At 43.3% G+C, this 251,567-nt stretch overlaps 13 protein-coding genes across 27 annotated transcripts; 3 read left to right on the top strand and 10 right to left on the bottom strand.

Annotated features, from left to right (window-relative positions):
• The first annotated feature begins 4,807 nt into the window (after positions 1–4,807).
• On the top strand, positions 4,808–34,189 carry LOC133116575 (collagen alpha-1(VI) chain-like). Its single transcript, XM_061226285.1, has 35 exons — positions 4,808–5,092; positions 8,200–8,329; positions 8,548–8,748; positions 10,038–10,197; positions 10,373–10,486; positions 10,628–10,648; positions 10,753–10,773; positions 10,979–11,023; positions 11,205–11,258; positions 12,263–12,307; positions 12,407–12,433; positions 13,101–13,127; positions 13,239–13,283; positions 13,459–13,512; positions 14,275–14,337; positions 14,709–14,771; positions 14,943–14,996; positions 15,126–15,161; positions 15,284–15,346; positions 15,521–15,583; positions 17,638–17,700; positions 17,989–18,051; positions 18,868–18,918; positions 19,034–19,069; positions 19,478–19,540; positions 26,278–26,343; positions 28,318–28,353; positions 28,536–28,572; positions 29,946–29,954; positions 30,284–30,417; positions 30,523–30,632; positions 30,915–31,101; positions 31,184–31,358; positions 31,824–31,853; positions 32,611–34,189. Exons 1-35 carry the CDS (start codon positions 4,993–4,995, stop codon positions 33,201–33,203), a joined length of 3,039 nt encoding a protein of 1,012 aa, XP_061082269.1. The 5' UTR covers positions 4,808–4,992; the 3' UTR covers positions 33,204–34,189.
• Positions 34,190–50,094: 15,905 nt separating this feature from the next.
• Positions 50,095–70,691, top strand: LOC133116573 (collagen alpha-2(VI) chain-like). Of its 3 annotated transcripts, none has more exons than XM_061226280.1 (28): positions 50,095–50,262; positions 54,405–54,503; positions 54,862–55,469; positions 58,138–58,158; positions 58,349–58,414; positions 59,399–59,452; positions 59,710–59,754; positions 59,849–59,875; positions 60,102–60,128; positions 60,235–60,279; positions 60,435–60,488; positions 60,725–60,787; positions 60,994–61,056; positions 61,359–61,412; positions 61,533–61,568; positions 61,653–61,715; positions 62,497–62,559; positions 62,808–62,870; positions 63,590–63,652; positions 63,930–63,980; positions 64,153–64,251; positions 64,586–64,648; positions 64,801–64,836; positions 64,936–64,981; positions 65,142–65,294; positions 65,454–65,909; positions 66,023–66,061; positions 69,379–70,691. In XM_061226280.1, the coding sequence occupies exons 2-28, from the start codon at positions 54,419–54,421 to the stop codon at positions 69,978–69,980; spliced, it is 3,045 nt and encodes a 1,014-aa protein (XP_061082264.1). In that variant the 5' UTR covers positions 50,095–50,262; positions 54,405–54,418; the 3' UTR covers positions 69,981–70,691. The 3 variants fall into 3 exon arrangements, with proteins under 3 accessions (XP_061082264.1, XP_061082263.1, XP_061082265.1); XM_061226279.1 differs by having other exon boundaries at positions 54,400–54,503; XM_061226281.1 differs by lacking the exon at positions 69,379–70,691 and adding an exon at positions 67,823–68,880 and having other exon boundaries at positions 54,400–54,503.
• An 894-nt stretch (positions 70,692–71,585) lies between these two features.
• xrcc5 (X-ray repair complementing defective repair in Chinese hamster cells 5) lies at positions 71,586–83,449 on the bottom strand. Of its 2 annotated transcripts, XM_061226282.1 has the most exons (21): positions 83,301–83,449; positions 82,305–82,418; positions 82,024–82,207; positions 81,738–81,786; positions 80,824–80,946; positions 80,240–80,431; positions 79,827–79,941; positions 79,451–79,589; positions 79,152–79,264; positions 78,808–78,870; positions 78,412–78,549; positions 77,574–77,661; positions 77,179–77,309; positions 76,882–77,078; positions 76,373–76,466; positions 76,037–76,106; positions 74,470–74,579; positions 73,241–73,337; positions 73,063–73,130; positions 72,776–72,847; positions 71,586–72,310 (listed from the first exon to the last, which is right to left on the bottom strand). In XM_061226282.1, exons 1-21 carry the CDS (start codon positions 83,316–83,318, stop codon positions 72,296–72,298), a joined length of 2,190 nt encoding a protein of 729 aa, XP_061082266.1. In that variant the 5' UTR covers positions 83,319–83,449; the 3' UTR covers positions 71,586–72,295. The 2 variants fall into 2 exon arrangements, with proteins under 2 accessions (XP_061082266.1, XP_061082268.1); XM_061226284.1 differs by lacking the exon at positions 73,063–73,130.
• A 1,801-nt stretch (positions 83,450–85,250) lies between these two features.
• LOC133116883 (transmembrane protein 169-like) lies at positions 85,251–89,591 on the bottom strand. The gene is made up of 3 exons (XM_061226887.1): positions 89,410–89,591; positions 88,166–88,566; positions 85,251–87,724 (listed from the first exon to the last, which is right to left on the bottom strand). The coding sequence occupies exons 2-3, from the start codon at positions 88,428–88,430 to the stop codon at positions 87,093–87,095; spliced, it is 897 nt and encodes a 298-aa protein (XP_061082871.1). The 5' UTR covers positions 88,431–88,566; positions 89,410–89,591; the 3' UTR covers positions 85,251–87,092.
• Positions 89,592–92,642: 3,051 nt separating this feature from the next.
• LOC133116987 (large ribosomal subunit protein eL43) lies at positions 92,643–95,512 on the bottom strand. Its single transcript, XM_061227030.1, has 4 exons — positions 95,401–95,512; positions 93,515–93,643; positions 93,087–93,169; positions 92,643–92,803 (listed from the first exon to the last, which is right to left on the bottom strand). Exons 1-4 carry the CDS (start codon positions 95,401–95,403, stop codon positions 92,740–92,742), a joined length of 279 nt encoding a protein of 92 aa, XP_061083014.1. The 5' UTR covers positions 95,404–95,512; the 3' UTR covers positions 92,643–92,739.
• Positions 95,513–95,534: 22 nt separating this feature from the next.
• Positions 95,535–100,597, top strand: LOC133116985 (protein SIX6OS1). 2 transcript variants are annotated; one of them, XM_061227028.1, is made up of 15 exons: positions 95,535–95,711; positions 95,882–95,945; positions 96,046–96,102; positions 96,229–96,355; positions 96,439–96,528; positions 96,985–97,172; positions 97,271–97,313; positions 97,609–97,702; positions 98,078–98,243; positions 98,426–98,475; positions 98,686–98,855; positions 99,370–99,499; positions 99,585–99,626; positions 99,715–99,739; positions 99,926–100,597. In XM_061227028.1, the coding sequence occupies exons 2-15, from the start codon at positions 95,894–95,896 to the stop codon at positions 100,069–100,071; spliced, it is 1,380 nt and encodes a 459-aa protein (XP_061083012.1). In that variant the 5' UTR covers positions 95,535–95,711; positions 95,882–95,893; the 3' UTR covers positions 100,072–100,597. The 2 variants fall into 2 exon arrangements, with proteins under 2 accessions (XP_061083012.1, XP_061083013.1); XM_061227029.1 differs by lacking the exons at positions 96,229–96,355; positions 96,439–96,528; positions 96,985–97,172.
• Positions 100,381–117,462, bottom strand: LOC133116984 (ATP-dependent 6-phosphofructokinase, liver type-like). Of its 3 annotated transcripts, none has more exons than XM_061227026.1 (23): positions 117,418–117,462; positions 116,357–116,459; positions 114,821–114,894; positions 114,366–114,443; positions 112,332–112,521; positions 111,599–111,764; positions 110,788–110,832; positions 110,551–110,659; positions 110,365–110,463; positions 108,590–108,682; positions 107,145–107,270; positions 106,810–106,874; positions 106,605–106,668; positions 106,329–106,475; positions 104,775–104,845; positions 104,459–104,546; positions 104,170–104,322; positions 103,605–103,769; positions 103,426–103,487; positions 103,060–103,171; positions 102,844–102,943; positions 102,654–102,759; positions 100,381–102,379 (listed from the first exon to the last, which is right to left on the bottom strand). In XM_061227026.1, the coding sequence occupies exons 2-23, from the start codon at positions 116,439–116,441 to the stop codon at positions 102,232–102,234; spliced, it is 2,346 nt and encodes a 781-aa protein (XP_061083010.1). In that variant the 5' UTR covers positions 116,442–116,459; positions 117,418–117,462; the 3' UTR covers positions 100,381–102,231. The 3 variants fall into 3 exon arrangements, with proteins under 3 accessions (XP_061083010.1, XP_061083011.1, XP_061083009.1); XM_061227027.1 differs by having other exon boundaries at positions 117,414–117,431; XM_061227025.1 differs by lacking the exon at positions 117,418–117,462 and having other exon boundaries at positions 116,357–116,620.
• A 5,556-nt stretch (positions 117,463–123,018) lies between these two features.
• On the bottom strand, positions 123,019–137,809 carry LOC133116288 (mitogen-activated protein kinase kinase kinase 13-like). The gene is made up of 14 exons (XM_061225726.1): positions 137,616–137,809; positions 130,437–131,113; positions 129,303–129,486; positions 128,535–128,726; positions 127,497–127,655; positions 126,893–127,051; positions 126,512–126,620; positions 126,290–126,399; positions 126,080–126,196; positions 125,456–125,599; positions 124,645–125,311; positions 124,299–124,369; positions 123,592–123,883; positions 123,019–123,156 (listed from the first exon to the last, which is right to left on the bottom strand). Exons 1-14 carry the CDS (start codon positions 137,807–137,809, stop codon positions 123,055–123,057), a joined length of 3,177 nt encoding a protein of 1,058 aa, XP_061081710.1. The 3' UTR covers positions 123,019–123,054.
• Positions 137,810–146,490: 8,681 nt separating this feature from the next.
• Positions 146,491–149,830, bottom strand: LOC133116217 (transient receptor potential cation channel subfamily M member 2-like). Its single transcript, XM_061225557.1, has 6 exons — positions 149,809–149,830; positions 149,614–149,700; positions 149,208–149,286; positions 148,580–148,681; positions 147,949–148,065; positions 146,491–147,640 (listed from the first exon to the last, which is right to left on the bottom strand). The coding sequence occupies exons 2-6, from the start codon at positions 149,676–149,678 to the stop codon at positions 147,515–147,517; spliced, it is 489 nt and encodes a 162-aa protein (XP_061081541.1). The 5' UTR covers positions 149,679–149,700; positions 149,809–149,830; the 3' UTR covers positions 146,491–147,514.
• Positions 149,831–150,561: 731 nt separating this feature from the next.
• LOC133116216 (transient receptor potential cation channel subfamily M member 2-like) lies at positions 150,562–172,826 on the bottom strand. 2 transcript variants are annotated; one of them, XR_009705848.1, is made up of 24 exons: positions 172,700–172,826; positions 164,865–165,042; positions 164,551–164,731; positions 164,121–164,287; positions 163,372–163,558; positions 163,176–163,237; positions 162,868–163,068; positions 162,673–162,775; positions 162,022–162,143; positions 161,372–161,692; positions 161,175–161,276; positions 160,768–160,900; positions 160,369–160,514; positions 157,417–157,529; positions 156,846–156,905; positions 156,246–156,471; positions 154,791–154,909; positions 154,493–154,625; positions 153,780–153,951; positions 153,259–153,439; positions 152,315–152,496; positions 152,085–152,215; positions 150,857–150,920; positions 150,562–150,637 (listed from the first exon to the last, which is right to left on the bottom strand). XR_009705848.1 is itself a non-coding variant. In XM_061225556.1 (23 exons), the coding sequence occupies exons 1-23, from the start codon at positions 172,801–172,803 to the stop codon at positions 151,277–151,279; spliced, it is 3,351 nt and encodes a 1,116-aa protein (XP_061081540.1). In that variant the 5' UTR covers positions 172,804–172,826; the 3' UTR covers positions 150,929–151,276. The 2 variants fall into 2 exon arrangements, 1 of the variants encoding a protein (XP_061081540.1); XM_061225556.1 differs by lacking the exons at positions 150,562–150,637; positions 150,857–150,920 and adding an exon at positions 150,929–151,301 and having other exon boundaries at positions 152,085–152,217.
• Positions 172,827–172,868: 42 nt separating this feature from the next.
• Positions 172,869–206,019, bottom strand: LOC133116215 (transient receptor potential cation channel subfamily M member 2-like). 7 transcript variants are annotated; one of them, XR_009705846.1, is made up of 33 exons: positions 205,968–206,019; positions 204,135–204,312; positions 203,811–203,991; positions 203,381–203,547; positions 202,626–202,812; positions 202,431–202,492; positions 202,123–202,323; positions 201,928–202,030; positions 201,285–201,406; positions 200,662–200,985; positions 200,465–200,566; positions 200,057–200,189; positions 199,702–199,847; positions 197,611–197,723; positions 197,027–197,086; positions 196,445–196,670; positions 195,074–195,192; positions 194,444–194,576; positions 193,733–193,904; positions 192,600–192,780; positions 188,697–188,878; positions 188,455–188,587; positions 187,678–187,741; positions 187,361–187,448; positions 186,766–186,926; positions 186,537–186,598; positions 184,829–184,855; positions 184,643–184,729; positions 184,253–184,331; positions 183,626–183,736; positions 182,748–182,864; positions 178,497–178,564; positions 172,917–172,935 (listed from the first exon to the last, which is right to left on the bottom strand). XR_009705846.1 is itself a non-coding variant. In XM_061225553.1 (32 exons), the coding sequence occupies exons 2-32, from the start codon at positions 204,288–204,290 to the stop codon at positions 172,882–172,884; spliced, it is 4,053 nt and encodes a 1,350-aa protein (XP_061081537.1). In that variant the 5' UTR covers positions 204,291–204,312; positions 205,968–206,019; the 3' UTR covers positions 172,869–172,881. The 7 variants fall into 7 exon arrangements, 5 of the variants coding, with proteins under 5 accessions (XP_061081537.1, XP_061081535.1, XP_061081536.1 ...); XM_061225553.1 differs by lacking the exon at positions 178,497–178,564 and having other exon boundaries at positions 172,869–172,935; XM_061225551.1 differs by lacking the exons at positions 172,917–172,935; positions 178,497–178,564 and adding an exon at positions 181,181–182,484.
• Positions 206,020–210,039: 4,020 nt separating this feature from the next.
• On the bottom strand, positions 210,040–237,331 carry LOC133116805 (transient receptor potential cation channel subfamily M member 2-like). 2 transcript variants are annotated; one of them, XM_061226770.1, is made up of 32 exons: positions 237,280–237,331; positions 235,447–235,624; positions 235,085–235,265; positions 234,655–234,821; positions 233,881–234,067; positions 233,686–233,747; positions 233,378–233,578; positions 233,183–233,285; positions 232,540–232,661; positions 231,917–232,240; positions 231,720–231,821; positions 231,315–231,447; positions 230,959–231,104; positions 229,010–229,122; positions 228,424–228,483; positions 227,834–228,059; positions 226,384–226,502; positions 225,754–225,886; positions 225,042–225,213; positions 224,025–224,205; positions 217,952–218,133; positions 217,710–217,842; positions 216,479–216,542; positions 216,162–216,249; positions 215,567–215,727; positions 215,338–215,399; positions 213,626–213,652; positions 213,431–213,517; positions 213,041–213,119; positions 212,470–212,580; positions 211,596–211,712; positions 210,040–211,333 (listed from the first exon to the last, which is right to left on the bottom strand). In XM_061226770.1, the coding sequence occupies exons 2-32, from the start codon at positions 235,600–235,602 to the stop codon at positions 211,208–211,210; spliced, it is 4,125 nt and encodes a 1,374-aa protein (XP_061082754.1). In that variant the 5' UTR covers positions 235,603–235,624; positions 237,280–237,331; the 3' UTR covers positions 210,040–211,207. The 2 variants fall into 2 exon arrangements, with proteins under 2 accessions (XP_061082754.1, XP_061082755.1); XM_061226771.1 differs by having other exon boundaries at positions 212,479–212,580.
• A 5,161-nt stretch (positions 237,332–242,492) lies between these two features.
• Positions 242,493–246,593, bottom strand: LOC133116287 (transient receptor potential cation channel subfamily M member 2-like). The gene is made up of 6 exons (XM_061225725.1): positions 246,586–246,593; positions 244,723–244,809; positions 244,333–244,411; positions 243,771–243,872; positions 242,890–243,006; positions 242,493–242,618 (listed from the first exon to the last, which is right to left on the bottom strand). The coding sequence occupies exons 1-6, from the start codon at positions 246,591–246,593 to the stop codon at positions 242,493–242,495; spliced, it is 519 nt and encodes a 172-aa protein (XP_061081709.1).
• Between the last annotated feature and the right edge of the window lie 4,974 nt (positions 246,594–251,567).

The raw sequence follows: 251,567 nt of genomic DNA, 5'->3' as shown, positions 1-251,567 counted from the left end.
GTTTGGGGGAGGTGATGGATTCCACACAAGAGTTCTGCGTGTTTCCGAGGAAACGCTGTCCTATTTATGCATCACTGTAGCACTGCTTAAAACCGAATCCAACAATCTAATCATTAAAAAAGCGCCCTGTGACCCAAGGGTAGGATCAAAGTCACCTTCTCTCACGACCCCTATCCCCCCCCCCCCCGCCCGTTCCTGTCCCATAAGAGATAAAGAATCACGGGGTCATGGCCGTGCACTGTTTAGAAGGAATTATGCTAAATTCATGGCTGAAGAACCGAGAAGTCAGTCACCTCCATAAACAATGCCCCTGGCTCACAAGTCCATTTCAGTTCCTCATGGGCCAATCTGGTGCCAGTCGGCTCTCCAGATTTACACTGAGGCTTAAGCTATTAAACCTATATCATTACCAGATGTTTTTTTATTCTTTTTTTCCCCTCCTCTCAGCCTTTTTTTTTTCCTGAGCGTAAAATGAAATATCTTTTTTTTACAACGGCAGAATGAGATCAGCGTGGAAAGACTCTGCTCAGCTCACTCCAACCTCCAACAACCACTCTCTGCTAATAAAATTCAAACAGAAATGAATCCTGGCTTCAGGGGATATTAAAAAGAAAGAAAAAAAAGGCCCACCCATCTCCCCTCATTTCCAGTGGCCATTTTCTTCAAACTTGACTCAGGCCTTCCACGCCTGTTCTCAAACACCGGCCACCCCACCCCCCCACCTCAGGGCTACCACAGCCCAAGGCTCCCCCAATTAGAACCCCCAACCCAGCCCACCTCTGACGTGTCTTACATAATCCTCAGAATATTTTCGTTCACAGAACTAACGGTCTGAGTAAGTGAAGGAAAATATTTTCCTTCTCTGCAGGAAAAGACCGGTCGTTTTTCATTCTTCATTATTTCCAAACTCCGCTCTGTGCGCAATGTTGTTCACCTGCTCCATCATCGCCGCCACCACCTCCCCCACACTCACACACATAATCACACGCCTTTCCCTCCACCTCCAGCTCTGAGTCGCATCGTAGCAGAGGCTGCTGGGACATGCTGTGCAGCATAGTCCAGGCCCCAGAACGCCTCGTACCTTTAGTTCAATTCACACACGTTGAATGCAGAATTGAGGCCCATCCACACCAAGAAAAATAGCTATAACGAATAACTTTAAGTATGGCACTTTAAAAATAGTTCTAACCAACTATAACGACAATGACAGTGACGAACAATATCATTGGCATCATTTTAAGAGCGATTTTTACCCAGCTGCATGAACGATAACACTGACAGCCGATCAAATTCCAACCAAATTTACAGGGAGTCATCTGTTATCATTCAGCAGTGTGGATGCTGACAGTGTTTTTTTTAATATATATATAAATTTATTTCAAATTTTTCCCTTTTTCTCCCAATTTGGTAGCCATTTGTACCCTATCTAATCCAATTAGTGTTAGCTGGGGGATACACCGGCCACACCCCATCCCTCGGCGGCCCAACACGCCTTCTTCAAGCCGTCTCATCTCATGCTCGTGACCATGATTCCGAGGCACCCGAGGTGCCGTTATGGCGGCGATCCGCTTACCCTGCCAAGTCCCTCCTTCTGGAGCAGCCAATTATGACGCTCCACGAGAGCCAACCAAACTTGGCTTTTGGCAGGACCGGGAATCAAACCCCGGTCCTCGGTGTGCGATGCTGACATTGTTATCGTTATAGTTCTGCTTATAGTTATTGTTCTAGGTGTGGGTGGGCCTTATTAGTCTGAAGTAACAGGCTCTCTGGGTACTCTCCAGTAAGTATTTTTTTAGCCTGGAAAGTATGTAGGTTTGTGACACTGTGGGGGGAAAATGCACCCGTTGCACTGTCACACAGTTACAGCAGCAATGTGGCATCGTTTTCTTAACAAACTGTTACTTGTGAGTGCACAACAACCACTGGAAAATTGCAAGCAAATCAGATCTGGACCCTGGATCTGGAATTTACTCCCTGTTAATATTAGAAAGACAGAGATGGTTGACAGTTTTAATTTACTTTTAAAACGCACTCATTTTAAATTGGCCGTTGGGCGAATTCTGTCTTCATTGTATTGTGCCATTTTATTCTGTATCGTAATATGCTGCTATACTTTTCACTGCTATCTATGTCTTGTTTGTCTAATTGTATCTGATCTGATCTGATACACAGGTTTCTGCCCGTATCTCTGCTTGCCTGAGTGACATCCAGAGCTGGATGGACAACCACCATCAAAAGCTCAACCCAGGTAAGACTGAAATGACATTTATCCCTGCTAGGGGAATTTGTCCCCTCTAGGGTCTTTCAGCGCACTTATCCCTGGTTATGGGTATGCACTTTGTTGTACGTCGCTCTGGATAAGAGCGTCTGCCAAATGCCAATAATGTAATGTAATGTAATGTATCTTGTGTTATCTTGGTTTATATTATCCTCTTTTTTTCCCCGTTTCTTTCTCTTGAAATTTTGAAAAGCGTTTTGGGAACCATGTTCTGGATAAACAAAGTTACTACATAAAATTATTTTCCATAGTTTTTTATCACCTCAAATTTGCTGTTTGTTCTAATCGGATATTTCACCTGCCTTGATCTGACTGAACCTTTTCAGTTTTGTTTTTTTCTTTAAAAGAGTTCAGTGATAACATGGAATGTCAATTAAGCTGATTTTTAATTTGTGGAATTATGATCCCGTTTACTTTGTGCCTTCAGTCCCTTACACCCTGTTTTTATTATCTGGGGACTCCTTTCATTCCTTTTTCCCTTACTTGGAACTTTGAATTAGCATTTCCATGGAAGACCAGGGCCCACATGGTAACAGCTGCTATGTTGGACAAGGCTTGGCAAAAACAAATTAGGCTAAAGGAGGACACATTGCTTGCTTGTTCTTCAGTATAACATCTGACTTTCCCATTTTTAAGAAATATAACAGACTATATTAACCATACACATTATTATAATTGGATCAAAAACAGGACAATCTATTCTTTAAAATAACAATGGTGTACGATTTATACGAATTTCCCAGGAATCTTCAGGCTTCAGTTTCATTGGATGACATTTGGCTTCCATTGGCAGTCGCTCTCATTCTTTCTGTCAAACCCAGCGGTCACACAGAAGCCGATCAGTTTTCACTTAAAGTTCCCATGACTGCGTCTCAGACTGACGGCCCCGCTGAAAAGCTTTGCTCATTTTCTACGGCAGGACAGCAACTCTGAATCTAGGTGTCGCTGTTCCCCTGTCAGAAACAAGCAGAAGAAGGAGGAAACTCTTTTTTTTTTCCTCCCCCATTCCTCCGCGGGGATTTATACGCCTTCCCTCTTTGTGTCTGTTTTGGCAGGGAGTGGGGGTCATGCTTTTGGTCTGGCTGCCGCTCTTGAGGCGAGGCAGATGTGCGGAGCGGCCTCCCCCACAGACAGCTCTGCAGCGCAGTACAGACAGATGTGGGGGGAGAGAGAGAGAGGGAGGGAGGGAGAGGGAGAGAGAGAGAGAGAGAGAGAGAGAGAGAGAGAGAGAGAGAGAGAGAGAGGGAGAGGATCTCCTGCACAGGAACTGGCACATCCCAGAGCCCTGTTTCTGCAGCTTCCTGTAGATAGTCTTCATTTGATATTTTACTTGTCTGAAGAGAAAGGCCAACTTGCAGAGTCCAACTTGTGTGAATTGGAGCGAGTAATTGCCATCTACAGTTTCTGGGAATAATAACACATTTACAATGTCTTTTCATTGTAGGCCATTGCCCTATCCACGAAAGTATACACACAATATTATGAAAAAAACAGTTTTCTAATAACCTATTGTTTCATCCTTCATGTGAAATGAAAGTGCACAAACCTCAGACGATTTCTTAAAATTAGCCTGTAATGTTTGTCTCAGCGTTAAGATGAATGCAGGCTGCTGATAACTGCTTGCTAATTCAAACTATTCTAACTCTTTGGGCTGCATTATGGCAGCAGAGACGGAGTCTACCACACAAAGCCACACAAATTCCACAATTAAATTAGTCAAAGAGTCCAGATTCTACCCAAAGCCCCAGAAATGCTATAACATCATAACTTTGGCCAGAATTCTACTGCATAAACCATCATTAAACTCAATACTCTTGAAAAGACAGATGTCTTCACATTCAAAGGGACTTGAGAAAAGTTTTAGAACAATGTTTTATCACTTTTTGAACTTGTCACTAATTCTCAACTCTACTCTGGTCTGCCCTGTACCTACACTATGTTACCTCATATATAATCTTTTGAACCATATCGTATTGCCCCCATAGGTTCCTACAGATACACAGATAAATTGACCATGCAAGTAAGAATTGATAATAACATGACAATGTTTTAAATGAGCAGTATGGGCTGGCTGGTAAAATACCTAACCTAATTCTAACACTTCAGGATCAAAATCACCCACCCTTCAAAACAGAAAGATTATCTGCAGAGCACAATGCACTAGAAACTGTGCTAGGAAAAGGAACAATGTCAAGTTAAAATGACTCTGCTGTTACATGTCCTTTTTATCATGAACAAAATATTATTTGACTAACTCTTTGCTCACTATAGTGCACTGTTCTCTTTTTTTGTTACTCTTTTTCGATTTTAAATAATATAAACAAATACCTTTCGAAATGTCTCAATAAGCATAACATACAAAACTAACCATTCAAATGTAACACAATCAAGGATAAGTTATGATAAATAGTAGGCTACTACACATTTAAGTAACTTTGGATTGCGTTTGACTAACTGAAATTGTGTTTTCAGAGAAAGAAATTTGCCAAGGGTTCAGTAAGGGTTGCCTCCGCCCTCTCCTCTGTCTGAGATTTCTTCCAGCCCACTTGCCTCTGTGCGGGCGTCTTCCCTCTTGTGCATCCTCTCCCTGTTGATCAAGAGGAAAACTTTAACTGGATTTCTCAAACGGTTTTGCATACTTTCTTAAAACGCATTTTGTTTGATTTTTAAAGCGTTTGTGCACGCCCAACGTGCACGGACACAAACTCGGAATTATGGCTCTAAGTACATCTATTTTAGCGCTTTTGTGCTCTCTGTTGGTAGGGGCGCGAGCACAACTCGCAACTCACAACTTGGATAGACCAAGGTTTCAAGGTAAGAAAATTTTAATTTCTGTTATTTGACTCATATTACGTCAGTAATATTTTATTTTACATTTGTAAGGAGAACATACTATATAAATAGTATCGGAATGTATATGTAGTTTACAGTTGCAAGTGCCAATAATACTCAGTTTAGAAATCTGGATTGTGGTCTAACTTCGAATGTTTTTATTTTTATTTTTTTATTTTTTTTATCCTGATCTGATCTGATGACAAATGTAGGCTATTGATTGGGGTTTGTAGAGTTGCTTATATCTTGACGATAACTCAAATAATTCGAAGAGGGCGCAACAGACGGTAATGGTGCGGTCCTTTTAAGCATCTGACATTGTAATGAAGTAATCCAGATACAGCATTACTTATCAGGCATCTTGTTGGTCAGATAAGTAATTCTGTATTTAACTGAATTCATACGCAAGGAATATTTTAACTAAAGTAATGCATCAGGATGTTGTAAATGCAAACAATAGCCTAATAATGCACCATTGTGGACATGTATGTATAAATGTATAATTATTAAAACAGTAATTTAAGTTTTATATTGTGTATACTTAAGGTATCAGCGTGTAACTTTTTGATCACTGTGAAGCTGGTAATAAGTGTGGCATGATCCATGCCTTGAGTTAGCCTTTATTTATTCATTTTCCAGAATTTGCATACCAAGGAAACCAAGTTGTTCTTAAACTAAAGTCATTGTGTGCCTTTTTGTAGTTTTTGTAGCATTGTTAATTGTAAATGGCAAAAAATGCATTTATTTCATCAAGGTTATATGCATACAGATTTGAGAAATTTGGTAGCAGTTGTGTTTGTGACAGCATGTGGTCACATGGATTGAGCACTAGAGCTGTATGGCCCTCCCGAGGAAGGAGAAGGCATCATACAGGACGGTATGCACTCATTCATGGCCTCTCATTCCCACAGTACCAGAAGCCAGAACTGTGCAGGTGGGGATAGTTTGTTTTCCAATTTGGCTGCATCGCCTCAGGAATATTCCAGAAACATGGCAAGACTTGGGGCTTCCCCTGACAGAAAGTCTGAATTCTGTGCCACTGTGTAGAGTTGTTGCCATTTTGTAACAGTTGAAAGAATGGCATCTTGGCATGCCCACCTCTAGTGGCATAGTTTGAATGGAAGGCCTTTTGTGTCATTACCCATGTTGCTCCTATTTGCGGTGGCTTATGGGTATTTTGCCTGTACCAGAGCTTCCTCCCTGTGGGAACAGGCAATAATCCATAGGCAATGCAGAAGAAACACACAGTGAACAAAATGTCTATATTATGTACACTGTGTATATCCATACCTGCAGACTGCAGGCTGTCAGCTTTAAAGTGAGGGTATTCACATCCATATTGGGCGACACAGAAAGGAATTACAGCCCTTTTTATAGTTCCCCCATTTTAGGGGACCAAAAGGAATTGCTAATTCATTCATTTTAATGAATTTTAAATGAATTTGTCATATTTAGCACTTTGTTACAAATCCTTTGTATTAGACTGCACAAAGTCCGTAACCCATAGACATCACAGCTGTGGGTCTTCTCTGGTTCTGCTCTGCCAGGCCTGTATTGCAGCCATCTTCAGTTCATGTTTGTTTTGGGGGCATTCAACAAGTCTTCAACAAGTGTTACACATGTTAAGTTGGACTCGTGTGAGGTGGTTCACTTGGTCAGCGAAGAACATTGCGCTTTTGGGCCCTGAAAAACTCATTGGGTGCTTTAACAGTGGGTGTGGATAAAGTAGAGTAGATAAAATGTTTCTGTACACTTGAGAACTCATCCAGCTGTCAGTATTCACATAGTCAAAGAACTGTCAATTAAGAAGAGACAGATGGTAATTGACCATCACAAGTACAAAAAGTACATAAATGGTTAAACATAACACTTAGGTATTAAAAATAAAATAATTAAGGTGAGGAAGATGGTAAGGGAGGCCATAAAGTACTCAAGGATTTTGCAGAGATGGGTCGCATCTTGGGGTAACCAAGTCTCAAAAAGAACCGTAAAATGGAACCTCTATACCAACAAACTTTTTCGATGGTGGCACAAAGACAATGCTTTCTGGGCACAACAAACCAAGCATCTTGAGTCTGCCAAACCTGATTGGATTTATGACTGGAAGTGAGTGCTATGGTCAGATGAGACCAAAATAGAATGTTTTGGCCATGCACACCATCAACATGTTTGGAGGCAAAAGAAGAATGCATGCAATGCAAGGAGAGGCACCTACTGTGAGAGGGTGGGTCATTGATCCAGCCTGTAGCCTAGTGGCTAAGGTACATGACTGGGACCTGGAAGGTTGGTGGTTCAAGCTGTGGCGTAGCCAGATAAGATCCATGCAGCTGTTCGGCCCTTGAGCAAGGCCCTTAAGTCCACATTGCTCCAGGGGGATTGGGCTCGGCTTAGCCTAATCAACTGTAAATTGTTTTGGATAAAAGCATCAGGAAAATAACTGATGTAATCCAGGGGCACTATTTAAGATCAGTGGTACAATTAATACAGCTGGAATTGTCCTTCCCAATGCATTCTCTAACCTTATCACAAATGATAGGAAAACACTCTTGGCCATCGTCTTTGCCAAGGCTCGAGGGGTGTTTGTAAAGAGTATTAATCCAGGGGTGCCAATAATTGTGAACAGTTTTTTTGTTTTTTTTGTGAAAAAGTTAAGACTTTTGTTGATACCTTCGCATATTACTAAAGAACACTTCATTACACATATTATTGTTTTAGTTTACAGTATTTTTAGTTTGCATATTTCTAGGGTGTCAATAATTCTGGACCTGACTGTATTTGCTGAAGTTCAAACAAATTCCTCCAAATGGTGCTTCATCCTACAATGACCCCAAGTATACAGCTGAAGCTTGACCAAGTCAGCTTGATCTGACTCCAGTTGAAAATGGCTGATGAGACAATGGCTGCAGTCCAAGCCTGGCAGGTCATCTCCAGAGAAGTTAGTCAGCACCTAACATGTTGAGGCACAATCTATTCACATTCGATCGAACTAGGAGCTTGATCTGCAAGACCAGGGATGCCTACCCCGGTCCCTGCTTCAGAATTTGAAGTTATGTGTCTGTGTCCATTTAAGTGTGAATATCTTCCCCCAGACTGCCCCGTGGATCTTTTCTTTGTCCTGGATACCTCTGAAAGTGTGGCACTGAGGGCAAAACCACCAGCATTCTACATCGACCAGATTAAGAATTTCATCAAGAACTTCATCGACGAGCTCAAAGACACGTACTGTTTCAAACTGATTTTTATTTAATTCACTCTTTGTCATAAGCATTGATCTGTAGCTATTTGTGCATTGCAAGCAAATTGGATATGCAAATAGAAGCAAGTGATACAAATTACAGTACTTGAGGAAACATTTTATTATCCTACTACTGGTGTTTATCAATGAGAAGCTAAGCATTGTGCAATACTTTTTCATTGTTCTGCTGTCCGTTTGGCAGGCGTCAACCGTGTGACCGATTCGTGACATGGAACTCAGGTGCGCTGCACTACAGCGATGAAATCATCCTTATTCAGGAATTGGTTGACATGGAGACACAGAGAGTTCACCTGAAGGATGAAGTGGATAAAATCTCCTACATTGGGAAGGGGACATACACAGACTGTGCCATCAAGAGGGGCATCGCAGAGCTTCTCGTCGGGTTAGAGTCTAGAGCCGCACATCCACAAGCACACAAGCACTCACACACATACGGTACACAAGCACTCACACACATACGATACACAAGCACTCACACACATACGGTACACAAGCACTCACACACATACGGTACACAAGCACTCACACACATACGGTACACAAGCACTCACACACATACGGTACACAAGCACTCACACACATACGGTACACAAGCACTCACACACATACGGTACACAAGCACTCACACACATACGGTACACAAGCACTCACACACATACGGCACACAAGCACTCACACACATACGGCACACAAGCACTCACACACATACGGCACACAAGCACTCACACACATATGATACACAAGCACTCACACACATACGGTACACAAGCACTCACACACAGACGGCACACAAGCACTCATACACATACTGTACAGTGCTCAGGAACATTTCAGTAATTTCAATCTTTTATTGAAAATAATAAGATTCATGAGGTTACCTTCCACCAGACTAGATGGTAATGAAGACTATAATCTTTTCACTGCCACATCCTGGTTCTCTGCTTATTGCTGCTCTGCTCAGGCCCTGCAGCCTGGCTATAGGGATTTTTCTGCCACCTTTGGGTAGACTTCATAGATTAAGTAGATATACTGTACATATTTTGATGCAGAGAAGACCATTAAATGTAAGAATTGTATGGGTTTTCAGAAGGATGAATATATACATTAAGATTTTTCTAATTCCATGATTGAATATTAACATTTAATATTAACATGTGGCAGCAACTAAATGTCAAGAGGTTCAGCTGTTGTCCAGTCCAGAATTTCAGAATGGAGAAGAAATGTGATCTAAGTGACTTTGACAGTGGAATGATTGTTGGTGCCAGACAGGGTGGTTTGAGTATCTTAGAAACTGCTGATTGCATTGTTAATGAGAGATGTCTGAGGAGAAGGGCCAGACTGGTTGAAGCTGACAGGAAGTTGACACTAACGCAAATACCCATGCATTACAACTTTGGTATGCAGAAGAGCATCTTTGAACACACAACGCATCAGATCTTGCATCAATGTAAAAGTGGATAGGCCACAGCAGCAGAAGACCAATAAGGCAAAAAAATAAGTCTAATAAATACCTAATAAAGCACTCACTGAGTACTTTATGAGGTGTAGATTAATATAAATGAGTGCAGACCATAAAATCTCACCTATGTGCAGTTATTTCCCCTGGATAAAGCAACTGAGCAATACATTATTAACCATAATGGGTATTTTCGCTGTCTGTTTTGGCTGTAGCGGTTCTTATTACAATGAGAACAAGTACATTGTGGTGGTGACAGATGGACACCCTATCACCGGCTACAAGGAGCCATGCGGAGGTCTGCAGGAGGCCGCCAACGAGGCCAGGCAGCACGGAATCAAAGTTTTCTCTGTGGCCATCACACCCGACCAGGCGGTATGTTCCATAGGTGTGTGGTACACAGGGCTGTACCTGTCTGTACCTGTCTGATATGGGACCTGTTACGTATTGGGCCGTCTCGGATGATTGGCTCAACCTGTTCCACGTATCAGTGAAAGGAGACGAGTGGGTATTGACGGTGTTTCCATGCGCGTGTCTCTCCGGTCCACAGGACACCAGGCTGTCTGTAATCGCCACAAACATGAACTACAGACAGAACTTCACGGCCGCAGATGGAACCAGGTCCACCCAGTCAAAAACCATCAACACCATTATCAGCATGATTGTGAGTGTCAGCTCGCCACAAAACACCCCCTTGTGTGTGTGTGTCCGTATGTGAGTATGTACGCGTTTGTGATTTTACAATTGTGAAGATTTATGTGAAGTGTGAGCTTTTACTAATATCTCTTTACTCCTTTGATTCCAGACAAATGAAACTAAGGACGTGGTATGTATCATTCTGTCAATTGCCTGAGTATTATTCTATGATTTTCAAAAGAGTTATTGTTTCACATTTACTTCACTAATATGTTTTTCCCTTTGTTTTTTCAGTGCTGTTCCTTCGATTGTACTGTAAGTGACTCCCGTGGTAAAAGCTACAAAGCATTTTTCATCATATTTCATCATGTTTTTTAGGCATATTTCAGGAATATTTGATGCGGACATACTGTAATTTTGATATTTGGATTTTGAGGAGCCCCTGATTTTCAATGAGATGAAAAACAAAGCTTGTTTTCGTATTGACAGCCAATGATATCATATCGTCATGTGCTTTCAGGCTAAATCAGGTGTAAGAGGCCCTGATGGGGAGCCTGGATCCAAGGTGAGTCCTGATACACACAGGTGCTGTCAGCTGGGGATATTAATTCAATACAAATTGGCACAGCCCGAGACAGTCACAGTCACAATGCTAATGAAGCTAATAACTTTGCATCGTGGGATGGAAGTGAGACTGAGGGAGATGATGTTTATGCGCTGTAACCCACTGTCTTTGTGTCCATTAGGGTGAGTCTGGCAGACCAGGGATGCCAGGGGAGAAAGGAGACTTTGGCGACACGGTGAGTACACTGCTCGTGACAGACAAACTGCAGGTATCATTCTTCACCACTGTCAGCTCGTGATTGCTCCATGTTGGATAACTACTCATCTTATTTTATTGCATAATATGTAGCTGGTGCTATTTTAATCTAACTTACTTTTTACTGTTGAAGATTTAGTGATTTAATAGTCACACGCATGCTCTGTTACTTGCATAACATCAGACCAGTCTAGTGCATGTACGACTGGCTCTTTCGGTACAAGCTTTACAAGTATGGGTCAGCTAATGAAGTCAACTAACGTGCTGCTTTTAAAGTACTGAGCCACGAAACTCCAGTTTTTACAAGGCAACCTTTAAAGTGCAGGCAGTTCTCAGGCAAGAGCTATCCAATAAAACGAGCATGTCCTGACTTTGACCTACCACACAGGTTGGAATCAATGGAAATTTCAACCAGATGTACATATACTTTGGTGTCTGTACTGTAGCTCAAATCACACCTGTGCAACACCCTAGGCCTGCTTTTCCAGAGATGTTCACATACGGTAATAGTAAGCAGTTCAGTATCGACTGCATTCTAATGAGACCGCCAAGGGTGCACAAGCAGATGGTAACTCTCTGTCCACACCAAATAATCCCCTTCCAGGAAGTGACAGACAACAGCAAGACTGTCATTTCTTATCACTCCTTTGCACTTCCTTTATTTCTTTACTTCAAGCCAGCTGTATGGCTCAGTTAGTAGTGACCAGAATTAGAAGCAGCATTTATCTGTGGTCTTTGCTGTGATTTATGAAGAGTCTAGAGTACAGATTAACCAAATTTAAACCGTGTCATCCCATTAAATTTATTAAAGAAACAACTGTCACCTGCGCAGCTGAAGCCAACAGACCCATTTGGATGTGTGTACTGTGTACAGAGAGGGACATTAGGCTTTCCTGGGCTAGCATTGTGGCTCTCAGCTCTGACTCTACACTACACTACACGTAGCTATATAGTAACATCATTTCAACTGTTCTGTCTTGACAGGGAAAACCAGGTGACCCAGGCCCAATCGGCTACCAGGGCATGAAGGTGCTGTGCAAGTCATTCTTTCTTTTTTATTTCCCATATATTCCTGTGCCCCTCTGGCAATGCAATGTGAAATTAACTTTTGTTTTTGTGTTACTACAGGGAGACAAAGGGACGCGGGGATACAAGGTAGGGGCTGAACCTTTCTTCTGCTTCGTCGTTTTCAGAACCACAGACAAAGGCTCACAAGGAAGGAGTCAAATAATGGCAAAGAAGCCATGTTAGGTAGAACAAGCATTCCACCTGTTTATCATAAACTAGTGCTAGGCACAACAGAATGCACAATTAGCACTCTCTACTGGGAGACGGTGAACAAACAGCTATAGACGCTTAGCCACTTAGCGTAATCTGCAGTGGGTCGTTTTGACCGATTTGGTCTTCCTCAGACAGCAATGTCAAATAAACACCATGGTGTTTCATTGTATCTGCTCCTTGTTAGCATTATCTAGTCTAACTCTCCTGAAACTCCCCATGGGATGATGACAGGAGTTGGAGTGTCAGAAACAAAGCAAGAGATTTATTGTTGAATGTTTATCCTTACAGCAGATGTTCTTATCAAGGGCAACTTTCACATGTTCAAATCCGAGTCCGACAGTAGTGCCCAGCAAAACACGGGATGTGAACCTGCAACCTCCTGGGAAGAAACTTCATTAGCCCTGCTTCCGTTCTTACACGTCAAAGACCAGTCCAATCTAAAGTTGAAACAAGTTGTTGGTCGCTGTAATCATATCGCAGGGATGCCTTTTTATGGTATGCAAAATTTCTTATGCTTTTATTTTTTCTTATTTTCATCCAGGGTGAAAGGGGTCACAAAGGATACAAGGTAAGTTTCTGAAAGCACAGCTCAAATCTGATTGGTAAATTGTCATTATTTATTACCTGTGTCATATCCAGTCTTTGTTCCTAATTGGTGAAACTGCCACCTCTTTCTCAGGGAGATAAAGGGCATCGTGGAATAGATGGGATTGATGGACGGAAGGTGAGTGTCACAGCTTACACACACACACACATTTGACCCCTACAATTTGCCAGTATTTCTGCATGCAGAAAAACAAAGTCTTTGACGTGAGAAGCTGTATATTCGATATGCGGGATTCCCTGGGCCCGATCCCAGTAGTGCTGTATACTATGTGCTGTGTTGTGTTTATTCACAGGGGGACGCTGGATTCCCAGGCCTCGCTGGCTGTAAAGGATCCCCGGGACAAGATGTAAGTAGACATAGCTTAAGCAAGTCCTCTCACCTGCGGGCACAGCTTTGCTTGCATGGGGTGTTTATGGTTGGGAATTCGCCGAGATGCAATACGCATTAGTCCTCAGCAGTTCCGCTCGGCCTCAGATGCGATAGCCTGTCTGGCTGTCCGCAGTTTTCCAGATGTAGAGTCTGAAGGAATACCGCGCTTGGGTCTCCGGTCCTGTGTTGGGAATGTTTGATCCCTTTGTCAGCTCCAAGCAGTTGAGACAAAAGGGAAGAAAAGTGCACTGTAAGCTGCAGAAACGAGTGATAAAGCGCATTACTGTGGTCTGTTTCTGTGGTCAGGTTATCGCTGTCATTTGGCCATCAGCCACATGACTGTACATGGAGGATTTTTCTATAGTACTGTGGGAAAAAGGTCCTGCAAGGGAAATGCTTTTGTTTTTTTAAGACAAGAACATTTATCCCCAGTAGAGAATTAGAATTTGCCCTGTAACTTCTGCAGTGTTCATTTTCATTGAGAGGAGAGCTCTTCTGATGTTCTTAGACAGCTGCAGCTCAATCAAAGCTCAGTCAGCATCTGGCATCCATGTTTGTTTGTGCAACAAGCAGGCATTAATAAAATCTGGCTTTCATTCTTTTGTTAGCACAGACTCTTCTCATTGCACCTATATTCTGTAATGTCTCTGTTTTTAAAAGCCACTGCTGAGTTTTTATTCTTATGATTGACTGTGAGAAATATGACGACATGTATTATATTTTTTTTTTTTGTCTTCAGGGATTACAGGGGGAACCCGGGCCAAAAGGAGATCCTGGACCCTACGGCCACAAAGGAGCAAGAGTAAGGATGCAGTAGTCCTATCATAAATTACTTCATTTTTCATTCAGTGGTCATTCAAGCCCATGGTGTGGTTAAAGTCTAATTGACACTGGCTATTTTACAGAGTACTGTGAGTCAAACAGCATCTATATGCACTCAGTAAGAGTTTATTTAACACTGAACATATTCATGTGTAGGAATGAGCATTGGAATAAGGTAGCTGGTTTACTGGTTTATAAAGCTAGTGTTTATTCTGTAGTGAATGTATCACTTAAATAGACATGATGGTCAGACATTTTGCCATGCTGCGTGAACATGTATACTGCCATCAGATCATCAACCTGATTATAAACCTTTTAAGTTCACCAAACCTTTTGCGTTGTCCCTCTCAGGGAGAGACTGGAATTGATGGTGAGCCAGGAAGACCAGGAAACTACGGCCCACTTGGAGGCAAGGTACACAGGAAGTAATTATTGGGGCTGGCTAAATGAGCTGTTACAATTTTAGCTCAAGTTTTAAAAGTGGCTGGAGATTTAATCATCCCAGAACTTGATATTGGGTGCATGCATCTGTCAATCTCTCTGGTCCCTTGTTAACAGATGATTTTTTCATTGTGTCTTTTGCAGGGCGAACCAGGGCCAAGGGGACCCGATGGGGATAAAGGAGAGAGGGGCGATGATGTAATTGTTGTCTTTCTTTTTTCTTTCTTTTCTTTGGAACCCATCCGTTCGGTCTGATTCAAATACTTCATTTTTGTTTCCAATGTCAAGCAGGAGCGTAGTTGACATTGTGTGTAATGTATCTTTCAGGGAAAAACAGGACCAGATGGACCTCGTGGAGAAACGGTAACATTGTCCTATATTTTCGTCAAACATACTTCAATTGTGCTGATCAGGCCCAATGTTTCACAATCAATGTTTTTTTAAAACACACAAATTCATTAATTAATGTGGTGGTGTTTTCCTAGGGAATACCAGGAGAGGACGGTGAACAAGGTAGCCGCGGAAACAGAGGACCCAGGGGAGACAGGGTGAGTCTCCTTCCTCCATGTCATCCTGCCCATTGATTTCTTACTGACTGAAGGAGTGCTAAATATAGGTCATTTATAATGTGCTTGTTCATAAGATTGTGTGACAGTAAACAGTTTACTGATATGAAAAGCAAAGCCCAGCTATTTTAACAAATGTCCCAATCTCCTCTCCAGGGCGATCCAGGCCCGAGGGGTGAGCCAGGCCGAGAGGGATCAGCCGGACCCAACGGAGAACCAGTAAGAACATCCCGCCAGTTAGCCAACATTTTACTCTAAAGTAGACCTGAGGTCACTTCTCCCAGGGGGCATGGCCGTCTTCGAATCTAAAATGGATCTGTTGCAGACTGTGGTGCATGTTACCACAACAGCACACTGATGGTTTGATGTTGTCCCATCATCTTTGACCATTTGACTACTACAGTATCAAAAAAATATATATTTACATCAAAAAATATATATATATGAAGCCGGAATAGTCCACAGTTAACAGGTCATGGAAGAGGAAAAACAATGAACATTTTTTACAGCAAAAAAGTAAAGTCGCAAAACTCTAATACCTAAGGAGGGTGACAGGCTACAAAGCGATAAAATTGGACCTCCACTGCAAGGAAATTACATGCATTCTCAGGGTATAGCTGAAAAGAAAAGTATAGAGTGAAAGAGTAAAGGAGGACAGGATTTATGGGCCCGTTTGGCTGTGGAAGGACCAGGTGGCCTCCATTAGAGCTGGCTGAGTTGTGTATGCCACTGTGCCACGGGCGGTCCACTGGGCGTCGTGTACACCACCTCATGCCAAGGGAATCATATTAACCCGCGCCTCAGCCAACTACACAATCACATATTACTGAAGCAATCCTCCTTGTTGGGCTGGAGGTCTCTCATTTCCCCATCTCACTGTCTGCAAGTCTAAGAGTGACATCAGGTTAAAAAAAAAGGCAACAGAAATCTGAGCTTTTTTAACACTAGAATGATGTTGTAAATTGAATCACATATTGGACGAGTGTAGCTTAGCTTAAGCTTAAACTGGTGTAATTACTCCAGGTAAAATATATTTTACAATAATTATAACAAATGTATAACAACAAAAACACATTTGTGCTGAGAGCAGCATAATTATAGTGTTATGCATGGTAATAACAACAGGGACATTCTATAGGAGCAAATGAGTGCAAATATCTTGAAATGTTGAAGCCTAGTGAATGCTTCTTGCATATTCATACACATTTTGCCATGGTAAATTGGTACATGCACATGCTCTCACAAAGTAGGCTATACAATTTTATTGTTTTCATGAACTACCTGTTGCTTGATTTTCGTTGAACCTTCTCAGATTAGGGCCATTGCCCCGCATGAGAATCGAACTTGCAACTTTCTGGTTACAGATTCAGAAATGGACATGTTATAGTTCTCTTGACAATACTGACCAGAATGGCTTTTTTATGGTCTTGCCAGACAGTACCACAATTTCTTTCAGTTTGGCTATTAGATTATGCAATTCTTAAATCTTCAAGGAGCAACTACTGATATAACTACTTATTTGGAGCATAGAGTCACTGCCCTAACTGAAAAACTTCTCTTGGCAGATACATTTTTCCAGCAGGAGCAGGGGTTTGAAATGGTCTCCTTCCAAGCATATCCAGTTTGATGGAACTTCTGGGGAAATTCAAATTAAATCATGAATAGACTGATATTCCAGCCAAAGACTCTTTTTCTTTTTATTGCATGCTTACTTATTTATTCCATGTTTCAGAGTTGCCCTGGTGAAATGAAGGCATTACTGCCTACCAAAATAAAAAAGGGACAATATTTAACTTTTGAGTCACACTCCTGTGCTCATTCTATTTACTTGTTCAGACATTAACAGATCAGACATCAAACAGATCAGAAATTATATCTATAAAGACTTTTATTTTCTCTCACTTTTCATCACTCTTTTCTACTGCTGCTGATCAGTGCTTTCGTGTTTTGAAAATGAGGCATCAAGAAAATTTAACAAAACTATTGCAATCTACCCTCTCAAATCACATGGGTTTAAGCTAGAATTACACCACAAACGGCCTACATTATTCTTCATGCATAGCCGTTCAACTTCCATTATCTTCATCAGTGTGAATTTTTTTCATGAAGTAATTGGTCAGTTTGCCTTAATTTAAATGTTTTTGTGGGTATATTTTCTGGATTGTTCTTTAAAAAATAAATTATACCATCACGCATAAACAATCAAATGTATTTTAATGGGGGACAACGGGTCCTTTATTTGACCAACAGATTGACCAAACATATGTTTTTAGGGTGAAGTGGGACGCGCTGGATCAGCTGGGTACAGGGGAGACGAAGGTGCCCCAGGACCTGAGGTGAGAACTACAACACCTCCTAACGGATGGAATCAGATGATGAAGATTGATGAAGTTGACTCAGGATCCAAACTCAGGATCTTCTCCACATGCAGCCCACTTGATTAACACTAATAAATTCATATCCTGAAGCTCCACCCAGTTTCAGATGATGAAGAGATCATTACCTTCAACTGATGAAATAAACACCCAACTACCATCCCCTGAAGCAGTTCAAACGAAGCCCTGCACTGTACTGTACTGTCTGGTGATCAGCTTTCTCAATCTATTCTTTCATTACCGTTTCAGGGAACCAAAGGGCCAAGGGGAATTAAGGGCTCCCATGGAGACAGAGGGCAGATGGGTGAGAGGGTGAGTCACGTCCTCATCTCCATGTTAGAAAGCACACGTGCACAGAGAAGTGTGGGAGGAGCGTGGGGAGCAAAGGGGATGACTTAGTTTTGTGTCTTATGGGACCAGATTTGGACACAGATCGACACTGTCATGGTTATTCTCAGAGAATAAATAATAAATAAATTCCTGTTACACTACCCTAATCACCAGCCTACATGTGTTAAGTTGGCTGAGAGAGGGCAAACCGTTCATCTGATCTGGCACTGAATACTCTCAGTGAATCATCCCTCTCTGCCCAACACCACGGTTCCGAAGATAGGTATGAAGCAAAATGGCCACAATATATAATGCATGGAATAATAAATGAGTTTTCTGGTATAGCATTGACAAACCATTTGTCATACCACAACAGAGTTGATGGGATACAACCAACTATTCAGCCTGTTTGAGCCTCTTGTAATTTTCAGCTATCCTTCACTAGCATTTAATTTTGTATTTAAGCCACAAATGAATAGGCAGTTATGTTGGTTGGATGTCAAACCTTTAAGTTTGGATAGTTTCATTGTCTACTGAGTCTTCAATAGCTTAACATATTTTGTTTTCCACACTACAGATGCAATAGTATTGCCATTCTGCCAAGCTGGATATGATACTTGATATGCCAAAACTAGTCTTTACCTCCCGCATTCTTCAGTGTAATTGAGTGAAATTGCACAAGTATACCATGGGAAATATACAGTATCTCCAGTTTGGCTTGACTTCAGAAATGTGCTATTGCTGAAAGTATAGGTTGTATTGTAGACATCTTTTAATTTTTTGTTCAACATATTTCAGGGAGAAGATGGAGCTCCAGGAAATGGGACTGCAGGATGCCATGGCTTCCAAGTAATTTCAATTCCAATGTGATAATTAACAGAAATGGATACCACTGTGCTACTGTGTAACAAGTCAGCCATGGTGGTTGATTAGTGTTACATTTCTATTTCATATTTTTGTGCAGGGTTATCCAGGTCCTAGAGGAGAGCCTGGAAAGTCGGTATGTGGTTAATATGCTACACTGGAACCTTAATGTTGACTAAGTAAACTATGGAGATCCATTTCGCCACAATACTGTGCATTTATATCAGGAAATGGAATAGGTTTGCCAAGTCAAATATATTCCAAGAATTTGAAAGTGTTTGTCTCAGAACTTTAAAATAATGTAGATTGTAACAATAAGAATAACCATTGACAGTATTATTCATTATTATAAAAAAAAAGGAAAACGTAAGTGGTTTGAGTGCGAACCCTCTCCACGGTTGGAAGGCAGCCGAACTGGCTTAAGTGTCTTGGAGTGGAGTGTCTTAAGACATTGGGACATCTAGACTTGAGCAATAAGAGCCAGAAAGCTTTGGTGGTGCACCACGCTGATGCACAGTGATACTCCTCTGCCTTTCCTTCTCAGGGTGCGATCGGCACTCCTGGGCCCAAAGGAGACGACGGCGAGCCTGGTGATCCCGGACCAGACGTGAGTCACACAAAAGCGTTTCTCGGCACAACTGATGGGAAAAACATGCACCCTCTCCAACTCTCTCACCTCCTCTTTCCCTTCCTTTGTGTCTCCGTTTCAATACGTCTTAAATGAAGGAACAGAATGAACTCTGTTTTACTAAAAAGTAGTACAAACAAGGTAGTTACAGAATTTTGTTTATTTACTTTTACATCCCTCACTAAAAGGTGGGGTGTGCTGCAGCCTTGTGCTTTGAGCACTTTCAGCTGTGCATGTTTCGTTGCTGTGGAAACAGGGGAGTGGGATACAGAGGGGACAGGAAACAATCTAGCAAGTTTTTCTTTTACAAGGATTTTTTTCCCCCCTCACTAAACGTCTGAGTATTTCTCACACTATAAAAACCCTTAGAGAATGCAAAAACACACAGCCTAGCTTCAAATAGACAACATACTGTATCTTAATTTAAGAAGAACTATTGAAGATTCAGTGAGTTACTACTGAGAGAAAGCTAAAGGGAAGCTGCTGGTCTTTTACACAGAAAAATCAACATTTTACATTTAGACAATTAGGTGGAATGTAATTTACTTCATTAGCAATAAATAATCCTTAATCCCCCAAAATACATATTTTCTTTTTCTAACAAATTATTCATGTGAGAAGCACGGTTTTGCTACAACTGCTCTGGAATGAGTATTAACAGTTGTCCTAAGCCACCCTTTCTTATGTATGCCATTACCATGGATGCAGCTGGGAAGTCCTGCATTGCCAAGAATGCTTTTTTATGAGCTAAATGGCTTATTTTGCATCAACAAGACCCATAGCCCATAATTGCTCCCATATGTTTGATATGCAAGAAATGGATCTCCAAGTAATGTAGGAGGGATCTGGTAACTACTGGTTGTACATTTGTTGTTTGTTTTTAAAGAGTTCTATTTTAAAATATGAGAACGAGAAATAAGAACTGGCAAGATATATTTTGGTATTTTTTATTTGAAAGTGTTGATTAGCTACATACATTTTATCAATGTTAAAGTGCTGCAGTAAGTAACTATTTTTGTTTGCTGACATCTGAGTGGTAGGCGAAGTTAGGTAGTAAGCCAACATTCTCAGGCAGGTTATGTTAGCTAGAACCGGTGTGGTGCCCTTGGCTGCATCTCAATGCTGGCTGCATTCATCAATTTCCGGTTGATGTGCCATGTGATGTTGGCTGCATTGATGTGCCGTGTGATGTTGGATACAATGCTAAATAATATGCTTATTCTCGTCTGTTTTTTTTTTTTTACTTCATATGGTTGAATATACCGCTGTAAGTATATTTATTCTTGTTATAGTTGTTGTTCAATCGTTGGTAATTTCTTAAGTTATTTGAGTCGTTTGTTGAAATGTATTTGCTGGCCATCGGGAGCATTGACTAGTCTAGGAACCCTTCTCACAGAACCGCTAGCTGTGACACATAAAACATGAGCTGTGGGGTTACCTTTTGGCAAAAAATATATATATATTTCGGTTGGAAAGGCGCATCGGAAATTCAGTGAACATAGTACTGCTTATGAGAGAAATTAATTAATAAAAATATCCAAATATTAAAGGGAATCTTAAATCACAGACTATGATTATGTTATGTGAAAAGGTCATTCATTTTTCCCCAATAATAGTGCTTTGATCCAGAAATCCATATAAGGGCAACGGTTCAAATTTCCAAGGCCTATACAGGCTCCCAACCAAATCAGAAAAATGTCTAGCATGACCACCTCCTGATTAGTCAATGGGATAAAAACAACCGGGAGGCTGTGAACCAGTTGAATCGGTTCAGAATGGTATCTCATACAGTGCTATGGAGTAGCATTGTTAAGACCTACCATCTTTCTTACCATTTAGTCTTGATCTTAAATAAATTGGAAGTCTGTAACTCATAATATACACCTGCCCTGAGGAACTTATTATATAACTGCAAGCTATGTATTCTAAAACCTAGTTAACCATAGAACGGCCTGTACTGTTTGTGTCAACATTAAATTCCACATTTATTCAATCAAGCTTGTAGCTACTAGTAGTATAACAAAAAATACTGCACTAGCTTGCTTGTAAAAAAAAAAAAAAAAATGTTGCCCAACTGGTAATAATACATAGCTAAATAAGCACAACCAAATCTTCACAGTGATTTCAAAGGAACATAACAAAATGACATTTCCACAATTGAATCAAACCAAATTTAACGTGACTTCATCTCACAAGCTAGCTCCTACATACCTTTTGTTAACCAACATACGAGTAACTTGTATGTACAATAATGTGATACCACTGTATCCAATAAGGGGGTGATAAGTAAACAGCCCTTGAACCAGAAACCGATGGATGCATCCAAGATGCAGCCAAGGACGCCACAGCGGGCTAGATCCCCGCTTGCCAGCTAATGCCTGGCTCAGACCGATGTTACACAAACTCAGTGTCTGACGTCCTTATGCTTTGATCGCCAAAGCGATAGTAGGACAAACATATTGCGTATCCGGAGCCCTGTTAATGACTAGCACCAACTAGAACACACCTTTAGAAATATGGGGGTTTATAACGGCTAGCTATAGCTTTGATGTAGTCATCACTGTCAGCTATAGTGCTTTGTTAAAACTGAAAGGTTAGCTCCTTTTTCATTTTCTACTTTATCAGTCACTGTATGGAAACCAGCCCACAACTTCAATGTTTTGCAGCCACACCACTACTCTCAAACCTTTTGGTATGTGTGTCTCATTCTCTGTGGGCAGGGCCAACGGGTTTCATGATTTTCAAAATGTATTAACAGCACTGCAACCGCTGAGAAAGTTGCCTACTGCAGCTTTAATTCTGAAAGGCATCCTGTTCCCCTTACAGTGTACACTTTCAGCACTTTCCCAGATCTGGTTTTGTGATTATAGGGGGGAAGTTTCATACTGTCTTGACTCATAAATTGGGTTGATTTGTGACTCTTGATTTTTTCACATCTCCTTTCCATAGAAACCATTGTGGAATGTGCTGTTCCATCACAGTCTAATCAGACAGAAATCAGTAGAGGAAATGACCAGGTTGCCTTTTGTTAGTTATACATTTTTTTCAGATTGCTGAGAAAAGGCTGCCATTTAAAATGTGATTGCTTTGGCTACTTGATTCATCCCATCTCAGCATGTTCATTTTGACTGGATGCATTTTGAAACTCTTGAATAGGGCCTGATTTTAACCAGATGTGCCTCTCTGTTATCTCAATGCCCCCCATAACCTCACAGCAGACATGAGATAAAGAAAAGACTAGCGACTATTCTTACACAGTGTCAAAGGAGAGCTACTGTAGCAATGATCGAAGGAGGTATATCTCACTAGTGATAACTGTGGTTATGGGGACAAAAACTTTTACCAACAAATCCGCATGATCTCACAATATTTTATAGACTCTTAGGCCACTATCACTCATACACACATCCTGCTGGGTACTGTAGTGCACTTTTGCTATCATCAGACTACTGATTTTCCCCAGATACATGCAGCTGTTGAGTAGTACAGTAAGTCAGGAAGTGCTAAGTTTATACACAGTCAAAATAAAAAACAAAAAATGTAAACACATTTACTAGGTCTGTTTCACAGTCTAAGTTTACATCACATTTAAGCTAGCCCCTCTTTCTGAGACAGCCATCTGATTGAGATAAACAAGCTGTGGTTGTGAAGTGTAAGCAAGCACTTGGCAAGATCAGAAGTCAGGAGAGGCTGCTTCTTGCTTTAATTTATTGATGTACTGCTTATGTTTTACACAAGGCTAAAGATTCTGGTTTTTGAAAAGCTTTTTCTTTGTGATGCTGCCCTTATAATTTGTTGGCTAATCAGTCAGTTGAATTCAGGCTTCGGTGAGAGAGTATGCACATTTATTTTAGAATCAGTTTAGCCATCAGTTCAACTTCAAACATAGCATAGAAAAACATTAAGTCCAGGAAGGGAGGGATTGCTAGGGGCAAAGTATCCAGCCACTTGGCTTGTTCCTGTAAACTATTTTAAGGTCCATTTAAATTTCTGTTTTAGATTACAGATGCATTTGTTTGTGGAAATGTTTTTAAATCTTTAGTTTCAGAAGCCTTGTCACAATGTGGCTTATTATTTACAGTAGCAGATAACTTTCTACTGTTGAAGACATTTGTGTAGCATAAAGCAAGTTGAATGATTGCATGTGATACTGAGCTGAACATCAGTATAGATTGTATGGCAGCCTGGCATGCTGTCTAAGCCAATGTGCTTACTCACAATGGTAATTAAAGACTCCATGGCTCAAAGAATATGGAGTTCACCTGGTGTTCAACAGTCAATCTGGCCCTCTCAACCTGGGAATATGATCAAAGTTTGTTCTCTTTCCACTTCAGCCTTAAGTCTTCAGACTGATTTAGTATAAAATGGCTGCCATGACCTACAGGCCCTACATACTTGTGGTGGTGACTGAGGAGAATAAAAAATAAATTCCTGAAGAGATATTAATTATAAAAAGATTTTTTGGCTGTAATCACTGACATTGACTACAAAACTGAGGCGGCCAACTTTCTTGATTTCGACTTTCTAGATTTGTAATCAAACTGTTCATATGCGGTTGAAGCTTTGATTTATTTCTACACTTTGTTTTCACCATAGAAATTACAGTATTTTTTATACAGAACATAGTCACATTCAGAATTTTGTTGCATATCCTTTGCATGAAATCAATGATTGACATCAGTCACCTGTTGACATCACCAGATGCTGAGCATCTTCTCTGGTGATGCTCTGCCAGGCCATTACTGCAGACATCTTTAGTTCCTGCTTGTTTCAGAGGTTAGTCGCTAAAGTGTTCTCTTCATCATATGAAACATATGGTCAATTGGCTTCAGTTCGGGTGAGTGACATGGCCAGTAAAGAGTTTTTCCATTTTTTTGCTTTTATTGCTTCAGCAGTATGTTTGGGATCCTTTTATTGCTGTAGGATTAAGCACCATCCAATAGGTTTGGAGGCAGTTGGTTGAACTTGCTTCTGTACACTTCAGAATTAATTCTTCAACTGCTACCAGCAGTTACATCATCAATGAAGACAATTGAGCCAGTGCCAATGGCAGCCGTACATGCCCAAACCAAAGCACCCCCACCACTATATTTCACAGAGGGGAGAGGGGGTTCCCTTGATGTTGGGCAGTTCCTTTTGGCCTCCACACTTTGCTTTTGCAATTAATCTGATACAAGTGAGCCTTGGTCTTGTGTGTCCATAAGAAGGCTCTCCTAGGTACTTCTGAGCAAACTCTAACCTGGCCATCCTGTTAATACAGCAAACTATTGGATTTAGGTCTTAGATCAGAGGTGTAGCCTCTGAAGTCTTCTGCAGACAGTTACTGTTACTGACACATCCACGCCAGCCTCCTGAAGTATGTTTCTGCTCTGTCAGTCAGCCGTTTGGCTGTTTTTCTTCATTATGGTGCAAATTTCAGTTATCAGATCTTCTTTGGCCTACCAAGCCTTTTGTGATTACTGAGCTTGCCAGGACTCTTATTTTAATGTTGTTCCACGCAGTTGATTTGAAATTGTGGAGTACAGAACAAAATTTGTCCCAGACTTACAGAGCTCACTGTATGTCCCAAGACGTATGGAACTCAGTGTACAGTATGTGTATGTACTGTAGTCCATCGCGGTCTGACTTTGCAGGAGAGGATAATAAATAAACGGGTCTAATGAAAGATATAGAAGTGATTACTAAATATGCGGTCACGGCTCCAAAAGGCTTTGTAAGTCAGAGGATAATTTAGTACCAGTCCCGTTTATCCTCACTGGCGACTGTACTTCTGCATTATACTGTACAAGCGTTGGCCTTAGTCCCACGTATTGAGAATCTATGTGACAGGGCCCCTTGCAGGCGTCTGTGCCAGATGTTCTGCCTTGTTGGGGTTGTCACTTTTTTAACTGCTGTGACTTAGCGAGAACATACCCCTGAGTGCTGCGTTCTTCTTTTAGGGTGGTCGTTTTTTTACATTTCCTCACAGATTTTCACATCCACACGCATATTCAGGAGCTCTACTCCTTTGTCTCACACGCACTTTGAATACTTTGTTATTTTCTTTTAAGCTGTTCAATTTGAGTTACTTGGCATCTAGATACTGGTAATTTTAAGTCAAAATAATGACGCCATTTCATACAAGCTGACCCCTCCCCTTCAAGTTGGAAGAGCTTTATTTGTCTATGACATCAAGTCTCTTTGAAGTGAGGAATCTGAAAGTAATTGAAGCAACACACAAGATGGGGATTCTTTGTCTGGAGACCCCCTCATTAAAAAGAGCATGTGGTTTGCATTATCATGTAAACACTTACAGCAGCTGTGTGTGAACCAGGAAGAACTGGTATACCCGAAAACTGAAACATGGTTCTGGCTATTTTGCACAGTCAAATAAAAGAAGGAATTTGTGCTAAAAGCAACATTTGCCAGCTGTCTGCTTTCCCCTGTCTTCTATTTGAAGTAATGTTAATGCTGCAACATCAGTATTTTCACATCAGTCACCTCACAAAATGTTCTTCACATTTTTGAAACACTGCCTCACCACTTACTTATACATATACGTCTTTGCACTATTTGCCAAGATGTTTATTACTGTTTATTCATTATTCATTTTCTCTTGAAAAAACATATATATGAAAGTTTATTATTTTTTGAATTGCATAAATCATGGAGCCCAATGCTTTCTTTATGCCAGTCAGAGTATGCTTTCCAATGTGGGTTTCTTTGTTTCCCTGTAGAATAACATACCTGGAAATCCGGGACCAAAAGGACTCAAGGGACACAGAGGACCAGAAGGAAAGCCGGTGAGTCATTGGTGTATCTCTGTGGTCCAGGCATGGCCAAGAGATTTTGTTTACAAAATCAGCCAATATCTCATGGAGCCAGCATGGTTACTGCATGAAGAAAACAACAAAAATTGCCAACTAAGTGTTCTCTGGTCAAAGGTCAAGTATTCAATAATAGCAGAATCAACATTTGATCATTAAACACAGGTAGAGTGTTCAAATGTGCATTACTTCTTTTTCAAATCCATATTACAAAATCAGGACAATGTCAAGCCAACCAATTATATGCCTCTTCCTTCCTCCCTCCTAAATGTTATCTTGCTCCCAGAGGAATTGGTCAACTTCTTCAGCCCGCTCCACAGTAAACAGAGAGCTTGATTTATGTGCATGTGGTGAGAGTTTTGAACTTGAATTGCAGTTTCCTGGTGACTTGTCTGGCATTGCATGACTTCCACAGAGGGAGAACATTTCTGCAACACAGGCATCAGTAGAAATATGTCCCACTTTGATCCTGTGGACAGACTGAAAAGGAAGAGTTCAAAATTGTGCCATTAATTTTCTTGAGAAATTCCTGTGTATGTATTTAATTGGACAGGTCACAAAAGAAACTAATGAAAGAAAATACCATACCACAGTTTCTTCCAAGACGGCGCGGATGGTCCAGTGGGTAGCACTGCCGCCTCACACAAGGAGGTCCTGGGTTCGCATCCGTCTGTGCGGAGTTTGCATGTTTTCCCCGTGTCTGCGTGGGTTTCCTCCGGGTACTCCGGTTTCCTCCCACAGTCCAAAGACATGCAGGTTAGGCTGATTGGAGAGTCTAAATTGCCCATAGGTATGAGTGTGTGAGTGAATGGTGTGTGTGCCCTGCAATGGACTGGCGACCTGTCCAGGGTGTATTCCTGCCTTTTGCCCAATGTATGCTGGGATAGGCTCCAGCCCCCCTGCGACCCTGTTCAGGATAAGCGGGTTAGGATAATGAATGAATGAATGAATGAATTTCTCCCAAGATGAAAGAAGTTCAAAAACCAAAAGACAGCCAAATAAAGTCTTGAAAAGTCATGGATGAAAATGTAAAAATTCCAGATGACATGTCAAACCAAGAATGTCAGACCATGTGCACACCAACCCCCAAGTAACACCAGACCCAGATGCAAGGTTCAGATGCAATCCCCAATGTCCACTCACAGATGTTACCCAGCAGATGTTAAGCTTGCTGATATTAAGCTACCTTAATGTAAAGAAAGGCTCACAATTTATGTATTTGAAAGAGGGGGAGGGACACACCCTCTCCTCCTGGCCCATGCATACTTAATAAGTGAACAGAGGAGGATCGTTGTGCCGATTGGTCAGGTGTGGAAGGGGGTCACTCAAATTGCCTTGGATGCAGGGATAAGCATTAAATATTATCAAAAGATTAGTGGTTTTAGCCTCTTTCTACTGAGACCAAACATGAATATGTTAGGTCATCCCACTCAACTATTGAATGCCTCTGTTAAAATGAAAGTTTGCTTCTGCAGAAGTAATTCTGTGCTTCTGCATAGGTGAACATTAACAAATAACCAAATGACCATGACTCTTTTGGCCTCAGTGGCCATGCTCTGACCTACAGTGGTTCCGGTGTGTTGTGGGTTAGTTTGTATCTTCAGAAAGTAATAAAACTTTCAAAGGAGAGAACATTTCAGGACACCCCAGGTTTGTATACAGAGATGGGACCTGCAGCGTGACTTAATTGCCCCAAGGAAGTTTCCTTTGATGTTGGTGGAGGGAAGAGGAGAGATGGGTCAGGTCAAACAGAGTGCAGGACATTTAATCACAGTGTGAAGTATGAGCAAGTTTGTAGGACCAAATGTTACTGTCTCTTTCTCAAATCCAATAATCTAAAACCTAGATATGATAGTACTGATTATTAATTCCACAGTACTTTAGGACTGTTGATCATAACTCAAGGACTCTCTCAGTCCTCTAAAGCCACCTGTAATTTCTCCTTTGTAGGGACCAGCTGGGCCACCTGGACCTTCGGGCGCTGATGTAAGCCTGACAATATTTAATCAAGCCATTCGTACCGTAAGACTGACCTATACATAAACACCTACTGTACTTGAATGCTCCCCATAAAGCACAGTCCCCAACCGGTTTAAATTCTAACATAATGCATTTTTGTGTGTGAATGGCCTCAGCTGTATGTAACTTTGTTTCATCACAATTGATAGGAATGTGAAATCCTGGATATTATCATGAGGATGTGCTGTAAGTACTAGTATTCTTAATTCATGACTGATTTATTTTTTCTCAGTTTAGTGAAAATCCCTTCATGTTCACTACTGAATTACACTTTCACATTCAACCCAGCCTCTTAAGATTGAATGTTATTAAAGGAGTAACATGGTGGCTGGTCACACTCTAGGTTTTTATATCAAATTTGCACAAGAGGCCATTGAAGGAACATGAAGTATTAAATACGTTCTTTCGTTTTGGAGACGTAAGCCTTTTCAATTTATCGTCCTATTTTCAACCGGCTGAGAATGTTCTCCTCGTAGTGCATCACAAGAGGATAACCTTTCCCCTAATCCATCCCCTATAACTCATGACCCATAGTTTGCGCCGCTGGCCTACAGGCAAGACAATGCAAATATTTGACGTTAGGTTCACTTAAATTAGACTGCCTTTCTAAGGACTATTAGACTATTTCTGGTTATAGTAATTTAGCTGGCTAGCTAATGTTAGAAAGAAAGCTAACATTAGCTAAAAAGAAAGCTAGCTAGTTTTTTTTCATAAGGTGACTTTATCCATAACGTTAGCTAGCTAGTTTGCGTTCATAAGGATGCTGTAGTTCTGCTTTTATCTTAACTTGGCTAGCTAGCTAGCAAAAAATTATTATTGAATAAAGTATCAACTATTGATAAATTAGCTACTGATATTTGATATACTACGGTATCTAACTTGTAAAAATTCAGTCTTCCAAGAGTGTGTATCATGGAGGTAGCTATGGTAATAAACAAAGTGGGGGCACGTCAATCATAGCAAATTGGTTCTCATTACCACAGGCAGACAGTTTGTGTGAACTTTTATAGCGGGAAATTTAGGCTTAGAGAAAAATATGTTTTCAAATACATTTAAGTGACTGAATAATAAAAAGTATTTATTTTATTGTTGGCAAAAGACAATTTGCAAGTGTCACATTCAACCACCATGTTACTCTTTAAAGAGAACACAACCAACTGGCCAACAGTAAAAGTTTCTTACACAGCACTACGCATCTCTAGCGATCATAAGGAATGTTTGATTTTCAGCAGACCTTCGGGGCTCTTTTAACAAATAATCTGGGGAGTGGATTGTACTGGAATGCTAAAAGAACACTGACTTTATGAACCCTTATTTCATTGCAAGGGCAGCGGACACACTGAAGATTTATTAAAGTTAATGGCCAAGTATTTTCAAACCAGAGTAATAACTGTTCAAATAACTACAGTAAAGATTACAACAGCAAGCAATAAATTGTGCGTTGAAGGATTTCAAGCTTCACATGTAAATCATGTATATAATGTTCTATAATTATAATATTGTTGTGTAATAATGACATACATGCATTTTAAAAAAGTATTTTATTTATTTTTAAACAGCTTGCTGTGGTGAGTACATTTCCCCCCTTTGAAGTGCATGAAGAAATATACTTTTTTAATCGATTGTGTGTGAATACACTAGGGTATGACTGTAGCCAAGAACTTGGACATAGTTTTTACATGTCCTTTTAGATTTTTCCTTTTTTTTTTGCCTTTATCTTTGTTTCCCTTTCACATTTAATCTTCTGACTCAGGAATAGAGGCCCCCCCCCCTCCACTGGTTATTTTTGTGCCTGCACCTGTTAAGCTACACATGAAGTGAGAAATATGACTGGGAAGTAAAATATAAAAAAATAAAGAATAGTGTTTGTTTGTGTTCTTCTATTGATGTTTTCTAGAGAGCAAGTGCGGCCCACTGGACATCGTGTTTGTCGTGGACAGCTCAGAGAGCATCGGCGCCCAGAACTTCGCCCTCGCCAAGGACTTCATTCTGACTGTAATTGACAGACTGATGAAAGACCAGCAAGTCAGGGTGAGTACAGTTACTCACATGCCTGTGACACATTAATGAGCACAATATCCCCAGTGAGTAGAGGTCAGTCACTGAGGGCCCTTGTGATGTCATTTTGTCTCCCAGTTCGGTGCCAACGAGTCACGTGTAGGTGTGGTGCAGTACAGCGGTGAGAATGCTCAAGAGGTGGTGCGACTCGGTGACAAGAACATCACCAACCTCGTCGAGCTCAAACAGTACGATACCTTTGTGACCAATGTTGTATACACTAGCTAGATACTTTTAATGCATCAGACAGAAGTGTATTTATCCAAAACGGTAGACTAACAATGTTGCATATATCGTACTTTTGGTCCTCATTTAGCCTTTGTAACAGACCTCCAGAACAACTAATTTGTGGGAGAATCAATCAAATGTCTAAAATGTGAAAATAAGCAAAATAACCATAGAGTGTTTCCTAGATACCAACTGATAACCATAGAGTGTTTGATAGATCATCATAATGTTTGTTCATTTAGAGCGGTGAAGGACTTCAGGTGGCTTGCTGAGGCCACATACACCGGAGAAGCCCTACAGTTTTCCCTGACCAACTTAATCTCCCGTATCAAAGCCGAAAACAGCATAGTGCTGGTCCTGACAGATGGGCGTGCAGACGTCATTAGAGACACAGTGCCTCTCAACGTGCTCTGCAACCAGGGGATCAGGGTATGTGAAGGAAAACAGATAGCTGTTCAGTCAGAAGCATGTTGCCTCTCCCCCAAACACTTACACTTACATTGCCTTACAGGTGGGCGGGGTTGGTGTTATGGATTACAGTGGCAGAATGCCCAACCCAGAGCAGATTGACGGCATGGTTTGTAAGAACGACCCCAGGAAACCCGGTTTCTCTTTTATTCTCGACAACTTCGGTGAGCTTCTGGATGATACGTTCCTCACCAACCTGACAGCTCAGATGTGTCAAGGTATAAACCTCCTCTTATTAGATGCGGTTTCAGAAAGCCAGATATATTTAAATGATGCATTTAGCTTACATTCCATATTATGTCTGTCATATTGACTGGCATATCAGCACTAATGTATAATCAGAGTTTATTTTAAATGTATTGTAAAACAGTGATATTTTTGGCGGTTAGTTTGAAATATACAGTAATTCAGATTTTTTTTTTTTATCCTAAAAGGCTTACCCAAAAATCCAAATAGAAATCATGGGTTATTTGAGGACAGACAGGAAGTGGAAGGTATTTTTTTCCACATCCTGTGTGTTGCTGAACCCATCAAGTCTTTCAAAGTAGTTTAAACACTTGGGAGACTGCATAAGGCTTTTAGTTTTTATCAGCTTTCTCAAGAGAGTGTAGGCATTTCCTTTAGGCGTAACCTATGCTGATAGAACTGAATGTTGTCTGATTTCTGTTTTTCTTTTTTTGTAGATAAGAAGGCACCCGATTTTAAATGTCCAAGTAAGTTCTAAAACCATGTTCAACACTGTTCAAAATGATCTTGTAGACCAGGGAAATGGCGACCTGTAACTCCTTTTCTAATCCCACAACAACCCCCCTCTTAGAGGACCAGTTTACTGTAAGCTTAATTATCATTTTCATTATCTTTTGCATTTTCCTTTTCCTTTTATTCTCAGTATCATTATTAAAATATAATATGAATACATCTGTAATCTTCCTTCATCTCCTGTCTTGGTAAAGTGAGAATATAGCAATATTAACAATGAATAAGAAAAACACAATATGTTAAATAAGTAAAGAAATACCTTATGAGAATAATCTCAAAAAGAAGCAAAAGTTCAATAACTGGAACCACAAAATATACACAGTACATATATAAAGTGGCCTTCAGCCCTATATCACCAACCCACCCAACTCTTCCCCAACATATAAGAAAATAAACAAAACAGTCATCAAATTTTAAGACTTAAAACAGGTCAGGACAGAGCATCATGCAAACTTTACGAGAGTCTGTGGCCTGCAACTCCTTATTGAGCCGACTATGTCAGCCATAACTGACTGAGTGGATTTGACTAAACACTTCTCACTGAAGAGTAGGTTTTTTGGAATGCTTTTTAAAAAAAGTCAGTGTTCTCAGTGTTTTCAATTAGCAGTAGCAATCGCTTCGTCAGCATTAGAATGTTCAATTAAGAGCCTTAAAGGGTTAGCTGCGTTTAGCACCATCATAAGTACGTCTCTCTCCATGTCCCTTCTGCAGTCATCTTCAAGGCTGACACCGACATCTTCCTCATGATGGACAGCTCTGCCAGTGTGGGCAGTAAAAACTTTGAGCTGACCCGCACGTTCGTGAAACGCCTGGCGGAGCGCTTCCTGACAGCGGATTCTTCACACCTCGTCGACGTGCGCGTGGCGGTGGGCCAGTACAGCCGAGACGCCACCATAGAGGCCGACTTCTCCGGCAACTACACTGAGGTGGCGGGCAAGATCGACACCATGGCCTTCCAGAACGCCGCCACGGACGTCACGGGCGCCCTCAGCTTCGTCATCCAGAGATTCAGGCGCTCCAGCGGTGTGAAGAAGCTGCTCATCTTCTCCGACGGGCGCTCCCAGGGGGTGACGGAGACCCTCATCCAGAAGAGGGTGCAGGAGGTGCAGGCGGCAGGCATCGAGATGTACGTGCTGGCCGTGGGGACCCAGGTGAACGAGGCCAACCTGCGTTTCCTGGTCAGCCGCGGAAGGCCGTACGACGTCACTTATGCCCAGCGCCATCTCTCCAGGGCCGCCGACTACCCCTCTCTGCTCAGGGGCGTGTTCTACCAAACTGTGTCCAGGAAAGTGTCGCTGGATTAAAGAAATTTGGAGAACAGGGCGATGGGAGGGGATTAAATAGTGTAGGCGGCAGGGGTGGGGGGTGTAGGATTCAGGAAAGGGGATATGCAACAGAGAATAGGGTGGCAGGCAAACTCAGCACAGATCATTTGTGATACATATTTTAAACTAGATCCATTTTGGTGCTTGTCTTAGATTATTCTAGTTTTATCTTAAAGAAAGTCTTCAGTTATTCGTCAAGTCAATTTCAGCAATTTGTTATTGAATGCATACCAGGGCATGGAAGGTAAACCTGGTACAACTGCAGGCTTGCCTTTGAATGGAGAAGTAAGACCAGTTCAACATTTTTCTGTAGACTGCATCAGCAGCAGACAGGAGGTGTATAATTCCCGCTAAAATGTACTGATTAAAATAATACTTCTGTAAGGGCAGGTGTATTGTTTGAATGCACTGTACATGTGATCCATACCAATGTGGATATACAGGAGATTCTGCCCATTAAAAGGTCACCAGCATTATAAGGATTCATCCTCTCATTTTGTTTCTTTGAGCTATTGCAGTGTTGCAATACTTAAATGGTATTAGATCACCTGGTTTGCCTAAACAAATGTTTGCCTTAACTATTCTCTGACAAAGTTTTAATTTGTTGAAGAAAATTAGCCATTTTATCTGTGTTCTTTTTTTTTTTTTTACAATAACGAAAGGGGAAAAAAAACAATGTGCTTTATTACATGTTTTATTAGTATTGAATAACATATCACTCAAATATATCCAGTGGTGCTGTCTCCAGTGGAGCCTCTCAGGCTTTCCTGATCTTTTTCAGTTTGTCTGTTTTTTTTGTTTTTTTTTAAATATATATTTTGCCATTGAAAAAAAAAGTACAACTATCTGTCAAAAATAAGACATTACCACTAGGTTTTTGTAAAGATTTCTTAATCTGCCGGAGACAATTACAGCCTCAGAGCTACTGTAAGGGAATGTTCCTTCAATAAAGGGTCCTTCACCAATCCGGATTGGAGTGTGTTTCTTCTGGGGGTTTAGCAATACAGATCAGAGTGTGTTTCTTCTGGGGGTTTAGCAATACAGATCAGAGTGTGTTTCTTCTGGGGGTTTAGCAATACAGATCAGAGTGTGTTTCTTCTGGGAGTTTAGCAGTACATGTCCACGCTCTACCACTGGGGGTTTGGGTTGATGCCTTTCACATATGCAGACACAGGGGATAAGGGTAATGAGAAAACCACCAAGGTCTTTACTATGACAAGGCTGGAATGCACTGGATTTGTAACCGTCAAAGTATGGCCTCTTTGAAAATTGCTGTCTTTAACAGCTTTTTAAGGTAGCTAAACCGTACGATAAGAAAAAAAGTGTTGTGTGATGAAATAGCCAGGGATCTCATTGCCATGGGTCATAGTACTTAAACAGTTAAACAGAAGCTTGCCCATTGCCGATGTGCTGGTCTTTATAATACCACAACTAATGTTAATCATGATTCACAAAAAATGCTGTCCTTCGTATTGCCCTTTTATAGCCAGTCTAGTTAAGCTGCGTTCATTTATTTATCAGGAGACATGTCCGGTGTTGGTCTCCTGCCACGAGTACAAACATTCTGGTTAGTTTATTCTATGCCATTGATGTCATCTGTTTTAAGTATTAGCAGCGATGGGAGTTAATGGGAGTTCATAAGCTTTGGACAATGTATAGACACAAACTGAACTGCATAAAAAATATTCATTCTTAGTGACTGGCTAGCTTGCCTCAATGTTTCCAAAATGTTTCATGTTGGCTGACTGGTGACACCATTTCAGCACCATGGGGCCTCATTTATATAATTTGTGTAGATTAAACTAATATGGCTCCTTTTCCGAGACATTGTTCAGCTATTAGCATAAGCAGAAAGCTGCAAGTCTTATACCTGCAAAACAGCTGACGCGCCACAAGGGATAGTTTTTAGGCGTGGTTGGAGCCTTGTTTAGAGATATGCAAAGTTTTTTTTATTACATTTGATATACAGTGGATGTACAGAATGTGATTCAATGTAATTCAGTGCATTGGAACCAAAGGCAAAACTTGGTCAGGGCTGCATTGGTAGGATTGGCCTCAATCATATACAAGTCACACTAGGTGTGTTTGAAAGAGAAGGGGTGAGACTAGATGATCTGGATGATTTCATAAAGAGTACATTCTAGCCACCCAGCCTCTGTCATCCCCACCCTGAAGTCCTCATCAGGCATCCATTCTCACCTCTTGTTTCACCATACACTGTAACATCTCCAAGCAATCACTGTTGTGTGCAAAAGACCATCTGGAGGGCTCTCTACAGCTATACAGTATAGTTGTACAGAGTTGTAAGGCTACCTCACTTAACAGGTTTCTCCTGTCTTGAGTGAAGCACCATGAACTCAGCAGGGTCAATGCTACGCCTGAGAATATTTTACTTAGAAAAGTATGAAGCTCACAAATATCCCACATTTTTCATGCATTGGGTTCAGAGCACAAAGGAGCACATGCTCCTTTGCTTGAAATAACATTTTGTGTCACATTATAGCAGGTGCTTTAATGTGACATCAAATATCATATGGTATAGTAAAAGGCATTTTCTTCCTGAGATGGACGTTGTTGAGTGGAAAGGTGGGCCACTCGCCCATCACGGTACATCAACACTAAGATACGGATTACTGCTGTCGGTAGAGTGCCAGCCCTGAACAGGGTGATGTTCCAAATATTTTTTTTAACTCATAATTCTGCCATTTATGCGTGAAATGTTGTGACATTGCAAGATCAGAAGCACATTTATTCATGGAGCTCCAAGCAGCTCCAAGCAACTCCAAGCAGCCAAGAACAAGCGAGAGACATAATAGTAGCACAATGAAGAAGCTGTCTGCGAGCAGCACTCCAAGACATGTGCGCAGTCCAAAACCTAATCAAAAATACAATAAAATTTCAGAGGAAACACACATACACAAGGACACTGGATGCCACCAGATGGGGATCTCTGAGGAATGAGACCCATGAGAATCCTGGGAATATATAATATCCATCTGTAAGAGTTTCCATTGTCACCCTGCCAACTGCAGTCAGGCACATATGAACTCTCCGGAAATGAGGAACATCACCCTGGCTATCTGCAACGGACTATTTCCTTCCGCCAGCTTTCCTTCAAATAAGCCTAGATAAATGAGTCTACCATTAGTCTACCAAGACTACTGATAAAGGATAATTAACACCTGGTTCATTTTCCAGAGAGGGCTATAATTCCATTCATATTACCATTCTACTTGTCCAAGGTACATTTGGAAGTACGTTGCACTGCGGAAAGGGGGCTAGAATAAAAAAACCATTAATGTGCCCTATCACTGCACATTTTTAGAATGGGCTTGAACAACTTAGATGTACCAGAAATTGGTAAATCATTATAAACAGTGGTGATTCAAGGACAGAAAATGCATGAAAAGAACGAACCAGCTAAATTATAGCTTCACAAAACAGTTCAAATGTATTTACCCAAAGTTATCATCTGAATTATGTGAAAGCGACCGGTATGAAAGAACCCAGTAAGTAGTATCCTCCTTCAGAGTATGAGGTAGTGTGGACTGAGCAGGAATGAACCACATTAGACATTTGGTTCCATTAGTCTTATGATGACTAATAAACAAATGCCGAGACAGGAGTCTGTTCGCTTACAAATGTGTTCTCTATGTGTAGGGCTTTTTCACCGCTGTGAGTCAGACCTTCCTTCCAGACCAGTGTGTAAGTGAGGGAGAGGTCTCCCAATTTAAGCAGTTAAAACAGTTTAAACTGCTTGGTGTGTGTGTGTGTGTGTGCACACCTGCATGCGTGCATGTGTATGTGTGGACGCCAAGCACATTCTCAAAATAACAGAATGCATCAGTGAGAAAGATAAATATGATTGTGTCAAAATTTGGAGGCGATTCTCTTTGTAGGAACAAACTTGTGCCTAAGCTCTGCGTTTGTGATGCAGAGAGGCCTCTGTTCTAAAATAACAAATCCATGGCCACAGCTGCTGTAGAGTTTAATAAAGATGTACTGAGCCGCAGGGTCAGTACTGTGCAGGATCGTGGAAAGATCATTTGGTATCACTCACATGCAGCTTAACCTTATGGCTACACAAACACAAATTTCTGACTCTCAGCAACTCACATGGGCCCTGTGATCTAAACACAGATCATCACTTGCAGCAAAGTAAGTTTACAGTAAGCAGCAATGCTTCAATTACAGAGCAAGTTATAGGGTAACAATTGACTTAACAATAACAAGCCTCAATTGACTTGTAGCAGTGTAATTGCATGTGTAAATAGTTGTGAGGATTAAGCAAGTACAGGGTTTTAATTGTGGACCAACCTCCAATGAGATCAAAGGTCATCATTCCAGTTATAGCACAGTTGGAGTTATCTTTTCAGCTCAATGTTTTCCCCTTTCACCTTTCCATGCTGCTAGTTCAGAAAAGCAACAACCGAAAACTGACTTTGACTCTTGCTGTTGATTACTGGTTCTAAAATTCAAGAAAATGTAAATCAAGTAAACATTTATTTTTTTCAGTGTAAATATTACACTGATTCATCACAACAACTGCCATGACTGCACTCATGAGTTAATAGCCCATGCATTCATGCAAACCTGTGATGATCCGGGACAGCGGTTTCTCTGGCAAGGCAAGCCCAATCAAGCTAGGTCTGGAACTCAGTGTGATGATGTACTGTTGTGGCTTCACAGGTTCAGTCCCCAATGGAGCACTTGTGTACCCTGCAGCAAGGCCCTCAACCTGAATTACTCCAGGGCACATCTTGTTGTGTTGCGTCATATAAAATTGCCATTGTGATTAAAACTAATGTAATTATGATCAATTCAACTTTGATGTAAATCCAAACATATGGGAACATGGACATCTTTGGCCAGGAATAGTTTTCTATGTTTTTTTTTTCCCCATTAGGATATGGTACAGATAGGGTTGCCACATTTGATTCGTGACATTTGACGCACCACTATCCATTCAGAAAAGTGTTTATTTTTGACCAGTCTGAGTTGTATGTTGTATATCGTTTTATTTTTTTTTTGCTGCTGGTTGCTTGTCTGATTTTGTTCTCTCCCCCCATTTTATAAAATTAAAAAATCAGAAGTATTAGGCGACTACCTCTAGGCTAGTAACTAGCTGAACTTTCCTAAGGTGGGGTCGGTGAAGTGAATGCACGTGCCAGACTAACAGCCTGTGCAGCAGTTGCTAGGTGATCAGGTAAACTTTCGTATTTCTGCCATCGATTAGAAAGAAGAATAGGCATATGGCCAATCGTCGCTGTTTCTTACAAATTTTTACCCGTTTAGAGACACGGGATTGGATGTCTAAATGTAAAGAGGAAAAAACAGAATAGCAGTAGAAGAATCCGGTTTTATTTGGAGGTGACATTATTTGTGTCCCGGGAAAGAATAATAATTTTATGGGGCAGTCGCTCAAAAAAAGAGAACAATCCCGAGAAAACCAAAACGTGTGGCAACCCTAGATATGGAATAGATTGGACAGAAAGGACCATCCTGGGTCCTCTTCTTTTAATTTGGCCTCAGTATAAGTAATTCCTCAGTTTTAGATATTAGAAAATGTGTAGTGTATTTTGTGATAATCTTCCTGGCAAGTCTTTATCTGGATTAACTTTTTTCAATACCGATTTCAAATCTGGTAAATGTTCATGTGTTCCATTCAGCAAACATCTGGCACACAGCTGGAAACAAGTGGGGTCATTTGTATCCTTTCAAATAGAGAATTAATGTTGACCATGCTGTGGGAACGATTTCCTTTCCGGAAGAAAGGATCTAAAAGAGATTGCAACCTTTTAGCGTGTGATTTTAGAGGTGACATTGTAAACTTCATTACATGGCACTGTTAGTTAATGCAAGCTGCACACATGGATGCACAGAGACAGGCTGTTTGGGACATGAACAGCAGCTAGCTGATCTTCAACAGACATATGAATTTCTCTTACACATTAATGGAGCACAATTATTTATCGAAACAAGTACTGGCATGTTTACACACCTCTGTGCAAACCACACAAGCAGTCCTGTCAGTGGATTTGTTTTCCAGCCCTTGTTCACTGTGGTCGGTTCCATGACACTCAGTGAAAAGAATAAGCAATTTCACAGAATCCTTGATAGGTAATCTGGCAACCTTATCATTCAGCCCTTCCCCAAATTTAACTGTCTTAACAAATCCCTGCATCTCAACTTGTGTGGCTTGTGGCTGTGACACAAAATGGCTGCCGTGTAACATCCGGGTGGTTGCTTTTATTCCCCAAATGCCTCACTTGCATTGAAGACTTTCCTTGCTTCATGGTCAAGCACTTTAAGATCCTAATATGAAAGATGGTATAGACTTATGCATGGATTTGATTAAGTCCACTCTAGCACAGGCAGAATGAAGCTAATTGCACCTCACCACTGCAAGCTTTCTGTTGCAGTCAGCTGGTAAGAAAAACTCAATAAAAACTCTAGATTGCCCATAGGTATAAGTGTATGAGTGAATGATGTGCACACCCTGCGATGGGCTGGGGGGCTTTTTCAGGGTGTATTCCTGCCTCTTGCCCAATGCATGCTGAGATAGGCTCCAGTCTCCCTTTGACACTGCCCAGAAATCCATCCATCCAAACATTAACTGACACCAGGCTGATAATTTGTTCAGGTCAGTGAGACTTTGATAACATGACAGCTTCACCCATTCAGAGGCAGATTAATTTAGTCCATTGGCAATGCATTTTACAGAATGTAAGGTGCAGTGAGGGGTCAAGTGAGATAAGAGGCCAAAACATGTACAGTAGAGCGCTTTGTGGGATATTATGACCGACCATGTTTTAGGGTGCAAAGATTCCATTTCCTGATTTATGATTGTTTAGTCTCACGGTTCTAAGACCTCGAAAAGCATTTTAAGACTTCCAATTTTATGTGCAACAGAGAGCTGAAACGGCATCTCCCTTGAATATTTTTTGTTTTCAGTTGCGATATTTTTGCAGCTGCAAAGCTGATATTTTCCTGAGAACTACACCACTGTTTTCCAGAGAAATTATCTGATCCATGAGCAAAGTGATCCAGCGCAAAGTCATTACTGGCAATCATGCACCTCGATGAAGGTCGAATTATCATTTCTTCCAAAGAATATAAAACATAGTATTCGCTTGGATATGTTGTGTTAATTTATTCGATTTAGTAAGAAGCGATTAAATCTTTAAAAAAATATTTCTCACTGATTATAAGCACCTGAGCATGTCATTGTGTTGCTTCACTGCAGTCAGCACAAATTTGAAGCCAACACACGAAAGCAATCGTAAACAGAACAAAACCATAATTGAGCACTCATTTTAACTAAAACATTGTTTTTTAATCTGTTACTCTCAAACTGGTCTTTTTCAACAACAGGACTTCATAGTTACTCATACTCTCAACAGAAAGCATTCACATTTTACATAGTGATTGAATGCTTAAAATGTGTAGTTCCTTGTGTACTTTTGGTCAGTTATGTCACAAAATGATACCAAAAACGGGTTTGTATGTAGTGTGCAACAAAGAAACGGACAATAATTCCTCCAGAGAAATGTTAAGTAAACAATGGACATTCTATCGACATTTAGCAGTTAGCATGTTTTTAGAATTGCATTATTATTAATTTGGTTCACTGGACACTTGCCGTGAAAAGGACACTGACAATACCATATTTCGTGTAGTATATGGATTTCCAAAATGCAGAGAATGCAAAGTTCCCCCACATTTGTTTCGCCACCCACACATTACAAAATAAGGAACTGTTGACGCTAAAGCAATGGTATCTTAGGTTATACAGATAAAACTGTGAGTTTTAATACGATGTTATCATCATGATTGAAAATTGCACCATGAAAAAAAAAAAAACCTCACACCATAAACTGACTTTTGTAAGGATGACCTTCTGGGAAAAACAAATAAATATAACAAGACAATACTCAATTTTAAATGCCAATTATACCATCATAAAACCCCACCTATCTGGTTTGACAATACTACAACATGGCTTATCTTGATCACTCTTGGAGTGTTTATCAGACCAGATACTCATCATACTGGTTGGACTAACTAGAGAATTTATTCATTTTGAGTGTATCATGCCAGGCTTGGTGGCCAAATGAACTAATTTCTGAGCACCCCAGATTTATTTTCCCCCAGAGGGGGTTCTCATCTACAGTCTGGTTTCCTGTGAGACAATTTGTACTGATTTACCATTTAATGAGGGACTGACTCTTCTTGGAAGTTGCGGCTCCAGCCATAGAGCCATGGCTATTTTATTTCACATGACGGTCTTAGTTATACTGGTATACATAATGTAAATAATTCAGTCAATTGTCTCCGGAGTCCTTGTCCTGGATATGGTAAGACTGGCCTTGACCAATACCCAGCTGGATCCGGGTCAAATTCAGTTCCATTCAGTCAAATCAGGAATTCAAGATTAAATTGGTTTCATAAATTGACTGTATTGACTCGACTCAACCGATCCCAATTTACTGCGCTGTGCTCAGCAGTTGGGTAGACTATGGTGCGAAGGTCCTAAGGTTTGAACATCTGTCCCCCCATGTGGAGTGAATACATTTTTCTGAGGAGGTTGGTTCAGGTCAGGTCCAAGCTGCCTCTTTCCTCTGATGTTTTCTGTGCTTTGTGTCAGATTTTGAGGGTGATACCAGGACAAACAAGCGGTTTGATTAATTCAATTCAAAGTGAATATTAAGCTTCCTTTTAATATTATTATTATAGAGGTGGAAGGTAATTATAGTAATAGTTGTATCTGCTTAACAAAAGGAGACCGCCCAAATGTTCAGGTCAACAATTCAGGAACATTGTAGAGGGAGGCCACCATCTTATATTGCGGAGGTGTACCATTTGGCTGTTACCAGTTTGGCTTCTCAGTTCCACTTCCTGAGTCCTCCTGGAGGAGAGGCCAGGGGATGGAAACTCTGCCTCCGCAAGGAAGCCGCCATTGGCAGGAGTGTGTTGGCAAGGCGCACCAGCCTAACGATTCCCAGATGCGTTCAGCTCCGTGTCTGAAATCTGACATCTGGAGCCCATTTTCCCAGAGTGGGAGCAGAAAGCGCGCATGACGAGCAATAATTTTCATTCTCAGCAAAAGATAAAGAAATTAAGAAAGGAATCAAGGAAAAGAAAGGAATAATTTAACAGTTTAATCTTTTGCAGCAGTCCACCATTTCCTCTGTACGCCATGTCATTGCCCCTGCTGTAGAGCCAACAGGTGCTATTGTACTGAATAATGACATGCAAGTTCATCATGATTGGAAAAGTGACTTTACTTGCGGTCTGCTGAGTACGGTTAGGGACTGTGTCTCTAATGTGAACCAGCTAATAGGCTTTGTAATCTCAACATTCAGCTGCCACTGTAATTAAGAGATTACAAGAGACAAGAGGTATCTTAATAAGTTTATACAACACATAATTCCCAGATGTTCTCTTGCCTAAACATTGAAATTGCCTAAACTAAAAATGATCTTCTTTGGAAAGTCACTGTCATTCTTGGGTATCTGACCATACACATTACAGTTACTAAGCTGTCACTTTTATCCAAAGCAGTTGATTAGACTAAGCAGCGGACAATCCTCCCTGGTGCAATGTGGGGAGATGGGCCTTGCTCAAGGGCCCAATAGCTGCATTGATCTTATTGCGGGTGCACCAGGGCAACCATCCTGGTCCCAGTCATGTACCTTAGCCACATGAAAGCCCATCTGTTTGAGTTTTGGGGTAACCAAGGACCCAGTGCATAAGTCGAGACTTGGGGGTTAAAAAAAAAAGAAGCAAGGGATTATCATAGATTTCCATGAGGCACAGAAGGAACAAGGCAATGAAATATGAAGTGAAATGCTTTTAAATATAGATTTGCCGGCACTTATTTACACGAGTGATTCAATGGAACCATCTGCTCAGCGAATTAATGCAGGCAGTTGTTCACAGGCTCATTTGTTCTCCCCTGCCCTGTTCATGTTGGCCAGAAACGGAGGCTGCTTCTGAAAGAGGCCTCTATCCCTCATTTGCTCAGTTTCACCACTGGTCTGCAGGGAGCTCACCACAACGGTGACATCACTCACTTTGAGGAGTGGCTGGTGGCGTAAAGTTGAAGGGGATCCTGTTTTGAGGAGGTCGTTTTTACAGACAATGCACATTTCCTCAAAGAAAAAGGTGGAACAGTTTCACTGGAAAAGACAGACCAAGCAAATAATCTGTTGATCTCATTTACAAATTACATTTAAGAGTTTTCTGTGCTTTATTGATATTTCCTGGTGTAATTAAGCCAACCAGGAGGACCAGAAGGCAGGATTTGCATATGTTCCAATGCTCTAGACCAGCTCAGTAAAGCATAGAAAAGTATTTTAATCCAAAACAATTACATATTTGACTCAGGTCTGATATGTACAGCTTCACAATGGGCCACACCAGCCACAAAGGCCAAGCTATAAACATTGCAGAGCATTGCCATTAGTGGCATAACTCTGGGATCAAAAGCAGCCTTTGTGACAGCTCAGTGGAATTTTGTCATTAATGAAATACTGGAGGCCTGGAAGAAATGTGAATTATCACACATTATAAAACTTAAAAGCAAGTTTTCATACACGTGAACATTTATTGATTTTAATCAAAGGTCAAGTGCCCCACAAACCACAAACTTTTTTGCCACAAACCTGATCGATAAGTAGGTTTGGTGCATGCACTGTATAACTTTACACATGGACCGTTGCATTGATAATCCGTAACAAAGACAAACGTAACTGAAATCATGAGGTTGTAGTAAAAGCAGCATAATAATAGCAAGGCAAGAGAGGAAAAGCAGCAGGGTCATTCCTGATGAGTGAGTCATCCAAATACTCCCAAGCGAACAGACGCAGCCCACCCCCCACAACACACACACACACACAATTTTTCTTTTTAAGGAAACTTATGGATCTTGCCAAGAGTGGAGAGAAAAAAATTGAAGAAACACACCAGCAGCTCTGGACAACTTTGGCTGAAGTCTTTTTAGGTCTCACAGCCTTTCATTAACGGACTCATTTACTGATCAGTATGAAGGTTTGTATTACTGTAGGTGTGTAAAGGGTTTCTGTAAATGGATGTTGGGAATGCAGTGCTACTGCGTTACCTTTTTAGTTTCACCGGTGAAAGAAAAACTGCGTATTTTCATTCAGGTTTGAGTCCCTCAGTCATAGGATTAGTTTGAATTTCAGGGAGCTGAAATTTTAATGAGAATAGCTATGAATGGGTTGTGAGACCAGGTTGCAACTTTTGACTGCACGGTTATGGTAAAATAAGACATGCTTGTTTTGGGGCGAAAGTGAAAAATTGTACTTTTGTGGCCATAAAAGTAGCGAAAAATTTTCCCTGCTTAAATTTCAGAGTCTGGCACGAAGTGTAAGGAAAGAAAGGGGGGGAAAACACTCACTGGTAGTGAGTCACAGCTTTGCAGAAACCCAGATCCTCCCTCATCTGACCAGAGGACCTGGCACGCCGAGGGGGAAAAACCAATTGCATTTACATTTACTCTCCCGCTCAATGTATACACGTGACGCACGTCATGTACACAAATCACCAAAGCCTCCATCAACCTTCCACACGTCCGCTGAGATTGGCCACGTGCGGGCTTTGGGGGTGACTGAAGTGCAGCAGGTGAGGGAATGAGGGAGAACGTCGCAGCTGGGTTGTTTACGCCAACGCGCTTCTCGTTTGTTAACAACGGCGATCGGACCGAGACGTCTCAAGCTGTGCTGGGGAGACGGGCCCAGCTACATTCCTTCGCCCAATTTGGCATTTGTTTAATTTCTAATTTTATTTAAAGGCTCTATAAAACCTCAATTTCTGATTGAACCATATTTACTGGTGATAGATAGAAATGGGGAAAAATAGCAATAAATAAATGGTCTGCAACCATATGTTCGGCTATTATCATAGGATTGTGCCATGGTTGGTTAATAGTAGTTGTATTTTCTCTGGTTCTTGCTGCGGAGTGTGCAGTTGAAATGGGAGCCTGAAGCCTTGTCTTGGTGTCGGATATCAACCAGCTCTGTACTCCTTTCATTTTGGGAAACTTCCTTTCCAGAAAAAAAGCAATTTCCCTGGCCTTTTCTTGTTATGTTATGTAACTAAAGTCCATATGAAATGTACATCTGCATGGGATTGCAGCAAATCCCTGAACAAAATTAATTTTGTTATGGCAGTGATAAACTTCCCCAGCTCTTAAATTCAAATTCATAAATAAAAGAAACATCTATTAAACAGTATAATCCTTCCTCGCAGCTTAAATGAATGGCTGCATGAAATGCAACTTACTGGTATCACGATGTTGATAGTTTTCTTAATTTATTTCCTGGTTGAAATTTACAGTCATTAATTTAGCAGATGCTCATGCCCAGTGATATTTAATGGTACATTAAATGGTACAGTAAAGCAAGATAAACACCTGTAGGTTGTAGATACAGAAGTAAACTGTACCATAAGCAGAAAGGATGGCAGAAGAAGTTAAGGTGACTCTAAAGATAAATCTGTGAATGGCAGCATATATATTATGGTATATATTAAGCTTCAGCAAAATTAGAGAAATGAAATGCATTGCAAAAGCAACTTATAACAACCTAAACAATTCCTATGTTGGAATTGAATGGGTGGAGTTCATGGAGCTAATGTTCATGGCATCAGGAATTCCCTGACCTAATGATCAATAAATGTTTTAGTCTCATTGCACATCTTCTCCCAAATGAGATTTGAATAGAGAGATCTTTTATGGAGAGATTGGTAGTATGCGCTATGTAGTGGATAACAATGTCACCTCACAACAACAACGTCTTGGGTTCAAATCTCGACGGGGGGGCCTTTCTGTGTGGAGCTTGCATCGACTTTTTCAGCTCATAATCCCTCTACAGACCTCATTCACCAATACAATTTACTTGTGGGTGGTACATTTTTGGGAGCAGTTGAGGAGGGAGGTGGGGTGGTGAGGCAGTCAAGACCATGCCCATACAATCCTGACATTGTTTTCAATACAGAATTTTGGTCTGACATGAAATGCGTGTCATTGACTTTAATAGATATTTGGTGGCTGTGTAGTGGACATAGCCCTCTGTGAAACTGATTTCCAGCTCAAACTGGTTTGCTGCCATGAGGACCATACTGATAGCAGGTAGGATCAGAAAATCAACCAGAATGTGTGGGTTACTGCCTCATTTAAGCCCAAAAGGCGTTGTCACACCCTGATTGGCAAAGAGGGGAACGCACCAGGCTGCTCTAAATTATCAATTAAGAGCCCGTTCCCACACCCTGAACTGCAGGTGAATCAAATAACTCGCCAATCAACTCTGTGGAAGTTTGATCTGCTGCAAACCGAAAACGAAATTGAGGAAAGAATCCCAAAATGGGTTGTTAGCTGTGCAAATACAGTACAGTACATAACATTTCCTTGTAATGCTCGGTCAAAATGAACAACAATACACATTCATTTTCTATTGAATGTGTCCCTGAGTGTATTGGCTCATTTATTTGAAATTTTACTGTGACTCTTGATTAGATGTGATCCTGTGGTGGATCGACTTTGATGTATCCTATTTACTTAGATTATGTTAGTAGTAACTTATTGAGGATATCGATGTGTACAGTATGTAAACGTTTTTCTCAACTTTACAGGACACCTGACACATTTCTGAAACCATGGACTTGATTTTACTTACTCTGGCTAGCCAGGGTCAGGACTGAATATCACCAGAGTTCACCACTGTGAGCTCAAACAGATCCAAGTTAAGATAAAGTAACTATCTGGAAGTAATTATGGAATGGAGTCCCTTCTCATCTAACAAGTTAGGGGTGAACCACAGAGTACCAGGAGGCTTATATTTCTGAAGGGAAGACAAACAATCCCTTGTTTTAGTGGTTATTCCCAATAATCCTCAATACAACATAATGTTGTATTCACATACATATATTTTCCCCAGGAACTCCCACTGTGAATTCTACTATTCTACTATTGAGAATTCTGTGATGACACTATAGTGTGCATACCCATACATCTGTGAGGGAGAATGCATGCATTCCATGTATGAATAGGCAAGTGCAATTCCATGTTCCTGTGCCTCTGTGTGTGCGGGTAATGCACCAAATCACTGTTACTCAGCCAACACAAGAAACCGATTGTACTGACTGCACACCGCATGCCAACATAGTGCAATTCATGTGGCTTTCTTCTTGCTATGGAAACGGCCAAACAGCCATAAGTGTATTTTTTGATGATGCTGACCAGAAGAATCACCACCGCATTATGATTGTATGAATCAAGCATTAAGTTGGTTTCCTTTCCCCCACCGCCCACTTTGATTGAGTAATGTGGAAAGTCTTGCCTGTCCTGAGTCAACAGTATGTTGATCTTGAATGTAAACGTTCTCTGGACGTCAAAACTTAGCTGGTCCCCTACTACTGGAAAATAACCCCTACAACCAGTTCAGAAACACAACTTTGCATGTATTCAATAACTTCATTATGTATTTTGCATTTTGATACAAATAACACATTTTTGCATTCAGAAAAAGGGTTCATGGTTTTTGAAAAGCTAACCTGTTTTAGGAATACATGTCGCAGAACCATAAGCTTATATACAGCAAAATACTGTGTGTTAACTCAACCCTAACAGAGTAACTCTATGAGTTTATTTAACACTGAACATTTAACTTTGTGAGTTTTTAGAGCCCTGACATGGGGCATGCTCACAGCAGATGCACTCTTCCCGTTGTTTCTACTTGCTTACTCATGGTAGACCTTCATGAAGCCACCCACATGGTGGACTTTGCAACATGCAGCAAATATCTGTTCATTTTCCCATCTTCTATAAATACAGACTCCCCAGAGCACACAATAAAAGAGGAAATGTAAACTCAATCTAAACGTTCTGGGCAACTGCTTACAAACTGAAGACAAGAAAGATAGACTCATGTCTTTTTGGCATGCATCTGATCTCAAAAACACAGTTGCAGAGATCAGAAAAGGGCATGGTGATTTACACCATGTTTACAGTCTAATGACACCCCATTCCCAGCTCTCTCTCTCTCTCTCTCTCTCTCTCTCTCTCTCTCTCTCTCTCTCTCTCTCTCTCTCTCTCTCTCTCTCTCTCTCTCTCTCTCTCTCTCTCTCTCTCTCTCTCTCTCTCTCTCTCTCTCTCTCTTCTACAATTTCTTTGTAATTGTGATGATTACTTTGTGAATTATTACTTTCATCATCAGGAACTAATTTCATTGTGGTGCTTCCCTGCTGGAAAAAGTTCCAGCTAGGTTTTGAAACAGCTGGTAGCAGGTTGACCAGTTCAGACCAGCTTCCACCTCAGACCAGCTCCGAGCATGGTTTAAGCTATGTTTTGAAACAGCTGGTAGCTGGGTCAGATTAGCTCTTATAAACTATCTGGTTGACCAGCTCATACCCAATTAGACCAGCTTATGACCAGTTTGAAAATTGAGCAGGTGAAGCTCATCATAGCTGAATTTACCGCAGGGTTATACTTGTAGCTATGTCCTGAATATTGACTGGAGTAATGACTGCTACCAGATTTGGGCAAATGCCCGAATAAACCCAGTTCCTGTATTATTGTGAATTTCTTTGGAAGAATTCAATTCTAGAGAAGCACACCAGGACCACCTTCCTCTGAACTTCTATGTAACAATCCCAGACCTAGAAAAATGATACCAAATTGGCATCTGGTTCTGTTACTGAGTTCAGCTAGGATGAAAATCGTAGAAAATCCTTGGCTAGAGAAGCACTACCGGTAATATTAAATCTAACTTTGGACATGTTCAGTGTACCAGAAGTGCAGCACCAATGAAACTGGTTTGTGGAGTTTTTCAGATGTTAAAGAAACATCCACCGTTGTGTAACAGACAACCCATCTCTAGACATCACCCTGAGATTTTTAGAGTACATTTCAAGATGACTGTGTCTTTCAGGGGAATGTGTGCTTCCAACCAGAAATGTGTCATTCCCATCTCTACTTTATGAAAAATGTACTTTGGATGGAATTAAACTATATGTGTGTTCCATTAACATTATCTTCAAAAAAGAATACAAGGTAACCCCCAAGCCATGTAGAAATTAAAATACAATTTCTTCAATACGATTTAAAATACGGTTTGTTTTAATTGGGTCATAAAACAAGCAGCAGTGGGTTTGATTTTACAGTCCTCCATGTGACATTGCAGGTGTACAGTATATCCTTAAATATACACCCCACCCCATGAGAGAGAACCTTAAGTTTTAATGTCTGCTATATGTAATATTCATTTCGCAGACATTAAAGTGAACCATAACATTCAATAACATTCATTCATCTAACACCAAACTAAATCAACACACAATGCAGGATATGAGAATGAGTCTTGCTTTTCCTGAAGCAATGCAAAGCTATAATACCTCAAGGCCAGCTAACAGAACAGGTGTTAAATACAATAACATTTGAAAATGACAGAGACTAACCTGCCTAACCATGTTTAGTTTGTCTTTTTATATTGTTGTCAACATCAGATTGATTAGCAGATGTAATGTATAATGTATAATGTATTTGTAAATTTTGCCTGTACGTGTGTTGGATTACTTTAGAGAGAGTTCAGTGGAATAATAATAAGTCTTCTGAACAGAGGTCTGCAAATGCCATTATTCCAGAGAATATGGTCTGTAACATTTCCCTTCCCTGTTGCAGTTGAAACGCTGATAACGGTGCAGTGTAACCCCCCCACCCCCCCAAAAAAAAAAAAAAAAAAAAAGTAAAGATGTGGATCCACAGCATCGCCATGTGGAGGGAAAGAGTATGGCACAAAGATACATTTTCTTTGGGTCCAGGAATAGGAGGGACCACAGAGTCTAACTTGAGTCTTGCCGAGAGACTGAGAGAATACTCCTGCACCGGGATCGTTTTCACCACTCCCTGACTCCCGTTTTCTGGAGTTTAAGTGCATTTTCCTTGATTTGTCCGGGATGTGTAAATGAAAGCGTGTCCAGTTTACGGTTTCTAAACATTCCATCTCCTTTTCTACGGCAGGTGAGTACAATTTTATTTGAAAAAACCTTTCCAAAAAAAAAACAAAAAAAAAAAAAACTTATGAACAACGCTGCGGTTTGAAGTCGTTTTCATGCTTTTAAAAAAGAAAACCTATGTTTTCATGTGTTTGTTTAAATTCGGTTAAATCGCACGTACTAGAGAATATTCTTTTTTGTTTGTTTTTGCATCGCATTAAACATGTGTTGCCGTTGCGAGTTCTATTCAATTGTGATTTAGCCCCTAGAAGGCTTTGGAGTATTTAATATGACTAATTCTCGCAAATACGTTAGCTTGATGCAGTTTTATATGAAAATGACAAATTAAATGTTATATATAAAAATGTGTGTGCGTGTGTGTGTGAGAGAGCGAGAGAGAGAGGGGGGGGGGGGGGGGGGGGTACATATTGAAAGTATTTAGGCTATAAGTATTTCTCATGTAGTTCATTCTGCAATAATCCGTTAGCCTGCTCGCACTGTATGGGGTGTATGGAATCTAGAATCTATACCTACATCAAAGCTGTTGTTTAATTTAATTCACCTTTATGTTTTCTTTGGGGTGTACACTATGTATTTTAATGTAAATATTTGTGTCACTCACATTGCGTGATTCATCTTTGCAAAATCACACAAAAAAGTATTTGCGTAATAACAAATCATTACAATTATTGTAAAACAGGTATAAGGTAAAAATCTGTTGCTTGTCTTTGCTTTCAAGTGGCTACTACTGCAACTATGGCGCTATAGCATAGTTCTATTGTTGACATGTGTGGTCAAATAGAATCATTGGTAAAATTCTATAAAATCCTTAAATGAAGCACACACAAACTTATGGAGCTTAATATATTCAGAAGAATGACTATTGCAACTCAAATTCCCTGCAACCATTCCCTCTACAAATACACAAAGTCTTGTTTCACCTGTAGCCTATAGTGCCCTCCATAATGTTTGGGACAAAGACCCATTATTTATTTATTTATTTGCCTATGTATTCCACTATTTTAGATTTGTAATAAAAATTAGTCATGACATTTTTATACATTTTGGTTTCACCATGTAGAAATTACAGCAGTGTTTAAACAGACCCCCATTTCAGGGTATTTCATGTAGCAATGACTGTTTGAAGTCTGCGATTCATGGGTATCACTGCTGGGTGTCTTCTGTGGTGATGTGGTGATGCTCTGCCAGGCCTGTATTGCCGCCAACAGCTCATGCTTGTTTTGGGGGCTAGTCCCCTCATGTTTTCACTGCAGCATATGAAAGGCATGTTCAATTGGGTTCAGATCGGGTGATTGACTTGGCCACTCAATAATTGACCTTTTTTTTGCTTTGAAAAACTTCTTTGTGCTTTAGCAGTATGTTTGGGACCAACGTCTTGCTGTAGAATGAACCTCTGGCCAATGAGATTTCAGGCATTTGGCTGACCTTGAACAGATAGGATGTGTCTATGCACTTCAGAATTAAATTAGCTACTACCAGCCGCAGTTGTATCATCAATGAAGATAAGTGTGAACCAATACCTTTGGCAGCAATACATGTCCAGGCCATAACACCGCAGCCACCTTGTTTCACAGATGAGGTGATCTTGGGAAGTTCCTTCTCTCCTCCATACTTTGCTCTAGCCATCACTCTGATATAAGTTCATCTTTTTCTCATCTGTCCACAATACCTTCCAGAACTGTGGCTGATCTTTTAAGTACTTCTTGGAAAACTGTAACCTGGCCATCCTGGTTTTGCGGCTTACCAGTGGATTGTGTCTTGCAGTGTAGCCTCTTCTTCTGAAGGTGGTCATCATTATCTTCCACACCTGACTCCTGAAGAGTGTTTCTAATCTGTCGGACAGGTTTTTTGGCGATTTTTCTTTATTAAGGAGATAATTATTTTGTCATCAGCTGTGGAGGTCTTGCTTGGCCCTCCAGTCCCTTTGCAATTGGTGAGCTCACCAGTGCTCTCTTTCTTCTTAATTATGTGCCAAACAGTTGATTTTGGTAAGCCTATGGTTTGGCCAATGTCTCTGTTTTATTCTTGTGTCTCATTCTCATATTGGCTTCTTTGACTTTCATTGGCACAACTTTGGTCCTCATGTTGATAAACAACAATAATAGTTGCCAATGGTGATCAAAAGACTAGATGAAAAACTAGGTGCTAGGAGCAATGGACTACGTATGAACTCAACTGTGATGTGTACATGGTGAAACCAAAATACCCTTTAAGCCTGTATTTCAGCGATCCTCAGGATAGGCCTTGGATTTAATATACTGTATTGGTACATTGAAATTATGATATGTTTTATTTAATCAAAAGTTTGAACAAACAAATCAAATTATTTCCCTGAGCTGCCATGGTTTTAAATATTTAAAATGTACATATCTGCAGGACATACATTTAGTAAAGCCATGATGATCTTTTAAAATGTAAATGTGTTCAAGATAATTCTTAGTTGTTCATAGTATTACATTCTTCAAGAGTGCAACACTTTGGCTAGTGTTAAAATGTTGGATATTAGTCTTCTACTGTTCTGTTCATCCTATCAAATAGAGAAAATGGAAGTCCAGAGTTATCCCAAAAATAGATTTTGCAAAATGTATTAACAGTGCTACACAAATTGACATTTGATGGCCCTATGTAATCTTGAAATACTTTAAAATAATTGGCAAAATATGCTCTACCATCTCACAAGAATTCAACTCACTTTGATAAAATCTGATAATCTCTTGATTTTGATTGACATTGTCCAGATATCTGAGCAAATTATGGTTATCTGGTCCATGGCTATAAGCTCTAAACTTGGCTAATAATTATTTCCTAGTTTTGTCTAGCAAGCTGTGCACAGTTTAGAAGTACAACTAATGTTGTAGTATCATAAAACATACCCCAGAACCACTTTTTTATCTTTTGGTGAGCAAATAAAAAAATAAATAAAAAAAAGCATATTCTGCTTCAAGTTGATGTCACTACCAAAACACTGAAGGTTTCTGTCGTGAAGGTGACGTGAATTTTGCAAGAGGTTAAATGTTTATTCTCGCATTGGCTTGGCAGGCTATTCATCTTGGATTTCCATGTCATGGTATTGTTGTGTTAAATCGTAAGAAAATTATGGTCTAAAGTAAGCGAAGAATGTTATTGGAACAGCCATAGTAAAATCCATGTCTCTAGTTCAATTATATTTATTGTTGATTTGGGTGATCACTGGTCACTTGAGCACTACTAGAAAACAACAATGAATAAAGTACAGTGGTGACATTACTGTGAATTCACAGTTATATAATGGCCAATATTGCTGCTTCAGTAAAATATAGATACCTATGGTTATTCATATGAAAATTTAGACTTAAACATCAGACCAGAATTTTTACCTGGATATTTTTGCATTGCCTGATCATGTTTGGTTATTGGCTATTTCATTTACCATATATACTACATTTAATTGGATAGATTTCATTGGACAGATTGTGCTCTGTACTTTGGTAGAGACACTATCATTTGTATACTCAAGTAAATTGACTTAGGAGTAGCTTGTGGTACATAAAGGCTTGTTCACCAAATGTAGAAATCAATTCAAATCAACCTATTGCATCTTATGCAACCCCTTGCATCTTATACACACACTCTTGACTCTTTCCCAAAGTGTGTAGGGTTTCCATTGGGTTAGCCAGTCATGATATAAAAAGTGATATCAAGATTCACTGCTCTTCTGTTTGACTAATCACGGGTGGCAGAACACTGTAGGCAAATACCGTAGCAACAAAAAGTATAGTTTTCTCTCCCCTCTGTTTTTTTGGTTCCATACACAGTATGGACATACATATATGCAAATTCTCAATGGATACCAATCTGTCTAGTTTTGCAAATTATGACTTTTGGTGGCTTTAGCTTGAATCCCATCTGTGCAATCAGAGCAGGTAGTTGGAAGTGGGACCCATGGGACACTACCTTTACCAGAGCATGAATAAGTACATACTAAAATTGTGCAGTATGTAATGGTCATTAAAAAAATCATTTATATGGGATGATAAAAAAATGCATTCGCCTTGTTTTCACACAAAAAATGGAATACAACCCTGCAGCTTGAATGATCTCATAGCTTAACCAAGGTCGATTACTCCACTATGTTAAATGTCTTAATTGTTATTATTTCCAGAGCAGGCGAAGACTCAACAATGATATCAAAGGTAATCCTTCTATGCCTCCTGTATGGAGTGGTTACACAAGGACAGCTGGTTCGACCGACCCCTGAATGCAACAGTGAGTGCTAGGCATATAATTCTCAGAATAATTTGATCTATATTTCTGAGCTTTGTAAAGTAAAGAGATGACTGTGATGCTATTTATCAATCACATTTAAGCTATCAAACAGGTCCAGTACAAATATTAAATACAAGTTTCCATCATGTTCAAAAATAGGACATTGCAATGCAGTGATTTAAATACATTAAGTAAAATAATATTCTTCTAAATGTAGTTGAATAAGAATCAAATGAATGGCATCCACAGTTCAGATGATTTCCATTAGAGTCAACAGCTGGAGATAAGAGAGAACAGCTGGCGACATGAGTTAGAGTTGCAGTCAAAAAGATTGTGTTTTTTTTTCTGCTGTCTCTAGGAAAGATTGATTGTCCCATCCAGCTGTACTTTGTCATCGACACGTCAGAGACCATTGCCTTGCAGGAGTCCCCGCCTGGCAGCTTGGTGGACAGCATCAAGCAGTTTACCGAGCAGTTTGCCAGGAAGCTGGATGTTGTGGACTTCAAGGGCATGGTGCAGATTACATGGTCCCTGGGTGGACTCCATTTCTCCCAGAGGCGGGAGATCTTCAGTCCAATATCCAGTAGGGAAAACTTCATCGATGGTCTGCGAGATATTGTTTACCTGGGCAAGGGCACTTTCATTGACTGTGCCCTGACCAATATGACCGTGGAGATTACCCGCGCCACCCCCTTAACGAAAGTAATTCAATTTGCGGTGGTGATCACCGACGGTCATGTGACCGGCAACCCCTGTGGTGGGATCAAGGTGGCAGCGGAGCGTGCAAGGGACGAAGGGATCAAGATATTTTCCGTGGCGGCGACCAAAAACGTGGAAGAGACGGGGATGAAGGAGATCGCCAGCTCTCCATCTGACGTCTATCGCAACGCCTTCCTGGCAGTCGACCTCAGCGTATCGCCCCCAAAAATTATGACTTCAACTATCGACAAAATCATCAAAACTATGGTATGAACTTATCATTTATACCTTTCTATAACAACCCAGTTTTCAAATAAATGACTATTTTAGAGTTGTGATTTCTGATTTAATATGATTTGCTGATGGCGTTGACTAGCTAGCAAAAATACTCCACTGTGGGAAATGCACTTCCCTGGTGTAAAATCCCACTATGACCAGCTTAAATTACCAGCTGTTCTCAAAACAACTAGCTTTAGTTGTTTTTTTCAGCACTGTTCAAAGAACATTCCTTAATGTGGATGGCTTAATGAATTTGCCGGACAGAGGCAAATCATTCATACAGTTTGTAAATTGCCATAATAGCACATTTGCTGACTTATGACATATTCCAGGAACAGCTTAATTTCTTTAGGGAAAAACTAGCTTCACATCTGAACCATGAAACAGTAGCATTAAACTGCACTGTAATAGCAATACTGTAAAGTTTACAGTAACTTACAGTGCCTTTTAAGTTGCTGTAATACATTTCACAGTGTGTTTACTGTAATAACAATTAGATCGCTTATCTAAGCTGAATATTCGTGGTCAGGGTCATGGGTGGGCTGGAGCCAGCAGGCAGAAGAGGCAGAAATATACCCTGGGCATGTCACTAATCCATTGCCGGGTACACACAGGCTCACCGAAGGTCAATTATGAGTCTCCAGTCTAACTGCATGTCTTTGGACTGTGAGAGGAAACCAGAGTACCCAGGCAAAACCCACATGAACACAGGGAAAACATGCAAACTCCACACAGAAATCCCATGGAACCTGGTACCTGTGAGGCAAACATGCCATTATGGCGGACTTTGAACCACCCCTGTTAGGCCCCGTCCTTTGACTGGCAGGTCTTTGCCTTTGAAAATGAGGGAGGGTTTCCATTATTATTTGAATTTTGTCAGTATATACGCGTGACAAAACAGAATTGAAATTTCAATGGCACAACCACAGTGGATGTTCATTTATGTCAGCTTTGTACCGTGAGGAGCTGATTGGTGTTCAGGCATGGAAAGAAGATGACCAATTATCATTTCCTTTTTTCCTTCTATCATGCGGTTACAAGAAGAAAATTCTATTTCAAACATACAGTTTTAATGTTTTCCATTTGCATTTTAATTATGATAGGGTTGTCTCATGTCGGGAAAAATAAATGTCAGATGGACTTTTCAGGGTGGCACGGATGGTGCAGTGGGTAGCGCTGCCGCCTCACAGCAAGGAGGTCCTGGGTTCGAATCCCCGTCGGCCAGGGCCTCTCTGTGCGGAGTTTGCATGTTCTCCCCGTGTCTGTGTGGGTTTCCTCTGGGTACTCCGGTTTCCTCCCACAGCCCAAAGACATGCAGGTTAGGCTGATTGGAGAGTCTAAATTGCCCATAGGTATGAGTGTCTGAGTGAATGGTGTGTGTGCCCTGTGATGGACTGGCGACCTGTCCAGGGTGTATTCCTGCCTTTCGCCCAATGTATGCTGGGATAGGCTCCAGCCCCCCTGCGACCCTGTTGAGGATAAGCGGGTTAAGATAATGGATGGATGGATGGATGGACTTTCCATTGAAAGTTTCTAATTAAAGTGCAAACAGGGCTTTTGTATTTGAATTACATCATGATTTTTGCAAACATTGAATGAAAATGAAATCTAATTGCCAATTTGCATTTTAATTTGGAATATGATCAGATTATGCTTCCTTAATAAATGTATGGAAAAGTCTGTCTGCACAAATGCCAGTGTACTCCGGAAATGTATTGTGCACATCAAGTCAAACAGAAACCCAACACAAATCCTCTCCCACATAATAAAAATATCACTGTATCTACACATTATACAAGGTGCTGTGATTAAATGAGTCCTTGATAACACAGATCTACTTTAATTACAGTAACAAATTAAACTACTTTACATAAGTGAAGCATGGCTGAAAAGGCTGCTTTTGTTAATCAGGGGTCTCTCTCCAGTAGTGTGGAAATAGATGTTTTGCGGTGCTCCTGTATCAAATACTGTATGGGCCTGATGGCCCAAAGCAAGTTCATTTCTGAACAAACAAACATTTATTTGCCAGCAACAATGCTTCCATGAATGTTTTGACTAATATGACAATATTTAGTGCATCTAATTTTGGCCCTTCATTCGTGTCTATTTGTCCTGTCTACGTTTCTGGTTTAAATAAGTACCGACAGACTAAGATCTTGTAGGAATATAGAATATTTGATTATATAGCAGCTGAACTGCTTTAGGGATTATGTAGTGTAGTCATCTATTTTCATTCTGTCTTGTGATATAGTTGTACTATTGATGATGAACACATTTCAGTCAGGACAACTCATGTATTTAGATTAAATATTTTAAGGAATGTATAAGCAAGATTTTTTTGGGGGGTTTGGCACTGAATTTACCTGCTTCAGGTACTACGGTGCATTCAGGTACTCTGATCACATGCATCATGTTGTGTGTATGAGATGAGTTGATTATGGAAACCATTGGTCGGCTACAGAAGAGTTCCCTGACCAAACTGGATGCCACTCACTGTAGTTGTATTCTAGCTGTAAACTGTTTAGTGACCAGGAATTGGTAACCAGATTAGTTGACAAAATTGTAATTTTTATTGTTTTTGTTTAATTCGGTTGAATAACAAAAAGTATGACTTTAACAATAATTAACATTTTGTTTTGATTTTTTCTCATTACAGACCCATGTGGCTTTCCAGGAGGTAAGAAACTAACTTGTTTTCAACTGGTGTCAAATAGGTTGGCATTTTATAAAAAGCACTAGCATGTTTTTGTGGCATGTGCTATTTGATTCTCTATTGTAGTATGCATATAGTTACAATATTGAAGTGGTAGTGGGTGAAGAACATAGTTTCAGCTAATTTCCTTCTCTCTTATCTGACTTCCCTGTAGTGTTATGCATTGAAGTGCCTGGAACACCCAGGCCCCGACGGTCCAAAAGGCCACAGAGGGAACAAGGTGAGCTCTTACTGTAGGGAGGTGCCTCTTACTGTAGGTAAATGGCAGGCATTTATATAGCGCTGTACAATTGATGCTTCTCCATTCACCCATTCATACACCGACGGCGATTGGCTGCCATGCAAGGCCCCGACCAGCTCGTCAGGAGCATTTGGGGGTTAGGTGTCTACTGTAGGGAGGTGTCTCTTACTGTAGGGAGATGTCTCTTACTGTAGGGAGGTGCCTCTTACTGTAGGGAGGTGTCTCTTACTGTTGGGAGGTGTATCTTACTGTAGGGAGGTGTCTATTACTGTAGGGAGGTGCCTCTTACTGTAGGGAGGTGTCTCTTACTGTAGGGAGGTGCCTCTTATTGTAGGGAGGTGCCTCTTACTGTAGGGAGCATGTCTCTTACTGTAGGGAGGTGTCTCTTACTGTAGGGAGGTGTCTCTTACTGTAGGGAGGTGTCTCTTACTGTTGGGAGGTGCCTCTTACTGTAGGGAGGTGCATCTTACTGTAGGGAGGTGCCTCTTACTGTAGGGAGCGTGTCTCTTACTGTAGGGAGGTGCCTCTTACTGTAGGGAGGTGTCTCTTACTGTAGGGAGGTGCCTCTTATTGTAGGGAGGTGCCTCTTACTGTAGGGAGCATGTCTCTTACTGTAGGGAGGTGTCTCTTACTGTAGGGAGGTGTCTTTTACTGTAGGGAGGTGTCTCTTACTGTAGGGAGGTGTCTCTTACTGTTGGGAGGTGCCTCTTACTGTAGGGAGGTGTATCTTACTGTAGGGAGGTGTCTCGTACTGTTGGGAGGTGCCTCTTACTGTAGGGAGGTGTATCTTACTGTAGGGAGGTGCCGCTTACTGTAGAGAGTGTGCCTCTTACTGTAGGGAGGTGTATCTTACTGTAGGGAGGTGCCTCTTACTGTAGGGAGTGTGTCTCTTACTGCTATTCTTGTGGTCTCAGATGTTTGAAGGACTTTGGTTTTCATCTTTGGCTGGTTTGATCATTTCAGGGAGCGAAAGGTGACAGCGGTGGTCCTGGGCCAAAAGGTGACAGAGGACAAGCGGTAAGTCACTCTTCGTAAACTGACCACAAATATAACCCTCCCTGAAATTAATCAGCTGACACACTGCCCTGACCATCACTCAATTAGTCCTACATTTCCATTTGAATTTTCCTCAGGGAATTTTTTCCACTATGACACCACAAAATAGTTTCTGCTATTAAACTCACTGTCTTGGTTCTCAAAAAATCTAAAAGGTACTGCTTTGTCAAATCATTTTTTGATGATGTGATAATTATTTTTTATGGTTTGGTTTACAGGGTGACCCTGGTATCGAAGGTCCTATTGGCCATCCTGGTCCAAAGGTAAGCCTTTCATCTTCTGGTTATGCACTGAAGTTTCATGTATTTCATGCATTTTTTACATTACATTAACTGATTTTTTTTTCTACTGCTTTAGGGTGAACCTGGACACAAAGGAGAAAAGGTGAGAAGTCTCCTGGCATGCTAAAATAAAAGAACATAAATAACCAGTAATACCACAAAATGTTGTCTGACTAACATGTACAATAAGTAGAAAAGCAATATATAAATACCAAGCAACAAGTGGGGTAATGGTTGAAATTAATAGATAAAATGAGGGACTAGGAGTAGTTGCTTTTTCTTGTACTGCATTTAGATTTTTAACCATTTCTGATTTTTCATTTTCATAGGGTGAATTGGGAACTGCAGGCAGGAAGGTAAGACATTTTACTAACAAGTTATGTAAAGCAGTTCTGAAGTGTAATGCAGTTCTGATATTCTGTCAAAAGTACAGACTGACACTTTATTTTATTTCCAACTTAGGGCGTGGCTGGTCTCGCGGGACGCAATGGGACTGACGGTCAAAGGGTAAGGCATTGTTTCGCTAGACTACAACTAGATTCTGTCAACCAGACAGGCATGTAATCATTCAAGTTCAAGTTCAAGTTACTTTATTTGTACCCGTAGGTAAATTTGTTGGAATTCATTGTTGGAATTCATTGGAACATCTTTTCCTTTTTTAGGGAAAGATAGGCCGCATTGGAGCTCATGGCTGCAAAGGGGACCCAGGTGACAAGGTGTGTGAGAAATATCAACAAAGCCACTGTTTGTTAAAGCACAACAAACCATTTCTACAGAAATAACATTAGTAATCAGCCTTATACAGCTGCCCAAAAGTGGATTTCTTTGTTTGGAGTTACATTTTTGTTCGCAATCACCGTTTGGACGGAGCTCACCCATTGTCAGAAAGGCACAAACGTGTAAAATATCACTGATGTCAACATTGACCTCATTGATGTTTTGTTTGTGATAGGGACCTGACGGCTATCCAGGAGACGTTGGTGACAGTGGTTTGACTGGAACTGAAGGAGAAAAGGTCTTTACCATTAAACATGCCTTACGCCTCTGATCCTATATAGAATCAATACTACACCATCATTATAATAGTTAATTGTGTATATATATATATGAATAATATTGTTGATCTGTGTTATATCTGGAAGCACTTGGAAGATGGCATTAGCACTGAATAAGTATGTATTGTATGAGTATGAGTGTCTGCTTTACACTGGTTTGTTGCAGGGAGATCCTGGCCGCCCTGGGACCTCAGGCCCACCGGGCCCGGCAGGAGAATCTGGACCAAAGGTACATAAAGGAATACTTATCACAAGGCATATAGATTCATACCAGTGTGATCCCTGTCACAAAATAAAGTTATGTTAGCATTGGATACAAAGTTGAACCTTGAACCTTGAATTCTAAAATAATTCTTCCTCTTTTTGGTTTATTTTTTTGAAATGCATTTCCAAATGGCAGTTATAGTTCCAACTTAGATTTCTACATTTCATCCTCGTTTAACTTTATTGATCCTTTTTACCACCCTTAATGTGTATACTATAGTTGGTGTCCTTTGTTGGAATAATGTAAGACAAGGCTCTATCTTTCAGGGTGAGAGAGGCAATCCTGGATCACCTGGAATTCCTGGGGAAAAAGGACCTGCAGTAAGGACCTGTGTTTAATCAATATTCTATATCTTTGTTTGTCAGTTTTAATCAAACAAAGCTTGAATTATTCCAAAGCTAGTTTCTAAATATGATGAATATCTCATTGTTTTCTTTCAGGGGACAGAAGGGGGACCTGGACCAAAAGGCGAACCTGTATGACAGCATCTGAACATACTTTTAAATATAGTGAAAATATGTTGTTAGTCTCATGAAAAGTAATTTAAATGTTCTTCTCAGGGAAGAAGAGGAGACTTTGGACCAAAGGGGAAAATGGGACCTAATGGAAAAAAAGGAGAGACGGTACTCTTTAGAATTAAATTAAACAGCTGTGTGCAGAACAGAACTCACACTCGCATTTATTTCAGTCAAAGTTAAAGGTGCAGTTCACCCAAGAATGAAATTAAAGTGGTGGTGATTTCCATTATAAATTACACCTGTTAATATTTCAACCGTGGCTTTGGAAGCCGTTTTGTGCTTTAATAAAGTAAGTCACTAACAAGTTGCTATATTGAAACTACAACCAATGGTCATATTCCATTGCATTACATGGCCATGGAACCTACTGGAAACATTGCCTGGATATAGCTTACTGGGTTTGCATACTTTGAAGGAAGAAGCTTCGATGAAACTGAGAAATAAGCTCTGTGGATGCTTGTGAATAACCACTGGAATATATTTGGAAAGAGATGGTACAGTTGAAATTTTAATGTGCATTTTTGGCTTCTGAATTGCCCCTTTAAAGACTAATTGAAGGCCATTCCCCATTGACTCACTTTATAGAGAAACCCATTTGAAGCTTCTGTGGTACAGTATACATTTAGAATGATCACTATGGAGCATTTCAGACATGTACTATGAAGCCAATCACTACTGGGTATTGTTAATACTCACTGCGTAGGAAATCCCTTCAGGGCATCATTGAGATGCAATGTGAATGAAATCCCTTTGGGCATCTTACATGACACAAATTTACACCATTCTCAAACTCCATTTCCTTAGATACAGTAGGCAAGGAGATTATTTTGGTATGTAGTCTGTTCAAGAGAGAAATAGACGCATATTGATCACCATCATTTCACAGGGTGAACCTGGAGCAGAGGGACAGAGGGGACTCGGAGGTGAACTTGGAAACAAGGGAGCAAAGGTAAGAATCACTCACTTTTGAGTTTGGTGTTTACCAGAAATACAGGTATGAGTTATTTCTTGAGGAATAAAGAGAAAATGTTTGGTTTTAAGTTTAAAATAATGACCACCCTATAGACCATTTACAATGAAAATGTGTAGTGCTATTAAATCCATTTATAATTGCTGGATTTGTCTGTTTGGCCTCCGAGATTAAATCTGTAAATCGGCATCTAATTCTTTGCTTTCTTTGTGATTTTCTGTCTGTAGGGAGACCCTGGTTTGCCAGGGCCAAGGGGGCCCCCAGGAGACCAGGGAGAGAGAGGGAAAAATGTGAGCCGAGAACTGAGCCATTTTCTGCTGAAAAATTCCAATTTGGAAACAGAATCTGGAGAATATCCAGTTTCATAGGATTATAATTTAAAGGGTGATTTGGTATTTAAAAAATAGTGTCAATACTGTAGGTATGGTAGTATTTTCTAGTGTATGCCAAATATGTCAGATCTCAGTCAGATTCTGACATGGAAAGCAAATTCTGTATTGTTAATCCACATCTTCAATAAACAGCAAAATGACTTATTGTTCTGGACAATATTATACCGACTATTGTGCAAATAATGTACAATAAAACTGACATGATTAACCCAATGATGTGAATAAATCCATCCAAGTGACATTAATAATTAAGATTCTATTTGGTATGATGCATCCCTTCTATGGGTATTTGATTTGGAATGAAGGCAATTAATGGGGTATGGGTATGAAGAGGATAACTCACATGTATAACTCACCCTTTTCATTTGCCCTCAGCATGTTTATGTATGGGAGTAAGAGTTTCTCTGAACTTTGATTATTAGGTTTTCAGGACCTGCTCCACAATCCATACATTTGCACACTGAAAACTAAACCAGACACATTGATCAATAATGTACCATGGAAAGAAAGAGACACCATAAAAATCATTGTACATGGGAGGAGATTCATTCTGCACAATTTTGTGTTGTTGATAGTTTTACATTATGATCCATATGTGTGCTCTTTCTTTCTCATAGGGTTCTGCTGGAGATGCTGGTGAAGCTGGACCAAGGGGAGATTCTGGTCCCCCAGGACCCGAGGTAAAGTGACACACAAGAACAATGAATCTGAAGGCAAGAAATGTACTGTATGGCTGTTCACACAAGTATTTTTCTTTCCGTCATTTGGAATTCCTGTTTGCAACTGCAGGCCCACTACAGCATTCATTAATTTCAGGAGGGCACACAGAACCTGGCACATTACTGTACCAAGAACAAGTGCCTGAACGGGAGGTGCAGTTTGGAAGGCCATAAAAGTGCCATTTTGTAAATGATGAAATAATCTCTGCCTTTGTCTTTCCTCTCTCACTTCTTGTAGGGTGACCCAGGAAGATCTGGGTTCAGCTATCCCGGGCCAAGAGGACCCACGGTACAGCATAATTTCATTGTTTTAACGAAGAACTCGTGAAAAACAGCACACAGCCAGTAGAAATGAATGTCTCAGTTGAGTGAGATAGAACATCACCTCCCAGGATCTCTATGGAATGGAGGTCCCAAAAAAGATCTCACTTTACTCATGACTAGCTGGTTTCTCCTCCTAGGGTGACCGGGGTGACAAAGGATCCCCTGGACCCCGAGGGAGCAGAGGTGACTGTGGACAAAAAGGAGAACCTGGTCCGAAAGCTGATCCAGGTGAACCGGTAAGAAACTGCAGTCCCGGGGACTAAAACTGAGATCAAGTTATTGAGATTAGTCGGGCATTGTGAAACCAAAATGATCAGCCACAATTAATGATCTACTATCTCATGTGAATGGAGTTTATGTGAACAGCACTATGTCAACATGGGTTTTCTGAAACAGTTAAAATCTAAAGAATATCCAATGATGTCTTCTCTGCCCTCATGGCTTATGCATGTCCTGAAATTCAAATTATTATGTTGTGAATTAGCACGCTCCCTTTAGTGTTAGCTTAGCTTGCCTAGCTCAGCCTATGTATCTTGCAAGAAAAATGAAATATCTGCTGCTATCTTCCAGGGAGAGCCAGGACCTGAGGGTGAGCCTGGTCTAAGAGGTTCCAGAGGAGACCCCGGAGAAGATGTATGTGCTTTGTTTGAATATTATCTGAAACATGTATTCTACATGTATTTCTCTCTTATGTAGAGATAATACCACATCACAGCAAGGGTTTGTGTTCACTGAAAAATATAAACATGAAAATGTTGTGAATTTAAGGTTACATTGTTTTTCAGGGCGGTCCTGGTCCTGAGGGTGACCCTGGCCTTACTGTAAGCCATTTTTTAAAGGATACAGCCTTTTTTGGAAAACATTGTCATATATCGTACATCAGATCACCATTTCTAAGGTCTTTGTGCTGTGTTTCATAGGACTGTGATGTCATGAACTACATCAGAGAAACCTGTGGCTGCTGTGGTGAGTACTGGTGTTCCCTCAGGAAGTTTGTCCAAGTAGCATGTATCTCACAAAATGTAAAGATGCAGAGATGAAAAGCATGTTAGATAACTGTTCCAGGATATTAGGCTGCTGCTTTTTCCAAATGCCTGACTGTGCCTCTGCCTGTCATCTCCTGAAGACTGCGAGAAGCGCTGTGGAGCTCTGGACATCGTCTTTGTCATCGACAGCTCAGAGAGTGTGGGGCAGACTAACTTCACTCTGGAGAAGAACTTCGTCATCAACACCATGAACAGACTGGGCTCCATGGCAAAAGATCCCACTTCTGAAACAGGTCAGACTCCAAGAAAAATTCAAATTTGTGTTAGTAACAGTAGCAAATCTGTGCTTGTATCTTATAGATAGATATTTTTTAATAAGATATTGACATTTAAACCCATAGTGAAAATGTAGATGTAAAAGATGTAGCTGTTCTTTTTCTGTCTCCTCTAAGGAACCCGTGTGGGTGTGGTGCAGTACAGTCACAGCGGAACTTTCCAGGCGATTAGGCTCAGTGACCCGACGATAGACTCCCTGTCGGCCTTCAAAGACGCTGTCAAGAAGCTAGAGTGGATTGCGGGAGGGACCTGGACTCCCTCTGCCCTCAAGTTCGCCTACGACAACCTCATCCGGGACAGCCGGCGTTCAAAGGCGAAAGTAACCGTAGTGGTGATCACGGACGGCCGCTTCGACCCGCGCGATGATGACAAACTGCTAACGTACCTCTGCAACGACGCCAGCCTCGACGTCAACGCCATCGGCATCGGTGACATGTTCGACCAGGCTGGCGAGGACGAGAGTCTGAAATCCATTGCCTGCCAGAACAAAAACCACACAATGACCATGAGACGCTTCGCTGACCTGGTGGCCGAGGAGTTCATCGACAAGATCGAGGACGTCTTGTGCCCTGGTGAGCCTTCACTCTTCAGCACCACTGCCAATTAAGCTGCAAAAATGCTAATGTTCAACACTGTCAATAATAACTTGTGAAATGTATTGACTGGCATTTCCATTGCATCCTAGATCCCATAACCATCTGTCCTGATCTCCCCTGCAAGTCAGGTAAGAAGAATGACGTAGTTCAAATATTGTTTTGTTGTGAAGCATCACTCGATGAGCATAGAAATGCTTTCTGTGATTTTCACTTGTGGCGGTACAGATATCCCAAACTTCAGCTGATCTGGAAGAAGCCTGTAAACCAGTTCTCACCCACAGAAAATAAAGGGAAAGCAGGGAAGACCTATTAAGCAGAATTAAGTGCACTTTAAATTGTTATCTAACAAATGCATTGCATTGCAATAATATGCAAAAATGCAATAATAATGAACAAACATGTCTTCCATAATAAGGAAACTGAAATATTCCCTTTTTTCACCACTTGATTCCCCAGAAAAGAACAATGTATACTGGGTTTTAGGTGCTTAAATAATAATAATTGAAGCCTGTAGAGCAAGACCATCATTCAGTGACAAGGTGCTTAGTAATGAATGGGCTACTAGTCCTGACGCAGGCAACCCAGCCAGTGAGCACTGTTCCTACTATTCCCACAAACTAAACAAATAATTTTCTAAAGAAGCCCAACAGGGTAAGAACTTCCAGCTCACACTGGTTTGCTGGCATGAGGACCATACTAACAGATGGTAGGATCAGAAAATCAACTGGGTATGCAAGGTACTTCCTTTTATAACCCCAAAAGGAAGGGCGTTGTCACACCCTGTTTGGCAAAGAAAGAAATGCACCAGGCTGCTCTCAATTATCAATTAAGAGCCCATTCCCACACCCTGAACTGCAGGTGAATCAAATAACTCTCCAGTCAACTCAGTGGAAGTTTGGTCTGCAGCCAAAACCGAGGAAAGAATCCCAAAATGAACAAAAACCAAAATACCTCAAAGGGAACTACCAGCCAACACCAGAGAATGGGTGACTGCTACACATGAGTTGCAAGCCTGTTTGTGTTTCAGTTTCATTTTAAAGTTGTTGGTCACATGAGAACACAAGAACCATGTAAAATGGTAGTGGAGTCCATCATTCAGTGCTGGGTTTTCTGTTTCACTGGCATGACGATTCCTTGTTAACATACCTTCTGGATCCCTGAAATGTTTCTTGTTAGTGGCGTCCCTGTCCAATCACGCAATCTCCTTTAGTCGAACCAATGCCAGTTAACTGCCTGTGCCAATTGCACCTTTTGCACGGCCCTGTGTCAATGGCAATATCAATAACTGGAGCTCGGTTTAAAGCAACAAGGAGCAGCAGCAAGCTGCACAAGTTTTAGAGCATACACTCTCCTGAAGAGAACACCATAGGACACTGCACAAACCCCCCCCGTGCAAAAGCCCACAACACATGAAGAGTGGAAGCATAGAGCAGGATGCACTGTGATGAGAAGAAACATCAAAGCAAAGATTTCCATTTGCGCCAACTCTAAAAATTCTGTCATTTATGTACAGTGGTAATGTTATTTAAAGTGGAATCTTTGAAGAAAGTGTAATGGGTGAACTGGACAATAGCTTTGAGTCTCATGGTGCTAAACATCACTAGCCCCTGGCGAATCGGACGAGATGTCGGCCTTTCAGTTGAAAAGTCAGTGCGTCTGACACGGCGTGTTTGCTCCTCCGCAAAGTTGTAATTCGTCGGGAGAATTGTGTGTGCCAAAAGCATTCTAAAAGGCCCTGTGAATATTTTATTTTCATCTACTTGGTGCACCTCAGCATACTGTGGTGTGTCACAGATTCCGTTCAGAAAATGTACGCAAAAAGCACATGGTCAGCCTCCACTGTGCTCTGCTTGGAGACTTTAAACTACTGTTTTAACGCTCACTTGCAGATGTGGCACCCCCTTGGAATGGGTACCCCTTGTTTGAAATCCTTCAAGAGGAGGGCATCTACACCCCTGTCCCCAGCTCTCTCCTGGGTGTGACAAACATGCTCAGCTCCCTGAAGGATGAGCAACTGCCCGATATCTACGGCAAGGCCGTGGCCAGCCTGGCTTATACAGCCCAACGAGCCAAGTTTGCCAGGGGAGATGACAGGCAGCAGTGGACGCATCTGTTCGTTGACTCCTTTAAAGTGCTGTACAGAAATTTAGTGGGGGACCCCACTGGACCCCTGGGGTTATGTTAAACTAGCAGAGAACAGAAGAAATGGCTGTTGTCTCCATTCTACATCAGTGATTTCCAGACATAATATTTTACATGCATTGTAAAACCTGTAACTGTGAATCCCATACATAGTGCAATAACACAGAATATTATATCTTATGACGTATGAATGTTCAGTCTTTCAACCTTTAGCCATGACTGTAACTAAACTAAAGGACATATGGCTTTGTTTTACTAAGACATCATTGTAATGATTGTTCAAAGCCATAAAATACAGTTTTGCAATTTGCACAACCTTGTGTATTTTAGACACTGCAAGTTTCTGATTCTTTGAATAGTGTTGTACTTGCAGTAATTACGGTTTAAGGATATCACTAATGTTAATATTAATAACAGCATACATTATGTCTATTTGTGGCTGTTTACTACTGCATATTGGATTATGTGATGAAATACAAATGAATGCCAACGACTGCTTGTGTATCTGGTCAAATGATCAGTATTATATTTACATCGACAGTACAAAAAAATCTCTTATTTTTCATTTTCAGTTTTAAATTTATTAAAAACATCTTTTATTGAAAACATGCTGCAGCCTTGAGACAATAATTTGCATTCATCGTGTGGTCTCATATTATACAAGATATTATAGACACAATAGCTTATATATAATGTCCATGACAGCACAGAACTATTTAGCCCCAGCAGATGTGTACTTGTAAATTTCTAAGCACATTTGTATGAATCTAACATTCTGTATTAAATAAAGTTGAGCATAAACCAAGATGTTTCTGTACTGTTCTGTACATTTCCAGGGTCACTTAATTTGGTGGCAACATAAGTGCTCATAAACCAGTAAGCAGATATGTAAAAATAAAAGCTAGTTTTCAAAAAGTAGTAGCATAATGGATCACTCAATAGCTCAAGCTAGACTTTGAAAAGGTTGGAAGCTAGTTGACCAGTTCAGACCAGCTCCCAGCTGGTTTGCCCAGCTGAAGATAGGTCTCGGAATAGCTGGTAGCTGTTTGAGCTCAGAGAAGCTACCAGGACTAGCTGGTTGACAAGCTCATACCCAGCTTGACAGCAGGAAATGTCAATCTAAAACTAGGTACACATAGATTCTACCATGAAATGTCTTGAAATGTCATGAAATGACACAGTCATTAAAAGTTGCTTTTAGCATTATAAGGTTTCGACAGTGGCTTCTGCTTCGTTTTGACAAAAGCACAAATTTGTTGTTCATGGACGCAATTAAACTCACCATATTTGTGTTTCCTCTCAGAGCCGTCCGTTGCCGGCTGCGTCCAGAGGCCCGTCGATCTCGTCTTCCTGCTGGACGGCTCGGAGCGCATGGGTGAGGAAAACTTCAGGCGAGTCCGTAGCTTCGTGGAGAACGTGGCGCACCGCCTGATGCTGGCGAACAGTGATGACGACACGGAGCACGCCCGCATAGCGCTGCTCCAGTACGGCAACGAGAACGAGCAGCGCGTGGCCTTCCCCCTCTCCCACAACATGACCGCCATCCTCGGCAGCCTGTCCCGAATGTCCTACATCGACTCCTCCTCCAACGTGGGCACGGCCATCATCTACGCGGTCAACCACGTCGTCATGGGAGGCCAACACCGCCTGGCCAGGCGCAACGCGGAGCTGTCCTTCGTCTTCATCACGGACGGCATCACTGGAAGCAAAAGCCTGGACGAGGGCATCAATTCCATGCGCAGGGCAGAGGGCGTTCCCACGGTGATCGCATTGGGCAGCGACGTGGATCAGGAGGTACTGAAGAAGCTTGCACTGGGGGACGAGTCGGCCATTTTTAGAGGGCAAGACTTCTCGGACCTCTCAAAGCAAAGCTTCTTTGAGCACTTCATCAAGTGGATATGTTAAAAAGATCCTATCGGGTTACCAGGAATGGGAGGGGGGGCAGGTATTTTCTGTACGTCTAAATTTTACATAATTTCAAAACAGTTGTCTTTTTAGTTGTTTCCACAGGCTTTCTGGGGTTATGAAAGTCAGTTGAATAATGTATTCTCATCAAGGTGCTAATTGTAGTGGAATTTTTTTGTGTTACCTTTTTATATCATTGTAAGAACCATCCATAAATTTCACATAATCTTGTGAAAAAAAAGTGAACACCCAACTATATCTGACATATCATATACAGCTCTGGTTCCTTTTTTCTCTTTGCTGATGATTCAGTTGAGACCAAACACACCACACCCAAGTCACTGACATTCGCTTGGAAATTAACTAGTTAATAGTCATAGGTTTAAAGTATACACTGAAACAGACCAGTCACATCCATAGCTTTTAATTAAATAATTAAGGGGACTGTTATACTATTCTGCAGACTGGTGCATTCACACACAATAGAATGTAATGGAGTGTTGTCAAACAACATTAAAACATTTTTTTTATTTTTTTTTACAAAATGTAGGCACAGTAATGTAAGTGACTGTCCTTAGCACTATCAATTTGAATTTGTCAATCTGTAAAATGAAGATAACTTTATAATATCAAGCAATTTTGCAGATGCCGCTCAACACGAGCCCTTTAACATCAGATTGCAAGGTCAATAAAACGATCTGTGGTAATAAAGGGTTGTTTTGTCATAATGTTGACCATATTGTCCCACTTACTCAGTTTTCATTCTTTTCTTTTTTTACGTTTAGTTAACGTTATTTAGCTTTTTATCTAAAGCAACTTGGTTGATTTTCTTAATATGTAGATACCTTGGCACCAAGTGACGTCTGTGTGCCTCAAGAGCCTGCTTCATGCAGAAAACACTGCTGTTACATTATACAAATATAATATACATTTTAGGAGGCCTAAAACACTAGAACATATTGCTTACGATGCAAGTCAATCATGCATGCAAAGTCCATGGTTAGGAAGAATCCTAGTGTGAGAGACCAATACTTCATTGTAAGATGTTAGTGCTTTCAGAGTTCACTGGCAGCGTGTTTGTCCCACACGTGTTCTATATGTTACTAGTCAATGTTCGGGGAGTGGGGAGGTCTACAGTTAAGTGAAGCCTGGGTCAAATCAAATCCATCTTAAGACCTACAGTAACATCATTCACAAACAGCTTTTCTGTTCCAAAACCATGTTGGTCATCTAAAAATACTCACTCACTGCAAGAGCCAGACATTGTCCTTACAAAGCAGTTTAAGTATTCAGACATTCACAACTATAGGGCCATTTTTTAGATCTTGAACTCCCCGTTGTACTTCCAAAGTTTAACATTTTGCAACTGCCTATTCACTGCACATTTTAGAAAACTTCCCTCTGACTCACTGTGGGTTGGAGAGTTAGGCCCAAACATAGTTTTGTATAAAGAAGCAATTAGATATCCATAGCATACAGATGTAGAGGAATTGTGTCCTACCATGATGTATGTTTGCCTATCAAAGCATTGGAAATGGAATTTGGATTTTTGGATAACAAAACCATTTGTTTCTTGAGTATATAAATAAGAAATGATGCTAGTAATTATTCAGAAATTATTTTTTATCTGACTCTAACATTAACTTCTTTCAGTGTCATCCAGAATCTATTATGGCACTACCCTCTCCGAGGAGCAATCACCTACAGTGACGAACATGCAATATATTTCCATGTTATTTGCATATCATGAACAAAACATTATAAGATGCCCCAAATACACTCGCTGAGCACTGGGAAGTCTGGTTGCGATTCTGCTGAAACCACATTAAAGGGCTCTAAAATGTCTGACATATCAGAAATTCATCCAATTGTCCACCAGTGCATCATGATGTTCGGGGCAATCAGGCGATAGCAGGATGGGGTTGAAAACAGGCTCAAATCGTACAGTCCTGGCATCAGGAGAATGGCACCAAATAAGAGCAGGGGTACATCTGTGAAAAGCACTTTATATCCACACCCTTCACACACTTCTGCACCGATTCCAAATATTACAAAAGTTAACCTGTCTGGTTGGGAGCTAACTGGAGAATGGAAGTCCAGCTGTCCACACAAAACAGCACACATTGGAACACTGATATTAGAGAAACATACAGAGCACAACTACATAAAATGGACATTCCCAATTTGTGCTGCACAACCCCAGTTAGCTCTTGCGACTCCTTGGTACTATTGTTCTAGCAATGTTCCATTGCTTTCTTCTTGATCAGCCATGTTCGCACCGTCAATCTCGACCCCCTTCCAGAACATTCTCCATCTCACATCATGTCAAACTGTCAGGAGAGCAGAGTGGGGTAAATGTGGATCAGGACACACTGTCAAGTTTACATACCACACACAGACATGTGGGTCGAGAGCCACTGACAAATACACAGTCAAACCCCAGCAATGAACACGCCAGATACACACAGACCCTAAATAACATGCGCCTTAGCACTATACACCTTATGAAGCTCTTCATTACCGTAAATGCAAAAAGGCAAGCGTTAAACAGCAAGACAAGACTGAAAGGGCTAAAATGTATTTTTACTATTGCTAATCTCAACAAGTATTTTAGTCTTAGACTTATTTCTATTACTTGTTTGTTAAATAAAATATAGGTTTCATTTGATCATTTGCCAATGGGGTAAGACATGTTCATGTATGCAAACAGCAAACAGGCTAATATTTGGTACTTAAGAAAAATAAGTCTTAAGTCCCATTACAAGAGAGGTTTTCGTTGCAGTGTGTATACGTACCAAGTCATCCACATCATCTACCCCTGGCTCTGGCTCTGGCTCTGGCTCCTCCTGCTTCACAGCGGCCATGAACTACAAAAAACACAAGATGGTCCCGTCAGTTAGTAACTACCAGGCATAGGGGTATGAACTGGCCAAATGGCCTCTGCCTGGTATTGCAATGTGGAGGTCTTCACGCTGCAAAAAAAACTGTCGTTAACATAATAGCCCACTGTAGATGAGTGTCTGGGAAAATGTAAATGGGTTTAATAGCCTGCAGTAAACAGGAAATCGAAGGGAAAGGTCACCTCTTTGGCCTCCTGCCTGGACACCGTACTTCCTGTGGTTTCTTCTGTGCTGATGAGCGTTAGGGACTCTGCAAACAAACAGCAAATCTACTGAAAAACAACACGATTCTAGTCCCTGCGCAACAGAGTAGCAGGATTTCGCCAACAAAGGTTGAGCTGCCAATAACTCCCATCATACCTTGCACAAGCATATCCCAGAAGTCCTCCAGCCCCCTGGTGGGCACGCTCCTCTTCAGAGATGACAGATAGCTGTTATACAGCTCCGCGTTCCCAAGCTGCCAGAGCACAAGGGAGACATCACACCCCGCAAGTCACTGCACAATAATACACCTCAATACTACACCTCAATTAAAGGTACAACAGGTCATTTCAGACTTCTAACAGTCAAGAGAGGAATAGCAGCAATAAGCTCCTTTAAACCACAACACTGTTTATCCCTCCCCTTTCTCTGCAAACGCGCTGACGTTGAAACGCCATTGGCTGTGGCAATTAGAACCAATTTTCAACCAATGACCTTGAATTATTCTACATTCATACAATGTTTTGGTACAGTGTCGGTCCGTCAAGTGTATATTTTAAAACCTGAATTTAAGGACAATAAACACAGGCAAAGGGTGAGTCAACATGTCAGTGAGCCTTTTTCAATGATAGGAAGGGATTTACAATGGTGTTGTAACAATGTTTTAACATGAAAATCTTACCTATTGAACCTTTAACTATAAAGCATGATCTGCGACTACACTGGCTTTATGTACAGTGCTCTCTAATCACACACTACTATGCCTGGCCTTACACACTGTATTCGATCATACACCATTATAGCATCTCATCTACCTTCATCTATAGCGGTTGCGCCCCCTGGTGGTGAATGACAGACTTTCTGGGGCTTCTGCAATGGTAATTACAACAAAAAATAGCCCCCCTAGAAAAAACTAAAACAAAAAACTGACCCCTACTCTCAAAAAAACTGACCTTTACCTACTTTGCAATCCATGTGTTCGGGTTAGCTTGCCAAAACTGAGGATACAGATTGGCAAACAGTGAGGACGGTTTGCAAAACTGAGGGTAAGGATTCCAGTTCTCTGCATTTAAGTAGAATTATTTTTTCTTTTCTTTTTTTACTTGGCTATCTAGAAGGGCTCCATAGCAAATAAAGCACCTACATAATATAATTTAATCTAACTGAACTGGAAATGCCCAACCAGTAACATGAAAACCTTTTACTAACGACGGATATATTCATCACCAGTAAACAGGCTGGGCTTGTGCAAAGATGAGTCTGCAGCAGACGGTTCATGTGCAACCCAACAAGCAGATCACAGCCAACAGCATTTTTATTTAACAAATATTCCCAAAGAGAACAGGACAGGGAGCGCATCTTCTTAGCTGAGACTGGCCTGTTCCTACCTTTATGGACTGCTCTCTGAAGGCTCGGATGCATTCCAGGCACTTTATGTTGTAGGGAATGCTCTTACTGGGCAGAAGCTGCTCAATCCTGCTGATCAGCTGCTGGCAGACTGCAGTGGACAGAGAGCAGGAGACTTAAGCAACCGCTGAGACAGAGTGTGAGAGAGAGTGTGAGAGATAGAGCGAGCCCACAGCTAGAGTTCAGGCCAAATTCCCAGCAGTGCAGCTAATCAATGACAATCAAGTACAATGAGGTTCACCTATGCCTATGCGAAATCCAGAGGATCCAAAGGCAAGTCCTGGGGCTCACTCTCATTATTTTTCTAATCTTTTCTAATTTTCCCTGCCATTTCTTGCCACTCCTACCTCCACCCATCGGGAGAGGCTAGGAAAAGCGGCAAGAAAAGGAATGAAGACGAGGAAATCAAGAAAATGTGAATTAGGCAAATTAAATGTCCTTGCTCCTTCAAAGGTGAGTTAGAAGCCACGGCAGTTACAGACATGGCAGAAGCATGGCAGACGGGGAGAGGTGGACCCACAGGTCCCTCCTTTACCCACAGGTCCCTCCTTTACCCACAGGTCCATCCTTTACCCACAGGTCCCTCCTTTACCCACAGGTCCCTCCTTTACCCACAGGTCCCTCCTTTACTCACAGGTCCCTCCTTTACTCACAGGTCCATCCTTTACTCACAGGTCCATCCTTTACTCAGGCTTTCTGAAAAAAATACTTCAGCAAAGTACTTTCTTCCTCAACTGAAAGAGTTCATAACTTCTATGTCTAGCTCCAAGAAGGAGCATCTAACCCTTAAAGATGTCCTTAAAGATGGCAGACCTCAATTGATTTCTGGACCAGGAGCAAGTAAAAGAAAACAGGAGAAAAATAAGCAATTGGAATGAGTCTGCTTGCACTTCCCCTCCCCCAACAACAGTTTCTCATTTAATCGCTTCATTATCTTCATTCATTTGACTTTTATGCCTTTCCCAAAGGCCACTTTTTTTATAAATGTTTTTATTTGTTTCCAATTTTTCCCCATTTCTCTCCAAATTTGGTAGCCAATTGTACCTTACCTATTCGAATCGCCCATGTTAGCTGAGCATACGCCGCTATGACCCAGTCCCCCAGCGTTCTCTAGCAATCTAGATAACGACGTGCCTTCTACAGGCTGCATCGTCTCAGACGCCCTGACCGGGACTCTGAGGCGATCAGGGCGCTGTTGCATACGCCGATTCTACAGCCCCTGCCGAGTCCCTCCCCCCACCCTCGGCGCAGCGAGCCAATTATGCCGCTCCCTGGTGAGCGCGGGTCTGGCAGGTGTGCTCCTGATGCTTTAGCCGTGAGCCACCGCACCACGCAGTTGCAATGCTTCATGTAATTAGAAAACAGCATGCAGCCATGTGACTGACTGAATTACCTGAAAGCTGCACGTCGAAATTGACTATGAGCATTGCCCCTTGAAGAAGCGAACCATTGTGCTTCCAGGATTATCACCCAGCAAGGGTTCCCCTGCCCGCTACACTCCACCCCTAAAAAGGGTTCAGACTCCAACCCCTGTCCCCTGATCCTCACCCTGGTCGAAGGGCAGGGTCTTCTCCCGGACCATGGTGCAGAAGTCTCTGGCGGGATTCACACTGCCCACCTAGAAGAGGGGATGCAGTTGGACACCTCAGCGGGGGGGAAACACCCTTTACACAATTCGTTTGGACAGGTGTGTGCTAAGGTTAACGTTACAGGAGAACAGCCATTACCCTTTAACGGTGAGAGATCAATATGCGATTAGAGTGTTTTGAACTGAACATTCTGATGTAAGGCTGATGTAACAATCACTGGTAATTCTAAGCAATGGGGAAAAAAAAGAAGATTCCAGAAAACCTTCAAAAGGGGTTCATTTCGCCAACCACTCACGCTTGTAATGGAGCCAGTGGAGATCTTGCTCAAGTTGTACTCCTCCTCATCCTCATCCTGCTTGGCCTTCTTGGGGTCTGAGGCTCCGTCCTCGCTGCAGAGAGAGAGAGAGCTGGTTCCTGGTGCACATTCGAGGTCACCCCTAAACCCAGTGCCTGTGCTTTCAGAGTAGCCTCAGCTCTCGTACAGAACGTTCTGGAGAAATTCACCCCTCACTCTGGAATCCGAATGCTCACCAAGGGGTTCGGCAGGAACCGAATGGGTCTCAACAAGAATCCCCCCCCCCCCCGCCCTGGTATCTAAACACCAAAGCCCACAGAGGACCTTATTTTATCCCTCGCTGCGATATCCAAACACACTATTTATGTGGAGCATTCCTGATGGCAGCACAGCAATGGCTCCCCACAGAGGATTTGAAGAATGAAAAATCACTCCGGTCAAAGGTCCAAGGCCCTAATGGACAAGCCCTTCTGCCGCCTGCCCCCCTGCAACAGGCTACCGGGTCGTACCTCTTGCCGAAAATGTCCACACTGGTCTTCAGCTCCTTTTTGCGCGCAACCTCCTTGAGCGGGAACCGTTTCTGCACCTCCTGCAGCGTGGCCTGACAGCGAGTCTCCACCGCCAGGGGGCGCTCCAGAGCAGCCCGCAGCCACGGCTCTGTCTGGGGCAGGGGCGTGCCCGGGCTCACCGCCCGATGGTGCAGGCACTGCGGAGGGAGGGGCGCAATGAGACGGGCCGTACGGGAGGACCCGGGGACACAAGAAGAAGAGAGGAGGGAGCAGCACTGGCTGGAATCCTGGCTATACCTGGAAGAGCCTTTGGAACTGGGGGTTGGGGATCTGGTTGACCTTAAAGGTGTCCACCGTGTCTCCATCTTCAGTCTCTTCCACCAGCATCATGGAGTCAATGAGCGAGTCCACTGCAGACAGCTGCTCCTCTGGAATGGCACAATCCATTAACTTCTACACCACGTTCCTCTCACACTTCCTTAACTTATGTGCAATGTTTGCCAAGTACTCCCTTAACCACTTCATCACATTCCTCAAACGCTCCCTTAACTTCTCTGCAACGTTCCCAAAACACACCCTTAACTTCTGCATCACATTCCATAAAGACTCCCTTAACTTCTACACAAAACTCCAAGGGGATGACCTAACATATACATTGCTCAAAGCCAACAGTAGTTGTTTTTGCTACATACCAGAGGGTGCAAATTTCTTGTTCTCCAGAGAAGGGAAGAGAAACTGTCTGAGATCCTCAAGGTAGGGCAGCTGGACATACATGAGACACTGGGGACACACAAGGCAAGGCCAACTGCATAAGGGGTCACATTCATATACAGCACCTAACAGCTTTTCTATAACACAGAACTGGGTGCTAGTTTTTAAATAACATGAATATTACTTACACGTATTTACAATTACATTTGTTGTAGAGGTGCAACAACAAATGTAATAAGCGAATTTGCTAGGCATATCACTTGAGCACAGATAAACGGATAAATGGTTCCGGTCATCACTGATATATGATGATGTCATTCATCTGCCCATCCTTAGTACATGCTACAGTAATACCAGGCAACATCTTTCCTACAATCCAGCACAGTCAGAATACCAGTGCTGGGTTATCAAAACTTACAAACTGCTTCCTTTAACCCAGCAGGGAGAAAGGCTGTATCAATGGCTTTGAAACTGCCCCAGAAGCACTGAGAAGTGTCACATAAGCCCTGCTCTCTGAGATGCTCCCCCCCCCCCCGGTGCCGACTCCAGTGCCTCCAGTGGAAAGCACAGAAGGATGGGCCACTGAAAGGCTGCACATGGCGCCAGAATGACTGTGGTTATGTTCTGATGATACTTGAGAGGGGGACCCACTGGACTGTTCCATATGAATGGAGCTGGTAATCTCCACCCAAGGAAAGTTCAGAGTTTCCACCAGTATTTGCCAACAGGAAAAATCTTCACTGTGCTCGAAACTGCACCAAGACAAACATATTTCTGCCGCTGTTTGAGAGAGAGGAAGTAAATCGTAACTGAGCCCACCTCGTACTTCTCCTTGATGCACGGGAACGCGGCGCCCACTTGGGGGTTGCTCCGGCGGTCGTAGGCGTAGCGGACGATGGCCACCATCTTCAGCTGGTCCAGAGCACGGATCAGCGCAGACAGAGCCACACCCGCATGCTGACAGGACCGGGGGCTCAGTGAGTGAGTTTACTCATGCACACTCTCAACACTAACGGCTTTACACTGTAGGACACAATGTTCTGAAGGCCTGAATAACTGACACAGGCCTACAGGTTTCCTCTGTGTATTACTGCACGGCTGTCTGTTGTGTCTTGCTTTAGAAATATATATTTTTTTTTTTATCTGAAACAGTTCAAGTTTAAGTAAAGGTTTAATAAAGAAAGAAAGCCTTTTTGACTTGTTTTCTAGTCTCACCTCGTCATCTTTGGGGGCAAACACCTTGATGACCTGGGAGCCCATGAACTGGTATCTCTTAATCTACACCAGGGAAGTACAGAATAAAAAGCATGTCAATTACTTTTGAATAAAAAAAAATTGTATAAGTTTTGAAGATCCAAAATCAAAAACCTTGTATTGGGTTGGTTTTCACATAGGCAAGGCACTCCAATCAAGTGTCTTGTGAGCCACTCACAAGCCCAATTACTATCCCATGAAAGTCCATGAGCATTTTGGACTTTGGTGGGACAAAACAGCCCCCTCCTAACAGCAGTAAACGGCTTTGTCCCTCACTGTCTAACTGCTGTGGACAGTTGCAGTACCTGTTCCTGTTTGGAGAAGCCCAGCACTGAAAAGCATTTCCCATCAGACTTGTACTTCATCTGCTCCTGGTCCACCTTGGAGAAGGGCACGATGTCACTCCCGTAACGGAATCCTGCAGACGGAAGAGCCGCTGTCAGCGGAGTGGGCGTTTCAGCCCTCACCCTCCCCCAGTCCTATCGACTGAAACTGAGTCCTCCATTCCTTCCTCAGCAAGCGGATAGAACCAGACGTGGTTAACTTCAGTCAAGGTCTAGCAGCAGGAAATGGTCACTTTCACTTGTGCATGGATGTGACTCACCCTGGATGGTATCTTCCTTGGTCACCTCCGTCTCGTTGTCGTCATCCAGGCAGTAGACGGTCTCTCTTTTCACGTCATCTTTCTGGTGAGTTTCAGCGTCCACTATGGCCCAGCTCTTCTTAATTTTCTCTTCTGTCACCTGAGAGGGAGGGAGGGAGGGAGAAAGCAGAGAGACAGAGAGAGAAAGACGGCCCAAATTCACTAACTGGCCATGGCTTAATCATGGTACATACAATTAAATGCACTTTTTCCAGACTTGCACCACATCAAGTTACTCAACACCTGTGTAATTACTCCAGAATGTGTTCATGAAGCACAGATGAAAATGAAAAAGATAAATATGTGCAGTATTTAAGTGAAATGCTAGAATGCTCACTGCTTTGTATCCCACGATGCGGATGGACAGAGTGTCGCCTATGGTTAGCTGACACGGCCACCCCATAGGCCTCCTTTCAATTCGTTTGAACATGGTTAGCTTCTCGATGGCATCGCTGCAGGCACATGAGGAAACACAGCTCAACAATATGATCATAATAAAATTCCACACGATAATACTGTTAACTAATAGCAGCACAGAATACGTAACGGATCTGATATTAACCCTTAGAAGAGTTTTATTTTTATTTTTTTCCCCCCAGTATTCTGGAACACCATTGCTGTCAATCATCAGTAGGGATTGCTCCATCAGCATGAGTAAAGCAACAAACATTCTAATTACAAATTTGTGATCTTACACCTTGACGGGTTAAAGGTCCTGACTGAAAAGCCTGTTCACCCTGCAGCACAAACCTGAAGGCATAGACCTCATCCAGGTTCCCCTCCTCATCCAGAGAGGTCCTGATCTTCCGCACCAACTCCACCCCGTGCTGCTGCTCCCTCGTCAGACCCTTTCCCCCGTAGGGGGGGCGCCGCGAAGTCTGTCCACCCCCCTCCTCATCATCATCATCCTCATCTTCCTCCTCACCCACTGGGAAGGGCAGACTAGAGGAGAAAGGTCAGAGTCTGTTCTACATCGTGTCAGATACGCTTTCAGACTGAGCCGAGATGTTGAAGGCAAGAGTTCATTTAGTGGTTAAGGAGCCAAAAAGGGTGAGTGAGATGCTTAAAATGACATACTTCAATGATTATCTACCTGTAGAAATGGACAACCATAAAAGCCATACCCCTCCAAAGCAAGGCAGGTAATATACGCGTCACACAATAGAATTAAGGTTTCACCCATTCCAAATTCAAAAGGAGCCACTGAAGGGAGCTCTGTGTCCAGAGGAGGGAAATGCAAAAATGGCTCACATTTTCTCACAGAAGTACATGTTAAAAGGCCAAAACTCAGCAGAGGGCAAAGGTGAATTCAGGAAAAAAAACAGCACACATACAAGAACTGCAGGGTGATGCCTGCCCTCTTCATGTTGGCGATGATTTTGTCCAGCTGGTCAACGCTAGTCTGGGAGCAAAGGTCAGTCAGGAGGGCGATGTTGAGCCGGTCGTACTTCTTCCCCCTAAAGAGTGATTACACACAGAGAGATACACAAAGATGTTTAATCTGAAGATGAAACGTACAGGTTACACAAAAGGACACTGCTGAGGCCTGAAATGTTGAGACGCTTTGGGTTTGTTGATAGACGCAGGTATATGATACCATCATCCATCTCACTACTCTGTGTTTAGGGACATATAAACGAGGACCACATCCATGCAGATTTCCTGTAATGGAGAGAGCATTCCCTTGTCTTCCACACTGCTGGCATCCCCTCCTCCACCCCATTGAAAACCGGCCTTCTGTCTTCCACACACACATTTGTTCATGGCTCAGCATACTAAACAGAATTTAAGCTATGCACATTATTCCAACCCTTACCATTCCAAACACATTATGCAGTGTTGTGTTTTACACAGACTTTTAACATGCAATAAGCACTGCTTCTTTTGACTAATCACTTGTTTATGTTAATTGGTGTGTAAAACATCAATGGCCAACCAGTATCACAAAAATCACATGCAGCTCAATGATATTACATCATTGTTCAAATCAATGTGATATCACAGGTGGAAAATCCTGTCCAGTGTTTTCTTCCAATCACCTGGATTTGCCAACTAGCACAATTATTCTAGTAAAATTAGCTGGATGGGTTCATGAGTGGAAGAAAAATATGACAGGACTTTTACTTCATAACCCATGGACTTTCCACATGTGTGCGCTATATAGATGGCATCACAATAATGCTGTCCTCTCAAAATGGGGCTCCCACCATAATTATGGTTGGGGATCACTGGTGTAAAGGACTCTTACAATGTCTCCTTCTGCAAGAGGTCCATGCACACAACAAGGGCATCCAACCCTAGGTTAAGTTACTGTCAAGGAATAAACTTTTCAAAGAGCAGTGATTGATGCAAAGAAAATCCAATCAAATACTGCATTTAACCACAGATTATCCTTGACAAATCTATCTGACAAATGAAAATGAAATCTACATTTTACACAGATCAACTGCATCTCAGAAACAAATGCCACCTGAATTACAGTATCATTTATTTCTGCAGGACTTCTGAAGAAGATTCCGGAAAGTGAAGGATACAGTCGGCCTGCTGGCTCCCAGGCTGGACTTGGTTCTGGATGTCCTCCAACAGCTCAAAATCTGGCATCATTAGATGGCGGTGCACAAAGATGTTCTGGTACTGACCGTCGCCAGCCAGAGAGTTTTTGGTGTCGTCTGTGCCAAAGAGCACCAAGCCAAGTTCATCCTTGTTCTCTGCAAACACCTGTGTGAAGCAGAAGGGTCATTCACTGTATGTTTCTGAGGTAACAGGTTATTGTTGCTCATAAAATTCAGCTGGTTTGAAGAGAAAGCATCCTCACCTGACGCTGTACAAACTTTTGGATGACCTTCTTGGCTTGGTCAAAGGGGGCCTCTTGGCCAGGCGGAGAGTTGCTCATGGAAAAGCCCACATCCATGCACAGCACCAACGCTGACTGCAGACGCAAAGAGACATTTTAGGTTCTATGCAAACACACCATGGCCAGGACTGTGAGAAACTTTTAACAGTCAAGTTCCAAGGAAATTCTTTTGTGTCCTCCAGGAAAGTAATGTATAATTAGAAGCCACAGTCCCGCAATAGATATTACACTGCAAGACAATGTTCTGAGAAATGTATTTTAATAGTCTTTCATGAACCAACACAGAAGCAACGGTAGCTGCCTCGCTCTCCCTACCTGCCAGACTCTCAAACCTAGTAATGAATCTCCAGGAGATGGCAGAATTGAGCTAGCTAGTAGGCTAAGCCGAAGTTCAGGGGGCGGTTAGGAACATGTCGGTTCATGTCATCTGCATATAGGCGAACTTAAATCACAATCGAAGTGCATTATGGCTAGTTACCTTTCTAGACTATAAAATAAATGACAGCGAAAACTATTAAGTACCACGAAATTCAAACTTCAATTTACAGTGGAGCTAATTTGTTAGCTATCCATCACTACAACACGGGCATATTGTTTCTCAACAAACTAGGCAGAAAAAGCTAGCTCGCCAGCTTGAAACGCAGTCATTATCAAGCCGATTTGCGACAAACAGTTGGCTGAATATGCGTTTAACGTGTTCGTTTGGTATCACTTAGCAAGCAAAAAGTTGCAGAAAACCATAAATCGAATAAATACATTACTGCATACTAGCGAACTTCAGTGTCGAGAGTAATTAGTTAACTAAATTAGCCAAGTTAGCTAACCGAATCGGCTCCCTAGCCAGCTAATATAAAAGGTTTTGCATGAGTATGTTTGAATTATCTGCATGAATGAACTACTGCATGGGAATACGTATATTATCTACCACAGAATCGGTTATAATGGAATAAATTCGACCTTAGCTGATCGCGCCATTCTCTTCGTGGTTGCGTTGTCCACGCCGTGTTCCCTGTATTTTGACTCCGGAGAGAAAAGTCGTGTGTTATGAAACTGGTCCTACCGGACTTGTAAGATTATGCGCCCCTTGCGAACACTTGTCGGGCTGTCTCATAATGATTTCGAAGGAAGCAACTGAATACACGTCTAATCATAAATAACTGCGAAGCCAACTGTCTAATTACTGTTGGTCCTCAAAAATGGTAGGAATACGTATAAAAATGGATGTCATTCTGACACGGGGCACCCAATATCGATGCAATTACCCTCAAATTACAGTCAGCAGATTAACGTGCATATTATTGATTTAATTTCAAATCCAATATGCTGGAGTACAGGCCCAAAAGAACAGAAATTGTACCACTGTCCAATTACTTACGGACTATATGTCCTCATGTGCTACTTTCAAACAACCTCAACATTATGTTTATACTGCCTTATCTTTCCAAGAAGTAAATAAACTTACAATATTTTGGAAAATGATTTCACAATTATGTTGAAATGTGATGCATAAATATATATCATGATATTTTGTACTATTATTAATCAGGGACAGTGTAAATGAATCAACATTTTCAGTTTCCACATTAATGTAAATGTGCCAGAGTTAGCTAATGAGCAAATTTTCATATGTAGTCCCAAACCTGCATCACCCCTTTTTTTTTTACACAAGCTTGAAAATGACATACACAAAATAAAATGGCAACTATTCTTGACCCCTTTTGACTACAGGCATAATCCCAGCGTCTTCTGAAAGGTAACCCTTTGGGGTTTGTTTACCAAGAGTTAGAATTACTAAAGTATTACTAATTCAGTAATCAGCAAAGTTACAGAAGCTCAAACACAACTGAAATATTTTATGTTTTACGACCACCAAAAATGAGCATTCTGCATTGTTTTTTCTACGCTATGTCAAGGCATTTTTCCAAAAAGAATATTTGAAGACTCCAAAAGGACACATGGAAACTGAATTATATTATGGGCCTCATGACATGTAAAAAAATGTTGTCTACTTTAGTAAGCAAAAGTCATAAGGCCCATAATATAATTTACTTTCCATGTGTCCTTTTGGAGTCTCGAAATATCCTTTTTGGAAAACAGCCTTTTTATCCTGAATTTTTTTTGTGCTCTCCTCAGATAGCAACAGGTCAAGAATAATAAAGTACAATAAGTACAATAATCACAATCGTAACATCTTGTCGACTAATATATTCATTGAGGGCCATTGTTTGACATTTTTGTCAAATACTCAACCTGCATAAACAAGTCAAACTACTAGCCGGTTCTAGGCTGAGCTGAAGTTATACTGTATTTTTTGCTCACGGATCAGAATTTCCAATTCTGATCCGAGAAGCTTGTACATGGGCTCTTCTTGTTCCAGAGAGGCCATACAAAAAGTAGATAATAGCATTCCTATGTTCAAGTACTTTTATAGAAGTATGCAACAGTGAAACGGACAACAATGATAATTCCTCCAGAAAAATGTAAGTAAACAATGGATATTCTATCAACGTGTCTCCAAGTTAGCACGTTCTTAGAATTGCATTATTATTTTTATTGCATTTGGAGTACTGGAACCTTGCTGTGACCTTGAAAAGGTCACTGACAGTACCTTATTTTGTGAAGTATATGGATTTATGAAATGCAAAAAACCCACCATCAGCCCAGCCCTGGTGAGACTTAAGGGGTTAATATATTGTTATACAAGTCTTGTTATACAGTATAAGAAAGAATACATTGCTCATAAATGAAAAAACTACAGAATCTGGAATCAAATACCAAAGTGTAGAAAGTGCTATTTTTCCATGTTCCATGTAGCCTACCATGTTCAGTTCCTGACAATATGGACTCAGTGGGGAAGGAGGCAAGAGGCTGTCTTAATTCCCATGGCAATCACAACAACCAACAAAATCAGATAACCTTTCATTTTATTATATTAAATAGTACAGGAGCAGAATTTAAAATTATGGCAAAAAATGTAAAAACTGCAGTTAAAATAAAAAAAATACCACACATTCTGATTATGCTCAATGTTGTGAGTATTCTGTCTGTGAATCATAAGTCAGTTTTTTTATTTTTTATTTCCAGTTACTGTACATGTAGTCTAAATTTGCATACACATACCTGTGCATGTAACATGCTTTTTTTGTGCCATTAAAATCAGGCTACAAAAAAGTGTCCATGCATCAAAATAGAATATGGTAACATAAATACAGCCATTTACTCAAAAGTGAAAGTGCATCAATTATAGTTCAAGTCATAGCTAGCATGTCATAGGGAAATTCCCCCGCACCCACTACATTTCATTTCATCAAAGTATTCATCCTTTGTGCTCACCATGCACTGAATATCACAACATCAGTTAAAATTAATGTGCAGATATTTGTACATGCAAGTTATATATGACATATGATTTGTCAAGTCTTAATGCAAATGTCTGTGTTCTGGATGAAAATGAAGACAACCCTTTTCAAAATAACTTGGAAATAATAGAAATTACCAATTCAAGTAATCTAACAAACTAAAATCAAAGTTGATTAAGTAAACAAGAAAGGAAAATTGTTGCAGAATCACACGAACACAAAAGGCATCAATACCACTCACAAACCCATTTTATAGGAGGAAATGTTGCACAAAGCATCTTACTGCAGTCCACAATGGAATGTCAACATGGATGATAGTAAATAATAAAAATTAATCTGGTGTAAACTCCACAATGATGATCAAGCAGAACAACCATCAGAAAATCTAAATCCTTATAAACCCTGATGGGTTACCACAGCAACAAAACAATGTACAAAGACTGGCTTTATAAAACAGCTTAAGAGAACCTTATAAAAAGGAATGTGGTAATGAGGGATGAAGACAAAGGCAGACACAAAAACACTTACAATTAAACCCTAAGGCAGGACCCTGTGATGCTTGTCAGACAAATCAAGCATCAGCACTGCATTCTATCAATCAAGAAAAAGGATTTGTTTGGTTTTGGCACTCTCCCTGTTATATCCTGTGTCTGAGGTCTTCAAGGTCTTTGCCTATTAGATCTGAATTAAAACAAACACTCCCTGAACCTGGTCACCTCCCACACCAACAAACGCAAGTGCATCACATGAACACAACACTCAGGAATACACATATACTGTTCTGAGACAGAACATTTAGCTGTAATATCATGACCACGTCCATAGCAAACTCCAGCCTATATTTTAATGTAGATGTAGAACCAAGGAGTGTCAGTGATGTTACATGGACAATGTAAATGAAATGGTGCACAGGATTTGACTGGAGAGCTTGGGATTAGGGCTGCACGATATATCATATATTTATCCTCATCACGATATGAACATGCGCGATAAACATTTTGCAAAAGACAGCTTGAAGTGCGATGAATAGTATATATTTAAATTGATGTTCTGTTAAATTGAGTGGCTGTTCATGTGCAATTTGTGTTGGAATGTTGGAAATAATGCTTTTTTTAAATTTATTCAGTGGGCATAGGCTATTGATTGTCTGGGGTCTATGTTAGCAGTGTACCTAAGGCAGTAAGACATTAGAACTGTGCAATATTTGTATATTTATCGCAAGTCATATCATCATCACAATATTCAACAACTTTCTCATATCACATATTTTCCTGATATCATGCAGCCCTACTTGGGATGGCAGTAATCAAAGAACCATTTGTCTTATGAGCAGAAGAGGGAGTCCACAAGTGTGCATGTGGTTTCCCTGTCGCTAGGCGTGACGGCCCAGTCACACAGAGGTGGTCTGCAGGTTCTCAGCCGCATGCTTTCCCCGGAGGCTTCTGGAGACAGTGTCCGAGTCGAGAAGCTCCACGATGCTGTAGGGAGAGCAATCCTCCAGCCCCAGCTTCCCGCAGGCCCACCCGCAGAAGCCTTTCTCCAGGTCCCGCACAGCCAGCCACCACTCGGCGAAAACCCAGGACACCTGCACCACGGCCGCATACACCGCCAGGGAGAGAGACACCCCCATGATCAGCAAGGGGTAGGAGATGATGAGGAAGGGACAGACAGTGATCTTGTGCCAAAACGTCCTCTCCTCATTGTACACCAGGAAGACGTTGTACCAGGTGAGCGTGCCGTAGTAGAAGGAGGTGACAAAGGAGAGGAGAAAGACCACAGGGGCGCAGGAGAGGCTCCACAGCACCACGTGGGGGCCCTGGCCGAACCCCAGGCCACAGGGCTGCTTGGCCTCCACGCCGCGCTCGCACTCAGCGTCCAGACGCTCCTTCGACCTGGCCAGGTCCCGGAGCTCCTTGTCTGTGAGCGTGACGTGGATGTCCACCATCTGACCTTTCTTTTTCCCTCGTGTGATAGTGCCTGTCAGAGTCACATAGTGGTTGTCTGGGGCCGTGCTCCAGCCTCCTGTTAACACCCACAGTGCACAGAACAGGCAATCAGTGACCCGCCCCTGTGTGCGCAGACATGCACTCTTTTCACTCACACAAACAAGCCACAGGCCTTCCCCAGGACTCCAGTGCTATGACATGGTGCAGACACTGTATGCACACACACACAGACACAGACACACAGACACACAAAGTAAAGAGAATGTAGCATGAGCCAAAACTCTGAGAATGAAACATTACAATGGGCGTTCCCCAACAGAACAGCAAACACAGGGAATTGATGGAGGTTCATTTATAATGCAGTGCTTTTGGCAGAGGAAAGTGAAGACATCTCTGTCTGTACACCACCTCCCGTAATGTTCTGATTGAGCGCAACAGACAGATCCCATTAAAAGATGCTGTAAATTGTGGGGCTGTAATGGCCCTCGATCAGAGAGAAGAGACGGGCTGATCTCACCTTCCCCAGGGGGAGTGGCGAGGAACTTTGCCCCCTCCTCCGAGGTCTTCTCCGCCCCGTCCTCCCCACCCAAATCCTCCTCTGGCATCCTCTCCACCTCGGAGTGGTACACAATAATAGAGTCTGGTCGCAGCTCCTTCTTCCTCTTCTTCCTCCAGGTGCTGGTCCCAGTTTCCTCCCCGTCAGCCTGGAGCCCTGTGATCTCTGACCTCCGCAGCGAGGCCAGCCGTGGGCTGGCAGCCCCCATGTGCTCCACCTGCTCCATCCTTGGTCTGGGTCACTCCACCTCTCCCCTCACTCCTGCCCGAGCTCACTCTGCAGGGCTGGAAATATCTTGAGGGTGGGGCCCAGAACCTCTGTCCATTCTTTATGTGTATGCAAGTGCCTCTGTTAATATAAACCTGAAGAGAGAGAGATAGAGATGTAGAGATGGATAGAGATAGAGAAAGATCGAGAGATAGAGATGTAGAGATCGATAGATAGAGAAATGGAGGGGGGGTGCTAAATTGTGTTTTTTATTTGATGGGATGGGACCCGATAACAGGCTAGTAATGCAATCACTCAATGAACTGGGAGCTATGGGTGGCATCGCCCCTGCCAGCACCTTGCATCAGCCCTCAGAGCTTGCATCTCTAAGGTACTGTATGTCAGTTCCTACAATCACGGTTGACAAATAGATCTCTAAATCAAGTGTTTAGGCATCTAAACAGCAAGTTTTTTTAAAATAGTTTATAGGTGAATTGTAATGGAAAATACAGAGAAATGGGGGCTTAGAGACACCACAGCATAATTATGTTACCTATTCAAAGCTGTGTCCAAGTCTATTTGTTACAGCGGAAAGTAGCTACATTGGCATATCAAGGTCAGAGATAAGTGTGTGTCTATGTACGCATGTACGGTATAACGACGAACTGCTCTTTTACGATGTGAATCTTGATACCGCAAACCCCTTTCTTGATGATATTCCAACGCCGGCAGTGGGATTTTCAGAAAATAGCGAAATGTACACAAACACATTAGGCTACACAGCCTGCAAAATATTGCCGGCTATATATCGCAGCAGGCATTTGTTAAAGGTTCACCGGCATTAACCCAGAATAATGAGATTAATGAAGAAGGAATGCTAAGGATTTATCGCCAAACAACTGATCATCGCATCGTTAAAATCACACCCAAATAACACATCCTTTGTCTATGGCGAACAGAAATTTGTGCCGGGAATACTTTTTACCTAAATATCTTACCTTGAACAGAGAAGTCCTTATATTACAGCACCGCCTAGTCTCTGTATGACAGGCTACATGTCTTCTTGCAGGCTAGTGGTCAATCCGAGATGGCACAACAGCACACGCCCTCTCCCTGTCAAAAGCTTCAACAACATGTAGCCTACAAGCTGTACCAAAGAGCAAACCAGGGTTTCCTTCACCCCGCCCCTCTGGGCTGCAACCTCTGTCCTACCCAATCGGAGACACATCTCTGTTCTCGCATTAAAACTATAGAATTTATAACGAGGCTTGGGGGGTCCTCTCTGGTCGCAGATTTTAAAAAGTCCTCAGGATCTACAGATCTTTGCATTGACATATAGCTGATGTTAATATTCTGCCGCAGAATACAATTCAGTTCATGTCATGCAAAAATAAAGGCAGCGTTTATCACAATAACTGCTGTTTCACAGTCAAGAAAATGCAAAATATTAATGCTTGTAGGCTATCTATTAGTAATTAGGCACTGATGAATGTTTGTTTGAGCGTGCAGATGTATGTTCACGGCTTCTGGTAGATAATGCCAGTTGCTGTGATTTCACTGATATGAAAATATATCAACCCTTAGTGTTGCACTGTAATTCATACCGCACGGAAAGATGCAAGGGAAAGCACAGTTTATGGGAAGAAAACTTGCATTTCCATCCATTATCTGAACCCGCTTATCCTGATCAGGGTCGCAGGGGGCTGGAGCCTATCCCAGCATACATTGGGCAAAAGGCAGGAATACACCCTGGACAGGTCGCCAGTCCATCACAGGGCACACACACCACACACACCACTCACTCACACACTCATACCTACGGGCAATTTAGACTCTCCAATCAGCCTAACGTGCATGTCTTTGGACTGTGGGAGGAAACCGGAGTACCCGGAGGAAACCCACGCAGACACGGGGAGAACATGCAAACTCCGCACAGAGAGGCCCCGGCCGACGGGGATTCGAACCCAGGACCTCCTTGCTGTGAGGCGGCAGTGCTACCCACTGCGCCATCCGTGCCACCGAAAACTTGCATTTCCCCTGATAAATCATATAATAGCTAATTTGATAAGGATTTAACACACACAAATCATACATACTATCCAATGAGTAAGTATGATTTTTATTTTGTCACATTTCCAAATGATCGATACAAATTCAATCTGTGCTTCAAAAGATTTTCTGACTAAATCGATTTACATATTCGGTTCTGTAATGTGTTGCAGAATACGTTTATACATCAGCATTCAGAATTGGTAGACCACTCATTTGAGGAAGCAGCTAGTATGTTGTAGGCTACAGTGAAAAAGTTGGATTCTGAAATCAATGCTTAAATTTTGACTGAAACAAATCGCTAAATATGCACGTGTCTTCAAAAAAAACATGCAAAAGATGATATAATCTTTTTCATGAAAGCAAGCTTTGGTTTTTAATTGACAACGCTTGCCTAGTAATCCTTTCACAAATCACAAATTGTAAATTGAAAACTTAGACGCCACCATCATCGCAAACGAAGGACAATCAAAAACAACCAATTTTGTGTGAAAAGCAGCTGCTTTCAGAGCTTTTTGGAATATAATCCAGAGCAGTCCGGTGCACGTGTGCACAGCAGGCAGGGCGGTGGTGGCTTCTCCCCGGTCACAGCCTCTGCAGTGCTCGCATGCGGATCCCCCGGCAGCAGCATCCGCCTCATTGTGAATGCGGACTGCGTACCCTGCGACTGGCTCCGCCTCCACATTTAGGCCAAAGGGCAAGTTCTGCACAAACCTCTTCTGGGTGCAGCCAAAACAGTTCATACCAGACCGCTTTTCACTGAGGACAAAACTGTCAGTAATTGGCTTGTCCACAAAGCAGAAAAAACAAGAGGACTGATGTCACTTCATGTTCCGGTTCAGGACATTTTACTACACAATTTTCTCTGAGGCCTGATGACCACCGCCCCAGCAGCCTCTCCTTCCTAGTCACCATCAAGGTAATTCTAGATGACGACTGCTGCCACACACGTTGTGTCAGTGAGACATGACCATCACATTATGAATGGTATTTTTGTCAAATAGTATTATTTTTTTAACAGTATAAATTGATACCAAGTGATTTACATCAGGCACTTTGCTCAGATGTACAGCAGCAGTACATATTACATTAGATTATTGGCATTTGTCTTATCCAGAGCGACATACAATAAAGTGCAAAGTGCATACCCATAACCAACGATAAGTGTGCTTAAATTCCCTAGAGGGAAGTACAATGTGAAGCGCTAACAGTACAACAAAGATAAGAACTAAGGCCCTTTTGATTAATGGATTATATTTATATCTAAAAACTGTTTTTATACAGCACAAGGCAATAGAATGATAACTGGATATAATGACATCTGGATATAAAACCTGCAACTTCACAAGGTTACAAGCCCAGTTCCATGTCCATTATACTACATTGTTGTCCTACTGCTCCTTCGCATCCTCTTTTAAAGACAGTGCATACAACCGTGCATGTAAGGACCATGCATACTATCGTGCATGTAAAGATAGTGCGTAATATTGTGCATGGTATAAGCACAAGAGTATGGAGCACAAGAGAACTTTACCCTCAACTAGACAATGAACCGTTTTTTGGCCAGTGGTGTTGAGGTCAATCGAGAGGTCACGAATATAAGCATATACCCACTACATTATATTACATTAATGCCATTTGGCAGAAACTCTTATCCAGAGCGACGTAGTTGATTAGACTGACCAGGAGACAATCCTCCCCTGGAGCAATTCAGGGTTAAGGGCCTTGCTCAAAGGCCAAATGGCTGTGCGGATCTTATTGTGGCCACTATAGAAGTCGAGACAAGTTGAGCTTCTAGAAACCATTTAAACCTTGCCCAAAGCATATAAGCCAGCTTATGTCATTTGATTTGTTTGATCTTGAAAATGTTCCGCTTGCCTTCTTCAAAAATAGCCTAGGAGTCGCTATCCTGCTAACCTAGGCCATGCAGCATAATAGATCACCAAGCCACCCAATTTCAAACCTTAAACATTGCAGTGGTGGGGAGTGACCAGATGCATCCAGTCCAAGTTTCATGCAAATTATTTTGTTAAGTAAGATAATTTCTGAGTGCATTTAATTTAGTTTTAGTTCACAAAATTGAACTGCTTTTAGCTACATTAATTCACAAAAATGTAATATATTTTGCATCCTGAGAAATTGCCAAATACAGTGCAAGCTGTAGACAGACCAAAGGCAAAGGAAGAGTTGACTCACAAATTTTATTGTGGGATGTTCAAGAATCACAATCGAGTCACTGAAATCTCTTAACTGTACAAAAAGCAAGCACTCCGTCAAGATTACTGGTCCTTCAACTCCTTAAGTCTTCTGATGGCAGATTTGACTGTCACAGCGGATGTTGTGCTAAAAAAAAAAAAAAATGCACGTTGAGAGAAGTCACACTTTCTCCTTTTTAATGAGCCTCACCCACATTAATACTGATATTAAAAATTAGTATTGACACACAGACACAAATTCAAAGGTTGAGATGCCAGTTAGAAATTGGAAAAATTTGTAAAACATGCCACATTTAAAAGGACTAACTGACAGTAGTGCAAAACAGCATTTTTAAACATTAATTTTCACTAAAATAAATCACCAGTACAATATTAAGGAACAAGCAGAAATATTCAAGTATGCAGCTTACTTGTATGTCCAAGCACCCCCAGCAACAGTCTTCATACAGGACCCACAGTTCCAAATACCTACAGCCTTTCTCTTCATCTTGGTCTGGGGGCAAGAGATTACAATGACTGTCTAACAGAAAACAACCTGTGGCTGTCTTAAATACAGCCAACACAGCATTAATGAATTCACAAAGCAAATCACATTCAGCCACAGAACAGCCTCCAGCCAAGAGCTGCAAAGCTCAGACAAACTGGATAAAATGTAGGAAACATAAATACACACAGATTAACCCAGTAGCAGCTAAGAAAGGTAAATGATACGTTAGCTCACTGTTGTTCCCCTTACACTTGAAAGCTCTCCGAACGAGCAGTTAGGGTCAACAATTCGCCATTATCTAGATTTGTCTCTGGATACCACAGCTGGCAGCACTGGATTCTGGACACTCACCTTCCCACAGAAGGAGCAGGTGTACTTGGCGTGCTGGCTGATCTCAATCTTCTTCACCATCTTCCTGAGGGAGGCCCCATAACGGGTGCCGTACTTCCCCACAATCCCCACCTTCTTGGTGCGCTTGGCCTGTGGGACACAACACAAGCCATGTTAGTGCAACAGACAACCTAAGTTCCCAATATTACAAAAAAAGAGGTTGGATAATTGTGCCAATGTAAAACAGGTGCAAGAGTCAGTAAAAGTCATGTAAATTCATATTTGAATTCCACTAATTTCCAAGATAAATACCCCAACAGAGAAAAGTACAAAATGATAACAGAGCCAACTATTACTATAGCCACACACTAATAGTCCAAAGTGGTTTCTTTCATTACTGCAATTCCATTGGCCTCAGCAAATGGATCATGAATGACATCATCCAGCCTCTATAGAATATGCACATCTTCCAGTGGCCTCATTCTTCAAAAAGATTGAGTTTGCAGATGTGAGACTTCTATTCTCTTCAGTAAAGGCACATTATGCAGGGCGAGCCCTCGTGCACATCCGCTCACATCCATTTCCTTGCAATGAAATCCATACTGAAATAGTCTTGTACAGGGATCTGGATTTCACTGACTTTCCTTATACCATCAGACAGATTATCTCAGTATCTCACTAAAGCTTTGCAGTAGGAGACGAGCATTATGCTTCACATCGATGTTAACAAAGATCCCAGCGGAACAGTGGATGATTTGACCAGGGAACGGTGGCACTGAAAGATATCCCGTCAAAGAAATTTCATTTGCTTTATTGTTGATTCTGTACTGATGTGGAGGAAAGCCAAACAAGGGCAATTCACCACAAAAAAAAATCTCTTCAATGGAGGAGACAGTGTTTTCACATTCACCCACAAATCAGCAGTGTCATAGCGGCATTGTGATCTTTAAAAGGGCGGCGTCAGCCAAAAGCCTCAATCAAGCCTCTTGGATGGGCAGCTTTACGGATCTATCCCAGATTGCAGAAATCTTCAGCCCCAATGCAGCCTTGGGAGGAGCAGTTTTAGGGTTTCAGTTACCATGATAAAAGTGCAAAACTGGTTTTGGGTCAGTGTTGCAAAGATCAGTCCTTTGCTTCCAGGTCAGTCTGTGCATCCCACCATTGGAAACAAAATCCAGAATCCATTTGCAGAAATACATAACTGGTTTGAATCATCCATAGTACTTCCATACACATTTCAACATTTTATAATTGAATTACGTTACGTATGCCAACCACACCACCGTTTAACAGCAGGCTAGTTGTCAAATAGAACCTGATCGTATTCTGCACGGACTAACTTAATGTAACAGCTAGGTGGAATCAACCTCGACAATTACTCCGGTAAAAAAAACGTTAAAGCCTGGACGGCACTTGGACAAAGTTGCCTATGCCGTTACTGTTAAATCGACATATACACATTGATGAGTATAATCCGCTCCCTGAAATGTTTGGTCAGAAACTGGTGAAGCTAGCTAGCTAGCGAACTAGTTAAAGATGGCAAGATGCCTTCAGCTAAGGGTGTTAGACCGTGGCATTCCATGATTTTATTTAATCCAGCGATTACAAATCGCTAACGTTAGCTACCTACGTAATGCAGAAATTGCTTTCAAGATTGCATGTTACAGCATGCTACAGCCAATGACGTCCAAAACACTAATAGCTAGCGGCACTACCTAGCCGGCTGGCCACAATGAATTTATAGGAAAAACACACAACTTCACCGAGTAATACAATAAATTTCTGTGGCAGGTAATCAAACTTGGTATTAAAAATATACAGCGTGTTTTATGTACGATGAATGCATTGTCGTCAGCAATGATGAGCTTGGATCCTTAAATGGTTTAGCAGGATTCATTCAGACTCACCATTACTATTGACAAGATGTAGGGCCGAAAGAGGGTGAGCGGAACGCGCAGGCGCGTTTTAGTCACCAAAACGCTTGGTGTTGTGGGATAGCGGAGGATCAACTGCAATTCAGTCAGTTTGTTGGAAAGTTATACCCACGCGACCCTTTGCTGCCATCTAGCCCGTGAACCTCAAAATATATTTCAGATAAAATAACCTAACTTTAATAACTTAGCTAGTTACCTCACATAAAGTAAAATAACCAAACACCCAACATCAAATCCTGGAAGCAGTGACTCCATGAAAGCGGTTTGACGCGAGTAGATTTAGTGTATGGACATTAATTAAATATTAGCTCTAACGTTAGCTAAATTAACGTTTGCTTGGACTGTATCGTCCGTCTATATCTGTTCCCTTGGGTTTTGATAGCAGGTATGATGTAATCAGTAAAGCTAGAAACAATAAATATATATAAATTTATATGTACATTTTTTTTATCAGTAGATAATCGACATGGCGGAACATAATCATGTGGGAAATATGGATAGCCTCTTATTTCAGTTGGGTGAGTGTCAGCTTAATTTTGATTGTATTATTAACATTTGAAATTATTGAATGTAATGTACATTAATTTGACCTAACGTTACGTGAATGTACCGTTATAGTTTTGCAGACACGGGACTTATCTCAAAGCAAGGACGAGGTAGAAAAGCAGACAGAAAGTAAGTGCAATAAGTTATTTATTTATTACCAGCATGTCTTCCCAACCCGAACCCACACACACACAAATAGCCGGCCAGATGACTACATTCTAATTGCAATTTATCTGCATGTGTTTCATTATCAAGTATGCAAATTAAATATAGCCGAGAAGAAGACTCATATTGAAGACACCAAGATAAGCATTGAGAAACTTGAAGATGCCATAACACAAAAGGACCACCTGGTGAAGTATTATAAAAGCAATGCTAAAAGGTAAATGTGAAATGGAAACAATCAAGATGTTTTCTTGTATTGAACCGTAGAGGATGGGCATCTCATCTAACATTTATCTTCAGCCTGAAGGTCACAAACAATCTCCTGATTCAGTATGAGAAAACGCTGCAGCTTGAATTAGAGAGGAAGCAAGAAGTGTTCAATCAAGATGCGTAAGTGTAGTATCCGTTTCACCTCAAGGAATTTGATGTGTATATATGTTCAGTTAAATTTAATTTGAAATGGTAAAATGGTAAATGGTTGGCATTTATATAGCGCCTTTATCCAAAGCGCTGTACAATTAATGCTTCTCATTCACCCATTCATACACACGCTCACACACCAACGGCGATTGGCGGCCATGCAAGGTGCCGACCAGCTCGTCAGGAGCATTTAGGGGTTAGGTGTCTTGCTCAGGGACACTTCGACAGCCCGGGCGGGGGAACGAACCGGCAACCCTCCGACTGCCAGATGACTGCTCTTACTGCCTGAGCCATGTGTGAAGATTTCAGTTTACCATCTATAAATATGTGAATGGGCTGGCTTAGTATAATAATCTCTTAATTTATGATGCAATATTTGCAACATTTGTTAAGATAACACTTTCAACTTCTATTTGTCTTCTCAAGGAAGATGTATCAGGACAGAATTGAAGAGTACAGGAAAGTATTTGAGCAGCACAAAGCTCGATACCATGAGAATCCTCTTGTACAAAAGCTTGTCAAGGCACAGGCAGAGAATGAGGAGATTGAACACAGAATTAGAGCTTGTGAGGAACAGATAGGAGCTAAGGAAAGAGAACTACAGAATTTACAAGGTAACAGATAAACTTTCCATTTTCCGTTTTTCATCAGTTTGCAGGGAATGGATTAGTTTGACACAACATATGCCTTTGAATGTGATTCTTTATTGTAGGTAACATTCCTGATCCATCCTTCACAGAGTGTGCATCAGAGACGTATCCTTTTTCAGTGTTAATGCAAGTACAGCATTCTAGTGTTGTACTATGCTTTTGGGAGTCTACATTAAAGAATATTAGTCATTGTTTGCTGCTGCCATTTCCTTTGTTTTGTCAAGTGTAAGGGTAACTAACACACGATAAATAATGTATTATCATCCAATAAGTTTGCCTTTGTGCTTCAGTCTTATTGCATCTATGAATTCCCCCCTACAGACAATGGGGACAAAGGTTCACACTGTGTGTTCATTACCTCCACTGTATTTCTCTTGACCTGCTGCTCTCTGTGGCTCAGCACCACTGCACAGCAGAGTACAGCAGAGCCCCAAGATGTGGAGAGCGCTCAGGTAGAGCTGGGAATCTCCTTGCTCCTGCTCGACCCACAGCAGGTACCGTGGCTTCTCCTGAGAGTGTCTCCTCCACAGTGCCTCCATGCCCAAATTGATCCTCGCTCCTCCGTCCTCACTATCTCCCATTAAGTCTCTCCACTTACCTCAGTTTTATCCTCAGAGAACATTCAAGAAATTCAGCCACTGTTTATGAAATTATCACGGGTATATTATATGGTTTCGTTTAGTTTCCAAGATAAATACCTCAACAGAGAAAAGTGCAAAATGATAAGAGCTAACTATTACTACAACCACACACTAACGACCTCTATAGAATATGCACATCTTCCAGTGGCCTCATTCTTCAAAAGATTGAGTTTGCAATAGTCTTGTACAGGGATCTGGATTTAGTAAAACCTGAAGTAACTGTTTTAGAATCCAAGCCTGGATGAGGAGCAGGGCTATGTGAGTGGTGAAGGACAAGAGTCAGTGACCAGGAAGGAGAAGCAGGATGATGAAGTGTCCACAGAGGAGCATGTTGCACCTTCACCTCCCACGGACATCGATCACCTCGATGTGTGGCTGAGCAAAGGGCCTGGTGGTATGTCTGCACGATCAGGGTCACAGACATCTACAAAGTAATGATCTAATGCCAGCTCTTTAGTGGCATCGTTATACTTCGTTACATTTTGACCTATTCCTGTTTGTTGTTGAAAGACAAGAGGTAAACCCTTGCGTGTGCTTGTAGTAGGCTGGTGCTATAATACACGCAATTGCCATCAGGTCAGGTGCTGAGGCCCAGCCAGGAACTGCCAAATGAAGCAGAAGTACTGGTAAGCAGCCAATCCTTCTGGGGCTCATTTCACATTATGCTTCATACTAATGAACCAGGATGAGTTTGAATTTCTGTGTTACTGTCATAAAATGGTTCCAGTTTACTAGGAATGTCAACATCATTACAAAGGCAGAGAAGAGTGTATTGCGTTATCTGTCCATCATGGCAGCATAGTCTATTCTTAGAATGATACCTCCTCTCTATCCAGGAGAGGCTTGAGGTTTTTGGTGTGGTGGGGGCGGAGCAGAGGGAGGTTGATGGGAACAAGGAGACGGCACACGTCTATGGTCAGGAAGAGGAGCAGGAGGGAGGGGGCTTTCCTCAAAGCCCCCCTGCCAGAATGAAAGCTGTGCCAACCACTCCCACCTTCTCTCTCCAGTAAGACAAAACACATCAACCAGCATATCGCTTTTCCCAAGAATGCTGTTCCTTAAACACACAGATGAGCTCACATATACTATTAACCTTCCTGCTAGTTTATCGACAGTTAGCAATTAGCAATATAAAAAAAAACACTAAACTAAATGGGTGGTTGGTAATTCTTCATGGGAAGTCATCAAAAGGGATGATAAGCACAACAACACCACACAGAAACTCTGTTCACTCAAGTTTCATTCACGTTACACAAGAAAAAAAGACCTGGACTGATTATCCAGCAGGATGCTCTGACATCAAACAGAATGAGGAGCAGCCCTTTCGAACCACCCCCTCCCTCATTGTACCTCAAGAGTATTCTAACCCTCCCACTGCACTACCTACTGAAACACCAAATCTGCTTACTTTTTTCAGCTGTGATTTTCGGTTTGTAGACACTTCTGGTACATCCAGATGTGCAGTACCTATATGCCTTTCATGACATGATGAGGCGCTATGTATTTGCACTCGTTTTCAGTGCTAGCCCTGCCCAGTCCTCAGGACAGTACAAGTCTCCAACATTCCTGTTCTCCATGAGCACCACGCCAGAAACACCTGGATTCTCCGGGTTTGACTGCAGCTTTGACATGGGATCTCCCAAGGAGGAGGTGAGGATCCATGAGTCTCTCAGGAAATGCTTTAAGGCATGCATGTCAAGTCCAGTCTGAAAGTAACATTGTCCTTTCATTTTAGGACATGCCCTTCTCTTTCACAAGCTCCTATTTTGATAACAGGGTAATTATTGGTTTTATATGTTCTTAATCAAATCCAAATAAAACAGTCATGTTCATTCACCTGTTTAATTTTGCTTTTGTCGTTGCAGAAATCTTCAGATTCCAAATCACCAGGTGATATTTTTTTCAGTAAAACTTAAAAAATCTCATTAAAAATGCTTTGTATTTTATTTCAGAATTATATAGATAATTGAATTATTTCTGGAAGCACTGATAACGCTGTAAAGGTTTTCTTAGTAAACCTTTGTTTACATCAGTTGAGATTGACTGAATGTTTATTAGCATTGATTGACTTTTCAGGCTTTCTGATTGACCAAATGGAGAGCCAGGCAGAGGAAGAGTTTGAGTTGTTTTTTTCCACAAAGAGTCCAAACCAATCCTCAGCTGGCCAAGAGCAAAGTGAAGCAAACGATGAATTCACTTTCTTCAACTTTGGGAAGTCTTAACATGTGATGTGCACTTTTGTGAAGTCGCAGTTATAATATATTTTACCCATAATAGATTTATATTAATATATTTATAAATGTTATAGGTTGTATTTGTTCCGAATTTTTGGATGGCATTGCTGTTTGTAGATTTTTGACTTTGTCACTCGTACAGTTATTTGGAGTTCATAAGTGTTGACTTGTTATATTGGAAATGTGTGATATGAAGATTATACTTAAGTGCAGAAACTGAAATGGGCTCAGAAAACAAAGGAAAAATGAAAAGTGCAATTGCTCATGAAGCCCTCAAAAACAAAACACAACACTTAGTTTACAGTTATATTTTATTAGACTCAATTCTTTTTGGAAATCCTAAAGATTAATTAACTTGATTAAACTCTAAACTTAAAAGAAGTTCTGATATATGTCCATTTAGAATATGAGTAAATGTATCTCATGGCACTGTTGGAGGTTTATCCAAATTTGTTTCAAAACTAAGATTTCTCATTTGCAGATCTGCAACATACAGCAGTACTACACACACACATGGCTGAAAATAAAATATGAGTTTTGATTAAATGTTTTTGTTCATTTTTGTTGAAGAGTTAAAGTTTAAAGAGCATATACCACGCCTTGTGTGTATGCTGCTATGCTGCATACAGGTCTTGAGGTCTCATGATTAAAGCTTGTTTTTACAATAAAAGAATGGTGGACTGAAAGCTGAATGGGGGCTGTTCAGCCACAATATTTGGTCATTTCACCTTCTAGAGCAGGGGTGTCAAACTCCAGTCCTGGTGGGCCACAGTATCTGCTGGTTTTTGGTGCGATTCAGCAGGAGAGATACATTTCTAAGTCATTCATTGGCTAAAGAGTCCACACACCTTGTTCTCAAGGCTGCTGATTGAAAGGAAACCACAAATACCAGCAGACACTGCGGCCCTCCATGACTGGAGTTTGGCACCCCTGTTCTAGAGGCAAAACACAACAAGTAAAATCAGTGAGAAGTCCTGGCCACAACGGTTTCTATAGTCTGTCTGTGCCCTAGAGTCCAAGCAAATATTTCTCTATACAGGGCATTCAAAACCTATGAACAAATGTGTTAACAATAGTACAACCAAATCACTGCAAATCTTAGGTAAATAAAAAGAAACCAAACAAATTGGAAACAATATTACTTCTGTAAATAAGAGAACAAATGCAGTCCTGTGTTCTGTAGTTAATCGTTAATCCCATTTATATTTTTGCCGGTGGCAGAGAACATGTCAGATAAATAAATGTTTGAAATGAGGATTAATATTTAGAAGCCACTTATGGAAATACAAACATTTTCTTGGAACCAATAAAGGAAAGTGGCAATCAGAAACATTTGCGATGCAACGGCACAATGTTTCTGATTGCCACTTTCCTTTAGAAACTCACAGAAATAAAAGCATCCTCTTTAAAAATACAAGTCCATAGAAACATGATAAATATATATGTACTGTATTTTCTCTTATTCCAAAAACACAAAGTGCTTTGTACAGTTTTAAACTATGACACTGGTATGAGAGGTTTATCGGCAAATCGTTGAAATGTATAGTATTAACACTGTATTCAGTAGTTAAAAATAAATGTGCTGATTAATGCCATTCTTGAGCGACATATGGCAATACAATACTCGGATATGCTGTAGGTAAAATTAGTTTAAAACTGTACGCACAAACTACTCTGTTCAGAAATTCAAAATAATCACAAAATAATAAGATAAAGAATTATTCATCACCTACTAAACAAATATTTAATATATCATTTAATGCCAAGTGAAATAATAAATGGTTTTTCAAGGTAAGCTATGGTAACCATTCCTGATGTTCTTGAAGTGGACACTGACATGGCTTTTCCCCCCGGCCTATTCCTGGCTTGTGTCAGTAGCAAAACATAGCCATTTATTGTCAGTGTCTAATCATAATAATCAAAATGTGCAGTTCCACTTCCTGTTTCATTGTCACATAATTTTGAACAGCGAGCAATACACAACAGAAGGGCGAGGGAGCTAAATATACACGATGTGGCGAGGGAATACATTCTGTGTGTTGGTGGCGGGGTGCATGCATGTGGCCACGGCTCCTCCCAGTGGAGAACTTTGAAGGAGGCGAGGCTAAGTAGGAGTGTCTGCCTTGGGTCTGGCTCTGGGTCCAGCACTCAGAACCCGGTGTCTATGCTGAGGGTTCTGCGCGTCACGTTCTCCACCTGCCCGGTGACGTACTCGGTGAAGCTGGTCTGGTATTTTGCCAGCATCTTCAACATAAGCCTCAGGTTCACCCACCACTGCTCCTTGGGTATGCGGTGCCTAAAAGGACACGGGTAGTGCGTTGGTATGCACATCCACTCAAGCCGCCCAGATAACTCGAAACATGAAAACATCAAATAATTTCAAAAAAAGATTTTTGGGATGGATGTAAACTGAGCTCTGCTTTCAGACACATTTGCACCACACTAAAACACAGCAAAAAAATAAAATAACCCACTGAAGACAGCTCAACAAAGGCCAAACAAAATGTTTTGGTCAAGGGGATGAGCTTAACTGATTTTTAATAAAGATAGTTCACTGGGGCGATACTCACTTGAAATCTGTAATTTCCTTCAGTTCGGACACAGGGCTGAACTGCACCACCTTCCTGGTCATGCCAATCACGCAGGCCGTATCCGGGCTATTGGCAAACACCCGTCCTGGGCGGGAATAGAACAGTGTCAACACTCCACATCCTTATTTCCTGCAACTGTCCCTATTTCTACACCTGTACTTCCTCCTACCCTTTCTGTAGCTCGCAGTCATCTTCTCTGTGATCCACTGCACGGCCTTCACACCCAGCTTTGTGCCAAAGTTCCTGTCGAAGGGCGTGGGAGATCCTCCCTGAAAGAAGACCCAATTCAGTCAATGAAAGGCTACCATTTTCAGGCCTGCCTCTGCCACCACCAAAACGTGTGCAGTGTCAGTAAAGGTTAATGTGCTCTCTGACTCTCCCCTACCTGCTGCAAGTGTCCAAGCACGTTCATCCTGCAGTCGAAGATGCCCTTGCCTTCAGCCGAGTACAGGTTGTGCATGAATTCAGTGGTGTAGTACTCATGGCATTTCTCATTCCTGTGCAGTGGTCACAGACATGTCCACACTATGACAACTGACTTCCTCTCACTCAACACTCACACATACACTCAGCCAAACTGCACAATACAATTATTTGTCATGACGGGCCAGAGAATGAGAGAGCATCAAAGAAGTACAGGTATTAAACAGAGCCAGTCCGGTTGGATACTGTGTGGTTGGCTCCCTAGTTAGTTATACAAAATTACAGTGATAAAAAAGGCTTCCCCTTTTAGATAAATTTGTTCACTTACCTTAACACTAGACCTCTCTGCACATCCTTCTTCATCTTCTCTGACAGATGTTCCACATTTCTCTGTTAATGGACGATAAATATTACCCAAAATTATGTTGCGTACAAGATTGAGAATGTTTCAAAAATCAAACACGAACAAAGGAATTTAATACATAAGCAGCTGGTTGCTTGGCTCACCTTGAGGTCATGGATGTTGAACGGCTCCTCGAAGATGTACGCATTGTCAGCACCGACAGCAATACCTGTGGTGGTGGCCAGATAGCCACAGTAACCGCCCATGGTCTCCACCACAAACACCCGCCTCTTGGTGCCTGTGGCAGACTGCTTGATCTTGTCACAGCACTGTGGAAGACAGGGTAGTGGAACATCAGCTATTTGACACTGTGACGCTGCTTTGCCTAAGAAAAGACTTGTTAATTACTTTAAGGAGAAGTCGTTACGCTGTCAAACACCACATTTTAAACTGTTAAAGAAGAGGCCAGGCATTCCATAACGCAGGTCAGATTTTTAAAAGCACATTTTTTTCGAAGAATATAAACTTGGCGTTATTGTAAAAATAAATAAAAAAATTCTTAGATATATTTGACAGTGTCTGTTGAGTCAAATTGTTTTCAAGACAATAGAGAAATAAAATAAACATACAGTGCAACCTTTAAAACCTTTAACCTGGCCGTACAGGCCTTGGATTAATCAGCGAATGTGTAGGTGACCATATGAGGCTCGTGATGATTGAAGTGCTCACCTCCATGGCAGCATTGACAGCTGTGTCAGCCCCCAGGCTGAAGGCGGTGCCTGGAACGTTGTTGCTGATGGTGGCGGGGATGACGCACATGGGGATGCAGAGCTCGTCATAACGCTCCCGAGCCTCCACCAACTGCAGCACGCCCGCGTACCCCTGAAAGACGCAGAGCCAGTCAAATATAGGTGCAGCTCCTTAAAGGCATTTGGTTTCGTCTGAAAATAGGTAATACGACAGTCTCAGTGAGGGTAAGGAAATACAATAAAGAAGGTATGTAGCCCTGTAATGTTACCTCAAATCCTCCTACAATCAGCAGGGACTGAATTTGAAGCTTTCTGATACTTGCTACAATCTGCTCCAAGAAGGCATCAGGGAGAGTTCTGTAAAACCCCCACAGAAGAACAGACTGATTAAACGCATGGCTCTTTGCCATCTCGCGCTCTCTCTCTCAGACAGGGACACACACACACACACATACACACATACACACACACACACACACACACACACACACACACATACACACATACACACATACACACATACACACATACATACACACACACACACACACACACACACACACACACACACACACACACACATACCTTTTAGTCCCCAGCAGGGAGCCGCCTTGACTGGTCCATCCTCTTACGTCATTCCACTTAATCTCAGTCACCTTTAAAGAGGACAGTGATTAAATCTGGAGCCTTTTCTGTTGTGACTGTCAGGCATAATTATGAAAATGATATTAACAGAGATAACACTGGCATCATCTATTTCTGTCTGTGAAATTTTTTTTTTGTTGAGATTTTTATACGCAATGTAATATTAAACAAAGTGAACCTGACAAAGGATAACCCAGATCACCCCAGCTAAGAATTGTCTCCTGAGACTTCATAACTGGGTGCATCATGTAAGCCACAATGATTGCAATCAAACCCTTCCTATAATTTGATATCAGTCAAAATATTGCCCACTCTTGCTTGCAGAAATACTTCAATTCAGACAAATTGGAATGTTTTCCAGCATGAACTGCTTGAATTTTACTTGGCCACTCAAAGCCATTTCTAAAGCTCTGGGACTCCACAAACCACAGTGAGAGCCATTATTACCTGTAAAACACTTGAAACAGTGCTGATTCCTCCCAATAGTGGCCAGCCTGTCAAACATTTCTCCAAGTGCACATTGACTCATCCAGGAAGTAACAAATATCCCAGAGGAACATCAAAAAACAGCAGGCCACTCTAGTTGGAGCTAAGGTCAGTGTTCATGACTGGGCAGAAATTGGACTCATGGGGGAGAGCAAGTCAGAAAACAATTGTTAACATTTGCAAAATAACACCTGGATGATCCCCAAGCCTTTGAGAGTTCCGTTATGTCTGCATTTCACAGTAAGAACATCATGCCAATAGTCAAACATGGTGGTAGCAGGGTTGGTGTGGGGATTTTTTGCTGCCTTGGGACCTGGACGACTTGCCATTATTGAAGGAACAATGAATTCTGCTCTGTACCAGGAAATTCTCAAGGAAAATATCTGGTCATCTGTCTTTATGCTGAAGCTGAAGTGTAATTGGCATATGCAGCAAGACAATGATCCAGAACACAAATGCAAACCCACATCTGAATGGCTGAAAAGAAAACAATATTAAGTTTTGGGCTAAAATTCCTCCACGGCGATGTGAAAGACCGATATCAAATTACAGGAGGTGTTTGGCTGCAATTATTGCTGCTAAGGATGGTGCAACCAGTTATGAAGTTTAAGGGGGGCAATTACTTTTTCACAAGGGCGATCTTAGTGTTTGATTACTTAGTGTTTGATTGTTTTGTGTTTACTCAGCTTCCATTTGTCGAATATTATATTTTGTCTAAAGATCTGAAACCTGAAAGAGGAAATCAGGAAATAATTTCACTGCACCGCACCGTAAAAACCATAACTAGTAGACCTGAGAATTTTACTCTACTTAGATACCAGTGTTTATGGAGCACTATTATTTACTGAAATGTCACAGGTAACTTGATACATTATTGCCTAAAACCATATCAATTTACAGTCATCTAAGTAGGCAAACCATGACCAATGAACCAGTGAAATTACAGTGCTGAGCACGGTCATAAAAAAACTGCTCCAGCCAAACTAAAATAGGTAGGCCTGTCAATACCATCTCCTTGGCCAGTCCTTCGAAGCCGTTGTTGACACCGTACACCTTGTGACCGAGAGCCGACGCCACCCTCACGGCAGACCTGACTGCCGCGTTCATCCCTGCAGCCGGGGCGCCCACGTTCAGGATGGCCATGGAGAATTCACTCTGCCAGGGGTGGGAGAATGGACAGACAGGTTCACAGACAGCCTACCACAACACACACAGAGTTATACACAGAGAGTGCATGCAGCAACAACATGGACAAAATAAATCTTTAGCCAAACAATGCTGTACCTGGGACTGAGCAGGCTTCTGGTAGGCCAGCAGTTTATAAGTGTTCCAGTTATTCTCAAAACTCCTGCAATGACATTATTGGCTGCTAGTACGTATGGCACACACAAACGTGCAAATGCTTACGTGCATACAGACATGCACACACAAACATGCACAGACCCCATGGGTGAGATGGGTTTATGTAATGTGACGTCATCCCACTCACTTCCCACGCAGTTGGATGGCCTCCTCAAACCTCTTCTCATTCATGGCCTTCTGCACTTCTTTAGTCTAGAGATAAAGACAGTAAGTATGGACCAGTGCCTTACCAAAATGTTACGGTTTACAGTACTGGTCTTGGAACTGCATTCAACCCATGTTTTCCGATGTGACCCAAAAATACAATATAAATAGAAGTCTGGATAACCTGATAATATGTAGAAACCTATGTTAGTTTCTGTCTGGAATAAGTATATAAATATAAAATCCATTAAAATGAGAAGGAAACAATTTGTTAATGGTAATGTTAATGGTGTGTGTCGGGGGAGGGGGGAGGCTCACCAGCATCACGCAATCCATCAGGGGCAGGCGCACAGCCTCATTGCCCGAGAGTCCAATGACACAGGGAGGGGTGTCCTGCTTGGCCTCCAACAGGGCTAACACCGCCTCCACACCCAACCTACTGCTCTGTGGTCAGAAACAGGCCTCAGCTACATATCACTACACACACACTGGAGATCCATATCACTTGAGAAACACATACCCTGGAGATCCTTATCACTACACACACACACACACACACACACTGGAGATCCATATCACTAGAGAAACACACACACTGGAGATCCTTATCACTACACACACACACACACACACACACACACACACACTGGAGATCCATATCACTAGAGAAACACACACACAGGAGATCCATATCACTACACACACACACACACACACACACACACACACTGGAGACCCATATCACTAGAGAAACACACACACACACACACACACACACACACACACAGGAGATCCCCATCACTGCAGAAACACACACACTGGAGATCCATATCACTAAAGAGACACACACACTGGCAATTCATATCACTAGGGACACGCACACTGGTGATTCATAGCACTACACACACACACACTGGCATTCATATCATGACAGAGACACACACACACACACACTGGAGATCCATATCACTACAGAGACATACACACTGGCAATTCATATCACTAGAGACACACACACTGGTGATTCATATCACTACACACACACACACTGGCATTCATATCACGACAGAGACACACACACACACTGGAGATCCATATCACTACAGAGACATACACACTGCAGATCCATATCACTATGGAGACACATGCTGGAGATCCTTATCACTACAGAGACACACACACACACTACTGCTTTGCAGAGTTCCACAAAATACACAATTTCTTTGCCATGAATACACACACCGTACCAAACTAAACTACTCATAAACACTGACTATAATTGAGAGGCTGACTCAAGTTGCACACCCAAGAATGCTGATAATGGAAAAACACTTGCAACAGCAATCTACAAAGAACTGAGATACATAATGTCTCCACTTAATAATCTCCACTTAATGCTGTGAATGATTGGCAGGGGAACATGGCAATCATCAACAACACAGGTAGGTCATGTGTACAGTCATATCTGCATCAGTACAGTTCACATGCAGGCAGTCACACAGCCCTTGTGTATGACAGAAACACGCAGCCATTTTGTATGCAATTACTGCATTTTATCAGTGCGGACAGAGCAGACGCCACCATTAAGGGTCATTTAATGAAGCTGAGATTATTGGCACCCCACAGACCTTTCACTACATATCAAGGACCAGACATCCTCTGACAGAACACATGCACTGTACTGGATGCCGTCTCAGTCACATAACACCTGGTATCCCTATTTCTGATTGGCCAAGTCTCCCAAGGTAATGGGTGGGACTCACCAGCACCCTGTCGAAGGCAGAAGGTGTGCCCCCCCTCTGTACGTGACCCAGTACCGTCACTCGCGTGTCATACCCCAGCCTCTGAACCGCCAACTGCAGAGAGAGATCAGCCATCATTAGGTCCTACAGAACTTTTGCGCAATTCTTAGCATGGTGGTTACAGAACTAGAGTAACCGCTCAGAGGTAATAGGTTTGGATTCTAGGATGAGCTCATCTGGTGTACTTGATCACAACACTTAAAATGTTCCAGCAACTATCAGGTTGTATAAATGGTTCAAGTAAAACATTTTCAAACAAGTTAATATTAATTAATAGGTATATCTGCCATCCAATAATACAGTGCTTTTAAAAGTTTATAGGTAATTATTGCATAGAAAAGAGCAGGAATTGTGAAGCTTCAGAGATTCAGTGATTTGCGGCAAGAGACCTGGGGGCCTCATATATAAACGTTGCGTATGCACAAAAGAATGCCTACGCCACTTTCTAAGCAAACTTTGGCATTTATAAAAAACGAACTTGACGGGAAAATGTGCGGTCCTCCACGGAAACTCTGACCCATGCGTACGCACATTAACTGGAGAAATGAGAAACTGCGACTCCGATGGCACTGGGATGAAACGCGAGAAATGGTATGAAATTGATACTGTTGTGTCCTGTGCCTTTTATGCTCGTGACGTAAGAACAGGAAAACGGGAAGTGAAACAGGATGTAAAAAGGTATAAAGACTTGCCGGGAGTTGTGGCTGGGTATGGCAGCTGTAAGACTGTTATACTTAATAAAGTGTTGTATTGTTGAATCTCGCTATACGGGTTCTCTCCCTTCCTAAGTGCAACACAACATTTGGCGACGAGAGAAGTCGAAAATGATACACAACAGATACCACTGTGTAAAATAAATCGAAATATTACCTCTCACGTGTCATATATGAAGAGTTAATTTGCAAAAACGGATAAAAGCCTTTCTTACAACGAATAAACAAACAGCTGTTTGATTGATGCTCCCTGGAGTGCCCAAAAAATATGATTTAGGATGATAAATATAAACGAAGACGTTGTTGTAAAATAATCCCTCAAATATGTAGACGAATTGTTAAACAATACTTCATGTTATTAAATGTATTCTCATAAATAATATGGTGAACAGTCGAACAAATTACGCTGCACTGATGCCGTTTACAATGCGTCAGTCGGGCAGATACGAGTGCATGGTTTAATATATTGTTATCATATTCATATATTATGTTTTATAATGTGTTTATTGTTATGGATTTTTGTTCGTTTTATCTCTTAATTTAGTAACTGTGTTTTCAATGGTGCTCGACAAATAACGTGAATTATCATTATTATTACTATTATTATCATCGTCATCATCACATTCGTTGTGCAGAACTGTTCGTCATTTACAATCAATCAGGATAATTCCCACACCTGTAGCTTTTCAGAGGCAATCAAATGGCTGAAATCCCTTTTCTTGGCCTTCTTTTCAGCGTTTGCCATTGTGGTCTTCGTGAAATGCATATTCATTAGGGGTGTTTCACTGCCTATTTATAGGCAACTGTGAGCGGGACATGAAGCTGGCAAAGGTGCGCCAAATTTAGAGTTGATTGTGATTTATGAAGGAAAACTGGCGTGGGACGTGCGTATGCACTGTTTTATAAATCTGAATATTTTTGTGCGTACGCACGTCCTGGGTTTCATGCTTACGCAACCTTTTGACGTGAATCCTACGCACAGTTTTATAAATGAGGCCCCTGGTGGTGGTCAGAGACACTCACGTCCTTCACATAGCTGGAGGTGATGAGGTTTCCTTGCTTGTCAATGGCTCCCTCTGCGATGATCACTATGTTGAGTCTGGACCCCCCTGTAGCCCGGCACTGTGTAATTACAACAAGCATGCGTTAGCTGCCGGATATGCCTCCAGGGTTCCCCCATCCAGGCTGGCTATTCCCCCCCATCCTCACCTCTCCCAGACGGGCACAGAAGTTTTCCTCCCAGCCCTCATCTGGAGGGGCCTCCGGGATGAAGAGCCAGTCTGCACCCGATGCCAGGGCTGAGACCAAAGCCAGGTACCTGAACTCATAACACACCGGGACCACTGTCAGTGAAGACGCAATATCTGCCACCCACAAACATACAAGGCTATGAATCCTGAACAATATGGCTCTGGATAAAACAGGAAAATCCAAACCGGCGCTCACCCACAGTGTCGACCCATGACCTCCAGAACAAATGCGCGCTGGTGGCTGTGAAGCACAAAGACAACCCACTGAGAGGGGAAGGGTTGCGGGGTTCACAAGCAGAGAGGGAGATCATCTTTCAGTCCCACAGGCATAAGAGTCACACGCTAGAGATTCTACTGTATCCCAAAAGGAGATTTTCTCAGTAGATCTCAACATGAATTGGTCATATAGAATATACATTCTAGGAAGACCGAGGACAGTTCTCTAAAACAAAATTTTAATACAACAAATACATTATAAATAATTACTTAACACTGAAAACCAAAAGAAATCCTGCATATATAACCTAAACATGTGTTTATCACAGATTCCATGGATGAATATTAACAGACAAGACTATGTGCTCACACCCGGTTGCATTACTGCAGCCTTGTGAATAATTCTGGAAACGCATTCATGCAATAAAGCACGTTTGAGCAAGTTTCCTTGAGACAATTTAGCAGGAAATGGTTGCATTATGTAACCAGTACACGGAGATGAAATGTGAGAGTGTGCTCATGTCATTTACCAAAAAAGGCAACAGTGGAATGTTTTGCTGGCTTGGGTCTTGACTTTTTAGTACGTCAAGTCTTAAAGAAGGTATTCAATATCTAATCACAAACCCATTTTGATAGAACACTACAATATTAATATTATTCGGTTTAACAGATTTACACAAATTACACTTTCAGATTACAATTTCACATAATACCCATGTATTAGGCTGGAAATGTTTAGGTTAATTACAAGAGTATAACAGCAGTGCTCCAATTCAGACTAACTTCCTGACCTCTGGGCAGTGGTGATGATGGCGTCGATGACCTGCATAATCCGTTGCAGGGCGGAGTCAGCGCCGATGGTCATATCAGTGCCGCAGAAGTCATTGTCGATGGACCCCACCAGCCCCACGATGTTCAGGTGACTGTGCTTCCGGGCCGCATCTTCCGTGATCCTCCCTGCAACATTTTGGGATGCAGGCATAGACAAATTTAACATAGTGCACAGGTTGACTAACCACCCTGCTAGCATAGCCTCCTCTTCAAAACATGCAGCGAATCTGAAGAAGGCAGTCCTGAATTTGCTTCTGGTGCACAAGAGCAGACAATACAGCTCTTAGAAATGGATCCCAGAGCTGATGCATATACATACACTAGTTATAAGTTATACATTCCTTAGCATCTTCAGCACTTATACCATCTTGCAGATGTCTTAAATACCAGCCACATTATTTCTTTTGGTCAGAATTTGTTAACTACATGACAGGTTTGGGGCAGCATGTAGCCTAGAGGCTAAGGTGTATGACTGGGACTTGGAAGGTTAGTGATTTCAGCCCCGGTACAGCCACGATAAGATCTGTGCAGCTGTTGGGCCCCAGATCAAGGCCCTTAACCTCAAATTGCTCTGGGGGGGGATTGTCCTCTGCTTAGTCTAATCAACTATAAGTGCTTTGGATAAAAGCATCAGCTAAATAACTGTAAAATGAAAAAAATGTATGCCATAAGCCTGAGGAGGAGCCTCCTCACCCTGGGTGACCAGTTGCTCCAGCAGGTCGCTCCACTCGCTGCGGAAGATGTTGGCCCCCGTGAGGCTCCCGTCACCCCCGCACACGCACAGGTTGGTGATGCCACGCTGAACCAGGTTAAAGGCTGCCGCCAGGCGCCCCTGTGGCGTGGTGAAGTCCTTACAGCGGGCACTGCCAATTACCGTCCCGCCCTGGAGGAGAGACAGAGTGAGAGCATAAGCTCACCAGAGAGACCAAGGCCGCAGCCCAGAAGGAGCTCCTACTCTACAGCTGCCAGTGTTCTTCAATAATGTACAATGTAAATGAAGAATGCATAAAACCCAGTTACACGTCCTGAATGTGTCGAGTTAGCATATACATTTTTTATCGAATGGGGTGTAGGGCAGTCACAAAAACAAATGACAATGGAACAGCACAGGCTATTGTACTCAATTGCAGTTAGATTTGGAGAAAGGAGAAAGCCAGATGAGTCAGTTGGCTACATTACATTGCAGTCATTTAGCAGACGCTCTTATACAGAGCGACGTGCAATAAAGTGAAAATCAGGGACAAGTGCGTTGAAGTCTTATATAGATTATATACAGGATACAATTTCAAAAAATCTAAACTAAATGGCAATTTAAGTTAATGGCAGCTAACAGCAACAGAGATCGTATCTGTGTTGCTGGGGGGTTGCAGCGTGGCTTAGTGTTTTCTGAAAACATAAGAGCTCCGCGGTGTAGCTACAATAAGATCCGCTCAGCTGTTGGGCCCTTGAGCAAGGCCCTTAACCCTGCATTGCTCCAGGGGAGGAGTGTCTCCTGCTTAGTCTAATCAACTGTACATCGCTCTGGATAAGAGCATCTGCCAAATGCCATTAATCTAATGTAATGTAAAGAGCTACAGAATACAGTCATCGTGACTGGGGAGCTAAGCAAACAGCACTGACAAATCTTCAAAAAGAACACATACAAAACACACAATAGGGCAATATTTACTCACAGGTAGACCAGAATTGAGACAAGCAGGCAGAAAGAAAGAGAAACAGAGAAACATTTAGCAAAGAAGAGCAGTTATATTTTCCCTTCGAATGAAGCTCATTTTAAGAATGAATTTATTATTGTTTATCTTGTATCAGTTATTCCGTTTAAAAACAGTGTACAGTATAATAAAATAATTCAGAAGCTACATTCAAAAAAGATTCACACTCAAGGTTTTATGGCAATAAAGCGCAGACGTTTTATGGGCACAGTCTGAGAATGAAGCTTATCAGAGTACAACAAGCACCTTATCTGGTTTACAGATGCACACAGCAAGGCATCTTACCAGCTGATAGCCAACGAGAACTACACCCACAGGAAGTGAGGAGACACACAATGAGGACGAGAAGAATGAAGGAGTGCTGGGAAAACAGCAACACAAAACATTCAGCAGAAGGTAGTGAGATGAACCGACCGGATTAAGTCAAAATGTAATTCTCGGTTGGTTCTGGATTAACCGATTTAAGTGCTTTTGCATGAAGAAAGGCACAACATATTTAAAAAAAACAGGGTTTTAGAGTGCAGTTTTACCTTTGCTATATAAACAACATAAAAAAATCTGAAATTCTATTCTTGAACTGTATCCACAAGTGCCAGTTTTAGTAGTGTTTTAATTAGCACATCCTGTGGTGCACGTATCCCTTATAACAGAGCATGACCATCTGGTAAATACATAACTAAATGGTGGTTATTCCAGATAATTTGCCTACTGCTTGAACCATAAATCTCTGCAAGTCACAATTCTCAGTAACTCAGTAACACCCACCCATTGTGTAGCTTGTTGAAGAACTACAAACACTAGCTCCTCCCATTTTATGGCCCTACTTCTAAGACTAGTGCGAATATACAGTCCTGTGCTTCAACATGTATCCTAGTTTTACTATGGGAATGGGGGGTTGGAGAGGCAGGATTTAAGACTTAACAGCACATGAATGTGAAGAGAATGTGAAGATGCTATTTAATATGAAGATACAGCATCATCCGTTATTCTAGACAAACAGCTCATAATTCCTCACCAGTTGAATGATGTTGCTGACACTGTGCCAGTGAGCTCGCTTGATGTTGTCACCCCCATCCACCAGTCCTTGGTATCCCTATGGCAAATCACAGGTTCATTAGTCATGCTTGCAATATGTAAATGCACACAATGAACAGAACCATGATGAGGGTACAAACAAAGATTAGGTAAAGAAAATAAAGTTCACACACCATGTCAGTAGCACCACACAAAACGAGACACAACCCAGTCTGAAACATTGGTCATGATGTCCTGTATTTCAATTTACATATTTTGGTAGCTGGGGAAATACAAGCGTGGTGTGCATACTGTACTTTGTTGACTTTAGCCATGTTGTTCATTCTGTCCTGCAGTGCATCAAGATATTTGAATGTGTAGGTATTGTTTTTTTGTTTTTTTCAAGCATAATTTATTCAGATGTTCTACCATGTAGCTTGATGAGAGAGCCATTACCTCATGGATAAGATACATTTTGGCTCCAACATATATTCCCATCCGAGTCACCGCACGGACAGCTGCATTCATACCTGAGGTGAAGGTTAGAAAAACATATTCTCGATACTATTCCACAGCACTGCAGAGAAATTCCTTGGGGGAAGCTAAAGACTATACACCACTGGTATCCAAATAAATGACATAGAAATGATAAATAACCTTCCTGTGCACCAGCCCATCATTCTAGTCTTGAAAATAGGAAGAAAAGTCCACTGAACCTTAACTCCGATTAGCTAATGAGACTGCCGATGGGAGACTGCCAATAGTGACCAGAAACCAACACAATCCAGCTACATTGAGCTCCATAATGTTTTTATTTATTTGTTTTTTCTTCATTTGGCCCTGTACTCCACATGTAGGTTAATAATCAAACATGTGTTAAGGAGCAGATTCCCAGCGTTTACGAAATGGTATGTTTACACATTTTGGTTTCACCAAATGACAGCACTTTTCAACATCGCCCCCCCAAATCAAGAAATGCATTTGTCTAAACATTATGAAGCATGATGTATATGTGCCATGACTTTTTTATGTGGCAATATTTAATTCCCTAGCTTGGGTCACAAGGCAAAATCTTCTGTGGTTGCCTAAAATCGTGAAATCATTGTCTAAAATATAGATATGTCTAATTGCAGCACTTAAGATATCATGTCATGTCTCCTGAATGCCACTCCAAATATTTTTAGGTATTGCCAATTGAACTTCCTGCATTTTCTTGAACTGCATCTCGACCCAATTAAAAACTCATAAAATTGATTACTGTACCTTTAAAAATGCAAGACAACACACTGAGACCCTCTCATTGAATAGTCTGCATCATAGCCACATACTAAATAAGGACATTTAAAACACATATTAAATAACATCTCCTTCCTGTCTTTGTTGACTCAGAAATGGAGTCAATGAGTAATCATGAAAAAAGAGCAAAAAGCAGGAAAACATCGAGTTTTCAAATCTGTTGCGGAAGGCACCATATTAAAGCAGGCACGCAGTACAAACCATTTGCTATGTTTCAGTTAAATACCAAAGTTTCATTCAACTTGCCCGAACACGCCCAATTGTACGCAGTACGCCATCTGTACGTATTCAATACGGACCAGACCTGCTGCATAAGAAAACTGCATACGTGTAAGGCAGTTAATACATAACCGATAAAAAGAAAAGAAAAAGGACATAGAAAGAAATAAATAAAAAACTACTGTCACAGGAACACTGGACACAGTAACATAGGCTAATGGAATAGCAGTGAGAACATCCACCTCTCATGGCGTTCTGTAAAACTGTAGGATATTACAAAACAAACTTTTGAGCATGGGCTACATGAGTTGCAAACGAACTTAATAGTGAAGTTAATTTGCAACAACTTACGTTTCACAATAAATAAAGTAATCGAAAGAATGTGTATGTGAAACCATAGGGTAGCCTATACAGACGGCTTATTTCCGTTCTGGATATTGTTGCCTACAGGTTATGAGTCGGCTGAAGTCAGCCCACCTTGTGCATCTCCTCCACTTGTCAGCACGGCGATAGATTTGCCAGCCCCAGTCATCCGCAGTTTCTCAAAATCCAGAGATGCCATGGTGGAAATGGAATTAGGCTACAATAGAAATAAACATACATTCAAAAAGTAGCCTAAGTGCGATTTCCTCTCGTTTTCCTCTTTCAAAACGTTGACGACAGTGGCAGGCCCAAGGACCTTTCCTATACTTGCGGTGCTTTCGCTTTAGATAACCCAGCTCCGCCCCAGTTGCCTTCGCTCCCAGTGGAGATTGCCTCTATACCCCGCCCCATCCCGCAGGTCACTATGAGGGGTTGTTCGATAATGCAGGTAGTCTATTTTTTGAGGAATAACTTAATTGATATTTGAAACATGTGGCTGTGACAGAGCTGTTTTGAAACTGCAAGTGAGGCTCCCCATTACATCGGCCATTAATTCTCAGAAAAATAACTTTGTATATGGTGCTTAAATACATCAAATTTAGTTTTAACTTGAGTTACAATATTTAAAGTAGCCTACCAACTTTGTATCCTAAATTGACAATTTTAAACCGTATTATTTACTTCTCGAAAGCAAATTAAACGTGCGCTTTTAGTACACTACCTTTGATTTACACCGATCAGTAACAACATTAAAACCACTTGCTTGTGGATTAAAAGCGTCTGACAAAAAATGTAAATGCAAATGCTTAAACCAGTTTTCCCATGATTAAAAACGTTTTAAACTTGTCTATAAATACTTAATATTTCATTCATGCACCAGAGGGAGGGACTTGGCAGCTGATCGCCGCACAAGAAGCACCTCGGGTGCCTCGGAATCACGGTCACGAGCATGAGATGAGACGGTTTGAAGAAGGCGTGTCGCTCTCCTTCGGGCCGCCGAGGGACTGGGTGTGAGTTACATTACATTACATTACATGGCATTTAGCAGACGCTCTTATCCAGAACGACGTACAACGAAGTGCAGATCAAACACAAGTACAAGTGCGAAGAGGACCTGAGAGGACTGTACAGTTCAGAGTCCTAGTGTAACCATACAGATTAATTTACATACATACTGTTTTCCGTTCTGGTTCCTCAGTGGTGGAATGACTTGCCTACCACTGTCAGGACATCAGAATCCCTCCCCCTATTTCGACGCAGACTCAAAACACACCTCTTCAAACTCTACCTTAGTCCTCCCTCCTGACTTACCCCGCCCCCCCCTTCTGATACCCCTATGCCTGCCTAACCCCCCCCCAAAAAAAAAAAAAAAAAAAAAAATTGCACTTATGATGACGACTATATGTTTAGAACAGCAGTCCAGGTGTATTTTTCTAGTTCTGGATGTGATGCTTTGACTTGTGGTAGAACCTATGCACTTGTAAGTCGCTTTGGATTAAAAGCGTCTGCCAAATGACTAAAATGTAATGTAAATGTAAATGTAATACAGATAATCGGAACCCTTGAAGAATACATCAACTGAGTTAAAACACTATCTGTAATTGGATTAGATGAGGTACAATTGGCTACCAAATAGGGAGAAAAAGGGAAAAAAAATGTTTAAGTGAAATTGGAAATCTTGCATTATTTTGTGATTTAAACATTTGATGGATGTCTTATTTATAATTTTGACTTGATCGCTATAGGAATCCTGTACTAAGAAGAACTCGCTGAACAATCCTCTGCTGGTACCACCGCATGTCACATCGTGCGTTATGTGCACATCTCACGAACTGACTAGCTATCTGTAGTCATTACAGAGGTCGCAGGAATAGCTACTCTCGGGTATATCTGTTTACAGCCTAGGGACCCAAGCAGACCAACATAGCTACGGCTGTGCTCGACATGAATGAACTACCATGCGGAGGCGAGGGATTTACCAACATAGGTCTACGGGTGCTATACGCCGTGATACAGTAAGTGGAATTAATCATCCTCCCTAGACCAGTTTGAGGGGGTAAACCAAGCATTCCCTGTATAACATTAAGTGTCAGTAAGGAAAACCAAACAGATCAAGTTTTAACAATTTATTTTACCAGGCAGGTTACATACGTAATTACACACTAGTTCCAAATACAATATAAAAACATTAGAAGGAAACCAAATTATGAGTATGAATCTGGCTACAGACACCCTGTACATAGAAATTATGTGCACGGTGTGCACGGGAGAGACTGATTGCATCCTCCCAGATTGCTTAGTTTACTGTCCTTAAATCCAAAATCTGGCCTTTGATGTTAAACCTAAAAATGGGTCACCCACCTGGAATTTGGAGCCACACCTCCCCAGGAAATGCAGGGGGGTTGAGGCACATGGCTTTCACTGGGGCAGAGCTCCACACAGTTTCTCCCTGGTTCCTGGTTGGTTATGATGTCCAGGGTTTGCTGTTGCAGAAATGAAACCATTGCACCAGTCGCACTGAAACAATCAGAATAATACCAAACATGAATATTATCTAAACTGACTTTGTCATGAAACATCCAGTGCTGTACACATCATTTAGTGACTGAGGAAGAGGGAGATCTGAGAGGGAGGGAGTAAGAAAGGGGGGTCGAAGGGAATAATGGGCCCAACAGGCCGTGCCCTCTGAAACCTTCCCGTGCCGTAAAGGATGTTGCCCCGTCGTAATGAGTTTTACGGCTGGAGGCCTGAGTCTTCCCCCACAGGCTCCTGCCCGTATGGGTGCGGAGATAGTGGGGGTCAATGGTGCATTCTCCTGGGGTTAAATTACTTTACAGCCACATTTTGCCACAATACCAGAGGAAGCCAGCAAGCTGCCCTGAGTGATAATGCCAGATGTTAATCATTTGCCACCTTACATGGTTAAGGTACCCTGGGCCCCGCAAGGTCGGTGGTTCGATCCCCGGTGTAGCCACTATAAGATCTGCACAGCCATTGGGCCCTTGAGCAAGGCCCTTAACCCTGCATTGCTCTGGCGGAGGATTGTCTCCTGCTTAGTCTAATCAACAGTACATCACTCTGGATAAGACTGTCTGCCAAATGCCATTAATGTAATGTAATGTAATGTAATGCATATTATACAGTGTGTGGCAGAATGAGACAAAGGTATAAGAAAAGGTTTCCTTGGAAAATAATCTGGAATTCCTCGAAAATAATCGCTACAAAGGCAGTCCAGATAAAGTTGAGAAAGGGCTGCTTTAGGTTTAGGTAACAAAAAGACAAAGAGGAAGCAAGCAAAAAGAGACAGAGAGTGATGTGTATGTGTGGTTCTTGTATATTCTTCACCTATGTTCTACCATTTACCCAGAAGGATATGTGATTTTTGTCACCAGATATACAGTAGGCTCATTTGGAAAAATTTGAACAACAATAAATAAACATTTATCTCCAAATGTAATCATGATAGATTCTGTCATTCACTGAATATTTTATTTTGGCTGTTTTCCTTCCAGCAAAACACTCTTTAAGGATCATTTACAACATGGCAAAACAACAAAACAAAACTGCCTTAAATTTACAGAAATTTCCGATCTACAGATGAAACAAAAAACAAAAAGGTTCATAAATTAATTTTACAACTGTGTACTGTAGGCCAGCTACAAAAACTTTCATTTAAATGAATACTAGAAAAAGTTTAATTTAAATTAATACTAGATTAAAATTTATGTAATCATAATATACAGGGTCTACTGAGGCTTTTGATCCAGTAAGACCCTCAGCACCCATGTGCCAATTTCCAGTGATTGCTTTTGAATATTTATTTGGGGATGGGGGCAGGGTGGAGGTTGATCTGTGATGTAGCTCAGTTTGAAATTTTGACAGGGTTCACTGAAAGCATTTTCACAAACCCTTAACTTACTGTCCATCCCAAAAAATGACTGACCAGTAATGACTGGCACAAGACATACCGAGGTGACATGACATGTCCCATAAGACCTGTGTGCTGGTCATACAACATTGTAGACGGTATGCAGTATACATGCAGATGTTGAAGGTTTGTTCATATATAGCTAACACTGAGGAACTGAGATTTAATTCTCATACAAAAAGAACATTAGCTTGTTCTCCATGGCCTTCTTCCTTACAGCAAGTTTGTTGCTCATACTTTCAAGATATCTGCAGCACTGCTGCAAAGCCAGAGTTGATTTCCGGTATTTAGTTTAGTTTAGTTTAGTCATTACTAAACACCAGACAGTGGCCTTGACCTGAATTCTAAATATTACGCATTCAACCCTCTAGTTAGCTGTAGTCCACAATTCTCTGTTCTGTGATATACTGTAGTTTGAGACTTAATTTCTAAATTCCTCCTTGCCCAGTTTATATCTTTTGAGAGTTGGAATTCTACTCTGTTCTACTCTATTCTACTCTAATATTCATGTAGATTGGCCATCCTAGCTGTATTATGGCCCTGGACACATACCCAAGCGAAGAGATAAACAAATTACAGAAATGATAAAGGATGCAGTATCCCTTTTCAAAAACCAACAGCAAATGAAGTGGCTCACCAGTGCCCACTGGCAAGCACATTAACACAAGGCCTTTGAATCTTCTGGTAATGGGACAAAAATGGCTCCATCCAGTGGACACACACAGCAAAATATCTAGAGGCATTTTCACAACAAGTTAATCCTAGGGATGCACAATAATATCTATTAATTGATCCAATAATATGAAAATGTAGCAGACCCTGCATGCATGAGAGGCAACACAATTAGATGTGTAGTTACTGTTGTAAATTATGTTAAAATATAATGCTAAAAGATAGCCGACTCATTTGAACCTCTCCTATTTTTCTTAATTTATAATAATATTTTTTACCAGCCTAAGTCACACGAAAAACTACACAGACACTCAGTAGCTCCCTTGGTTCATGCTCTCTGCTTAATAATAAGGTAAGCAAGTTGTTATGTAATATTTTGTTATGAAAATAAAGTTTATTACACTTTTCCTTCATACGCTGACCTCTGTACTTATCTACTTTCTCTATGCATTTGTGCTGTAATGTAAACAGGGGGTTATCTGGACATTGCCCCCAAAAGTTCCATGTCATGAGCCCCTAGTTACCATTACCATTTAATTCCTGAGCATCCATCGAACAAACCTAACCAATTCACCAATTTGGCAAACTTACCAGGTTACCTGAAAAGTAAGTGTGAAAAAGAGCTGCCTGTCACTGCTGTAGACAAGCCCTCATGGGCATCAATCATGTTTCTGTCCAGCCAGCTAGACAGTCCAGAGCCAAGGACCCTCCAGCTCCTGAGCTAGAATGATCTGTGTATTATGGTTCTGTGTCACTCAACACCAGGGACTCACTGAGGGGTCTATATGAGCTGCACCTTCCCAATATGGAATCACACAATACCCAAGTATCATAAACTAAAGGAATAAAGGGGGAAAAGACTCAAATTGGGATGAAAATGCTTATGGGCTTTAAGGGGATACTGCACATTGAAAGAAGCAAGATTAAACCAAAGTATATGGGATTAAAAGAAAAAGCTTTCACTTCCTCACTTCTGCGATTCAGGAAGTGCTGGGAACTGTGCTAGGGTAATTCACACTACACTCCTTCACAGAGCTACTCCTAAGACGCGGATAAGAGGAGAAATAAGGCTGGATGCCACAAGATCAACACTAGTTTGGTTCCTGTACATTATCTTCCCTGTATAAAAGAAGGAAGAAGAAGAAAAAAAAAGAAAAAAGAAAATTCAACATAAACATAGGTAGATACCGTTCTTTTAGACCAGGCTGAGTTGGCTTGGCTGTCTATGTATGCTGGCCCTGTACTCTGCTTGCGTTTCCTTGGCAACATGATTCATGCTTCGTAGGTAGTCTTGCATTTCAGTCTGAGCAGACATGTTAGGGTGGCAAGTCTGAACGTTCCAGAAGGATCCATTAGGAGTGTGTGTGTGTGTGTGGGGCGGGGGGTGGGAGAGTGTCACAGGAGCCAACCATGCTGGTGTTTAAAGGGATAGTTCCCTTTCTGAACTTTTTTGATATTTCAGTTTTAGTATGTTTTTGATTGCTACCAAAAGGTTTTGTGGGTGAAAAATTGTATTTTAGATACTAACACATGTTTCTGATGACCTGTTGGATCCGTTGGTTAGGGGCATCAAGGGTTTGCAGAGAAAATAAACTTAAAGTACAGCATGTTATGCCTCTGTGCATTTTTGTGTGTATACATAGACAAATACATACATTAAAACTGAAATTATATATATATATATATATATATATATATATATATATATATATATTTTTTAATCCAGAAAGTGAAATATCCCTTTAAGCATTATGTGTCCCTGCTTCCAAGTAGAGAAGACATTCCTTGTCCGATGGAGAGCAGAGCCAGGTAAGCTGATGGTGAGCCCACGTTTAAACCCGCTTAACCTATGGTCCGCACTGCACAGCTACACAGAGTGGAGGGGTCTTGTCGCAGTGGCAACAATCCCTGTGGTCTTGGAGGAGAGACAGACAAACGGTAGAGCCTCACAGGGACCGTGGGCACCCAATGCCAGCGATAACACCCAGTTAAGTTGTAACTAAAACAAAGGGGGGAGTGTAACAGCAGCTGCATCATCATCCAGCAGGAAGGACTATCCGGTTCTGAGGCTGCTGAGGGTCTGAGGGGGTTGGGGGTCTTTGCGGTGTGCTCTTCTTATTGCCGTTAATCATGGAGGGAGCTCCCTGGTGCTTGGGACATGGGCCCTCCATGTTTGGTGATGGTGGTGGTGGAGACGGTGGATGGGGGAAGTTCACCATGAGGACGGGCCACAGGCTTTCTGGCTCCTAAGGGTGCTGTCTGAACACTCTGCCTCTGAAGACTCACAGTCCAGCTCCCTGAAACGCAGTGGGCTCTAGGGTCACACAGAGTCCCAGGAGAGAAAAAGAGAATTATTAATGGCTTCACTGAAACCATGCAAATATATACACTCGCTGAGCACTTTGTTAGGAGCACCTGTACACGTACTTATTCATGCGATTATCCAATCAGCCAATTGTGTGGCAGCTGTGCAATGGATAAAATCATGCAGATATGGGTCAGAGCTTCAGTTAATGTTCACATCAGCCATCAGAATGGGAAAAAAAAAGTAATCTCAGTGATTTTGACCATGGCATGATTGTTAGTACCAAACGGGCTGGTTTGAACATTCAGGAGGTCACAGACATGCTAGAGGAGCAAAAGGAGGTAGAAGAGGATATCAAGGGGAGGTGGAGGAGCAGAAGGAGGTAAAGGAGGAGGTCACAGGCAGGTAGAGGAGCAGGAGCAGGAGGAGGTAGAGGACCCTGACCTCGTAGCCATGCTCCTCAGCACACAGCTTGCCCAGGGAGATCTGCGTTTTGACACGGCGCACGGCGCACTCCTTGTCGGACAGCCCGTCGGACTGGGTGGAGATGTCGATGGGGATGTCAGGCGTGCGGGACAGCAGCTCATCCAGGGGCCCCTCCCGGCTGGCCCCGGGGCCGCCGAGGGGCCCGCTGTGGGAGCGGTCGCTGGTGTTCCCCTCCTCTCCGTCTGACGCAGACAGGTTCTCCGAGCTGAAGGTGGAGCAGGACTGGAAGGTGCTCATGCAGCGGTGAGGTCTGACATCAGAAATCAGGAGAAGTGTCAGGCCTAGCTTGTGGGGGGTCCTTCAAATGAACATTATAACTATATTAGAATAATTAGGGGCCCCCTGTTGCCTGAAGCAGCTGCTTATGTGTCTTCGAGCTAGCATTGCAGAGCACCTTTAATGAACCAGTGTGACTGACGATATCTTGTCCAGGTCTGATAACATCTACAGTGATATTCTGCTCATGCACCGAATGAATGAGAATCTGGTTTATTATTAGCTTTTTTGAAGTGGAATGTCACACAAACAAGAAGTATGAAGTTACTCTTTTAGAGTCACACAGTGCTGTTTTGACACAGAGCAGTTGGACAGAACCCTCTGAATGGAGCCTGGGGCAGCACTGGATAAGGGGATCAGTAGCAAAATGATCAGGCATGGCTTCTTACCTCTGTCTCCGTGGAAACTCAACCTCACTGTCCACCTCACCCTCTTCCTCCTCAGATGACTCATCACCAGCCTGGAACAACGAGAACAAAATACACTCATCACCACAATAATGCTGTTCAGTCATTATCATTATCAAGCCCATGTTCATGGGGCACAATCAATCTATTATCAGTTTTCTTGTTTTTTTATATACCTTCTGCTGGTTGTCCAACAGCCATTTCCATCACCAACACACCATGCGGTTAGAGGATCGGTAACAAGGCAAGGGTGATGGGAATGAATGATTTACTCAGCAAATCCTGCAATTTAGTGTGGGCTGCATCTGTGTTCCGCCTCTGCTCTCACCTTCACGAGGAGCCGGTGGGCGTGTGGCGGCCCAGGGGGGGAGCGGTTGCCAGGAGACTCTCCTGGCAGTGCCCCCTTCTCCAGGGCATTGCGGGTTCGTGGGTGAGCGGGTGGGGCCCCTTCGCAGGCGCTCAGCAGGGAGTACAGGGGCGGGGCAGGGAGGCCGGGGGCGGGGCTGCTCTCCTGGGAGTCCAGGCGGCCGGGGAAGGGGTGGGCCCTGCAGCAGAGGCGGGGTGAGGCAGGCCTGGGGAGCCAATCAGCCGCGGCAATGCTGGAGATGAGGTCGGGGCCGGGTCCGGAGAGTCGCCGCTGCTGGTGGTCGGTCTGCGGGCTGCGCAGGGCGGCAGCTGGGCCAAAGTACCGCAGGCTGTTAGCGCAGTTAGCCACGGCGTGCTCACGGCCCTGCAGGGGCAGGAGGACCCCCGCTGCTGGCAGCTGGTGGTGGTGCTGCTGGAGAGGCTGCTGCTCCTCGGCGCCCCAGGCCTCGCCCTTCAGGGCTGCTGGGAAGTCGCTGTGGCTGCCCTTGCTGTTGGTCCGCCGGTGGCGAGGCCTGCTGCGGTGCCTGGTCCTGCCGGGCGGCGTGGACCCGCGGGGGCTACCGGACAGGGGCGATGGGGAGGGCAGCACCTCCATATTGGGGATCCCCTCAGAGTGAAGGAGGTCTGGCCTGCGGTCACAGTAAGAGGTCATCAACTGCATGATGATGTCAGGCTTCAGTTAGATTCCACAGTACAGGAAACACTCAACACTGAGGAGAGGAGCTGTAATACATTAGTGGTAATGAATTGTAGAAGGTGGTTTGACCCCTGACCTTTTGGCTGTTTGACCCCCTGGCTTGTGGGGCACACTGCCTTTCTTCTTGATAAGCTTCTCCACAGCGTTGGATCTCACGATGGGCCGGACTGGGTGGCGCTTACACGTCACAGGGTACTTCTTCTCCACTGCCTGCTCCCTCCTGCAAGTTCCAGTAAAGGACATGTATATAGACAGGTACCCAGACAAAGTATACTGGAAACTGAATGAGCATGAGGAAGATGAGCACCACAATCTATGTAATGAAATGTATAATAACAATGGGAGAACAGTATTACCTGTATTATTTTTTTGTGTGAATGTGTGTGTGTGTGTGTGTGTGTGTGTGTTTGCGGGTGTGGTTGTGGTTGTGTGTGTGTGTGTGTGTGTGTGTGTGTGTGTGAGAGAGAGTGTGCGTGCATGCATGTGTATCTAAATGTAGGCCAGGAAACTCTGACGATAAGCCAAGAGAATACAAGAAGTTATTACTGTGTCTGAAACCCTGTGCTTGCTCATGCTTGGCACTATAAGATTAGGCTGCAACCAAAGATATAAATACACTACAGTATACAGTATACAGGAGCAATACAATTTTGTTTATCCTTGGTTCCAGTTCTATTGGTGGGGACCAGTGTGCACATACTTCATGAGGTCTTTCTCCCGGACCTCTAACTGCAGCATAATAGCACTCAGCTCCATGTAGAGGTTGTTGGCTCTGTCCAGCTTCCTCTCGTAATGCTCCCGGATGTCCAGAGCATGCCTAAGGGAGAGGGAAGACGGATTAGGGATACGCCTTGGTGAAGAGGGTGTGACTCAGTGAGTTAGTGCACCTCTCTCCATCTCTGTCTCTCACCGGAGCTCATCCCTCCGCCGACGAATCAGCTCCTCGTCCAGGCGGTGGATGCAGGTGCCCTCGCTCTTTATCTTTTCAAAATGCTTCTTCACCTCTTCCCTCCACTCCGCCTGCCCCACACACAGGGAATTACTTTGCAAGACACCTGAGACATTGACATTGCCCTGTGCATGCAGTGGTTGGGATCTAGGCCTGGGCAGCCGGAGCTGGTCCTGAGCTCACCTGAGACTTAAAGTAGGTCTCCTGAGGGGCACCCAGCACGTCTGCGGAGGCGATGTCCAGGTGCAGGAGAATCTGCCGAAATGAGGGCCTGTTCCTGGGCTTCCCCTGCCTGGTGAAAAGTGAAGCCCCTGCTCTTAATCTGCCCCAGCAAGTCAGTCAACAGACACCACAGCAGGAAAGTCCATTGGTCAGAAAGAAGTCCTGCCATGCAGTCAGCCAGCTGATTTTGCTGGCTGACCACATGGAAGTGGTCCAATTAGCCTAAAGAAGTGTGCCAATTGGCAAATCCAGGTGATTGGAACAAAATACTGGGAGGACATTTACTTTCTGAACCTGGATTTTCCAAAGTCCAGCCAAGTGGGGGTGCCAGCTTTCTCTCACCATGTCTGCTTCATGAGGATCTTGAAGCCGTCGGGGCAGGTGGAAGGCACAGGGAGGTGCAGGCTGTTGCTCCCCACGCCCCAGATGATGGCGGAGGAGTCCACATCCTTATAGGGGATCTCCCCTGTCAACAGCTCCCACAGTACCACACCAAAAGACCTGCACAGTGATGGGAGGGTGGAGGGCGGTTCAGGATTTGATAGAGGGAGTGTGAGAGATTATTTTTACCTGGGTTGATGTACTGTAGCTACCACTCAAGAAGTACTCATGTATGAAAGCACAGAACCAAAACCTACTGCTAACAAAACCTAGCCTAAAATTCACCAATGGGTGTGCAATTCTTAGTCATACCTACACCCAACTCCTGCATTCAAATTAAATATTACAAAACACAATCTTAGTTACTTTGGCGGTAAAAGATCAGGGGTTAGAGTTCATTAGCATTCCTCCATTTAGCAGCAGGAAGCAGAGGCTCTTAGAAGGTGACACAGTGGAAGAATGTCTGTTCCTGCATTGAAGCTGAACATCAAGGGCATTATGACTAAACTCCAGTGGGGATGGAATGTCAACAATTTGGGTGGTTAACCTGGGTGACAGTACTCACCAGATGTCCACCTTCTCAGAAACCGGTTCATTTCTGATCACCTCTGGAGCCATCCAGGCCACGGTGCCCGCAAAGGACATCTTGGTACTCTTGTCACTGAGCTCCTTGGAGGTTCCAAAGTCCGAGATTTTCACATTGTCATTGTGGGTGACCAACACACTGAGCATGACAAAACAAAATCAACACCACCAAAGTCTGAATGAACCAAACTCAAAGTAGACTTCACACATTTTCCATCTACTCTGTGCCTCAGCAAGCACTCCCGTTCTGCTGCATAGTTCTGAGACTGACTATGCCACACAGAATTACTGCATTCATCTATTTCCATCAGAGATCCCAAAGGCTAAGCAGGGCAACCTGTGTCCCTCTCATTAAGACCAGAGTGAGAGAAATAGCCTCACTGCACCAGAAGATAGATAGAGATAGAGTATAGCTGGCAACAAGAAAGCAACCATGCTGACAAGACCATGTCCAGTTAGTGAGCCAGCTTGGTACAGACAACAGGCCAATCACCAAATTCCAGATGGTATCCAGCTGGTTCCAGCTAGATTCCATATTAGCCTGGTAGCTGGAATTTCCACCAGGGAAATGCTGCAGCTTACTATAGCCTTACCCTCCTGCTTTTATCCATAAGGACCAATTTAATGGGCCATTCTGCTGTGGGCCTTGCACAATGGGTGGTGAGTCACTGGTTAGATGAGACAGTTAAGGCCAGATTATAGTGTATGATCATTTCCACCAGCATTATCATATTTGATGGTCGATATTGCTGTCTCAATTGTCATGGCAACCTTATTATAAAACATTCTCATCTGTAATTATCTTTAGCGAAGTGTCATCAACTAGCTTCCATGCCTTGAGCTCACAATGACTCCACTTCGGCATTGCATTCTTAGTTCATACTCTTGTGACAATGTTCAAAATCAAAGTTCGAGCGACAATGGAATGTTTGTGACAAGGTAGCAATATCCATCTTTTCTGATTATGCATTGCCTAACTATAAGCATTATATTTCTTTTTTGGGAAGAGTGAACTCACTTTGGGGACTTGAGGTCCCGGTGGATGATCTTGTGGAGATGCAGGTAGTTCATGCCGCTGGCGATGCCTGAGGCCCAGTCCACCAGGAGTCGGGGGGTGACCTTGCGTCCTGCCCTCAGGACTTCGTACAGCTGCCCCTGTGCACAGTACTCCATGATAATGCAGTAACACGGAGCCTGAGTACACACACCCCTATGGAGAAAATATAGAAACAGTAAAAATATGTACACACTCACACACACACACGCACAACACATGCACACTCACACACACATTTAGTGCAATATAAGAGTTTAACACTCTGGAGGCAGGGAACAAGCCAGTTTTCAGATGTTTTTCTCTGGGGTACAAAGAAAGGCCTGATTAATGAAAATCAGCTAAGCTCTTAATGAATTACATAGCTTACAGTGTCTTCAGGCATCCAGCAGTCTAGCCCCAGCCTGGTAGGGTGAGGCTCTCAGACTGCAGCCTCCAGACATTTCATTCCAGAGCGTCATTAATCATTGCCAGAGCTAGAGCTGAGCTCAGCAGAACCTGAACCTGCTATTCCTCAAGATCTGTGTCCTCTGTCGAGATGCATGTTTGCACTTGTGAATGCATGTGTGCATCCATGTGCATGCATCTGTGTCTGTGGGTCGTGTGTGTGTGTGTGTGTGTGTGTGTGTGTGCATGCATTTGTGTGTGTATAGGGTTTTCACACAGTACAAGATGTGTCAGGTCTAGACCTGCTTTAAAGTGATGATATAGGAGCGCGTGGGGTGGGCCTACTTGAAGCCGATGATGTTGGGGTGCTTGAGTTTGCGCAGGTGCTTGATGTCCGTCTCCTTCTGTTCACGGACTTTCTTGATGGCCACCTCCTCGGAGTGGAACTTCCCCAGGAAAACAGCGCCCTGAGCCCCACTGCCCAGCCACTGAAGCTCAGAGATCTCCTCAAACGGGACCTCCCATTGGTCTACAGACAGCGAAAGTGGAAATGATGCACCAGTTCCAGGAGACCACGTCCACAGGGCACGACCACGTCTCCTGGAACTGCTTGCAAGTCAAATTACGTTTCAATGATTTTGATGTTTGAAAAGATAGATATGTCTGAAGCCAAGCAATAAGAGACAGGATGCTCACAAGTACATTTTATAGACCATAACGCTCATTATATTCCTTTTCACATTCAGTGCCCTGGTTGCTCACAGCCACAAACATAAGGCCATGCCATGACATGAGAGTGGTTTCTCCACAAGTGGCTCAGACCAGATGATCCGGAGTCATCAGAGAAAGGAGGGGTGTGTCCTTGGAATTTCCGGATGCCAGACATTGGAATGTTGGAATGCCTGTCATGTGCTCTACACTGGAGGATCAGTGCTCCGATGATCCATCTGAACATCTGAGTTGACCCCACAAAGCCACAGCCGGGTGGAACGGTTCACTAAATTCTGGGAGGAGTGCAGGGGCTGATGGGATATGATACACAATGCCCCATAAACCAAGTACCTTTGGGGCCATGGTTGGGGCCAGCTGTCAATCTGGCATTAGTGAAAGAACTGTTAACCAGCTGCTTCACATTTTTTCAACAGCTGATTCTTATCTGAACTGCTCTGCCTGAATAATGTGTATGTTTACTGCTGTAGCGCCGATTTGCAAAACGCTGGTAAATCACCAGCAGTCCACTGGGGATCAATTCATTTTGCTGGCTGAGGTTTGTCTTTTTTGTGGAAAATGTTTGTATTCCGTCAACAAGAAAGCATCAGACAGTATACAAAAGAAAATACAATTCCCTTAATCAACCCCCACCCCCAATAGTAGTCAGTTACAAGTTGCTACCAGCATTCCAGTTAGAAAACTACTGTTTCCATTCAATATGGATGGGGAGTATCACGGCGATGTTTGAGAGGACGGCAGCAGACCCACCTTGCTGCTGGAGCTTGTACTCTGTGGAGTAGGTCTTCCCGATGATGTTCCAGACAGGCTTCAGACATCCCAGCAGGCCCTCCAGGAAGCCGCTGTTGCCGTGCCCCGCCCTGTGGAAGCGGAGCTTGACGTTGCCGCGTGGGCGATCTCGAGCGCCCCCTCCTCCTCCGTGCTCCGCTGGAAGCCCCCCTCCATCCATGGCGTCCTCGGCCCTACTGCCCCCCAAACTGCCAGACGAGGGCGACTCCCCATCCTCCTGCTCCTGCAGCTGCAGGACGCTGTTGTCGAAGTTCCTGTTTTCACGGGACGAGTCCTCGCTCAGAGCCCCCACGGGGGAGGTTCCTCCCCCGGACGTGGTTTCCTCGTCCCGTCTGGGGGGCCGCAGGCCCTGGGGGGAAGGCGGGGGCAGGTCCGCGGGGGTCCGCAATGGGGAGGGGGAGAGGAGGGACGGCGGCTGGAGGGGCGAGTTTTGATTGGTCTTTTTTATGGCCTCGCCTACAACTGTCAGCTTAAGCTCCTCCTTCAGCTTGCCCACCAGGAGACTGGGGCAGGAGGTCCAGGAGAGCACCTCCGGGGAGGTTCCCATGATGCAGTGCGTGTGGAGAAGCAGAAGAAGGGAGGCAAGAGGCAGGCCCTTCCCTAACACATGCTCCTGCCTGGGCTCAGCTGGGAGATGCCTAATTGACAGACAGACAGACAGACAGAGACAGATGAACACTATTAAACACCACAACCAAAATTAGGAGGGACCCTTTAGCAGCAATCTCAGAAATCCACCGTACAAATCCAAATATAGACCAAATGAAAGTATGCTGATGATGGCAGATGAAGGGTTTGGGTCACTCAAATAAGGCACTGAAATAAAACTGTGGGTCTGGATTTGTAGTAGTGGTGGTTTAACCACTCTTATATTCATGAGATATTCACGAAATAAGATTTCAGAGGATTTCCAAAAACATAAATGACATGTCACATGTGACCCATGTAAGCTTTCTTGGATAAAGGGGTCTGCTCAGCAATAATAATAACAATAATAACAATAACAACAATAATAATAATAATAATAATAATAATAATAATACAAAATAATAACATTCACAATCCATCATTTCCTGTATGAATCGATTTAAAACACGGAGCAATACACTGCACTCTGCCTTCCTGTTATTTCCTCTTACAGTATATCCCTTTGTCCTGGAATGAAGAAAGCTTATCTTAATGATAATTAATATCTCTCTGTGTATTGCAGCATGCTTAGCTGGGTGGGAGATAGAGTGGGCTTGCTCTCATCAGCGTTTGAGCCCACCCCTGGTTTATAACGGCGCAGTGTTTCCATTATCGTGCCTCTATAGGGATTACAGGAGTAGCGGGGAAGCCGCGAGCTAAACATCCGGAACAGACAACAGCTTCCCACAAGCAAAAAGACAAATACAGTAAAGAAAACGAACAATTATGGCACCGCACAAAAGTGGAAATCCTTGTTTTTACATTTGTTTATGTCTTTGCATGACAGCTGGGTAGCCCTATTTGTGAGGATTTTAAGTAACTCGTGTTTTAGGTTAAATCCTCTCTAAGAGATGCTGGCTGCACATGTACAGCTGCTGTACCTGCCCACAGGAGCCATTGTGCTCAATGATGCAACAGCAGGGTCTCATCAGGGTATGGAACCCACAGCCTTCTGCTGACACAGACGCACCGCACCTTGCCAAAACTGCGACACTAACACCCCTCTTAATACTCACATAGCGATGTCCTTTATCCAGGACCACCTAGATCAGGGGTCTGCAACCCTGGCCCTCAGCATTTAAACCACTCAATCAAAGCAGTTGAGCGGTTACTCATTCATAAACTCATTCTCATCTGCTTTCCTGGTCCTGAACTGGTCGCTGATTTAAGGTGGGAACAAAAAACAGAAGGCCTGGCAGCTTTCCACCCCTGGCTTCGATAGTGTTGTGAACATTTGAACATATTAGCTATTTTTACAGAAGAATTTCACATATTTCAGTAAATAACTCAACTCAAATGCACAGGCTTAGCAGCAGTTTCCTATCGGGCAATGGATCAGCGAGCTACTGGTTAAAAGAAAAGCTTGTTTATCACAGAGCCACAATGTAATAGCAGCATTATAGCCTTAATCCTCTCTGTGGTTACGCAAGGTACTAACAGGTCCCACTATAGAAGAGCTGTGCAAAATATGAAAAAATATTACAAATATGAATTGCAAATAATTGTAGCTGTAATTAAAAAGACAAACAAGTAAAGATAAATAGAGGAAATTCTGATGCACAGATTCTGCCTACAGTGCTGAAAAAACAGGAAGCTAACCAGGCACTGAAAAACCTTTTGGTCAAGTATGAGACAGAATAATGTTGCAACAACAAAAGCAGATTGTGAATTTGGAGAAAACCCACAAGAGAGCAAGAGAGAGGTACAGTATTTGCTGGAGCTGCTTCAGGTCAGAGAGGGGGCGGACTGTGACAGTGAGGGTCCTGTGAGTGAGACCCTCGGGTAACAGATATTGTAAATACTTCCAGGGCATCAGGGGCGCTTGGGGAGATTTGGGTCAAGCCTGTCCTACAATTCCACCCCTTGAGTGCAGAACATAGCCAGGCTACGAACAGGGGGAGGAGAGATATCCCAGCATCCCCCACTGACACAGACAGAGGAAGGAAGGGGATTGGGAGGAGTCCCTTTTTTAACTTCCTTTGTAGCTCACAATCAACTATGTAACTATCAAAGGACCAGGGATGGACATTTCACCAGAAGCTCACAAACGCCAGTGTTTACCAGAGGTACTGCAGCTTATCAAGTCTAAACATTGTTATCAATTTATGACATTCATAGGACTAATTGGTTAGTTGCAGCTATTACGTGCAGTTAACCAAATCACCATTTAATCCAATCACTTCACAATCATAAAGCACATGTAGCAAATATCTAGTATATCCAATGACACCCCTGCCCATGCCAAACTTCCACCAGCAGCCCTTTTTGAAATACAAGATTGCTAATTTAGAGCATTTTTTTGTTTCATCCAGCCTAAGTAGTATCTGTACATTGCTCTAGAGGGAGTGAGCGGAAGGAGAGAGAAAAAGAGAGAGAGAGAGAGAGAGAGAAAGAAAGAAAGATGGATCAGGAGCTTATCCTTTAATCCTCAGCCCCAGAGACACCGTAGAGAAAGTCACCCGCCCTCACAGTGCAAACGCCATCTCTCTGCTCACACACACACACACACGCACACACACACACACAGTGTGTGGCTCTAGTGTACAGCACAGATTGCAAGCAGTGGAGATGCACAGGCCTCTGCCCATGTCACAGATACACACTGGGGAGGGAGCAGCTGGTGGGGCTGGGGGATCAGGTTCCCCCCCACAGAACACACACAGGACCCATCTGACAGGAGCCAATAATCCCCCTATTCCCACAGCTCCACTGGACACGGCAGTGGAGCTCTGTCTCCAGCCAGCAGCCAGAAAGGCACAAACCCTTCAAAAGCCCTCTGCGCTGCAGTTTGCCAAATACACTTACTACTGAGCCTTCAGCCTATAACCCCAAATTATGCAGTTCTGGATGTGTTAAACAGAAATGTTGATAACTGTGTGCAAAAAAATATGCACACACACACACACACACACACACACACACACACAAAGTAACAATTCACACCTATACACACACAAATTGACACACATAGCATGAGCAGGAATGCACACACACACACACACAAAACAAAATACAGCTACCCTTCAATTTGAGGTCTCATTATAAGAAACCCCTGCTGTGAGTTGCAGGGTTCACACTCCAGAGAAAACAGCTGCTATCAGGACAAAGAAGCACTTTAGCTCTAGTGGCATCCCACAATGCACTCTGCCTCCCCCTCTCCACAGCATCAGTCCGGGCAGTCTGGTGTGGGTCAGCACCCTGCTGAGCACGGCTGTCTGCTGCAGGGTGTACGCTGTTGACAGACCCACTGTGACGCTGGGCTTGGAGAGAGATGGGGCTGTGCTGTTCAACATACAGGGATCTTCAGCTGTGTCACATACAGGGCTGTGCTGTTCAACACACAGGCCACTTCAGCTGTGTAACAGCCAGGACTGTGCTGTTCAACACACAGGCTACTTCAGCTGTGTAACAGCCAGGGCTGTGCTGTTCAGCACACAGGGAACTTCAGCTGTTTCACATACAGGGCTGTGCTGTTCAGCACACAGGCCACTTCAGCTGTGTCACACACAGCACATCTAGCCGTGTAACCATTCCTCAGGGTAACATATGCTACATAAACCACTCCATCACCACCTCAGCAGTTGTGTTGTGAGCATTCTGGCACAAAATGGCTGCTCTCCCACATCAGGGGAGATTGTAGCAAGTCACCATCCTTCTGTATAAAGCACGTGGAGATCCATGAAGCGGATGCTACATAAATAATTAATCACTTACAGTAGTCTGCCTGTGGAGGATGTAATCGGAACATCAACCTTACTGTCAGCCCAGGTCAGACAATGTCACTAACAAAAGCCTTCTTCTGAAGGAGATTACATTTCTGTGTCTGCCTTTCCATCTTTACACATTTACTTATTTAATCAATTTACACCCTGTACGGCAGTGTTTCCCAACCTTGTACCGGGAGATCAACTGTCCTGTAGGTTTTCATTCCAACCCGAACAAAGCACACCTCATTGTGATCTCATTGAGCTGCAAAATAGTAGAATCAGGTGGGCCAAACTAGGGTTGAAAAGAAAAACATGGTGGTTGATCTCCAGGAACAGGGTTGGGAACCACTGCTATCCAGTGTGGCTCCACAGAACTTCATCTCTATTGAGATAAGATAAGATAAGATAAGATAAGATAAGATAAGATAAGATAAGATAAGATAAGATAAGATAAGATAAGATAAGATAAGATAAGATACACTTTATTGAAACCCATGGGTTAATTTGTCCTCTGCATTTGACCCATCCTAGTTACTTAGGAGCAGTATGCAGCCACAGTGCAGCACCCGGGGAGCAATGTGGGGTTAAGGGCCTTGCTCAAGGGCCCAACGGCTGTGCGGATCATTTATTGTGGCTCGACCGGGATTCGGACCACTGACGTTGTGGCTCCCAGTCATGTACCTTAACCACTACGCTACAAGCCGCCCTACAAGCCAAGCCACCGTCTGTACCTCAAGGTAATTTCGTTTCGGCAAATATCATGGACTGTCGAGCGCAAAGATACGTAAAACACACGCACACACGCTGAAGGAATGAGTAAATATAAACAGTCTGAGCCACAGTGACATCAGCCGGCCTGTGGGCAGCCGTTGCCAAGCTACCCCATCACCCAACCTCCACAGCACAGTACAGAGCAGCCCAGCACTGCAAAACCCAAAAATTAACAAGTATTTTAGTCTTATATTCAGACTTAAATGGGTGGATGTTGCCAATAATTCCGAGATTTCCCAACGGTAGAAGAAAATGTCATCTTTCAAGCAAACATGAATTTACAACAAGCTAATATTTTCTACTTAAGAGGGAAAAAAGTCTTAAGACTAAAAGGCTTGTTAAGTCACTTTTTGCAGAGAACAGAGGGCAGTACAGAGCAGCCCAACACAGCACAACACAGTAATCCAGCTCTACACCACAACAAGGAAAATATTACCAGTCTCTTCTAACAGTAATGCTGTATCACAAACTTCTCCAAAGAGCCATTTTTCAGGCCATAACAAGACATATCCAGCAGAAATATGGAGAGAGAGAGAGCGAACGTGGGTGAGAGGCAGAGAGAGAGACAGATGTTGCTAGCGGCCTGATACCATCGTGGTTCTAATGGATTAAAAAAAAGTCCCCGAGCGACAACAAAGGACACAAGAGGAGCCGGCTCCGTCTGAGCTGGCCAGGAAATGGCCTGGCCCAGCTGCTATGCACACAGCCACTGTTGTGCTATTAAAGAGGAACAGGCACCAGGCAGAAACACCCAAATGTAATATTGCAGGAGGCAGACTGAAGCCCTGGACAGCACAATGGACAGGCAGAGCTGCACACGCCAGGGAACATGGGCTGAGCACAGGGGGCCACAATGCCCACACCAAACCAGAGAAGCACAACTTTCTGAACACGCTGTTCACCTTCTGCAATGGGGGAAATGAAATAGTACAGAAGAACTGAGTACGAGAGGTAAGAAATACTCATCCACAAAAAAAAAAAACACACAAAGCACAGCTTGTATTTTAATATTATTATATTAAATAATTAAGACTACACTGCATTATCTGCCCAAAACTACAATACAACAATACAACTGAGCCACAAAAAAGGACATCAGAGGCTTCAGGAAGCACATTGCTGGACTGTGCTTATATACAGTAGCATTAAGAGGGGAATTGTGGGTAGACCCTACGGCACTGTGACGCTGAGGAGAGGAAGGAGAGCAGGGTGAGACACACGTGACGCGTGTCCCGCTGCTGAAATTCTATGTTTATTTCTCTTGCATTACCCCGCTCTCTCCTAAACCTCAGCTTGCCAGCTCACCATGTTACATAAACCTGCAGAGAGAGAGAGAGAGAGAGAGAGAGAGAGAGAGAGAGAGAGAGAGAGAGAGAGAGAGAGAGAGAGAGAGAGAGAGAGAGAGAGAGAGAGAAACTACAGGAGACACAAAATACCACCTCTTTGAAACCTGCTGTCTCGACAGAAGGTATTCAAATCCCAATCAGCACCTCTGGCCCGAACGTGTTTTAGCCCGAGCTCTAAGCCGCACACCCATCCTTCATCAAAGAGCAGAGCCAGCCTCTGCATCAAACATGCGCATCACAGAATGAGCTTAAAATAGCACATGCACACACAAACACAAATGCATGAGCACACACACACACACGCACCCGCGCACACACACACACCCATACACACACACACGCGCACACACACGTGTTTTACTTAACTGACTGAGCTGAAAATAGCAGATGCACACACACATGCAGGCACTCGTTTTACTGAATGAACCTTAAACAGCACAGATACTGAACACACATACATACAGACAGATACATTCTTGCATGCTTGCATACACACACACACAACTTGGACTCTCACACACACATGCACTCTCACACTCACACACACACATACACACACAACATGCACTCTCACACACACACGCACACACACAGATACACATACACACAAGCTGCACCATATTACTCACAGACGACAGAGCAGAGACCCATGGTCCTCTGTCTCGCGTTCGATGGGAGAGGAGAAAATCTGCACGCTGACGGATGTATGGATGGAGGGAGAGGAGGAGAAGGATGGCAGAGGGGAGATCCTGCAGTGTCTGTGCTGAGAGTGAGCGTCCGCGGGGCTGCTCGCTCGGGGCTCTGCCCACGTCACGCTTTTCATGAATGAAACTGCCCGTCTGTGGGGGAGGGGTCTGTGCTGCGGGGGCGGGGGATCCACAGCGGCACTGCACAGTACGCATGTGTGTGTGTATGTGTGTGTGTGTGTGTGTGAGTGTGTGTTTATGTGTGTGTGTGTTTATGTGTGTCTGTGTGTGTGTGAGTGTGTGTGTGTGTGTGAGTGCGTGTGTGTGTGTGTGTCTGCGTGTGTGTGTGTGTCTGTGTGCGTGCGTGTGTGTGTCTGTGCGTGTGTGTATGAGTGTGTGTATGAGTGTGTCTGCGTGTGTGTGTCTGTGTGTGCATGCGTGTGTGTGTGTCTGTGTGTCTGTGTGTGCCTCTACGTGTGTGTATGTGTGTGTGTCTCTGTGTGTCTCTACGTGTATGTGTGTCTGTGTGTTTATCTGCTTGTGTGTGTCTGTGTGTGTGTGTCTCCATGGGTGTGTATGTGTGTGTCTGCTGCTTGTGGGTGTGTGTATGCGTCTGCGTGTGTGTCGGTGTGCATGTGAGCATTTATGTGTTTATGGCGTTCACAGAGAAGGGGCAGGATAAATAGTGTTGTGGTTTGAGCGTCTTTGTTGCTGCAATTCCTCTCTTGACCATTGGAAGTCCGAAATGACCTATTGTACTTTCAAGGGATCAAGCCATCTGCCATGGTCCATGGCTAGGCCCGCACGGAATCCGCAGACGCAGAACTCCAACGGAAACCCCACGGAATTCCGACAAATTCGACCGTTGAAAGTCATGAACAAGTGAAAACAACATTGTCCCCTCTCGCATGTTAGTAGTAGCTAGCTAGTTAGCGAGTAGCTAGTTCGTATTAAAAGTGAAAGAAAACAAACAATAATGTTCAATAGTAGATTTACTATAGAGGAGCCAAGTGGGCTTAATTTATGTGCAATGAATACGGCAAGGACTTTTAATAGAATGGGGGAGAACATGAACACAAACATGCAGGAGTAGAAAGGCCTGCGCTTTTTTACTTCCTTTACTACCTCTTTACTTCCTTTACTACCTCTTTACTACCTTTTAGGAAAAGTCATGGAAAGAGGAGCATATTGCATTTACTGTATTGGAGAAATTTGAATGTTAAAGACACACTGAACAGAAGTTCAGCACTAGCTTCCACGATGTGACGTATACGTGAGTGAAATGGCTCTTTCGGGGGGAATTGTTGGAGGGCGGGGAGTCGATCTGACTGCCGTTAAATGAGGAGGGGGAAACAGAGCTGTAGCCTTCGGCTCTGGGGGGAAGAATACGCGCCGCTGCGTGAAAGGACATTGATTGGAGGGAAACATAAAATGTACATTAATTTAATCTAAATACAACCCACCGGTACACAATGACACCAAATCTTGTAAAATCTTGTTTTTCAGGAAGTTGATGGAAAAGAAACGTTGGTGTGAAAATACACAAGTATTAAAATGCTATAATGTTTTTGGAATATATACTTCAAGACATGTTCGTATGGTCATGAAGAATTGAGTAAATTGAGGAAAAAGTTTGATTTCAGCATGTCTGTAAAGTCAAAAACGCCTGCTGGCCTTTCTCGTGTTAAACTGCCAGCCGTTTGTAACAATCTCTTGAACAATGGCACATTTATTCTTAATATGTTCATGGCTGATCTATGAACTCCATGTGCATTTTTTCAGACAGTTTTCAATTTCAATTATAGTTTTATGTACAAGTCTGTCCAAATATTTGGCATTTTCATACTTTTACAATTCTTGGTAACTGAAATATAAATGTTGAATTCTGAATTAAAACATTTTCCGTGGTCAAATTTGCTCAGAACACATTGATTAATGTAGTGAACGACTGCAGTACAGTTCTGGAGCGAAAATTCACACCTCAGATTTTCAGCAGATTTTCCTCTGGAAACGCTGCCAAAAATATCCCAAAAAAGTCCACAGATTCTGCCTGGGCCTACCCATGGCTATACCTGCCATTGACTGGACGCAAACAATGACAGAGGGAGAAACATGAGAATGCAGGGGAACTTGGCACCTCCATACAAACAGAGGGCATGTGATTAGGGGTCAGGAGAGATTGAGACAGAGATGCCCTCCCTCCATCATCAGCCACAATCAAAAAGAAATGCAGCAAATAGAAGCAAAACAGCACACCCAGGCACTCCACTGAAATCAAACAACAAATTCCCTTTCTGACTCTTTAAGCATTTACAGTACGTAGACCCTACTCTGACCCACAGGGAGCAGAATGAGGCTTTGGTGACACTTTAATGCCCCCGCTTCCACACAACAGGCTGGGGTGACTCAGAGGAACCTGCAATGTAAGTCATGTATGGTGGCTTATGCTAAGGAGAAAAGAGGCACATGCCCTCCCAGTCATTTGGGGAGCAGGTGCAGGCTGTTATTCAGACTGTGGAGGAGGGGTCGCGGGGCAGCAGTAGCAAAAGCTTCCAGCCCCAGGTGCAGTCTTTTGGGGCAGCTATAAACTAAAATGAACAAAGATTTACTGAACTCACACCCAGACACATATGCACATATACACAGAGACACACATGGACACAGTAGTGTGCATGCATATAAACACAAACAGAAACGCACATGCACATACAGTATACTGCACAGACACTCATGCGCAAAAACACATGTAAAAACACACAGAGACACATAGACACATGCCTATTCTCACACCACATGCAAATTACTTTCCCATACTGTCTGTAGCGCACAGGCAAGTGAACACACTCATAGACACACATGCTATTCAGCTGAGTGGCAGTTAATCTATAACTGGAGAGATGGACGATGTACTGCAAGAGTTCCATCTGTTATTGTTCTAGGTTTGATTAGAGAGGGCAGCCCTACATAACTGTGGCATTACTAATTTACAGACATATGGCTTGATGGAGTCGTCCTTGTAGTAAATCAGACACACTATACAATTGTGCTACAGCCAGTCAACCAATGTCAGTCAGTTTAGGTTTTTAGTGCATTTCAAATCCGCTGTCTGAGCTATATTGTTGAACAGAACCATTAACTGGCTTTCAAGCAAGATGGAGAGAGAGACAGAGAGTGAGAGAGAGAAGAACCAGGTACAATGAGATGATGGCCCTCTAGGTGTAATCATTCCAAAGAAATCCCAATCAGCACCTATGACACGATTGCAATGAGCTACAGAAAAATATATTACCCATATGCCACTGCAGAACAATCTGCAATGTAACATAACACAGTCTTCACTGCACCCAAACACTACTTTTAAATAACATTGAGCAATAATACTGGACATGACAATAACCTGATATGATACCTTTGCAGTGAAAGACTGTCATGATGCAGGACTTCAATGAGTGGGCAAGATCCGGGAAAGTATGTCAACACAACAATGGGTTAGTCTCCTCCCACTCCTCACCTGCAGACAATGAGAGAGGTCAGCGGTCAAACTACACAGATCCATCTCCATCTGTTCCAAGTCTGACCTCTCGGTGAGAGTATGTTTTTATAAAGCATGCCCAAAGTGCCTAAAAAGCTCTCCAAAAAGGATTAGTCTAATGTATTCTAACCAACCTGCATCACATTTACAATGGAAATTTATTTCATAGGTTAACCAGAGCCCTGTTAGCCCCATTAGCCAGTACAATTTTTAGCACAGGTTTATCTACAGCAAGTCCAAATCTTGTATTTGTCTGTTACCACCTCATACAACATGGACGCAGGGTTGGATTGAATATACACAGGCTGAAAGCACTATGATGTCTGCTGTATCTCCAAACCTCAACCCACACATGCATAAACTTTCCTCCGATATTTATGTATCTTACAGTAATGTATGCACAACAGCCAGATAAATACCCCCAGGATAAGCTAAAAACATAGTTTTACAGCAATATAGCCCATCCCTGTGGTGAAAGCTGAGTGTATTCTGCAGAGATTTACGTCGGACAAAGATTCGCTTGCAATGCAAATGCTCATTGGATGTTTACCCACATCTGCTTATTCAGTCTGCTATGCAAACACAGTGATATTCCTAAACTGTCCGTCACTTGAATATCGCACATTATACCTTGTTGGAAAGGGTAGGAAACCACAAACAAGAAGTGTACCATGTTTTACATTAATTTGGTACTGAAATGACATTGAAATTAATTTACACAACAACAAGAAATAGTTCAAGATGACATTCGCTTTGATACAGTCCCGGCAAATATTCTATAATATCATTTGCTTGAAAATGGCTGAATAGATCTTAAAATAAACTTAAACATTAGTCAACATAATCAGGTGGGATATTTGATTTCATAAATATGTCTGTATTGAATAATTTGCAAGATAGAAATGAGCTAAGAAAAGAAAACAATGTGTTTATTCATGGAACTTCTGAATTGTATAATTTTGTTCTAATATTGGAACATGGTTTTTTGATGTAGAGAAATGGTATCAAGGACTGTTAGAATATGCCTTGAGTCTGGTGAGATGAGGATTGTAAACTGTGAGCATTGCAAGGGGGAGGCTGGAGTTTTATTGCCCTGCTTTGCAAATAAGAGGCTGCTAAGCATCTAAACTGCTGTTCTTGCTAGCAGAAAGTATTTTTTTTTTACAATCTGGCATCGCCATTTTGCGGTTTAATTATGTCTAAGTTTTTATTGCTTTTGAAATATGAGCGCAACAATAATTTGGGATGTCGACGACTCAACCACTTGGGGGGCGAAGTTGATTGCGTTAACTAATCATTGTGTTCTGCTGTGGAGAGCCAAACTTTTTGATTTGTTCAAACAAGTCAGTGATTGACAGCACATTCCAGCTCTATTTATCATTGATAAAATGTCAGCTCTTCCATGCTGTTCTGGGGAGGGATGGGTGGTCTAACTGTAGTGTCGTCCTGCACTTCCTGGTTGGCAGTGTCTCTCTTACACCTCCTGGTATAAGGGAGATACAGGCAAGATGCAGCAATGGATTTCCACTAATACATTTTTCTTCAGTCAACACATTCATTGCCCCCAGACCTGGAGTCCAGAATGAAACATTGATGATTGTTCATTGTACACCCACACATTCTGTCTCATGCCATATTGCCCTGCAAGTCACTCTGGATAAATGCTAAAAGCTAAAATCACAGCAGACCTACACTCAACATACGGTAGGTGTCAGGTTCTGTATTTCCCTGTCTAAGCATTTCCTTGTTTTATGTGTATTTTGTCCCTGTTCTCTTCTGTAGTCCTGTTATCTTGTTTCACCTGAGTCTCATTACCAGTTTCCCACTTTCACACCTGTTTGTCATTTCAGTCATCATGTCTGTATATGTATACCTACCTGTTTCCCTTTGTTCCCTGCCAGAATGTTCTATATCTTGTACCATTCGTTTTTCTGCCTGTTTTCTTGGTTCGACCTGTTTCGGGGACCCCTACCTCTGCTTCTTGGATTATCCTTCGGGTCATGTTTGATCCGCTGTTAGCAGACATTCATTTTGGATTATGTTTTGTACCTCTGCCTGTTCTGATTGCCTTTCTTTGTATAAACCTTTGCCTGTGACCTCTGGATTATCCCTGCTGTGTCCGGTAACCACGTGTACAAACTTTGCCTGAACCTTTGACCAAGAACATGCTTATCTCTGATATTTATGTGGGCTGGAGCCTGGGCTGTCATGTTTCCTGTCTCCACTCTGCTCCCTGTGCATCTACTCCTCTTCTACCCTCAGAGGAGACGCGCTCTGACCTGTCCAATGTGCCGTCCATGAACCACGATCTCCACCAAGCCTCCACCAGCCTCCACCAGCAAATCCCAAGCCAGTTCCTTACCTCACCATTGGTACGACTGTACCATCAACCTGCCTCCGTGAGGCCATTTGTTTTCACTCTCTGCACCTGAAATACAAGCAATAGAAAAACACATCAGCGAGACCCTGGCCTCAAGTCTGATCCCTCCCTCGTCAGCTGGTTGCTGGGTTCTTTGTGGAGAAGAAGGACAAAACCCTCCACCTATACATCAACTACCGGGGACTGAATGACATCACTGTTAAGATCGCTACCCCATTCCACTCATCTCCTCAGCGTTCTCCTCACTCCAGAACTGCAAGTTCTTTACTAAACTGGACTCACGCAATGCTTACCACCTAGTTCGTATAAGGGAGGGGGACCTCCCTTATCACCTCCCGACTCCGTTCTGCCAGACCCCGACCTCCGCCCAGGCTCATACACGGCGGCCCAGTCTACAAAGTTCACCGGCTGCTCACAGTGCGTCTCCGGGGTCGGGGGCGTCAGTTCCTGGTGGAGTGGAGTATTATCTCTGATATTCCCGCCTGCCAGTGTATGACTATTGTCTGCTCGACCTGCCTCCCACTGAATAAAAACCCTCATTCTGTCAACTTCCTGGTTGCTCTTGGTTCCTTTGTTCTGATGCCTGACAGTAGGCCTATTCTCGTTTCACTCCATGCAGATTGCTTGCATATTTTCTATATGAGATTGCACAAGCTATGTATTTTCATTGTACTTAACAGAGAGAGTAATTCAGGCCTGAGATCAGACGGACTGGAACAAGAACTAACCCCTGCAGTTATTTTCAGCATCACTACACCAGCAGTATCACTGTTCCCAAAGCAGACAGTCACTCCTCTTCCCCTGTATGCTTTTCAACCACAGATTTACACAATAGGCTCTTCATCATTAACATTGAAACTGGAAACAAAGCAGATAGGTGAGATAAGAGTGCCAGGACCAGAAGAGGGTGCTAGACTGTTTTAGACAAAGGAGACAGGAAACCAGTGCAGGGTCTGCTCAGGAACCGATCGCCAGGTGCTCCTACTTCCTTGTCACAGCAGCACCGCCCTGTGGCATCCAGCCCCTCCTGCATAGAAACACTGAATATTCCTGTCCTACCGGAACCTTCAGCAGATCCCTCCCCCCACAGAAGGCCCTGTTCCCATTGGCCAGCACCTTCAATCACATCCTTCCTTTTTTCACCCACCCCCCATTACTTACCATAAATGAAGATTAAACATCTCATTTCCCTCTTTATTACACATGCAGCACTGTTCTCCAGGGTCCAGATTACAGCTGTGTGGTTTTAACATGCAAAACTGGGAGTGAGCCTCAAGAGGAAGAGGTTTTAATGGGGACAGCTGAGCATGTAGCTTCTGACAGAAAGTACAGACATGTGTAGAGCTCTCTCTTTCTCTTTCTCTCTCTCACATGTGCACACACATACAACTGATCAATAAGAAAACGAAACATACTGCTATTGATTTCAGTAACTGCTATAAAATGCGATTCATTTCAATTCCTCTATTCACTGAACCCAAAAACCGTATAGTATAAATTTGTATAAATTTGATTATAAATTTGATTATAAATTTGATTATAAATTTGATTATAAATTTGATTCCTATGAAGTATTAGTCATGAACCTTACACAGCCAGATGTTTTTTCTCAGCCTATTGCCCTTGTGACAATCCGGTGCTCCAGTCTCTTCATTGGTTACCTGTTAAATTTAGAATTAACAATAAGATCCTGCTTCCAACATATAATGAATGCTTTAATTGGTTTGGCCCCAGAATATCTGACAGTTACTTATCATCTATTCTCCTCCATGATTGCACTCACAAAGTACTAGCTATTTGAAAATTCAATGTAGATCGAAAATTACAATGGAAGGTAGAGCCATCTCTTACAGAGACCCTGTCTGAAGGGATAAACTCCCTTTGCATGTTCTGGCTTCAGACATACTCTATCTTTAAGTGTAGGATCAAAACGTACCTCTTTAATCAATCATCCGTTGTTAAAGATGTCTGGAAGGGTAAAGCAGGACCATAGAGTTGTTACATGAACCAAGCTGACTGCTATTGCCCGACCACTGCATACGAATGCTCAGGTCTACTGTTCTGTGCCTTGTTGGAGTAACATCTGATCAGGATCTCTCGCACGGTTGTGCATACCCCTGTTCTTCACACCTCTTAGATATGCTGCACACAGCTTTTCCATATTACAATCAGGCCTCTACATATGCAGCCGTTAATCTCATAATCCTTCTTCTGCTCCCTATTTTCTTCCTGGAGGCTTCTGCCCCTTCCTCCAGCCCGGTGCTGGCTCAAGCCCACGGCATCACGCAACCTGGAGGCCTAGATACATCACCCTGGCCCACACTGTACATCTCTCTGCTTGGAAAGCCTATTTTACCTGGCAGTTTAACTACCTCTGACTCTCACCTGCCCATCCGTTTTATTGTTTGCTCTTGTTCCTAGATCCATGATTACACTCTCAGAAATGGAGGTACAGTGGAAGTATACTTTTGTTCTTTACGGAACATATTTACAAAATATGCCCTGAAAGACAATGTTATTTGGGTACCAATGTGTACCTTTTTACCATTAAAAAAGGTACAAATTAATTATGTCATTTTTTGTACCACCCCACTGACAAGCATTTTCACACTGGACCGTTTTTTTCTGTTTCCATGCATTCTATCATAACTATTACACTGGGCCGGCCAGCAGAGGATGGGCTCCCCCTCTAGGGCCAGGATCATCCTGAAATTCTTTCCATTGGGGAGTGTTTTCTGAGTGGATATCTGAATTTCGCCCAGACCCTAGGCCCAATGAGGACAGTTTACGAGAGTATTTGTTTACACCAGGGTGATGTCACAGCTCCTTCAACTAATATGTATCGCACATGAATCAGTTCCCTTGAAAAACAAAGATGACAGAGAATTAAATCAAAAGTAAGACAATTCTCATTCCCAAACGGTCTCATTTCCTTTATTAAATCCATTTTTCACATTGTGTTTATGTGTTGGTCAATTATATATCATTTCATGGCTATGTAGTATGTGCATACAGTGTGATCAAAAGCATCAGAAAATGACTAATGATGAATGGAAAAATAAACTTAAATTTGTGAGAACACATAACTAAAAACAAAGAAGCATTTTGATTCCAGACTCGTAAGATGTCAAATAAGGCATTCACATTCACATCCATTGGTGTGATTAAGCTGATTATTGAGTCTATGCACAGCTTTCTCTTTAACAGTTTCTTAAGCTGTGCATTTTTTAAAGGAAAACACCAACATTTTGGGAACTATACCTTTTTTCAGACTTAAACGCTATTTGATGTTAGATTTCATTAAAATTTTTGCGCATTAACTGGTTCAATTTCTCTGAAGCTGTCTTATTTACCACATGGTATCGTGTGTATTTGAAATTGAAATGTGCAGGAAATTAAACCAAGAAAATGGATCACTGCGCTCAACCAGCGGAAGACGGAAGGGGATCCGCGTGTGTTCAGCGGATATAATTACAACCATCTAACTTCTCCAAAAACGTCTCTCGTTTTAATTTTCTTCCTTCACGTGTAGTTCAAATACACATGACACCTTGTGTAAATAAGACAGCTTTGGAGTTTCTGTAAGGTGTATTTCTTCACTATGAAGGAGGTAGGCTACTGACTCCTAACACACTGTGCTAGCATGGAAATTGAGCCAGTGAATGCACAAAGATGAAAAAGAAAGCGAACATCTCATCTAAGACTGGGCAAGTCGGAAATAAGGTATATTACCAAAAATGTTGGTGTTTTCCTTTAAGGCTAACAAGGTAAGGATTTTTGAATGCACACATAAAAACGGCTTTTTGAAGCTGCATTAAGCATTCATGAGTCATAGGAAATGATTTGTTCCCATTTATTTTCCTACATGAATCAGTTTTGAATATAATAGCCGGTACAGTCTCTGTGTTGAGCGATGGCACCAGGAAGGTATCAGAAGCGCCTGCAGTGAAGCTCAGCAACCTTGCGAAGGAGCTCTCTCTGGTACGCACATGCCAACGTCCTGCTGCTGATTTCCTGCCACTTTACCAGCTCTTCCGAGACCTGGCTGCTCTCAGCCTGAGAGACACAACAGGCAGGGAGATTTAGTGGGGTAATGGTGCTCAGTCACAGGCTCTTACACTGTAACTCAGGCAGGTGAACGGGGTGAGAGGTGTAAAGGGGGAAAAGTGATAATGTATGCTCTGAACCTTTATGATTGAAACTTTGAGTCTTTATTTTATTTTTTATTTTTTTTATTCTTTATTTATTTTGACACCTGTCAATTTCAATGCATTTGTGTGTGTGTGTGTGTGAGAGAGAGAGAGAGAGAGAGAGAGAGAGAGAGAGAGAGAGAGAGAGAGAGAGAGAGAGAGAGAGAGACATACCATGTTATTAAGGTCAGCCATCAACAAATCCCTCCTGTCAAGGTGTATGTTGAAAGCAGTTGTCTCCAACCAGGCATTATCTGTGTTCTTTTGGTCATCCACATAACCATTAAACACCTGCAACAACCAAGTATAATTATATTTTCTTAGACATTTATTTCTGACTATATATATGCTTGAGTTAAAGCCTGATAGTCTCATGCATTTGAGGGGGGTTCATTCTTATTTCATAATCAATGATATTTCTGATACAAATATTGTAAAATATGAAAATGTTGTTTCTATTCCCAACACACTTACCAAAATGCAATTAAATTTACCATTAAATTCTCAGGGAATTGGAAATAACAGCCTTGGGATCTACATTTCCATTCAGGGCCTTGTTAGATGTACACAGCTTATTATTTAGATACAATTCCCTTATAGACCCAGTAATTTCCACACTTTCGGATGTATTCAACAAAAATGACATGACTAAGTACCTTGGTGGATCACAGCACTCATAGCATTAACCTGCATGAACAAATGGAGAATGGTGGTGGCTTGTGTGTGTGCGTATGTGTGGGCGTGCATGCATGTGTGTGTGTGTGCATGCGTCTTTACGTGCATGTGTGTTTATTACCTCCTTTACCTCAGCTTTGCTGGCTAGTTTGTCTTTGATCTGCTCATTTAGCTTCTTGCCCAGTATGCTGGTCAGCCTCTGTGGGAGAATCTCACCGGAGAGCACGCGCCCCTGGAGGAACAATCACCCAGCAGGCAGCGTTCTGTCAGAGCCCTGCAGCCCCTACCCGAAAGTAGGCTATTGTGCTACCGCAAGTCTTAAACAATTTGGAAATACAGGATCGTAACGTACTGATAATGTAGCTTTCGTGCCAGTCATTATCATATCAGACAACCTGCATACCAGATTCTATCCTCCAAGGCATTCTGGACTGAACTCTAAACCCTGGTAAATGACTACAATGACCCAAACACATCTGGGAGGATATATTTAAAGTTACAGGAGCTGGGTATTAGGAAACCAGAAACAAATGGTATTTATGGTAGGCCTATTGGAAAGAAACACCAGAGAAAGGATGCAGTTGGACAAACCAAGAAAACACTCCTTAGAATGATGGGACCTAAACATCTGTACTCATGGAACCATGCAGATGCTAAGACTTTTCCTTTGCTCTACTGCAATAACACTTTAGGTGTCAAAAGGTGTCAAGAGGAGGCTAATACCCAAACTCAAAGTTTGGCAGGAGCATTAGGCTCACCCCAGGTATTGTCCAGATCCCCTCCTTCTTATCCCACACAGCCAGGAACTCTAGAGCAGATTTCTGATCATCTCTCCAACTGGAAAAGCACAGCCAATGATCATTAAAACCTCAAAATCCTGAAGTTACATCACAGTCTTTCCATTAAAAACTAGCCAAAGCCAAACCTTAAAGTTTCATCTCATGTGACGCTTTCACCATGTAGGACATTTAGTGCCATTTTAAAACATAAAAGAATGGACAATGAGCAGCGTGCATAGTCTTATTTACTCTAGAAATTTGCACGGAAGGCATATTTTGTTTGAAAAAGGCATTATGGAATTGGATTTAAATGGAAAAACGGAGTTGATAAAATGTATTTTTAAAAAGGTCCTCTTCCATTGTTTTTTGAACTGGGGTCCATTACCGTGTGAGGACCGGATCCAGAACCTGGTTTGGTCCCAGGTGATCCAGTGCCCCTTTCCCCTTCATCCCTGTCCTTCCCTCTGGGTTTCTGAAAACAGTGATTTATAAAAATGTATGACATGAATTTAGGTGAGAAAATATATAAGCATCCAAATGAAACCAATGTTTCAGTTTAATGTTGAATTTAATGCCTTGCCTGTATTTGTCCAAAGCGGTGTCAGAGCTATGGAAAAAAAAAAAAGGAGACAATTTTTAAAAATCACAAACACAAGAGAAAAAAATGAATTATCACAGTATATAATAAGCTGACAGCACACAGTGACATAGAGAGCCTCTTTTGGAGAACCACCCTAAGAACAGAACTCACCCGCTGGTCTGCTCCGACTCATCAGCGTTATATATGGGGGGCTCGTAATCCTCAAACTCTACCTGCAAAACAACACAGGTCAGCTCTCTGCCTTTCAACATCAGAAACATATCAGACAGGGCTGGTGTTAGATCAAGGACAAATATGCCTCTTAAATAGAAAAGTCAATCCGGTCATTAATTCATTATTGCCATACAATTAGACCACGAAAGTAACTGAAATCAGGCACCTCCCAAGGCACCATCTCCTCTGGTACAGGGAACCGGTCCACAGTGCTGTTAGGGTACCGGTCACAACGGGCGTTGACGTGGTATTCTCCAAAAGTCTTCTCTGTCCATTTCTCTCTCATGGATACAGCTAGGTCAGTCTCTGTGATTGTTCTTCGCAGTGCTAGACCAGAGAATGGGTCCAGTGAGTTATCGAAATAACTGATCTTATCTGAACGATAACTGTTGATGGCAGAGATGAAAACTCGCTGGTAACATTTGGCTGAGGAGGCACACTGGATCCCTCCAAGGAACGCACATCAAATCAGGCATTACCCACCAGACAGATAACAATCAAACTCACACAACACAGGGGCTTGTTCATTCGTCACGTAACCATGGGATTTGAGGGCGTCCATTATCCACTGTAAGGCTTTAGTGGACTGGGAGACCTGTCAAATAGAAACGGTCAGAAACTATAGAGGGCAAATGAGAGAGTAAAAGGGTTCAAATTAAAGAGTTCTTCTATGGCTCCTCTAAGCCAAAGAACCCTTTTATTCTGAGAGGTTACAGGGAGACACCAGGCACAGCATTTGGGAAATGGGTACAGGTAGACTGCCTTTCAGCATTTGAGGAAACGTGCACAACAGATTTATCAAAAGCATATCAACCTGTTGCTCCAGGTGGACCAGCCTTTTCGCCATGGCAACAGAATCCTCCACCATGACTCCCACCCTGGAGAAGATAAGCAAACACATTCATCCATCCATTATCTTAACCCGCTTATCCTGAACAGGGTCACAGGGGGGCTGGAGCCTATCCCAGCATACATTGGGCGAAAGGCAGGAATACACCCTGGACAGGTCGCCAGTCCATCGCAGGGCACACACACCATTCACTCACACACTCATACCTATAGGCAATTTAGACTCTCCAATCAGCCTAACCTGCATGTCTTTGGACTGTGGGAGGAAACCGGAGTACCCAGAGGAAACCCACACAGACACGGGGAGAACATGCAAACTCCGCACAGAGAGGCCCCGGCCGACGGGGATTCGAACCCAGGACCTCCTTGCTGTGAGGCGGCAGTGCTACCCACTGCACCATTCCTGCCGCCTAAGCAAACACAGTGCAAATTCATACAAATGTAATTAAAAATGACACGCAAACCTCCAAAGCAATGCCAAGAGAGTCCTATGAGACCATTGGTTAGGAAACTGGTATTATTACTCAGTTTGTATCACACTTCTATTCAATCAACAAGGAAGCGTTATTAGGAATGAGGTAAATATATTGTGAACTGACAAGTGTCATATATGAAATCCTTCCGCAGCAGCAGTTGTGTCCCGCATCTGTCCCTCCCCCTTATGCTCAAAACCCCTGTCCCCACCCTTCCATTGGCCACACCTCCCAACCTCTTCTGTTAAGAAAGACACAAGGGCAAGGATGTCCATTGTCCCCTTTGTCTTTGCTCTTTTCATCATTCAACTGACAATTTCTTTCAGACAATATCGCAACGTCAACGGTTTCCAGACCTCTTCAATGGAGCACAAAATAAACAATGCTGATGATATATTTTTGTATTTAAACTAACAGGGAAATCAAACTTCTCTTTTTCATCAATTTAATCAACTCCCAATAATCACATGAACATAAATGTGCATTCTCTAGAAAAATAAATCTAATACTTTGGTATTTTCAATATGAACCTTCCTTCCCTCCACTTCCTGGAAAGCTGGATTTTAATTTCGATTTTACATCATCAAGTATCAGTGGGCAAGTTCCTCATAGTTCAAATGTCAGTCAGTTCCCGTGTAATCAGTGTTCTTTCAGGCAGTGATTTGATCATACATTTAGTCAATAAGGGCCCAAAGCCCCCCCCGTGGTGTGAGCCCATACTTGTCAGAAGTGTCCTGAATGTGGCGCTCCATGCTCTGCCTCAGGTCCCTCCGGTTCTTGGCCAAATGATTCTCCTTCATGAAGGCCTCCCATGAGAGCATCTCCTCTTCCTCCGACAGTGACAGCTGTTCCTCTGAGTGAGGAAGAAGAGGAAGAGGTTATGGCAGCTGGTTAACAGCGTTGCTAAGAGACGGAGGAGGTTGTTGTTGTGGGGTGTGTACTGTACTCACTGAAGCGCTTGAATTTTTGGGGGTCCTTGCAGAGCACGACCCTCTTGAAGAGGATGTACACATGGCTGAGGAAGATGAAGGGTGGGGGTGGGGTGGGGCGGCTGTGGTATTCTTTGATCATTCCGTAGCGCTGAAACTTCCAGATCCTGTCAGTATTGTCCTGCACTTCCTGGAATGTGTAGCTGCAGAGAAGAAGGGACAGAAAAAGGGATAGGGGCAAAGGGATAAATACTGAAAGGGTGAAGGAGTGTGGAAAGAGCTAAATGATTGTGGTCTGGGCTCTGGTTCAGGTGGGAAGGAGAGATGATTCATAGTAGGACAGGCTTAAGAGATTGTTCAGGGTGTAGGGGAGGAAACTTGAGGCTTTTGAATCACATAATGGATGGAGGCACCTTATGATTCATATGACCCAATCAAAATGATTTGCTTCAAACCAGGGAGTTATTGATTGCTCTGCCAAGATTACTATATGGAATTATTGTCCTGTAAATCATTCTATGAATAATATGAGCACTGCACAGCTACAACCTGTAGCGTAGTTGTTAAGGTATATAACTGGGACCTGCACAGCCTTTGGGCCCTTGAGCACGGCCCTTAACCCTGCATTAGTCCAGGGGAGGATTCTCTCCTGCTTAGTCTAATCAAATGTATGTCACTCTGCCAAATGCCATTAATGTAATGTTATAAACTAAGTAACGTGTAGTGTCCCGAGTTGATTACTTTAATGTTCCGCTCAGCATTTTCCACTGAGTCTACTCCAGTCAATCAGATCACAAGCACCCATTTCACTCTGATCTGTAATCTCACAACAACTTCTTTTGGAATAATAACCCCTTATTAAAATGATAATCTGTAACCTCGAATGATTGTCACACTTTCCACAACCAAAAAGGAGTTGCAGGTTGGTGCCAGGCTTTGGAGAAGCGGTGGGCCAGGGCACTCACTTGAAGATGGCGATGAGCAGGTTCAGCAGAAGGATGTTGGCGAACAGCAGGTACACACACAGCAGAATGATGGTGAGCCACTCGGGGAACACTGGTGTGGAGTCAGCATTCAGAGCTGGGCACTTTGGCTTCAGAGGGTCAGTTGCATTCAAACTGCACTTGCTCATGTCAAACGCCACATCTGTCCCGCACAGATAACAGGATCCGATTGAAATCACATTCACATTTTTATGGCTCAGTTAAAGACATTTGATTGCTGTTACCATTCCTAGTTCCAATGAAATTAGGTTACTGCTGGTGGGTGAGGTGGGATAGAGGTGGGAGAAGCAAAGTAGCAAAATATTTTTCAGAGGATTAGTGAATGCCAGTCAGTATTGACTACATTAAGAACAACATCAATTCAAGGACCAATATTTTCAAGGACAATAGGAATCTTGCACATGACTGACCGACATATGACTCCGAGATCAGCATATCACAGCCCAGCATATATAGCTGTATTTGTTGGACAGTTCACTCACTGTCAATGTTGGTGGGGAGATTCCCGAATATGATGAGGTAGGGCTCGTACACCACACCACGTATTATCCAGTTCAGCCTTTCCTCATTGTGGATCAGGATGCCCTGCTTGGCAACCCCATATGCCACCACCCAGATACTCAGCAAGAACATGAAGAAGAACAAGTCCGTCATCTGGTGAAGTGAGAAAGAGACACCAGTCAATCTTTGGGAGCTTAGAGAGCAAATCCATTTGCCCTTGTAGTACCATTTCTTATTTATTATTACATATTTTATTAACAGGATTCCTTTGCTGAGTATGATTCATATATACTGTAGCCTCCAACGTTAAATATAATGACAATAGTCTAATATTTCTATTTCTATTTATTAACATTTTATTATTCATCATAATTTATCAAGACATATAAATTTACCTATCCATTTTTTCATTATGAGAAAAGTAACTTGGCTTGATGAGAGGTAGGCAGGGCCTCAAACAATCCAACATCAAATACTCCCAGTCACTTACACCAAAACCTAATAAATAAGCATCCTTGACATCAAGATCTTGTCCCTACATTTATCAACCAATCCAGTGAAAAAGGAGCAGTCTCCAGTGTTGATGGAGGCACCCAATCATTGGTGCAGCCTTTGCCACCTGTTATCAGTGGTTCAAAGAGGCAAAACAGGTTCATGAATCCTCACTCTCATGTTTACACTCAAATCCACTCACCATTCTCTTGACAATAATGGTCTTGGGGCCTAACGTCTTGCTGATGGTGAATATGGCCATGAGATGCAGGCAGAATACGATGAAATCAATGCAGAGGATTATCTTTCCAGTGTAGAACATAACAGTGGTTAACCTAGAAGAATGGTTTGGGGTATTAGTGACCTCTGTTTAATTGAAATACAGAACCACAAAGGTTATATTGTATATTGTAACATAGATATTGTACTTGTAAAGATTCTCTTTATAACATTTCTGATAGCCGTGAATGGTCAGCTCGTGTTAACTGAAACCATCTTACCTGCAGGCCAGTCCAATAAGGAAAAGAAGGATCGATAGTACATCAAAAATGTTCCACAGGTCATTGATGTACATCTTGGACTTCCTCCGGAAGCCAAATCCATCAGGATCATCAAACAGCTTACCACAGGGACACAGAACTTTGGGTTAACCATTAGTTATCCTTTTGCAATATGTTTCATAATTTCCTGAGAAGATCAAATTTGCTACACCATCCTCTCAATGTCATTCTCTACATGTTACTCCATTAAAACCTATCCCCACCAAGACCTAATGGAGAGATACGGTAAATACCTGAAAAAACAAAAACATTGAAATTAAAAGATTAAGCTGGTGTATGACATACAGTGCCCTCCAAAAGTATAGGAACAGTAGAGTTAAACTTATTATTTTGCCATATACTTGGCATTTGGATTTCAGATAAAAAATGAACAAGAGATAAAAGTCAAATTGACAATCCCCCCATATTCAGCTGAGCAAAAGTAAGCTAACAGATTAAAAGTTTTGCCCCATATTTCTGCACGTGTGCTCTCATTTGCTGTTCGTCCACATATTTTCTGTCTTGTTTAACAACTACCTTGAGGAAAGAAGGAGCTCTAGGCTGAGTTAAGGTGGACCTAAGAGTACTGAGGCCCTCTTGTGAATAAAAGCCTGGCTCAGACTCCCTACAGCTTTGATCAAGCGTAAGGGATAAGACAATGTTCTACCGATCTGTATGTGGAACTTGCTCTTGGCGCTGCTGTGTGTCTATTTCCCGCATGCCGTTTCCAAGTTTGACAGCCGCATTATGTTTACTTTAGTAGAACAAGGCGTTTCTTTTTGTCACTTTCAAAACTCATTGTTTTTGTTATCGTCTGTTATTGTAAGTCTTTTAAGTCGCAATATGCCGCTGTCGGGGATAACACCCTTATCAGAGAGAGCTTTGCGCACCTCCAATAGTCAGGGGATCTACGCCGGAGTTCCTCATGGCGGATTGGGTATTTAGGTTACTTCCACATAAGTATCCTGCCCGAGATACAGTGGAGCCGAGAAGCGCACTGTATTTGTTTCAGTTTTAGCATTAGCAAATTTGTTTTTCACAAATTTGAAATACACGATTGTTGGAGACCGCCCCTCTCAGTGGAGTGTTTCGCGAGTGCACAGGTACTCGCCGACCGCCCAGGGTTCTGTGTGTGATAACCCTTGGAGCAGTAGGTGGTTTTAGTTGGCGCACTTGTAACTCTCCTGCATGGTCAGTTGGGCCTAGGTGAGTGTCAGGTGAATCTTTGTGGGTTTCTGACTTCCCTAAAGTGAAGTAGTGTACATGGTCATTGGAGTATCGAAAAGGAAACAACAGAGCAACAGTTAACACCGTCAAAACAAAAACAGCCCATACTGTTTCCATATTTCTGGAGGCCACTGTATAACACCCCGCCATTGTGTACAAACCCCTGCTGGCCTCCCACTCCAAACTGACCTGGCGCATCTCCTCACACAAAAGCGAGGCCAGCCACCCATACAGCAGGTATTCTTTCCAAGAGGGTTTAGTCTGGAAGTCGATCATCAGCACATAGGCAAAGAGCCACAGGAAAACAAAGTAAGACACAATGTTCCAGTAGAACTTGATCTGTGCTGAGCTGAAGAAGCTGACCAAACGTGATTTACGGGTAAGCGGCTGCAGGTCTGGTTTCTCCATATAATCCCTAAAGAGAGAAGGGTGGAAGAGGGGGTGACCAGGTGTATAAATTACGTTAAGTTCTCTGTTTTTCAATCAATAAAATTGTTCTGAGACCAATGTCAATTCAATTTAGGTAAGGAATCCGAATCCGAATCTACAGCTCATGTTATTCTACTTTTACCTAAAGAGATGAATACTATTTCTGCAAGCCCAAATTTAACTAGTAATGTATGTTCAGTTCCTTTCTTAATTATGAAAAAACAACCCAGTGGTTTAAAGAAGCAAGGTACCAATCACGAATCAGTCATGTTAATACTTAAAGTAATTATGTTATCTGACTATCTGGCTATCTTTCATGTAACCGGACCAAATGTTTACCGGATCAGAGATGCAACTGACCTTTTCACAGAGCATGTCCTCTCCTTTCGCCGAGTCTCCCTGTGTATGTCCTCATCACGCCTGCAAGACAGGAACTCATCATATGGGGGGCAACATTGGCTCAGGAGGTAAGAGCAGACATCTGCCAGTTGGATGGTGGTCAGTTTGATCCCCCCCCGGGTGTGTCAGTGAGCATGACACCTAACCCCCAATTGCTCCTGACGAGCTGGTTGGTGCTTTGGATGGTGGCCAATTGCTGTTGGTGTGTGTGCGTGAATGAGAAGCATCAATTGTTTAGCACTTTGGATAAAGGCAATAGATAAATGCAGACATTTACCATTCATCAATCCACATGATCCTTCACCATTTTGTAGCAAAAAATGTCTTTAGACTTCCAATGACACCATTATTCTCAGCTATACTTATAATCCTTGAGTCTTTCTCTATTAAAAGTGCAGTCACCGATCAAGGAGATAGGTCCGTTGCTGCCATCAAGTGTCAAATCTCTGTACTACAAGCTGAAAGCACACACTTTCTGGAGATTTGTCAGAAGCGTAGTGGTCCTCTAACAATGGAGAGTGAGGACAATGACCTGAAGGTCAGCAGGCCCGTGTAGATCAGAGGGGGGAACAGCATACACAGCAACATCTTCCACTGGGGGTTGTCCACTGCCAGCTCCCCATACCAGATCTGTGTCAGCAGCCCCTGGAGATCAAATGGGAAATCCACCCTTTAGACACCCGGGGGAAATGTCCATGACATCCCACAGCCTTCCAAACAATGGGCTTCATTTCTCGATATTTTCGGAAATCTGTGTGCAAATGTATGTGTGTTTGGAAACAAACGAAAATTTGCGCCAGATTTACCAAACAGGAGTGGACACAGCTTTTTTTTGTATGTTGTTTATTCTGTTCAAAGATGGACAAGGAAATTAAAATGATTGTCCTGGAGGAGAAACATAAAGCGATGTGCCAAACCTGAAGAAGGTCCACTGGGATCATAACATTGTCTACTGTGTGTAAGGAGCATATCAGGCTTCCTTCCTTTCATCCGAACTAACATCTAAACATAGTTAGTTGGCAATTAGCCTACTTTCGTTTATATAGGCTACATAAACTACATATGTGCCACATAGGACTGGAATAAAAGCAGTGTAAAAATGGAGTCCTACCTGCTCCATTGATCTACGCAATGGAGATATTGCTGTTTTTGTAATCTCTGTCTTGAGTTCCACATACTGTGGAACATCCATCCATTATCTGAACCCGCTTATCCTGAACAGGGTCACAGGGGGGCTGGAGCCTATCCCAGCATACATTGAGCGAAAGGCAGGAACACACCCTGGACAAGTCACTAGTCCATCGCAGGGCGCACACACCATTCACCTAACCTGCATGTCTTTGGACTGTGGGAGGAAACCGGAGTACCCGGAGGAAACCCACGCGAACACGGGGAGAACATGCAAACTCCACACTGTAGGGACTACAACTTCCACATTCCCACAGGAAAATTCTGCGACGTCCACCACGAATGACGTCTAACTTGGTTCAGCCAATCCCGTAATGGCGGGAGCAATAAACGGTCCTGTATAAGAGCAAGACACGTTCTTGGGATCTCTCTTCTGCTTTTTCTGCTTCTTCTGCTTCTCTTCTTCGACGCACCCTTTTTGGCCATTCGCTTCAGCTCATCTGCTCCGAGACTCGGACAGAGGCTGAATGCTGCACAGCGCACTACCAGGCCTACGGACACACCCAGTTACCTTGCGGTAACTTCTTGGCCTATAGCGAGTGGAAACTGGTGTACGCGGAACGCTACTTCAGTTTACTCCTGCAAAGCTAACCAACGAACAACAGCAATGAACTTTCCACCCGGAAAAGGGACCAACGAACATCCTTCCAGCAACCGAGCCGACCAGACGACAACGCGCGGCTAAGACGCCCCAGCCTGCGCATCTCTCCAAGACACACATTCACAGCACCATTGCGGCTCCTACAAGGACAGCACGTCTTTTGGATCCAATGCGTATGTAAGAGAAACAGTAAGAGAACAAACATTCAGGTATAGCCAGTGTTTAGTTTAGCCTTAACTGTTTTTGTGAATCTGTGTTTCCATATTTGCCGTCTTATCATTGGAATGTATTTTGTTAGCTATATATGTACGTGAATTGATTCGCCGTCTTTTGCGCATATATAGAGTAAACTACGCAAGTAGTCTTCTCACAGCTAACAATAACTAACACACCCAGAACTCTAGCTTACCCAAGCTAGCTACTCCCACTTTTACCTTTCCTTTTTCAAGCGACACGCGAGCTTGCGCGCGCCACACACACGCACACACACATACCCAACTAAATTTCCTTACTAACTTCCCGTTAGTTTATCTGTTCTGTGTTTTATGTTTGTTTAATAAATATATTTGATTAAACCCTGGTGTCCGTTTTGGAATCACATAGACATGAGAGCCGAGTTAAAGCAGTCTTTCGAAGAACTTCCAACCTTCAGGTTATCGGTATGTTTAATCATTAATATTGGTTATTTTAATTATTAATTAAAATACTAAATTTGTGGTTAGATATTTCTGATAATAGTAATTTTATGAGACTGATTACTTTTTGCAGTTATACTGCTACACAACATTTAACTGGCGCCCCGGTTTCGTAGAGAGTAAAATCCCTGCGTTATTTGGCGGCCCGTGCGAGGACCCTACAACACAGAGAGGCCCCGGCCGACCGGGATTCAAACCCAGGACCTCCTTGCTGTGAGGCGTCAGTGCTACCCACTGCACCATCTGTGCCGCCCGGAACTGTGGAACAGGTCAAATAAAAATGGATGAATGAATGATGAATGAATAAAACTGGAGGCAAAGTTGTAAAATTATAGGAGAGACGTTACTGTCTGAGATTATCAAGGAGCAATATATTTCTACTGTCCTGTGTCAGTCTGCAAGAAGGACGGAAAGCAGAGTTCTGGCTCCAGGGTGTTGTACAAACTGAGGAGGAGGCAGTCGGAAGTGACTTGTGAGCCTCACCAAAGAAATCGGCTCGGTCTTTGAATATGAATATGAAGTACGAATTTGAACGCGCTGTGATAGTTCATTGTTTCCTTTGCCACACCAAAGAAATCAGCTTGGTCTTTGAATATGAATTTTTTCTGAAGTAGGCTACCCCATGCCCCAAATCCTCTAATAGGCTAAAGCAATAAATGTACCTGTAATGTAAAGAGAGGCCAGGCAAATAAACAACGGTCTGAGCAGGCTACGCTGTATTTATAGCAAACTTTTATACTTGTAGGCTACGCCCTATTTCTAGCAAAGTGTTTTATGGATTTTATATTAAACTCCACTTAAGCATGAATTAATCAGGATTACCGGAATGAAACATCATGTTTTTATATGATATGAATAATTATAATATTCAACTGGGTTATTAAAATAACTGACTTTCAATGTTCTCACAGAAACTGCCACCATAGGAACTTCTGGAAAGGCACAGCCCAACAGGCTTACATGAAACTGCTTATCTTGTGGGTTCTTGGCTTGGACCTACCTGTACTCCAGCATGGGCTACAAAGCTCTTGTCATCAGCCTCCACAGCCAAGCGTAGGCAAGTGGTCCCACCCCAGGATGGAGAGATTCGAATCAGGAGCTTCTGGGCACGCTGCACATCGTGGCTGTAGCACTCACTGAACACACCTGTAGGGTGGAGATGGGGTTGTGCCGAAGAGGGAAGGAGGTTGGGGCCAGGGATGGAGCCAGGGCAGGGAGGAAGTATGAGAAGTATGAGAAGTATGGAAAACCATGGCTGGAATTAATAACCACAAACGTCATTGACGTGAATGGTCAAACTACTGCTATCCAGTATGTGAATGGATTATCAGATTACTTCAGTAAGAAGGTAATAGAGGCCACCAATCTAAATGTGAAAATATTTCAATGGTTGAGGTACCAATGGCCTTTTTCTCGTAGTAATCAGCCAGCTCCCGCATCTTTTCTGCCTCGTCATCCTCATCAACTTCCTTCTTTGCCAGTTTCTTCAGGATCTTGCTAGCAGCTAGTGCAGCGCACATGCTGTCCCTGCACTACACAGACAAACCCAACTGGAGCACAATGCTCAGCTGCACGGCACACACTGTGCTACACAGAGAACTCTTAGCATGTACATTCCCAGAGTACCAGCGACTTCTTGACACTCTCCTTAGTGCTAACCTTTAAATCTTGTAACCCATGCAAAAGCGATTCTTTAGTAAAAAGGGTATTTACATAAATTTTAACAGAAATGCACCCTAATATAAACCAGACTTCCCTGGAGTCTTCAGATCACAGCACAGTCACCCCTCTACCAGTGTGCTGTACCTGTTCCCAGGCGATCTCAGCCAGCTCCTTTCTGTTCTGCAGGATGGCCCAGAGGAAGAGGTCCCTCCCTGGGTAATTCTTTGCAGGCCTTTTGGGTGGAGACTGAAAAAGCATGGTGTGGCAAGTCATGACAACCCGGTGATGCGTCAAGAGCAAACGTTCGACAGGCCTTTTCTGACCTGCTGACATTCACTCACCCTGACACTCCCCATGTCATCCTTGGGCATTTCAATGCATGCCTGGCCGTAGGTAGGGGGGTAGATGGGCTTGGTGCCACCCAGGTAGTAGAGCACCTCATGGGACACGTGGCTGAGACACATAGAGCTCTTCTGGCTTTTCATGCGCTTGGCCAGCCTGCGCTGGAAGATGCAGCCCATCTCCAGGTGGTTGTACAGTTTGAGCAGGGTGTCGTTGGTCAGGAACTTCCTCAGGCACACTCCATTCTCCAGCAGCAGCTTCACAAAGTCTGGCTTGTGGCCAAATAGGGCTGAGCGCATGGCCTCGTGCAGGTCACTGGACTGGTGTACAGTGGAGTAGAGTACAGTAGAGTAAGCTTTTTCTAACCTTCACTCATGGCAATACATTACAAATGCATGCATTACAAATGAACACTAAATAAATTTGATCTCAGTGACTTTGACCGTGGAATGATTGTTGGTGCCAGACAGGGTTGTTTCAGTATCTCAGAAATTGATGATCACCTGGGATTTTCATACACAACAGTCTCTAGATTTTGCTGAGAATGGTGCGAAAAACAAAAGAAATTCAGTGAGCAGCAGTTCTGTGGGCAAAAAACGTTGTTAATGAGAGAGGTCAGAGTAAAGGTCATACTAAATATGAGCCACACCTTCCACTGGCTCTCCTCAGTGAAGATCTCGCTCTTTGCTATGTCTGAACGGTTCCAGGCTACTGCCAGCTTCAGCTTCTGCTCCCAGGTTTCCTGGCCCGGAGAACCACTGCTCCGGGAAGCTGGGAAAGAGGAGCACTGAAAACATGGAATCCTTCTTGGAATATACAGAACTGTAGATAGCGCTCTCAGATGGATAACTGCTAACAGCTGGACAGGTTGTATGCACAGTGTTAAAATATCCATCTGCTCTGATGGGAATGGAGCATACAGTAGAAGTCTAAAAAATAAGTCTAATAAATGCCTAATAAGGAAGAGGTTAGAGTGGCTAATGTAAATCCTGACACTGGAATACTGTGCAGGTAAGTGAATTTGTGATGGGCACAGTCTTTATATCTGTGTAGGTGTTGTTGTCTTTGTTGTTGTCTTTGCAGATGACAGTTATCTGTACCATTAATCATCATTTTTTTATTGATAAGCATGAGACATTGAGCTATTATTATGGCAAGATGGGTTCTAACTCAATTTCCTCCTTCTTTGATGCAGATTGAGGGTTTAATATTTTTACTAAATCAGAAGTCTGTCTCTGGCAGAACTGCCGCCAGGTGAGCTGAGGCACACAGGGTCATTTAAAAAACCCTAGTCAGGCACCTTTGAACAGAGCTCGGAGGATGGCTACATCAACATCATTCTGTCCCTCCTCATCGATGCGGAACACGGTCAGCAACTGGGGCGTCCTGAGAATGTCCTGGATCTGAAGGGGAAGTGAACATCAGACTCCTCCACCCAAAGACATCAGCTCACCCCCTCCCAAGCAAGTATATGCCACCCTGCCCCAAATCTTACCTTCTTGGTCCACTCAATGAGCCGGCCCTTTTTGAACCCCTCGTACTGGTGGCTAAAGAACTTCATCATCAGCTGGCGAATGAGGGCGAGGGTGACTTGGGCTATGGGCAGCTTGGCTACATGGGCGATGACGTCGGCCAACCGCCCCGAGCCCTCCAGAATCACGCACGGGGTGCCATTGAGAATGGTGTTGTACATCATCTGTAGTTGTGGAGGGATGTACAGACAAAGCCCACAGTGAAAGGATACTGTCATGTCTGTTGAAACTAACTGAAGAACATTTGACCATAAGGTCAGAGGTTACCTACTTTCAGGGTCCCGTATCCACCATCTAGCACCACGCAAACCACAGGGACCTTCAGCCCACTCCCTGAGGGAGAAACAGAGAGTACAGGCTCGGTATCCCCATAGAATAATATAATATGGGGCCAGATTTAATGACACCTTTTCAATTCACCATCTCAATCAGTAGAAAACACAGGTCCAGCACACACTCCTCCTCACCTTTGTCCCCCAGAGGCTGCTGGGAAATGAGTTTCTCCAGCTTGCTGCGGAGAGCAAACTCCACGCAGTACCGCCCGGTCGTCCCGTCATCCACCAGCAGGAAATGGGAGTGATTGGCGTCCAGAGAGGACAGCCTGCCCTGCTTCTGTTTGTCTGGGGAGTATTCAACTGGGATGTCGCTGTTGTCCTGTGTGAAGACATAGGAGATCAAGTACAAGATCGAGTAGTCGTCTGATCAGGAAGAAACCTTGCATGAGAAAACAGAGAGCAGAAAGGTAGGACAAAGCAGGACTAAGGCTTGGACATCTGTGTGCGCACAGGTCCAGCCTGACCTCAAGAGTTCAACAGAGCTTCTGCACCAGTATGAAATCATGCCTTTCAGAATTTCTTTCCTTCCCACCACCACCCCAGCATCCAACTATGGGCTCTGATTCTCAAGATCCCCATGGAAGTGTCTGTAGTCTCTCCCTGTGTAGTCTCTCGGCTGGCTTACAAAAAGGAGTGATGAGAGGACAGAGCCTGGATGCAAAAGTTTGCATTGACATTAAACCTCAATAATTATTGCTTAATTAACTGTGAGTTGTCTGGAAGTTTCTGTACTCGATTGATCTTGACTGGTGCAATGGAGCCAACCAAGAGGAAGAAGGCAGGATTTGCGGTTTCTTATTAGTTCCCAATACACCAGGCAAGCTCAGTAAAGCAATAATTTTGTATGTGACCCAGGTCTGGTAGCCCAGGTCCAGCCTCACCTTTGTCTTCACCAGAGCGTGCCGGTTGAGCAAAGTCCCCCAGGTTGCCATGCCGATTAGCACAATTTGATCCTCTGTTGTGCTGGTGGTCAGGGCGTAGTCCCTCACCGCCTGCCCGACATGCATCATCACCCCATCATGCGTGCCCCCAGTCAGGATCCACGCACCTACAAACACAACAAAGATCGCACCTATCCATATATACAACTGCCAATGTCAGACCCCATACACAACAGCATTCGCACACCTTACCACTGTAGGCTCAACATGCAACACCACTTCACACTGGTGACACCTCATGAAACACCACCCAAACACAGCACAGTGAGTGCCAAGCATCTCCCACTGTATGTTGAGTTCACTGTATTTGAGTATATGAGGGGTCAGTCGTGTATATAGGTCGTGTAAGGGGTCACAGGTGAGGATGTACCTGTGGTTTTGGCCACTTTAATCAGCCCCCTGCGGAACATGTCCTTCAGCCGAGCCCTCATGTAGAAGTTTCGGGTTCCGCCCACCACAGATATTAGAAGGTTAGGTGGGCGGAGCTTCCAGTGGTCAGTCATCAGCTTGTATAGGGCATCAGTGGAGGTGTCTGTGGACACTCGCACATACTGAAGGGACACACACACACACAAAAGATCACACATAAGGGTAGAAAAAGTAAGGTCACTTTCAATCTTGAGTAAATACACAAAACCTGATGCTATTCAAACCATTACTTTCAAATTTATAGGATCCTGTTACCTTTCCCATTTTATGCCTCAGTCCACTGAACCTGATGTCTCCATAGGCGTCTGTGGGCACCTCCCGAATGTGTTTGTGTCTGTCCCACGTCTCACCCACAAACTCATTAGGCCTCAAAGCATCATCCACATGAAGATCTCTGGGGTAGCCACACATACAGAGCCCTGGATACTGGATGCTGGATGAGAGACAATCATTCACAGAATGTTTTTATCATGCATTCACAGAGGAGATGCAGTCTGTAAATTATTATGGATGTTTGACCTTGACCCAGAATCAGAGATTTCATGATCTAGAATTGACATGGATGAACTAGCAAATTTACACATCATCACTCTGTTTTCATTTCTACAATAATTGCGATCAAGACATATCGAGATACAATTCATAACATTTAGATTTTCATTTCATTCTTTTATTTCATTCTGCATTATTTATCAGCAAAAAAATATTTATAATCATGAAAATTTGTAACAAATAACAGACATGAAGCAGACATTCCATACACTTTTTCTTGAGCAGAAAATCAAAACAGACAACCTTCTCTCTCTTTCAAGAGATATTTAAATCTAATTTAAACTTTATTTTGCCAAATCTGCAGCCTAACAAAAAGATGATCTGAGCATTCATTATCGTACCTACTGCGCTTGTGTAAAAATATATTCTCGTGAGCTGCTCATATGAAGATCTGAAATCCACTATCACAGAAGCTGATAACTGAAAATATGAAAGTTCCCACTTGTTTACTTACAACAACTTAGTTATCGCATACAATTATCAGTGATAATTCTAACACTTGAAAGCAGTGAACTTTGACTCTTGCATGACTAAAGCCTTAAGAATGTAGGGACTACAACTTCCACATTCCCACAGGAAAATTCTGCGACGTCCACCACGAATGACGTCTAACTTGGTTCAGCCAATCCCGTAATGGCGGGAGCAATAAACGGTCCCGTATAAGAGCAAGACACGTTCTTGGGATCTCTCTTCTGGCTCTTCTGCTTCTTCTTCTGCTTCTTCTCTTCGACGCACCCTTTTTGGCCAGTCGCTTCAGCTCATCTGCTCCGAGACTCGGACAGAGGCTGAAGGCTGCACAGCGCACTACCAGGCCTACGGACGCACCCAGTTACCTCGCGGTAACTACGTGGCCTATAGTGAGTGGAAATTGTTGTACGCGGAACGCTACATCAGTTTACCCCAATAAAGCTCAACAACGAAACAGCAACAAACTTTTACACCTGGAAAAGGACCAGCGGATCAGACGACAACGCGCTCGGACACCATTCACAGCACCATCGCCGCTTCTACAAGGACAGCATGTCTTTTGGATCCAGCAATGCGTATGGACTCAGTAAGAAAACAAACATTCAGGCATAGCCAGTGTTTAGTTTAGTCTTAACTGTTTTTGTGAATCTGTGTTTCAATATTTACCATCCAACCATTGTAATGTGTTTGGTTAGCTACATATATATGTACGTGAATTGATTCGCCGTCTTTTGCGCATATATAGAGTAAAACTACGCAAGTAGTCCCTTCTCACAGCTAACTCTAACTCATTACCACACCCAGAACTCTAGCGACACGCGCGCTTGCGCGCGCCACACACACGCACACACACATACCAAACTAAATTTCCTTACTAACTTCCCGTTAGTTTATCTGTTATGTGTTTGTATGTTTGTTTAATAAATATATTTTATTAAACCCCGGTGTCCGTTTTGGAATCGCATAGACATGAGAGCCGAGTTAAAGCAGTCTTTCGAAGAACTTCCAACCTTCAGGTTATCGGTATGTTCAATCATTAATATTGGTTATTTTAATTAATTGAAATACTATATTTGTGGTTGGATATTTCTGATAACAGTAATTTTATGAGACTGATTACTTTTCGCAGTTATACTGCAACACAACGTTTAACTGGCGCCCCGGTTTCGTAGAGAGTAAAATCCCTGCGTTATTTGGCGGCCCGTGCAAGGACCCTACATAATTTGGAGTCCCGTGCGAGGACCCCTACATATTTTGGTGCCCCGTGTGAGGACCCTACATAATTTGGAGTCCCGTGCGAGGACCCCTACATATTTTGGCGCCCCGCGTGAGGAAGACTAGCTTTGGCTCAAATTTCATGTCTTGTGACTTCATAACGAATTCCCCTTCCTAATTTGGAGCTCTGCATGAGAAAGACGAGCTTTGGCTCATGTCACGTGACTCCAGAACGAATTCTCGGCATTCTTTCTCAGCTAAATTGCCACCTGTGCAATTTTTTGAAAATACCGCTAGATGTCACCCTTGTACCATTTTTGAAAGCCTGCATGAGCCGCTTTCTCAATATACTGCCCCCTCGTGTAACATTGTGGCATTACATTCGTAATCTTACACGGTAGTTTGTTGATTGGCATTTACCTTCCGGTATAATACGTATTATTAATAATAGTATTATTAGCCGCACTGTATTATTAATTATAATTAATTGGTCAAAGTAATTTTAATAATTAATTGAATTTTACATTTAAATCCAAATTTAATTGTAATTTCAACCAATCACATTCTGGTATTTAGGATTAATGTGATCAGCATCACAGTTCCTATTTTACGGTCTGAATATCCGCCATATGTTTGTTCATTTTGCTGTTGTTGCATTGCAGTACCGCTAGTGCAACTCGAGTCCCTGTGTGATGCTATAGCTACCTTGTACTATAGTTATAGAGAATATTCAAAGAGCGTTTTAAATTCTTTATCCTTCATCACAACTTGTATGTTGGATTGTGATATTGGGAAACAATTCATTGCCAACTGTTAGGAGCTCAAGGCCCTTGTCAAATTGTTAACTTCAAGAGTACCCTCTTAAGTTACTGATTTTAGCTTTTAGCTTTATTTGGCTTGAGATATGGAACCCATATCTATTGATGAGTACCTTTCCTTTTTAGCCCAAGGTTTAGCACCTGGCTACATAGCTTTCCTGAATCAGATGAACCTCACTGATTGTAGGAAAGAAATGTTCTCATTAATCAACGAGAAAGGTCACTCCCCCAACCATTCAAAAGACCCAATTCTAAGTTGTCTGGTCTTGAATTTTGCCAGACAGATTAGTCTTGCTCTTCAGAGCAACAAAAACTTAGACTCAGAGATGGCATACCTCAGAGGACAACACACCAGTGTTTTACTTGAGCTTCAAACTGTTGGCAAGAAAGCAGTACAATACTTGCGTGATCTGCATTCAGCCGAATCAGATCTTTGTTCCTACAGAGAGGAATTATTTCAGTTGAAGAGTGGATGCCACAAGCTACCACATTTACTCTCTTCTGTAAGCCTGCTTTCTCAGGCTTGCCCAACTCCAGCTTCTCCTGCTTCCTCCTTACACCACAAGGCGGGGGAAGGGGGGTCACAAATTGATTCGGGTTTGTCAGATCCCGGTTCCACAGCTTGCTCTGATGGAGACTCGTCAGTCTCCTCAGATTGCAGTGCTGTTGACCACCCATGCAATGGTTTGCCCACCTCTTCCCTGGAGAGGGAAAGGGGGGACTCCATCCCAACGGTGGTCCATCTCCGCAAGGGAGAAACAGTCAGGCAAGTACAGGACTGTACCTTCCATGCCCACCCCTCTCGTGAGGAGGTCAGGGAACCCTCCCGTGGACACGGTAGAGGAGATCTAACGTTATTAATTGGGCACACAAAAAGCAACGCTAATCCCGCTAGCTTTCCCTTTATAACTGAGAGGATAGGTGACAGCTCTGTACAGTACACTGACAGCGACAATTCATCTTCTGCCAACCATTGTGAGAATGACAGTTTTGTAGCTCCACCCTCTAAACCAAACCGAGGACGTCGAGCTCCGCATGAAACGCATTCACATTCAAATGTGATTTCAGGCTCTCCTTCTCCAAACAGGCAGACTAGTGCAACTTCACATGGTCTTCGCTTTGAGGAGCTAGAGGCCATGGCGAAGTATGTCCACACGTTTGACCCCAAGGACTCTGAATTTAACATTCAGAGTTACTTGAGAGAAGTTGACTACTGTCTCTCGGATCTGCCCAGGGCAACCGATCGAGAAAAGTTTCGACTTGTATGGAAAACCTCTACCAGAGAGATCCATACATTTATGGAACAACTTCCACCACAGGTTCGTTCCAGCTATCCCAAGGTTTGTGAAGCGTTGGTAGCTGAGTACCTGCCACGGTTTGATCAGGCCACAGCCATGATCAAATCTGTGGAGGTTAAACATAGCCGTACCGAACGACCAAAAGACTTTTACCAACGACTTAAACATGCTTTTTTCCAGGGCAGAAACGGACCAGGCTTAGATGAAGATCAAGCCTTCAAATCCCTTTTTGTGCACAACCTGCACCCCTGTGTCCGAACTCATGTTTCACTGTTTTCAAGGGGCCAACACTCAGCCCTTGAATTAAGAAATGAAGCCCAAATGGTCTGGGACACTTTAAGGATTGTGCCCAGGAATGAGGTATTGGAAACAGCTAAGCACGTTGTTCCAACCAAGCCCGCCGGCACTTCCCAAGTTGCCCCATTAAAGTCTAATGGCTCAAAACAACGGCATGTGAGTAAGTTCCCGGTTAAGAGCCACCGTGGTCGCTTCTCACACTCTGATTCCAGCCGGAATTGGAGAGAAGACCGACCCGGTAGGCCCAAGCCTGAGAGTCACCAGCATGACTCTGATAGGGAAGATACCTTGTCTGAAGAGAGCTTCTTCAGTTCCTCTGAGGACAACTAAAGCCTCTAACCTTTGTTCAGTAGTGTGTATGCCTCGAGTAACCACTCAAGAGCTATCTGGTCTTGTTCAACCTCCATCAAAAGACTGAATAAGACTGATCTATAGCCGTGGTCTCCTCACAGGCAGACTCCCAGCTGAAGCTTTGACCACTTTCTTTTGCACACCTTTCCTACCAAAGGGGGGTGGCAAAATAAACCGGTAGTTTATAGCAGCCACTTAGATTTGCATGTAGCAGCAGCAAACGCAGATCGTAAGTAGGTACTGTAGAGTTAAATCCGACACCTGTTATAACTCATAAACGTTCATTGCTTCTTTCTACACCTACTGAACCATCGTAAAGTATTGCATGTAGAAATTACAGTGTAATCTTTACAAGTATATTGCCACACCCCAGTGTGCCTTACTCCACCTCTTCCCCAAGCAAGACAAGACCACTTGTGAGCTTACCACATCATTCAGAAATGAGACCACCTCTCCATTTCCTTCCTGATGACACAGCCATAAGGTTAAGCTTGGATACAGAAAGCTGCCCTAATTTGAAAATGCCCCCACATATTTCAGATGACAACCCTCGTCAGCAACCTGACTGTAGGGACTAGAACAATTGGTCAGTCTGAACAAGACTTCCAAAAAGGCTACAGCCTCTCCATCCTAGACCCCTACATCATCTGAACATTTTCATGGCTGGGTCATTCCTGTTGGTGCTCCACCTTCTGGACACCATCCAATAATTAACAAAACACCTGAACTAACAAAACGACTAACGCTTTCACCAAGGTTTGTCATGTTTTGTGACAATGTATTCACTGTTCGACCTTAGTGTTTCACATTGTTTGTATCATGTGTTTTAGACCAGTTTAGTTAATTGTTGATAAATGCCTGGATGTTTGTCAGTCAATTGTGAACTGTGTTACCGACCCAATATACTTGACCTGTGGACTGTGAACTGACTTTTGTGCTCTCAAGGAACACTGGCTTCAGCCGCATCCTGAGACCACAGGGGGGATGTAGGGACTACAACTTCCACATTCCCACAGGAAAATTCTGCGACGTCCACCACGAATGACGTCTAACTTGGTTCAGCCAATCCCGTAATGGCGGGAGCAATAAACGGTCCCGTATAAGAGCAAGACACGTTCTTGGGATCTCTCTTCTGGCTCTTCTGCTTCTTCTTCTGCTTCTTCTCTTCGACGCACCCTTTTTGGCCAGTCGCTTCAGCTCATCTGCTCCGAGACTCGGACAGAGGCTGAAGGCTGCACAGCGCACTACCAGGCCTACGGACGCACCCAGTTACCTCGCGGTAACTACGTGGCCTATAGTGAGTGGAAATTGTTGTACGCGGAACGCTACATCAGTTTACCCCAATAAAGCTCAACAACGAAACAGCAACAAACTTTTACACCTGGAAAAGGACCAGCGGATCAGACGACAACGCGCTCGGACACCATTCACAGCACCATCGCCGCTTCTACAAGGACAGCATGTCTTTTGGATCCAGCAATGCGTATGGACTCAGTAAGAAAACAAACATTCAGGCATAGCCAGTGTTTAGTTTAGTCTTAACTGTTTTTGTGAATCTGTGTTTCAATATTTACCATCCAACCATTGTAATGTGTTTGGTTAGCTACATATATATGTACGTGAATTGATTCGCCGTCTTTTGCGCATATATAGAGTAAAACTACGCAAGTAGTCCCTTCTCACAGCTAACTCTAACTCATTACCACACCCAGAACTCTAGCGACACGCGCGCTTGCGCGCGCCACACACACGCACACACACATACCAAACTAAATTTCCTTACTAACTTCCCGTTAGTTTATCTGTTATGTGTTTGTATGTTTGTTTAATAAATATATTTTATTAAACCCCGGTGTCCGTTTTGGAATCGCATAGACATGAGAGCCGAGTTAAAGCAGTCTTTCGAAGAACTTCCAACCTTCAGGTTATCGGTATGTTCAATCATTAATATTGGTTATTTTAATTAATTGAAATACTATATTTGTGGTTGGATATTTCTGATAACAGTAATTTTATGAGACTGATTACTTTTCGCAGTTATACTGCAACACAACGTTTAACTGGCGCCCCGGTTTCGTAGAGAGTAAAATCCCTGCGTTATTTGGCGGCCCGTGCAAGGACCCTACATAATTTGGAGTCCCGTGCGAGGACCCCTACAAGAAGGATGCACATATTGAGAGTGATTCTAAATTTCAAAGTATTTTCAGGTAAGTGAAGCGAAATTCCCAAATCCAGCAGTTTTAACACCCTCTTTTAACTCTTGGCACACCGAAGACATCAATGATGGCCCTTCACTTATCCAACACATAAAATACATTTCTTCAATTTAATTACTTAATTATCGGCAAACAATATAAATGATCAAATCAATTGCCAAATGCATTGATTGGCAGAGCAACCTGTTGGATTAATGTTTATCAGAACATACAACACAAGGAATAAAATTAAGAGTTTAATTATGTTACAGAACAATCAACATCTAAATCTAACGTTGAGGGTCACCTACTTTAAACAAAGAACATTAAAGACATGGACATTCACAAGAGAAACAAATGAAGGAAAATGCCAACCCCAGCGTGTCTCTATCGAAACAGTCCCACAAAACTGAAATTCAAGTCCAGAAGGGGGGGGGGACCTTGCCCTCAGAGGGGCACAGCTGGAAACTGGAAGGTGTAGGAGAATTGACACACAATCGTTGATAGCCTAAGTTACCCACAGCTGCTGGTAGCTCTTTAAAATTAAAATGAGGTAACCCTGCTGTAAAATTTAACTGTGCCAGCTTGAACAGCATGAAAATTGATTTCATTGGTTACAGGGTGGGGCAGGCAGGGGTGTTGCCTGCACACCTGCTGGTCATTGTGGCTGCTGGCATAAAGAGCTGCCTGGGCCTCAGTGATCTCTCTGACACTGATTGGTGTGCTACTGGGAAGAGGGTTCCTGGGCTTATCTGTTTGGTTTGAATATATTTTTATGTCTGTACAACCTTGTTTGACTATCTCCAGGTTTGTTGCAAACAAGCTAGTTTGTAACACTCCCCTCTGCTCAGCTATAGGGGAGGAGAGGTAAAAGGGAGGGAGATGGAGCCCCTTACCTTTCCTTGAAGAAGCAGCACTTTTTCTTCTTGATGTTCTGTTTTATCCAGGATGGTCTGTGCATGTTATCAGGGAGTTTCACCAAGGGCACATGCTCCTCCATGTTTGGGAGGGTGCAGGAGAGGGAGAGCCAGAGGAGAGTTCAACACTGGGAGCCAGCAGTAGGATGCTCTGCTGTAAGTTACTCCACTTTCCACTGCTGCAGTGATGCGATGAGCACAGTCTGGAAGAGCTGCTGGGAGGGAGGGGGAATGAAATATGATGGTTTCTGAAGGCATTTTGAGAGTGGGGACACAGTTTTGTCAGAGGGGGAGGACCAGTGATCGAGACAGATAATTAACAAAGCTAAAATAATGTCTGGGTCACAAAGCCAATAATGAAAACTAGTCATCCGACCTTCCCTCTCTTAAAAAAAGAAAGCACATGCACCTGCTAAAAGCTCTTGTTCCCCATTACAATAGGTTATGATCAAGTGTACATTGTTTGGGAATGTGAGGTTCCAATGACCTTCCCTGTGTAACCCACCAGAGGGAGACTTAGCCCCTTTCTCATCCTTGGGACTCTCAACACTGTAATTATTACTGTCACCTGTGTATTGTTAAACCCCACCCCCCCACTCAGTCTTGAGTTTGCTTGACTTTGTGTGTGTGTGTGTGTGTGTGTGTGTTAGTTTACTCTTGAATTTTGATAAGTACCTTTTGACTTTGTTGCCTGTTGTACTTCTGCTGATGTTTTTGAACTGACCCTGGTTACGACCTTTTGCCTGTGTGCTTCGACTATCCCTTAAGTAAAGTCCTACTTTTGCCTACATCCTTTGTTGTGTGGTTTCTGGACTTGGTTCCACTCATGTTTTCTGAGTCTCCCTGTGGCCCAAGGGGAATTACTACATACTCATCTCCTGGTCCTCCGGTACCACAGCCTCACTCAGAACCACGCCTGCCCCCACCCCTGTGCTTCAATGCTGGTCCAGTGGAGTGTTGAGGCAAGCTAGCAGTCAGAGAAGGGGTGAATGATCTAGAGACCCTCATTGCCTATCAGACTAGAAATCTCACTGTCTGATAGTATGATGGCGAGGATGAGCGGAGAGCCAGACGCGACCGTGAGAAAAAGCCCCAACAGGCGGGCGTGTACGCTATCAGATCCCGGAAGGGAAAGACACAGGGATGTACAAATATAGAGGGGAATGAACAGAAACTAACCCGAAGGCGATATTTAGAATGGAACAGAAAATAAGCCCAAAACGGCTGTAGGAAAAATAAATCAACCCTCTGAAAAACAGGGCAAAACACCAAACCCAAAATAAGTGCTTAGAGGCGAGCACTGGGACTTATAATTAGAGAAATCAGAAATAAAAATACAACCTAGCGCAAAACTGCTAGGCACAAAACAAAACCCATCAGACGCAGCTCAGGAAAAAGACACAAACAAAAATACAGTACTGGGGACAACGTCCCTCTACCACCGGCTCACACGAGCCCCAAATAAAAAGAAAGAAAAGAAAACCCTTCAGGAAGGCGTCGTTGAACAAACACCACAACCAAACGCCTTCCTTACCTATATTTCTTAAATTCTGAGAGTTCAGATAAACACACCAACACCGTACCTGACTCTACCAGCACAGAGTCTACCTGATGTATTACCGGCTTTGTGCTAGGGCGAACAGTAGACACAAAAGCACTGAAAGGTAGTCAGTCCTGGCCTTAAGTACTCTTAGAGGAAGGTAATTCCCCAGGTGCTAACGAGGAACAGGTGTAACCAATGATCCTTGGCTCTCTGGCGATCACAGCGGGAATTACCTCCCACCATGACAGATAGGCAAAAAGAGCATTGTTTGTGAACAGTCTTCCTGAGACTAGACCAGTGTCAATTCTCCTAATATTACCAGAGGGTTCCCAAGTACCTGGGAGTTCTTCCCTGGCTCCAGAGGCGACGATGCAGGACAACTAAAGCAGGCTGAGCGAGATTGCAGGATGAGAGAGAGAGATGCTGTCTCTACTGTGGAAATCCATGCTGCTAAAGCACAAACCCCTCCAGAGAAGGGAGGATTGTGATGGGGCCCACCTTCACTCCCAATGTTCCAGTCTCTGGGGTCCTGCTCCCCACAGTCATCTCTTGAGTAGGGGAACAACATGCCATGCAATTCCAGGTGGATTCTGGGACTGGATTCTGGACTTCAAGGACATCTCCCTGGCCAAGCAACTCCAGATCGCATTCACTAGCCTAGAGACTTCTGAGTCTGTAACTACCCTAGATGGTCAATCCCTGGGCGATGGTAGAATCCTTCACCTTACGAGCCCCCTGGCTGGTGCTGGGTTACACATTGGCTGGTCTTCTGAGTCTGTGATTGAGTGGGGACTTGTCATTCCTCTACTCCCTCCATCTCTCGAGTCTCCTGTTCCTTCCAACTTGTCCCGAGTTCCTCCTGAGCATTCCGTTTCTTGGGTTTGTTAAATTCTACAGGCGATTCATTCACAACTTCAGCTCCATAGCCTCACCATTATTACATTACATTAATGGCATTTGGCAGACGCTCTTATCCACAGTGATGTACAACGAAGTGGAAAGTGTATACCTATAACCAGGGATAGGTGCGCTGAAAGACCCTAGAGGGAAGTACAATTTAAACTGCTACTTGCACAACAAAGATAAGGACCAGGGCCTATTTGATCATCTGAATTTATTTTTATTTTCATTTATTTTTAAACAGATCCCCATTGCTGACAGGGAGGACAGGAGGATGAAGTGATCCACAGTGTCGAAGGCAGCAGAGATCTAGAAGAATGAGGACAGAGGAGAGGGAGGCTGCTCGTGCGGCATAGAGTGATTCACTGACGGAGAAGAGCATGGTCTCTGTCGAGTGGCCAGATCAGAAGCCAGAGTGACGGGGTTTTGGAGGTTGTTGTTAGAAAAGAAAGAAGAAAGTTGACCAGAAGCGGCTCGTTCTATGGTTTTTGACAGAAAAGGAAGAAGAGATACCGGATGGTAGTTCTGGATGATGGAGGGATCCAGAGTAGGCTTTTTTAGCAGCGGGGCCCTCTTGGAGGATGATGGAAAACAGCCAGAAGACAGGGAGGAGTTGACAAGGGAGGTGACAAATGGGAGAATGTCAGGTGTGATAGTCTGGAGGAGAGAAGACGGGATAGGGTCAAGAGCACAGGGTGTAGGGCAGTGGGAGAGCAGGAGTTGAGAAACATCAAAGTCTGTACGGGGAGAGAAAGTGGAAAAGGAAGGGATGGGCCTAGAGGGGGGGAAGGGCAGAGAGAGGGGGGCGGTGGTTGTAAAGGATCTGCGGATGTCTGTGACCTTCTCATCGAAAAAATCAGCAAAGTCATCAGCAGCGAAGGAGGACTGAGGTGGAGGAGGTGGTGTGCTGAGGAGAGAGGAGAAAATAGAGAACAGTTCCCGGGGGTTAGAAGTGAAGTGGAATACTGATAGTATTTTACCTTGGCGGCAGTGACAGCGGAGGAGAATGGTAGGTTGTGAGGTCTGAAGGGTCTCTGGATTTTCCCTACTTCCTCTCGGCTGCGCGGAGGCTGGCCCTGGAGGTACGGAGGGTGTCAGATATCCAAGGACTGGGAGGGGATGTGCGAGGTGGCTTTGAGACAAGGGGACAGAGAGAGTCAGTGGGGAGTTCGGAGAAGGATTCAAGACGGGGGGAGTGAGGTGGTGACAGTGGTGGCAAAGGAAGAGGGTGAGAGGGAGTGGAGGTTACGGCGGGCTGAGGAAGCGTGGGTGGGAGGAGGGGGAGGAGGATGGGGAGGAAGAGGGAGGGAGAATGAGATGAAGTGGTGATCAGATGTATGCAGAGGGGTGACCGTGAAATTGGAGCATGAGCAGTTCCTCACAAAGACAAGTTCTAGGACATTGCCTGCCTTGTGGGTTGGAGGAGAGTGTTGCAGGGAGAGGTCAAAGGAGTAGAGTAGTGGCAGGAAGGCAGCAGCCTGGGAGGCTTCAAGGTGGATGTTGAAGGCACCACTCATGACCCTGACTAAGGGGACCCCTTCACACTTCTCCTGGACCCATGAGGGAGAAGAGGCATTCATAAAGCTCAAGAGACATTTCATGGCAGCACTGTGCTGTCCTCTCCCAAAGGACTGCTGATAACAAGTTACATCCCTGTGCCTTCCTTTCCCACTGTCTCCCCACCACAGAGAGGAACTATGAGATGAGGGATAGAGAATTGAGAGGAGTGAAAACATTGCCTGGAGGGAGCTCAACATCAATTCATTGTCTGGACTGACTACAAAAATCTTGAGTACATCCAGCAGGCCAAATGCCTTAACCCTCGTCAAGCTCGATAGTCTGTTCTTTAACAGCTTCAACTTTGTGCTCTCTTAGGATCCAGGTTCCAAGAATCAGAAGCCCAACGCCCTTTTCAGAGTGCTTCAGTTCCTTAACCAGGAGAGTTCCCCACAGCCCATCCTCCCAAAGTCAAGAATTGTGGCTCCAGTTTTTTGGGGAATCAAGACCGTTGTCAGATAGGTACAGCAGAGGGAATCTGATCCAGATTTGTCCCAGCGGTAGTTAGAGCTAAGGTCCTACAATGGGGGCATTACACCCGACTAACTGGTCATCCAGGAACATCTAGGATTTCCTCAAGTGACAGTTTCGGTGGCCCAAGATGGAGGACATCCATTCCTTTGTGGCAGCTTGTCCAACCTGCGTCCAGAACAAGAGCCTGTGGTTGCGCCTTCAAGGTCTCCTTCATCCCCTACCCATTCCCAAGTCAAGTAACCTTGGAATTCATCACCGGCCTCTCACCGTCATTCTGGTGATTGTCGACCAATTCTCCAAGGTTTACCATTTTGTTACCCCTGTCCAAACTTCCCACTGCCTGTGAAACTGCAGAACTCATATGCCACTATGTCTTCCAATAGATGTGGTGTCAGACCGTCGACCCCAGTTCACTACCAAGTTTTGAAAGGCCTTTTGCACACAGTCAGCTTTGAAATGTCTATTGCACACAGCTTAAGTCAGACAGAGACAACCCTGCAGTGCCCCTTCCAATCCTTCTGCCTGGAACAATCACATCCTGTGGGCAAAATATGCTCATAACACCCTATGCTGCTCGTCCACAGTTGTGTCCCCCCTTCAATGCCTATTCGGTTACCAGACTCCATTGTTCAAAGACCAGGACTCCATGGTTAGGATATCATCTGCACAGAGGTTTGTCCAATGATGCCAGCAGACCTGGAGGAGCATCTGTAGTGGGCCAGTCACCAACATCAGCACCAGGCCAACCAACAACGCAGGCCAGCACCTTCCCTTTTGCCTGAGGCAGAGGGTCTGGCTGTCCATTCGGAACCTCACCTCACAAGCGCAGTCCACAGTTTGTGGATCCCTTCAAGATCTCTATGGCCTGAGGGCATTACCTACTCAGTACCACTACAACCTGGGTTTGAATCCCAGCCATTCCTAACAGGGAAAGCCCCTGAAACAAACAATTTTCCATACGCTGGGCTGCGACTTACACCACAGACCTGATCTGAGCAGCACAGTGCAGGCACAAATCGCAGATTATGCTGATGCAAAAAACTGCAGTGCGCTGCTTGATCTTCACTGATACACCCACAACCACGCCTCTCCCCACTTCAATGCACGGTGAGTAGCCAAATTATCAAACGGGCTGAGGCAAGTCTGAATCCATGACAAAAATGCCTGCTTGCAGATGCCAACGGCGTGCACATACCAGCCCAAAAATAGAGCCCCTAATGCCCTCTCTATAACCTAAAACACAGTGGCATACAAGCAGACATAGCACACCTACAATTTAATAGTATGGGAGTGAACAGGTACCTTTTCCGAACTATTTGAATGCTGTCATGCTACTATCCAGACTGAGAGAGATTATATTTGGAGGTCTACTGTTGAAAGGAAAAAAGCTGAATCACTTACTGGCACAAAAATGGATGCCACACCCCAAACAAGTCTGTACATTACTGATATACAGTATATTACTGATAGTGTGCACGCACTACATAGCTACATGTTATTCTTTCTAACATGCTTTGCAACTTCAGTATTGGTATGTACACAGACAAATTATACTATGAATTATACTTAGGCCTATACACAGAACCCTACATGCACAGGCAGATTGCAGACACATTCACCGAGCGCTTTAATACACCTACTTATTCGTCAGCCAATTGTGTGGCAGCAGTGCAATGTAGATCACGTAGATACAGGTCAGGAGCTTCAGTTAATGTTCAACTATTAGAATGGAGAAAAATGTGATCCAAGTGACTTTGACCGTGGAATGATTGTTGGTGGCAGACAGGGTGGTTTCAGTATCTTTGAGTATTGAGAATGGTGCAAAAAACTGAAAGAAATCCAGTGAGCAACAGTTCTGCAGACTTGTTAATGAGACATCAGAGAAGAATGTCCAGACCGATGATCAAAGCTGACAGGAAGGTGACAGTAAAGCAAATAACCACACATGACAACAGTGGAATGCAGAAGAGCACAGATCACATCACATCACATAAATCTGAGTGGATAGGCGACCGAGGTAGAAGTCTACAAAATAAGTCTAATAAATACCGAATAAAGTGCTCACTGAGTGTACAGTTGAAAGTGTAGAAAGGGAAGGTCAAACAGCCAGACAGCGAGACAGGTGTTCAACTAGACACAGAACCAGTAACACTGAGGGATGGACAGACAGACTCAGAGCTCTCGAGGTGGATATAGAGATAAATAAGAGATTAGTAAAGTGTCTCTCACCTGTTCCTGAGCAGCAAACTGACACTCAGCAAGCATGATCAGTGAATGGAATACAGGGGAACCAGCACTTCCTCCCCACCCTGTGAAACAGACTCAGCACACCTGCCCAGGCATGCAGCAGTGTGAACATAATAGCTGGGGGCCTGGAGCTGCACTTGAACTTCAATTCAACGAACAGCAAGGAAAAAGGTGAGACTTCAATTCCATCGAGTCCCATGGATTTCTATGGGAGCTGCTCAATGGCGCGAGAAGCCAATTCATGGAGGCGACCATAATGGACTATGGGGCTTTTGGTACCTAAACATGCAGGATCACGGTATACATGTCATTGCTCTGCCACAGGGATGCGCAGTGAGAATTGAGAAGGTGGAAGCTGTCTGACAAACTGTTGTACATGGAGGGTAGTGACAGGATTTTATGCAAGAAAACAAGCAATTAGCTGTGACAAGGACATTTTTGACTGTTACGTTAGCTACATTAATATAGCCTACTTACGGAAAAGCTTATGTTTGTGTAGGAGGGCAGTGAATATAGCTTTACTTGTATCAGGTCAAAATTAATGTTGCGAATTAGATTCCCAATATGCATTGTGCTGTATTAGCATTAATAAACTTTGGGTGCAAAACTCTGTTGTCCTTCATATAACAATGAATGTAACTGTCCATACATAAACCAGTTTCTGTGTTCAGGGGTGTAGTTTGAGTGCCCGTTACCTTCTGGGAAACATCACTGGATGTATTTATTTAGAGAAGTTTTGCCCCATATTTAGGAAATAGCTACACTGACAGTGATTTTAAAAATGCCTACACACATAATTTAAGTTTTTAATCCAAATAAGATCAACTGAAAAAAGCATGAGAGTACACCTTTAATGTTCACATCAACCATCAGAATGGGGAAACATTTTTATCTCAGTGACTTTGACTGTGGAATGATTCTTGGTGGCAGACAGGGTGGTTTGAGTATCTCAGAAACTGCAAATCTCCTGGGATTTGCACGTACACTAGTCTCTAGAGTTTGCAAAGAATGGTGAAAAAAATCCAGTGAGCAGCAGTTCTGCAGACAGAAACACCTTGTTAATGAGAGATGTCAGAGGAGATTGGCCAGACTGGTCAAAGCTGACAGGAAGGTGACAGTAACGCAAATAACCACACATTGCAATAGTGGTATGTAGAAGAGCATCTCTGAACACACAACACATCATAACTCTAAGTGGATAGGCTACAGCAGTAGAATAAAGTGCTCGGTGAGTGTATATACTATCTACTATATACTATACTGTTTGGCCGTTGGTCACGTTGTATTACAAATCAAACTATCATTAAGCAATTTACAAGAAATAGAATTCACTATTAAGTACTTTAATATCAGTACTTCATTGTGAGGGTGAAACATGATTGTACATGTTTCCCTTAGTCAGTTGAATTAGTACTAATTCATTACACATACCTATTTGTTTGGTAAGGCTACATTTTAACCCTGTCTCACTCCCACAACTTGGTCATGATCCGATAATCCCATGTATGGATCAATATTATTGCAATACGTTACATGGGAAAATGCATACCTGAACATATAAACCCCTGCCCCTTCCCACCCATCACACACACTCCCCTTTTAACAAAACATACACAATCTACACACTTATTTAGCAATTATTTACAGCTGACTGGCCACAAGAGGGTATCATTACAGGTATTGATGGTGGTCTATGTTCATACTGCACAAAATGCACATAATCAACAATTCACAAACAGTCTTGTTTCCTTTATTAAATAAAGGATTTTTAATATTGTGTTTATTATGTATTGGTTAATTATATAGTATTTCATGGTTATGCAGTATGCGCATACATTGTGATCTAAAGCATTAGAAAATTACTAATGATGATTGGACAAGTCAACAGAAATTTGTAAAAACATATTAAAAAAAAAAAAAATCACAGATGTAAAAACAAATAAGTATTTTGATTCCACAAACTCGTAAAATGTCAAATAGGGCATTCACATCCTTTGGTGTGATTAAGATGATTATGTAGTATATGCACAGCTTTCTCTTTAAAAGTTACTTAAGCTGTGCATTTTTTTCAAGGAAAACACCAACATTTTGTCGATTCCATTTAAGTTTTTGTGCACTGACTGGCTCAATTTCTCCCAAGCTGTCTTATTTACACAAGGTATCGAGTGTATTTGAAATACACGTGCAGGAATGAAAAAAACCCTGAAAGTTCTACCTCTTAAAATTACCTTCAGAAGGTATGCGGATCACTGTGCTCAAACAGCGGAAGATGGAAGCGGATCCATGTGTGTTCAGCAGATATAGTAAATGGTAAATGGTTGGCATTTATATAACGCCTTTATCCAAAGCGGTATATAATTCCAACCGTCTAACTTCTCCAAAAACAACGTCTCTCGTTGTCATTTTCTTCCCGCACGTGTATTTCAAATGTAAATAAGACCACTTTGGAGTTTCTGTAAGGTGTATTTCTTCATTATGACGGAGGTAGGCTACTGACTCCTAACAGGCTGTGTTAGCATGGAAATTGAGCCAGTGAATGCGCAAAAATTCAAATTAAATCGAACATCTCGTCTAAGCCTGGCCAAGTCAGGTATATTACCCAAAACGTTGGTGTTACAAAGTTAGGAATGTTTTAATGCAGGCATAAAAAAATGGCACCACACACATTACAAATGGCTTTTTGAAACAGCGTTAAGCATTCATTGACTGACATGAGTCATAGGAAATGATTTGTTCCCATTTATTTTCACAGGGAGTCTATATGAATCACTTTTGAATATGCAGCCAAGCTATGGTGATTCACTCAGAGGCGAATATTTATCTTAATGCCTAACATATATAACATAAACATGAAGTGCTCTGGGGATTGTAAACAGCCTGTACAGTCTCTGTGTTGTGCAATGGCACCAGGAAGGTATCAGAAGCACCTGCAGTGCAGATCAGCAACCTTGCGAAGGAGCTCTCTCTGGTATGCACATGCCAACGTCCTGCTGCTGACTTCCTGCCACTTTACCAGCTCTTCCGAGACCTGGCTGCTCTCAGCCTGAGAGACACAACAGGCCGGGAGATAATGGTCCTCAGTCACAGACACTTGCACTATAACTCAGCAAGGTGAACGGGGTGAGAGGTGTAAAGGGGGAAAAGGGTGGGTGGATATAAGGGGGGAAAGTGATAATGTATACTCTGAACCTTTATGATTGAAACTTTGAATCTTTTTATTTTGACACCTGTCAATTTCAATGCATTTGTGTGTGTGAGAAAGAAATAGAGAGAGAGCGAGAAAGTGAGAGAGAGAGAAAGACATACCATGTTATTAAGGTCAGCCATCAACAAATCCCTCCTGTCAAGGTGTATGTTGAAAGCAGTTGTCTCCAACCAGGCATTATCTGTGTTCCTTTGGTCATCCACATAACCATTATACATCTGCAACAACCAAGTATAATTATATTTTCTTGGACATCCATTTGCTCCTTGATAATTGTGTGTGAAACTGGCTGTAGTCTGGCTCATGCTCTTGTGTTAAAACCTCAGTTTTAGGGGACAGCACCCTTATGCATTTCAGGGTGGTTCATTCTTGTTTCATAATGGATGATATTTCTCGAACAAAAGTCTTGATAAAAATGTTGTTTCTATTCCCAACACACTTACTAAAATGCAATTCAAGTTACCATAAAATTTTCAGGTAATTGCAAAATTTCTTTCTACAAACAGTACATTTATGCAACTGGATATTTACTCAAACAATTCAGCTTAAGTTCCCTTCAAGGCCCACCCAGTAATTACCACCCTTTCAGTTGTGAACAAAAATAGATGGCAACTAAGTACCTCAGTGGATCATGGCACTCATGTTTTTTATAGTTTTCATGGTTGTAATCCATTAGCATTGAACCAGCAACACAAATTGTTGAGTAGGCCTTTAATTAACAGTGCTGCACCTGGGAAACAAACCTACAAGCCTTGGATTAGAGCCTTAAACTTGTAGTTTCCCTACCCGGGCTAAAAATGTATATCACAGTCTCTGAAATAGCTGAAACCTGCATGAACAAATGGAGAATGGAGATGGCTTGTGTGTGTGTGGGTGTGCATGCATGCATGTGTGTGTGTGGATGCATGTGAGGGTGTGTGTGTGTGTTCACGCGGGTTTACGTGTCTGTGTGTGCATGTTTATGTGCATGTGTGTTTACCTCGTTTACCTCAGCTTTGCTGGCCAGTTTGTCTTTGATCTGCTCATTTAGCTTCTCGCCCAGTATGCTGGTCAGCCTCTGTGGGAGAATCTCACCAGAGAGCACGCGCCCCTGGGGGAACAATCACCCAGCAGGCAGTGTAACTGCTCTTACTGCCTACCCGAAGGTAGGCTATTGTGCTACCGCAAGTCTTAAACAATTTGGAAATACAGGATCGTAACATGCTGATAATGTAGCTTTCGTGCCAGTCATTATCATATCAGACAACCTGCATACCAGATTCTATCCTCCAAGGCATTCTGGACTGAACTCTAAACCCTGGTAAATGACTACAACGACCCAAACATATCTGGGAGGATATATTTAAAGTTACAGGAGCTGGGTATTAGGAAACCAGAAACAAATGGTATTTATGGTTGGCCTATTGGAAAGAAACACCAGAGAAAGGGTGCAGTTGGACAAACCAAGAAAACACTCCTTAGAATGATTGGACCTAAACATCTGTACTCATGGAACCATGCAGATGCTAAGACTTTTCCTTTGCTCTACTGAAATAACACTGTGTAAAGAGGTGTAAAGAGGAGGCTAATACCCAAACTCAAAGTTTGGCAGGAGCATTAGGCTCACCCCAGGTATTGTCCAGATCCCCTCCTTCTTATCCCACACAGCCAGGAACTCTAGAGCAGATTTCTGATCATCTCTCCAACTGGAAAAGCACAGCCAATGATCATTAAAACCTCAAAATCCTGAAGTTACATCACAGTCTTTCCATTAAAAACTAGCCAAAGCCAAACCTTAAAGTCTCATCTCATGTGACACTTTCACCATGTAGGACATTTAGTGGCATTTTAAAACATAAAAGAATGGACAATGAGCAGCGTGCATAGTCTTATTTACTGTAGAAATTTGCACGGAAGGCATATTTTGTTTGAAAAAGGCATTATGGAAAAACGGAGTTGATAAAATGTATTTTTAAAAAGGTCCTCTTCCATTGTTTTTTGAACTGGGGTCCATTACCGTGTGAGGACCAGATCCAGAACCTGGTTTGGTCCCAGGTGATCCAGTGCCCCTTTCCCCTTCATCCCTGTCCTTCCCTCTGGGTTTCTGAAAACAGTGATTTATAAAAATGTATTACATGAATTTAGGTGAGAAAATATATAAGCTTCCCAATGTTTAAGTTTCATGTTGAATTTAATGCCTTGCCTGTATTTGTCCAAAGCGGTGTCAGAGCTATGGAGAAAAAAAAAAAAAGGATACAATTGTAAGACGGAAATTATGAATAATAAAAAAATAATATCTGGCATTATCACTCAGGGCTGGTCAGCTTTCTGGCTTCCTCTGGTATTGTGGCAAAATGTGGCTGTAAAGTAATTTAACCCAGGATCATGCACCATTAACCCCCACTATCTCCGCACCCATACGGGCAGGAGCCTGTGGGGGAAGACTCAGGCCTCCAGCCGTAAAACTCGTTACGACGGGGCAACATCCTTTACAGCACGGGAAGGTTTCAGAGGGCACGGCCTGTTAGGCCCTGACCTTCTCCTGAACCCCCCTTTATTGCTCTCTCCCTCTTTACTCAGTCACTAAATGATGTGTACAGCACTGGATGTTTCATGACAAAGTCAGTTTAGATAATATTCATGTTTGGTATTATTCTGATTGTTTCAGTGCGACTGGTGCAATGGTTTTATTTCTGCAACAGCAAACCCTGGACATCATAACCAACCAGGAACCAGAGGAAAAACTGTGTGGAGCTCTGCCCCAGTGAAAGCCATGTGCCTCAACCCCCCTGTGCTTCCTGGGGAGGCGTGACCCATTTTTAGGGTTAACATCAAAGGCCAGGTTTGGATTTAAGGACAGCAAACTAAGCAATCTGGGAGAATGCAATCAGCCTCCCGTGCACACAGTGCACGTAATTTCTACGTACAGGGTGTCTGTAGCCAGACTCCCGTATGTAGCTTTTATTACCAGGTATGACTTTTGAGACTCCGTAATTTGGTTTCCGTTGTAATGTTTTTTGATTTGGAACTAGTGTGCAATTACGTGTATGTAACCTGCCTGGTAAAATAAATTGTTAAAACTTGATCTGTGTGGTTTCGCTTACTGACACTCAAAGTTATACAGGGAATGCTTGGTTTACCCCCACGAACTGGTCTAGGGAGGATGAATATTCACGCTTAATGTATCACGGCGTATAGCACCCGTAGACCCATGATGGTAAATTCCTCGCCTCCGCGTGGTAGTTCATTCATGTTGAGCACAGCCGTAGTTAGGTTGGTCTGCTTGGGTCCCTAGGCTGTAAACAGATATACCCAAGAGTAGCTATTCCTGCGACCTCTGTGATGACTACAGATAGCTAGTCAGTTCGTGAGACGTGCACATAACGCGCAATGTGACATGCGGCGGTACCAGCAGAGGACTGTTCGGAGAGTAAATCTCAGTACAGGATTCCAATAGCGATCAAGTCAAAATTATCAATAAGAAATCTACCTAATGTGGATAACTAATCTAAATTATTATTCTAAAATGGAGTCAGATAAACGAAGGTGAATATATTGGCCCTATTGTGGAGATTCTTGGTCAACCCGGACCAGTAAAGAGCGGAAGGCAGAGTGGTACTCCTGTCTTTGTATCATGGTTTATTTATTGGCTGATCTAGACTCTCCGCATAGGGGCCACTAAATTTTAACCCTATCAGTATTCTTTCAGCAACACCAGAAGGACGAGCACGCTGATACCTTCAGCCCTCGCTAAATTCCGTCTTTGGGTTAGCGTGGGGTTTTACACAATAATTTTTTTTTTATCACAAACACAAGAGGAAAAGATTTATTATCACAGTATATAATAAGCTGACAGCACACAGTGACATAGAGAGCCTCTTTTGGAGAACCACCCTAAGAACAGAACTCACCTGCTGGGCTGCTCGGACTCATCAGCGTTATATATGGTGGGCTCGTAATCGTCAAACTCTACCTGCAAAACAACACAGGTCAGCTCTCTGCCTTTCAACATCAGAAACACATCGGACAGGGCTGGTGTTAGATCAAGGACAAATGTGCCTTGTAATTAAAAAAGTCAATCCGGTCATTAATTCATTATTGCCGTACAATTAGACCGCTAAAGTAACTGAAATCAGGCACCTCCCAAGGCACCATCTCCTCTGGTACAGGGAACCGGTCCACAGTGCTGTTAGGGTACCGGTCACAACGGGCGTTGACGTGGTATTCTCCAAAAGTCTTCTCTGTCCATTTCTCTCTCATGGATACAGCTAGGTCAGGCTCTGTGATTGTTCTTCGCAGTGCTAGACCAGAGAACGGGTCCAGTGAATGGTAAATGGTTGGCATTTATATAGCGCCTTTATCCAAAGCGCTGTACAATTGGTGATTCTCATTCACCCATTCATACACACACTCACACACCGACGGCAATTGGCTGCCATGCAAGGCGCCGACCAGCTTGGGGGTTAGGTGTCTTGCTCAGGGACACTTCGACACAGCCCGGGTGGGGGATCGAACCGGCAACCGTCCGACTGCCAGACAACTGCTCTTACTGCCTGAGCCATGTCGCCCAGTGAGTTATCAACATAATGACAACTGATCTTATCTGAACGATAACTGCTGATGGCAGAGGCGAAAACTCGCTGGTAACGTTTGGCTGAGGAGGCACACTGGATCCCTCCAAGGAAGACGCATTAAATGCAGCATTACCCACCAGACAGATAACAATCCAACTCACACAACACAGGGGCTTCTTCCTTCGTCACGTAACCATGGGATTTGAGGGCGTCCATTATCCACTGTAAGGCTTTAGTGGACTGGGAGACCTGCCAAATAAAAACGGTCAGAAACTATAGAGGGCAAATGAGAGAGTAAAAGGGTTGAAATTATTCAACAAGGGTTCCTCTAACCCTAAACAAACAAATCCAAAGAACCCTTTTATTCTGAGAGGTTACATGGAGACACCAGGCACAGGAGTTGGGAAATGGGTACAGGTAGACTGCCTTTCAGTATTTGAGGAAAAGTGCACAACAGATTTATCAAAAGCATATCAACCTGCTGCTCCAGGTGGACCAGCCTTTTCACCATGGCAACAGAATCCTCCACCATGACTCCCACCCTGGAGAAGATAAGCAAACACATTCATCCATCCATTATCTTAACCCGCTTATCCTGATCAGGGTCGCAGGGGGGCTGGAGCCTATCCCAGCATACATTGGGCGAAAGGCAGGAATACACCCTGGACAGGTCACCAGTCCATCGCAAGGCACACACACCATTCACTCACACACTCATACCTATAGGCAATTTAGACTCTCCAATCAGCCTAACCTGCATGTTTTTGGACTGTGGGAGGAAACCGGAGTACCCGGCGGAAACCCACGCGAACACGGGGAGAACATGCAAACTCCACACAGAGAGGCCCCGGCCCACGGGGATATGAACCCAGGACCTCCATGCTGTGAGGCGGCAGTGCTACCCACTGCACCATCTGTGCCGCCTAAGCAAACACAGTGCAAATTCAAACAAATTTTTTTTTTAAATGACACGCAAACCTCCAAAGCAGTTCCAAGAGAGTCCTATGAGACCATTGGTTAGGAAACTGGTATTATTACTCAGTTTTTATTACACTTCTATTCAGTCAACAAGGAACCGTTATTAGGAATGAGGTAAATATATTGTGAATTGACAAGTGTCATCAAGTGTGAAATCCCCTTATAGTTCAAATGTCAGTCAGTTCCCGTGCAATCAGTGTTCTTTCAGGCAGTAATTTGATCATACATTAAGTCAATAAGGGCCCAAAGCCCCCCCCCCCGTGCTGTGAGCCCATACTTGTCAGAAGTGTCCTGAATGTGACGCTCCATGCTCCGGCTCAGGTCCCTCCGGTTCTTGGCCAAATGATTCTCCTTCATGAAGGCTTCCCATGAGAGCATGTCCTCTTCCTCCGACTGTGACAGCTGTTCCTCTGAGCGAGGAAGAAGAGGAAGAGGTCATGGCAGCAGGTTAACAGCGCTGACACAGCTGTTGCTAAAAGACGGCGGAGGTTGATGTTGTGGGGTGTGTACTGTACTCACTGAACCGCTTGAATTTTTGGGGGTCCTTGCAGAGCACGACCCTCTTGAAGAGGATGTACACATGGCTGAGGAAGATGAAGGGTGGGGGTGGGGTGGGGCGGCTGTGGTATTCTTTGATCATTCCGTAGCGCTGAAACTTCCAGATCCTGTCAGTATTGTCCTGCACTTCCTGGAATGTGTAGCTGCAGAGAAGAAGGGACGGAAAAAGGGATAGGGGCAAAGGGATAAATACTGAAAGAGCAAAGGAGTATGTTAAGAGTGGAATGATTGTGGTCTGGGTTCCACCTCAGGTGGGAAGGAGAGATGATTCATAGTAGGACAGGGTTAAGAGATCGCTCAGGATGTAGGGGAGGAAACGTGAGGCTTTTGAATCACATAATGGATGGAGGCACCTTATGATTCATATGACCCAATCAAAATGATTGCTTCAAACCAGGGAGTGATTGATTGCTCTGCCAAGATTACTATATGGAGTTATCACTGTCTTGTAAATCATTCTATTGAGCACGGCCCTTAACCCTGCATTAGTCCAGGGGAGGATTCTCTCCTGCTTAGTCTAATCAAATGTATGTCACTCTGCCAAATGCCATTAATGTAATGTTATAAACTAAGTAACGTGTAGTGTCCCGAGTTGATTACTTTAATGTTCCGCTCAGCATTTTCCACTGTCTGTCTATCTACGGGTGTCCATCGAGGCTGTCTGAGAGCCTGATGAGTGTTTTTGTTTTCGCTGCCTGCCCTCATTTGACGATGTAGTATTCCTCTTGTCTTCCCTAGTTCCCTCCTTGTATTTCCTTCCCATCCCTGTCCTCTCTCCTCTGCCCAGGTCCCAGTCAGGTAGAAGGTTCGCTTCCTGCCAACAGAATATCTCAAACCTCATTTTCCCTCCCAGATCCCCTGGTATTGATCTCTGTGTGGCTGGTAGCCTCTGGAACTGCCAGTCCGCCGTCTAGAAAGCAGACTTCATATCTGCCTATGCCTCCCACCTCAACCTTGACTTTCTTGCTGAAAAGTGGCTCTCACCAGAGAACACAGCCACCCCGGCTGCCCTTTCCACTGCCTTCTCTTTTTCCCACACACCCAGAACCTCTGGCAGAGGAGGTGGCACAGGTCTCCTCATCTCATCCTCATGGAGATATAGTGTCTTCTCCTCATCCTTCGCCTTCTCCTCTTTTGAATTTAATGCGGTTTCTGTTACTTTGCCGTGCAAACTGTTTATTATTGTTGTTTATCGCCCCCCGGGTCCTCTGGGGAGCTTCTTCGATGAGATGGACATCCTCCTTAGCTCCTCACCAGTCAATGACACCCCCCTGATCCTCCTGGGTCACTTCAACCTCAACTCAGAGTCCACCCAGTCTACCTTTCTCTCTCTCCTTTCTTCTTTTGACCTTACCCTCACTCTTTCCCCTCCCACCCACAAAGCTGGCAACCTTCTTGACCTCATCTTCACAAGGAGCTGCACAACAACCAACCTCTGACCACTCCTTCATCTCTTTTTCTCTTCCACTCTCCTCTAACACCCATCCATCTCTCCCACCATCCACTGTCACCTGTCGGCGGAACCTATGCCACCTGTCTTCCTCCACCCTCTCATCTACCATCCTCTCCTCCCTACCATCCGAGGAGTCTTTCTCTCGACTGTCTCCCGATGATGCTGCTACAACTCTCATGTCCTCCCTCTCATCTTTCTTTGACTCTCTGTGTCCCCTCACCACCAAATTAGCTTGGGCCGCCCCCCCCAGTCCTTGGCTTTCTGATGCTCTACGAGCTGTCCGAACCGAACTGCGGGCAGCGGAGAGAAAATGGAAAAGGTCCTGTCTCCCCAGTGATATAGCTTCCTTCCATGCCCCTTATCATCTTTCCATTCCTCTCTCTAGCTAAATCTTCCTTCTTTCACTCGAAAATTAACGCGGCCGCCTCTAATCCCCGCAAACTGTTTTCAACCTTCTCCTCTCTTCTGGCCCCCCCTCCCCCCCACTCCCCTCATCACACACACCTGATGACTTTGTCTCCTTCTTTGAAAAGAAAGTCGACGCCATTCGCAATTCCTTCTCCCAACCCTCTCCCCCCGCTGACCCTCCTACCTTCCCCAACTCCCTAGCCTCCTTTTCTCCCCTCTCTGACTCCAACACATTGAAACTCCTCACATTCCACCACCCGACCACCTGTCCTCTTGACCCCATCCCCTCTCCCCTTCTACAATCTATATCCAATGACATTCTCCCTTTTCTCTCCTCTCTAATTAACACCTCCCTCTCTTCCGGCACCATGCCCTCTTCCCTGAAGAGGGCCAGAGTCACTCCCCTGCTCAAAAAACCTACTCTTGACCCCTCTGCCCCGAACAACTACCGGCCTGTCTCTCTTCTTCCCTTTCTCGCTAAAACTCTGGAACGGGCGGTCTGCTCCCAACTGTCCACTTATCTTCTCCAGAACAATCTCCATGACCCCAACCAGTCTGGCTTCAAGAGTGGCCACTCCACTGAGACTGCCCTGCTCACAGTCACTGAGGCACTCCACTCTGCTAAAGCCAAATCCCTCTCCTCTGTCCTCATCTTCCTCGACCTGCCGCCTTCGATACAGTCAACCATGAGATTCTGCTCTCATCGCTGTCTGGGATGGGTGTCACAGGGTCTGCACTCTCTGGTCGCTCCTACCAGGTGACTTAGAGGGGCTCAGTCTCGGACCCTCACCCCCTACAAACTGGAGTCCCTCAGGGCTCCGTTCTTGGGCCTCTCCTCTTCTTGCTATACACCATGTCTCTTGCTTCTGTTATCTCTTCCCATGGCTTTTCTTATCATTCTTACGCTGATGACACCCAACTCTTTATTTCCTTCCCCCCCAACACCCAAGTCACCACACAGATCTCTGCCTGCTTGGCTGATATCTCTGCGTGGATGACTTCCCACCACCTGAAGCTCAACCTTGCCAAAACTGAGCTTCTCTACATCCCTGCTAAGTCCTCTCCGTCAATCGACCTATCACTGACTGTTGAGGACTTTGTAGTTTCCTCCTCCCATACGGCAAAGAATCTTGGGGTGACTCTTGATAACTGCCTCACCCTAGCTCCACAAGTATCCACCACTGCCAGAACCTGCAGGTTCTTTCTGTATAATATACTCCGTATCCGTCATCTCCTGACGGAGAAAGCCACCCAGCTCCTAGTCCAGGCGCTCGTCATTTCCCGCCTGGATTACTGTAACTCCCTCCTAGCCGGTCTCCCAGCGTGTGCCATCAAGCCCACGCTTGGCTTCCTATTGCCGCACGCATCCGTTTCAAGGCCCTAGTGTTGGCATTTCAGGCTGCTAAGGGGATTGCCCCACCTTACATACAATCCTTGATCACTCCCTACTCCCCAGCTAGACAGCTCCGGTCTGCCAGCTCTGGTCGCCTTATGGTTCCCTCTCTACGTGCGCCTGGCGGCCGAGCTGCACGTTCACACCTGTTTTCCGTTCTGCTTCCTCAGTGGTGGAATTACTTGCCTACCACTGTCAGGACAGCAGAATCCCTCCCCCTATTTCGATGCAGACTCAAAACACACCTTTTCAAACTCTACCTTAGTCCTCCCTCCTGATTTCCCCCGCCCCCCCCCTTTTGATATCCCTATCCTCCTTGTCTACCCAAAAAAAAAAAAAATGGCACGTATGATGATGACTATATGTTTAGAACAGCATTCCATATGTATTTTCCTCGTTATGGATGTGATGCTTTGACTTGTTGTAGAACCTATGCACTTGTAAATCGCTTTGGATTAAAAGCGTCTGCCAAATGACAAAAATGTAAATGTAAAAAATGAGTATAAGAATGATAATCTGTAACCTTGAATGATTGTCACACTTTCCACAACCAAAAAGGAGTTGCAGGTTGGTGCCAGGCTTTGGAGAAGCGGTGGGCCAGGGCACTCACTTGAAGATGGCGATGAGCAGGTTAAGCAGCAGGATGTGGGCGAACAGCAGGTACACACACAGCAGAATGATGGTGAGCCACTCGGGGAACACTGGTGTGGAGTCGGCATTCAGAACTGGGCACTTTGGCTTCAGAGGGTCAGTCGCATTCACACTGCACGTGCTCGTGTCAAACGCCACATCTGTACCACACAGATAACAGGATCCGATTGAAATCACGTTCACATTTTAATGGCTCATTTCAAAGGACATTTATTTGATTGCTGTTAAGGCCCGGACACACGAAACCGACGGTCGGCCGTCAGACGTCGGTGGCGCCCTGTCGGCCGAGTCTTTCCGGTGTGTCCCACACGCCGACACTCCGTCCGCGTGTTTTGGAGGGCTCCGACGCCGATTCAACATGTTGAATCGGCGTCGGAGCCCCCGGAGCCGTCGATGAGAGAGAGCTCTCTGATTGGCTGTCCAGCTAGCGAATCAGTGCATGAGAAGAGAAACGGAAGCGACGAAAGCAAGCCATTCCAAAGTTACTATCACTACCAGACATAATTTTCGATTAGTATTACTAAATAGCGAGAGAACAAGGAAATTGCTGCAAACTGTTTGTTGTGAGCGAGACAATGGCTGCTTCTAGGTCCAACGCAATGCAAACACATTCCCCGGTCTTCTGGTTTCCATTTTTTGAAAGACAAATACAGACTACCGCCACCTGCTGGTGTGGAGAGTTATTACCTCTCACGCAGGCGCAGAACGTACGTTCAACTCGGCCGTCGGGGGACCGTCGTTGCGGTGTGTTCGGCACAGCCAACATTAACGACGCGTATCGACGCAAGGCGATCTTTGTCGGCGCTCTGCGGCTGACCGTCGGTTTGGTGTGTCCGGGCCTTTACCATTCCTAGTTCCAATGAAATTAGGTTACTGCTGGTGGGTGAGGTGGGATAGAGGTGGGAGAAGCATAGTAGCAAAATATTTTTCATAGGATTAGCGAATGCCAGTCAGTATTGACTACATTAAGAACAACATCAAGACTTTTCAAGGACAATAGGAATCTTGCACATGACTGACCGACATATGACTCCGAGGTCAGCATATCACAGCCCAGCATATATAGCTGTATGTGCTGGACAGTTTACTCACTGTCAATGTTGGTGGGGAGATTCCCGAATATGATGAGGTAAGGCTCGTACACCGCACCCCTTATTATCCAGTTCAGCCTTTCCTCGTTGTCGATCAGGATGCCCTGCTTGGCAACCCCATAAGCCACCACCCAGATACTCAGCAAGAACATGAAGAAGAACAAGTCCTTCATCTGGTGAAGTGAGAAAGAGACACCAGTCAATCTTTGGGAGCTTAGCAAGCAAATCCATTTGCCTTGTAGTACCATTTCTTATTTATTATTACATATTTTATTAACAGGATTCCTTTGCTGAGTATGATTCCTATATACTGTAGCCTCCAACGTTAAATATCATGACAATAGTCTAATATTTCTATTTCTATTTATTTACATTTTATTATTCATCATAATTTATCAAGACATATGAATTTACATATCCATTTTTTCATAATGAGAAAAGTAACTTGGCTTGATGAGAGGTAGGCAGGGCCTCAACCAATCAAACATCAAATACTCCCAGTCACTTACACCAAAACTAATAAATAAGCATCCTTGACATCAAGATCTTGTCCCTACATTTATCAACCAATCCAGTGAAAAAGGAGCAGTCTCCAGTGTTGATGGAGGCACCCAATCATTGGTGCAGCCTTTGCCACCTGTTATCAGTGGTTCAAAGAGGCAAAACAGGTTCATGAATCCTCACTCTCATGTTTGCGCTCAAATGCACTCACCATTCTCTTGACAATAATGGTCTTGGGGCCTAACGTCTTGTTGATGGTGAATATGGCCATGAGACGCAGGCAGAAGACAATGAAATCAATGCAGAGGATTATCTTTCCAGTGTAGAACATAACAGTGGTTAACCTAGAGGAAAGGTTTGGTGCCGGAAGAGAGGGAGGTGTTGATTAGAGAGGAGAGAAAAGGGAGAGTGTCATTGGATATAGATTGTAGAAGGGGAGAGGGGATGGGGTCAAGAGGACAGGTGGTCGGGCGGTGGGATGTAAGGAGTTTCAATGTGTCGGAGTCAGAGTGGGGAGAAAAGGAGGCTAGGGAGTTGGGGAAGGTAGGAGGGTCAGCGGGGGGAGAGGGTTGGGAGAAGGAATTGCGAATGGCGTCGACTTTCTTTTCAAAGAAGGAGACAAAGTCATCAGGTGTGAGTGATGAGGGGGGTGGGGGGGAGGGGGGGCCAGAAGAGAGGAGAAGATTGAAAACAGTGTTTAGTGTTTAATTGAAATACAGAACCACAAAGGTTATATTGTATATTGTAACATAGATATTGTACTTGTGAAGGGACAAGATTCTCTTTATAACATTTCTCATAGCTGTGAATGGTCAGCTCGTGTTAAGTGAAACCATCTTACCTGCAGGCCAGTCCAATAATGAAAAGAAGGATCGATAGTACATCAAAAATGTTCCAAAGGTCATTGATGTACATCTTGGACTTCCTCCGGAAGCCAAATCCATCAGGATCATCAAACAGCTTACCACAGGGACACAGAACTTTGGGTTAACTGTCAGTTATCCTTTTGCAATATGTTTCACAATTTCCTGAGTAGATCAGATTTGCTACACCATCCTCTTAATGTCATTCTCTACATATTACTCCATTAAAACCTATCCCCACCAAGACCTAATGAGAGATACGGTAAATACCTGAAAAAACAAAAACATTGAAATTAAAAGATTAAGCTGGTGTATGACATACAGTGCCCTCCAAAAGTATAGGAACAGTAGAGTTAAACTTATTATTTTGCCATATACTTGGCATTTGGATTTCAGATAAAAAATGAACAAGAGATAAAAGTCAAATTGACAATTCCCCCATTTTCAGCTGAGCAAAAGTAAGCAAACAGATTAAAAGTTTTGCCCCATATTTCTGCATGTGTGCTCTCATTTGCTGTTCGTCCACATATTTTCTGTCTTGTTTAACAACTACCTTGAGGAAGGAAGGAGCTCTAGGCTGAGTTAAGGTGGACCTAGGAGTACTGAGGCCCTCTTGTGAATAAAAGCCTGGCTCAGACTCCCTACAGCTTTGATCAAGCATAAGGGATAAGACAATGTTCTACCGATCTGTATGTGGAACTTGCTCTTGGCGCTGCTGTGTGTCTATTTCCTGCATGCCGTTTCCAAGTTTGACAGCCGCATTATGTTTACTTTGATATAGCAAGGTGTTTCTTTTTGTCACTTTCAAAACTCATTGTTTTCCTTATCGTCTGTTATTGTAAGTCTGGTTAAGTCTCAATATGCCGCTGTCGGGATAACACCCTTATCAGAGAGAGCTTTGCACATCTCCGATAGTCAGGGGATCTACGCCGGAGTTCCTCATGGCGGATTGGGTATTTAGGTTACTTCCACATAAGTATCCTGCCCGAGATACAGTGGAGCCAAGAAGCGCACTGTATTTGTTTCAGTTTTAGTACACGTCTGTTATGATGTTTTTTACAAATTCGAAATACACGGTTGTGGGAGACCGCCCCTCTCAGTGGAGTGTTTCGTGAGTGCACAAGTACTCGCTGACTGCCCAGGGTTCTGTGCTTGACAACCCTTGGAGCAGTAGGTGCATTTAGTTGCCTCATTGTAAGTCTCCTGCTTGGTCAGTTGGGCCTAGATGAGTGTCAGGTGAATCTTTGTGGGTTTCTGACTTCCCTAAATTGAAGTGGTGTATATGGTCGTTGGAGTATCGAAAAGGAAACAACAGAGCAACTCCTGCTGGCCTCCCACTCCAAACTGACCTGGCGCATCTCCTCACACAAAAGCGAGGCCAGCCACCCATATAGCAGGTATTCTTTCCAAGAGGGTTTAGTCTGGAAGTCGATCATCAGCACATAGGCAAAGAGCCACAGGAAAACAAAGTAAGACACAATGTTCCAGTAGAACTTGATCTGCGCTGAGCTGAAGAAGCTGACCAAACGTGATGTACAGGTAAGTGGCTGCAGGTCTGTTTTCTCCATATAATCCCTAAAGGGAGAAGGGTGGAAGAGGGGGTGACCAAGTGTATAAATTACCCTAAGTTCTCTGTGTTTTTCAGTAAATATTACTGCTCTGAGACCAATGTCGATTCAATCTTTTTTTAGCATGAACAAGTCTGAATTTAAGTAAGGAATCCTAATCTACAGCTAATGTTATTCTACTTTTACCTTTGGAGATGAATACTATTTCAGTTCCTTTCTTAATGATGAAAAAACAACCCAGTGGTTTAAGGAAGCAAGGTACAAATCACAAATCAGTCATGTTTATACTTAAAGTAATTATGTTATCTGACTATCTTTCATGTAACAAGACCAAATGTTTACCGGATCAGAGATGCAACTGACCTTTTCACAGAGGATGTCCTCTCCTTTCGCCGAGTCTCCCTGTGTATGTCCTCATCACGCCTGCAAGACAGGAACTCATCATATGGGGGGCAACATTGGCTCAGGAGGTAAGAGCAGACATCTGCCAGTTGGATGGTGGTCAGTTTGATCCCCCCCCGGTTGTGTCAGTGAGCATGACACCTAACCCCCAATTGCTCCTGATGAGCTGGTTGGTGCTTTGCATGGTGGCCAATTGCTGTTGGTGTGTGTGTGTGTGAATGAGAAGCATCAATTGTATAGCACTTTGGATAAAGGCAATAGATAAATGCAGACATTTACCATTCATCAATCCACATGATCATTCACCACTTTGTAGCAAAAAATGTCTTTAGATTTCAAATGACATCATTATTCTCAGCTATACTAATTTTCTTCAGCAAATCCTTGAGTCTTTCTCTATTAAAAGTGCAGTCACCGATCATGGAGATAGGTCCGCTGCTACCATCAAGTGTCAAATCTCAGTACTACAAGCTGAAAGAACACACTTTCTGGAGATTTGTCAGAAGTGTAGTGGTCCTCTAACAATGGAGAGTGAGGACAATGACCTGAAGGTCAGCAGGCCCGTGTAGATCAGAGGGGGGAACAGCATACACAGCAACATCTTCCACTGGGGGTTGTCCACTGCCAGCTCCCCATACCAGATCTCCGTCAGCAGCCCCTGGAGATCAAATGGGAAATTAACCCTTTAGACACCCGGGGGAAACAGTCAACATGTCTATGACATCCCATAGCCTTCCAAACAATGGGCTTCATTTCTCAATATGTATGTGTGATTGGGAATAAACGGAAATTTGCGCCAGATTTACCAAACAGGAGTGGACACAGCTTTTTTTGTATGTTGATAAACACCAATCAATCGTAAACAAAAGGCGCACACAAACGTTTTTTATTCAGCATAAATTGACGCCCCTAAAATACCTCATAAGGTCAACGGAAATCAATTTCAGGCTATTTAAAGAGGAAAAGATTTTTAAAAACTTTGTTTTAAAATACTGTCACATGATGTGATTTTTAAAATCATTATATGAATGTGTGTGCTACTGCTACTTTTCAACTTGTCTTTGCGAACATGAAAATATATATTCAAACTAATTGAGGATTTAACATCTTCTATGCCATGATGTTTTCTTATAATAAACTTGAACGTGAACTCGCCGTTATTGTTCGTTGTTTATTCTGTTCAAAGACGGACAAGGAAATTAAAATGATTGTCCTGGAGGAGAAACATAAAGCGATGTGCCAAACCCGAAGAAGATCCACTGGGATCATAACATTGTCTACTGTGTGTAAGGAGCATTTCAGGCTTCCTTCCTTTCATCCAAACTAACGTCTAAACATAGTTGGTAATTTGCCTACTTTTGTTTATATAGGCTACATAAACTACATATGTGCCACATAGGACTGGAATAAAAGCAGTGTAAAATGTGGAGCCGAGTCCTACCCGTCCATTGATCTACGCAACGGAGATATTGCTGTTTTTGTAATCTCTGTCTTGAGCTTCACAGACTGTGGAACATCCATTCATTATCTGAACCCGCTTATCCTGAACAGGGTCACAGGGGGGCTGGAGCCTATCCCAGCATACATTGAGCGAAAGGCAGGTTGCCAGTCCATCGCAGGGCACACACACCATTCACTCACACCACACACTCAACGTGCAATTTAAACTCTCCAATCAGCCTAACCTGCATGTCTTTAGACTGTGGGAGGAAACCGGAGTACCTGGAAAAAACCTACGCGAACACGGGGAGAACATGCAAACTCCCCACAGAGAGGCCCCGGCAGACTGGGATTCAAACCCAGGACCTCCTTGCTGTGAGGCGTCAGTGCTAGGGGCGACATGCCTCAGGCAGTAAGAGCAGTCGTCTGGCAGTCGGAGGGTTGCCGGTTCGATCCCCCGCCCGGGCTGTGTCGAAGTGTCCCTGAGCAAGACACCTAACCCCTAAATGCTCCTGACCAGCTGGTCGGCGCCTTGCATGGCAGCCAATCGCCGTTGGTGTGTGATTGCGTGTATGAATGGGTGAATGAGAAGCATCAATTGTACAGCGCTTTGGATAAAGGCGCTATATAAATGCCAACCATTTACCATTTACCCACTGCACCATCCGTGCCGCCCAGTACTGTGGAACAGGTAAAATAAAAATGGATGAATGAATGATGAATGAATAAACCTGGAGGCAAAGTTGTAAAATTATAGGAGAGATGTTACTGTCTGCGATTATCAAAGAGTAATATATTTCTACTGTCCTGTGTCAGTCTACAAGAAGGACGGAAAGCAGAGTTCTGGCTCCAGTGTGTTGTACAAACTGAGGAGGCAGTCGGAAGTGACTTGTGAGCCTCACCAAAGAAATCGGCTCGGTCTTTGAATATGAATATGAAGTACGAATTTGAACGTGCTGTGATAGTTCATTGTTTCCTTTGCCTCACCAAAGAAATCAGCTTGGTCTTTGAATATGCATTATTTCTGAAGTAGGCTACCCCATGCCCCAAATACTCTAATAGGCTAAAGCAATAAATGTACCTGTAATGTAAATAGAGGCCAGGCATATAAACAACGGTTAGGAGCTTCTGGAAAGGCACAGCCCAACAGGCTTACATGAAACTGCTTATCTTGTGGGTTCTTGGCTTGGACCAACCTGTACTCCAGCATGGGCTACAAAGCTCTTGTCATCAGCCTCCACAGCCAAGCGTAGGCAAGTGGTCCCGCCCCAGGATGGAGAGATTCGAATCAGCAGCTTCTGGGCACGCTGCACATCATGGCTGTAGCACTCACTGAACACACCTGTAGGGTGGAGATGGGGTTGTGCCGAGGGGGGAGGGTGGTTGGGAAAACCATGGAAAACCACAGCTGGAATTAATAACCACAATAGTCATTGATGTGAATGGTCAAACTACTGCTATCCAGTATGTGAATGGATTATCAGATTACTTCAGTAAGAAGTAATAGAGGCCACCAATCTAAATGTGAAAATATTTTAATGGTTGAGGTACCAATGGCCTGTTTCTCGTAGTAATCAGCCAGCTCCCGCATCTTTTCTGCCTCGTCATCCTCATCAATTTCCTTCTTTGCCAGCTTCTTCAGGATCTTGCTAGCAGCTAGCGCAGCACACATGCTGTCCCTGCACTACACAGACAAACCCAACAGGAGCACAATGCTCAGCTGCACGGCACATACTGTACTGTGCTGCACAGAGAACTCTTAGCATGTTCATTCAGAGTACCAGCGACTTCTTGACACTCTTACTGCTAACCTTTAAATCTTGTAACCCATGCAAAAGCGATTCTTTAGTAAAAAGGGTATTTACATAAATTTTAACAGAAATGCACCCTAATATAAACCAGACTTCCCTGGAGTCTTCAGATCACAGCACAGCCACCCTCTCTACCAGTGTGTTGTACCTGTTCCCAGGCGATCTCAGCCAGCTCCTTTCTGTTCTGCAGGATGGCCCAGAGGAAGAGGTCCCTCCCTGGGTAATTCTTTGCAGGCCCTTTGGGTGGAGACTGAAAAAGCACGGTGTGGCAAGTCATGACAACCCGGTGATGCGTCAAGAGCAAACGTTCGACAGGCCTTTTCTGACCGGCTGACATTCACTCACCTTGACACTCCCCATGTCATCCTTGGGCATTTCAATGCATGCCTGGCCGTAGGTAGGGGGGTAGATGGGCTTGGTGAAGCCGCCCAGGTAGTAGAGCACCTCATGGGACACGTGGCTGAGACACATAGAGCTCGTCTGGCTTTTCATGCGCTTGGCCAGCCTGCGCTGGAAGATGCAGCCCATCTCCAGGTGGTTGTACAGTTTGAGCAGGGTGTCCTTGGTCAGGAACTTCCTCAGGCACACTCCATTCTCCAGCAGCAGCTTCACAAAGTCTGGCTTGTGGCCAACCAGGGCTGAGCGCATAGCCTCGTGCAGGTCACTGGACTGGTGTACAGTGGAGTAGAGTACAGTAGAGTAAGCTTTTTCTAACCTTCACTCAAATGAACACAAAATAAATTAGATCTAAGTGACTTTGACCGTGGAATGATTGTTGGTGCCAGACAGGGTTGTTTCAGTATCTCAGAAATTGATGATCACCTGGGATTTTCATACACAACAGTCTCTAGATTTAGCTGAGAATGGTGCGAAAAACAAAAGAAATTCAGTGAGCAGCAGTTCTGTGGGCAAAAAACGTTGTTAATGAGAGAGGTCAGAGTAAGGGCCATATTAAGTATGAGCCACACCTTCCACTGGCTCTCCTCAGTGAAGATTTCGCTTGTTGCAATGTCCGAACAGTTCCAGGCTACTGCCAGCTTCAGCTTCTGCTCCCAGGTTTCCAGGCCCGGAGAACCACTGCTCCGGGAAGCTGGGAAAGAGGAGCACTGAAAACATGGAATCCTTCTTGGAATATACAGAACTGCAGATAGCGCTCTCAGATGGATAACTGCTAACAGCTGGACAGGTTGTATGCACAGTGTTAAAATATCCATCTGCTCTGATGGGAATGGAGCATACAGTAGAAGTCTAAAAAATAAGTCTAATAAATACCTAATCAGGAAGAGGTTAGAGTGGCTAATGTAAGTCCTGACACAGGAATACTGTACAGGTAAGTGAATTTGTGATGGGCACAGTCTCTATATCCGTGTAGGAGTTGTTGTCTTTGTTGTTGTCTTTGCAGATGACAGTTATCTGTACCATTAATCATCATTTTTTTATTGATAAGCATGAGACATTGAGCTATTATTATGGCAAGATGGGTTCTAACTCAATTTACTCCTTCTCACGATGCAGATTAAGGGTTTAATATTTCAGAAGTTTGTGTCTGGCAGAACGGCCGCCAGATGAGCTGATGCACACAGGGTCATTTAAAAAACCCTTGTCAGGCACCTTTGAACAGAGCTCGGAGGATGGCTACATCAACATCATTCTGTCCCTCCTCATCGATGCGGAACACGGTCAGCAACTGGGGCGTCCTGAGAATGTCCTGGATCTGAAGGGAAAGTGAACATCAGACTCCTCCACCCAAAGACATCAGCTCACCCCCTCCCAAGCAAGTAAACGCCACCCTGCCCCAAATCTTACCTTCTTGGTCCACTCAATGAGCCGGCCCTTTTTGAAACCCTCGTACTGGTGGCTAAAGAACTTCCTCATCAGCTGGCGAATGAGGGCGAGGGTGACTTGGGCTATGGGCAGCTTGGCTACATGGGCGATGACGTCGGCCAACCGCCCCGAGCCCTCCAGAATCACGCACGGGGTGCCATTGAGAATTGTGTTGTACATCATCTGTAGTTGTGGAGGGATGTACAGACAAAGCCCACAGTGAAAGGATACTGTCATGTCTGTTGAAACTAACTGAAGAACATTTGACCATAAGGTCAGAGGTTACCTACTTTCAGGGTCCTGTATCCACCGTCTAGCACCATGCAAACCACAGGGACCTTTAGCCCACTCCCTGAGGGAGAAACAGAGAGTACAGGCTCGGTATCCCCATAGAATAATATAATATGGGCCAGATTTAATGACACCTTTTCAATTCACCATCTCAATCAGTAGAAAACACAGGTCCAGCACACACTCCTCCTCACCTTTGTCCCCCAGAGGCTGCTGGGAAATGAGTTTCTCCAGCTTGCTGCGGAGAGCAATCTCCACGCAGTGGCGCCCGTTTGTCCCGTCATCCACCAGCAGGAAATGGGAGTGATTGGCGTCCAAAGAGGACAGCCTGCCCTGCTTCTGTTTGTCTGGGGAGTATTCAGCTGGGATGTGGCTGTTGTCCTGTGTGAAGACATAGGAGATCAAGGCTACAGGATTGAGTAGCCTTGCATGAGAAAACAGGAGAGCAGAAAGGTAGGACAAAGCAGGACTAAGGCTTGGATATCTGTGTGCGCACAGGTCCAGCCTGACCTCAAGAATTCAACAGAGCTTCTGCACCAGTATGAAATCATGCCTTTCAGAATTTCTTTCCTTCCCACCACCACCCCATCATCCAATTATGGGCTCTGATTCTCAAGATCCCCATGGAAGCGTCTGTAGCCTTCCTTGTGGTTTCAGCTGGCTTACAAACAGGAGTGATGAGAGGCAGAGCCTGGATGCAAAAGTTTGCATTGATATTAAACCTCAATAAATATTGCTTAATTCATTGTGAGTTGTCTGTAAGTTTCTGTACTCAATTGATCTTGCCTGGTGCAATGGAGCCAACCAAGAGGAAGAAGGCAGGATTTGCGGTTTCTGAAAGTATTTATTAGTTCCCAATACACCAGGCAAGCTCAGTAAAGCAAGAAAAGAATGAATCCAAAATAAATTTGTATGTGACCCAGGTCTGGTATCCCAGGTCCAGCCTCACCTTTGTCTTCACCAGAGTGTGCCGGTTGTGCAAAGTCCCCCAGGTTGCCACGCCGATTGCCACAATTTGATCCTCTGTTGTGCTGGTGGTCAGGGCGTAGTCCCTCACCGCCTGCCCGACATGCTTCATCACCCCCGTATGTGTGCCCCCAGTCAGGATCCATGCACCTACAAACACAACAAAGATCGCACCTATCCATATATACAACTGCCAATGACAGACCCCATACACAACAGCATTCGCACACCTTACCACTGTAGGCTCAACATGCAACACCACTTCACACTGGTGACACCTCATGAAACACCACCCAAACACAGCACAGTGAGTGCCAAGCATCTCCCACTGTATGTTGAGTTCACTGTATTTGAGTATATGAGGGGTCAGTCATGTATATAGGTCGTGGGAGGGGTCATAGGTCAGGATGTACCTGTGGTTTTGGCCACTTTAATCAGCCCCCTGCGGAACATGTCCTTCAGCCGAGCCCTCATGTAGAAGTTTCGGGTTCCGCCCACCACAGATATTAGAAGGTTAGGTGGGCGGAGCTTCCAGTGGTCAGTCATCAGCTTGTATAGGGCATCAGTGGAGGTGTCTGTGGACACTCGCACATACTGAAGGGACACACACACACACACACACACACACAAGATCACACAAAAGGGTAGAAAAGGAAAGGTCACTTTCAATCTAGAGTAAATACACAAAACCTGATGCTATTCAAATCTTTACTTTCAAATTTATAGGATCCTGTTACCTTTCCCATTTTATGCCTCAGTCTACTGAACCTGATGTCTCCATAGGCGTCTGTGGGCACCTCCCGAATGTGTTTGTGTCTGTCCCACGTCTCACCCACAAACTCATCAGGCCTCAAAGCATCATCCACATGAAGATCTCTGGGGTAGCCACACATACAGAGCTCTGGATACTGGATGCTGGATGAGAGACAATCATTCACAGAATGTTTTTATCATGCATTCACAGAGGAGATGCAGTCTCTAAATTATGATGGAATGTTTGACCATGACCCAGAATCAGAGATTTCATGATCTAGAATTGACATGGATGAACTAGCAAATTTACACATCATCACTCTGTTTTCATTTCTACAATAATTGCACCTCACTATCAAGACAAATCGAGATACAATTCATAACATTTTGATTTTCATTTCATTCTTTTATATCATTCTGCATTATTTATAAGCAAAAAAGTATTTATAATGATCAAAATTTGTAACAAATAACAGACATGAAGCAGGCATTACATACACTTTTTCTTGAGCAGAAAATGAAAACACAGACAACCTTCTCTCTCTTTCAAGAGAGATTTAAATCTCATTTAAACTTTATTTTGCCAAATCTGCAGCCTAACAAAAAGATGATCTGAGCATTCATTATCGTACCCACTGCGCTCGTATGAAGATCTGAAAGCCATTATCACAGAAGCTGATAACTGAAAATATTAAGAGTTGTTTGAACACTGTTCCCACATGTTTACTTACAACAACTTACTTATCGCATACAATTATCAGTGATAATTGTAACACTTGAAAGCAGTGAACTTTGACTCTTGCATGACTAAAGCCTTAAGAAGGATGCACATATTGAGAGTGATTCTAAATTTCGAAGTATTTTCGGGTAAGTGAAGCGAAATTCCCGAATCCAGCAGTTTTACACCCTCTTTTAACTCTTGGCACACCGAAGACATCAATGATGGCCCTTCACTTATCCAACATATAAAATACATTTTTTCAATTTAATTAGTTAATTATCGGCAAACAATATAAATGATCAAATCAATTGCCAAATGCATTGATTGGCAGAGCAACCTGTTGGATTAATGTTTTTTCAGAACATACAACACAAAGAATAAAATTAAGAGTTTAATTATGTTACAGAACAATCACATCTAAATCTAACGTTGAGGGGCACCTACTTTAAACAAAGAACATTAAAGACATGGACATTCACAAGAGAAACAAATGAAGGAAAATGCCAACCCCAGCGTGTCTCTATCGAAACAGTCCCACAAAACTGAAATTCAAGTCCAGAAGGCAGCTAAATCTTCTCGAAATCACAGATGAAAATGTAAAAATGACCAGAGCAGATGTAAGGCACAATCCTAAGGCTCAGTAGCAGTTATAAACCCCCAAATGTTCATTAAGTCGACTCCCTGGAAGTGAAAAAAGTCAAGAAAGGCCCACATTCTATGTGCTAGAAAAACAAAAAAAGGGGGGGACCTTGCCCTCAGAGGGGCACAGCTGGAAACTGGAAGGTGTAGGAGAATTGACACACAATCGTTGATAGCCTAAGTTACCCACAGCTGCTGGTAGCTCTTTAAAATTGAAATGAGGTAACCCTGCCGTAAAATTTAACTGTGCCAGCTTGACCAGCATGAAAATTGATTTCATTGGTTACAGGGTGGGGCAGGCAGGGGTGTTGAATATATTTTTATGTCTGTACAACCTTGTTTAACTATCTCCCATGGGTTATCTCCCGGTTTGTTGCCAACAAGCTAGTTTGTAACACTTCCCTCTGCTCAGCTATAGGGGAGGAGAGGTAAAAGGGAGGGAGATGGAGCCCCTTACCTTTCCTTGAAGAAGCAGCACTCTTTCTTCTTGATGTTCTCTGTTATCCAGGATGTGCTGTGCATTTCATCAGAGAGTTTCCCCGGGAACACACTCTCCTTCATGCTTGGGAGGAAGGAGAGGGAGAGCCAGAGGAGAGTTCAACACTGGGAGCCAGCAGCAGAATGCTCTGCAGTAAGTTACTCCACTTTCTACTGCTGCAATGATGTGATGAGCACAGTCTGGAAGAGCTGCTGGGAGGGAGGGGGAATGAAATATGATGGTTTCTGAAGGCATTTTGAGAGTGGGGACACAGTTTTGTCAGAGGGGGAGGACCAGTGATAGAGACAGATAATTAACAAAGCTAAAATAATTTGCATATGGGTTTGTCTGGGTCAATAATGCCAATAATGAAAACTAGTCATCCGACCTTCCCTCTCTTAAAAAAAAGCACATGTACCTGCTAAAAGCTTTTGTTCCCCATTAAAATAGGTTATGATCAAGTGTACATTGCTTGGGAATGTGAGGTTCCAGTGACTTTCCCTGTGTAAGCCACCAGAGGGAGACTTAGCCCCTCTCTCATCCTTGGGACTCTCAACACTGTAATTATTAGTGTCACCTGTGTATTGTTAAATCCCAACCCCCCACTCAGTCTTGAGTTTGCTTGACTTTGTGTGTGTTAGTTAGTTTACTCTTGAATTTTGATAAGTACCTTTTGACTTTGTTGGATTCCAATTTTTGCCTGTTGTACTTCTGCTGATGTTTTTGGACTGACCCTGGTTACGACCTTTCGCCTGTGTGCTTCGACTATCCCTTAAGTAAAGTCCTACTTTTGCCTACATCCTTTGTTGTGTGGTTTCTGCACTTGGATCCACTCATGTTTTCTGAGTCTCCCTGTGGCCAAAGGGGAATTACTACCTACTCAGTACCACAACAGCCTGGGTTTGAATTCCTAGGAGGGATTCCTACCAGCAAGACTGAGTCATAAAAATAGATCCAGCAGACAACTTCACAGCTGAGTTTGGCCAGCTTCAGACAGCTTTGACTGACCAAGGAAAACACTCTACCATTCTGGCCAGTCTCAAAGTAACATTATTCAGGCATGAACAGATGCTCGGCCAGATTACAGAAGCCCTGTAGGGTTCCTCCAGTTACAACTCTCTGGTCTAGTCACCCCCAACTCATCCATCTCCTGGTCCTCCGGTACATCAGCCTCACTCAGAACCATGCCTGCCCCGACCCCTGTGCTTCAATGCTGGTCCAGTGGAGTGTCGAGGCAAGCTAGCAGCCAGAGAAGGGGTGGGTGATCTAGAGACCCTCATAGACTTGCCTATCAGACTAGAAAACTCACTCTCTGATAGGCAAAATGAGCGTCGCTTTGTGAACAGTCTTCCTGAGACTAGACCAGTGTCAATTCTCCTAATATTACCAGAGGGTTCCCAAGTACCTGGGAGTTCTTCCCTGGCTCCAGAGGCACCGATGCAGTTGGGAGGGACACAACTAAAGCAGGCTGAGCGAGATTGCAGGATGAGAGAGAGAGATGCTGTCTCTACTATGGAAATCCAGGCTGCTAAAGCACAAACCTGTCCAGAGAAGGGAGGATTGTGATGGGGCCCACCTTCACTCCCAATGTTCCAATCTCTGGGGTCCTGCCCCCCACAGTCATCTCCTGAGTAGAGGAACACCATGCCATGCAATTCCAGGTGGATTCTGGAACTGGATTCTGGACTTCAAGGACATCTCCCTGGCTAAGCAACTCCAGATCGCATTCACTAGCCTAGAGACTTCTGAGTCTGTAACTACCCTAGATGGTCAATCCCTGGGCGATGGTAGAATCCTTCACCTTACGAGCCCCCTGGCTGGTGCTGGGTTACACATTGGCTGGTCTTCTGAGTCTGTGATTGAGTGGGGACTTGTCATTCCTCTACTCCCTCCATCTCTCGAGTCTCCTGTTCCTTCCAACTTGTCCTGAGTTCCTCCTGAGCATTCCGTTTCTTGGGTTTGTTAAATTCTACAGGCGATTCATTCACAACTTCAGCTCCATAGCCGCACCATTATTACATTACATTAATGGCATTTGGCAGACGCTCTTATCCACAGCGATGTACAACAAAGTGCAAAGTGTATACCCATAACCAGGGATAAGTGCGCTGAAAGACCCTAGAGGGAAGTACAATTTAAACTGCTACCTGCACAACAAAGATAAGGACCAGGGCCTATTTGATCATCTGAATTTTTTTTTTATTATTATTGATTTTTATAATCCCGTAGCAGACAGGGGTGCAGAACAATGGCAGGTTTTAATACAGCAGGGGCAGACAGAGCATAGTCAAAAAACAAGCCAAGGTCCAAATCCAGGGGGTCAGTCCAAACAGGCAGAGGTACAAAAATCCAAAACACAAAAAAGAGTCCAAGGAAGCAGGCAGGGGTCAAAACCAGATAACCAGATAACCAAGGGCAAGGGAAAGGACTCAGGAACAAGGTCAAGGGCAAGGAAAACAAGGAGGCTAGAACTGGGGGACGGAATACAAGGGCTCGGGAACAGAACAGGACAAGACGAACTAGCAGCGTCTAAAAAAAGGACAGGTATAAATACACAGGGGAATGAGACAAACTAGGCGGGGCATGGGAGTGAGGGCGGTCTAACAAATAAACATCAGGTGAGACACATGAAAGGGTAATGGGACAATAACGAGGGGGAAACAAAAACATGGACTGGAATCACAAACACACACATGTAATACAAACGGCTCCGGACTTGGGAGTAGACAATTTGCAGAGAATCAGGAGATGCAGAGATACAGAGAGACAGGTGTGAATACTTCGCTGAAACTAAGCAAGTAATCAGTGATAGAATAGTGAGGTGGAGTTACAGAACAGAATTGAAACTGGAGATGCATTAGTAACAACAGTGGACAACAGTGGAATGCAGAAGAGCATCTCTGAACACAGATCACATCAATCACATAAATCTGAGTGGATAGGCGACCGAGGTAGAAGTCTACAAAATAAGTCTAATAAATACCTAATAAAGTGCTCACTGAGTGTACAGTAGAAAGTGTAGAAAGGAACGGTCAAACAGCCAGACAGGGAGACAGGTGTTCGGCAAGACACAGAACCAGTAATACAGAGGGATCGACAGACAGACTCAGAGCTCTCGAGGTGGATATAGAGATAAATAAGAGATTAGTAAAGTGTCTCTCACCTATTCCTGAGCAGCAAACTGACACTCATCGAGCATGATCAGTAAATGGAATAGAGGGGAACCAGCACTTCCTCCCCACCCTGTGAAACAGGATGTGAAACAGCATGGGGCCGAAGCAATGTGAACACAATAGCTGGGGGCCTGGAGCTGCACTTCAATTGAACAAACAGCAAGGAAAAAGGTAAGACTTCAATTCCATCGAGTCCCATGGATTTCTATGGGAGCTGCTCAATGGCGCGAGAAGCCAATTCATGGAGGCGACCATAATGGACTATGGGGCTTTTGGTACCAGAGGAGTCTGCACACTGGGTACCTAAACATGCAGGATCGCGGTATACACCAGTGAACGTGGCTCACGTCACTGCTCTGCCACAGGGATGCGCAGTGAGAATTGAGAAGGTGGAAGCTGTCTGACAAACTGTTGCACATGGAGGGTAGTGACTCATTAAGCAATTTGCAAGAAATAGAATTCACTATTAAGCACTTTAATATCAGTACTTAATTGTGAAGGTGAAATGTGAAACATGACTGTACATTTTTCCCTTAGTCAGTTGAATTAGTACTAATTCATTACCCATACCTATTTGTTTGGTAAGGCTACATTTTAACCCTGTCTCACTCCCACAACTTGGTCATGATCCGATAATCCCATGTATGGATCAATATTATTGCAATACGTTACATGGGAAAATGCATACCTGAACATATAAACCCCCGCCCCTTCCCACCCATCACACACACTCCCCTTTTCACAAAACATACACAATCTACACACTTATTTAGCAATTATTTATAGCTGACTGGCCACAAGAGGGTATCATTACAGGTATTGATGGTGGTCTATGTGCATACTGCACAAAATGCACATAATCAACAATTCACAAACAGTCTTGTTTCCTTTATTAAATAAAGGATTTTTAATATTGTGTTTATTATGTATTGGTTAATTATATAGTATTTCATGGTTATGCAGTATGCGCATACATTGTGATCTAAAGCATTAGAAAATGACTAATGATGATTGGACAAGTCAACAGAAATTTGTAAAAACATATTTAAAAAAAAAATCACATATCTAAAAACAAATAAGTATTTTGATTCCACAAACTCGTAAAATGTCAAATAGGGCATTCACATCCTTTGGTGTGATTAAGATGATTATGTAGTCTATGCACAGCTTTCTCTTTAAAAGTTACTTAAGCTGTGCATTTTTTTCAAGGAAAACACCAACATTTTGTCGATTCCATTTAAGTTTTTGTGCACTGACTGGCTCAATTTCTCCCAAGCTGTCTTATTTACACAAGGTATCGAGTGTATTTGAAATACACGTGCAGGAATGAAAAAAACCCCGAAAGTTCTACCTCTTAAAATTACCTTCAGAAGGTATGCGGATCACTGTGCTCAAACAGCGGAAGACGGAAGGGGATCCATGTGTGTTCAGCAGATATGGTAAATGGTAAATGGTTGGCATTTATATAACGCCTTTATCCAAAGCGGTATATAATTCCAACCGTCTAACTTCTCCAAAAACAACGTCTCTCGTTGTCATTTTCTTCCCGCACGTGTATTTCAAATGTAAATAAGACCACTTTGGAGTTTCTGTAAGGTGTATTTCTTCATTATGGCGGAGGTAGGCTACTGACTCCTAACAGGCTGTGTTAGCATGGAAATTGAGCCAGTGAATGCGCAAAATTAAATCGAACATCTCGTCTAAGCCTGGCCAAGTCAGGTATATTACCCAAAACGTTGGTGTTACAAAGTTAGGAATGTTTTAATGCAGGCATAAAAAAATGGCACCACACACATTACAAATGGCTTTTTGAAACAGCGTTAAGCATTCATTGACTGACATGAGTCATAGGAAATGATTTGTTCCCATTTATTTTCACGGGGAGTCTATATGAATCACTTTTGAATATGCAGCCAAGCTATGGTGATTCACTCAGAGGAGAATATTTATCTTAATGCCTAACATATATAACATAAACATGAAGTGCTCTGGGGATTGTAAACAGCCTGTACAGTCTCTGTGTTGTGCAATGGCACCAGGAAGGTATCAGAAGCACCTGCAGTGCAGCTCAGCAACCTTGCGAAGGAGCTCTCTCTGGTACGCACATGCCAACGTCCTGCTGCTGACTTCCTGCCACTTTACCAGCTCTTCCGAGACCTGGCTGCTCTCAGCCTGAGAGACACAACAGGAGGGAAATAATGGTCCTCAGTCACAGACACTTGCACCATAACTCAGCAAGGTGAACGGGGTGAGAGGTGTAAAGGGGGAAAAGGGTGGGTGGATATAAGGGGGGAAAGTGATAATGTATACTCTGAACCTTTAGGATTGAAACTTTGAATCTTTTTATTTTGACACCTGTCAATTTCAATGCATTTGTGTGTTTGAGAGAGAAATAGAGAGAGAGCGAGAAAGTGAGAGAGAGAGAAAGACATACCATGTTATTAAGGTCAGCCATCAACAAATCCCTCCTGTAAAGGTGTATGTTGAAAGCAGTTGTCTCCAACCAGGCATTATCTGTGTTCCTTTGGTCATCCACATAACCATTATACATCTGCAACAACCAAGTATAATTATATTTTCTTCAACATCCATTTGCTCCTTGATAATTGTGTGTGAAACTGGCTGTAGTCTGGCTCATGCTCTTGTGTTAAAACCTCAGTTTTAGGGGACAGCACCCTTATGCATTTCAGGGTGGTTCATTCTTGTTTCATAATGGATGATATTTCTCGAACAAAAGTCTTGATAAAAATGTTGTTTCTATTCCCAACACACTTACTAAAATGCAATTCAAGTTACCATAAAATTTTCAGGTAATTGCAAATTTTCTTTCTACAAACAGTACACTTATGCAACTGGATATTTACTCAAACAATTCAGCTTAAGTTCCCTTCAAGGCCCACCCAGTAATTACCACCCTTTCAGTTGTGAACAAAAATGGATGGCAACTAAGTACCTCAGCGGATCATGGCACTCATGTTTTTTATAGTTTTCATGGTTGTAATCCATTAGCATTGAACCAGCAACACAAATTGTTGAGTAGGCCTTTAACAGTGCTGCACCTGGGAAACAAATCTACAAGCCTTGGTTTAGAGCCTTAAACTTGTAGTTTCCCTACCCGGGCTAAAACTGTATATCACAGTCTCTGAAATAGCTGAAACCTGCATGAACAAATGGAGAATGGAGATGGCTTGTGTGTGTGTGGGTGTGCATGCATGCATGTGTGTGTGTGGATGCATGTGTGGGTGTGTGTGTGTGTTCATGCGGGTTTAAGTGTCTGTGTGTGCATGTTTATGTGCATGTGTGTTTACCTCGTTTACCTCAGCTTTGCTGGCTAGTTTGTCTTTGATCTGCTCATTTAGCTTCTTGCCCAGTATGCTGGTCAGCCTCTGTGGGAGAATCTCGCCAGAGAGCACGCGCCCCTGGAGGAACAATCACCCAGCAGGCAGTGTAACTGCTCTTACTGCCTACCCGAAGGTAGGCTATTGTGCTACAGCAAGTCTTAAACAATTTGGAAATACAGGATCGTAACAGATTCTATCCTCCAAGGCATTCTGGACTGAACTCTAAACCCTGGTAAATGACTACGACGACCCTAACACATCTGGGAGGATATATTTAAAGTTACAGGAGCTGGGTATTAGGAAACAAGAAACAAATGGTATTTATGGGAGGCCTATTGGAAAGAAACACCAGAGAAAGGGTGCAGTTGGACAAACCAAAAAAACACTCCTTAGAATGATTGTACCTAAACATCTGTACTCATGGAACCATGCAGATGCTAAGACTTTTCCTTTGCTCTACTGCAATAACACTGTGTAAAGAGGTGTAAAGAGGAGGCTAATACCCAAACTCAAAGTTTGGCAGGAGCATTAGGCTCACCCCAGGTATTGTCCAGATCCCCTCCTTCTTATGCCACACAGCCAGGAACTCTAGAGCAGATTTCTGATCATCTCTCCAACTGGAAAAGCACAGCCAATGATCATTAAAACCTCAAAATCCTGAAGTTACATCACAGTCTTTCCATTAAAAACTAGCCAAAGCCAAACCTTAAAGTCTCATCTCATGTGACACTTTCACCATGTAGGACATTTAGTGGCATTTTAAAACATAAAAGAATGGACAATGAGCAGCGTGCATAGTCTTATTTACTGTAGAAATTTGCACGGAAGGCATATTTTGTTTGGAAAAGGCATTATGGAAAAACGGAGTTGATAAAATGTATTTTTAAAAAGGTCCTCTTCCATTGTTTTTTGAACTGGGGTCCATTACCGTGTGAGGACCAGATCCAGAACCTGGTTTGGTCCCAGGTGATCCAGTGCCCCTTTCCCCTTCATCCCTGTCCTTCCCTCTGGGTTTCTGAAAACAGTGATTTATAAAAATGTATTACATGAATTTAGGTGAGAAAATATATAAGCTTCCAAATCAAACCAATGTTTAAGTTTCATGTTGAATTTAATGCCTTGCCTGTATTTGTCCAAAGCGGTGTCAGAGCTATGGAGAAAAAAAAAAAAAAAGGATACAATTGTAAGACGGAAATTATGAATAATAAAAAATTAATATCTGGCATTATCACTCAGGGCTGGTCAGCTTTCTGGCTTCCTCTGGTATTGTGGCAAAATGTGGCTGTAAAGTAATTTAACCCAGGAGCATGCACCATTAACCCCCACTATCTCCGCACCCATACGTGCAGGAGCCTGTGGGGGAAGACTCGTTACAACGGGGCAACATCCTTTACGGCACGGGAAGGTTTCAGAGGGCACAGCCTGTTAGGCCCTGACTTTCTCCTGAACCCCCCTTTATTGCTCTCTCCCTCTTTACTCAGTCACTAAATGATGTGTACAGCACTGGATGTTTCATGACAAAGTCAGTTTAGATAATATTCATGTTTGGTATTATTCTGATTGTTTCAGTGCGACTGGTGCAATGGTTTTATTTCTGCAACAGCAAACCCTGGACATCATAACCAACCAGGAACCAGAGGAAAAACTGTGTGGAGCTCTGCCCCAGTGAAAGCCATGTGCCTCAACCCCCCTGCGTTTCCTGGGGAGGCGTGGCTCCAAATTACAGATGGGTGACCCATTTTTAGGGTTAACATCAAAGGTCAGATTTTGGATTTAAGGACAGCAAACTAAGCAATCTGGGAGAATGCAATCAGCCTCCCGTGCACACAGTGCACATAATTTCTACGTACAGGGTGTCTGTAGCCAGACTCCCGTATGTAGCTTTTATTACCAGGTATGACTTTTGAGACTCCGTAATTTGGTTTCCGTTGTAATGTTTTTTGATTTGGAACTAGTGTGCAATTACGTGTATGTAACCTGCCTGGTAAAATAAATTGTTAAAACTTGATCTGTGTGGTTTCGCTCACTGACACTCAAAGTTATACAGGGAATGCTTGGTTTACCCCCTCGAACTGGTCTAGGGAGGATGAATATTCACGCTTAATGTATCACGGCGTATAGCACCCGTAGACCTATGATGGTAAATCCCTCGCCTCCGCGTGGTAGTTCATTCATGTCGAGCACAGCCGTAGCTAGGTTGGTCTGCTTGGGTCCCTAGGCTGTAAACGGATATACCCAAGAGTAGCTATTCCTGCGACCTCTGTGATGACTACAGATAGCTAGTCAGTTCGTGAGACGTGCACATAACGCGCGATGTGACATGCGGCGGTACCAGCAGAGGACTGTTCGGAGAGTAAATCTCAGTCCAGGATTCCAATAGCGATCAAGTCAAAATTATCAATAAGAAATCTACCTAATGTGGATAACTAATCTAAATGATTATTCTAAAATGGAGTCAGATAAACGAAGGTGAATATATTGGCCCTATTGTGGAGATTCTTGGTCAGCCCGGACCAGTAAAGAGCGGAAGGCAGAGTGGTACTCCTGTCTTTGTATCATGGTTTATTTATTGGCTGATCTAGACTCTCCGCATAGGGGCCACTAAATTTTAACCCTATTAGTATTCTTTCAGCAACACCAGAAGGACAAGCACGCTGATACCTTCAGCCCTCGCTAAATTCCGTCTTTGGGTTAGCGTGGGGTTTTACACAATTATTTTTTTTTAAATCACAAACACAAGAGGAAAAGATTTATTATCACAGTATATAATAAGCTGACAGCACACAGTGACATAGAGAGCCTCTTTTGGAGAACCACCCTAAGAACAGAACTCACCTGCTGGGCTGCTCGGACTCATCAGCATTATATATGGTGGGCTCGTAATCGTCAAACTCTACCTGCAAAACAACACAGGTCAGCTCTCTGCCTTTCAACATCAGAAACACATCGGACAGGGCTGGTGTTAGATCAAGGACAAATGTGCCTTGTAATTAGAAAAGTCAATCCGGTCATTAATTCATTATTGCCGTACAATTAGACCGCTAAAGTAACTGAAATCAGGCACCTCCCAAGGCACCATCTCCTCTGGTACAGGGAACCGGTCCACAGTGCTGTTAGGGTACCGGTCACAACGGGCGTTGACGTGGTATTCTCCAAAAGTCTTCTCTGTCCATTTCTCTCTCATGGATACAGCTAGGTCAGGCTCTGTGATTGTTCTTCGCAGTGCTAGACCAGAGAACGGGTCCAGTGAATGGTAAATGGTTGGCATTTATATAGCGCCTTTATCCAAAGCGCTGTACAATTGGTGATTCTCATTCACCCATTCATACACACACTCACACACCGACGGCGATTGGCTGCCATGCAAGGCGCCGACCAGCTTGGGGGTTAGGTGTCTTGCTCAGGGACACTTCGACACAGCCCGGGCGGGGGATCGAACCGGCAACCGTCCGACTGCCAGACAACTGCTCTTACTGCCTGAGCCATGTCGCCCAGTGAGTTATCGACATAATGACAACTGATCTTATCTGAACGATAACTGCTGATGGCAGAGACGAAAACTCGCTGGTAACGTTTGGCTGAGGAGGCACACTGGATCCCTCCAAGGAAGACGCATTAAATGCAGCATTACCCACCAGACAGATAACAATCCAACTCACACAACACAGGGGCTTCTTCCTTCGTCACGTAACCATGGGATTTGAGGGCGTCCATTATCCACTGTAAGGCTTTAGTGGACTGGGAGACCTGCCAAATAAAAACGCTCAGAAACTATAGAGGGCAAATGAGAGAGTAAAAGGGTTCAAATTATTCAACAAGGGTTCCTCTAACCATAAACAAACAAATCCAAAGAACCCTTTTATTCTGAGAGGTTACATGGAGACACCAGGCACAGGAGTTGGGAAATGGGTACAGGTAGACTGCCTTTCAGTATTTGAGGAAAAGTGCACAACAGATTTATCAAAAGCATATCAACCTGCTGCTCCAGGTGGACCAGCCTTTTCACCATGGCAACAGAATCCTCCACCATGACTCCCACCCTGGAGAAGATAAGCAAACACATTCATCCATCCATTATCTTAACCCGCTTATCCTGAACAGGGTCGCAGGGGGGCTGGAGCCTATCCCAGCATACATTGGGCGAAAGGCAGGAATACACCCTGGACAGGTCGCCAGTCCATCGCAAGGCACACACACCATTCACTCACACACTCATACCTATAGGCAATTTAGACTCTCCAATCAGCCTAACCTGCATGTTTTTGGACTGTGGGAGGAAACCGGAGTACCCGGCGGAAACCCACGCGAACACGGGGAGAACATGCAAACTCCACACAGAGAGGCCCCGGCCCACGGGGATTTGAACCCAGGACCTCCATGCTGTGAGGCGGCAGTGCTACCCACTGCACCATCTGTGCTGCCTAAGCAAACACAATGCAAATTCATACAAATTTTATTAAAAATGACACGCAAACCTCCAAAGCAGTTCCAAGAGAGTCCTATGAGACCATTGCTTAGGAAACTGGTATTATTACTCAGTTCTTATTACACTTCTATTCAGTCAACAAGGAACCGTTATTAGGAATGAGGTAAATATATTGTGAACTGACAAGTGTCATATATGAAATCCTTCTGCAGCAGCAGTTGTGTCCCGCATCTGTCCCTCCCCGTTATGCTCCAAACACCTGTCCCAACCCTTCCATTGGCCACACTTCCCAACCTTTTATGTTAAGAAAGACACAGGGGCAAGGATGTCCTCTGTCCCCTTTGTCTTTGTTCTTTTTAACATTTAACTGGCATTTTCTTTCAGACAATATCACAACATCAATGGTTTACAGACCTCTTCAATGGAGCACAAAATAAACAATGCTGATGATATACTTTTGTATTTAAACTAACAGGGAAATCAAACTTCTCTTTTTCATCAATTTAATCAACTCCCAATAATCACTGGAACATATATGTGCATTTTCTAGAAAAAGAAATCTAATACTTTTGTATTTTCAATTTGAACCTTCCTTCCCTCCACTTCCTGGAAAGCTGGATTTTAATTTCGATTTTACATCATCAAGTATCAGTGGGCATGTTCCTCATAGTTCAAATGTCAGTCAGTTCCCGTGCAATCAGTGTTCTTTCAGGCAGTAATTTGATCATACATTTAGTCAATAAGGGCCCAAAGCCCCCCCCCCCGTGCTGTGAGCCCATACTTGTCAGAAGTGTCCTGAATGTGACGCTCCATGCTCTGGCTCAGGTCCCTCCGGTTCTTGGCCAAATGATTCTCCTTCATGAAGGCTTCCCATGAGAGCATGTCCTCTTCCTCCGACTGTGACAGCTGTTCCTCTGAGCGAGGAAGAAGAGGAAGAGGTCATGGCAGCAGGTTAACAGCGTTGACACAGCTGTTGCTAAGAGACGGCGGAGGTTGTTGTTGTGGGGTGTGTACTGTACTCACTGAACCGCTTGAATTTTTGGGGGTCCTTGCAGAGCACGACCCTCTTGAAGAGGATGTACACATGGCTGAGGAAGATGAAGGGTGGGGGTGGGGTGGGGCAGCTGTGGTATTCTTTGATCATTCCGTAGCGCTGAAACTTCCAGATCCTGTCAGTATTGTCCTGCACTTCCTGGAATGTGTAGCTGCAGAGAAGAAGGGACGGAAAAAGGGATAGGGGCAAAGGGATAAATACTGAAAGAGCAAAGGAGTATGTTAAGAGTGGAATGATTGTGGTCTGGGTTCCACCTCAGGTGGGAAGGAGAGATGATTCATAGTAGGACAGGGTTAAGAGATCGTTCAGGATGTAGGGGAGGAAACGTGAGGCTTTTGAATCACATAATGGATGGAGGCACCTTATGATTCATATGACCCAATCAAAATGATTTGCTTCAAACCAGGGAGTTATTGATTGCTCTGCCAAGATTACTATATGGAGTTATCACTGTCTTGTAAATCATTCTATAAATAATATGAGCACTGCACAGCTACAACCTGTAGCGTAGTTGTTAAGGTATATAACTGGGACCTGCACAGCCTTTGGGCCCTTGAGCACGGCCCTTAACCCTGCATTGCTCCAGGGGAGGATTCTTTCCTGCTTAGTCTAATCAACTGTATTTCACTCTGGATAAGAGCGTTTGCCAAATGCCGTTAATGTAATGTTATAAACTAAGTAACATGTAGTGTCCCGAGTTGATTACTTTAATGTTCCGCTCAGCATTTTCCACTGTCTGTCTATCTATGGGTGTCCATCGAGGCTGTCTGAGAGCCTGATGAGTGTTTTTGTTTTCGCTGCCTGCCCTCATTTCACGACGTAGTATTCCTCTTGTCCTCCCTAGTTCCCTCCTTGTGTTTCCTTCCCATCCCTGTCCTCTCTCCTCTGCCCAGGCCCCTGCTCTCACCAGAGAACACAGCCACCCCGGCTGCCCTTTCCACTGCCTTCTCTTTTTCCCACACACCCAGAACCTCTGGCAGAGGAGGTGGCACAGGTCTCCTCATCTCATCCTCATGGAGATCTAGTGTCTTCTCCTCATCCTTCGCCTTCTCCTCTTTTGAATTTAATGCGGTTTCTGTTACTTTGCCGTGCAAACTGTTTATTATTGTTGTTTATCGCCCCCCCGGGTCCTCTGGGGAGCTTCTTGGATGAGATGGACATCCTCCTTAGCTCCCCCCCGTTCAATGACACCCCCCTGATCCTCCTGGGTCACTTCAACCTCAACTCAGAGTCCACCCAGTCTACCTTTCTCTCCCTCCTTTCTTCTTTTGACCTTACCCTCACTCTTTCCCCTCCCACCCACAAAGCTGGCAACCTTCTTGACCTCATCTTCACAAGGAGCTGCACAACAACCAACCTCTGACCACTCCTTCATCTCTTTTTCTCTTCCACTCTCCTCTAACACCCATCCATCTCTCCCACCATCCACTGTCACCTGTCGGCGGAACCTATGCCACCTGTCTTCCTCCACCCTCTCATCTACAATCCTCTCCTCCCTACCATCCGCAGAGTCTTTCTCTCGACTGTCTCCCGATGATGCTGCTACAACTCTCATGTCCTCCCTCTCATCTTTCTTTGACTCACTGTGTCCCCTCACCACCAAATTAGCTCGGGTCTCCCCCCCCAGTCCTTGGCTTTCTGATGCTCTACGAGCTGTCCGAACCGAACTGCAGGCAGCGGAGAGAAAATGGAAAAGGTCCTATCTCCCCAGTGATATGGCTTCCTTCCATGCCCCTTATCATCTTTCCATTCCTCTCTCTAGCTAAATTTTCCTTCTTTCACTCAAAAATTAACGCGGCCGCCTCTAATCCCCGCAAACTGTTTTCAACCTTCTCCTCTCTTTTGGCCCCCCTCCCCCCCACTCCCCTCATCACACACACACCTGATGACTTTGTCTCCTTCTTTGAAAAGAAAGTCGACGCCATTCGCAATTCCTTCTCCCAACCCTCTCCCCCCGCTGACCCTCCTACCTTCCCCAACTCGCTAGCCTCCTTTTCTCCCCTCTCTGACTCCAACACATTGAAACTCCTTACATTCCACCACCCAACCACCTGTCCTCTTGACCCCATCCCCTCTCCCCTTCTACAATCTATATCCAATGACATTCTCCCTTTTCTCTCCTCTCTAATCAACACCTCCTTCTCTTCCGGCACCATGCCCTCTTCCCTGAAGAGGGCCAGAGTCACCCCCCTTGCTCAAAAAACCTACTCTTGACCCCTCTCCCCCGAACAACTACCGGTCTGTCTCTCTTCTTCCTTTTCTCGCTAAAACTCTGGAACCGGCGGTCTGCTCCCAACTGTCCACTTATCTTCTCCAGAACAATCTCCATGACCCCAACCAGTCTGGCTTCAAGAGTGGCCACTCCACTGAGACCGCCCTGCTCGCAGTCACTGAGGCACTCCACTCTGCTAAAGCCAAATCCCTCTCCTCTGTCCTCATCTTCCTTGACCTGTCGGCCGCCTTTGATACAGTCAACCATGAGATTCTGCTCTCATCGCTGTCTGGGATAGGTGTCACAGGGTCTGCACTCGCTTGGTTTTCCTCCTACCTCTCTGGTCGCTCCTACCAGGTGACTTGGAAGGGCTCAGTCTCGGACCCTCACCCCCTACAAACTGGAGTCCCTCAGGGCTCCGTTCTTGGGCCTCTCCTCTTCTTGCTATACACCATGTCTCTTGGTTCTGTTATCTCTTCCCATGGCTTTTCTTATCATTCTTACGCTGATGACACCCAACTCTTTATTTCCTTCCCCCCCAACACCCAAGTCACCACACAGATCTCTGCCTGCTTGGCTGATATCTCTGCGTGGATGATTTCCCACCACCTGAAGCTTAACCTTGCCAAAACTGAGCTTCTCTACATCCCTGCTAAGTCCTCTCCGTCAATCGACCTCTCACTGACTGTTGAGGACTTTGTAGTTTCCTCCTCCCATACGGCAAAGAATCTTGGGGTGACTCTTGATAACTGCCTCACCCTAGCTCCACAAGTATCCACCACTGCCAGAACCTGCAGGTTCTTTCTGTATAATATACTCCGTATCCGTCTCCTGACAGAGAAAGCCACCCAGCTCCTAGTCCAGGCGCTCGTCATTTCCCGCCTGGATTACTGCAACTCCCTCCTAGCCGGTCTCCCAGCGTGTGCCATCAAGCCCACGCTTGGCTTCCTATTGCCGCACGCATCCGTTTCAAGGCCCTAGTGTTGGCATTTCAGGCTGCTAAGGGGATTGCCCCACCTTACATACAATCCTTGATCACTCCCTACTCCCCAGCTAGACCGCTCCGGTCTGCCAGCTCTGGTCGCCTTATGGTTCCCTCTCTACGTGCACCTGGTGGCCGAGCTGCACGTTCATGCCTGTTTTCCGTTCTGCTTCCTCAGTGGTGGAATTACTTGCCTACCACTGTCAGGACAGCAGAATCCCTCCCCCTATTTCGATGCAGACTCAAAACACACCTTTTCAAACTCTACCTTAGTCCTCCCTCCTGATTTCCCCCGCCCCCCCTTTTTGATATCCCTATCCTCCTTGTCTACCCAAAAAAAAAAAAAAAAAAAAAAATGGCACTTATGATGATGACTATATGTTTAGAATAGCATTCCATATGTATTTTCCTCATTATGGATGTGATGCTTTGACTTGTTGTAGAACCTATGCACTTGTAAATCGCTTTGGATTAAAAGCGTCTGCCAAATGACAAAAATGTAAATGTAAAAAATGAGTCTACTCCAGTCAATCAGATCACAAGAGCACCCATTTCACTCTGATCTGTAATCTCACAACAACTTCTTTTCGAATAATAACCCCATATTAAAATGATAATCTGTAACCTTGAATGATTGTCACACTTTCCACAACCAAAAAGGAGTTGCAGGTTGGTGTCAGGCTGTCGTGAGCCACGGACCCCTTGCCGAGCTCAGACCTCACGTTCCCACGAGCAGTACCCCATGAGGAGGTGTCTCGGGGACGAACTCAAGTACTCCGAACGTTCTGGAGCCCTGGTAAGTTCTACTGAACTTCCAGCCCAGTCTCGAAGTGAAGGGTGTGATGCAAATCTGGAATACGATGTCCTGTATTCAATGTATTCCTCTAAAGAATCTTTATCACTTATGATTATAGTAAGATATATTTTATTATAATCAATCAAAAGAATAGAGTTATACAGATTACAGTGTAAATATCATCTTTCAGTTTGCTGATCACATGCAAGTTACATATACCCCTTTAGCTCTTTCTAATTTACCTTTCCACCATGATGTTTAAAAGTCAAGGTACACCCCTCAAATACCCATCATCCTCTTTGGCCTTTACCTTATCTTATGGCTCCCCCTTCACGGAGATAAAAGCTACTGAACTTCCATTAATACAATCGGTACGAACACCCCTAAAGTCTACTACTTATTTATATCGTATATAGTATCTTAATAAAAAATAAAAGACATAAAAATGAAAGGAAACTTATAACGTTGAACTTCTATGTACTACTTTTCCTACTTTTACAAGTAATATAGATTATAATTACCACCCATGCCCTAAATATAGCCATCTCGTTTTCTGCGGGATTTGATCCCTCCTCCTTGCTGGTGATGAGCTCTTTGAACAGCTGCATTGGTTTGGGAATCTGGGGCAGGATCAGGACCCAGACTTTCGAAAGACGTGACTTTGCACTTCGTACTTCTCCTGCCTGTTGTATGGGATGTGCACTGGTATGTCTTCGAACACGTCGGGGGTTTTTCAGTGCTGCCGCAGCATATGCTTCTCCTCACTGACACTGAGGTTAGGGGGGGGAGGCTTCAGGTTCTTGCGTGGGTCCAGCAGGAAGGTGTTCTGTAGCGTGGAGGAACCCCGCATCCCGTCTGTTGGCCTCCAGGTGCAGTTCATGGCTCCAAGCATGTCGTAAAAGCCCTTTAACTCTTTCACCAGCTTTTCTGTATGATGAGGGATGCGCATGAACACCTCTTCGACATCAGTCCCGCTGCCACAACTCTTGGGCTAAGTCCGCACCGCGTACATCACTCTTCTCCATATCCAGATCCTGGAGTGGCGCGCAGAGGGAGCGCGCCACTCCAGCTTCACTACAGCTGTCTTGCGTTGCTCTCTCTTCAACAGCTCGTAGATATCTTGTGAAGCAAAATTCTAAGATGCTATCCTAAGGTCTAAAAGCTTATTCCTTATATATCTTTTTTGCATACAAAAGTGTACCTTTTTGATAAGAAATGTCCCCAATATTTCAAGCGGGAAGACATTTATCTCTTATGTAACTTGTTTTTTAATGACCATATTCATCATTTCTGTTTTTCCCACTGTCATTTTCTCATACCTCAAAAGAAATTTCCCCAATACTTTATCTCATGTGCCCCTCCGGTTTGGGAATTTCCACCATCTTAATATACGAGTGGAAAAACACTAGCTTTTTTTGTATTTTTTTAAGGAACCTGTTCATCACTGGTTTTTGTCTCCCTGTCATAATCTCTCCTTGGACTCTCTCCAAACTTTGACTTCATACAAGCCAGAAGTTAGTGCCCTCCACCATCTCAACACACTCTTCAGGTGCCCCTCTCCGCGGCGCCTTAAGGGATCTACAAAGGACATCCAGCCAATAGCTGAGTGTAAATCATCCTCCAACTCTTCTATAGTCAGTCCTTTGAATCTATCCGATAAATTATTTGTGCTATAATCAGGAAGGCCCTTGAAGCCTCTTAATCTTCTTTCGGTATTGACATCCCTTCCGTTTTCCTTATTTTTTTTCTTTAGCCAGGCATTGTGCCCCTCCCCTGTAGGGTTGGGGTATTCTCAGTCAGAACTTTAACCTTGCTCCTTAAAACCCTAAATCTAAGTCCCCCGACTTCAGACTCCTCTACTGACAAGTATGGCTGCTCATTATCTCTGAACCACATATTTTTCTTCTTACGGGCGTTCTTACTACCACCTCAATGGCGTGTGCGAGGGGTTAACAATGCATTCCTTCCTATCCCCCGTCAATCTCTCATCAGGGGGGCCTAGGGCAGGGTCCTCGACAAGGCTTTGGAGAAGCGGTGGGCCAGGGCACTCACTTGAAGATGGCGATGAGCAGGTTAAGCAGCAGGATGTGGGAGAACAGCAGGTACACACATAGCAGAATGATGGTGAGCCACTCGGGGAACACTGGTGTGGAGTCAGCATTCAGAACTGGGCACTTTGGCTTCAGAGGGTCAGTCGCATTCACAGTGCACGTGCTCATGTCAAACACCACATCTGTACCACACAGATAACAGGATCTGATTGAAATCACGTTCACATTTTAATGGCTAATTTCAAAGGACATTTATTTGATTGCTGTTAAGGCCAGGAAACACCAAACCGACGGTCGGCCGTCAGACGTCGGTGGCGCCCTGTCGGCCGAGTCTTTCCGGTGTGTCCCGTTTTGGAGGGCTCCGACGCCGATTCAACATGTTGAATCGGCGTCGGAGCCCCTGGAGCCGTCGATGAGAGAGAGCTCTCTGATTGGCTGTCCAGCTAGCAAATCAGTGCATGAGAAGAGAAAGGGAAGCGACGAAAGCAAGCCATTCCAAAGTTACTATCACTACCAGACATAATTTTCGATTAGTATTACTAAATAGCGAGAGAACAAGGAAATTGCTGCAAACTGTTTGTTGTGAGCGAGACAATGGCTGCTTCTAGGTCCAACGCAATGCAAACGCATTCCCCGGTCTTCCGGTTTCCATTTTTTGAAAGACAAATACAGGCTACCGCCACCTGCTGGTGTGGAGAGTTATTACCTCTCACGCAGGCGCAGAAAGTACGTGCAACTCGGCCGTCGGCGGACCGTCGTTGCGGTGTGTTCGGCACAGCCAACATTAACGACGCGTATCGACGCGAGGCGATCTTTGTCGGCGCTCAGCGGCCGACCGTCGGTTTGGTGTGTTTTCATAGGATTAGCGAATGCCAGTCAGTATTGACTACATTAAGAACAACATCAAGACTTTTCAAGGACAATAGGAATCTTGCACATGACTGACCGACATCTGACTCCGAGGTCAGCATATCACAGTCCAGCATATATAGCTGTATGTGTTGGACAGTTTACTCACTGTCAATGTTGGTGGGGAGATTCCCGAATATGATGAGGTAAGGCTCGTACACCGCACCCCTTATTATCCAGTTCAGCCTTTCCTCGTTGTCAATCAGGATGCCCTGCTTGGCAACCCCATAAGCCACCACCCAGATACTCAGCAAGAACATGAAGAAGAACAAGTCCTTCATCTGGTGAAGTGAGAAAGAGACACCAGTCAATCTTTGGGAGCTTAGCAAGCAAATCCATTTGCCCTTGTAGTACCATTTCTTATTTATTATTACATATTTTATGAACAGGATTCCTTTGCTGAGTATGATTCCTATATACTGTAGCCTCCAACGTTAAATATCATGACAATAGTCAAATATTTCTATTTCTATTTATTTACATTTTATTATTCATCATAATTTATCAAGACATATGAATTTACATATCCATTTTTTCATAATGAGAAAAGTAACTTGGCTTGATGAGAGGTAGGCAGGGCCTCAAACAATCAAACATCAAATACTCCCAGTCACTTACACCAAAACTAATAAATAAGCATCCTTGACATCAAGATCTTGTCCCTACATTTATCAACCAATCCAGTGAAAAGGGAGCAGTCTCCAGTGTTGATGGAGGCACCCAATCATTGGTGTAGCCTTTGCCACCTGTTATCAGTGGTTCAAAGAGGCAAAACAGGTTCATGAATCCTCACTCTCATATTTGCGCTCAAATGCACTCACCATTCTCTTGACAATAATGGTCTTGGGGCCTAACGTCTTGTTGATGGTGAATATGGCCATGAGACGCAGGCAGAAGACAATGAAATCAATGCAGAGGATTATCTTTCCAGTGTAGAACATAACAGTGGTTAACCTAGAGGAAAGGTTTGGTGCCGGAAGAGAGGGAGGTGTTGATTAGAGAGGAGAGAAAAGGGAGAATGTCATTGGATATAGATTGTAGAAGGGGAGAGGGGATGGGGTCAAGAGGACAGGTGTTCGGGCGGTGGAATGTAAGGAGTTTCAATGTGTCGGAGTCAGAGAGGGGAGAAAAGGAGGCTAGGGAGTTGGGGAAGGTAGGAGGGTCAGCAGGGGGAGAGGGTTGGGAGAAGGAATTGCGAATGGCGTCGACTTTCTTTTCAAAGAAGGAGACAAAGTCATCAGGTGTGAGTGATGAGGGGGGTGGGGGGGAGGGGGGGCCAGAAGAGAGGAGAAGATTGAAAACAGTGTTTAGTGTTTAATTGAAATACAGAACCACAAAGGTTATATTGTATATTGTAACATAGATATTGTACTTGTGAAGGGACAAGATTCTCTTTATAACATTTCTCATAGCTGTGAATGGTCAGCTCGTGTTAAGTGAAACCATCTTACCTGCAGGCCAGTCCAATAATGAAAAGAAGGATCGAAAGTACATCAAAAATGTTCCAAAGGTCATTGATGTACATCTTGAACTTCCTCCGGAAGCCAAGTCCATCAGGATCATCAAACAGCTTACCACAGGGACACAGAACTTTGGGTTAACTGTCAGTTATCCTTTTGCAATATGTTTCACAATTTCCTGAGTAGATCAGATTTGCTACACCATCCTCTTAATGTCATTCTCTACATATTACTCCATTAAAACCTATCCCCACCAAGACCTAATGAGAGATACGGTAAATACCTGAAAAAACAAAAACATTGAAATTAAAAGATTAAGCTGGTGTATGACATACAGTGCCCTCCAAAAGTATAGGAACAGTAGAGTTAAACTTATTATTTTGCCATATACTTGGCATTTGGATTTCAGATAAAAAATGAACAAGAGATAAAAGTCAAATTGACAATCCCCCCATTTTCAGCTGAGCAAAAGTAAGCTAACAGATTAAAAGTTTTGCCCCATATTTCTGCACGTGTGCTCTCATTTGCTGTTCGTCCACATATTTTCTGTCTTGTTTAACAACTACCTTGAGGAAGGAAGGAGCTCTAGGCTGAGTTAAGGTGGACCTAGGAGTACTGAGGCCCTCTTGTGAATAAAAGCCTGGCTCAGACTCCCTACAGCTTTGATCAAGCATAAGGGATAAGACAATGTTCTACCGATCTGTATGTGGAACTTGCTCTTGGCGCTGCTGTGTGTCTATTTCCCGCATGCCGTTTCCAAGTTTGACAGCCGCATTATGTTTACTTTGGTATAGTAAGGTGTTTCTTTTTGTCACTTTCAAAACTCATTGTTTTCCTTATCGTCTGTTATTGTAAGTCTGGTTAAGTCTCAATATGCCGCTGTCGGGATAACACCCTTATCAGAGAGAGCTTTGCACATCTCCGATAGTCAGGGGATCTACGCCGGAGTTCCTCATGGCGGATTCGGATTTAGGTTACTTCCACATAAGTATCCTGCCCGAGATACAGTGGAGTCAAGAAGCGCACTGTATTTGTTTCAGTTTTAGTACACGTCTGTTATGATGTTTTTCACAAATTCGAAATACACGGTTGTGGGAGACCGCCCATCTCAGTGGAGTGTTTCGCGAGTGCACAGATACTCGCCGACCGCCCAGGGTTCTGTGCTTGACAACCCTTGGAGCAGTAGGTGCATTTAGTTGCCTCATTGTAAATCTCCTGCATGGTCAGTTGGGCCTAGATGAGTGTCAGGTGAATCTTTGTGGGTTTCTGACTTCCCTAAATTGAAGTGGTGTATATGGTCGTTGGAGTATCGAAAAGGAAACAACAGACCAACAGCTAACACCGTCAAAACAAAAACAGCCCATACTGTTTCCATATTTCTGGAGGCCACTGTATAACACATTGTTTACAAACCCCTGCTGGCCTCCCATTCCAAACTGACCTGGCGCATCTCCTCACACAAAAGCGAGGCCAGCCACCCATATAGCAGGTATTCTTTCCAACAGGGTTTAGTCTGGAAGTCGATCATCAGCACATAGGCAAAGAGCCACAGGAAAACAAAGTAAGACACAATGTTCCAGTAGAACTTGATCTGTGCTGAGCTGAAGAAGCTGACCAAACGTGATGTACAGGTAAGTGGCTGCAGGTCTGTTTTCTCCATATAATCCCTAAAGGGAGAAGGGTGGAAAAGGGGGTGACCAAGTGTATAAATTACCCTAAGTTCTCTGTGTTTTTCAGTAAATATAACTGCTCTGAGACCAATGTCGATTCAATCTTTTTTTAGCATGAACAAGTCTGAATTTAAGTAAGGAATCCTAATCTACAGCTAATGTTATTCTACTTTTACCTTTGGAGATGAATACTATTTCAGTTCCTTTCTTAATGATGAAAAAACAACCCAGTGGTTTAAGGAAGCAAGGTACAAATCACAAATCAGTCATGTTTATACTTAAAGTAATTATGTTATCTGACTATCTGGCTATCTTTCATGTAACCAGACCAAATGTTTACCGGATCAGAGATGCAACTGACCTTTTCACAGAGGATGTCCTCTCCTTTCGCCGAGTCTCCCTGTGTATGTCCTCATCACGCCTGCAAGACAGGAACTCATCATATGGGGGGCAACATTGGCTCAGGAGGTAAGAGCAGACATCTGCCAGTTGGATGGTGGTCAGTTTGATCCCCCCCCAGTTGTGTCAGTGAGCATGACACCTAACCCCCAATTGCTCCTGATGAGCTGGTTGGTGCTTTGCATGGTGGCCAATTGCTGTTGGTGTGTGTGTGTGTGTGAATGAGAAGCATCAATTGTATAGCACTTTGGATGAAGGCAATAGATAAATGCAGACATTTATCATTCATCAATCCACATGATCATTCACCACTTTGTAGCAAAAAATGTCTTTAGATTTCAAATGACATCATTATTCTCAGCTATACTAATTTTCTTCAGCAAATCCTTGAGTCTTTCTCTATTAAAAGTGCAGTCACCGATCATGGAGATAGGTCCGTTGCTGCCATCAAGTGTCAAATCTCAGTACTACAAGCTGAAAGAACACACTTTCTGGAGATTTGTCAGAAGTGTAGTGGTCCTCTAACAATGGAGAGTGAGGACAATGACCTGAAGGTCAGCAGGCCCGTGTAGATCAGAGGGGGGAACAGCATACATAGCAACATCTTCCACTGGGGGTTGTCCACTGCCAGCTCCCCATACCAGATCTGCGTCAGCAGCCCCTGGAGATCAAATGGGAAATTAACCCTTTAGACACCCGGGGGAAACAGTCAACATGTCTATGACATCCCATAGCCTTCCAAACAATGGGCTTCATTTCTCAATATGTATGTGTGATTGGAAACAAACGGAAATTTGCGCCAGATTTACCAAACAGGAGTGGACACAGCTTTTTTTGTATGTTAATAAACACCAATCAATCGTAAACAAAAGGCGCACACAAACGTTTTTTATTCAGCATAAATTGATGCCCCTAAGGTCAACGGAAATCAATTTCAGGCTATTTAAGAGGAAGATTCATTTTATGAATGTGTGTGCTACTGCTACTTTGCAACTTGTCTTTGCGAACATGAAAATATATATTCAAACTAATTGAGGATTTAACATCTTCTATGCCATGATGTTTTCTTATAATAAACTTGAACGTGAACTCGCCGTTATTGTTTGTTGTTTATTCTGTTCAAAGACGGACAAGGAAATTAAAATGATTGTCCTGGAGGAGAAACATAAAGCGATGTGCCAAACCTGAAGAAGATCCACTGGGATCATAACATTGTCTACTGTGTGTAAGGAGCATATCAGGCTTCCTTCCTTTCATCCAAACTAACGTCTAAACATAGTTAGTTGGTAATTAGCCTACTTTTGTTTATATAGGCTACATAAACTACATATGTGCCACATAGGACTGGAATAAAAGCAGTGTAAAATGTGGAGCCGAGTCCTACCCGTCCATTGATCTACGCAACGGAGATATTGCTGTTTTTGTAATCTCTGTCTTGAGCTCCACAGACTGTGGAACATCCATCCATTATCTGAACCCGCTTATCCTGAACAGGGTCACAGGGGGGCTGGAGCCTATCCCAGCATACATTGAGCGAAAGGCAGGTTGCCAGTCCATCGCAGGGCACACACACCATTCACTCACACCACACACTCAATGTGCAATTTAAACTCTCCAATCAGCCTAACCTGCATGTCTTTAGACTGTGGGAGGAAACCGGAGTACCTGGAAAAAACCCACGCGAACACGGGGAGAACATGCAAACTCCACACAGAGAGGCCCCGGCAGACTGGGATTCAAACCCAGGACCTCCTTGCTGTGAGGCGTCAGTGCTAGGGGCGACATGCCTCAGGCAGTAAGAGCAGTCGTCTGGCAGTCGGAGGGTTGCCGGTTCGATCCCCCGCCCGGGCCGTGTCGAAGTGTCCCTGAGCAAGACACCTAACCCCTAAATGCTCCTGACCAGCTGGTCGGCGCCTTGCATGGCAGCCAATCGCCGTTGGTGTGTGATTGTGTGTATGAATGGGTGAATGAGAAGCATCAATTGTACAGCGCTTTGGATAAAGGCACTATATAAATGCCAACCATTTACCATTTAACCACTGCACCATCCGTGCCGCCCAGTACTGTGGAACAGGTAAAATAAAAATGGATGAATGAATGATGAATGAATAAAACTGGAGGCAAAGTTGTAAAATTATAAGAGAGACGTTACTGTCTGGGATTATCAAGGAGTAATATATTTCTACTGTCCTGTGTCAGTCTACAAGAAGGACGGAAAGCAGAGTTCTGGCTCCAGTGTGTTGTACAAACTGAGGAGGAGGCAGTCGGATGTGACTTGTGAGCCTCACCAAAGAAATCGGCTCGGTCTTTGAATATGCATTATTTCTGAAGTAGGCTACGCCATGCCCCAAATACTCTAATAGGCTAAAGCAATAAATGTACCTGTAATGTAAATAGAGGCCAGGCATATAAACAACGGTTAGGAGCTTCTGGAAAGGCACAGCCCAACAGGCTTACATGAAACTGCTTATCTTGTGGGTTCTTGGCTTGGACCAACCTGTACTCCAGCATGGGCTACAAAGCTCTTGTCATCAGCCTCCACAGCCAAGCGTAGGCAAGTGGTCCCGCCCCAGGATGGAGAGATTCGAATCAGCAGCTTCTGGGCACGCTGCACATCCTGGCTGTAGCACTCACTGAACACACCTGTAGGGTGGAGATGGGGTTGTGCCGAGGGGGGAGGGTGGTTGGGAAAACCATGGAAAACCACAGCTGGAATTAATAACCACAATAGTCATTGATGTGAATGGTCAAACTACTGCTATCCAGTATGTGAATGGATTATCAGATTACTTCAGTAAGAAGATAATAGAGGCCACCAATCTAAATGTGAAAATATTTTAATGGTTGAGGTACCAATGGCCTGTTTCTCGTAGTAATCAGCCAGCTCCCGCATCTTTTCTGCCTCGTCATCCTCATCAATTTCCTTCTTTGCCAGCTTCTTCAGGATCTTGCTAGCAGCTAGCGCAGCACACATGCTGTCCCTGCACTACACAGACAAACCCAACAGGAGCACAATGCTCAGCTGCACGGCACACACTGTGCTGCACAGAGAACTCTTAGCATGTTCATTCCCAGAGTACCAGCGACTTCTTGACACTCTTACTGCTAACCTTTAAATCTTGGAACCCATGCAAAAGCGATTATTTAGTAAAAAGGATATTTACATAAATTTTTACAGAAATGCACCCTAATATAAACCAGACTTCCCTGGAGTCTTCAGATCACAGCACAGCCACCCTCTCTACCAGTGTGTTGTACCTGTTCCCAGGCGATCTCAGCCAGCTCCTTTCTGTTCTGCAGGATGGCCCAGAGGAAGAGGTCCCTCCCTGGGTAATTCTTTGCAGGCCCTTTGGGTGGAAACTGAAAAAGCACGGCGTGGCAAGTCATAACAACCCGGTGATGCGTCAAGAGCAAACGTTCGACAGGCCTTTTCTGACCGGCTGACATTCACTCACCTTGACACTCCCCATGTCATCCTTGGGCATTTCAATGCATGCCTGGCCATAGTCAGGGGGGTAGATGGGCTTGGTGAAGCCACCGAGGTAGTAGAGCACCTCATGGGACACGTGGCTGAGACACATAGAGCTCTTCTGGCTTTTCATGCGCTTGGCCAGCCTGCGCTGGAAGATGCAGCCCATCTCCAGGTGGTTGTACAGTTTGAGCAGGGTGTCCTTGGTCAGGAACTTCCTCAGGCACACTCCATTCTCCAGCAGCAGCTTCACAAAGTCTGGCTTGTGGCCAACCAGGGCTGAGCGCATAGCCTCGTGCAGGTCACTGGACTGGTGTACAGTGGAGTAGAGTACAGTAGAGTAAGCTTTTTCTAACCTTCACTCAAATGAACACAAAATAAATTATATCTAAGTGACTTTGACCGTGGAATGATTGTTGGTGCCAGACAGGGTTGTTTCAGTATCTCAGAAATTGATGATCACCTGGGATTTTCATACACAACAGTCTCTAGATTTAGCTGAGAATGGTGCGAAAAACAAAAGAAATTCAGTGAGCAGCAGTTCTGTGGGCAAAAAACATTGTTAATGAGAGAGGTCAGAGTAAGGGTCATATTAAGTATGAGCCACACCTTCCACTGGCTCTCCTCAGTGAAGATTTCGCTTGTTGCTATGTCCGAACAGTTCCAGGCTACTGCCAGCTTCAGCTTCTGCTCCCAGGTTTCCAGGCCCGGAGAACCACTGCTCCGGGAAGCTGGGAAAGAGGAGCACTGAAAACATGGAATCCTTCTTGGAATATACAGAACTGCAGATAGGGCTCTCAGATGGATAACTGCTAACAGCTGGACAGGTTGTATGCACAGTGTTAAAATATCCATCTGCTCTGATGGGAATGGAGCATACAGTAGAAGTCTAAAAAATAAGTCTAATAAATACCTAATAAGGAAGAGGTTAGAGTGGCTAATGTAAGTCCTGACACTGGAATACTGTACAGGTAAGTGAATTTGTGATGGGCACAGTCTTTATATCTGTGTAGGTGTTGTTATCTTTGTTGTTGTCTTTGCAGATGACAGTTATCTGTACCATTAATCATCATTTTTTTATTGATAAGCATGAGACATTGAGCTATTATTATGGCAAGATGGGTTCTAACTCAATTTACTCCTTCTCACGATGCAGATTAAGGGTTTAATATTTCAGAAGTTTGTGTCTGGCAGAACGGCCACCAGGTGAGCTGATGCACACAGGGTCATTTAAAAAACCCTTGTCAGGCACCTTTGAACAGAGCTCGGAGGATGGCTACATCAACATCATTCTGTCCCTCCTCATCGATGCGGAACACGGTCAGCAACTGGGGCGTCCTGAGAATGTCCTGGATCTGAAGGGGAAGTGAACATCAGACTCCTCCACCCAAAGACATCAGCTCACCCCCTCCCAAGCAAGTAAACGCCACCCTGCCCCAAATCTTACCTTCTTGGTCCACTCAATGAGCCGGCCCTTTTTGAAACCCTCGTACTGGTGGCTAAAGAACTTCCTCATCAGCTGGTGAATGAGGGCGAGGGTGACTTGGGCTATGGGCAGCTTGGCTACATGGGCGATGACGTCGGCCAACCGCCCCGAGCCCTCCAGAATCACGCACGGGGTGCCATTGAGAATGGCGTTGTAGATCATCTGTAGTTGTGGAGGGATGTACAGACAAAGCCCACAGTGAAAGGATACTGTCATGTCTGTTGAAACTAACTGAAGAACATTTGACCATAAGGTCAGAGGTTACCTACTTTCAGGGTCCTGTATCCACCGTCTAGCACCATGCAAAACACAGGGACCTTTAGCCCACTCCCTGAGGGAGAAACAGAGAGTACAGGCTCGGTATCCCCATAGAATAGTATAATATGGGCCAGATTTAATGACACCTTTTCAATTCACCATCTCAATCAGTAGAAAACACAGGTCCAGCACACACTCCTCCTCACCTTTGTCCCCCAGAGGCTGCTGGGAAATGAGTTTCTCCAGCTTGCTGCGGAGAGCAATCTCCACGCAGTGGCGCCCATTTGTCCCGTCATCCACCAGCAGGAAATGGGAGTGATTGGCGTCCAGAGAGGACAGCCTGCCCTGCTTCTGTTTGTCTGGGGAGTATTCAGCTGGGATGTGGCTGTTGTCCTGTGTGAAGACATAGGAGATCAAGGCTACAGGATTGAGTAGTCGTCTGATAAGGAAGAAGCCTTGCATGAGAAAACAGGAGAGCAGAAAGGTAGGACAAAGCAGGACTAAGGCTTGGATATCTGTGTGCGCACAGGTCCAGCCTGACCTCAAGAGTTCAACAGAGCTTCTGCACCAGTATGAAATCATGCCTTTCAGAATTTCTTTCCTTCCCACCACCACCCCATCATCCAACTATGGGCTCTGATTCTCAAGATCCCCATGGAAGCGTCTGTAGCCTTCCTTGTGGTTTCAGCTGGCTTACAAACAGGAGTGATGAGAGGCAGAGCCTGGATGCAAAAGTTTGCATTGATATTAAACCTCAATAAATATTGCTTAATTCATTGTGAGTTGTCTGTAAGTTTCTGTATTCAATTGATCTTGCCTGGTGCAATGGAGCCAACCAAGAGGAAGAAGGCAGGATTTGCGGTTTCTGAAAGTATTTATTAGTTCCCAATACACCAGGCAAACTTAGTAAAGCAAGAAAAGAATGAATCCAAAATAAATTTGTATGTGACCCAGGTCTGGTATCCCAGGTCCAGCCTCACCTTTGTCTTCACCAGAGCGTGCCGGTTGTGCAAAGTCCCCCAGGTTGCCACGCCGATTGCCACAATTTGATCCTCTGTTGTGCTGGTGGTCAGGGCGTAGTCCCTCACCGCCTGCCCGACATGCATCATCACCCCATCATGTGTGCCCCCAGTCAGGATCCACGCACCTACAAACACAACAAAGATCGCACCTATCCATATATACAACTGCCAATGTCAGACCCCATACACAACAGCATTCGCACACCTTACCACTGTAGGCTCAACATGCAACACCACTTCACACTGGTGACACCTCATGAAACACCACCCAAACACAGCACAGTGAGTGCCAAGCATCTCCCACTGTATGTTGAGTTCACTGTATTTGAGTATATGAGGGGTCAGTCATGTATATAGGTCGTGGGAGGGGTCATAGGTCAGGATGTACCTGTGGTTTTGGCCACTTTAATCAGCCCCCTGCGGAACATGTCCTTCAGCCGAGCCCTCATGTAGAAGTTTCGGGTTCCGCCCACCACAGATATTAGAAGGTTAGGTGGGCGGAGCTTCCAGTGGTCAGTCATCAGCTTGTATAGGGCATCAGTGGAGGTGTCTGTGGACACTCGCACATACTGAAGGGACACACACACACACACACACACACACACACACACACACACACACACACACACACACACACACACAAGATCACACAAAAGGGTAGAAAAGGAAAGGTCACTTTCAATCTAGAGTAAATACACAAAACCTGATGCTATTCAAATCTTTACTTTCAAATTTATAGCATCCTGTTACCTTTCCCATTTTATGCCTCAGTCTACTGAACCTGATGTCTCCATAGGCGTCTGTGGGCACCTCCCGAATGTGTTTGTGTCTGTCCCACGTCTCACCCACAAACTCATCAGGCCTCAAAGCATCATCCACATGAAGATCTCTGGGGTAGCCACACATACAGAGCTCTGGATACTGGATGCTGGATGAGAGACAATCATTCACAGAATGTTTTTATCATGCATTCACAGAGGAGATGCAGTCTCTAAATTATGATGGGATGTTTGACCATGACCCAGAATCAGAGATTTCATGATCTAGAATTGACATGGATGAACTAGCAAATTTACACATCATCACTCTGTTTTCATTTCTACAATAATTGCACCTCACTATCAAGACAAATCGAGATACAATTCATAACATTTTGATTTTCATTTCATTCTTTTATATCATTCTGCATTATTTATAAGCAAAAAAGTATTTATAATGATCAAAATTTGTAACAAATAACAGACATGAAGCAGGCATTACATACACTTTTTCTTGAGCAGAAAATGAAAACACAGACAACCTTCTCTCTCTTTCAAGAGAGATTTAAATCTCATTTAAACTTTATTTTGCCAAATCTGCAGCCTAACAAAAAGATGATCTGAGCATTCATTATCGTACCCACTGCGCTCGTATGAAGATCTGAAAGCCATTATCACAGAAGCTGATAACTGAAAATATTAAGAGTTGTTTGAACACTGTTCCCACATGTTTACTTACAACAACTTAGTTATCGCATACAATTATCAGTGATAATTCTAACACTTGAAAGCAGTGAACTTTGACTCTTGCATGACTAAAGCCTTAAGAAGGATGCACATATTGAGAGTGATTCTAAATTTCGAAGTATTTTCGGGTAAGTGAAGCGAAATTCCCGAATCCAGCAGTTTTACACCCTCTTTTAACTCTTGGCACACCGAAGACATCAATGATGGCCCTTCACTTATCCAACATATAAAATACATTTTTTCAATTTAATTAGTTAATTATCGGCAAACAATATAAATGATCAAATCAATTGCCAAATGCATTGATTGGCAGAGCAACCTGTTGGATTAATGTTTTTTCAGAACATACAACACAAAGAATAAAATTAAGAGTTTAATTATGTTACAGAACAATCACATCTAAATCTAACGTTGAGGGTCACCTACTTTAAACAAAGAACATTAAAGACATGGACATTCACAAGAGAAACAAATGAAGGAAAATGCCAACCCCAGCGTGTCTCTATCGAAACAGTCCCACTAAACTGAAATTCAAGTCCAGAAGGCAGCTAAATCTTCTCAAAATCACCGATGAAAATGTAAAAATGACCAGAGCAGATGTAAGGCACAATCCTAAGGCTCAGTAGCAGTTATAAACCCCCAAATGTTCATTAAGTCGACTCCCTGGAAGTGAAAAAAGTCAAGAAAGGCCCACATTCTATGTGCTAGAAAAACAAAAAAAGGGGGGGACCTTGCCCTCAGAGGGGCACAGCTGGAAACTGGAAGGTGTAGGAGAATTGACACACAATCGTTGATAGCCTAAGTTACCCACAGCTGCTGGTAGCTCTTTAAAATTGAAATGAGGTAACCCTGCCGTAAAATTTAACTGTGCCAGCTTGACCAGCATGAAAATTGATTTCATTGGTTACAGGGTGGGGCAGGCAGGGGTGTTGAATATATTTTTATGTCTGTACAACCTTGTTTAACTATCTCCCATGGGTTATCTCCCGGTTTGTTGCCAACAAGCTAGTTTGTAACACTTCCCTCTGCTCAGCTATAGGGGAGGAGAGGTAAAAGGGAGGGAGATGGAGCCCCTTACCTTTCCTTGAAGAAGCAGCACTCTTTCTTCTTGATGTTCTCTGTTATCCAGGATGTGCTGTGCATTTCATCAGAGAGTTTCCCCGGGAACACACTCTCCTTCATGCTTGGGAGGAAGGAGAGGGAGAGCCAGAGGAGAGTTCAACACTGGGAGCCAGCAGCAGAATGCTCTGCAGTAAGTTACTCCACTTTCTACTGCTGCAATGATGTGATGAGCACAGTCTGGAAGAGCTGCTGGGAGGGAGGGGGAATGAAATATGATGGTTTCTGAAGGCATTTTGAGAGTGGGGACACAGTTTTGTCAGAGGGGGAGGACCAGTGATAGAGACAGATAATTAACAAAGCTAAAATAATTTGCATATGGGTTTGTCTGGGTCAATAATGCCAATAATGAAAACTAGTCATCCGACCTTCCCTCTCTTAAAAAAAAGCACATGTACCTGCTAAAAGCTTTTGTTCCCCATTAAAATAGCTTGGGAATGTGAGGTTCCAGTGACTTTCCCTGTGTAAGCCACCAGAGGGAGACTTAGCCCCTCTCTCATCCTTGGGACTCTCAACACTGTAATTATTAGTGTCACCTGTGTATTGTTAAATCCCAACCCCCCACTCAGTCTTGAGGTTGCCAAACTTTGTGTGTTAGCTAGTTTACTCTTGAATTTTGATAAGTACCTTTTGACTTTGTTGGATTCCAATTTTTGCCTGTTGTACTTCTGCTGATGTTTTTGGACTGACCCTGGTTACGACCTTTCGCCTGTGTGCTTCGACTATCCCTTAAGTAAAGTCCTACTTTTGCCTACATCCTTTGTTGTGTGGTTTCTGCACTTGGATCCACTCATGTTTTCTGAGTCTCCCTGTGGCCCAAGGGGAATTACTACCTACTCAGTACCACAACAGCCTGGGTTTGAATTCCTAGGAGGGATTCCTACCAGCAAGACTGAGTCATAAAAATAGATCCAGCAGACAACTTCACAGCTGAGTTTGGCCAGCTTCAGACAGCTTTGACTGACCAAGGAAAACACTCTACCATTCTGGCCAGTCTCAAAGTAATATTATTCAGGCATGAACAGATGCTCGGCCAGATTACAGAAGCCCTGTAGGGTTCCTCCAGTTACAACTCTCTGGTCTAGTCACCCCCAACTCATCCATCTCCTGGTCCTCCGGTACATCAGCCTCACTCAGAACCATGCCTGCCCCCACCCCTGTGCTTCAATGCTGGTCCAGTGGAGTGTCGAGGCAAGCTAGCAGCCAGAGAAGGGGTGGGTGATCTAGAGACCCTCATAGACTTGCCTATCAGACTAGAAAACTCACTCTCTGATAGGCAAAAAGAGCGTCGTTTTGTGAACAGTCTTCCTGAGACTAGACCAGTGTCAATTCTCCTAATATTACCAGAGGGTTCCCAAGTACCTGGGAGTTCTTCCCTGGCTCCAGAGGCACCGATGCAGTTGGGAGGGACACAACTAAAGCAGGCTGAGCGAGATTGCAGGATGAGAGAGAGAGATGCTGTCTCTACTATGGAAATCCAGGCTGCTAAAGCACAAACCTGTCCAGAGAAGGGAGGATTGTGATGGGGCCCACCTTCACTCCCAATGTTCCAGTCTCTGGGGTCCTGCCCCCCACAGTCATCTCCTGAGTAGAGGAACACCATGCCATGCAATTCCAGGTGGATTCTGGAACTGGATTCTGGACTTCAAGGACATCTCCCTGGCTAAGCAACTCCAGATCGCATTCACTAGCCTAGAGACTTCTGAGTCTGTAACTACCCTAGATGGTCAATCCCTGGGCGATGGTAGAATCCTTCACCTTACGAGCCCCCTGGCTGGTGCTGGGTTACACATTGGCTGGTCTTCTGAGTCTGTGATTTGTCATTCCTCCACTCCCTCCATCTCTCGAGTCTCCTGTTCCTTCCAACTTGTCCTGAGTTCCTCCTGAGCATTCCGTTTCTTGGGTTTGTTAAATTCTACAGGCGATTCATTCACAACTTCAGCTCCATAGCCGCACCATTATTACATTACATTAATGGCGTTTGGCAGACGCTCTTATCCACAGCGATGTACAACAAAGTGCAAAGTGTATACCCATAACCAGGGATAGGTGCGCTGAAAGACCCTAGAGGGAAGTACAATTTAAACTGCTACCTGCACAACAAAGATAAGGACCAGGGCCTATTTGATCATCTGAATTTTTTTTTATTATTATTGATTTTTATAATCCCGTAGCAGACAGGGGTGCAGAACAATGGCAGGTTTTAATACAGCAGGGGCAGACAGAGCGTAGTCAAAAAACAAGCCAAGGTCCAAATCCAGGGGGTCAGTCCAAACAGGCAGAGGTACAAAAATCCAAAACACAAAGAAGAGTCCAAGGAAGCAGGCAGGGGTCATAACCAGATAACCAGATAACCAGATAACCAGATAACCAGATAACCAGATAACCAGATAACCAAGGAAAACAAGGAGGCTAGAACTGGGGGACGGAATACAAGGGCTCGGGAACAGAACAGGACAAGACGAACTAGCAGCGTCTAAAAAAAGGACAGGTATAAATACACAGGGGAATGAGACAAACTAGGCGGGGCATGGGAGTGAGGGCGGTCTAACAAATAAACATCAGGTGAGACACATGAAAGGGTAATGGGACAATAACGAGGGGGACACAAAAACATGGACTGGAATCACAAAGACACACATGTAATACAAACGGCTCCGGACTTGGGAGTAGACAATTTGCAGAGAATCAGGAGATGCAGAGATACAGAGAGACAGGTGTGAATACTTCGCTGAAACTAAGCAAGTAATCAGTGATAGAATAGTGAGGTGGAGTTACAGAACAGAATTGAAACTGGAGATGCATTAGTAACAACAGTGGACAACAGTGGAATGCAGAAGAGCATCTCTGAACACAGATCACATCAATCACATAAATGTGGATAGGCGACCGAGGTAGAAGTCTACAAAATAAGTCTAATAAATACCTAATAAAGTGCTCACTGAGTGTACACTAGAAAGTGTAGAAAGGAACGGTCAAACAGCCAGACAGGGAGACAGGTGTTCGGCAAGACACAGAACCAGTAATACAGAGGGATCGACAGACAGACTCAGAGCTCTCGAGGTGGATATAGAGATAAATAAGAGATTAGTAAAGTGTCTCTCACCTATTCCTGAGCAGCAAACTGACACTCATCGAGCATGATCAGTAAATGGAATAGAGGGGAACCAGCACTTCCTCCCCACCCTGTGAAACAGGATGTGAAACAGCATGGGGCCGAAGCAATGTGAACACAATAGCTGGGGGCCTGGAGCTGCACTTCAACTGAACAAACAGCAAGGAAAAAGGTAAGACTTCAATTCCATCGAGTTCCATGGATTTCTATGGGAGCTGCTCAATGGCGCGAGAAGCCAATTCATGGAGGCGACCATAATGGACTATGGGGCTTTTGGTACCAGAGGAGTCTGCACACTGGGTACCGAAACATGCAGGATCACGGTATACACCAGTGAACGTGGCTCACGTCACTGCTCTGCCACAGGGATGCGCAGTGAGAATTGAGAAGGTGGAAGCTGTCTGACAAACTGTTGCACATGAAGGGTAGTGACTCATTAAGCAATTTACAAGAAATAGAATTCACTATTAAGTACTTTAATATCAGTACTTAATTGTGAAGGTGAAATGTGAAACATGACTGTACATTTTTCCCTTAGTCAGTTGAATTAGTACTAATTCATTACCCATACCTATTTGTTTGGTAAGGCTACATTTTAACCCTGTCTCACTCCCACAAATTGGTCATGATCCAATTGATCCCATGTATGGATCAATATTATTGCAATATGTTACATGGGAAAATGCATACCTGAACATATAAACCCTCACCCCTTCCCACCCATCACACACACTCCCCTTTTCACAAAACATACACAATCTACACACTTATTTAGCAATTATTTACAGCTGACTGGCCACAAGAGGGTATCATTACAGGTATTGATGGTGGTCTATGTGCATACTGCACAAAATGCACATAATCAACAATTCACAAACAGTCTTGTTTCCTTTATTAAATAAAGGATTTTTAATATTGTGTTTATTATGTATTGGTTAATTATATAGTATTTCATGGTTATGCAGTATGCGCATACATTGTGATCTAAAGCATTAGAAAATGACTAATGATGATTGGACAAGTCAACAGAAATTTGTAAAAACATATTTTAAAAAAAAAATCACATATCTAAAAACAAATAAGTATTTTCATTCCACAAACTCGTAAAATGTCAAATAGGGCATTCACATCCTTTGGTGTGATTAAGATGATTATGTAGTCTATGCACAGCTTTCTCTTTAAAAGTTACTTAAGCTGTGCATTTTTTTCAAGGAAAACACCAACATTTTGTCGATTCCATTTCAGTTTTTGTGCACTGACTGGCTCAATTTCTCCCAAGCTGTCTTATTTACACAAGGTATCGAGTGTATTTGAAATACAAGTGCAGGATTAAAAAAAAACCCCGAAAGTTCTACCTCTTAAAATTACCTTCAGAAGGTATGCGGATCACTGTGCTCAAACAGTGGAAGACGGAAGGGGATCCATGTGTGTTCAGCACATATGGTAAATGGTAAATGGTTGGCATTTATATAACGCCTTTATCCAAAGCGGTATATAATTCCAACCGTCTAACTTCTCCAAAAACAACGTCTCTCGTTGTCATTTTCTTCCCGCACATGTATTTCAAATGTAAATAAGACCACTTTGGAGTTTCTGTAAGGTGTATTTCTTCATTGTGACGGAGGTAGGCTACTGACTCCCAACAGGCTGTGTTAGCATGGAAATTGAGCCAGTGAATGCGCAAAAATTCAAATTAAATCGAACATCTCGTCTAAGCCTGGCCAAGTCAGGTATATTACCCAAAACGTTGGTGTTACAAAGTTAGGAATGTTTTAATGCAGGCATAAAAAAATGGCACCACACACATTACAAATGGCTTTTTGAAACAGCGTTAAGCATTCATTGACTGACATGAGTCATAGGAAATGATTTGTTCCCATTTATTTTCACAGGGAGTCTATATGAATCACTTTTGAATATGCAGCCAAGCTATGGTGATTCACTCAGAGGAGAATATTTATCTTAATGCCTTACAGATATAACATAAACATGAAGTGCTCTGGGGATTGTAAACAGCCTGTACAGTCTCTGTGTTGTGCAATGGCACCAGGAAGGTATCAGAAGCACCTGCAGTGCAGCTCAGCAACCTTGCGAAGGAGCTCTCTCTGGTATGCACATGCCAACGTCCTGCTGCTGACTTCCTGCCACTTTACCAGCTCTTCCGAGACCTGGCTGCTCTCAGCCTGAGAGACACAACAGGCCGGGAGATTTAGTGGGGTAATGGTGCTCAGTCACAGGCTCTTACACTATAACTCAGGCAGGTGAACGGGGTGAGAGGTGTAAAGGGGGAAAAGGATATATAAGGGGGGAAAGTGATAATGTATACTCTGAACCTTTATGATTGAAACTTTGAATCGTTTTATTTTGACACCTGTCAATTTCAATGCATTTGTGTGTGTGAGAGAGAAATACAGAGAGAGCGAGAAAGTGAGAGAGAGAGAGAGAAAGACATACCATCTTATTAAGGTCAGCCATCAACAAATCCCTCCTGTCAAGGTGTATGTTGAAAGCAGTTGTCTCCAACCAGGCATTATCTGTGTTCCTTTGGTCATCCACATAACCATTATACATCTGCAACAACCAAGTATAATTATATTTTCTTAGACATCCATTTGCTCCTTGATAATTGTGTGTGAAACTGGCTGTAGTCTGGCTCATGCTCTTGTGTTAAAACCTCAGTTTTAGGGGACAGCACCCTTATGCATTTCAGGGTGGTTCATTCTTGTTTCATAATGGATGATATTTCACGAACAAAAGTCTTGAAAAAATGTTGTTTCTATTCCCAACACACTTACTAAAATGCAATTCAAGTTCCCATAAAATTTTCAGGTAATTGCAAATTTTCTTTCTACAACAGTACATTTATGCAACTGGATATTTACTCAAACAATTCAGCTTAAGTTCCCTTCAAGGCCCACCCAGTAATTACCACCCTTTCAGTTGTGAACAAAAATGGATGGCAACTAAGTACCTCAGTGGATCATGGCACTCATGTTTTTTATAGTTTTCATGGTTGTAATCCATTAGCATTGAACCAGCAACACAAATTGTTGAGTAGGCCTTTAACAGTGCTGCACCTGGGAAACAAACCTACAAGCCTTGGTTTAGAGCCTTAAACTTGTAGTTTCTCTACCCGGGCTAAAAATGTATATCACAGTCTCTGAAATAGCTGAAACCTGCATGAACAAATGGAGAATGGAGATGGCTTGTGTGTGTGTGGGTGTGCATGCATGCATGTGTGTGTGTGGATGCATGTGTGGGTGTGTGTGTGTGTTCATGTGGGTTTACGTGTCTGTGTGTGCATGTTTATGTGCATGTGTGTTTACCTCGTTTACCTCAGCTTTGCTGGCTAGTTTGTCTTTGATCTGCTCATTTAGCTTCTTGCCCAGTATGCTGGTCAGCCTCTGTGGGAGAATCTCACCAGAGAGCACGCGCCCCTGGAGGAACAATCACCCAGCAGGCAGTGTAACTGCTCTTACTGCCTACCCGAAGGTAGGCTATTGTGCTACAGCAAGTCTTAAACAATTTGGAAATACAGGATCGTAACAGATTCTATCCTCCAAGGCATTCTGGACTGAACTCTAAACCCTGGTAAATGACTACGACGACCCTAACACATCTGGGAGGATATATTTAAAGTTACAGGAGCTGGGTATTAGGAAACCAGAAACAAATGGTATTTATGGGAGGCCTATTGGAAAGAAACACCAGAGAAAGGGTGCAGTTGGACAAACCAAGAAAACACTCCTTAGAATGATTGTACCTAAACATCTGTACTCATGGAACCATGCAGATGCTAAGACTTTTCCTTTGCTGTACTGCAATAACACTGTGTAAAGAGGTGTAAAGAGGAGGCTAATACCCAAACTCAAAGTTTGGCAGGAGCATTAGGCTCACCCCAGGTATTGTCCAGATCCCCTCCTTCTTATCCCACACAGCCAGGAACTCGAGAGCAGATTTCTGATCATCTCTCCAACTGGAAAAGCACAGCCAATGATCATTAAAACCTCAAAATCCTGAAGTTACATCACAGTCTTTCCATTAAAAACTAGCCAAAGCCAAACCTTAAAGTCTCATCTCATGTGACACTTTCACCATGTAGGACATTTAGTGGCATTTTAAAACATAAAAGAATGGACAATGAGCAGCGTGCATAGTCTTATTTACTGTAGAAATTTGCACAGAAGGCATATTTTGTTTGAAAAAGGCATTATGGAAAAACGGAGTTGATAAAATGTATTTTCAAAAAGGTCCTCTTCCATTGTTTTTTGAACTGGGGTCCATTACCGTGTGAGGACCAGATCCAGAACCTGGTTTGGTCCCAGGTCATCCAGTGCCCCTTTCCCCTTCATCCCTGTCCTTCCCTCTGGGTTTCTGAAAACAGTGATTTATAAAAATGTATTACATGAATTTAGGTGAGAAAATATATAAGCTTCCAAATCAAACCAATGTTTAAGTTTCATGTTGAATTTAATGCCTTGCCTGTATTTGTCCAAAACGGTGTCAGAGCTATGGAGAAAAAAAAAAAAAAGGATACAATTGTAAGACGGAAATTATGAATAATAAAAAAAAAATATCTGGCATTATCACTCAGGGCTGGTCAGCTTTCTGGCATCCTCTGGTATTGTGGCAAAATGTGGCTGTAAAGTAATTTAACCCAGGAGCATGCACCATTAACCCCCACTATCTCCGCACCCATACAGGCAGGAGCCTGTGGGGGAAGACTCAGGCCTCCAGCCGTAAAACTCGTTACGACGGGGCAACATCCTTTACGGCACGGGAAGGTTTCAGAGGGCACGGCCTGTTAGGCCCTGACCTTCTCCTGAACCCCCCTTTATTGCTCTCTCCCTCTTTACTCAGTCACTAAATGATGTGTACAGCACTGGATGTTTCATGACAAAGTCAGTTTAGATAATATTCATGTTTGGTATTATTCTGATTGTTTCAGTGCGACTGGTGCAATGGTTTTATTTCTGCAACAGCAAACCCTGGACATCATAACCAACCAGGAACCAGAGGAAAAACTGTGTGGAGCTCTGCCCCAGTGAAAGCCATGTGCCTCAACCCCCCTGCGTTTCCTGGGGAGGCGTGGCTCCAAATTACAGATGGGTGACCCATTTTTAGAGTTAACATCAAAGGTCAGATTTTGGATTTAAGGACAGCAAACTAAGCAATCTGGGAGAATGCAATCAGCCTCCCGTGCACACAGTGCACGTAATTTCTACGTACAGGGTGTCTGTAGCCAGACTCCCGTATGTAGCTTTTATTACCAGGTATGACTTTTGAGACTCCGTAATTTGGTTTCCGTTGTAATGTTTTTTGATTTGGAACTAGTGTGCAACTACGTGTACGTAACCTGCCTGGTAAAATAAATTGTTAAAACTCGATCTGTGTGGTTTCGCTTACTGACACTCAATGCTTGGTTTACCCCCTCGAACTGGTCTAGGGAGGATGAATATTCACGCTTAATGTATCACGGCGTATAGCACCCGTAGACCTATGATGGTAAATCCCTCGCCTCCGCGTGGTAGTTCATTCATGTCGAGCACAGCCGTAGCTAGGTTGGTCTGCTTGGGTCCCTAGGCTGTAAACGGATATACCCAAGAGTAGCTATTCCTGTGACCTCTGTGATGACTACAGATAGCTAGTCAGTTCGTGAGACGTGCACATAACGCGCGATGTGACATGCGGCGGTACCAGCAGAGGACTGTTCGGAGAGTAAATCTCAGTACAGGATTCCAATAGCGATCAAGTCAAAATTATCAATGAGAAATCTACCTAATGTGGATAACTAATCTAAATGATTATTCTAAAATGGAGTCAGATAAACGAAGGTGAATATATTGGCCCTATTGTGGAGATTCTTGGTCAGCCCGGACCAGTAAAGAGCAGAAGGCAGAGTGGTACTCCTGTCTTTGTATCATGGTTTATTTATTGGCTGATCTAGACTCTTCGCATAGGGGCCACTGAATTTTAACCCTATTAGTATTCTTTCAGCAACACCAGAAGGACGAGCACGCTGATACCTTCAGCCCTCGCTAAATTCCGTCTTTGAGTTAGCGTGGGGTTTTACACAATTTTTTTTTTTTAAATCACAAACACAAGAGGAAAAGATTTATTATCACAGTATATAATAAGCTGACAGCACACAGTGACATAGAGAGCCTCTTTTGGAGAACCACCCTAAGAACAGAACTCACCTGCTGGGCTGCTCGGACTCATCAGCGTTATATATGGTGGGCTCGTAATCGTCAAACTCTACCTGCAAAACAACACAGGTCAGCTCTCTGCCTTTCAACATCAGAAACACATCGGACAGGGCTGGTGTTAGATCAAGGACAAATGTGCCTTGTAATTAGAAAAGTCAATCCGGTCATTAATTCATTATTGCCGTACAATTAGACCGCTAAAGTAACTGAAATCAGGCACCTCCCAAGGCACCATCTCCTCTGGTACAGGGAACCGGTCCACAGTGCTGTTAGGGTACCGGTCACAACGGGCGTTGACGTGGTATTCTCCAAAAGTCTTCTCTGTCCATTTCTCTCTCATGGATACAGCTAGGTCAGGCTCTGTGATTGTTCTTCGCAGTGCTAGACCAGAGAACGGGTCCAGTGAATGGTAAATGGTTGGCATTTATATAGCGCCTTTATCCAAAGCGCTGTACAATTGGTGATTCTCATTCACCCATTCATACACACACTCACACACCGATGGCGATTGGCTGCCATGCAAGGCGCCGACCAGCTTGGGGGTTAGGTGTCTTGCTCAGGGACACTTTGACACAGCCCGGGCGGGGGATCGAACCGGCAACCCTCCGACTGCCAGACAACTGCTCTTACTGCCTGAGCCATGTCGCCCAGTGAGTTATCGACATAATGACAACTGATCTTATCTGAACGATAACTGCTGATGGCAGAGACGAAAACTCGCTGGTAACGTTTGGCTGAGGAGGCACACTGGATCCCTCCAAGGAAGACGCATTAAATGCAGCATTACCCACCAGACAGATAACAATCCAACTCACACAACACAGGGGCTTCTTCCTTCGTCAAGTAACCATGGGATTTGAGGGCGTCCATTATCCACTGTAAGGCTTTAGTGGACTGGGAGACCTGCCAAATAAAAACGCTCAGAAACTATAGAGGGCAAATGAGAGAGTAAAAGGGTTCAAATTATTCAACAAGGGTTCCTCTAACCATAAACAAACAAATCCAAAGAACCCTTTTATTCTGAGAGGTTACATGGAGACACCAGGCACAGGAGTTGGGAAATGGGTACAGGTAGACTGCCTTTCAGTATTTGAGGAAAAGTGCACAACAGATTTATCAAAAGCATATCAACCTGCTGCTCCAGGTGGACCAGCCTTTTCACCATGGCAACAGAATCCTCCACCATGACTCCGACCCTGGAGAAGATAAGCAAACACATTCATCCATCCATTATCTTAACCCGCTTATCCTGAACAGGGTCGCAGGGAGGCTGGAGCCTATCCCAGCATACATTGGGCGAAAGGCAGGAATACACCCTGGACAGGTCGCCAGTCCATCGCAAGGCACACACACCATTCACTCACACACTCATACCTATAGGCAATTTAGACTCTCCAATCAGCCTAACCTGCATGTTTTTGGACTGTGGGAGGAAACCGGAGTACCTGGCGGAAACCCACGCGAACACGGGGAGAACATGCAAACTCCACACAGAGAGGCCCCGGCCCACGGGGATTTGAACCCAGGACCTCCATGCTGTGAGGCGGCAGTGCTACCCACTGCACCATCTGTGCTGCCTAAGCAAACACAGTGCAAATTCATACTAATTTTATTAAAAATGACACGCAAACCTCCAAAGCAGTTCCAAGAGAGTCCTATGAGACCATTGGTTAGGAAACTGGTATTATTACTCAGTTTTTATTACACTTCTATTCAGTCAACAAGGAACCGTTATTAGGAATGAGGTAAATATATTGTGAACTCACAAGTGTCATATATGAAATCCTTCTGCAGCAGCAGTTGTGTCCCGCATCTGTCCCTCCCCCTTATGCTCCAAACACCTGTCCCCACCCTTCCATTGGCCACACCTCCCAACCTTTTATGTTAAGAAAGACACAGGGGCAAGGATGTCCTCTGTCCCCTTTGTCTTTGTTCTTTTTAACATTTAACTGGCATTTTCTTTCAGACAATATCGCAACGTCAACGGTTTCCAGACCTCTTCAATGGAGCACAAAATAAACAATGCTGATGATATATTTTTGTATTTAAACTAACAGGGAAATCAAACTTCTCTTTTTCATCAATTTAATCAACTCCCAATAATCACTTGAACATAAATGTGCATTCTCTAGAAAAATAAATCTAATACTTTGGTATTTTCAATATGAACCTTCCTTCCCTCCACTTCCTGGAAAGCTGGATTTTAATTTCGATTTTACATCATCAAGTATCAGTGGGCATGTTCCTCATAGTTCAAATGTCAGTCAGTTCCCGTGTAATCAGTGTTCTTTCAGGCAGTGATTTGATCATACATTTAGTCAATAAGGGCCCAAAGCCCCCCCCCCCGTGCTGTGAGCCCATACTTGTCAGAAGTGTCCTGAATGTGGCGCTCCATGCTCTGCCTCAGGTCCCTCCGGTTCTTGGCCAAATGATTCTCCTTCATGAAGGCCTCCCATGAGAGCATCTCCTCTTCCTCCGACAGTGACAGCTGTTCCTCTGAGTGAGGAAGAAGAGGAAGAGGTTATGGCAGCTGGTTAACAGCGTTGCTAAGAGACAGAGGAGGTTGTTGTTGTGGGGTGTGTACTGTACTCACTGAACCGCTTGAATTTTTGGGGGTCCTTGCAGAGCACGACCCTCTTGAAGAGGATGTACACATGGCTGAGGAAGATGAAGGGTGGGGGTGGGGTGGGGCGGCTGTGGTATTCTTTGATCATTCCATAGCGCTGAAACTTCCAGATCCTGTCAGTATTGTCCTGCACTTCCTGGAATGTGTAGCTGCAGAGAAGAAGGGATGGAAAAAGGGATAGGGGCAAAGGGATAAATACTGAAAGGGTGAAGGAGTGTGGAAAGAGCTAAATGATTGTGGTCTGGGCTCTGGTTCAGGTGGGAAGGAGAGATGATTCATAGTAGGACAGGCTTAAGAGATTGTTCAGGGTGTAGGGGAGGAAACTTGAGGCTTTTGAATCACATAATGGATGGAGGCACCTTATGATTCATATGACCCAATCAAAATGATTTGCTTCAAACCAGGGAGTTATTGATTGCTCTGCCAAGATTACTATATGGAATTATTGTCCTGTAAATCATTCTATAAATAATATGAGCACTGCACAGCTACAACCTGTAGCGTAGTTGTTAAGGTATATAACTGGGACCTGCACAGCCTTTGGGCCCTTGAGCAAGGCCCTTAACCCTGCATTGCTCCAGGGGAGGATTCTCTCCTGCTTAGTCTAATCAAATGTTTGTCACTCTGCCAAATGCCATTAATGTAATGTTATAAACTAAGTAACTTGTAGTGTCCCGAGTTGATTACTTTAATGTTCCACTGAGTCTACTCCAGTCAATCAGATCACAAGCACCCATTTCACTCTGATCTGTAATCTCACAACAACTTCTTTTGGAATAATAACCCCATATTAAAATGATAATCTGTAACCTCGAATGATTGTCACACTTTCCACAACCAAAAAAGAGTTGCAGGTTGGTGCCAGGCTTTGGAGAAGCGGTGGGCCAGGGCACTCACTTGAAGATGGCGATGAGCAGGTTCAGCAGAAGGATGTTGGCGAACAGCAGGTACACACACAGCAGAATGATGGTGAGCCACTCGGGGAACACTGGTGTGGAGTCAGCATTCAGAACTGGGCACTTTGGCTTCAGAGGGTCAGTCGCATTCACACTGCACGTGCTCATGTCAAACGCCACATCTGTCCCGCACAGATAACAGGATCCGATTGAAATCACATTCACATTTTTATGGCACAGTTAAAGACATTTGATTGCTGTTACCATTCCTAGTTCCAATGAAATTAGGTTACTGCTGGTGGGCGAGGTGGGATAGAGGTGGGAGAAGCAAAGTAGAAAAATATTTTTCCTTGGATTAGCGAATGCCAGTCAGTATTGACTACATTAAGAACAACATCAATTCAAGGACCAATATTTTCAAGGACAATAGGAATCTTGCACATGACTGACCAACATATGACTCCGAGATCAGCATATCACAGCCCAGCATATATAGCTGTATGTGTTGGACAGTTCACTCACTGTCAATGTTGGTGGGGAGATTCCCGAATATGATGAGGTAGGGCTCGTACACCACACCACGTATTATCCAGTTCAGCCTTTCCTCATTGTGGATCAGGATGCCCTGCTTGGCAACCCCATATGCCACCACCCAGATACTCAGCAAGAACATGAAGAAGAACAAGTCCGTCATCTGGTGAAGTGAGAAAGAGACACCAGTCAATCTTTGGGAGCTTAGAGAGCAAATCCATTTGCCCTTGTAGTACCATTTCTTATTTATTATTACATATTTTATTAACAGGATTCCTTTGCTGAGTATGATTCATATATACTGAAGTCTCCAACTTTAAATATAATGACAATAGTCAAATATTTCTATTTCTATTTATTAACATTTTATTATTCATCATAATTTATCAAGACATATAAATTTACAGATCCATTTTTTCATTATGAGAAAAGTAACTTGGCTTGATGAGAGGTAGGCAGGGCCTCAAACAATCCAACATCAAATACTCCCAGTCACTTACACCAAAACCTAATAAATAAGCATCCTTGACATCAAGATCTTGTCCCTACATTTATCAACCAATCAAGTGAAAAAGCAGCGGTCTCCAGTGTTGATGGAGACCTCTCAGGCACCCAAACATTGCTGCAGCCTTTGCCATCAGTTATCAGTGGTTCAAAGAGGCAAAAGAGGTTCATGAATCCTCACTCTCATGTTTACACTCAAATCCACTCACCATTCTCTTGACAATAATGGTCTTGGGGCCTAACGTCTTGCTGATGGTGAATATGGCCATGAGATGCAGGCAGAATACGATGAAATCAATGCAGAGGATTATCTTTCCAGTGTAGAACATAACAGTGGTTAACCTAGAAGAATGGTTTGGGGTATTA

Source organism: Conger conger, chromosome 17, assembly GCF_963514075.1.
Source record: "Conger conger chromosome 17, fConCon1.1, whole genome shotgun sequence".
Classification (NCBI taxonomy): Eukaryota; Metazoa; Chordata; class Actinopteri; order Anguilliformes; family Congridae; genus Conger; species Conger conger.
This window is presented reverse-complemented; position numbering and strand designations above follow the sequence as displayed.

What these genes read in the sequence shown, in the direction of transcription:
- LOC133116575 (XM_061226285.1), top strand. Translation starts at nt 4,993, where the DNA reads ATGGCTCTAAGTACATCTATTTTAGCGCTTTTGTGCTCTCTGTTGGTA. An exon ending in GCTGTTCCTTCGATTGTACT is followed by an intron (nt 10,774 to 10,978) that starts GTAAGTGACTCC and finishes ATGTGCTTTCAG; the next exon opens with GCTAAATCAGGTGTAAGAGG. An exon ending in AAGGAGAGAGGGGCGATGAT is followed by an intron (nt 14,997 to 15,125) that starts GTAATTGTTGTC and finishes TGTATCTTTCAG; the next exon opens with GGAAAAACAGGACCAGATGG.
- LOC133116573 (XM_061226280.1), top strand. Translation starts at nt 54,419, where the DNA reads ATGATATCAAAGGTAATCCTTCTATGCCTCCTGTATGGAGTGGTTACA. An exon ending in ACAAAATCATCAAAACTATG is followed by an intron (nt 55,470 to 58,137) that starts GTATGAACTTAT and finishes TTCTCATTACAG; the next exon opens with ACCCATGTGGCTTTCCAGGA. An exon ending in CTGGAACTGAAGGAGAAAAG is followed by an intron (nt 60,788 to 60,993) that starts GTCTTTACCATT and finishes GGTTTGTTGCAG; the next exon opens with GGAGATCCTGGCCGCCCTGG.
- xrcc5 (XM_061226282.1), bottom strand. An exon ending in GCATCAAGGAGAAGTACGAG is followed by an intron (nt 77,662 to 78,411) that starts GTGGGCTCAGTT and finishes GTGTGTCCCCAG; the next exon opens with TGTCTCATGTATGTCCAGCT. An exon ending in CTGGGATATGCTTGTGCAAG is followed by an intron (nt 73,131 to 73,240) that starts GTATGATGGGAG and finishes GTTTGTTTGCAG; the next exon opens with AGTCCCTAACGCTCATCAGC.
- LOC133116883 (XM_061226887.1), bottom strand. Translation starts at nt 88,430, where the DNA reads ATGGAGCAGGTGGAGCACATGGGGGCTGCCAGCCCACGGCTGGCCTCG. An exon ending in CGCCACTCCCCCTGGGGAAG is followed by an intron (nt 87,725 to 88,165) that starts GTGAGATCAGCC and finishes GGGTGTTAACAG; the next exon opens with GAGGCTGGAGCACGGCCCCA.
- LOC133116987 (XM_061227030.1), bottom strand. An exon ending in CCTGCTCCTTCTGTGGGAAG is followed by an intron (nt 93,170 to 93,514) that starts GTGAGTGTCCAG and finishes TCTTGCCCCCAG; the next exon opens with ACCAAGATGAAGAGAAAGGC. An exon ending in GGGGGTGCTTGGACATACAA is followed by an intron (nt 92,804 to 93,086) that starts GTAAGCTGCATA and finishes TTTTTTTTTTAG; the next exon opens with CACAACATCCGCTGTGACAG.
- LOC133116985 (XM_061227028.1), top strand. Translation starts at nt 95,894, where the DNA reads ATGGCGGAACATAATCATGTGGGAAATATGGATAGCCTCTTATTTCAG. An exon ending in TAGCCTCTTATTTCAGTTGG is followed by an intron (nt 95,946 to 96,045) that starts GTGAGTGTCAGC and finishes GTACCGTTATAG; the next exon opens with TTTTGCAGACACGGGACTTA. An exon ending in GGTAGAAAAGCAGACAGAAA is followed by an intron (nt 96,103 to 96,228) that starts GTAAGTGCAATA and finishes TTCATTATCAAG; the next exon opens with TATGCAAATTAAATATAGCC.
- LOC133116984 (XM_061227026.1), bottom strand. Translation starts at nt 116,441, where the DNA reads ATGGCATCTCTGGATTTTGAGAAACTGCGGATGACTGGGGCTGGCAAA. An exon ending in TGATGGATTGCGTGATGCTG is followed by an intron (nt 106,875 to 107,144) that starts GTGAGCCTCCCC and finishes CTTTATCTCTAG; the next exon opens with ACTAAAGAAGTGCAGAAGGC. An exon ending in TGCTTGGACACTTGCAGCAG is followed by an intron (nt 102,944 to 103,059) that starts GTAGGGGAGAGT and finishes GTCTTCTTTCAG; the next exon opens with GGAGGATCTCCCACGCCCTT.
- LOC133116288 (XM_061225726.1), bottom strand. Translation starts at nt 137,809, where the DNA reads ATGAAAAGCGTGACGTGGGCAGAGCCCCGAGCGAGCAGCCCCGCGGAC. An exon ending in CGGGACCTCAAGTCCCCAAA is followed by an intron (nt 127,656 to 128,534) that starts GTGAGTTCACTC and finishes TGTCATGCTCAG; the next exon opens with TGTGTTGGTCACCCACAATG. An exon ending in CGGGAGAAAGACCTCATGAA is followed by an intron (nt 125,600 to 126,079) that starts GTATGTGCACAC and finishes TGGAACTTGCAG; the next exon opens with GAGGGAGCAGGCAGTGGAGA.
- LOC133116217 (XM_061225557.1), bottom strand. Translation starts at nt 149,678, where the DNA reads ATGAAGGGGAAAGGGGCACTGGATCACCTGGGACCAAACCAGGTTCTG. An exon ending in CTGGATCCGGTCCTCACACG is followed by an intron (nt 149,287 to 149,613) that starts GTAATGGACCCC and finishes GTGCTTTTCCAG; the next exon opens with TTGGAGAGATGATCAGAAAT. An exon ending in AACTAGCCAGCAAAGCTGAG is followed by an intron (nt 148,066 to 148,579) that starts GTAAAGGAGGTA and finishes TGGTTGTTGCAG; the next exon opens with GTGTTTAATGGTTATGTGGA.
- LOC133116216 (XM_061225556.1), bottom strand. Translation starts at nt 172,803, where the DNA reads ATGGAGGAGCATGTGCCCTTGGTGAAACTCCCTGATAACATGCACAGA. An exon ending in TGCTGCTTCTTCAAGGAAAG is followed by an intron (nt 165,043 to 172,699) that starts GTAAGGGGCTCC and finishes TCTCTCATCCAG; the next exon opens with CATCCAGTATCCAGGGCTCT. An exon ending in CTTATTGGACTGGCCTGCAG is followed by an intron (nt 154,626 to 154,790) that starts GTAAGATGGTTT and finishes CCATTCTTCTAG; the next exon opens with GTTAACCACTGTTATGTTCT.
- LOC133116215 (XM_061225551.1), bottom strand. Translation starts at nt 204,290, where the DNA reads ATGTGTGGCTACCCCAGAGATCTTCATGTGGATGATGCTTTGAGGCCT. An exon ending in ACGGGCCTGCTGACCTTCAG is followed by an intron (nt 197,087 to 197,610) that starts GTCATTGTCCTC and finishes CCTGTCTTGCAG; the next exon opens with GCGTGATGAGGACATACACA. An exon ending in CCATTATTGTCAAGAGAATG is followed by an intron (nt 193,905 to 194,443) that starts GTGAGTGCATTT and finishes TCACTTCACCAG; the next exon opens with ATGAAGGACTTGTTCTTCTT.
- LOC133116805 (XM_061226770.1), bottom strand. Translation starts at nt 235,602, where the DNA reads ATGTGTGGCTACCCCAGAGATCTTCATGTGGATGATGCTTTGAGGCCT. An exon ending in ATTCAGGACACTTCTGACAA is followed by an intron (nt 216,543 to 217,709) that starts GTATGGGCTCAC and finishes TATCTTCTCCAG; the next exon opens with GGTGGGAGTCATGGTGGAGG. An exon ending in TGGTCCACCTGGAGCAGCAG is followed by an intron (nt 216,250 to 216,478) that starts GTTGATATGCTT and finishes TTTATTTGGCAG; the next exon opens with GTCTCCCAGTCCACTAAAGC.
- LOC133116287 (XM_061225725.1), bottom strand. An exon ending in AACTAGCCAGCAAAGCTGAG is followed by an intron (nt 243,007 to 243,770) that starts GTAAACGAGGTA and finishes TGGTTGTTGCAG; the next exon opens with ATGTATAATGGTTATGTGGA. An exon ending in TGGCTGACCTTAATAAGATG is followed by an intron (nt 242,619 to 242,889) that starts GTATGTCTTTCT and finishes TGTGTCTCTCAG; the next exon opens with GCTGAGAGCAGCCAGGTCTC.